We start from the raw sequence: 281,540 nt of genomic DNA on the forward strand, positions 1-281,540 counted from the left end.
ACTTCATGAGTAACTTCATTTTGTGCAATTTATAAAAACTTATTGCATTACAATATATTCAGGGGTAGTAATGTAAACTGCGCATTGTCATTGATAAAATAGCGCAACTTGCCAAAAGTAAAAGAAATAACTTAATACATAAATCAGCAGTCAAGTTATGTTTGTTTCTCTCATAATAGTTCTATTATTTCTACACGATGATTTAATCTCACATACATGAATTTGTACCTTGCAGTTCTTACTTTTTAATCACATATTTATTTTATCATGTGTTCATGATTTTTGTCTCATATTTATGAAATTAATCTTATTAACTGGTCTCATTTCTGATTTTTTGCCCTTTTTTAATCTATTTTTTACTTTTTAGCTCCAATTTATGAAATTTTTATCCTGTTTATCACTCAACAAATTTGGCAAGCCAACCTGAAACTTATTAAACCAAAGACAACTTTGGCCCACTAGCCCCACGTTATAACCACGTTAGGTATAATCACTGATGTCAGAGATATGCCTCACACACGGTAATAGTATCACTTACGACGTAATGTTAAATAAAATCACCTTTGTGGCAGTTACATAGGTGATTGGACACGTGACATCATTTATCACTGACACAACTGTGTCTTTGTAGTTTGTATGTTAAAACAGACATTTGAACTTATACGTTTAGCTAACCAGCAGTGCAGTCCTTAGTTTGTTTAGCTTACTTACCATAATGTGCTTTCTTAGATTTGACGTGCTATTTTTGAAGGTTTTTTTGTGGTGCTGAGGATTGTACCTCACACTGCTGTGAGAGCTCAGCTGAGTGTAAAAAAAATACTTACTGAAAATAAATTATAGACAAATAAAAATAGCACCCAGTGCATGCCAAGTGTAACTGAGTAAAAATGTAGTTTTTTCATCACGAATGTAACGGAGTAGGAGTAAAAAGTACTCTGCTCAATAACTACTCTCAGAAGTAGGATTTTTCAAAAAAACTACTCAAGTACATGTAACGGAGTAAATGTAACGCGCTACTACCCACCTATGCTGTCGGCTTGCCATCTGCAGGGATGGTCATGGGTTTAGGGCGCCGTCTGTTATAAGCCATTGAAACTGAAATACAAATAACGGCGTTGATCCATTCCAGCACATAGCCTGTGTGAAAACCCCAGAAAGACCGACAAAGATGCTCTGCAAAGCGAGCACAAGTAGTTGCAGTTATGATGGACATCAGACTTGGAGAAGAGGTAACACATAATTACCTTATTGCTGTGCTGCATGTTAATTGTATTTGACACCCACTCTGATGGGAGGAAGAGATGCTGTTTGTTTAGTGAGTGTGTCGGTCTGCATTTCTCTGCTCTCTAAGTGTCAGAGGAAAATGTTTAAAAGCCTGGGGCTCAATCTGAGCTGTTGCTTGTCTCAAATCACTGTACTACTTTTCTTCACTGTTCACCATGGATTCTTTTTTCATGCCAAAGCATTTAGAATTAGACATGCAATAAAAAAGACTCAGTCATTATTCATTCATTCATTTATTTATATGCTTCACATCCCTTTACAGCTTACAGCTTATATAAGTGATAAAAGTATGCTCTATTTACTTTGGATTTTATGGTTCATTAAGTAGGGACACTGAAACCATAAGACTGCAGCTGTCGGCTGTATTTTTTTTTAAGTTTTCCACCTCATGTAAAGTAACATAAAACAACATCTTTAACAAATAAAGCAATGCTACAATAGAGGAAAGCCTTGATTTCTGCTGCAAATAAAGGAAAAATGTAATTGTTAAGGTTATACATCGTGTAACACTCGTTTAGTGGTAGATAGTGTATGCACAATAAATCAGTGCTACTGAAACATGGGCATTTACAGTACAGACAATAAGACAGAATGTACCGTATTGCATTAAATAAGATTAATTTCTTAAGGAAGTAATAATTTCTCACTTATGCATACATTTTGGTTTTGGAGAGCCAGGTATGTGTGATGGCTAGATTTATGCATCAGATAAAGCTCAAACTTTGGGATTAATTGATGTCTATTTTGTAGAGAAAAAAAAAGATTTTTTGAATTCTTCTTCTCTAGGAAGGACTTGTTACTTTCCCCCAATCTTTTGTCCATTTTTGCCAATGGTAACCACATTGTACTAGTTGTTATGCCCAATTTTTCCCACTTTAAACTCGTTTTGGCACTTTTTAGTCTTTTTGCACCACTTTTTCTGCAACTTTGACCAATTTTTCTGACTTTAAACAGCTTTTTGCCACTTTAAACCGTGGCAGAGCTGTACATTATGCTTATATATGCTAAATATTGTCATTATGTATGGCTTACATATCAGCTATCAAGATCAGCAAAAATGTTCATGTCTGCCGATACCAGTGCTGTTGTTACTGTGCATCCCTACCCTATTCAGATAGACCCCATCTAAATGAACTTTTAAACCAACCTTAGTATTATTCCCAGTGTAATCAGCCTTTCGTCAAAATATCTCAAAATGCTGCTGAAGCTACAGGTTGGCTTTAGAAAGAACTGTTTGTTTGATGGGGTTTTTGGCACAGCTGCAGAAAGCCAAATATCCAAACACAGAATCTAGAGAAAACCCAAGCTTTTGTTCTATCTTATAAATAAAATCATGCCATGAATTATGAGGAGTACTTGTGCTGGGAAAAGTCAGACATATTATCACACAGTTGACCAATGGCACTCTTCAGACAGAAAAGCTCTCAGTGAATCCCACACAGCTGTGCTGAACCTGAGTGGTGGGGTTGGCATGTGGGGCTGGATTAGGTAAGACTTTTTGAAAATATTCACCAGCAATACTTTAAAGATGCTCACATAGTACGACTCATGTTTGGAAATGTTGAAGGGACCCTAACTGAGGGGTCCAGAACAATATGGGCAGCAAGTAGCTGCAGAGAAACGCTATGAAGAAGCTTTATTAAGTTTCAGTGTTATAAGACATCACTACTCAGAGTTTGTTTGACTCTCTTTGTCTCCCTTATGCGCCTACATGAGGACGAATGTATACGAAAAGATGAAGGTCGGTAATTATACTCAGGTGGCCATGAATATGCCTGTGTGTGGGAAATGCTAAGCGTGTACAGCTTAAGTGTTTGCTAATGACACTTAATGATTAAAACACTTATATATGATCTGGAGTGTGACTATGGAGGCTATAATGTGTTGCAGAAATCATCTATTATAATACTTATTTAGTCTTGGATTTCTTGCATTTAGATGGAGAACTGAACCTTGAATGTGGTTTCACCACAGTAATGTTGATAGGACTTTTAGCAACTGAATATGTGAAGTATTAGTTTGAGCAACAGTACAGTTAGATTATCGTTATTGTTCAGTATAAATGATCCACTCTCTTGCATTGATGGCTTTCAAACCAACTTTGTCTTTCTAAATATATAAATAATTGTGATCTAGATTTCAGGACATATCACTCACCAGCTCTGTTGTTTCCAGGAAGTGCTTCAACAAAAAGAGGAGCCTACAGTAATCCTTCTGAACATTGTTTTGGTCAGGCATCCGAGTTTCAAAGCGTTTCCCCTCGTGTGTTTTTCAGTGTCGAGCTGCTCAGCGTGGTTTCCCATTGTCATCTATCTTTAGAATAGCACACTTCACTCTGCCCTGCTTGCTCCTACACAGTCTGCAATAAAAGATAATGAAAACTGATGATTCCCCATCACACTGGCTTAGACGTCTCTTCAAACAGGCGTCCTGTCAGGTTCAGAATCAAAACCGAAGTCAGCCATCAACACATTACAGGTGCAGGGGTCCATAAATGGAAAAGGTCAGTTTTCCCAAAAAAGATTCAGAAAGGTCTGAATAAACGTCACTCTAACCTCAAGAAGAGGCAGTAAGTGTAAACGCACGTCTTCAAAGTGAATAATGTAAGGGTGTTATAAATGCAGCTTACCCTCTCTGTGACACCACTGATTCACTCAGCTGAAGTTACTTTTCACTTTTATGACAAGTTGAGAGCAGCGAAGAAGTTAAAACTTAACTTTGACACCTCGAAGAGAAATAATTTAAAATATACTGAAATGTTTTTGTGCTTTCACTGCCAACACCTACCTTAAAATGTTTTGGCTACATCTACTCAAGGGTTGAATGATGTTAAAGAAGAACAGATAATACAATATTACTTTATTTCTGTGATATGCAGTCCTGACATAATTTTAAGGTATGTAAGGTGCTAAGGATTTTCAGGCCCTTGGGACATCCACAGCATAGCCAGGGGCTTGTGGTGACCCTACTGCCTGCCTGGATGGCACCCTAGGGTGGTGATACTCAACATGTGGCTCTTTAGAGACAACTCGTGGCTCTTGTAAGTCTTACTTAAAAAAATAATTTATTCGGAAAACCACCAAAAAGGGAACTTCTGACCTCAGAAATGATCCTTAATGAGTCACAACAATCAGTTTGTTTCCCAGACGTGTACAGTAGGCTTTAAATGTCAAATTTAATGGTCAGCCTTTATTTTTTTATCCATATATTTCCAGCTGATTTGCTCTAAGCATGCTCTTGGCTAATTGCTCCCATGCTGCCATATTTAATCGGTTTTACCCTGGCTACGTTTTACTGATCCCTCTGCAAGCGGCTTTTTGCAACACTCCTCCACCCCAGCTTCTCCTTTATGCATTATCTGACTGAATCAATGTCATTCTGTAGTCATTGATGCCTGCTCTGCTCTGGGTTTATTGCTCCCTGCCTCAGGCTTTCCTTGTAGGCATAGAAAGAGCGGGAATGTGTGCTGGTCCTGCTTGATGCTTTTAATGTAGGCTCATGGTAGGGCAGGGAGATCCCAGAACAGCCACACTGCCAAATATAAATAACAAAAATAAGAGCAAATTAATAACTGCTAATGAGAAAAACAGTTATAACCACTCATCATATGTGTTTCTTCACAAAGTAGTCTTAACTGGGTTATCTAACTGAGTATGCATAACAAAATAAGGAAATTAAAGCTAAAACCAAGCTCTGCATGCTGTGATTAATATATATATAACTATATAAATATATATAGTTATATATATATAGTTATTACTGGTTTTCACCCCCAGGTTTGGACTGTGGCTCTTGCAAAGGTATTGTTTCAACAACTTGGCTCTTTGGTTGAGGAGGGTTGAGTATCACTGCCCTTGGCCATGTGTACCCACCACCAGGCCCGACCTGAGCTCATGCAGTGATTTCCAGTACAGAACCATTTGTAATGTAGTGCCACCTATGAAATTTAAATATTATCCCCTATCTAAACTTGACTATGACCATGGCTAACAGAATGCATGTTAAGGCCCAGGTCTGCATCCAGACTTTAACCACACAGCTGCGGCTGAATAAACATCAACACAGGCAGGGGCTGTTATTAATTTTTCATGTTCAGCTCAACAAGGGTCACATGACATCGGCGTAAGTCAGAGGAAGAAGGCATTAGCCTGATTCAGACTTCCACTTCAAGGTGTGTTATTTATTAGAGGCGCGTCCATGCAGCAGACTTACATCAGCATCAGCCAATATCGACTGACAAACATTGACCATCAGCAAATAATGTGGCATGGACCAGTGCCAGTAGCAGATTTTTTTCTGTTGTGTCTAATCAGTTTAATGCCGGGATCTAGCATACCTAACTGCTGAGTCAAAGAAGAGATTTTTCTCTCTGGACAGAAGAATTCACCTGCTGATAAACTGATTTTTCATGGTCAAACATGAGAGAAAAGGTTGGCGTAGTGGAAGTTTTTCACCAAAAGTATTGAAAAACAATCTGTGTCTGTGTTGTTTTAAGGCTTTGGTCTCCTCTAATTTAACAATTGACGGGTCTGTATTATTTCTGCTCCCATTACACCTTTACGAGTGTCACAGATGTGTCACTTGGGTGGAAAAATGAACCCACCTCTATGCCAGCACTAGAGATATTAGAGGCTTTACAGCAGCATAACAGGCTAGGAAAAGCCTGCTGTGTCTGTGGAGTTCCTGCTTTGTTTACATGCCCCGCTCTCACAACACAATAACACGACATGAATCCATAGACTCGGACACCAAAATAACACCACTGCACGATATGTAAAGGCATAGCAATGCCTGAGCCTTGACACAGCACTGTTGCTTAATAATCCTCTGAGAAAGGCTATTGTGACTGATAATACTTGGTTAATAAAGTGACTGTAGGTGTCTGTCCCATCGTTTTTAAAAGTCCCTCTTCCTCTGAACATGCAAATAAAGAATAAAATGCAAGGTGAACATGTATCAAAAGTTCAGTGTTTTACACATAAAAGAAAATTGCTGGCCAAGCCTAAGGCTTTATGAATAATGGTGACTTTTGCTCCTGAGTGTTTCCTTGAAAGCAGCCTCTCAGAGTGTTGTAACCCATTTTTAGGGGGGAGACAATTCAAATAATCCAATTTTATACTGGACAATGGATTAGTCAGAAATCACTTTTTCAAGGAATATTACTGAGGCTTATCTAAACTATATAATCCTTTTCAATCCAATTCAATTTATTCTTAATTTGAATGACAATAATTTAACAAACCAGTATTGAACAAGCTGGACTCTGTAGTCTAAAGGATGCTTTAAAGAACAGGGCTGGGATGAGAGGATTTCCTGGCTGCTTGCTGCTCAGTCAGGGAGCAGAGAACCCCTGTGGTGTCGGATTGGCAGCTGGACTCAAGGAGTCATGAGGGGAAATGGAAATCTATTGCCTTAAAGACAAAGTCTTAACAGCAGCCTACACTTTCAATATTTCAACCCATTGAGTGGAAAACATGTAAAGAGCAGTCTGTGTACTTCAGTGCTGGTGCTCATGCTGGGTGATGCTCTTGACTCTTCAGCTGCTGAGGCTCATCTGAACAACAGCTAGATGGTCACTGAAGTACGGTATGGTTGTCAGCTAGTAGTTTTATATTAGATAATGCAGGAATAAGAGCACAGGCTTTATGCTGGAGACCAAAAGGTCTGTGTAGTACAGTGAACTGACCTGACACGCCAGATAAACGGTCTCATATATCCATGAAACGGAACATGTTTACATCCATCTGAGCAAGAGCCTGCTGTTTGGGAGGGAGGGTGATTAGACTGTCACCATCATTTATAGGCTGATGAGAGTGTCAAAAAATATGATATAGAAGGTAGTAGAGTAAACGACACAGCACAAACCTGACAGGCAAAACAGTTATCATTGTTGACTAGTAGTGGAGCCAGCTGGTAAACTTGCTGAAGCCAGTCAGGGGAACAGCAAAAATGTGTTTCCACCAAGAAAAGCTTTAGAGTTCTTCTTTGCTTTTTTCCCCTACAGAAATATGGTCCAGTTCTGATAAAACTACTGCTACAGCCAGTGGCACCACCAGCCATAATCCTGTATGCACAGTGTGTAGTTTATTACGGATATATATTTTTTAAGGTAAATAGAACCGTGACAACAGCAGATCATGTGTTTAATGGTTTAAACCATTTTAATTTCTTTTCTTTTTCTGTTACTGAGTTGCAGACTCACAAACGTCATGGTGTCAGTACATTTGGAAAAGGGATTAAATGGTTAAATTTGTGTTTCAAATTAGCCGACACAAGTTGTATGAGCTATTAAAACAGTGTACCTGTCATTTTTTATTAACACAGGCTTGAAATCCTGGTATAATGCTTTTTTAATCTGTAATGAAGCCTACTGCTATTAGAAGCCGCTCTAGAGGCACTGCTTTCCTGTCACAGCTTTCCCGCGGCACATCGACAGACTTGAATATGACAAGCTTAAAAGGAACACTGTAGGAACAGTGCGGTATGATTTTTTTAAAAACTAGAACATGGAAATAATGTGGTATGAATGCTGGTGAGGGTTGTACTCACATATAACTACTTAATAGATGTAAAAATAGGCCACATGATATTAATCTGCTCTGAGGAAAGAAGGCGGGCAGAGCTAACTGCTAATTTTAGCCATTCTCTACTGAGTATATCTAACTATGCAAAACATGTATTTTCCTGACTCCATCTCTGTCATCAGGCAAATCCATCTTGAAAATCTTCAATCCACAATGTTTGTGCTGATGTTTACATGAGTATTTGCAGCTTTTACTTTGCATGAGCTTTATCACAGGCCCAATGCAATGCTTTCAATATTTACACTAGCAGCTATCGTTTGTTTTAAGGATCAGTTGTCTAGTTACGGGGTTTGTCTTAAGTTTTGGTGCAGTACATGCAGCGTTACCCTCTCTCTCAGTCTCTTTCTCTAGCTGCGTTTCCATTACAGTTTTTTTTTCGCAAAATAAAAGCAATATTTCTTAAATCTCGACTAAGTACAATTGCGCTTTAAATATGTTTACATTAAATGGTGTTTTGGGCATGAGCCTCTTAATTCTTGTAGAATCTCATCTAGTGAGACTCTGCTGCAAGGAAGATGGAGGCTCAAAGCCTGTTGCGTGTTGGTTATGATCACATCTACATCGGCTGCCTTGACAATTCTAAACAAAAGACGAAGGCAACGGATGATAGTTCATAGGCCAAGTCTGTATGCATGGCACGAACCGTGCCATGTTGTCAAGAGTGAACTGGTCACATGACACTGTACGTCACGTCCTGTAATGTGTAAATGAGGTAAAAGTGTTTCTATTTCACTTTTGTGATATATTTCTATATTGAAACTTCTGAAAAACCTCCTAATGAGAGTGTAAAATTTTTAGCAATATTTGAGCGACTTTTTAAAATGCAGGTGTTTCCGTTATGAGTTTTTTATTGCGCTATTTAGATTTTGCGGATTTCTAGGGGTAATGGAAATGCAGCCTCTGTCACATCTCGCTGTGTGACGTGAAAGTGTGCGGGGAAAAATAAAGATGTCGTTTACGCGCTGGATTGGTTATTGTGCATACGTGGGATTATCATCCTGGTGAGGCCACTGGCGTAGCTGCACCCATGCTAATCTCTTCGCTGGCAGCCATTGTTTACAAGTTCCTATACAATCCATTGCTACCACTTTATTTTCCAGAAATGATGCTGATTGGTCTGGTCATGATCTCACCAAGAACCACAGTTTATGCTAGAAACCTTGCAAGATGGACTCATCTGATGACAGACATAAAGCCTGGTCAAGCCATCCCTTTGCAAGGTTGATAGTGATACTGAATGATCACAAATACAACTAATGAAAAAAGGGTTAAGATGAGTGAGCCAGAGTTACAGAATCAACCAATGAGGGACTTCAAAATAAATACTGGTTTGTGCATAGGATAAAAGTTAAAAGAATTAGGTCGGACAGCTCTGTGTTACAAGTTTGCCAACCTGTGCTTGATTGGATAATAGTTTTCATTATCATGAGTTTAGTCTCCCAAACTAAGCCTAATCATACTGTTACCTGCTCATAAGGACTGCGGAGCAGGGTGGATGAGCTGCTGCTTGCAAGAGCCAAGAAAAGAAGGCAAACTTCATTGGCCCTGCTCTAATTAGAAGCATGGACTGTCGTTGATTTCAGATCTATACATGAAGCGTTTACGCGTCTGTGTGAAGCAGCTGGATGACATCATGTTGGAGTCCTCTTTTGTCCATGATGCATTTAAAGTGGAGTAACTGACTGTTGCATAGAGCAAAAGACAAATCCCCCCTCAGGACAATTAGGTTTACGATCTCTCTCTTCATTTCTCTCTCCCTCCAACTGGTTTGTAATTAAAGATCTGAAATTCATTAGCTGATTAACTGGGCTCAGTAGACATACCACTCCGCAGGAAATATCTCTAAATGCACATCAGGGCATGATTCTACAGATGATTTACTTTAGATTGTTTTTCTAATAGTTAAAACTGCCTTTATAATTGCAACATCAGGGGTCAGATGGACCAGCAGGTCATGCCCTGAGGCAGCCTGGTTATAATCCAACCTGTAGCTCCCATTCTGCATGGCTTCTTTACCATAGAGTTTAGCAAAATCCCTTAATTCATTTAAATGAAGAACATCTTTTGAGAAAAATATGGATATTAGTAAGGTATTTTATAATTTAAGACAAAGCTAAAGCAATCCTTTAATCAGGGTGGCTTACAGGGCTTAAGCCATGGATGTTTTCCCAAAAGCCCAGAGTCTTTAAGGTTATGAGTTTAATAAAACTCTGTGCCATCCACCGCCAGTCTCCCCTTTGGCTGAACATTTTATAAATGTGAAAGTATTGTCAACTGTTGTCCTGTCAACTACCAGAGTAATAAGAAAGATGTGTGGGGATTTATAGTGTGGGACTTTAATTCATTCATCTGGAAGAACCAAAGCATCTGTTCCACACTGTTTTTCTCTAAATGAAGACCTTAAAACTGAAGAGTGTTAATCTGACACACCAGATAGACTGTTTTATTTATCAGGTGCAATGGGATATACATATTTTACATTCATCTGAGAAACCTCCCATACAAAACGTTTGGGAAGGGCAGGACTTTTTTAAATAATTCTCATGAGGTCATTTGTTTTTTTCCACAGCAGATTTGATTATTCGCCATTTTGTCAGAAATCTCTAAGTTAGACAAACTACCATCTACCTGCTCATGAAACGATGGTATCTGCTCCTGTAAAAGACAAAAGTTCACAATATGTCAACCTCTTTCTAAGAAAAACAAAGTTTATTCATGATCTCTGCCAAAAATGCTACAGTGCTCACAACCTTAGAGTGTCAAAGTGACTTCTCTGATTGGTGGGTCTCTGATAACAATGGAAATGTCAATCACCATTGTGAATTAAGACTGTTGTCTGTTGATGAAAACAATACACATTGCTGTATAAAGCGAAAATTGCTCAATCTATGATGGTAGTACAACAGTATTGTTTAAAAATATAAACAGTGAAATGGAGTATAGAAAAAAAATATACATTTATCATTTGAAAGCTTTAAAAGCTATCCTTAACAACAAATAAAACAAGTCCCAATGGACTATGGGATATGTAGCTCTCTTATCCTAGTTTTACAGCTTTGCCTCTTTCTCCATATTTGAATGCTGTTTTTGTGGCAAAACAAATTTTTGTGTAATGTCTATGTGGGGATTTAAATGGAGATATAACTTCCAGAACCAGAGCTGCAGAAATCGTGGGTGGGAACTGTGGAGCTCTATTGCTGTGGGCTCCAGTACAACTAAACCCCACCCATACAGCCTCATTCTCCTCAAAAGATGCTGATTGGTCTTTTCCGTTCTCAGACCTGGTACGGTTGTTTCACACTGAAGCTTTGCAATATAACTTTGCCTGATGACAGACTCGGTATCCGGACAATCCATTTGCTTTGCAAGGTTACCAGAGAGTGAACCAGCAGCATCAGGAGCCTGTGAAACAGGGGCATCTGAGGGACTGTGTTTGTAACGGGGCTAGAGTAAGTTACTAACCTTAGTCAAGGTTATCCTGCTAGCATTAACCACGGTTAGCTCACGTGCTACATAAGTCCCAGTGTTTCTAGTGAAGAAAGACTGAGCTTGGCAGTGGTGTCTATGCTCCGTAGTGACAGTGAGTGATGAGAGCAGAGGATAGAGAGGGATGTCTCCTCCTCCCTAAGATGTTTCTTTACATCCCGGTCAACCTGTAGATGTTTCTTTTTGCCCTTTCACCTCAGTAAACAACCATGTGGCATCATTAACCGTGACACTAAATCACAGTTATTGCTTACAATTTCAATGGTAATTGAAACATGATAATTGTGGGGTAATTTTATCATGGTTATTAAAACTGGTTACCCTTTCATCTCTAGTAACCACAGATAAATTTGTACTTAACCAAACTGAACTGAACAGCCCGCTTGGTGGAAATGCAACAGTAGAGCACACAATAAAATTTTTTCATGTTGTTGTTTAAAGAGCCTGGCTGAGCACAGTGAATATTTATTTTATCAGCTTTTGTATTCAGTTGAAGAATCTTGGATGTGTTTGGCGTCATTTTTAAATATGTATCATAGATTGACACCAGCACCGCTGTGACTAAAAGGCATTGTTTGTTGGTTAGACTCGCTCAGGTTGTGGCTGTTTTAGTCTCAGTGCCAGCACTGTGACAAAGCTTTGCTCAGCTTTGTTTGTAATGCTCAGTGGGGGGGTATTTATCATCTGCTGAAACCCTCAAACCACATGAGAAAACACACACATTCTTTCAAGTAAAAATGTTTCTTTCTAAACGGTCAGCCTGTCTCAGCAGAACCAGGGACGTGGAGTCCTTCTGTTTCCATCCAGAGTGGAGGCGGTGTTCTGGTAATGTTTTATCAATAATACAAAACCCTGCGTTGTGTTCGCTTGTCAGCCAAAGGTCTTGCTACATGCACACTGGGGAGAACCTGATTAATGCCTCCCTGCTCACATGGAATTACAGTTCAACCTAGCCTGACTGAAGCTGACATGGAGTATCAGTTAGTGGTTAAACTGGGTCAGGGTGTACATTAAAGCTGCAGAGAGTCCCTTTTCTTTCAATGCACACTACAGGAGATGCAGTCACATTTTGCTGCATACAAAAATCTGTGGTTTTTGTTTGAGATGCAATCATTGCCAGGAGCATAGAAAGCATTGCACCTTTTCCATAAGTTTATTCAGACCTAATCTCATTCAATAGACCTGCAACTTAATTTCCTCCTCCCTTTGCACACTTACTAAAACACTGAGACACTGCTGCTTTCAGCTCCAACCGAGAGGATGAGCATTGAAAAATACTAAGTACTCGCCTCTCAACATATAAAATGCATTTCATATGTATGAATTCCTCTAAGGTCACATATGTGATGCAAGCTCATTTCACCCATAAATAGATGCATTTTTCCATGAGCACCTGGGTACATAAATGTGTTTACACTGTATAGGGGGTTTTGTGCATATGGTGTTACATTGCCTCATTTATTCATAAAGGTTTCTTTTACAGGGGGTGTAGGTATAGGCGGGGGTAGTGGCACACTGATGACAACATCACAGTAGGTCTGGCCAGTTTTTTAAAAGCACAGAAAGCTTCTTTGTTAATCCATTTGTGTACAGATTTTCTGTATGTATCAAGTCTAAAATGAACATGTTCAGGATTTATTTCCTCTGTTTGTGCTCTCTTGAGTGAATACAGATGCAGCTTTTGAATGATGATTTCATTTATTAAGACAAAAAAAAAAAATCCAAAACTACCTGGCCCTGTGTGGCCTTAACTTAGTCAAGTGAGGCCTGCAGGTCTGTAGATGTTTTGGTACTTCTGTGACCTCAAAGCCCTCTTGGAGTGATTTATGGTAGACCGGGCACTCCTGGCAAGGTTCATCGCTGTACCATGTTTTCCTTATTTGTGGATAATGGTTCTCACTGTGGTACACTGGAGTCCCAGAGCCTTAGAAATAGTTTTGCAATCCTTTGCGGTGCAGTATGATAAATATCAATGACTTTGTTTCTCATCTGTTCTTGAATTTCTTAATAAAGCAGCATGATGTTTTGTTTTATTTTTGGGATCTTTGAGCCTATTTCACTGTGTCAGACAGACTCTGTTTAAGAGATTTCATGACTCAACAGGTTGGCAGTAATCAGGCCTGGGTGCACAGGGCTAGGTAGGATTGGATGGCTTTTTTTCCCTTCACAAATGAAATGCTTTAAAAAATTACATTTGGCATTCACTCAGGTTATCTTTATCTAATATTACATTTTTTGCTGATCTGAACCATGTAAGTGTGACAAATATGCAAAAAATAAGAAATCAACAAGGGGGGTAATACTTATTCAAAGCACTTAGGAGTTTCGTCTATCTTTGGCAAAAAGATAAAAATTGTTAGTCTGAGCCGATCTCATGTTACTATTGATTAAAGTAACTTTTTGAGTGTCACCATATTTGTAGTTCACATCCCACACATCAGCTAGCTGTATATGGCAAGAGCTCTCTGGTGTGCTCTTCAGACTTGTCTTATGTTACAATATTACATTTTCATTGTCAGCAGAAAGAGATGAGAAGGTACAACACAAGCAAAGATGTTTAGAGAAAGAAACAACATCAGTAATTGGCCCAAAGAGCCTCAAGTCCAATGCAGTGCTAGAGGCAATGACCACGGTGATTAGAAGCAGCTTTTTTGTAATAATATAAACATCATCAACAACAAAGTAAGTCATCAGCATGATACCTTTGATCATCATAATCAATTACATCGTCTTCACCAACATACGTGTATTCTGTTCTGTTCTGTTCTCCATCATCATGTGTCATGCATAGGCAAGTAAACCAACATAAACACTCATGATGCAGCCAGCTGCATAAGCAAGTCACAAAGTGAAACAGCAGGTGTATCTCTGCTCTTACATTAAGCCAGTGCTAAGAGTTGAGTAATGGCTTTTAAATATATACTTTAAATCATGTATAAATTTTTTGTTGATTTGTAAAGACATCTTAATATCACATTTTTAAAGATATATTTTGGTGCTTTATTTCCTCCATTTCAGAGATGGACAGAATCAGAAACAGGGCTGAGAAAATGGGGGATGACATGTGGTGAACCCTGGCTGACTGTGTACATGGGGATGACCCAACCACAAGGCCATGTCTTGAACCTGAGAATGAATGAAGTTTTAGCTTGTCTATACTGCTATTAAGTCTCGTGGGTTTTGCCATGTAGCAATATTTTTATCTCATCACTGGTGCAAAAACATACCTCAGCTCTTACAAGTGGGAACATAAGCTCAAAGCACATCAGCATTGTGCATTCAATAAAAGCCTAATGCTGTTCCTCCCACTGTCAGCTTGAAAGAAAAAAAAAGATAATAATAACTCCGGCTGCGCAGGGAGTAGCATCCACTCATAACATAGGCTTTATACTGCTACTGAATAATCTTTCTTATCAACTCTGACCAGCGTTGAAAAGTTCACCCAAAGTTTTCAGCAGGTCCTGTTAGTGAGAAATATTAATCCAGTGTTAAAATCTGTGTTAAAGTCAGCAGAATATCATTAACAAGCACACAGGTATATTGTGATTTGTTCAAGGTAAGCCCAGTAAAATGAATTTTAGTTGAATGTAAATAAAATACCTCATGTTCAAATGTCACATTAAGAAAAAGGGACAAAAAATAAAAGTCATTTTTTGATTAAATTAATTAAACAAATACAGTTGTGAGGATATTTTTTCCATTTATATAAATATATGAAATCATGACTTTTTTAAAATGTTTAACTCAAGCTCTACTCAGCTTGTAACACTTTTGTTAAAAAATGTATTGTCGATTTGTCTTTCCTCCAGTCAACAGATAAGGATCAATGGTGGTATCAATACAGACTCAGATCGATAAAGGCACCAATATCAATAAAAAACAGTCCCCATCCCATGCCATAAGTACTTCATGAATGCTAAATGGCACTAAGGCCCAAGTCCTGCTGTCTACTTGAGACTAAAGCAGTCACTTAACAAAGGGCGTTGTGTGTTTTACTCACTAGAAACTTAATGCCGCTAGGACTCTCTATCATGTGTAAGTTGGAAATACTAAGGGTCAACTGTCACTCAGTCATCACTCTGGATATAAAAATATATTTCTGCTGTTTTCCTCTGGTGCGCCCTTCTTTGAGCCAACAGATGTCGCTGAGGAGCTTTACAACTATTGTGTTGAGGATGCAAACTGGGAGCTCCGACTGTAACTGTAGTTTTATAGACACCATATCATATGTTAAAATAAATCCTGGCTGTTTCAGCCTGGCAGGAAAGGTTAACTCAAGCATGGCTACATACGAGTCTCATAGTTTTACACGCACCACAAGGATCCTGTAAAAGCCCACATAACTGTTCCTCTGAGTTTCCATTTTCCATGTACTTCAAGGATTTCTCATCCACATATGGATGGAAACTCCATGTGTGAAACTGGAAATGGAATGAAAATGTGGTTAGAAAACGGTGTCAGTTCTAACTTTTCTCAAGCACTTTAGTCGGTGCTAAGAGGCGGGACCGACTTTTCATTCATTCATTCTGTTGAATATTATCAATAATGATAATAAGGGCACAGCTGAGGTTTGACGTGAGAGGAGTTAACTCCCCTAGAGTGCACCACTTGGCTCACCTGTTTGTGCCACAGACTGGTCAGAGGAGTAATTTCCGTGAGCTGATTGTTCCGGTGCATTTTTTAGCCATATGTCTGAGGTCAGACGAGACTGTGTTGTTAAATATTTCATTGGACTAAAGTCCCGTTAGTTTGGAAACAGCTCCAGCTGTGTGAGTAGCGCTTTTACGTTCACATGGACATGTGGGACTGTCTGCTGCCTGTCTCCCTCTCTGACCAGGCTATGTAAGGCAAAAACCACGGGCACTGACTACAGACAGAAGAAAAGATGACAAACATCGTGGTGTTGGTGAGGAGGATGTTTTTGCTCCTCTGTCTGCCTCAAAACTCCACCAGCAAGCGTTTTGATTGGCCAGATGTGTGCTTGTCGGGCAAAACTTTGAAAAAAATCAACCACGGTTTGAAAAAATATCCACTGCAACTTCGTTTGGCGAACTTACGTTGATGGTGTGGAAGCTTGCATTGACTTGCTACAGGTTCAAAAAATAAATATTTTGAGCAAATTATTGGCATGAAAAAATCTCCTCTGGTGTGCAAGGAACTTAGGAGAAATAAAACTAAGTTCAGCTCTAAAGACATGAACAGTGAGAGACTCAAAAACATTTTTCTGTGACATGACTTTAGCACGCATCACATGTTTGATTTAGGTTCATCCTGCACATGCATTTAAATGCATTAAATGCATACTACCATATAATACCGTTAAAAAAAAAAAAAAAAAAAAAAACCCTGTTATAAAACCTAGGTCATATTGCCCAGGTCTACTATCAACTTTGTCTTTAGGAAAACATAGTTTGTCTGCAATATTGTACAAAAGCACTATACTGCCTTCGATCCTAGAGTAACAATGCTGCATCTCTGATTGGTGGAGCCCACTGTGACATGCAAATTTAAGCCGTTAGCTGCTATGAGTGAAGTTAGCAGTTGTTGGAAGCAAACACTGATACCACTTTAGGAACACTCAAAACAATGTAATAGACAACTTGGTTAAAGTTGAAGAATGCCTAAATTTGCATTAATTGATGAAATCTATCATAGTCATGTCAGCTGTTTCAATTAGGCTTTCTCGGCCCAGGCCACATTCATTGCCCTATCCCAAATGTCAGCCATTAAGCCAGTGAATAAAAAGTCATCATAACCACCCTGAGTGATGCCTGAAACAAAAGGAATCAAGTTGTAAAAACTTGCCACCAGTGACCCATGTGGACCAAAGTTTAATTAGAAATGATTGTTAAAGGTTGAAATCTCCACTTCAGTTTCCTCCAGAGCTGTACTTAATATTCTGAACAGTTCATTGGGGTGTTATTTAAAGCATGCGCATAATCCTCTCCCATTGTCATTAGATGCTGTAAGAGCTCTAATGTACCATGAAGGATGAGCTATTAAGAAAGCCTACCACTCACAGAGTCTCCGCTCATTATTTTCAACAACACAGCTGATGCATTTTGAAGCTGTGTAGTCTCTCTCTGTAGGTCAGGATGCTGTACTTGGCAGCTTGTACCGTCTGAGCACAGAACCTGACATCTGTCCAGTGCAGACAGAGAAAGTCGCACCCCGCAGGAAGTACGGTGGGTCAGAGCCAGGCTGCTGCTATCTATATGTCCCCCTGTCTCTTATCTTCCGCTTCCAGCTTGTTGCTGACTGGATTCGTGCGACTGCCCGAATGATGGCGTTTTTGTTATCAGGAAAACTCATGCTTTCAAGCCCAGAAGGCAGAAAGAAGGTCCAAGATCTTTGAAAAACTTTCTTTTATAATGAAGATTATCATTCTGGGGGGTTTTGATGGAAGCTGCTACCCAACTTAACCTCAGCCAATAAAAACACGCCTTCTTCAGTATGAATCTTTTCTCCTCCTCCACCTCGAGCTACACAAAGAAGTGATTTTAGTTTACGTTTCTACTTAGATGTCTCACATTGGCTTTACTGCTTTACTCTTAAACCGATTACCATCCTATGTTGGATTACAATCCAATTTTCTGGGTCAGCTCGTTTTTATGGTAGTCAGATTTTCCTCTCTTCCCTCAACTGCTGCCCCATCCATCTCAGGGGTTTTTCATTGTCTCTGAAACCTTGAGCTGGGTTTATTTTGTGCCTGTGAATTCCTTTGAGTCATTTTCAATATTAGAACACACAAATAAACTTGACTTTACAAGGAATACTATATCAAGGCTTTTTTCCTCAGAGTTTGTTTTGGAGTTGACTCGCTTCGCAGCTCTCCAAACTTGCTGGAGAAGATTAATATGGCAGACCGCCTTCCTTCAAAACAAGTAACCCTCCTCTGGACTCTGCAGCTCATTGCCAGAGCTTCTTAATTATGATGTTAGGGTGATTGGAGTCGCTAATGAGGAGGAAGCTGATAAATAAACACCGGCAGAATGAGTGACATGAACCTCTGCCATTTTCTTTCAAATGATTTTCAAAGAGCAGCTATTACAATGAGAAGTTAGTAACACCAATCAGAAACTAAACTGTGAAATTAAACTGTGTATTTCCACAATATCTATACTTTTATTCTCTTTATTTGAAAAACTCAATAAACAGTTCTGAAAAAGTAAAACATTTCCAGAGCCTAACTGGCTTTAAAGAGGATTGCTTTACCAACACTTTGGAGTCACAGCCATGCATGAACTCAAGCATTTGACTCTAAATTAGGACAGTTTACACACCTCTCATGTCAAAGTTTTGCACCAGCTGCAATTGTAACTTAGGCATAAGGTACACATTAAATCTTAAACCTAGTGCAGAGTAGGGTTGTTCCGATATCGATATCAGTATCAGAAATATGTCCGATACTGCTTAAAATGCAGGTACTGGTATTGGCGAGTAGGCGAGTTTATGCATATCTGATACCATTTGGTTTAACTTTATAGTTTGCTTCGTTTAGCCATGCTAACTGTTAGCGCTATAAACTGGAAATAAATTCTTCTTCTCTGCCATTGTATTAACGGGCTTCTGTTCTTAGCACAGCGGCTATGAAGAACAAAGGGACCCGCTGCAGCTGCAAAGAATGGAGGCTGTTTGACAGTTTTTCTCAGAACGTGATCGTTAAAACGCCTTCCAGACTGGCGCTGTCACACAGGACAAGAAGTGACACAGTTTATCAAAAGTTAAATAACTTTTGAACCATAAATCGTTGCCTTTTACTTGTTTTTCCTCCTGAAGCTTGCCGTTGTGTTTTTCCATTGACGCTATTGATGCCTTTGAATCCCGTGCAGCAACATTTTCAGCGAGCCTGTGTTTGTCCACTTTGTGTTTGTTTTGGGGACTTTAGTGATTAAATCCATTCCAGCAAACCCGATATTGAACATCTTTTTATCCATTTTAACTGAATTACATTCATTTATTACCACTTGCTCAAATGCTAACCACCACATTGTTTCTCTCTGAGTGTCCGTCAGCCAGTAGCAGGCTGTTCTGTAATCACATGATGCTGCCCAAAATAGCAGAAAGGAGAGAGAGAGTTCAATGCACTTGATGATTTATACAACTGTATACATTAAGTACAAATCTCTATACAACAATTGTAAATATGTGAGTTGTAAGTTTTATATTGTATTTGGAAAAGTGTAATAAAGTTTGTATTTAAAAAAGAGAGATAGAGAGAGCCTGTGATGCAGGCTCCTGTATTATTGTTATTTTAATTTAGCAGCAAGAATCAATAATCGTCAGGAAAACAACTTTAGGGTCACAGAGATGCTGTACATTTACAATTGTATTAGCTGAGCCAAGTTCTGAGTTAAATAAACGTCTAAAATTATTTGCTATTCAGCAAGAAAGTTCAGTCTGGTATCGGATCGGTACTCGGTATCGGCCAATACCCAATACCTTGGTATCAGAATCGTATCGGGATGGAAATAATGGTATCAGAACATCCCTAGTACAAAGAAACGGTGAGACAAAATCAATAAACTTGAGTATCTCTGCATGGAAAACTCTGACTAAGGCTTGCAGCAATTGACTGCGTGACGGCTGCCTGGGGAAGTCTCCAGCTCATGCCATCACAAATCTCATGTGTGCTGCGTTGCATGTTGGCTGCATGTCCCTGCTGTCAGCCCTGTCTTTCTTTATAAGTTTAACCTCGATAAACCTCCTCACAAATAATTTAACCAGAAAACTAAGCCAAGAAAACTCCAGAATAAAAGGTAACATTAAAAGGTAATTTTCTTTTAAGATGGTTAGTATTTTAGGAAAGCTATACCCTACCAAATAAATAAAACATATTTGTTATTGCTTTGATAAGATTGTTTATTATTCAGGATAGATATATCTGTGGTAATAGCTTAACTTAATAGTGGACCGTGGTTTTGCTAACCTCCCCCAGTTGACTGGGACTCAGAAAGCTCTTCCCTTACCCCCCTTGTGGGCTTAGGGGCGGCCTTGACTGTAACATTTAAAGAGTCTACTTTGTATCGATATGAATATGGTGTACCTTCGGCTTAACCTCTGAAGTGCCTTGAGAAAAAAGGTTGAAAACTACTGATTTAGAGTTTAGTTGTCACCTAATCATGTTTATTTGCTGTCATTGATTAACTACCATTAACTGAACAACAAAATGTTTTTTATGGAAAATGCTTTTCACTGCTTGTTCACGTTGTGAGAGCATTATTCTGTCATAGATAGTTTAGCTCTACTAGTTAAGCTGAACCTTGCGTCCATGTGGTGAAACTAGTTGATGAAACAACTAAGTTATGGCCCAACTAGTTCCACCGTAGTGCAAAGTGTGGACTTCACACCCCAACTAAAGACAGAATTTAAACACACACTGGTGCATCAGGCAACAGCTGGTCATTCATTTGTTCTCCTAAATTATTCAGTGTAGCACAAACCAAGAAATGCCCAAAGGCTCACACTTGATCTCATCTATCACTGAGAAAAATCCTGAAAAAAAAAAAATCAACTCTGCTGGAAACAGATCTTCTTATGTCAGTTTTGTTTTTATCGAGATGGGAATCACGTTTCATGGATTTAAGGGATTTGAGGATTTTGAAGGGTAGATATTCCCAAGAAATACTAAAAAGATGGTTTAATATTTTGATTTCAGTGAAACTGGGTAACTCAGCACTGTCATTTGTACAAATTCCCACTTTTTTTCTGCTGTGTTGTTTGACCTCCACAAGATGCCTGCAATTACTCACTGCACAAGTGATTTGACTGTCTTTCTGTGGTTGTAGATGTCCGATTGTAGCTGATGTATTTGACTTAAAAACTGCAGAATAAAGCAGTATATATCATTTTAACTCTTCACTCTGCCAACTTTGTCTTTATTAGTAAAAGTTTTATCTCTGAATCCTTGAATGCTCTTTGAAAATTTCAAATCTATGCATGCAAAGAGGGTCTTCATCAGTTTCTATCAACAGAATCTTGCATACGTTCCTCACTCAGCCTCCAGAAATATAAGACCTTCTACATTTATGCACAGCCTGCCCTTTACATCGCTCTCTGAATGGCATTTCCCACAATTCCTCCTGGCACTTCCATGAGAACATGCAGTACTACAGTGAAACACATAATGGGAAACTCTCATCTATCTCTTTGAATCTTGAAAGGTCCTCGTCTGAAGTGCTCATTTCTCAGATATCGCTCCGATAAAGGCCAAAACACAGTGATTGTTGTGGAGAATCTCCATAAATCTGAAGTAGTCAGCTGCTTTCATATGGTTTTTGATTTTCCAAAGAAGCAGTTTATTGATTTTTAAGACTACAGTTTGTTGACTGGTTGATCAATTTGTTTGTTTTTTTTCTCTGCCAGCTATAAATAAACCCCAGCAGCTTCCAATCCATAGCTGACACAGTGATATAAAATCAATGACCTATAGGAATATAAATGCTTTTTGTTATTGCTCTTCAATTTAAGCTTATGGTTATTACATGAACACAGTTTGGATTTGATTGAATCCAGTTCTGATATGTCTTTGTGCAAGCCTTTGAATTTCCCCACTTTCATTACGTTTGTTCTCTGAGTCAGAAGCCAACCCATGTTCAATCTTCAAGGGTGCAGACGGCATTGACACTGGATGTGAATAGCCTCATAATTTCAGGCTTAAGTGTTCCCCACTTGTCAGGCTCAGGTTGGCAGGGTTCAATATAGAGCTGCAGGGTATAGAAAATAAATAGTATTACCTTTATTTTGACAGACATTACAATTATGATCTGATTCACATCCAGGGGGAATGATCATTTCTGTGTCACTAAATCTATTTTACTCAAAAAAAGAAAGACAAAGGCATGATACCCAGTAAAACATTTTATAAGAGGAAGTCCTTTTTTTTCTATTATTGGCATTAATATCCTGATAAAACCTGAAATACCTTTGTAAGGATTTGTTTTGTGCTGTTATGCTTTTTTAAGATAGTGGGGCTGCACAGTTTGGTGATAATGTCTGATTGCAATTAGGGCTGGGCAATTAATTGAAAATTAGATTAAATCACAATATGGCCTGCTGCAATTATCAAATCACAGAAGATGCAGTATTTCTTTAACCTGAAAATTGTGTCAAAAATACCAGTTTAAATTTTTTTTGCAGCAGAGATGTTATGCATTACAGATAATGCAATCATCCAAAGGCATTTTTTTAGAATAGCCTACAACAGTCCTACTTTTTTGTACATTTTTCTTATTAAATATGAGAATGACAATAATTATAACTCCCTGCAGTAGATTAATTCCTATCCAATTTGCAGTCCAAGTCAAAATCATCACAATTGGATATTTTTCAAAAATGTTCAACTCTAGTTTTATCTAATATTGTGATTGTTATAATACAGAATGATGTATTACTTGTATTTGTTGGTTAAAGCATAATATAAAGAACTTAAGAAATACTTGCATATCAAATTGCAAGTGAAATACTGGGGCAAAAAATAGCAATTAGATTATTTTCCCAAATCATTCAGCCCAACTCGCAATCATACTGGGCAATATTGTGATATGCGATTACAAAATATAACAGAAATGGTATCATGAGTCTACTTCGTTGGTTATCGAGGAAAATACAGAGAATAATGATAGTTTTGAATTTCTACAAATTTTAGGTTGCATAAAAGATACAAAAACCTCAGTTTTTATACTGCACTGCTTTCATAATAACTGCATTTAAAAAAAAGTTATCCTTTTTTAACAATAAAGGTAATTCTACAAAGTACTGCCTGTGAACATAAATGTTTTTCTGTAGGCATTTTTGCAAACCTTTCAAGTGCAACTTAGCTCAAAAATAATTGCAGCTTTTTTGCTATTGTGTAACTGCACTGCCTGACATTGTGATTGCGGTTGTGATTGCAATTGAACATTTTCAGAAAATGAAATAAAAATTTTGAGATTACAAAGTTGTTGATTTTAGGGCTGAACAATTTAGGAAATAATTTGCGTTTTTTTCCCCAATATTGCGATTTGATATGCAATTATTCCTTAGTTTCCTCAACTTATAAATTTACGACAAACACAATCAATAAATCATTCTGTTTAACAACAAACATAATATAAGATTAAACAAGGGCTGAACAGTTTTTAAAATATGTGGTACTGTGATGATTTTGGCTCATGTTGCAAGAGAAGAGAGTGATAACTTTTATGTCTTTTGCATATTTAATAAGACAAAAATCCAACAGACCCCTTTTTTTCTTTCTGAATGTTTGCCTGACTCCTGTTGTAATTATTAGCTTGATCACTGCAAGCTTGCACAAAAGCAGCCCTTGTCTGGACGGTCAGCTTAAATACTCTAAATTTAAGCATTACTGCCATATTTTCTAGGTGGATTACCTATCTTATAAGTGACACAGTGAAGTGAAATTCTATCACTACTGGTCTACAAATAGCACAGATGTTGCTTTGGTTGTCTTTCACTTTGCCTCTTTGCATGAAATAGGATGATTGATGTTCACGGTCACATGTCTCTAACCGTGTGTCTGCTGGATCAGGCTGTAATCATGCTTATAACATGTAGTCTGACCTTGTAATCATCGTTCTTTGTCTAACCTTGTCCTAATAATAAAGCCTTGACTTTATTCTTGCCATTCTGGCCCTATTTGACCTTTCAAAATAAACTCATGAAATGCTTATTCCTCTCTTACAACCAGCCCTATCAACCTTTGGCTGTAATATGACATTCTTTCGTATTCGACAGAAAAAAAGGTGTGTTTCCATCTGGTCTTCAGTTAAAGCCCAGAGCCTCACTGCACTTCTGCAGTACTTTATTATGATGTTTTTTTCCCTTGTATCTAACAACTGGAGCGTCACAGATTTATATTCTTGCACTTGGCTGTATGGCAACTCCAGTGTTTTCATTTTATAAACGAGGCAGCTGTGGTACCATACAACAGTCTCTGTATATCCATCTCTTCATTGTGTATCTATCACTGCTTTAACTACACCTGAAATCCAGTGTATTTCCTTTCATTCATGACTTTGAATGTAATAAACTGATGAATAACTGTATGTATTGTTTTGAAGTGTGTATGTTTTGTTTAATGTAATGACTGCAGCTAGGATCGTGTGTGCATCTCTAAAAGCCTGTCTCATTGTTTTCTTGTCTCCCGCAGAAGATGCAGAACTAATGAGCAGCCAGCAGCCTTTAGATGAGTGAGGCACAACAAAGAAACCTGAACATCAATAGTCCACAGTAACCGTAAGGCTCCATATCCATGATCTGACACTCTCCACAGCTGTCTCTGAAGTTATCATTATGGATCATTATATTATTCCTCCTACTCCAAACCCCCTCAGTCATCATCATCCCAGTGCACACACCTGCTTATTGTTCTGATCAGGGATTTTCACTCTGATTTATAGGAACAAAAGATGGCGAGTGGCATATGTTAGCGCCCACACATACAGCTCTGACAGCACATTCTGCTGTGTATTCCTGTCAGGGTCCCTGTGCTTTGTGATATAATGTAGACAGGGATGTTGGTGACATTGCGGTGCCATTCTGTTTTTCTTCTTCTCAGATCGTCTGTTCACGCTGGTACTCATGCTGGCTGTGACATTTCTACTTTGCACTTGTAAGAGCATCAGTCAAAGTAGTACAGCTCAGAAATTATTATACAGCGCTTCCAAAACATAGCCTTTATGCTGTTTTTCATCACGACACACCATGATGCACACACGTGGCTCAAATGCTGCGACAACCTGTTCTCATGTTTTGAAGTAGACACATGGTATACAGAACGGTGCACATGGACATGTTGTGAACCACAAACTAAAGCACCTTAAGTGTAAGTAAATACAAACTACAACAAAAAACATAACTCTGTAGATGTCAGATGGCACAGCTGCCATATTTCTTCCCTATCACTTTTGAAGAGTTTTGTAGCTGCAAACATTTTCAAAATACAGTTGTACTAAACTTCCAGTTGAAGTTTCGTACAACAAAATGTTGCTGTTGGATTTGTTAGGGCACACAAACCTTTTCAAAAAAATTAAGACATCAGGTAAAATATGAACAAGAGCAGAATGCAGTGATTTGCCAGTGCTTTTCAACATATTTTCAATTGTTTTCAGCACAAAAACAAGAAATGCATTGCTCACACTGATATTTTGTTGAGCTATAAATATATTCAGTTTTTTGCATTCTGTATTTCCTAACATGTTTCAAAAAAGTTGGGACAGGGGCAAGAGGAAACTGGAAAAGTTGAGAAATTCTCAAAAAAAAAACAAAACACCTAGAACATTTCTAGGTAAGTAGTTTAATTAGTAACAGGTGATAGTACCTTTATTGAGTTAAAAGAAGCTCTGTCAACAAAAGCATGAGGTTCTTCACTTTGAAAAAGATTGCATGGGTGAATAGTCCAACAGTTTATGAACAATGTTCCTCAACATGCACTTGCAATGAATTAAGAGCTTTCACAGTCTACAGTCCATTATATGATATAAAGTTTCAGAGAATCTGGTGAAATTTCTGCATGTAAGGGGCATTACTGCAAACCAACATTGATTTCCCATGAACTTTCACCCCTTAGACAGCTCTGCTTTAAAAACATACATAATTCTGTGATGGATATTACAGACTGGGGTTTGGTTAACCTTGCAAAGCCAATGGATAGGCCAGACTCCATCTCTGTCATCAGGCAAATCCATCTTGAGAAGCTCCAATCCATGTTTGTGCCGAACTGAATACAGTTCAGACCAGTCAGCATCATTTGAGGAAAACGAGGTTGAGCTACAGGTAGGGTTGAGTTGTACTGTGAGCCAATAGTAATGGCTTCTACTAAGTGTAGCAGATACCTGGATGTAAGTTTATTATAGCAGCAGTTTTATCAGAATTGGCCCACATTCCTTATTCAAACAAGAGCAAGGAGCAACATTGAAAAGCTTCTCATGAGGTAGGAGTTTTACCCCTACGTTTTAGCTGTGTATATGTACACCCATATTTGTCTTGTTGCTCTAATTATCCCGTCATGAATGTGACAGACAGAAGAGTCGTCTTAACTTTGTCAAAGTTAAGACTACCATGCAAAGTGAAAGCCATATAAGCATAGGTTATTTTTTATTTCTTCATGACATTCACATGTTTGCAAACACACATAAAAGGGGGATTCATGTTTTTCTATGTCATTTTGTATGTGTTTTTTGGCACTATTCACGGGTTGTGAAGCCAATGTATGACCTAATCATATTATTAATGACAAAGTTGGAACTTGAAAGCCAATGCTATAACAAAGATGACAGAGTTACAGCTGATTATTGGCTTAACCCAGACAACAATGAAATACCCTTATTGTTTCATTTCTGTTGATCTGTTCAAAGGATTTTAAGACAAAAGCTTTCATGCATAGAGATTTTATTGACTGGGTTTTCTCCTCCTCTGGTTGCCTCAGAGATTCCCTCTCTCTGCTGCCTAAAGAGGTGTTTTGTCTGAAGATGTCTCCTGAGCTTTAACTGCATCATTACTGCTCTGGAAAGCGTTCCCCTGCAGGTGAGCTGTCCTAGAGTTTGCTCCCTTACATACAATGAGTAATGAGTAGCTTTCACTCATGTTTCATGAACAGTCTTATTAGGCTGTGTTTAGGACTAAGATGTATCATTTCTTTGAACTCTGATTATGATGAAAAAGGTTTTCATCCATCGCTCCTTTAGGTAGTCCTTTTTTTCTGAGTGCTTTGCACCTGGTTGCCCTGTAGAGAATGTGTAGCATGACTCTGATGGCTAGGAACCAGTTTTTACTGTAGCGCAAAAAACTCTGTGTTGACATCGGTCTTCATTATTTGTCTGCAGATTGCTTTCACAATACCCATAATTAAATCAAACCTTTTTCAACGGTACAATTAAATTTGATTGGTAATCTTGAAATTGAAATATTTTGTCAAGCACTCAGCCTGTGAATAGATCTGTGTTTACTAGGGGTGTGACTAGACACTTATCTCACGAGACGAGACGAGACGAGATTTTACCCTTTTTTTTATTTTGGAAAAAAAAAGTACATGGGTGGAAAATATGTCCTTTATACAACTGAAAGTCATAACTGTAAAGTATTCAGGTCTATTCAGAAATGTTTAAACTAAATACTGAATAGGCTATCAGTGCTTCCAAACAGTATGTCTTGTCTAATTCTGATTCAAACTGTATATTTTAATGTTCTTTAAATCAAACCTTTCATTTTAACAGTCTACAAAATCATTAATTTACTACACTATGCTCTCGTTGCTACAATTACAATAACTATTTTTAATATCATATTTAATCATATATAATTAAAAAATTTAGATTATTTGAAAGTACTTTAAGCACAGTTTACAACAGACTGAAATATAAAGAGCTGCATCAGTAAAATTAAACTATTTCTAATCCTTTTAAGGACATCCATATTTCAAACACTCAAAAGAAATATTTCTGTCAATAACACGTTTGCTGTTGTTTACAGAAATAGATTATTTTATCGCTTAGTGGTCTTTTTTTCTCATATGAGCTTTGACAGTGTTGGACACGACACACTGATGAGCGTTATGTGTGTGCGTTGGTGAGCGAGTGTCCCTGCTTTGTCTGCTCTCAGACAGCAAGCAGGGCACGTTTAACTGGGGTTAAAACTTCGTTTTTTTGAGCTAACAGTGGACTCTATGGTGCACCAACAGAGTTGGTTTTGCTGTTTACCGCTGCAGTAAACGGCCCGTCACGCTACCCATGTTAACGCTGTATTTTCCTCATGGAGACTGCACAGGTTACCAGCAGCAGAATCTCATTATTTCGGACCGTTATGATGAACTTATTATGTATAGGCGGATCGTGTGCAGCCCCACGTGGCGCATGCGGAGGAGGGGGTGGGGGTTGAAGCGGTGATCTTAATGGGTCACGGATCAGCTTCCTTTCTTCATTCGTTCTCTCATGAACAGTTTTAAAGTCTCCAGGGCATCTTTGTGATCTTTTATAATTTCCAGTTTGGTATTTTTTTCTGTGAGGAGAGCTGCTGCTTCTACTGTCTGCGCAATATTAATCTCGCAAGATTGATTTTTCCACGACAAGAAATCTCATGGCGTTTTGATCTCACGAGATCTCACGGCACGAGATCTCTTCACATCCCTAGTGTTTACACATTTTTGACTCTTAATAAGAAAATGAAATTGTCTTCAGAACGATCCATTTAGTACCACAAATGTTTGTAAATGGAGACTGCATGGCTAGGCGCTTTATGTCATACACCTGTGGCAATAGGTCTGATTGAAACATCTGAATTTATTCATTCAATTAACAAGTTTTTAGCAAATATATTGTATATTTGATGTGGTTTGTACTTCAGCAGAGAGTCTTGACCATGTCTGCATGTCCCAAAGCATTGGTTCCTGTCAAGTGATTGGCTCATTAGATATTTGTGTTAAGAACTTTAATAGGTGTACTTAATAAAGTGACCAGTGTTGACTTATATATTCATAAAGCTTTGTTGTGCACTTTTTGCAAATCTAGCTTTCATTTTCTAGCCCCAACTTCTAGGTGATGATCTCATTAAAAATTACAGAAGAGTAACTTATATCAGAAAGCCAGACGTCCTTTTGTTTCTTTTGTGTCAGATTTATTGACCAGCTTTTCTGGTCCAGACTCCATTGTGTGTGGCGTGTGTCTTTTTAACTGAAAGCTTTATTTCAAAGGCAGCCTGGACAGGAGTGATGGAGGACAAGGCAGACAGAAGCAGAGCTGTGCGCTGTAAAGTTGAAGCTTTGATGTTTTCTTGCATTGAGAACGGCAGCATCGTAGAAAATGCGATCAAACATTTTTTTTAAAGCTAGACCTCCTGTGATTGATGTGCCTGTTGCCTCTGTAGCAGCAAGATGCACCTCGCTATCTGCTGAAAAGAGGGACGGTTTGTGTTGTTACAGATGGGTCTTCTATCTTTAATGCTCCATCTGAGCCTCTGTGCACCTTGTGGCGTTTATTGAGTTCCTTGTCTACTTCATTTACAAAGTCAATCAAAGCAAACATGACCTGAAAGCCTTGTTTTGCACAGCTTTTTAAAATAAAGCTGGCCAGGCTCTCTGGTGGAGTCATTTCATGTAAAACAGTTGCTGACAGTTATGCATGGCTGTGAAGGAACGACTTTGGCTGGGGTTTATGTTGAAGCTAGGGAACGTCTTATCATGCAGAAACAGCTGCGTAGGTTGGAAGTAAATTATTGGAGTAGATTTGAGCCATAAATGGGCAATTGAAATACTTCTTTAAGATTTATGAGAGTGTTCCCCAGTTTAAGGCCATTTTTATACTCCATGAAACAAGTCTGCAATCTTCAGGGAAATGCAAATGCAGTGGCTACCTGCTATCTACACTATATTACATTGCATTGGTTCCTCTCTTACTGATAATGTAGACCTTTTTTGCCCATCTTTTTTATGAATGAACATGCTTTACAGCTTGAAACCTGATTTTATGAAGTTGTTTAGCGCCTTCAAGAGGAGAGGTTAAAAAGGAAATCATCTAGAAATGCATGTTTGTTTTTGAGAAGGCAGCAGGGATGTTTACTGCTGTCTGGGATGCAGCGTAAGCGTTCATTCATCACAATCAAAATCCTCACTATCTTTATCCAAACACTTCATAAAAACTGCCCTGCCCTTACAGATATACTGCGCTTGGTCAGCTCTTTCCTCTCCCCAGGAATTCAGATAGCTCAGTCAAGACCCAGACTCATACGTCAGGGTGTAATCTGAAAATACTCCGACACCGAGTCTGTCTGATAAGTCTGTTACCACAGCCAGTGATGCACTTTGGTGTAAAATAACTCTCTCTTATGTTGACTGCTGGTAGGAAAGTTAAGAACACTGGGGGTTTGCTGCTGAAGTTGAGGGTCATACTGAACTTTATGGAGCTTCTTAAAAGTTATTCAGGTTTTCCCTGAATCTTTTTATGGATTCATACTTCATTTAATCTTAATTTTGTTTTGGAGTCTGTATATTGTAAACTGAGGCCTGACGACCTTCAATGAAATGATTGATCAGTTGCTTGATGAGCTCTCTTTGGACCAAAATATCATTTTGTTGGACAGTTTCAAAGGCTGGGTGGCTGGGTGGGTGGGTGGGTGTGTGTGTGTGTGTGTGTGTGTGTGGGGGGGGGGGGGGGGGTTTGCAGCAGTAGGTCATCAAGTTCAGAGAGCAACAGAAGTTGCAAACAAGACAGTGACAGAGAGAAATAAGATGCTTTCTGATTGGTTATGCTCTCAAGGACTTGGAAATACATTGACAACTGGAGATACAGTCATGTGCATATGTTTCAGGCATGTAGGCTAAGGATTCTTTATGGGGCCTGATGTGCCACAACTTGGGCTTGGCAGCCAAAGTCCAGCTTGTGGCATCTCTTGTGTCTGGGCCTTTTCACCAATGGTAATATGCCTGAAGACTGATGGCAGTTTTCAGGCCCTTGGGACATCTGCAGTACAACCAAGGGCTTGTGGCAACCCAACACACACCAACACATTTTAATTAATTTGTGTAGTAAGAAGCCCTCTTAAAGGGATACTTCACATTTTGGCAAATTCGCCCATTGCCATAATTCCTATAGTCTTAGTAATAGGTTCATTTCCTTTAGTTGTCGGTGCAAGCTCTTTCTAGATCTGGGGGGACCGATACACCAGCTGCATGCTAACGCTATGGAAGCAGACGGTATTTTTTGCTTTCTGTCATCAAACTCATCAAATACACAATCCAACAACTCCAAAACACTGGTGGACAAGTTGTGACCTGCACATTCACCACGCTATGAAATAATAATTATGTAACATTACGACACATGAAGCAAATACTCAGAACTATTTCTTAAGTAAACCACTGGGCGGAGTGACACAATGCAGCAGCCATGTCTGGAGTGTAGTTCCGGCTTTGCATTTAACTTTAAAACATCTCGTCTCGCAATGCTCCATGATTATTTCACAGCGTGGTGAATGTACAGGTCATGACTTGTCCACAAGAGCGTTTTGGAGTTGTTTCAAAGGGTTTCAAAAGTGGCTGAAGTGGCATTAAAGTGCCAAAAATAGGTGCAGATTTAGTAAGATGGGATGAAAATTGATATAAACTGTCAAAAAAGGTTAGCTGAGGCAGAAATAGTCAGAAACTGGCAAAAATGGGGATATCAAATAGTAAAATGTAGTAAAAGGGGTTAATAGTGGCAATAATGTGTCAAAGGAGCCAACAATAGGCAGATAGTGGCAAGATTTGGTTTAGAAGGGGCAGAAACAGGCAGAAAAAAAGTGGTGGAAAGGGTTTAGAATTGACAAAAAAAAAGGGTTTAAAGTTGCAAAAATGTGTTAAAATTGGTCAAATTGGTGGGAAAAAGTAATGATGAAAACGGGTTAAATTCTGGCAAAAATGGTGTAAGTGGCAACAGTGTAATTCAAAAATGTTCTTAGTTTTTTTAAGGCATCAGGAGACCCCTCTCAGTGTTTCGCGACCCCCAATGGACCCTTTTCTGGAAAGCTGAGATCCCCTGCCCTAGGCCATGCTTACTCACCACAGCCTCCACCTTTCCTTCCAAAGATGCCCTCAGACAGCTTACTTGCCTCACCTTCGCCTCAATTTTTGGCACAAGCATGCCTAAAAGTTCTGCACAGTACTACACATGTATAAAGAGGTGAATTTACTGTATGTCTACAGTAGGGGTGGGCAGATGCTTTGGTTCAGCAGCAGTATCATTTGATCAGTGGAAACACATTGTATGGGAGGTTTCTTAGATGTATGTGAAATACATCCCATACAATGGATGAATGAAGCAGTCTATATGGCATGTAAGGTTATTTCCAATATGCTGATATTTCCAAATTCATTTTAGTTGACACCGATAGCAATACTGATATAAACACGCCTTTTATTACTATTTTTTTACCAAATTATTAAAAAAGTAAACAAAGAGTTTTGGTTATGATCATGGATTGTGTCGTATTCTTTCCTTTACTCCCCAGCACTCAGTCTCTGGTCCCATTCTGGTTCTGCATGTCCTTACAATAGTGTAATGTCTCTCTCACAAAACCAGCCGTCGCACTCCTGGAGGCACAGTGAACAATCCTTAAATATGTTTTTCATTTGTGTTTCAGTACTGGCTGTGAGAGGAATTGGAGAAAACCTATAGTGCCATTTCCAAGCCATAATAGACAAAGAGCCTGCGGTGCAATACTCGCTCATAATAACCACCATAAACATGATGAAGCACTGAAACAATAAGTTTCCCCTCAGTTATTGCACAAAAATCCCAAAGGGGCAAACATGTCAGTGTCAGAACAAGTCAACACATGTTTCATATAAATAATTAAATCTGAGATAAAGTGTTCTGCTGTTTTTGAGAATGTTGAACGTACATAAGATCCCCCTAAAGAGATCTGCAGTTTACAGAGAAGCTGGAGACATGTACATTAGTCTCAAACATGAAAAAAGTTAAATGACCACAGATCTGTGTGTAAGGGACTTACCAGCTACTCTACTCACATGCAACAACCATTATCTGCTGTGATTTTTCATTTCTTTGCAGAGCTTTGTGTGCAGGTACATACAGGTACTATGTGTGTAACAGTTTACAGCTGAAAAGAAACAACAGTGTCCTTTGCAGTGTGCCCTTTGTCAACAGTGTGGAGTCTGCATATTCCCCCATGCTCTTAGGGTATTCTGACTGTCTCCCAAAGTCTAAAGACATGCTTGTTAGGTTAATTGGTGAATTGACCACAGTTGTGAGTGTGAGTGTGACTAGAGCTGCTTGTTATTCTCGCCCAATGACAGCAGAGATTTGCTCCAGCCCCCTACAGCCCTGAATACTGTAGATAAGCAGTGTAGATAACAGGTGGATGTATGAACCTCTCCCTCTCTCAAACTGTTAGCCTGCCGCCATATGGTTAAAGAGAGATGGGCCAGTCTAAGGAACACTGATTCAACGGTGCATCATAACAGTGTCATCACAAGAAGGAAAACCAACAGATATTTAAAACAGATGAAAATACATGTTTTTATCTAAAAAGTACAGAAGCACAGGACTCTACCAACCAATCAGAGTGTTGTTTGACACACCAATTTATGAACAAGCCATGCAGATCTGCTGGCACATCCAATCTATCAAGGTGAAGGTTCCTGTTGTGGATGAGCTCTTACAGCCCAACAGAAGAGCCGGCTTCCACCTGAACTCACTGTGGAATAGATGACCGACCTGCTGATGGAGGACAGCAAGAAGGCCCGGAGAGTTCAGCTGTGGGAGTTTGAAATGGAGGACTTTGACAAGGAGGAGGTAAAACCTCTTCTGAAGGCTGGTGTGGGAGATCAACACCAGCATGCAGAAGAGGTATGTGGAGTTTCAAGCCAAGAAACTCCTTGACTCTCCAGAAGACATCCCTGCCTCCTTCAAACACCAAAAGATCCTCAACCAGGCTCACAAATATGTCCAGATCCTGGTGGAGCAGCTGCATGAGGCTCCAATCTCAAAACAGATGTGCCCAGAGGCTCTCTGTGGTGGCAGTTAGTGTCACCAAGGCTGTCCTGGAGGAAGTGTCGTCTTTATTGCCAACCACACTCCACCAGACCACCCTCTCTTGGCCTGTCAGAGACCTTATGGCCCATTGAGGAAAAGATGAGGCAGAAATACCAGGCTGACTCTCTGAGGAGGGAGCTCCACAGCTTTGAGGCAGAGGTGCTGAAACCATCGCAGACATAACAGTGGAGCACATCTGTGGTTTGTCTGAGCCAAATGCTCACTCAAACACGCCCACTGTTTCACCTCCACACAACCAGACCCTGCTGCTCCGACGCTGTCGCCACAACCTCATGATACCCTGCCAGCTGAACTTCCTCTCACTGTGTTCAGTCCTGGGGGGGTGAGGTTGTGGAAGGGCAGTCAAACCAGAAACCAGAGCCAAACATGGCTCCATTTCCTCTAACTCTGTCAGCCTCTGCTGAAGAACGTCATTCCTCCAGTGAGGATGTTCATGAAGAATCTCTAACAGGCCAACAGAAAGACTCTGCTGCTGCAACGCTGTAGCCATAACCTCATCATACCTTCCCAGCCGAACTTCCTGCAATGGATTCAGTCCTGGGGGGTGAGATTGTGAACAAGCAGCCCATCCAAGAACTGGACCTGATTATGGTCCACTTTTCACCTCCTCCAGTAGATTTTATTGAAACACCCTCTGGTTCCAGTCTGGCTATAACATCATGAAGACCCTACACCAGGCCCAGGTTCAGACTCTCCTGCTGTGATGCACCTGGGAACCTCTGACACCATTAAGACAGCAGAAGAAGAGCGTCTAGCTGTCTCTGTGGAGGCACAAACTTTATCACTACCTTTAACCTCACCTGCTGAACCACCTCTCGTGGTTTCAGACCTTGGAGCTGAAGTGGTCAACAAGCAGCCCAGGAAAAAAAACAGATCTTCATTTTCCCCCTAATACACTGCAGGGTGGTGTGATAGATCAGCAGCCAAGCAGAAGACCAGCTCATCAGATCCCTGCTCCAATGCAGGATGAGGTCTCGGAAACAGGAATTCAGCTCTTCTGCAGATGGTTTGAAAAATCAGTCTCCTGGTGCATCCAGTCTAAAAGAGAAGACTGAGATTTCATCTGTTTATTAATACCAATTTATTTTACATAAATGTTGAAATCAAAATAATAAATTAATTTTTCCATTGCAATCTATTTGCTTCTGCCTGTTTAGTCTTTAATAAGTGTGATGTTGCTGTAATGGTTAGTAGTTGACTTTAATCACTGAGTGTTGATCTACGAATAAATCCGACTAACAGAGAAACCAAGGGTTCCTAATCACCATGAAAATCTTTGCAACACCTCAGACAAACTTGTCTCTTTTATTTTGTCATACTGCTGATGCCTCTATACAAATTTTAGGACATATCACCCAGCTCTGCTACAGGTACAGTATATTCAATCAGGGGTCTTTCTATTTGTAAAGAAGTATACTTCCTTGCATTGATGTATGGCTATACTGGTATAAGCCCCACATGGACCTGGGATATAAAGGGGCTATCCATCCTACCTCCATTTGTACCTGCTTGACTTTAGGGGAATGTAGACAGACGTCATCGTAATCAAACTCTGTGATTTGTCCCCAAGGTTCTTCTTCTTACACCACTTTGGAAAAGTTCTCCCACCATTACCTGTTTCTTTTTTACCCTTCATAACAAAAATGTTCAATTATAATAATCAGAATAATCTTAAATAGAGTGTCAGAAGTTTAACTAAATGTTTTGTCACTTAGGAACTTTGGAGGCCGTCTGTTCTGCAAACATTTCCAAAGTTTATTATTGCGGTAGAGAAAGGAGTGAAAGCGCAAAAAGATGGTTGGTGAAATTCATTAACCTCCCAACAGCTCAGAGGATTTAGATAACACGAAATATGGTCACATTGTATCATATCTCGCCCTGAAAAGCATAAATTATTGAGGGCCGTTTAATTTCCCATGACTCCTCCTGCTCCACACTGGGACTCTGAATTATCATTCCCTCAAACTGTAAGCAAACAGAGCAGAACCGTGAATGACACAATTAAGACAAAATTTGGACATCTGCTGCAGTTGGCATATCAGAACACCATATCTGAGCCGAATCAAAGTCCCCACTGGTCATATGTGGAGCTAAACCTGGAGGGATGAAGCATGGTTGAACTCTGGAGCAACCTTGAAAAGATAAGCTAATCGGCTTAAAAGAGCTGCCTTAAGAAAAAGTCAAAATATGTGACTGTGATTTTGTGGATTAAGGCGTGTCAAATTTCAGCGTAATTGGAAGGAAGAGTCTATTTAAGTCCTCTCTTGGCTTTGATAGTATTACACTGAATTTTCTTAAAGCTCCTAAGGACTTAACAACAGCTCGAAAATTGTCTATATCCATATATTTCTGTTGAATGCTGTACAATTCTGTGTGATTCTGACAAAGCAGTATACAAAGTGCTGACCAAACAAGCCTTTGTTTTACATTTACCTCAGAGAGTTGCATTTGAAGTAGTGTGCTCTGCTGGTTATTAGAAAGCAAAGAAGATACTCCACATATGAGCAGTGCAGGATCAGCAAAGAAATAAGACACTGCTTTTTTCTCCAAGGCCAGGAAAGACAATGCACAGGGAAAGATCCTCACAGCTTCTTTAAATACATCATACTATCGAGTACAAAGTGTGCATTATGTTTCTTCAAGGTTGTTCCACTTCCAAATGACTATTTACTCTTTGAACAATGAGGTGAACATTGTGTTATTGTTGGCACTCAAGGTTGGTGGAAGTAGCTGAGTGCTGCAGTGCTCTTAAAAGATATGTGACCTTTTTGAGTGGTGCACTCAATATACCCAGATAAAAATAAAAGGTTGGTGTTGGCAGTTAAGGTTAGCACCTTGATGATACAGAGATAAAGGCCTGAAAAGTTTAACTTTCAAACCATTGTGTTACCGGAAAAATGTACACAATGAAAAGAATTTTGATTAAATGAAAAATATTTTCCTACATTCTACATTCCCTTATGGCTCTAAGTAGAGATCAGTTAGTGCAAATACATGTTATGTGCAGGTTTTCTCTTTTCATTTTGTCTAATTCATCTGTAGGTGTGTAACGGTGTGTAGAAGTTGGGTTGTATCTTGGTTTCGGGTCATGGGTTCAGTTCCACAAGAACAAAGCAGCAAGAAGTCCCAGCTGCATTTGTCTAGGTTTATTTTGAAGGTGCAGTTACAGTTTGTTCTTTCTTGTGTCATCTAAAACGACCTAATAGAGTTGGTACAGTCTGTGGTGTACTAAGCATAACAAAACAACACACAAATGAATATCTCCAGATTGGAAGTTTCAAAAATTCATAGAATGGAAAAATAAAATGCATGCATCCTGGAGGGTTATGGTTTACTACCGGCATTGAAGCTTCATGGAACGGATTTCCATGGCAGAGCAGCTACATGCAAGCCTCACATCACCAAGTCCAATGCCAAGTGTTGGCTTTATACTGGACTGTGGAGCACTGTAAACATGTTCTGTAGAATGAAGAATTACACTTCCCTGTTTGGTATGTGGCTATCTGGGTTTGGCGAATGGCGGGGAAACATCACCTGCCTGACTGCATTTTGCCATCTGTGAAGTTTGGTGGAGGAGAGATAATGGCATGGGTTTTTCTCAGGGCTTGGGATTGCCCCCTTGACATTTTGGAATATGCTATGCTACCAGCTTTGTGGCAACAGTTTCGGGAAGGCTCTTTTCTTTTCCAACATGACTGTGCCCAGTTCACAAGAAAAGGATAGTGAAGACATGGTTTGATGAGTTTGGTGTGGAAGGACTTGACTGGCCCGAAGACCCCTTACCCCAACCCCACTGAGCAATGAACCAAAGATTTCGAGCCAGGTCTTCTCTTCCAACATCAGTGCTGGACCTCATAAATTGCTCTACAGAATGAATGGGCAAAAATTACCACTAAAACACTTCAAAAGGGGGCCAAATTCACAATGTCTTTACAACCCTTGTTGTTGTAATAGTCAGGTGGCTGAACATTGTTGTCCATATAGTGTTTTTGTTGTGTGATTATGTGCACCAAACCTTGATGTCTGAACTCTGAAGGTTGTCTGGAGTTACAGGCACACCATCTGTTGTTCATCATTGGTAACAAAGCTGGGGTTCAGGCCTCACTCAGGCCATAAACCAGTTCTGATCCTGTCACCTGTATTTGTCATAATATTGACAGTATTATTACTAGATTGAGCACCCGTTCGGTTGTACTGCACACTTGAGACAAAACAGATACTACCAACAGCCCAACCTGCAGGCCAGGGTGAAGTCAGGGTAAATATTTTCAGTGTAACAGAGAAAATTGTAATTGAAAATTACACAGACTGAATCATAATCTTCAGCATTTTTTACCCTGACACACTTGCTAAGCCAGGGATTTGCATGTATTTACTAAATCACATGGAAGTTCATGGAAAGATAAGTTTGTAAGAACAAATGTGGAGGCGCATTCTGCTCAGATTTGATCAACTAAAATAATTAAATCTGATATTAAATGTTGGCAGTATCATATAGTAGGCAGTTTTTGTTTTCTAGAGTTTTCCACCCTGAGAACACAATACCCTTAATAACAAAATAAATTCAGTATGGCAGTGTAGATTACTAATTATGTCAAAGGGGCTTTCAGAAACATATTTGCTAAATTTGCTAAATTGCTTGGTTGTTGTTACACCATTGTTAACGCCAGTTAGACTCTGTTTACATTCACAACGTAGTTGAAGGATGAATTTTCCTGACTGTAACATAGAGGGCAGAACGTTTCTTTTTGTGTTTGGTTTGGTTTAGGAAATATGATGATACATCATGGCAAGAAAAGGAAAAGAGGTCAACACATGGCATGTTAATAGTGAGATCAGCTGTTGGTTACTCCAGCTATGTATACAATCAAACGTAGCTTAGTGTGACACATCTTAAGTTATAGCTTTGCTAGTTTTAGTGTTCAGTGCAGATTTGACCTAAAAAGACAGAACTAGGCATAGCTGGTGCAACAGGCCACAAAAATGAAGATGTTGAGGGCTCCAAATGTCAAAGTTTCATACATTTATAAAATAGTACTTCACATCTCACCTGGACTATAAAACAGACTAAGGTAGAGTGTGTTATCTCTGAGACTCAGGAGGAAACCTCAGAAATATTGACATTTAAAAAGTAAGAAAAAAACTTCTCAGCTTCTTTTATTTCCAAAGCTGTTTCCCTTTAAACTTGTCTTTTGTTGCCGTCATATTTCTGCCTTATAGCTCCATTATGACTCAGAAAGCACAAACAAATGGCACAGTCCTTGAACCATCTGACATGCTGCCATGTTCCTTTTCTATGAATTTAATACAAAGGCAGGTTTGCTGTGGCTAAAGATATGTGTTTGTTTTCTTCCTAGTTGGATATATATTTTTAATGAGTGCCAGCAGTAACCTGAACGCTGCTCCATCGCTCCCAAGGTTCAGCCAAACTTTTCAGTCAGCACCAGAGTTCATTAAACCAGAGATAGTCCAATTATAGTTTGTGAAAAAATGTCTTTCTTGCTGATGCACTGGCTCACAGCAGCTTATCTGGTAGAAGGTTGGAGAAAAAACAGCCGAATACCTCCTTGTGTTTTTGCAGATTGTATGAACAGTTGAGAAATATTGTTGATTTTGAAAACTCAACAGTCCAGCGGGGCTTTTCCATTATATGGCGCCCATGCCTGATCAAGCTGACTTTACATCGTTTTAAAGCAAAAATCAAACTGTAGACTGACGGTGCTGCACGCCGCTCTTTTCTCTCTCTCTGTCTGCGATCAGTAAACAAACAATAATTCACATTCATCATCAAAAGGAGAAACTTTTCCTGCATATACGTTAAAGAACAGTCCTCTGATCATTGATTTGTGGGTCTCTAAAGAGCAGAAAAGGAAAACAATCATGTTTTTTTGATGAGAACGGTGTGCTTTACTAGCACCAGTTAATAAATTATATATTATATATATAGTTTTAAATGTCTGGAATTTATTTGTCTACCAGAAGGGGAAAGGGTCAAACTTTTGTTATTAGTAGGTGCAGCATGACCTGCCTTTGGCTAGGGGAGCGGCTCTCTGCATTGGCGGTGTGCTTGGCTAGCAGGTGAACGTGGATATTCCAAAGCTGTGAAAATGATGTTACAGTTATAATGTCAAGGCTATATTCTCAAATCTAAAAGAAAACTAATTTTTTTATGGGTTCTGTTAAATTTAAAAACTTGAACATGCCATAGAATTAAACACAAAAAATAATAAATGATTTAAAAAAATGAAAATGATATATTTTTTAATGTTTTTACCTTGTCACCCTCCTTACAAACATAAACACTTTAAGATCATATTAATGACAACAGCCTGGGGATGTGATTTTAATAAAAGATTCTTACAGTGGAATACTGCTTTTTTAAGTCCTCTTGCAATTATTTTAACCCAGAGGAGCCACAGGTAAGCCTCAATATATCATGGATTACTTGAACACATGACAGTCCGTCGCTATTATTTTTATCCAGTCTCCTATTATAACAGAAACGACACTAAAGTGGTGGTAAAGTTCACCACAACAAGCTATTTTTAGATTGCTAGTGTCTCATCTCCATCATGAGACACGGTTGATGATGAAAAATCCACCCAATTTTTACGCTAATCATCAGATTATAATCAGAGAAGTACTAAACTAAGCCAAAGTAAAGTTTATCAGCCGTCTGTGTGTGACGTAAACACGTCTGCAACGCCAAAAGACGCCATAATTGTGTGACACAACGTATCGCTACATAAATTCCTTGCCAAAACTTTTAATTTTTGATTTTTATTGTTTTTATCAATTTGTTGTTGCAGCCCTAGTGGACAGTAAGTGCAAATAACTGAAGTCTTACCATGCATCATCATAAAGCTGAACTTGCCCCTGTCCTCTATGCATTTCTGATTGCTTGCTACCAACATCACTACAGCACCGCTTCCTGATCTCACAAACTGTAGGATGGGTCAGCTCTTTGTGCATAACATCCACACTTTTATCTGTAGAGTCAACATTACAACAAATGCTAAACAGCAGTTTTACTCTGGCTCTCCTTAGAGGCATAACGATGAAATAGCAATAGAAGACAGAAACGCTTGCTTAAATGACATCATGATGCAGATTTGTAAAAACTTGAGCTTTGTTTGATCTAAAATTGATTTTTGGCTGCACTTTAATGCAGATGTTTATGGAGACATGCAAATTTTATTTATCATTTATTTTTAATTTTTGCTGTCCACGCAGACGATGCAGATGTCTACATCTAACCATGCTGGTCAGTCCATTCCTAACTACAAATATAGTACAAAAAATCAAAAATCAAAAATCCATGAACAGAAATTGACATGATTGAGCCATATGAGCTATACTGCAGCTGGCCAGTAGGGGGATCTCTATGGGCTTCAGTCTCACATTAGCTGTAGTGACATCCATCTTATATAAAGTTTATCTCCCCTAGAGAGGCCAGGAGTGAAAACAAACATAAAGAGTGTGTTTTTTTCCCTATCAATGATCTAACATAACAGCAGACACATCATGACCTTTGCAGCTGTCTGGAGCAGGGTTGTAACTCTACAGTGACAAGAGGAACATTAGCTGCCGACAGATTCCCACTCTCACCTTGTGCCTCATGAAATTGCACAGCTTGTCTCTTTAAATAAGCTCCCCAGTGTACACTCAGCAAAAAAGAGGCCGGTTCATGACCTATCGAGTTTTCCTGTTGTACAATTTTAAGGTAAATTGATTTAGCTGTGACGTGTTTCTTTTTCTAAACAGATTTTATGCCACTGTATGCGCCGCAGGATTATTAATTGAGGAGCTTTTTATGTTTATTTTGGAAAAGGTAATACTGAATTCTTTAAAACATGACTTAATTTGAATAAATCACACATAATTCTGACATGGAGGGGAGTCTATTTTAAGCAGTTTTCTCTCAGATGTGAGTTTGTGTGTCTTCAGTGCTCTGTCAGTTTTCTGTACTGTTTAGATTTAGAAAGTAAACCCTCCTCCTCTGAGCACACAGACGTGATAAACACTTGTACAGAGGAGGTCATGTGAGACATCCAAGATTGAGGAAGTGAAGTTTATTAGTGCAAGCCTCATCTTTGTTTTCCCTGCTGTATTACGTGGTCTTTACAAGATATATACATCTTATCAAACAGATGGATCTGTCTCTGCTGCTGCTGCTGCTGTAGTAGCTGGGGTTAGGGTAGATAACTATTAATAAAAAAAGGATTTTGGATATCAAAGTGGAATAACTGGAGAGCATGCAAAAAAAGTCTGTATAAATCGGTCATAGACTGGTTCTAGTTTCAGTGACTTTTAGGGGTGCAAAGCAAATAGACTAAATCAATAAAAATGAATCACTTAAAGCTTTAGGAACTGAATTAATCGTTGTTTTTTATCGATGCCATTGGCTGTGGGGTCAGCTGGGTCTATATATATGCTGCAGAAGGCTATAAAAACATACATACACTAATGGTAATTGTGATCAAACTTCCCCACAAGCACCTTTCAAATTTTAATAATCATTAAATGGTTAGCCATAACTGTGCTGTAATATCACAGAAAATAAAGTCTGGACAGCATGTGACAAGGGTTTGTTTAATGAGGTGAAGTGGGAAAAAGCACACAAGTTGACTTAGAGGGGAAAAAAAACAAGGACACGAGACATGGCTGTCGCTCTCCTCTGCTCTCTCGTCTGCAGCGCAGCAGGTAGCCCACCTATTAGGGATGTGATGAGACATAAGCTCACGAAAAGAGACAAGTTTTTACACACTTTTTAAACTCTCATAACAAATGGCTTAAAGTGTTATCCTTTATTCAAAAGAAAGTTGTAAATGTAGCGTGACTATGCAGGACCATATTGATGTCTTGTCTAGTCATGACTCGAGCATGCATTTAGCTGCACTTCACATCAAATATCAACACAGTGTGTCACATCCTCATGACTTCATGTCTTACTGCTACACAGCAAATTTAGCAGTGTTAAAGTCCCACTTTAAGAGTTAAATTTAACACTGCATCTGAGTGTATATGGTCCCACCCCACCCTCAAATCTACCCTTACCTAGAGTTAATCAAACTTTACAGATTTATCAACTCTGAAGAGTGTAAACATTACTCCCAGCTTGCTGATAGTGCACTTCTGTTATAACAAATCCACTCTATGTCAGCGTTAATTCAACCCCCATAGTGTTTTATCTAAGACTTTTGACAAGTCCATATTGTTCTTTGACTGTTTTATATTGTAACATCCTGAGTGTTACTTTCTGGCACATTAGAGTGTATATTTAGCACTGCATTAGCATCAATCTCTCTGGAAGTATTTGAGTGAAGCATTCATTTATCTGAATATATAATCCATGACTCAAGCATATCATTTCAGCGGTTCCATAAGTCATGTGCATGTTTAAGTCGAAGTATTTTATGCATCATGCTCATTCATTCTAATGATTGCCTTACTTAGTCAAAAAAATTCACTCATGGTGCAGAAGTTTAACAACTTAAAAAATGGCAACAATCCAGCAGACACATGAGAAAATAAATCCCAGCAATGATGACTGTACAACAGATATCTAAACACATCTAAACACAATTCAAAACATCTAAAACACATAGAAACACTCTGCCCAAGGGCATCATGGGAAAATAATGCAGATTTGAAATGGCAGTAGGAGGAGCGTAGATCATTTGACTTTACAGAGTTGGATCAACACTGTGTAATAACTCAAACACTGAAGATTATTTAAATATGACAGTATGAAGAAGCAGCTCAAACGAGCACTCAAGCTCAGAGAGTTGTCAGCAGTAAACATGTGACCGAGGCTCAGCTGCACTCCGTTTCTTTACAAGCTGCGGGAAAAACTCAAACCGACTACTTTATCTGAGCTACTGCTCTACCTTTTAATCATGCGAGACATTTTTCATTTAGACGTGAAACCTTCTGATGTTTTACTCTCACGAATCTTGTCACACCCCTAAAGCGACTAAAGTCTGTATGGTATTATAATATCAAATAGAGGATAAGACCTCCACTCATAAAGATGTTTCTATTGAGTGTTGGAATGCTCCTCTGTGCTGAAATGTGCGACAGGTGTTGTTGAAGTGTTATTTTCACACTGTGAAAGTGTCCTGCTAAAAGTAAAGGTCCTTCTGTCAAAGTATGTCAGTGTTATAAATACCATTCTCAAACATTTAGGAGCGTTTTTTGTCTCTTTTTGTGTGTTTGTCCATGGCCTGTTCCTAAAGCTGTGTTGTAGAAAATCCTGCCAACATTGATGTTTTTTTATGAAATTATAAAATTTCATTTTATTTTTGCAGCTCTGGGACATTCCAGTAACGATCATGGTGAAGTAGAAAGAACTGAAATTACCAAAATAAGGAAAGAATTACAAAAAGAGAAAAATGGCAAAATGGGTTAAAAGTGGCAAACAGTTGGGAAAAAGAGGCAACAATGGGACAATATCTGCAGAAATTAGTTTAGAAGGAAACAAATGGGAGAAAAAAATTGTGAAAGCAGTTATAAAGGGGCAAAAAAAGGGTTAAAAGTGGCAAAAATGGGTCAATAAATACAGAAATTAGCTAAGAAGGAAAGAAATGGGTGGGGAAAATGGTGAAAGCAGTTATAAAGTGGCAAAAATGGGTTGAAAGTGATAAAAGGGAACAGCAGCTTCAGAAATTAGTTAAGAAGGAAAGAAATGGGCAGAAAAATAATGACAAGCAGTTATAAAGTGGCAAAAAATGAGATTAAAGTGGTAAAAATAGGACAGGAACTGCAGAAATTAGTTAAGAAGGATAGAAACGGCAAAAGTTGGCGGGAAAATGGTGAAAAGCAGTTAAAAAGTGGATAAAATCATTAAAAAGTGGCAAAAACCGATTAAACATGTCAAGAATTGATTTAAAATGGGTAAAAACTATGGCACAAATGGGCAGAAGAAGTGATGAAAGGGTTTAAAAATGGCAAAAATAAGTGATTTGAACCCAACAATGGCTTCAAAAACTTTTGAGTTCTGAGTGAAGTAACTTTTAGTAGGGATGCCAGCAGCAATGTTGGTGGGGTTGGGGGGCCATTCTCTGGGTTTGTCAGGGGCCCAGCCACTTCTGCGGGCAGGCCTGGTCACAGGCAAAGAGCTTGAGCTGAAACGGGTCTTAAGCCACCGGGTTAAGAGCCAAAACTTATTTATCTGTCCGTTATCTAAGCTACTTCCACACTTATGATAACCTCAATGTAACCAAAGTGGATGCTGTCATCCTCATGTGGACATTCAAGGATCCCTTTTTTTTTTAACTTCTGCATTGGCTTCACTTTTTAACACTTTGTGAAAAAGGAGTTGTTTCTTTGATGTTTTAGTTCCTCCTTACTTGTGTCCCACATTGCCAACTGTGCAGCGTGTTCAATAAATAACTTAGGAGTGAAATGATGACTATCAAAATGATTTGATTATAAAGTATTTCATCATTTTTAAAACATTCAGATATTCCCTTGATCTCCTTTCACCCTTTGCTGTTTTTTTCTCTCTTATTCTGTTTCATTCATTTTCAGTTTTAGTCAAGGAAACCTGAACCATTTCCACCTTTTTTAACATTTTTTGCACTTGTCTTTTCTCTACTTACAGAGAAAATGTTCAGAAGATTCTTGATAAGAAGATTTTTGATTACATACTGGACTGAGAGATGCCTTTTCTAGGCCAGCTGCATGGCAGATATTTCCCTCTCTGTTGTTAATCTGTGAGAAGTACTGTCTGTAGAGTCAGTGGTCTGTCATTTGCCCCTACAGCTCTGAAACAGCAGGCAGCCAACACTGTGTAATATTGAATAATGAATGTAATTCTCTGCTGTATGTTGGGAGCACTTAAAGACTTCCTTAAGCATGAGAGTGATTGTTACAGCAGACTGCACTTACAGTATTTTCTCATTACAGCAACCACACAGTCATACAGTATGTTCTCTGTAAGGAGAAAATTACAGCGTTCGTGTACTTGGGGAAAAAGCCGCTAAAGAGCAGTGATAATCCTGTTACATATTTACACATTTCCCTGTGTTGACTTCTTGCTCACATTCTTTACAGGCTGCCTAAAGCATGCATGTGCAGAGTTTTTCAGTACAGCACCATCAGCAAAATAATTTGTGAGATTTTTGGAGAGATTGCTGATAAATTCTTTGATCAACATGAAATTTGGAGCAGACATTTTAAAACCTTTCATCTAGAGTGTTCAACAGGTGAAATCTTCAATTTAATCAAATTCCCATCATGCCTGTCTGTATTTCTTGTTTTCTACCAGCCTCCAATGCCATCACGTTAACCCAAAGTGAACATAAATATTATAAAAGATAAGTATTCTGACATTGCAGGGCTTTTTGCCCACTTGTTGCAGTGTTTTGGTCAGACTAAAACCTTTCTATTACCAGCCTGGTACTTTGTGTAGCAGCCTCATTTTTTTCTCAAGCAGCATCTTTGCACAGACTGTATATAAAGATGGACGGCATGCCTCGGCCTCCTCCTGTTGTGCAGCTGTGGTGTTGTTGTCATGCTGCTTCAGCTACAGTAAAAGTCACATTGAAGTTACCAATAAAACAGCAAAGATCCACAGTAGAACAAGTCACAGTGTCAAGTCATCTGGAGAAGGAGTGATTGCATGAGAAAAAAGAGTTAAAACTAAGCAAACTGCGTCTGTCCTGGCTGCCATGGCTGTGCTAGAGCTACATGTAGGTTTTTTGTTTTTTTTTAGAATATTGTGACATTTAAGATAAAGACTTTTAAATTCTACAAAGATCTTACAGCGTGCATTGAATTTTTTTCAAGGACAGTTGCAATTTGAGTTGCGACAGTCCCAAAATGCTTTGTGAGTAACTTACAGCATCAACTGGACCCACAAGAGCCACGCCGAAGGCTTGTCTGGGTAGAGAAAAAGATTTTCCATGTCCCCTAACTGGCCTTGGAATCACGTTTGTTCACAGAGAAGCTCCACCATGAACAGTCTACAGCAGCAGTAGCCCGTCAACTCAAGAGATGTGCATGTAGACAAGTCCTTTTGTCTTGTCACTCTGATTGGCCCATCATAAATGTCACAGACAGAACATTCCTCCAAACACCTTCAGAGAATTTTTTTTGAAAAGTCCTGGCCTTTCTTAAACGCTTTCTGTGGGAGCTTTCCCAGATCAATGTGTAATATATCCATGCAATGGATATATAAAACAGTCTATCTGATGTGTCAGGTTAGAAGAGGTGGACAGAGCTGGGCGTTTTCAGGTCTGCAGCCAACCTGGAAATCTTGGTCCATCAAAAGTGAGCAGCACAAAATACAAATGAGGTACAGCAACAGAACAGCAGCTTCCAGTAACAATGCACACACTTCATTCTTTCCACGGCAATAACAGACATTCTGTCATGCATAAGCATTTTTTCTTTTATTTTTTATTTTTTAAATTATATTTTTTTCTAAGGTTTAAAAAGAGCACTTCTGTCAGTATTTACATGGACATTGATATAACATTATAGTGTAGTTTGTTGTAGTTTTTACTGTATGGGGATTTGATCCCTGTTTGGATACAGACCTGCTTTTGTAGATGATCAAAGATTTGAAACACAACTTTAACCATGGAAAAAGGAAAAAGGAGCTTGTTATGGACTGGAAAGGGGAGGGAACAGTAAGTTTGATAACACAAGGATGCAGATGAATTTTGACTTGTCCACTGAGCTTTCTGTCTGACTTTTTTTTCTTTTTTTTCTTTTCTTTTGTTTTTTTTTTAGTGAATGAGACTTTTAGTAGCATTAGTTGACTTTTTTTTTACATCACTGTGGCAGTAGGGAGACACTGATGTGGCTTAATCAAAACTGCTGAATCATGATTAAAATAGTGCATCAATTAATGGCAATTACTGCAGCTAATCTTGACAGCACTACTGATCATTCAGTCCCCTCAGGAGAAAATGAATGAGATTTTTACTTCCAAATCCACACTGCAACCAGTCTGTAGTGGGAGCTTTAGATCTTTTGGCTTCACATTTGATGAGGTGTTGCATCATCCATTTATTAGAGTCCAATGAAGTACATGTTAGATTGCTCTTTTAAATAACTACATACTCACAGCTTCAAAATGATTCATCGAATTTGATGGTAAGTGATAGAAAAAAATCAAACGGGCATTGACTAAGTGGAGTCCTCTTCCTTATTGCACTAAAAGTTGGTGGTTGTCTTGTTGCAGCTGTGTGCTGCTGGAGATGGTGTCTAATGGGACAGCTTTGTCATATCTCGGTTATTAACTTTAACACTGTGCCTCCATTTATTAAGGGACTAACTGTTCAAACAGCGGGCTATGACACCTCCTATAATTAATAACACCAGCAGGAAGCACAGATAACCAGAAAGCACCAGCATTTTCATATACAAGAGCTGGAGTTCAAAGTTTGGTGTCAAATATCAGTGTCTTGTTAGTTAGGAGTTTGCACACAGCTTTTAAGCCTGCTGCCTTGTATGGATTTGTGGGGGCGTTCCCCTATGCAAATTGTAAAACTGGCTGACACGCGCATCCAATTTAAGATCAAACGCAATTATTAACATACCCAGGTGGGTGAGAACAGGCCAGGCTGTCAGCACATTTCTTTGTGTTCGGAAAATATAAGGAAATGTTTTTGCATGACTTCCTTTTCTATTTGAATTTGTAAATCCTGGCTTGACAGAATGATTTGATAACAAGCTTTGTCAGACCACTTATCCAGGGATTACAGCGCTTGTTTTTCCATGCTGTCTTATTACAGTAACACAGAGCCTTTTCTGCCTTTGGTATATATGTGTGTGAAGCTCTTTTGCACTACTCAAGCTTAAAATATATTTTGTTGTTTTGCAGAATGTAAGCACATTTCCTCTCTCCTATAAAAGTGTCTTATTAGGGCTGGTTGGATATGAATCATTTCAAGTCAACATATGATTTTATTATTGGAGTAAAGAGTAATGTTGAGTGGAAATAAGTGATTTTTCTCTATTCTGTGCTGTATTCATCATCATTTTTGCTACAGAGGATGGTGCAGCAGCCATGTCAGCTGAATATGCCTCACTGATAACACATTGCTGCTTTGCGATACAGTTCAGATGGAAAACAAATCATGTGGAGGCTGCAAATCTCAATAAAATCCACTGAGATGTTTCTCATTGAGATGCACATTCCTGCTCCTCCACCCACTCCTTGATCCCAAAACGCACACACAACACACAAACGTATACAGACACCCCAGCCACAGCGGGAAATAATCTGACTTTAAACAGACGACTCTTAACACTTGTAGAAATACCTGTTAGACTGATTAAACTCATGTTTTACATCTGATTTCTTAACATTAGATTAACAAAACTGAACAATTTATCTTTAAATGGAACATGCGGTTTGAAAAAGTATTTTTGAATAGAAAACAAAGTCTAAAACTGTGAGTCATCGCTATTGTTTTTAACTGTTGACCTAGATACCCAACCTTACCCTGCTCAGAAGCCACACTGAAAGAAAAGAAAAAAAAAAGTTTTTTGTAAGTGCCACAATTCAACAGTGTCCTTTTTTTCTGGAATCAATTTGGCTTTGAGAATGGGGATAATAGTTTTAATTTTAAAAAGATTGAAGAGCATTATGTCTAAGGCAGTTGAGGACTGGGATCATTGTTGTTATTGAACACAACTTTTTAATTCTGCGCTGTGCAAAAATTGCTTCCATGTGCTTCTCTTTATGACAAAAAATTACAATTGTGTAAAGTTAAAGGAAATAGAGAGTAAACAAGTGTAAATAAGCTGTATGGACAAAAGTATTCAGCTACCTGGCCATTTCACCAACAGGGACTGTAATGACATTGTATTCAAATAATGGACTTTAATGTGGAGTCGCTTCCCTTTTGCTATTATAACAGCCTCCATTCTTCTTGGAAGGCTTTACACAAGATTTTGGAATGTTTCTGTGGGAATTTGCGCCCATTCATTCTGCAGAGTATTTATGAGGTCAGGCGCTGATGCTGGATGAGAAGGCCTGCCTTGTAATCTCCATTCTAGTTCATGCCAAAGTTGCTAGATGGGGTTGAGGTCAGGACCTCAAGCTCTACCACACCAAACTCAGTAAATTGAAATAGAAAAGAGCCTTTCCCAAACTGTTGCCACAAAGTTGGAAGCCTAGCACTGTCCAAAATGTCTTGGTATTCTGCAGCATTAAGATTGACCTTCACTGGAGATAAGGGGCCTAGTCCGAAGCCTGATAAGTGGCGCCAAACTAATTTCCCTCCTTCACCAAACTTCACATTTGGCACAATGCAGTCAGGCAGGGAAGGTTCTAGCATATGCCGAACCTAGACTCCCCATCTGACTGCCAATCAGAGAAGCATGACTTGTCACTCCCAAGAACATGTTTCCGATTCTCCACAGTCCAGTGTTGGTTTGCTTTACACCACTCCATCTGACGCTTGCCATTGGACCTAGTGATGTGAGGCTTGCACCTAGCTGCTCATGGAAACCCATTCCATGAAGCTCCAACTGCACAGTTTTTGCGCTTGCATTTATGGCAGTGGAAGTCAAGAACTCTTCAGGTATGGATTCAGCAGAGCTTTTACGCTCTATGGGCCTTAGTAGTTGTTGATCTTCCGCTTTTGTGAGTTTTTGTTGTTCCTAAACGCTTCCACTTTATAATGATATCACTTACAGTTGACTGTGGAATATCTTGCAGGAATAAATATCATGGACCATCTTATTGCAATGGTGGCATCCTGTCACAGTACAGTCACTGAACTTTTCAGAAAGACCCATTTAGTATCACAAATGTTTGCAAATGGAGACTGCATGGCTAGGTGCTTGATTTTATACACCTGTGGCAACGGGTCTGATTGAAACACCTGGATTCAATAATCAACAGGTGTGACCAAATACTTTTGTCCGTGTATTATTTTTTAGAAACTTGAATGTTAAACTTGGAAGTGATTAGTAAGGGTAAATAAATGATGACCCTCTGTGTATGTGCACTTTATAAATCCCCTGCAAAACTCAGGGTGCTTCTTAGATACCCAAGTCAAAAAGTCTGGATTTGGCCCTGCTGGTGAAATTGTGCCCCCACAGACATGTCTTACCATTTTAACAGGATAGCTGGCTCTGTTAATGGGAGAGAAGGAGTGCAGGCAAAGACTCCACTCTACCCAGGTAAAAGTCATAAAAACTTTCTTAAGGACGTATGAGAGCCTTCCATCATCAGTGAGACGAGCTCATTGAGAGTGCCGCACTCCGCTCTCTCTCATTAGAAGTAGATCCCCTATCGGCGATTTATCTTCCCTCTGTGCTATAAATAGAAAACAGTAAGAATCAATCCAGATCATCAAAAAGCAGTTTTTTTTGTCAACAGAATCAAACTTACTTTTTTAAGATGGAATTATTGTCTACACCCTTGGTTTTCCCCGTGGATCTGGACCCAAAAGTGGGTCACAAATCCAATTTCAGTGGGCAAATATGTGGCAAAAAGTCAATGATGTGCTTCTATGTCTCCATCTCTTTGTTCTGACTGACATTTGATCCATTAAGTCCAAATTCTACTATTTTTATTTCAAACATATGGTTGCCATTGAAAGAATAAAGATATTTGGGTTGGGATTTGTCATTAACGAGGTGGTGGTGGGTCCTAAGGCTAAGCCAGATGAGAACCCCTGGTCCACACCATCCATATCAGTTTCTGTGCACCACAAGAGCAGCATGCTTTACTCACATGTGATACTTTAGAAGTTGATGGGTGAATTAAAGCTGTCTCTACACCATAAATGCTTCAGAAAAATATCTTTCAAAAATGCTCTACAGCAGTGGATCCCAGCCTTTTTTTTCCTTAGGGACCCCTACTCATATCTAAGAAAAACTAACCCCCCCCCCCCCCAAGACCCACTTAGAAACGTTACAAGTCAATTCTAACAGTTTTGTTTGACCAAATTCCAACATAACAGGCCTAAATGTACGTGTTCTTGACAAAAAAATCTATTTATAAACTATCCATCATGGCACTATTGTATAAGGTCCAAAACAAAAAAAAAAGAGGAGCAGTTTATTTTCAAGAAAAAAATTGAAATTGTCAAGTTTAAAATGCATTAATTAACGAGAAAAAAAGCAGAAAGTTTGTACTTTAAAAGTTGTGCATGTGTGTAAACTAAAACTTTGAATTTTTGAGACTGTAAAGCCAAAAAGTAGAAAAAATCCAAATACTGTTTTCAGTTTGGTTTCTTGTAAATGTTGACTTTACAGTATTGTAGATTTATTGTATAAAAAACTTTAAATTTTTGAGTCTCTAATGTTGAAATTGAAGACTTTTTAAACTACGAAATTTCAGTTTTTTTCTCATGAATTAGTGTCCTTTAAACTCTAAAATTCTTCTTTAAAGTTTTCTTGTAAGTACACAACTTTATAAGCTTAAAAAATCTTATTTTATCCAGTTTTTTTCCCTACAAATTAACAGCTCCGCTTTATTTTATTTTAATATTTTTAGTGGCCCTTATATGCCATCACACATTATGGTTCTAATCGCTGCCGACAGGCCAAACCTCATGTTTCAAGATTTGAATTATTTTTCATAAATCAGTGCTTTTGGTCTCCTTTTACATATGTCAGTGGGTTTAAACTGATTGTAAAGCAAATGCAAGCGGTAAAAGATGAGCAGACGGCACTTTGCGTGGAAGTCTTCCACACAGAGTGGAGACTGTTGTAGCTGCAAAAGGGAGGCAAACTATTAACGTACCTGTATTTGAGTACAATGTCATTACAGTCCCTTTTGGTGTAATGGTCAGGCAACCGAATACTTTTGTCCATGTACTGTATGCTTTTGCAACGGTGATTTGACTTACATGATGTGACTCAACCTGAGATATAGTAGTGCTGTAAGACCCAGGAGACCAGATAGCAATATTTATAAAGAGGATGAGATCTGGGATTGGTTGAAACGGCTGAGTGTGGGGGGCATTTGAGATTAATGTGACTTGCATTTTATAATTTTTGCTGATAAGTTTCCCCTGTTTTTCCATTGTTTTTTTTTCTAAGTAGAACCTAAAATCCACCTGCAGCTTGAGAGACGTGGAGTAAGCATCACAGACTTTGATGCTTTTAACCTGCCATGTATTTTGCTATTTTGAACTGTTTTGGCCTCCTGAATGGTCAAGTGTGACATGCAGAAAACTGGATTATTATAGCCTTGACTTCATCTTTAACTCTCTTTATTTACTGTAGAAAAGGCTCCCATATCCCACATTCCCAGACTAAAACGTAAGAAGAAGTGGGTTACTGATTTCAGCGACTATGGCTTCATTTTTGTCTACCTCAAAGGTATAATCAAGCATATTTTCCTGAACTTTTCCTCCCTGTTATATTTGTGTCTGTGTAGCATAAAGGGCCCCATACTTTCCCGGAAAGTGTCTGGCGTAGCCACTTCCCTCACACCATCACAGCTGTTCATACAAGACGCAAACATGAAATGATACAGGGCAGAGCTCAGAAAGACCATAAGAAAATAAAGTGTGAACAGAAAAACCTGAGACCCTCCCTTTTTTAAATGCTCTCTCAGGCAGAAACCAAAAGGTCTGCTGGCCAGAAAAAACACACCAACACCCAGTCCCTGACGGGCTGGACTTTAAACCAGGCACCATTGAAAGAAATAAAAGACTGAGAAATGCCTCCCACTGGTTTGAAGGACCTTTGAAAATTGGCAGGTATACAACTGTGTCACCTTTGGCTTTAGATAAGTCCCAAACATAGATTCTCTGAAGCTCAACTTTCCTCGATACATGTCACGTACATAAAATTGTACTCAGTACTCATGCATTCACATCAATGCTAATACATTCATCAGAGCTCAAAATGTGCTCATTAAATTTACATGAATGTCCCATTTGTTTTGAAACCTACCAGAGCCAACATCAAAAATTCAATTTTGTCTTTTGACGGCAAACAGCTGTGCATGACAATGAAATTTTGTAAAAACTAAAAAAAAAACAGAAAATTGATCTTGAAGAGTTCATACCAGTTAAGTTTTTTACTTTTAAATGTAGTTTCATGCCCACGCTACTCCTTCATCTTTAAAATTCTGTTTACATCTTTACTTATATCTGTCAGTGCCATCACTAAAGTTTAGTCTTGTGAATTCTAAGAATTGATTCATTTATCCATTATCCACACTGCTTATTGATTAGAGTAATCTATCCAGGTACTTAGCCAATCTGATGCCAGTCCTGCCCTTTACTGGGTGAAAAAATTCCTTTAATATGAATGGAAGTAAATTGAGAGTTTTTAGGCCTTTCAAAGCTCAGTTTACTCAGTTTACAAAAAAGCCATAAAGTTTAATGTTTTTAGGAACCCAAATACAATCACAAGTGAATTTTGTATAAAAATTGCAACTTTTCTGGACAGGGATTGGTATTGTAACAATACAAAATAAATGAAGTTATAGGCATACATTAGAGTCTGTTCAAAATCTCCATCAACCTGAGCATTTTTCCCCCTCTTGTGTCCTGAGGTGTCATAAACTGACATAACATGCCTTAAGTGTGTATTTTAGCAGCGTTGGATGAATTAGAGCTAAACTTTTTAGACACAGTTAATATGTTAGTGAATGTCTTTTGAATCTTAAATAACTTTTGAATCATAAATTGTAGCGACTTAATGTTTTTACCTCTCAAAGCTAGCGGTTGTGCCATGTTAATGATGCCATCAGTGCCTTCGTAGCTCTTATGGAGGCTTCTTTAGCGAGCCTGGAACTTGGGTGACTTCCCAGAGCATTTAAAGAATAAATCCACACCAGGAAATCCAATATTGAACATATTTTTCATCCATTTTTACATCAATTTTCATTTTTGCCATTGTCTTAAAATTAGCCATCATATTGTTTTACTACAAAGGATGTCACATGGGCATCAACAGCCAATGGCAGGCTGTTCTGTTATTGCATCATGCTTTGTCAAACTGGGCATGTCTTAAAACTTTGATCCTGGTGTAGACGGCCTGAAAAGCTCATAGTGGAGAGAGACAGAGAGCCTGTGATGTGGCTCTCAGCGTCACTGCAAACAGGAGCTGCTTTGAGTAATGGCACAAATAGAGCTAGTACAAAAAAGCGCAAGGACTTTTTTAAAAATGTGATTATTTTGAAGACTTGTTGTCACAGCATGATTACTTTTTTCACTCTGTGGTCCCCAAGAGATGGGAGAAGAAGTTTTTGCAAAAAAAGAAAAAAAAAATCATTATTGTTCACTCTGTGTAGCTCAAAAGAATCATTACATGTAGCTTTTACTTTTACTTTTATAATCCCATATGTTTTTCAGGGTCCAGTGAAATTACTGCAGCACACATATTCTTAAAGCCCAGGTTCTCCTGAAACCAAAAGGATGTTTAGAGCTTGACTGTGCCCCACAGGGTTGATGTTTCACAAGCTTTTAAAGACAACAAGTCCAGGTGAGACAAAAAGGTAAAAGAATTGCTTAGAGCTCAGAGGTTAATCAGGCAGGATCCTGCTACCACAGAGCAATGGCCGGCTTAAAGCACATAGGAACAAGGGCTCAAGTTTAATCACAGTTATCATGATAAACTAAACCTTGCAATTAGTGCACACATTTTTTTCAATACATAACCACATGATTTATTGTCCCTAGTCAGTGTCTCCCTGTAGCCACAGTGATGTCAAATAAGTCCACCACCGCTCCTTAAAGTCTCATTTTACTTTAAAACTCAGACAGCTCAGTGGACAGGTCAGAAGTCATCTGCACCTTGTGTTATCAAACATTTAGTTTTACCGTTCCTTTAAATTTTTTTCTATCCATAACAAACTCCTTTCTCCATGGTAAAATTCATGTTATAAAGTTTGATCTACCTTTAAAAGTAGGTCTGAATCCAAACAGGAAGAGTATTCCCCTTAGTTTAAGGAAGGGGAAAAATCCAAAATGACACAAAGACAGCTTTGAGTGCAAGTTAGTGAATTTTAAATTGCAATAAAATGGATGAGATAATCAGGATTAAGAACAGAAATTCTGAGATTAATTATGATTAAAATCTTTCATCTTTTGTCAACTCTAGTAGGAACACAACACGAGTCCTACATTTGACCACTTTATTTTTCTCTGGTTTCAGCCCAAAGCCAAGGAGCTCTTCCTTTATGCTACTTTTTGGCTTTTTGATGTAATTTTAATTACAGCTTCAGTTGTTTTCTAATCAGCACTTTTCACTCTCAGGGCTTGTTTTCACCCAAATGAAGGCGTGGTCACCTCAGAGAAGGGGACTGGCTTTATACTGCTTTTGTTGGTTCCATTTGGGCTGGCATGTAGAGACAAACACACTTCAACACACCTACAAGCGATTTAAATTCACTAATAAACCTAATTAGCATGGTTTTGGACTGTGAGAGGTAGCAGTGAGATCCTGTGCAAACTTCAAACAGAGACCTTGTCCAACAGCGATTCAAACCTGACTGTAATCATTCATATATAAGGCTGCTGTAATAATGAAAGTCCTTAAATTACAGTGTTGTTTATGCTCTCACCAGTGGTTGTTCTGCAAGAGGAAGAAGCGATTCCCAGTAAACTAGTTTCTGGTTTCCTTTGGGTTAACAAAACCAAGAGAAGATTGATGACTTTAAATAAGTTTCTGCTTTACTCTCTCTATTTTTTACAGGGAGTGTCAGTCCCATTTGTCCTCTTATTTTATGTGGCAGTTTGAGTGTGTGACTTTGATTTATTTAAGGTTTAATTTATGTGAGTGGCTTCAAGCCGAAAGTGTCCATTACCGCAGCTGTTGAAAATGAAGGAGATCCCAGCAAATGCATCTCTGTTTAATTTTTTATCAGTAGCATATGTCAGAATAAACTCATCAGATGTGTTTTAATGAAAAATTAAACTAGTACAAACGGTCACAGATGCAGTCAGCTGAAAGTCAAAAGTTTATTGGGTCAATCAATGAACTGGGAACACTGATTTTGTTTACATATTTGTACGTTGACCTCTAAAACAAAATGATCTGTTCCAGCTATGAATGGGAATGTTTGTGGCTGTGCAGCTACAATGATGCAGTGTAAAGATGGTCTATTCTGGATTTGGTCTATCAGCTTTTCATAGCTTTCTGGAGTCTGTCCCAGCTGGCATTGGGCAAGAGGCAGTGTGCACCCTGGACTGGTCGCCAGTCAATCGCAGGGCTGGGATAAACCAATCATAGCCCGATTTACTGTGCCATTTAAAGCTGCAACAGTATTACAAAATCAAAAGAGATAACACTTCACAATGCATGCTTAGGGTCTACTTGCCTCCTCAATCCTTAAACAAGCCTGTAATTGCAGACTTACCTCATGTCCGTGCATAAAATCACAAACAACAAAAAACAAAAACACAAAATTTTTACAAGTTTCCGTGTGTCCACTTCTTTGTAAACTTAAAAGATGTAGTTTTCAGTTTCATTTCTCTCCTGCTAAGTTGTCTCAGCCTGCTCCTGAAAACACTTCCTGATATGTGCATTCAATACAAGAACTACAACAAGTAACAACTAGGGACTTTTATTTTGAAGGCCTTGTCAGAAATAGTATGTTTATGATTGATTTAACTTAGCTTTAGCAGAGGTCCTTTACAAGTGCATGGAGCTATGGTGTTTATAACTGCTTCTCTGCACTTCTTTAAATCACTGTGGACTTAAAAGAAGCAAGTCATCAGTTAAAACACCTTTATACCTTTACAGATGTCTAAGCTGCTATGATACAAATCACTGTAGCGCTGAGCTCAAGTCAAACTGGAGTCAAGACATTGCATGAAAGAGTTTGTGTAAAAGCTCTAGACGGACAGAGATACTGTTCAAAGGGAGGACACTCGCTACATTCTGCTATTATTCCAGACATTGAAGAGATATTTGGGTTTGTTTTTTTTTTTTGTTTGTTAGTTTTTTTAAGATTTATTTTTGGGCATTTTTGTGCCTTTATTAGATAGAGGAGGACAGTGGATAGAGTCGTAAACAGGGTCAAGAGTGGGGGAGAGACATGCGGTAGAGGGCCTCAAGCCGGATTCGAACCCGGGCCACCCACGTACATGGGGAGCGCCTTTAACCACTAGGCCACCTGCTCCCCATATTTGGGTATTTTTGAAGCTGGGTTGTATAAGTTACTTGGCTATAATAGTGGCAACAGCCTTTAGTAATTTCAGTGTGTTGCCCCTTGAAGGAGGACCGTTGGGGCAAAGTAGCTAGGCTAACAACACACTGAGGCAGAAGAGCATGTAACCAAAATAATGTCAAACACAGAGGCTTTCTAGGTGGGCAAGAAAATGCCTTGTATTTTTTGATACAGCATACATTTGAGCCATCGTTGTTTTTTTGGCCCATTTTTACCTAAAACTTGCTAAATCATTCAGAGAAACCGTACCCATCTGCAGCACTCTAGCGTCCTCCCTGGTGTCCCAACTATGCTAGTCTTGAAAGGGCAACTTGCACTGGAATCTGTGGAGGCCAATGGCCTTGCTATTGCCTAGAACAGTGGTTCTCAACTGGTCAAGCATCAGGACCCACCACCATATCCTTAACACCAAATTGCGACCGGAAGTTCTTACATTTTGCAATCAAATATTCGTGTTTTTAATGAAAACTGGTACAGCTTAGATTAGAGATGGCACACGAGAAACAAGGGACCCTTCAAAATGAAAGCACATCATAGATATTTTTGCCTCCGAATTTTTCCAGGCATATCTGCGATGGCTTCTCGACCCACTTTTGGTTCCCGACCCACCAGTTAAAAACCAATGGCCTAGAACCATGCACAACCCAACTTTAAAATACTGGAATATCCCTTTTAATTTGAAGAGAACACACACGTTGATAAAGCATGGCATATACCACATGTAAGCACATTAACAGCAAGTATAAATTAGCCTCAGAGTAAAGTCCAGGATCAAACCTACAATTACTGATTAAAGGCGCCTAGAAAGAAAGCAAACTGAAATCTTTGCCATTGGTCCTTTGAGATAAATAAGAGATTTAAAACACTGTGGATTCTGTCTGAGACAGTTTCCTTATTTGATCCCTGACATACCATAACTGTAAAGGTTATGGAAGTGAAATCCTACTTGTCAGATGTTTACTTTGCTGCAGTAAGCAAAAATGTAGCCTTCTCCATGTATTTCAGCTTCATGATTGTGCTTTTTCTATGACCTTTCTCTGTGCTCTTTACTTTGACAGCTCCCTACACAGTTTATCTCTCTATGTGATGAAAAAGACAATGATGAAGAGTTTTAGCTGTTAAGATTCACACTTTTCTGCCTTAAATGTTTCCACAGTGCAGCAGGAAAAGAAAGGCTGTTATTAAGTTGACATAATCTCACAGGGAGGTTTTCTGGCTTCGTTTCGGAGAGTTACTGCAACTTTATTCCACAATGTTTTGGCCAAAATGCTGTTTTTCCGTGATGCCAAGGAGCTGACCTCAGGCTTTTGCCAGTGCAAATAGCTCCATGATGAATCACACACTGCAGCAAAGGGTCAGACTGCAGCCTCTCGCCTGTTGGCTTTTATAGGTCATCTGTGGTATGCCACAGTGCATCTCCATGAAACAGTTCCTGTCGAAAGGGGTCTTTTTTTTCACATGCAAACCTCCAGAAGAATCCTTCTGGACAAGCTGTGGGCGGAGGAAGTTGGGTTTGAATGTCAAGTATCATGTGTCTGGGCAAAAGCTTCTTGTTGAGTTTGCAAACCCCATCATCTCTGCTTACTGCGGTCCGTAGTGTACCACCATCTGGCCCACAGCTGAAAACTATTAAGATCCGCTGGAACTTCCTCCTCACTATTCCTCCCAAGTTTGAAGGCAAGTAAGTAGCTTTCATCTCAGCTCTGTTGTTGTTTGCTTGTTTCTCTCCGTAGATCTTAATTTTTTTTTTCTCTCTCCTTTCCCTGTAAAGGGTAGCGCTGTGTTTCTTTGATAAAGTCTGTCAGAGCGCTGCATTTGATCCACAAGAGCTAAAGTGGCAGACTGTGAGAGAGCAAGCCTGTCTTTTAGATTAGACACAAAGACACTAAGGCTGATTCAACAGAGGAATTCTGGGACTTAAATTCATAAACAGATTGTAGTTGCGATGTCTTATGTGTTGCGCTTAGCCTGTAAGATTCCAGAGCCGGGGTGAGAGCAAAGAGAGGAAAACAAAGGATCCTTGTTGATTTTCTTTACTGAGCATTATGTTGGGACCCCAGTGCATGCTCTATCCTATGTTAAAAGCCTGCTGCCTTTTCACTGCATATGGGTCAGATTAGTGACTAACTGGCTGAGAGGCATTTAAAACGGGACGCTGACTTTGCTCTCTTTCTTTTTTGCTTTAGAATAAGTGGTTTTTATCGTCAACTTTGGTCAAACTTCTGTATTTGGATTCATTTTTTGATGGTTGTTTTGACTTGAGTGACTACTCCATAGGGTCAAAGTAGGTCGCGCTGGTTTCCAGTAAGACTTTCATGAGCCAAATTCCAACTGTTTGAGTCACTGAAGGTGAATTGTTACATTGGACATGATTTCGCTGAGTTTCAGGGGATGATTCTTGAAGTAAGTGTTCTCTCTTTTACTGAATATTCACTGAAGATTGTATAGCAGTGCTGTCAGGATACCAGCGTTTGAACTTTGATACCGATACCAACTTTAGTACTGCAGTACTCTACTAACTAACCATACTGGTAAAGAGTCGAAATAACATTTAAATAAAGTTTTGGGTGTTCTTCTTTTCTATATTCAAGTATTTTGTAATCTGTATTTATTTGTTCAAACAGGGTGCTTATGCAAAACTGAGACTTACTTTGTTTACAGGACAATTTCAAAGATATTTTTAATACTAAGTTTCATGTGCATCAAGGAGAGTAGCTAATCTGCATTTAGACTTTATTTGAACCAGTTGTCATACTATGTAAACATTCAGTGACATTTAATGCGTAACGGTATGTTTTATAGGCCTGTCCTACACAATGCCCAAATTATTCCTTAAATTTAATAGAGTCTGCAAGAATTCCTCCAGTGATCAAATCACATATTTGATTTGTTGTTTTCATCTAGGGCATTATGTTCATTCTGGGCACTGATAGATTCAAGGAGGGAGTGAGTGCACAATTTATGTGCTCGAACTATACAGTCCGATGGTTGTGCACTGTGTGTGCATGCTCACACTTTATGAGTGAAGTAGAGTCCATCTGTATCAGCTGAGGGTCTACGGGTAGGAATATTTCCCGCTCGTTCATTTCCTTTTTTATAGCAGGGGGGCATTAGAAAGTCATCCCTGCTGTTTTCAGGATGATTTCTGATGCTCTCTGTCAGTTTACAAAGGAAAAAGTACCCCAAAGTTGAGGATTCTGCTCGTGGTTGTGTTTCACTGTAACATTGTGTCTGGAACTGTACCAAAATATCAAACATGTCAGAAATCCATCCAACTAGTCAGGAGCAGACAGTCAGGCCATAGTCAGGGTATGATAGGCCATTGTATCTCTCTGTGCACAGCACCACAAATGAACACATTTGATATCGTCTTAAGTCTTAAATCTGGTTGTATGCAAATTATGTTTCTCAGTGACGCAGCTGACCAATTGGAACCAATGTTGTGCATGAGCACATTAATTCACTTCAGTCTTCAAAACAGGAACATGAGTGCAGATCAATCTAGAGCGGCTGAATGTCTGCTTAGAACTCAAGAGATTGACAAACTTTTCTGCTCAGAGCTGCAGTCAGATCTCTGCACCTGTGTGTTTGTGCACCTTGTCTTGTCAATTCATTCCAGGCTGACATGACAGGTACAGTAAACCTCCACTGGGATTTTGAAATTAAAAGCCCGATCAGTTTGTTTCTGTGGTGAGATGACTTGTGTTTTCATATGGTACTTTTAGTCTGAAGTGTTCCCTGGATAGTTCCTTGGTTGTTGCTGTAACATGCAAAGTTGCTTCAGTGTTTAACTTTGTTTTAGTTTCTACTCGATGTAAATGATTTAAAAACATCGAATTATAAGAGATATCTCCATCTATATCTATATTTTTTGTCTGCTCAAAAATTGTTGTGAATTTCCACCAGATGCATGATGGGAAATAATCCCCAAAGTAATCGTATTCTAGTCTTGTAGTTGGTATCCCACAGTCTTTGCAAAATCTAAGTTTGAGACTAAAAACTCAAACGGCTTGCTGACAAATGATCTTTAGATGTGAGAGGGTCTCTTTTAAATGAGCTGGTAATACTTAAAGATAGACATGTTATTGTAAGATGTTTGGTGCATTTTATACTTGAAGTGCCATGAAGTGGTAGAGGAACCTCGCTTGGATCTTTCACTGCAGCTTCAAACATCCAGGAGAGACTGAGGAGGTTTGCAGCTCAGTGTTAAATCTGTGTGTAGGTGTGTGAGAGCAAGTGTGTCTTGGGGTTGAAAGTTCTCCCAAGGGGGTGCTGCTGAATCACCAGACAGGAAGCCATTAAAACAGGCCGACATCTCCGGCTGTCAGTCAAACAGAGTGACATCACAGTTAGGTGTCAGGCGAGGCGCTGGCTGACACCGTAGAGTGTCACAAACAACCAAGAGGCTGGGCAGGTTCTGTTTGGCAGACAATGGTCAGAGAAGACAGCAAAATAAGACCAGTTAAGATCAGAAGAGCAACCTTAAGTGTGAAGGTTCATGTGAAATGTTTGATTCTATTTCTGATCTTTTGTTTGGTTTTGGCCGTTTTTACTAGGCGTGCTTCTGGATGAGTAATATCAAATTTGCATTAAATCAGCTCGTCTTGTTAATCAAAATCACAATCTAACAGAGTCTGAAGGTAAACAATGCCAGTGTTTCCATCCAAGTATCTTTTCCCACCATCGTGTCTATTCTTTTTAAAAATCCATATGTAGTCATCTTCCATGCCTATTAGAGATGCTCATGTATCGATAAATGAGAAGCAATGTCTTATGTTAAAAATCAAGCCTTTTACACTGAGGACATTTTTTTCTCCAATACCCTCCTATACTCCTATACTCTAGAATGATGACTTTAATACTTTAACCTATCAACAATAGGCGTTTATACATGCAGCTCACCTGCTATGACTACTATTACTACTTAGAGTCTACTAGTGAAGGATGATACAGTTTTGACACTGTACTGGACAAAGATTGATTAATGCTAATCAGTTAAAGGTATAATGAGTAAAAGTTTTTGTAGTAAGAGGTCTAAATTGATTAAAAAAGAACTATTCCTATGTATGTTTTAGTTGTTGAATTTACTTGCATTACTTTTAATATTTCCAACAGTTTTCAAGGCCTGAGGGAGATTTTATTTGATAGTTGTAATAAAAAAGGTCTCATGCCAGAAGACCTACACTGAAGCTGTACCAGTGCTGTCTAAACTCATCAAAACCCCACAAAGTGATGACGTAAATTGAATGTGTTTGAACAGATTATATTAGGAGTTAGCAGCGGTGTTAATTACCCTGCTAAAGTATGACTAAAAATGACATCTACAGCCTGTTTCCATTGTAAGAAAGGACAATAACATGCAAAAAATATTTTTTTTTCTATAAAAACTTGTGAAAATAAAATGTGTTTTTTATCAACAAGACTAACCATAGCTAAAATGTTAGTTCTGGACTGTCAGACTTTCAAAATCTGTGATTTCTTTACTGTGCACATTATCTGTTAAAGTACATGCAGTTGTTGAGAGAGCATTAAAGCTATGCCAGTATTTTTCAAGAGGATCTGGCTGCAGACCTTTATGGTAGGGCGATCTCGTCCGTGGGGTGGGAAGTGATGTACATTACCTAAACCGGAACCAGAATGACGGATAATTACCTCCACCAAGGAGGTTATGTGATCGGGTGGGTTTGTTTGTTTGTTTGCTTGTTTGTTAGCAACATAACTCAAAAAGTTGTGGGCAGATTTTGATGAAATTTTCAGGAAATGTCAGAAATGGCATAAGGAAGAACTGATTAGATTTTGAGAGTGATCTGGATCACCGTCTGGATCCAGGAGTTTTTTTAAAAGGTTTCTGTACTATTGGGAGATAGGGCTAATGGCGGAGGTCTGCGCTGTTACCACTTTACACCAGGAGATGGCGGACATGAGTAACTTCAATCCCAGCAGCATTTTTGGGTGTGTGATTCTATTCAAAGTTTTGGGGTTTATAGAGTTTGAGAGACGCACGCCCGGTAGAGGAGACAAGTCGGAGTGTAACAGAGAGAAAGACAGCGAATTGTAGCAAGGATACTCACAATGCTGGGAGGAATAGAGGAATATTCACCCTCTGCCATGACTTCCAGTTGTCCAGTGAGACCATGGGTGAGATTGTCTGTTGGCACCTGCAGGCAGTGCTTCCGCCATGACAGTCCACCCGTAGTGAAGCCAGTGCTTTGCCTCACTGTGTTTCCACCCCACCGGGGAGGGAGTAATCGGCGAATGCTGTGGTTGGGGGCACATGGAGATGGATCCAGGAATTTTTTAAAGGATTCTTCACTATTGGGAGATAGGGCTAATGGCAGAGGTCTGCGCTCTCCGAGTGCTTTTCTAGTTTCCCCTTGCTGTCAACCCTCAAAATGCACTGTTCCACATTATTATGCAAAACAGAGTTTTCAAAGATTTTATAGGTTATAAAGAACTGAAAATAGTCATTCATTGAATTTGCAGCATTAGGAGGTCATATTTGCTGAAATCAAAAGCTATTACAATCAAAAACATCTTAACAGGCCAAGTTACATGTTAACATAGGAGCCCTGCTTTGATATCGCTATTCTTGCATTCATTGAACTTGCGAGTTTTTAGCGAGTTTTTGCTTGAATATCTTTGCAGGATGTCAGAATAGCCTCCCAGAGCTGCTGTTTAATGTGAACTGCCTCCAACCCTCATAGATCTTTAGCATGAGGATGCTCCAAAGGTTCTCAACAGGGCTGAGGTCAGGGGAGGGTGGGGGCCACACCATGAGTTTCTCTCCTTTTATGCCCATAGCAGCCAATGACACAGAGGGATTCTTTGCAGCATTGTCATGCATGAAGAAAAATTTGCTACAGAAAGCACTGCTCTTCTTTTTGTACCATGGAAGAAAGTGGTCATTTAAAAGCTCTCTATACTTTGCCGAGGTCATTTTCACACTTTCAGGGACCCTAAAGGGGCCTACCAGCTCTATCCTCATGAATCCAGCCCAGAACATGACTCCGCCACCTCCTTGCTGACGTCCCAGCCTTATTGGGACATGGTGGCCATCCACCAACCATCCACTACTCCTCCATCTGGACCATCCAGGATTGCATGGCACTCATCAGTAAAAAAGACAGTTTGAAAATGAGACTTCATGTATTTCTGGGCCCACTGCAATCATTTCTGCTTGTGAGCATTGGTTAGGGGCAGCTGAATAGTAGGTTTATCCACGACTGTAAGCCTCTGGAAGATCCCACACCTTGAGGTTCGTGGAACTCCAGAGGCACCAGCAGCTTCAAATACCTGTTTGCTGCTTTGTAATGACATTTTATCAACTGCTCTCTTAGTCCAATGTATTTGTCCGTTAGAAACCTTCCTCATTGGGCCTTTATCTGCATGAACCCATCTGTGCTCTGAATCAGCCACAAATGTCTTCTATGTTAACATGTAACTTTGCCTGTTAAGATGTTTTTGATTGAAATAGCTTTGATTTTAGTAAGTATGACCTCCTAATGCGGCAAATTCAATGAATGACCATTTTCAGTTCTTTACAACCTATAAAATCTTTGAAAACCACTGTTTTGCATAATAATGTGGAACAGTGCATTTTGAATTTTTTTTATTTCTAAAAAAATAATTGTTATCATAATGAAGTTTGTTCAAAAACATTTGAATTATGCTCTAACGGCTGATGACTTGAAAAATTTTCTGTCATTTGCATTCATATTTGGGCAAATAAGAGAAAAATGTCATTTGTTTAATAATGTGGAAAGCAGTGTAGATGCTGAAAAGGGAAATAGAAGAGGCTCTCCTTTCCAGCTTTGCATGTAAGCAGGGCTGGTGGTACTATATGAGAAAATCTATGAGAGATACAAAGTCGTAGGAGGTACATTTTCCTGTGGAAAATGAATAAAGACTGATCTGGCTAAGCATTTTTGTGTTTATATGTTAATATCACTAATTTATTCCTAGGAGTAGTGAGGAAACATACTGTAATTATACTGACATACTGTAATATAACATTGTTTCAATCTTTGGAAAAAAGGAACTGTAGTGTCCGTTTTGTTTTCATCAGGGATTGGAGGGTGAGGTAGCAGGGAATCTCTCCCATGATTCCCTGCAATACTTGACTCCACCTTTTGTTGCTGTTATATTGAGAACCCCTTGGCGCTGGAATTTACATTCTGTGCATTTAACAGACTAGTAATCCTGCTTCTGAGTCATGAGGATGCCAAATGTAATCGTTCAGCTGGTTAATCATGCACGTCTCTGTTTTCTGCTCAGAAAGTAAGCTGTCAAACATGACTTATTGTTCTTCTCTTTAACACTTGAATACAGCTCCTGGGAAGCTCTTTAAATTGTTTTAGGTGGGTCTGTGTCGCCTCCACTGTGAGGTTTGCAGCAACTCTTTGGAGATAAACTTGTTTATTATAATTTTTTACACTCATGATGAAAATATAAACTTTTCATACCCACTCTGTTCTTCAAGCTGCAAAACATTCTGCTGACATGACCTTTACCAAAGGTGTAAAAAAAAAACACTTAAAAAGTTATCCATAATGACACCAGGAACTATTAAAAGTCAACTGATGGTAATACAGTGCAATGTGCAGGAAAATGCTGATTATTATGATGATGGTAATGATGATGATGCCTTATTTTCAGACAAAGTTGTTTCATTACAGCAGCTTTATTTGCAATAAAAAACATCAGACAAGATCCAGAGAATTACAACAACAAATAAAGAAACAGTCAGAAAAATAAAATGACACAGCACCAGATTCAGTTTTATGATTAGCTGGTTTACTAAATTGTGTCAGTCTGACCATGCTGTTTCTCAGAAGTCCCTGCCTCCAGCAACAATTTATCTGTATAACTTTTTTGTCAGGGACAATATTGTGTACAAGCCAAAGCTCTTAGTTATTATGGGTTAATCCTTATGTTTTTTTAAGGGATTGGTCTACAGTCCTTTAGCAGATTTTGATTCACTGAAGCATCTTTGACTTAAAAAGTAACAACCAGACTTCAACACATCCCTTGTTTGTTTTGAAGATTACATTTATTTCCCAACCGAACACTCAAATCCAAAAAGCTGGTTCTCTAAAGGCTAAGTAGCAAGGCCAACACTGCCAAGGTCTTGATTTGGCACTTCAGATACTGCAAAGTAGTTTGCTGCTGAGATCTGCAGAATCCCTTCTCCCTATCTTTGGTGAAATGTAAACAGTAGGAGTGTCCCTGTTCATCTGCCCGTGTAGTGTTTCAACAGCACACTTGTAAATAAGAAATACAAGTTTTCTCTTTCAGCTGCAAAGATATTCTGTTTTGACAGACTGAGGAATGTCCCAGGCCCCACCCTTAAGCCTGTTCCATTTAACATTTCTGCAGCCCTTTCCAGGGCCTCTGTTGCAGTAAAATACCCCCTTACTGGAAGAACCCGCATATTGTATTTGTATCTTAAGACTGTATTTACCTCAATTATATGCCACCTATCATTATCATCCTTTAGAGGCTGCAGCTAAGAGCTCTATATTTTTTTACTTCAAGTAGTCAGATGCTTGTCTTTAGTGCCTTGGATGTTTTACCCTTTTATTGATTTGATAAATCAATCATTGTCAATGTTATTTGGCTTTTTTCACAAAAACAACAGCAGAAGTCTTTTTATTGCCAAATTGAAAACAGATTTCTACGAAGTTATATCAGTTAAATAAAATTATTTTATTTTGATTACATCTTTGGCTGCAATCACAGCCTGTGAGTCTGTGTGGATAGATCTCAATCAGGCTTGCACATCTGGACACTGCAGTTTTACTCTTTTCAGAACTGCTCAAGCTATGTGAGGTTGCACAGAGGTCAGGGCATGAACAGCCCTTTTCAAGTCCAGCAACAAATTCTCTAGATGTCTGGACTTTGACTCAGCCACTCCAGAACATCCACCTTGTTGTCTTTGAACTATTTAGTTGTTTAGTTTTAGTTTATATAGCTTTCGCTGTATACTTTGGACCACTGGAGGATTTTCCTATATTTTGGTGCATTCATTTTACCCTCTACCTTTACGAGCCTTCCAGGGTGGGCTGTTGAGAAGCATATCCGCCACATGATGCTGCCACCATCATGCTTCACAGTGGGGATGGTGTGTTTGTGGTGATGTGCAGAGTTTGGTATCCTCCAAATATCTTGTCTGATGGCCAAAAGGCACCATTATGGTGTCATCAGACCAAAGGAGTTTCTCCCACTTGACCATGGAGTCTCCCACATGCCTTTTGGCAAACAATATTCAAGATCCAACCCGAGTTTTCTTTGACAGTGGCTTTCTCTTTGCCACTCTCCCATAAAGCTTTGACTGGTGAAGAACCCAGGCAACAGTTGTTGTATTCAGAGTCTCTCCCATCTCAACTGCTGAAGGTTGTAACTCCTTCAGAGTTGTCATAGGTGTCTTGGTGGCCTCTCTCATTAGTCTGCTTCTTGCATGTTTACTTAGTTTGTGACGATGTCCTGATCTAGGCAGATTTACACACGTGCAATATTCCTTCCAACTGTTAATGATAAATTTTACTGAACTCTTGGGGATGTTCAGTGCCTTGGAAATTGTTTGGTATCCTTCCCCTGACTTTTAATTTTCAATAACCTCTTCTCTGAGTTGTTTGGGTGTTCCTTTTATGTTCATGGTGTAATGGTAGCCAGGAATAGTGATTAACCAGTGACTGCACCTTCCAGACACAAGTGTCTTTATACTACAATCAGGTGATCCCCATGTCAAATCAGTAAAAGCGTAACACATAAAAGGGGATAAACACTTTTTAAAGGCTTTGTAGATCCATTTATTAAAGATTTTTCTTATTTGAAGGATGGCTTGTTTGTCATCAGCTCTTGACTGGAACATTTCTGTTATTTTAGGCAATATCATGGTCTGATAGTTTTGCATTTGCACCATACTGCTATTAGGAGAAGTCTAATGACCAGTTAACTGCCACTAAATGAAATTCTTCCTTTTATCTCAGCCCCAGAGACAATTTTCAGATGATGCCATTGATTTTCAAGATTAAGTTCTTAATAGCTTTCTTAAAGTCTTACTCTTATTAGAGTGAGGGATCAAATAATGCATAATTCCAATGCCTTGAATGCAAGGCACTGGAATCAAGGCACTGGATAGCATAATCCTCCTCTTGTGTTCAAGCATCAGAGAATGAAATGAATCAAAATGTAGCATATGAAACCCCAACTGCATTAGACAGAAGGTCAGAATGCATATATTTAAACTTGCATGTCCCAGGAGAGGTAATGTGAACTCATAAATCATTTAACCATGAAAGAAGTGGCCACATCTGGGACAAGCTAGCAGTGACTTACCAAGAGAGCCACCCCCCATAGTGTGACTTGTGTTGAGAAACATCGCTTCAGTCTGCTGTCTCCACTCCGCCTTGTGTCTCCTTTTTCTTGACTTTTATAGCTGATGACAACAACATCACCCTGCATTCCAGTCTACAGCTGGAAGATATGTGATGACAACCCAACACACAGCCTAAATTTGAGTTTTAAAGGGCCAGTGTGACTACAGCTGTCAGTGGGAGCAGAACTCTGATACAACATCTAGGTCTCTTAGATGTTGTCATGTTTGTTCAATCAGATTTGACCCTTGTTGCTCTATACATTTAACAATGAAGCCATAATATGTGTTGGTATCACAAAGTACAGTCCAGTACAGGTGCTATTTTGCATAAAAGTAATTTATAGCAAAGAGGGAGAACGAGCTGTTCCTGGGTCTGTGGCTTTAAATGTTAATGAGCTGTCTGACTCCAGCCCTAACCCCGCCCCTCTCAGGAAATGGATGTGGCTTAATGGATGTGGTTCTCCTTATCCCCCTCTTAGCTGGCGGGGAGGGCCAACCGAACCTAGGGGCGGCGCTTACTCCCCACACAACATCATGAGGGGGAAATCTGAGAACAGCTTCTTTTAGCACACATTTTCTGAAAAGTGGAAAAAGAGAGGGAATGGATTTTTCTGATTCTTGGGGGATTGTGGACAGGCCATGGGCATATATTTTTGCTAGAAGAGCCTGAAAAGTGTATTTTACAAAATATGGGACCTTTAAGAGAGGAAGTAGACAGTCTGGTTGTTGTTTTATGTTTGGGGCTTGATTCAAAATGTTTAGGACTCACGTTGGACCCCATTGGTGTGTAGCACCCTACAACCATCTATCCCTGAAAGTGGTCTAGTGGTGTGTGCAGAGGTGGGTTTGCTCTTCATTTTAAAGTGGGTATACTCTATGTTGACCAAAAAATACAATACAATACAATACAATACAAGAACTTTATTTATCCCCGGAGAGAAATTCAATCGTCTGGGAGTCTCATCTGTTTATGGTAGAATTATAAAGTCTAATTGCTGATGGTATGAAAGATTTTCTAAATCTTTCTGTCCTGCAGCGCAGGGATAGGAGCCATCGACCACCATTGTTTCTTTGCTCACTGAGGGAGATATGAAGTGGATGATCCATGTTTCTCAGAACGGCCTCCACCTTGCTCAGTGCGTGTCTCTCCACCTCATCCTCCAATGAGTTCAATTTGATTCCAACCACAGAGCCAGCTTTTTTAACCGCTTTGTTCAGACGCCTTGCATCCTTGTGTTTTACACTGCTTTCCCAGCAGACTGCAGCATAAAACAGAACACTTGCCACCACAGACTGATAAAACATCTGCAGCATCTTACTGCAGATGTCTATTGATCGGAGTCTTCTGAGGCAAAAGAAGTGGCTCTGCCCCTTTTTGTAGATGAAGTCTATGTTTTTAGACCAGTCCAACTTATTATCCAGGTGTACACCTAAATATTTATACGATGTCACCACCTCGATGTCACGCCACAAGTGTTCACTGGCTGAGGAGGGGGTTTGGATCTGCGGAAATCTATGATCAGGAGGCAGTTTAGTAAGAGGCTATATTCTGTATACCCAGCACTACACCACTTATTTTACTGATATTGAAGGCTAATGCATAGTGTGATACATACTGCCCATATGTACAGTCAATATCTGCTGTATCGGCAGAAATGTTCATATTTTCTGGTACTGATAATTCACTTCATAAGATATCTGCTGATACCGATATGCTGATATCATGCATCCCCACTTTTTTTAATGACTAAATATGGATGACAGAGTGAGTTGTAAAACTATTGAGAATAAAACGAACAAAATCTCAATTGATAACACCCTGATTAATGAAGACAAAAGGATCAATAGCCGCACAGATCACTTTCATCCGCTGATTTCTTCAGTGAATTTCCTGAATGCTCCTGCTGCAGTCACACATCAGCTCAGCTTCCTACGGAAACTACACAAGAGGCTGGCAGGAAGAAGTCTGGGTAATTTTTCAGTGAAAATGTGGCTGTTTGCATCTACACATGCAGATTACCGAGAAGAATTGGGAACATTTTCGGACATTTTGTGTGCATGTGATTGGAATTATTGCCACACCTCGAAGAGTTTAAATCAACATGGAACAGAGATTGAGCACCTCTTTAGCTTTTCGGTCTCTAATGTGGAGGTAATTTCATAGGTTTAGACAGAAAAAAAAATCCCCATTTTCCTGTATTTCTACACTGCTGTTCCAGCCTGCTTGTTAAATGAAGTCACATTAATATGCTACAAGGGTTTGTGCTCTCATTCTATTAGAGGCCATTTGGCTCCAGCACATGTTGGATCAAGTCTTGTTAGGCTTACTTGTTTTTGAATTAGGTGTGATTGGCCTTTGGTCCCTTTGGATTACTGCTGTTTTTTGAAGTCTAATGTATGCAGCAGTAAAGTTTTGGTAGTTACAGCTGTAACACAGATCATGTCAAACAACTGTAACACGAGGGCCTCTGATCCTTGAGATTTCTTTTTCTATCAAACTCTACTTTCTTGAGATAAACACCAGAATTTATATGATTCTACCTCTGAACAACTTTGCATTTTAATGTAATGAATTACTAGAACAACCCTCAATTGTCACATTATTTTAAATTGGATTAAGCTCAGAATGTCAGCTCTTTCTTTGTCCTATTGCTGGGAGCATTTTTTCTCAGGAATAACTTTTGAGAAATTCTGTAGATTATTCAAGAACATCCACTTTTATTCAAGGGTAAACTGAAGATTTGTCTTCCTTCTTGTGAAAGGGATAGCTCAGGAAATCCTTGAGAGAAATGTATTATGTCTGCCACAGGTGTTCACTTTAATCAAGGAGTAAGTGATCAGAATGTGATCGGAAAGGTTCAATGTGACCTAACAAAGCTCATTTTTGGACATTAATTAAAAACTGTGGTGACATTTCATCCAAAACTTGAAATGATAAAATGCCAACATGACTTCATACCTTCAAGGTCAAAAGTCAGCTTTACTGTGACAGTAATTTTTCCTTTAAAAGCTTTTTTAATGTCATAATTAATGCTTGTGAGCAAATCTCAAGAGCCTCTGGAATGAGTACCTTAAAATTTGGCACAAAAACTCACTTTGACTCAAGGGTGTTCTCAGAGATGCAACAGTTGTTATAATAAGGGCTTATGGGAATATTTTTTTCATCACTTGTTTTGGTGTAACACTTCAAGTTCATTTTTGGTTTGACCATGAACATAGTTTAGAACAAGGTGACTTCTTCAGCTCTGAATAAATCTCTTCTTTGAATCAGCTGTTGGGCATTCTAGATAGCAGCCTCAAATTGATCTGACGGAACAGATAAGCATGCCACATTATTTGCCAATGGCTGATATTTGTCTGCAGGGATGATATCAGTGGAATCAATGCATCAGTGCATGCCAAAGCAGCATCTGGCCCAAAGCCAAATAGGAGCCCCCCTTTCGTATAGGAGATTGGTTTAAGAGGTGTTGCAACTTCAGAGACACATTTTGGTCCCACTTTTTAAAAAGCCAGGCGACATTCCACCACGTTTAAACTATGAAAAAAGGAAGATGCCTCTAGAAAGTTTTAATGTTGAGTTTAAACTATGGAATAAGATGATCTTAGATCATGTCACAATTTTTTGACTTTTTGTCCAATAAAAACATTGTAGTAGAAATTCGGATGTATTGACAGACACTGTATACAGTGGCTGCAAGTGGAGTGATAGCTCGGACTCAGACATAGCAGATGTTTAGTCAGAACTGGACAACATTTTTTAAGAAAACAAGAGCAAAGAGTCACACTAAAAGCTTTCCATGATTGGAAAGATGTTTCATTGAAATGCTTTGCTCCTGCACTCAAGGATGCAATCTCTAGGATTGGATTGCAATACTCTAACCTTGCAAAGACAATAAACTGGCCAGATTCTATGTCTGTCATCAGGCAGATCCATCTTGCAAAGCTTCAACCAGGAATGACTGTGCCAGGTCTGAGAATGTATTGGCCCAATCAGCATCATTGGAGGAGATGAGTTAGTAGCTACAGGTGGAGTTCTGTTCTACAGGAAGAGGGTAGCAGTGGCTGCCATATGGGAAGCATTTAGTTGGATTGTTACTGGGATTTAGCATCAGTTTTATCAACCCATTCGTACAAATCTATACATATTCACACATTATAAATGAAGCAGTGGCGGCAAATTAGGGTTGAGTGTCTTGCCCAAGGATACATCAAAATGTGACTGCAGGAGCTGGGGCCAAACCCCTGACCTTCCAGTTTAAAGAAAACTGGCTGAGCCACAGCACTCACAATGTGCTCCCTAAACCTGTCCATCATCAATTCTGGTCATTATTCAACAACAACAACTGTTCAAGATTGATGGATTTTGATCATCTTGGATGTTATCATGGAGAGCTTTAATTATTTATCAAACCACATCTTCATTTTTAAAAATTCCCGTGCTTTGCTGAAGGATATGTGTTTGCTCCTTGGTTCAAATGCCAGAAGAATTCTTTCTCATTCACAAAACCCTTAATAGCTCCGTCCTCCCATGATGAATGGAGAATGCCCTAGATGGAAAAATAAAATTCAATTTCCAAATTGCCCATGCACAAGTTAATTTGTTTGCAAAGGCAGAGCTTGAAATAGCTGTTATTCAGCAGGCCTTGCATATTTTCCCACAGTGCCAGAATGGAGGATATTGATTGTAGAGCGGGCTGACAGCTACCTCGTGCTGGGCCGTTTGTCCTTCAGTCCTTTAGATTGCTGAGCTCTCATGGGAAATTCATGCACAGGTCTGAAAGCAGTCAAGGTGAAGTGTACGATTTGGAGACGTTTTGCATTTGAAAAAGAGATTCCTCCTTTTTCTATAATGTAGTACCGTGGCAATGAATGGGTGAGCTTTTTGTGTTGTGGCATGACATGGCTACACTTCTGCTGCAAGTTCAATGAGTCTGAAAGAAAGACAAGACCGTAGAGAGGATTAGCGCTGGAGTCTATTCAGTCTTTATATGGAACTTTTTTTTTTTTTTTCATAGGCAGAATCCTTGAGACCATAAATAACAAAGCATGGACATAGATGTTGATTTAGCATCTTTGCCCTTTGAATGTGCAGTTTGCTAACATTGATAAACATTTATGACACGCTTTGACAGGAATATCTGCTGTGTGTGTTTTTTGGAAAAGGTAGCAAACAAACTACCTGACTGGCAGAGGGATTATAGAAACAGTGGTACCCTTGACGAAGGCTGACTGAACTCAGAAAAACATTTTTTTAAATCGGATTCATTCCATCCTAAACTGAAAATGAGGTTGTCAAATTTTTTGTGTTTGGAGACTTTTCAGTAGCACATGAATTATTTAGTTCCAAAATATGAAAGACAAATAAAATGTTATTTTCTGATTGTTTTACAGCAGTTAGGCTCTCAAGAACTAAGAAACGTGCTGACACCTCTGCACAAACATGCATGAAAGTGCAGGATTTCATGGAGTGTAGCTACTGAAGTCTCACTTCTTCTTACCTGTGCTGTTTCTCTGTCCTCTGCCACGTACACTGCATCTCTGTTTTACAGGGACACACACACGGCATCAACCAACATCAATAGCGACACACACTTATTATTTCAGTAGAAACTAACAAGGCAGCCTTGCAGAAAACCAAAACGTCCAAAATGAAATCTTAACAGAAGTGAGTTTATTAGTTAATCTTAAGAGAATTGTCGGAACAAAAATGACATTTTCAATGGTGTTCGATGGGATTTTTTTGTGGTTAGAGGAAATGTGTCAGTTTTTGTGTAGATTAGCCATTTTAGGCTATTTTAAGGAACTGAGACAACAATTCTAAATGAAAAACAGAATATCTTCTGGCAAATTTTTAGCTATATTAGTTCAACACAGCCAAAATAGCTTTAAAAAACTGGCTCAAAATTTACCTTAGATCTCTTAAGGGTTAACTCCATGATGTACTCACCAGCGGTGAAAGCAATAAAATCATGGAATCATGTTGAAATTAACAGCAAATCAAGAAAGGCAAACTAAACTGCCTTTGACATACTATGCCTGCGTGAGCTCACAGTTCCTGATCTCTGCCCTCTTTTCTCAAGCTATTTTAGGGCTGCTCTGTGTTGTGCAGCGCTATAGACACGCCTCCAGACTGCTCGCCTTTGACCAGAGTAAAACTGTGGCGCTGTGGAGCACGGCACAGCTATTGTAGAAACTACATTTTACTTTGACAGTCGTTGTTTTTCAAAAACAGACAAAAAGACATTTGATTCTACAATAAATTATAGATGTGTTATTTGTGGCTTTTAACTCGAGCTTTATCTGACTTTTTGAGATATGCAAACAGCTCCGTGTAATCCTGCTGACAGACAGTGAGCTCTGCAGAGCAATAAATAAAAATGCCTCTTTTAAATGGAGCTAAATTTAACAACAGATTTGCAGGGTGGTTCCCTGAGACAACCCTGAGAAAATGCTTCCAATAACAGAAACGCAATCTTCTTATATGCAAAATGTTACAGTAAGTGTGGCTCGGAGCTAAAACTTTAGTCCCTATAGCCCACTTTGAAGATTAAGTATGGAGAGGTAAAAATAAAGTAAAAGTTCAGCTGATGTAGGTCTGCTGGTTCTGCTTAAACTCCACTAATATTATACTACACCTTTTAAAGTGAAGCTTTATCACACATTTATACATTCTGCCAATTACTTACATCAGCACACGTATTATCTGCATATATCAGCAGAAATGTTCACATCTGATGATAAAAATAATAAATGAACTTCATACTACTGATACCAATATCATGCCAATCATATCATGCTTTTCTAGTTTTGTTAATTGCTTTTCGTTCCTCGTTAAGATAAACATGTACTCGGGTCTGTTAGAGGCAGATAGAGAGTGAGGAGAGACTGTGAGCTTCATATTAGTGTCGAAACACTGATGCTTGTAAAATATCCCTAATGACAATCAGACATAGAGAAAAATACCTGTAAACACCTACTCTGGATTATTCATGATAATTCAGGGGATTTCTTAGCTAATTTGGATCATTGCTTATGTATTTTGCATATCCCTACAATTAAAAGTGTGTCAAAGTTTGGTGTCTGTTCAGTGCGAATCCAAGGTAGAAATCAAAAAATGACTGACTAGGTTTTGCTGCACAGAGGGTTAACTCAAATGATTCTTGTGTTTTGCATGACATTTAAACAGTGTGAGCTACTTTGGTCATGTTTAAAGACATATTGCTATCATTTTCTGAAATGTGTAGTCTACAGATGAGACTGAAATCATATGGCCCCCTAAGGATAGTTCATTTTTGTAAAGTATTTCCCAAGTGCTGTTAGCAGAATAAGGAAGTTTTACACAGCTTTTTCAAACATCCCAGTTTTATCCTAGTTTTCACCAAGTCTCAGACACGTCTTGTGAGGAATCCCGGCCTAGTCTTATTTGGTAAACCTCTCAAACTCCTCCAGATTTAATGGCCCTCTGACATGGACCTTGGTCTTCAGTTCACGCCCAGATTTTCAATGGGATTCAAGTCAGGGCTTTGCACAGGCCACTCCATGAAGTTCACTTTAGTCTTCTGGAGGTAGTTCTTCACCAGTATGCTTTGTGTTGTTGTCAGGTTTGAAGAAAAAGCGACGACCCAGACCCCGCTTTGCTGCTGGCTGCTGGCTTTCAAAATCCCCACATCCTTTTTTCATGATTCCCTCTGCTTTTATAAGTTTACAGATGCACTGAAGTATCCTCACAACATAATACTCCCCCTGCAGTGTTTCACTGTGGGGATATTGATCTTTGGGTCAAATGTCTCCCCCATCTTTTTCCAAACATAAGCAATATCTCGATGCCCAAAGAGCTCTAGATTGGTCTCATCTGACTAAAGGACATGCTCCCAGTATGCAGAATCTTTCTCCAGGTTGTCCTTAGCATACTTCTGTTTGGCTTGAAGGTTTCTCTTTGGCAGAAGTGGAGTTTTTCCTGGTCCATTCCTGTGCAGGGCTCTACTAGTGATTGTCTTATTTAAGACTGCAGTGCCTGACTTGGCTAAGTCATTCACTAGTGTCTTGGCAGTTGTTCTGGGGTTTTTAGACACATCTCTCACTAGTTTTCTTTCCAGAGTTTTTGAAATCTTCCTTCCTCTGCCAGGTTTGTTCTGGACTTTGTGGTTCTCTTTGAATTTCTTGATGATATTTCTCACTCAGGTTCTTGACTTGGAATCGCTGTGATAAGTTTTTATATCTTACTTCTGATTTTTGAGCATCGACAATTCTTTTTCTCAAGTCTGGACTTATTTCTTTAGTTTTTGATGCTTTCTTTTGTTTTTGCCATGATGCTTTCTCAGTGGCAGCTCACACCCTTACTGAAGTTTTGTGAAAATGTGAAGCTAACCCTCAGTTTTAACTTGATTTAACAAACTTTGAGCATGACAAAGCTAAATCACATCATTGCACAACAGTGATTTGTACCATAGTTCAACAAAAAGGTCAGTTCTAAAGAGGGTTAATCATTTAGACCCTCTGGTGAAAAGCCGTCAATGTTGTCCTCATTCTTTTTGAGTCTCTATGAGAAGATCTAAAGCCTGTGATGCTGCTAAGCTGATGAAGAAAAGCACAACGATTTAAGAAAACAGTAGACCTTCAGTCTTTTCAGCTGATGATTCCGCTTTCTGACTTTTATGGGACAGCCCTTGATTTAAAACACAGAAAAGATGAAAAGAACTGCTTGATTTGGCAGGAAACACTTGTTGAACGCTGTTCTGTGATGTTAACAGTTATGAGTGTTTTATAATCATTACCTCAGTGTTGGAGTTAGAGCCTCTGCTCAGTATGATGTGGCTTTATTGTGAACAAATGTAATGTTGGCTGCACTGGGACTTTTCTCTGAGCACATTCTGACACATGAACACTACCTCAATCTCAACGGGTGGCTTTTTTTCCACACACACAAAAGAACTTCAGAGTGTTTGCTTTGAGATTTTCTGCTTACTACTGAAGACTGGAGGTCAGAGCTGTTTTTAACTCACTTCTGTCTGCTTCTTTCCCAGGTGGAACATAGACAGACACTCAGGAGGGACCTCAGAGACGCACATTTTCCACTATGAACCGCGCCTTCAACAGGAAAAAAGGTAAGCAAAAATAACCAGTGCATATTTAGCTTATGGAAAAGACTGATTTAGCAGAGTTTCTTTTGGCTACAACAGTGCCTCCGGTCTGTAAAGACTGTATTTAGACTTCTGAGGGGGAAACGCTGCTGTATGGGACAAAGTCAGCAGTCCTTGACAATGGTAAACATTCTCACAGTGGTAGTAAACCAGGCAAGGATGTGGACATGGAGTACCAAAGAGGGGAAATAATGAACTGGGTGGCATGGAGAATAAATTCCATCCATACTAACCTCTTAAGCAGTTGCTGTTGTTGTTGATTGTGTTTCAGATACATGGGCCAGGTGGATCTGGCACCATGTAGTTCCTAGAGCACCTCCTCTTTTTTGCATTCTTCATATGGGATGGAAATAAAGTAACGTTGGTTCAGCATGTCAATCAAACGTTTATAGGTCCATCCATCCGTTCTCTATAAAGTCGTGGGTTCGGAGGGCTGGAGCATGTCCCAGCTTTCATTGGGCGAGAGGCGGGGGTAGACCCTCGAGTGGTCGCCAGTCAAACTTCACTGGGTTCTCCAACCATGAATAGATCGTACTCATCATGACATCCATGTCCAGAGCAGTGATGACTTGAAGAAGTCATCCTGATGGACCACATAACAGTTGGACAGGCCTTGCGGGTAAAACTATACCATGCCTGTAACTAGTGTTTCTTTCACCTCAGTTGACACTGACTGGTCCGGTCATTCTCCGACCAGGAACAAACGTATCATTGGTAAAGATTGCAAGATGGACCCGCCTGATGACAGTAGGGAAATCTGGCTGACCCATTGGGTGTGCAAGTGTATGCATCTGATAGGGTGCAGCTTTAAAATAAATAGAGTTCCCGACACTTTACCTCTTGTTGATATTTTGACAGAGAGCCCCCCTTGTGATGAAATTTATATTCTGACAATTCTGAGATTTTCTTATATAAGAACTGTTTTAAAGTGTCTTCTGTGTCTCAGGATGAGCTTTACAAAGTCTGAAGAAACAAAACTAATAATGTCAAAACATTTCAAACATTGTCTTGAGTATTTCTGCTCACAAACTTCTTCAAATATGAAACAAAAAGTTTGGATATGCTTTGGCAGACAGATAAAAGGAGTCAAAGAAAGGCGTTCATGACACCATCTGTCAGTGCCGGTTGTCTCGCGTGTTTATCAAGACATGTTTTCTTTGTAAGGTTTACATCTGAGACATTAGTATTTAATGTAGGGAATCTTTTGAAAACCTTTTACATGATTTTTTTCCCATGTCTGAACTTTTGAACTGGAATGTTGGTCTTTATTTGAGCCTGAATCATTCATTGTTTTGACAGAAGCGTAAAGTCTTCATACTGGGAGCTGGAAATGAAATACAACCTGGAAAACAAATGAGTGATATTTATGTTTATATGATTTCGCCTCATGAAATAAGTTTATTGCTTGATGTAAATCAAGAACTGTGCAGCTTCAGAGGTTGTTTGTCTGGCCTGACATGGTGGTAATTCATTAGCATAAGGTTTAAAGAACAACAAATCTGTCAATATAGGATACACAACATACATTAGCGTCAACAGACACTCATTAAAAAATCCTTTCATGGCTTTTTCTGCACTGGTTAGGCTGGATGAGTAACAGTGCAGAGTCTTGAGGTGACCCTGCCCATGCAGAGGAGAGATGTTTGGTACTGCAGTTTGAAAAACAGCACGATGTGTTTACCACCATCTGTCCCCCTCCCTCCTGTGTGAATCAGCAGACCTGGAGGAGTCTTGGACAGTGCTGGGGAAAGAGTCTGGAGCCCAGGTGGTGCGCTGGATTTTAATGATATTCAAGTGTCATAATTCTCTTTCTGCCATTAGGTCGTCTATTTTCAGTGCCCGTGATGGTGATCAGGCAGGGATGGCCAATAATCCCTTCTCACTTCACACTAAATTTCCTCTTTGTATGCGTACTGGGGGACTGCAGCTTCATCACTACATCTTTAACCCTTAAAGCTCTAAAATAGATAAAAAAAGAAGTCTTGGTTGAATTTCAGCTGAAACTATGTGACTTAAACATTTACAACATAACACCAAAGCCTACAATTAATGTGCTCCAATTATCAGCCATGACTTGAGGGCTCATATGAGGAAAAAAACGAGTCTGGACTTCCACAGATGGCAGTTGAAGTCATGTCCATATCTCAGTTGTGTCTTAGGCAGCTCAAATGCAAAAATGTTAAACAATGCTTTTATTCTCTTACACTCACAAGCCTCTAGGAGCTAAATGGTCAAAAATCCTCTGCCACTATTTCCTGCTAACATTTCTCTTGGAATAACAGGCATTTAGGTTCTGTGGAGATTTCAGAATCTCTCTGTTAGTTTGCACAGGTGAAATCTGGAAAAAAAAATGCCCTGAATTTAGGAGACTGGCTTGTGTCTCTTCTTCTGCTGTGTAAGTATATTAAGCCTTATGACCAACATATCTCATATACATGTCAGACATTCATCTGACTGGTCAGGAGGAGCTGATCAGGCTGTGATTGGCAGTAGTGCTCCCCTGTAAATTGCTTGAATAAAGATGTACTACCCTCATCTCCTCAGATGAGGGTAGCTAACAGCAGATTTTAGACTGGACTAACATACTGCAGTCTTTTCCTTTGTTCACTCTGAAAGTTTGTTTTAAGGGCTGAATTTTTAGGCCTGAACTACATTTATACATCTGTATTGATGTGAGTATTAACTAAAATTATTTTAAAGATATCAATGTGTCGAAAATTAGCAAAAATTCTATTCCTAGTAAATAGAGTCAAGTTTATCAATGAGGCCAAACAAAAAACAAGATATGCTGGTCTAAGCTCCATACAATCAAGAGAGAAAAATACATTGAAATAAGTAAGCAATGGCTTCAACATATTTTTTTTCTATGGTAATAGCATAATTTAGAAACAATTAAGAGCAAGTAAAACAAAAAACTTAATGATAAAAAACAATCTGGTCTTTATGAAACATAATGGGGTTAAATGAGAAAGGACAAGGTGAGGTTAGAGTTTAGAGGTATCAAAAAGAGATAGGTCTTCAACAGTGAGTCTATTCAGATCATACATGGATGGAAAGATTGTTTCATAACTTGGGATCAGCCTCCACAAAGGCTGAATCCCCTTGATTTTTTTTATTTTTTGTTATCTAGAGCTCTTCAAGGGCAAAGACACTTATGCAATTGGACTCAAAATATAGACAGGTTATAAGTTTAGGCAGTCTGAAAACATGCCAGACAGCAGAAATAGATGCACAACCATTATCTACACCACTTACACCAGTAAGGGTTGATGGGGGCTGGAGCCGACCCCAACTGTCTCTAAGTGAAAAGCGGGGTACACCCTAGAGTGGTCACCAGTCAATCATGTAGAGACAAACAAGCAGCCATGCTCACACTCACATCTATGGGCAATTTAGAATCACTAACTATCATTGAATCATGTCTTTGGACTCTGGAGGAATCCAGAGTACCTGGAAAGAACCACCCGTATATATGGGGAGAACATGCAAACGCCACACTGGCTGACGGGGATTTCAACCAGGAATCCTCTTGCTTTGAAGCAACAGTTTTAACCACTATGCCACCATGAAGCTCCAGACATGCACAATGTTTGTTTATTTATTGCACCCATATAGTTATTGCAGTATTGACAGACCCCAAGCGACATTACCACACCTTTTCCATTACATGCATGCCAGCTTCTGCACTTCATTACTTGTTGTTACTTGTGAAATTTCATTTAAACCTCATGGAGATCAAGAATATAATTTACAAGAGCTCCCTGGCAAAGACAGGCAGCAACACACTTTAACATGTTCAACACAAATGCTTTACATACACTCAGTAAATAAAAACCCAAAATAGAGTTGTTCCGATTCATATACCACTATTGGAAATATGTCTTATTTTGCTAAATTTTGCCATGCTATATGTTAGGGATTTTTTTTTCTCTTAGAGCTAGCTATTGATTGTTTCATTTCCTTTGCAGCTCTTACAGAAGCTATACAAGCAAGCCTGGAAGATTAAATCCATACTGGTAGATCCAATATTGAGTGTGTTTTATCCAGTGTTGAAAATCCTTTTTTTATATTTTATTGCTGCCAGCTCAAATGCTAACTACCGTATTGTTTTCCCAGAAAGCTTGTGATGGGCTCAACCAATGGCAGGCTGTTCCATCATCATGTTTTCATAGCACAGTCAGCCCAGAAAGTTTACATCCTCCTGCAGCAGATTCCAAGCTGCAGGAGAAGTGTAACAATGGTCAATCTCCCTGCACATCTGTGGTTGTAGAATGTGCATTTACCCATGTACGCCAGTATTGTTGGGTCATGTCAGATGCAGTTATTTGAATCTGAAACTAGACACTTCTTAAAGTCAACTTTGTTTGCAGACAGTATATAAATACTTCTGACTAAAGGCAAAGAAGGCTAGACGGACAGTAAAATGTTCTCTAAACAGACGCCCCCAGACAGATGGGCATGCACTGTCCATTTATTTAGAAGTGTTTAAAGTTACAAAAGGTGCCTCCATTGACTGGTCTGCAATAAAAAAGTGCTAAAGCTTTTTCACCAAGAGGAGGACAACAGCCTCCTGACCTCTTTGATGCACTATAACACCAGCCCAACAACAACTGCCTGACCCTAAGGCTTCTCTCCAGATTTAATTTCTGCAGCACTCTCCTCAGTCAGACGCTGGAGAGCGTTGCCAAAAGGTCCAAACAGATAGCATAATAAAAGCTGCTCCTAGGGAAGGGGCCACAATGTACAAGAATATCTCCAACCATTCATGAGGCTGCAGAATACATATGACTACTCCTCGGTATTTTCAATGGGCCTTCATATTTGAAGTCCCCTGCAGCAAAATTAAGCCAATGCTGATGAAGAGATTAAATTCCCTTTCTCCAAAGTTAATCCTCCAAAGATTTGAATATGAAAATTTGAATGAAGGCCTTTATGTGAGTTTTGAATAGTCGTATTTATCACCCATAATCTGTAATTGTTCTGAATGAAAATCCAAGAGGACAAAGATAGAATATGGTTTCTTTTTGTCAGACTTTGAACTCTGTTTGAATACATCTGGACCGGAATGACTGTTTGATTCTTGTCACACTATGAAATAATTTGATTCCCTGGATGGCAGACTCCTTTTAGCTTTGCAGAAATTGTCCAATATCATCCAATCAGCAAAATACAATTTGCAGTAATGATCTCCAGTAAACAAAACCTTATTCCTTCTGGGCTTAAATCACTTTACATCTAACAGCAGATAACCGCCTTCTGTTGTCGATGCTTTTAATATTGCCCTCTCCTATTTTCATTTCTGTATTTATTTGATGTTTTCATTCTTTGGTTATTCATTTTTCTCATTATTTGCACCAGAACTGATTGGATGGAAGCTGCAGGAAGATTCGACCTTGTCTCTTCTTATTTTCTCTCACTTCTTTATTCGAAAAGCTGTATTCAAAGGCCATCTGGAGAGTTGCCCTCAAGTCCAGCACATATATAAAAGTCCAATGGTTTTTATTTAGTCATAATTTCTTCATGTCCTGACTGGCTCTGAGAGTAATGACTGGCTCTGGCTCGCTTTACTGATTTACCTCCCGCTGTATCTCTGTGGCTGTGTTTTGTGGACCCGATCACGTCTAGCAGGTAATGCCAATGGGGGTCTTGATCATTTTTATCACCCATGTTTATTGCTGCATGCTCCTGGACGTGACTGCAACAGTTGGACACCACAGAATTCATATGCACCACGGAGCTGAAGTGTAGAAATCATAAGTTGTTCAGTAACATATGAAGCATGGTGTCTGCCATGCTGCCTCATGTGACTCTTTAAATGGCTTTTTTGACTTTGCAGTTCATCACCTTGTATACTTCTGAGTCTCTCTGCTCAGTTGCCAGTATATTAGGTACAACCTCATTATCCAAAAAGTTAGTCTATAGTGTAAAATGTAAATAAAAACAGAATGCAAAGATTGTCAAATCTCATAACCATATTTTATTCACAATAGAGCATAAACAACATATCAGATGTTTAAACAGAGACAGTTTCTCATTCAATGCAAATATTTGCGCAGTTTGAATTTACTGGCAGCAACACATCTCAGAAAAGTACAGACAAGACCATGTTTACCATTCTAGCTGTTGCAGTTGTGTAGCTTTTAACAACAGTCTGTAAACATCGAAGTGAGGAGATCAGTTGCTGTAATTCTGGGAGAGGAATGTTGTCCCATTCTTGTCTGAGGTCAGATTTTAGCTGTTCTGTTTTTATGGAGGGGCTGCACAGCGCTACTGCCTCACAGCAAGAGGGTCACTGGTTCGCTTCCCGGTCAGGGCCTTTCTGTGTGGAGTTTGCATGTTCTCTCCGTGCATGCGTGGGTTCTCTCCGGGTACTCCGGCTTCCTCCCACCACCAAAGACATGCTTGTTAGGTTAATTGGTGGCTCTAAACGGTGTGAGTGTGAGCATGCCTGGTTGGCAGAATTGAAGTTAATGAGCGAATTTAGCAGCTGAAAGACGGAAAATATGATGCGTTCAGGTTACCTCAGTAAATTAGATGTTAAATTAGTAATTAGTAAATTAGTGTATTCTGTTACGATGTGTTCAATTGTCCCATAAAATGGGAAAATGTTGTTTTTGACGAGAAATCTTAATAAATACTGTTGTGAATATGAAGAATGTGTTTATATTTAAGGGATATAAAATAGATGTTACAGACTGAATTATAGCTTTTAACTCAAGCACTACTCAGCTAGGACCTTTCGAGTGTAAATATTTGTCTCCATTTTGTTTTTCCACCAAACTATAGAAAAGTATCAATAGTGGTATTGATAAGGACTTGGAACATTAAGGGGAATCGATAAGGGTATCAATATCAATAAAAATAAACGATCACAATCACCAGAGAAGATGGTGCTGTATGTACACATATTGCTTTTTCTTTGCATGATACAGCTTCAACTTGCATTTGTGAATGGCATGGACCGACTGTGTTGACAGACAATGATTTCTGAAAGTGTTTCTGAGTCCATGCATGGATTTCCAGTATATAATCATGCCTGTTTTCAATGCAGTGCTACCTGAGGGTCTGAAGATCACAAGTATCAAATATTGACCTTTGGCCTTGTCCATTGCACGCAGAGATTTCTCCAGATTCTCTGAATCTGAAATGCAGTTTAACTATCTTAAATGTTAATGAACAAGTGTAGGCTCAAGTGAGTCCACAGGGCCTCATTCTTTTCAGATTTATTTTGGGGATTTTATGCCTTAAGTTGGCAGGGAAGTGGAAATAGAAAAGGTGAAAGAGAGGACAAAAAGATGCAAGAAGGCAGCCACAGGTCAGACCTGAACTTACATTGGGACTCAAACTCATGCATGAGGTTCACCCTAATTGCTTGGGTAACCAGCACTCCCACATCACCCAGTTCTTTATATCTCCCTGACTGCTGCCTGTTTGGTTGAGAGAGGAAGGACAGTTTCCCAGTCAGACTGTTCTAAATTTATTTTAGCCTTGATAAGTTTCCCCCTGTGTGCATAAACTTTGCAGTTTTGTCATAGTAATGATAAAATATTTCTTACTGTAGGAAATTTGGTAAAACAGGAGCAGTTACAAAGGTTACTTGCTGCAGAAGTTGAACTAACACAGCTCATGGAATAGAAAATAATCAACTGCAGAGTCATCAATAAACTAAGCTACTCTATCAGCAGAGAGAGAAAATGAAGTGAAAGTGTGTATTTTGGAGGTTATCTAAATGCAGGTCACTGTAAAATGCTGCATTATATCTGAGCTGATTGGCTGCAGTCCTAAATTCAATCCAGTTCTGTCAAACCAACAGATGCTAGCTGAAGATAAGTAATGTTGGTGCAGAAATGTAATAGTTGTCTGTATTATAACCATGCAGTAAATGAGGACTGTGCAAGTTTGGCCCAGATATCCTGCAGTAGTGGAAACCTGAGTACTCAGGTGTTTAGTGGCACACTTTCTCAAGCCCAGGTCATTATTCACAGTCATGGTGAGTCCACTTCTGTGAATTTAAACTGTGTAGTCTCCATGTTTATTTATATCTATTTATATATTTATTTATGTTTATTTCTCTTTTATTGAAATATCTTGAATTATTGTTAGCTAGAGTGACTGAAAGGAGTTCCTGCTTTGGTCATAGTTATGTTTAATTTTGTAGAGATTGTGATATTTTTCGTCTGCTTTTATGCTATGGCTTGACCAGAGCCTTTATATTTTTGTAATTGTGCATCCCTTTGTTTCTATTTCATTCCATGTTTGTCCTCAGTTTTGTTAATGATGAATCAGTCATACTAATGTGTCACAAAGGCCCAAACTTTCACAAGAGTCAAGGATGGATGCATTAGATTTTGTTAGCTAAGGTCCAGTTTGGTCTTTAAATAATTGTTTTAAACAGCAGAATTCATTGACTAAGTAATCATTAACATCCACAGAGAATGAGATCCATTCGTTCTGATTGACTGATTTTGTGTTTTTGATGAAAATCCACTGATATAATCATTTTCTGATCAAAGCAGCTCTAGTTTAGTCAGAATTTTTACTTTGACAACCACCATCATTGGACTTTACACCAATAGATCAAACAACCAACCAATCAATTATCGTCTGTATAGTGCCAATTCATGACCAAAATTATCATAAGGAACTTTACAAGACACTTTTCAAAGGGGGCAAGTCTAGACCATAGTCTTTGACTATAGATAATACCCTATTATAGGAAGACCAGCGTTAATTTATTATAGCAGTGAAGTAGTATTGAGATATTTAGATGACATCACTGAGAGTGCGTCCTTGTTTTATACAGTCTATGTATCACACAGAAAGAATATTTTCATACTCAGTTGGACCCTAACCTTGCAGAGCAGATCGGATGGCCAGATTCCATGTCTGTCATCAGGCTGATTCATCTTGCACAGCTCCAACCAGGAATGATTGTGCCAGGTCTGAAAACAGACCTGACCAATGACGTCATCTGGGAGAACGAGGCATAACTACATTAGGGTTTAGTGGAACTGAATAGCTATGGCTGTCATAATGTAGTGTTTATCAGAACTGGTACATATTTTTTTAATTAGAACAAGAGCAAAAATCTTCTCTTGACAGAGATGATCGTTTTGGACTTCTCTTGACTGGCCTCAGCATGGGTTTTATGCACAAACAAGTAGAGATGTCCGATACTATTTCTTCCTTACTGATATGATTCTGTTACAAGAGCGTTGGGCCTTTGTCTTTACTGTAAACTTTCTGGACCGACTGTGCTGTGGAAAAACTGGCACATTATTTTAAGCCCACAATGAACTCAGAACGTGGCCCAACAAATAGAATGGTAAAGTACAGCCTCTCTCTGACACTTTAGGATGTTTTTCTTGCTAAATATTAAAAGAATTTTGGCACGTAAAGCCACTTCACATGCTGTCTTTCTCTCAGTCATGCTCTATTCAGGCCGTCTCTATAACAATCTGCGTGTTTAAGCCTGTGCAGTTTGGCACAGCATGATGTGATGACAGAACAGTCTGTCATTGGTTGAGAGCCACTCTCAAAGAACTCTGCGATAGTAACTTGCCAAAAAAAATCAAAACACAAAGAAGAGAAGAGCAAAGTATTCTGGGGAAAACAATATGACCATTAGCATTCAAGCTAATGGCATTAAATGATCCAAAATTGCTTAAAAATTGATTAAAAAATGTTCCATATTGGATCTACCAATGTGGATTTAATCTTTCCAACTTTAAAAAGTCCCCAAAAAACTCACTTGAGTCCCAGACTTACTAGAAATGTTTTTGTAAGGGCTATGAAGGCATGGATAGCATCATTAGAATGGTGAAACGGCTAGCTTCAAGTGGAAAAACGTAAGAGACTGCGATTTATGGTTCAAAATGTGTCTAACTTTTAACAACCTGTGTCAATTCTTGTCATATATGATCATCTGAGCGAATTGCTACAGCGTTAGCAGCTGTTGTATACTCTGGCTTTCAGTACAATTTAGCCCCAACTGAAATGATTGCAAACCTATGCCAAAGCAGGCTGGAAGAAGAGTGGCAAAATTTTTTCTGTTGTGATAAGCTTTCAGTGTAGCTCTTTACTCTTTATTTCATAAAGGGGATGTTGTGCAGTTCTGTAGCTACTGCCTTTGCTCTGATTGGCCCGTCATAAATGTGACTGACAGAACATTCATTGCTTGAAAACTTCTTGAATAGTCCTGTCTCCCAAATGCTTTCTGTGGGTGGTTTCACAGTTGGATGTAAAATATTTCCATGCAATGAATTTCTGCCACAGTATTTGGCATGTCAGGTTAGTTGAACCCACAAAAAACATCAAAATAGGAGTCTTTTGTGCTTCAGACGCTCCTAGGGTGGAGGTCGGTGCTTTTAGATTGAATCTTCAACTTTTAAAAGATATTTCAATGAACCTCTTCGCAAAAGAGTAATAATTCAGATGTGATGCAGTGCACATCAAAACGTCAGTCTGTTACATCTTAATAAAGTGCAAAAAATGACTCATGCTCCAATTTCATCTTTGGATTTGCTCATTAATAACATCATTAGGTCGTCAAGTTCTTGTCAAGATCTTTGGGAAAAAACTGCCTAGAGACCCTTTTTTCAAGTCGTATAGATGTTTATTGATCAATTTGTGAGACTATAAAGGTACAAGAAAATCTCCCCTCATATACCTGTTTGTTCTGCTAGAGAGATGCACTGGCATTAAATGCCCTGCAGAGAAACAGGAATAAAGAGAGATAGAGATGACCTTTGTTTTATGCTCTGCCATTAAATGATGCTGTGATGACCCGTGCTGTAAAATGCATGCCTACTGACAAATTATCAGTCTCTACATGCAAAAATATCCCCAATATGTGGTTGCGTCTCACCAGGTTAGTGAGGCATGAACCATGAAGCAGTAATTCTAGTTTTAATTGATAAGGTCAGATGTCCTCTCTCCATCATTATTGTCCATTCAACTAAAAGCAGTGACACAGAAAATTAGCTACTGAGGAAACACAACCTTTGTCTAATTTCCTCCTGGCTTAGTCGGCCGTATTGTTGGATGATATAAATAGCACACTAAGAGATGCTCGGTTCAGACATGCTCCCTGCAACGATTACACGCTGCCGTCATTGATGGGATGTAATTTGATCTGAGAGCAAATAAAATGACAGTGCTTTTCTTCCCCTTTACGTGATTAATGCACGTCTGATGCCCTTGCTCTGGAAGGACACTATGATGTAAAAGGAGCGTTCAGAGCTTTACAGGACGTGTCATTGGCTGAATGTCTGCCGTGACCGTGTGGTTTTATAAAGCCATATGACCATGTGATGTCATCATCTTTAATCATTTCTTTTTTTAGCTCTATATAATCTGCATTAGCTCTGAATGCTGCCCTGCTTTTCTCTCCAGCGGCTGTGTTTTCTGGGTTCTGTCATCACATTAAATTTAGAGATCTCTTCAAGAGCTTTTCAGAATAAGAGAGGAGTAACATCATGATACAACATAGAATATTATGCACAATAGAAAAAAATCCCTCACCATGTAATTTTCATCTTTTCTGACAAAAGGGGTTATTTTTTCTGGCTGCACGTGCAGATTGCACTGTTGCAAAAATTGCATTGTATAGTAGGGAACTTGCAATATTTATGTCTATTTTTTTCGAAATGCTCTGACATTGTGGAAGCAACATCTCCTGGGAGGTTCTCTCTGAGGACGCGCTGTCACTATTTCTATGTCTATGTCTATGTCACTGCAATATTTTGCATTGTCCTCTTCTTGCATTTTTCTCTGGCATCACTTTCTGTCAAACAGAGGGGGACATATAGAACCAGATGGATTTTTTGTTCCCAGACAGAGGAACATTTTAAAATGCTTTATCTTACTTTAACACTGCCCTACAGGACTTAAGTGGAGGTTTTGTTTAGGCCCCCCTCTGCTCTGAGCTCATTTGGAGTTGTCTTCTGCATGATGGAGAACTGTGCGTGCCCAGCAGATCCATTTTGTGTCATTGATTGAACGCTGCAGTGTGTTAGGCTATTGCCTGTCCATTGCTCATGGCCTTATAGAAAATTATGCATTTACTGTGCAGCTCTTGAGCTCTCAGAGTTTGGAGATAAGCTGTAGGTTAAAGTTTAAAAAGTAATTTAACCCCAGTACCGCCTTTTTTCATTTAAAAACCTGTGTATGTGGCTGTTTAGTAGAATTGTTTCATTACAGGGCTTCCTAAACTTTCCAGCCCACAACCTCCAAAAAGTAGTGCCACAGACTGACATTTACTGCTGTTATTTATATCTGGCTGTGTGGTTGTCCTGGGATCCCCCTGCCTTTCCACACGCCTATTTGGAAAGCATCAAGCAGGAACAGCACACATTACGGCCTTTCCTGTACCTACAATGACAACCTAAGCAAGGAAGAAAAGCAGCAAAACCTTATAGTAGAGCAGGCATTGGTGACAACAGAATGATTAAGTCAGACACAGCATAAAGGAGGAGCTGGGGTGGAGAAGTGTTGCAAAAAGCAGCAAGCAGAGGGAGTAGCAAAGCATAGCCAGGCTGGAGCAGTTTAAATATGGCAGCATGAGTGAGAATCAGCTGATCAACACCTGATGAGAGCTCATGTGAGATCAGCTGATGTCAATTATGTGGCAGTGCTTGACTTCATGGTCTGCCTGAACTATACACTCAGTATTTACAACAAAATGAAATTTCTACCATTTCAAATCTTTTAAAATATTTTGTTAGAGGCATTTGGTGACCCTTCTCTTGGTGTCTTGTAGGGTGCAGGAATGCTTAACGAACATAAGCAGAGGTCTAAAATATGCAAGGATGTGGGTAGAATTACATTAGGTAGATAAATAATTAAAGATTGTATAATTTAATGAGCTTTCTTACACTATTTTAGTTACAGTTAAGCAGTAGAGAGAGACAGTGCAGGATATTTTACATTGAGGTGCTTTTGAAAGTTCTATTTTCTGAATTTCTGTGACTGTTGAATTAAAATCAGTTAGTTTACTTTATCAGAGTAACTCTGTAACTGTTGAATGGTCATCAGAGTGACTCTGTGACTGTTGAATGTTCATCAGAGTGACTCTGTGACTGTTGAATGGTCATCAGAGTGACTCTGTGACTGTTGAATGGTCATCAGAGTGACTCTGTGACTGTTGAATGTTTATCAGAGTGACTCCTTGACTGTTGAATGGTCATCAGAGTGACTCTGTGACTGTTGAATGTTCATCAGAGTGACTCCTTGACTGTTGAATGGTCATCAGAGTGACTCTGTGACTGTTGAGTGTTAATCAGAGTGACTCTGTGACTTTTGCATGGTCATCAGAATAACTCTGTGACTGTTGAATATTTATCAGAGTGACTCTGTGACTGTTGAGTGGTCGTCAGAGTGACTCTGTGACTGTTGAGTGTTCGTCAGAGTGACTCTGTGACTGTTGAGTTGTTGTCAGAGTGACTCTGTGACTGTTGAATTGCAATCTGTTACTTTGTGACTGTTAAATGTTCATCAGAGAATCTTTCAATCTTTTCAAGTAGTCATCAAGGTGACTCTGTGACTGTTGAATTGTCGTCAGTAGCTGTGTTTCCATAACCCTTAGAAATCTGCAAAATCAAAACAGTGCAATAAAACACTGATAATGAAAATACTAGAATTTTGAGAACCTCTCAGATATGGCTAAAAAGTTTTTATGCTCTCATGAGGGGGTTTTTCAGATGTTTAAATATAGAAATATATCGCAAAAGTGCAATGAAACAATTTTTCTGCATTTACAAGTACAGGGTGTAATGTATGGTGTCACATGACCAGTTCACTCCGAGACAACATGGTGTGGTAGATGTGGACAGAAGAGGAGACGAGACTTGTCTTAACGTCATACTTATACCCTTTAACGTGGCTTTTGCCATAGACTTTGCCTCCGAACTATCATCTGTTTCCTTCTTCTTTTGTTCAAAAGTATCAAGGCAACCGCTGTAGGTGTAATCATAACTGTGCAAATACACCGTAAAGGATGCGCCTGGACTGGGACAGCAGGCAAACAGCTAATAACTAAAAGCTGAGACATTGTGAGCCAGAGCAGAGACACGCCTCAGGTATCATGCAGCCAACACACACCTAGTCTGTAGTTCTTCTCCCATAGATGATGTTTTCCTTTAAATTTTGTTGATAACACAAAAACTTATTTTTTCTAAAGAACCATAAACTGTTGTCTTTTAATACTGTTTCCCCTTTCAAATATTCTGTGGTTGAACAAAACTCTGTTAAATCCAGTAGTAGCAGCCAAAGGGGAAAATTTATATAATGATGGGCTCCAATGTTTAGACAAAGTGGCATCGATGCCATAATGTTGTGAGGACAGAAAGGGCATGTCTTATCCCTCCGCTCATCCCTGCCATGATGAACCTCAGCTGAAACTCTGGGGTATAGTCACTCTTCTAGAGGAATAACCACATTACTAGTCAACAGTAGGGAAGAAATATTGTGGTTCATGTTGGGCTGTTATTGCTGTTTTTACCTGCAGTAGTGAAAGAAGGGATTTATAGCTTCTAATAATAGAAGCTTTATTTAAACCTGTCAGTCACAATAAATGGACTTTGTAGAGAAAAACTGCAAGTTTTGCAAAGAGAGCTACGACATTTAATAGAACAGCTAGATGACAATATAAAAGTGATGATCTTAGTGATGTATTTTTGGTTGGTTATTAGATATATCATTGGGGGGTGCCTGGGGAAATCATGCAAAAGAAAGATAGAGCTCAGGAGAAACTTGATATAACATAAAAAGAACCACAGAAAACAGGAACCAGACAGACCCTTTGAAGTGTTCTCTATGGACACAGACAACACAATATACAAAGTACAAATGACTGAGATTACTAAATATGCAAAGTTATGTAAAACAAAAGTATGTTTTAAAACACTTAAAGGCTAAAACAAAACTAAAAGGTTGTAAAATTGGCATTGGTACTGTATCTTCTTGGCCTTTCTGCACTCCAGTGAGTATAGATTTAAATAAGTGGAGGTCTCTAGAAAAGTGGAGTGTAAGTTTTCCTTGAAAGCATATCTCACTGCCGACTTGTATCTCATTGACTGTGAAAACCATTTATCACTTCTGCCTGGACTCACAGTAAAAAGTGAGATAAGAAAGGTGAGATAAAGAGCAAACACAGCCAGTGGCTTGTAGATAAGAGATGTAGTTTATGATAAAGCTCTAATAGATCAGGCCATCAATGAGTCCACAAATCAGCACACGGAGAGATAGAGTTTTTACTGGTTCCTTGGTTTTTCATGGTTTCTTTCCTTCCATATATCAGCCTTGTTGGACGATAAGATTTGTGCTGAGTTCATGTGACGTTTTTAACACAAGAACACGTCAATCATTACTTCCTCTGTATATATTCCTGAGGAGTGAACCCTATGTTGTTGACTTTAGTTACACAGTGTTTGATTCTCTTTTTCTTAAGGGTAACCTATTTATATCTGTCTCCCTGCTTAATTAGAGCTGTTATCTAGTGACAGTATTTCAGACTCTGTATCACCAACTTGCCAATAGATCAGGTGGAAATTCAAACCACACAGAGGTAGAGGTTGTTTAGAAAGCATCAGCATCAATCAATGAATGACTGTTCACACTGAGCTTTTTGTTGTTTTCTTTAAAGTTCAAACTTGCAGGCCTGTTTTTTATAAAGACTGAGGCTCAAGGATAATGCCACTGAGGGGACATAAAACAGTAATCAGACAGAGTTGTTTTCATACAACAAAAATGAAGCACAAATTGCTTTGCATTCACAGAAAATCAAACCAACAATCAGAAACACTCAGCCCTCTTGGTGACAGTAAAAGAGATCAGCTTCCTCATCAAATGAAATCTCTATTGTCCTCATTTGGCAAGAAACTCTGTTAATATCAAACTTCAGCTGACAGCCAAACACAGTTCCCAGATGTTTAGTAATAATCTACGAACCCTATGTTTTCACAGTGAATGATACTAATATTCATCTTACAAGATAAAACATTTTAAAAGCTGCATTTTATTGTGATATGAATGTGAAGTATTTCCCTTGCAGTGGATCTATGAAACATTCTATCTGGTGTGTCAGGTAACATGCGACACATAGATATGGAATCCATCCATCCATCCATCCATCCATCATCCATCCATTTTCGTCTGCCTATCTGGGGTCAGGTCGCGCTTTCAGCAGGTCAAGCAAGTCAACCCAGACATCTCTTTCCCCAGCAAAATTTTTGTCATATATGACAATAAGATTCACAGGTTATTCAAATTTAAATACCTTTTGAACCATTAATCGTAGCCGCTTACTTTTTCCCCCTCTTTAAGCTGCTATGCCATTCCAATGCTGCTGTCCACACCTAAGTTGCCCATATGGAAGCTTTTCTAGTGAGCCTGGAACTTGAGTAACTTTCCAGGGTCTTAAAATATTAGTTTCACACCATTACTACAACATTGAACATCTTTTTACCCATTTTTAATCCATTCTTAATCAATTCTGCAGCTAGCTTTGTCTTTACACTTAGATCATGCAGAGAAAAAGGGGAGAAAAGAGACAGTGAGCCTGTGATGTGGCTCTCTGGGAGTAATGGCTGCTGTTTTGAGAGACACAGCAATCCAGGACCAAAGGTCAGGTCGGTTTAGGTATGGAAGCATATAGCGCTTATGCACTCTACAGTGTCAACCTTGGCCCTGTACTGCTCTGGCCCTCTGATAGTCATTGTCCAGGCCTGCTTCAGGACCGTGCCCCCAGCTGAAGTAGGCTCAGGAAGCGCACCAGGTGCTGGTACAAGTACAGCGCCACTCCCATTTCCAGCATCTGACTGTTACCATCCCTGCTCCACAGGACTAAAGACAAGCAAGAGATTAGTTAAAACATATTTTCAGCAGGTAAATATGTTGGTTCCTGCTGCACTGGATCCAAGTGACCCCGAAACAATCACTGCAGCAAATGGCCTGTACCCATGGTATTAGAGCTGTGCTACTTGTCTCTCTATCAAAGTCAGAATCTTTGATTCAGTTTATTTGTTTTCTGTTACAAATCACCACCATTGTTGCTAGAAAAATCAGGCTATTCACCCCACACTGTACAAAAGCACAGCATTTTGCTTTTCATTGATTTCTAATGAAGTCATGTGCAAACAATAGACTGTATTTAGATGAAGAGTTCAGTTCTTTTGCATCATTTTACCTCTCACATGTATCACTAAGCCCAAAAAATAAACCTAGACCAAAAGTGGTGAAAAAACTTTGAAAGCGAATGAATCTAAAATTCAGTCACCCACAATTCTCAGCCTTTTCACATGTTTACGGCAAATCTGTTCTGACATATATACTGATTTTTGGAACACATTTCTGGTTTTGCTTTAGAGGGACTTTCACATAATCTATATTATTGTCCAACACTGCTGGAGAGTAACATGCATGAAGCTCCTGCGACCTTCGTGTTATTACATGTGCTAACTGGTTCTCCAGGAGACCCAAACCACAACGCTGCGATGCAGCCCCCTGTCTCCAGAGACCTGCAGGCTCTACAGAGTGACAGTGAAGCATCGACGCCTCTCCGGCTGTCACCTCTGGAGATTTCCCTCATCTTCATCCAACACCTGACAAGTCAACCACACACAGTGACCTCCGGATGTCACCACTCATCCTCACACCCCAACAGTTAGTCTTCTGTTTCACTGACCGGGACAGCATCTGCAACATTTGCCCTGTTCTGCTGCTAAGAGAGTGAAAGAAGTATGCCCCCCTTTACCACCACACCCTTCCCTCTTTTAATCAGAGCAGTGTGTGCTGACGCCTTGGAAAAATGTCAGCCTACCTGCCATGCCGCTGTGTCAGCCCCCAACACTTTCCTCCTCCTCCTTCTTTTCTTTCTTACTCAGGATTTACAGTTTCTTTGCCTCCTTAGCTCCAAAAACAGAACATGCATCACCGTTTATTTACTCTCACTCAGGAGTCCCTAAAGGAAATTGATTGCATTTTCTAGGAGACTGTTAAGATGCAGGCAGGGATAGTGTCAAGGCACAGCTCTTAAGTAAACTTTGAAAGGAGGAAAAGGCTCTAAGTTCAGCATGCTAGGGAAAAAGTGAAACAAAGCTAGAGTCTTTGTGTGTCAGTGGTTATTTCTATATATTCTTTGTTCATATTTATATCTTGATTTCAGGGCTGTCAAGACTGGCACTTTAATCCCAGAGTATCTCAGATCTAAAATGAATGCATGCATTTTTAAACACTACATTAATCACATTTGTCCCTTTAGGGACACCGTATTCTCTGTTTTGGTTAACCATAGTTGAGCAAACTTGTTTGATTCTGCCACAGTGATGAAAAATAAGGACATGACTGCTCTTTTAGTCTCACTTGACTTTAAAAGATTACCAGACAGATAAATTGACTAGTCAGAATTATATATCAGCATACTTTGTGACTTTAAAAAACACTGTTTTTCTTTTACCAGCCCCTTAAAATTTCTTCATTTTATTTTCTACCATTAGCAAGTTCTTTTCCCCATGGTTAAATCAATGTGGAAAATTTTAATCTGCCAGGAAATCCTTATTTTCTTTCAAAATAAAAGCTTGATTTTATTCAAACAGGAAGTAGCTCACCCTGAGCTTTAAGCCCAGTTCAAACCAGCAAATTGAGATGTGGCAGGACCATTTTAGAACATCGCTGGTGACAGGTGGCAGCAGTCTGAAACGCTCAAATTAAGCCGCCTGATGATGTTGCCTGCAATTTTGCTTGTCAAATCTCAGACAATTGGTTGCAGGATGTTGCAAGCAGATTATTATAACATTAGAAATAGAAATCTCAATTTGATAGGCTATAAAATCAGACAAATATTTGTTAAGGTAGAATATTCATATTCATGCTGTGAATTTTCCAAAATGATTGCATCTTTTCTTCTTTTTCTTCACACCCAAACTTCAGCACAGAAATTCTCAGGTCCCCTCCATCAGCTGTGCACTAGCACACCATGTGGTGCTATAGGAGCTAATACATGAGGCTGTAGGAGCTAAATTGGTCAGTGAAAATTGATTATAGTGGATGAATATCTTTGCAATCACAAGACGGAGCGAGCAAAGCTTTTTCATGTTTATGTGTGCCATGAAAAAATACCGCCATGCCATGCTATGATGGTGATGACAAGAGGCATTTATGAATTGCTCACATGCACCCATATATAAACAGTTATATGGATATGTTTTAAGCCTGTAGGGTGCTAAGGATTCATCACAGGCCCAATGTGCCACATCCCAGTGCTGGGGTCATCCAAAAACCACTTGTGCAGCTCAGCAGGTCAAGTGGCAACCCTACAACCCACCTTAATGGTACCCTCGGCCGTGTTTACTCACCACATCCACCCCTAACTCTACTCTAAAGGTGTGGGCTTTGTTTTTTAACAGATCATTTCCCCATGCTCCTGGTAATATGCAAGGAAATCCAGAGCTTTACTGGGGTTGTGCCAATCCTCCTTCCCATTCAATGGTGCCCTTAGGTGGACTTACTTACCATTACACGCCTTACTTCAGCCTCATTTTTTGTCCCAGACAGCCTCAGAGTGTCCAAAATACAAATTTGAAGGTCTAACAAAGCACAGTTTGTTTCAGGAAATCTGCCAGCCTAATTTCAATCTTAACTGGATTACCTACACAGAGAAAGCAGCTTGCGTTCCTGAAACATGCTTAATCATCTGACATCAGTGAGTCATTTTGTACATGCAATCCCTGCATATTTCTTACATCTAGCCCCAACATCGGCATGTGTTTTTGAAAACGTTTATCCTGATGTATTTTCAAAATGTATCATGCCCACAAAAGCAATATTGTCAAAACATTGTAATCCAGATAAAAATACAATGTTGCATAGCTTAAAGGCTCTGGTACATAACTGCCAACCTTGACTGTGAGGTCTGTGCCTTTGGAGTGTTGTATGAAGTACCAGTAACCTCTGTAGTTCAATAGGATATCTCTGGTTTTCGGTGTATCGGGAGAGCAACTATATGTCTATGTGTAAGCATGTCAACGTTAACACTAGCACAAGTTTAGCCTCTGCTGCCATGTAAATGAGAGTGATATTATCACAAACCACTGCTCACATGGAAGAGAAACCGGCGTACAGTATGGCGTTACAAGCCCAAAACTCACTGTCTGCAAATAAATGTTAAAAAATGAACTATCCAGAACTCTTCAACTGAAGGAGTTTTCCAAAAGGTACATTTTCAGTGACCTAAAATGTTGTTGGCATGTATACAGAAGGCCAAAACCCACAAAAAATCCCTCTATTTTCAAAAATACTAAGCTACATGTGGACTAGGCCTTTATCTACAACAGTGTTAAACACTATTTACAGAATAAGCAATTTTAAGCTACCTCTTAGTCATGGTTTCAAATCTGATTTTAACAAATCTTAAAGTTAAGATCATCAAATACACTTCTTTTTATTTATTTCGGTCCCAAATTGTGTCAAACTGGCAAAATGGACTTAAAAATGTGTTTTGAATTGCAAAAATAATTTAATGCGAAGCATGTGAATATAACTGTGGTGGATGATGATTAGTTATTGACATTTAGTGACCTTTAATAGAAAGATTAATCATTTGACAGCCCTACTTAAGTCTTATATATGATAATTGCAGTGCAGTCTAATTGATTTCTATCTAGATAAAACACGCCTTCCTTTACAAGTCAAGATTAAGCCCATTGGTTTCCTTGTAAATGATACGCTACACGAGCAAACATAAGCAGTCACAATTAAGCAAATGTGGTGCACCAAATTAACACTAATTAGAGCAGACTTTGAATTCATCAAGGCACTTAGGCAACAACATCAATGTAAACACAGCCATTAGCATACTTGTGCAGAGGACATGGCAAAGTTGATGCACATTGTTTGCACCTTACAAAGTCTTGATTAATGCAATCAACCTACAGGAGTTTGGCACCCTGAGGACACACTCGTACATCTTTTGTCTCCAGATTCATTAACAGGGTGATAAACGGTTTATGAATGCAGAATGAAGAAAGAACAAGGTGGTTAATCAGCGGATGATTAAGAAATGCAGGAAACAATCAGTGACCTGGAATGGTATCTGATCCTCTTCTCATTTTGCTTTGGTGTAATCATTGAATACCATCTCCTTTCTCATTTGTATGTAATTAACTATATTAATGTGTTAACTGGGGTCAGACGGCGTACCAAAAATGTGTGATGTTCATTTTGGATTATGTTCCCTGTGAAACATGTTTGAAATTAAACATTTCCTCTGATAATTGCTGATGTTTTATCATCTAAAAGTAAGAATCAAAACCAAAAGTTCCCCTAAAATTGTCCTCCAAGTCTGCTAACTTTCAATCTGATAGGCTTATGGATTTTAAATTAATTTAAACATGTTTGACAGATAAAAAGATGCGAATAAGATGAGAATGGCTGATCAGTTTAATTAAGGGGCGGACTCAGAAACATACAGTTTTGATATGACAGCAGCACTTCAAAGCCTCAGAAAAGATCTGCAAACTATCAGTTAACACAGAAAAAGCAGCCTCCCAAACTCTCCAAACTGTCACAGACTTAGAAGCTTACTGCCACTGGGCAGAATTATACATCTGACAGATTTGTGTTTCACCAAAGAAACAGATCAATCGACTGCAGAGACCATGTGAAGAAAATATATAGAGTAAACAAACTTTAAATGTACAGGAAGAACAAACTTTTGGGTAAAAATGCTCCAATCATTTGGTTTATTTTAGTATATGTGGACGTACAGTACAATATCAATAAGTTTATTTATACAGTGTTTTTAATCCAAGTGCAATACATGGTTAAGAAAATGTGTTGATTACAAAATGTAAAGGTAATGTATTCAAATACATGCACATCTGTTAACATGGAGCTGGCCGTCCTGCAGCTCTAACAGCCTCCACTCTTCTTTGAAGGCTTTCCACAAGATTTTGGAGTGTTTCTGTGGGAGTTTGTGCTCATTCATTCTGTAGATCATTTATGAGGTTAGGCATTGATTTTGGATGAGAAGGTCTGGCTCGCAAGCTCTGTTCCAGTTCATCGCGAAGCTGCTTGATTGGGTTGAGGTCAGTGGCATGTGAGGGCCAGTCAAACTCTTCCACATTACACCATGTCTTTATAGTCCTTGCTTTGGTCACTGGGGCAGTCACATTGGAAAAGAAAAGGGCCTTCCCCAAAGTGTTGCCACAAAGTTGGAAGCTTAGCATTGTCCAAAATGTCTTGGTATGCTGAAGCATTAAGATTGTCCTTCACTGGAGATAAGTGGCCTAGCCCAAAACCTGAAAAACAGCCCCATACCATTATCCCTCCTCCACCAAACTTCAGAGTTGGCACAGTGCAGTCAGACAGATAACGTTCTCCCAGTATCTACCAAACCCAGACTCGCCCATCTGACTGCCAAACAGTCCACTTCTCCGCAGTCCAGTGCTGATGTGCTTTACGCCCCTCCATACGTAGCTTGGCTTTAGACTTGGTGATGTGAGGCTTGCATGCAGCTGCTCGGCCATGGAAACCATTCCATTAAGTTCCCACGGCACAGTTTTTTTGTTTGCATAAATGCCAACGGAAGTTCAGAACTCTTCAGCTATGGCATCGGCAGAGCGCTGGGGACTATTACGTACCATCCCAGTTTTTGACCTTGCTCAATGATTTTACATGATCTCCCGCTTTGTGGCTGAATTTCTGTTGTTCCTAAATGCTCCTACTTTCTAACAGTTGACTGTGAAATATCCAGCAGAGATGGAACTTCACAAACTGTCTTATTGCGATGGTGGCATCCATCACAGTACCAAGCTTGGTGTCACTGAGCTCTTCAGAACGACCCATTCAGTATCACAAATGTTTGCAAATAGAGACTGCATGGCTAGGTGCTTGATTTTATGCACCTGTGGCAACGGGTCTAATTGAAAAACATTGAAAATAAATAAATAAATAAACAAGTGTGGCAAAACACATTTATCCATATGGTGTTCACACTCAAGTCTAAGACTCTGCATTCAATAAGAGAGTAAGCTTTGCTACAAATACCTCAAATGAATAATGTCTCTAGTAGCGGTTATTAACCATACTCCACTTAAGAGCCAAACTGGCAAAGGACAATTTTGCAAGAGAACCAGTTCTTCTGTGTAAAGTGTCTTGAGATAACTTTGGTTATGAATTTGTGCTGTAAAAATAAAAATGTATTTATTAAGGAATGGAAAGTATGATGTAAACTTCAGTTAAGGATGAGTGTTGATTTTTGTTGCACCCCTATCAATGCTTCTTTAGTCTTTATCAGTACTACAATAAACACTTTTCTTGTACTTCAACAACAGACCAGACAGTTAAATGTTAACAGACCTGGTATAAAATGAGTAGCTGCTAATAAGGTCAGGATTCCATTTATTATTTCTGTTTTATATTGTTGAGGAAACAAACCGAATCCTTATCCTAACTGAGCTATGAAATTGTCTTGCCAAAACCTATATATTCTTTTTTTCTCATTGTTGTATTTTAGTACGTCATGATTGCATTTTATTCGCATCCAACAGCAGCAGCAAAGTCCAGCAGAACCATGGGGGCTCCCCCGGTAATGCATTGCCCATGCTGGCACATACTGTATGGATTGACCAGATCAGTCAAGTCGACGGTGCTCTTCCATTTACAATTTCATATGTTAAAAAGCACCAAATGGTCTGCTCTAACCTGACAAAGGAGCCAATGAAAAGAGACCATCATCAGAGTAATATGCTCATATTTGTCCTCCAGAACTCATGCTGCTGCTCTCTGTACCATCTAGACCCAGATAACTCTTCTTAAAGCACAGTAAAGAACCATCCAGTAATCAGTCTTGATTCTGCAACAGCATGAACATGGACCTCAGCATCCATAGACAACAGGATTGATTTACTCATGGCAATGTTTCTCTTTGCTTCTCTGTAGTTATATAAAAGGAAACTGTTTGATCAAAGAGCATGCCAAAATATATGACAGGATTAAAACCACTTAATGGAGCATTGGCCTGGCAGAGTGGAAGGGCTGTCGAACTTTGACTGACCTACAGAGAGGATGGGTTGTTCACTTTACCTTTCTATGCTCATGTGTGGGACATCAAAGACCAGCTGATTTCATAACTTGTTAGTAACCCCAGTCCAACCATTTAATATTCTCTCCTGGATCTCTCTTTTTTCTGTTAATCAGGATGATAAATGGTACAAGGGTTTTCATAAGGTTAACACATTTTCAGCTTTCTCGGATTCATCTCCAGCTCTTAGTTGGGGTTCAAAGTTTTGGAGAAAATTTATGCATAGAGTCAGCTAAATGCTAATGTATTTTTAATAACAATTAATTGATTTATAGTGTTATGTATCCCTAAATTTTGTTAGTTTTTTATAGATAAATGCATTTAAATCACATGTTTGAAATTAAATTATATTGCATTTCAAAACTTACATTTTTTACTCTATATTGAGAATGTGAAGAAATTCTTACCAGTGTCTTGATTAGGGGATCAAATAGTGATTTTCCAAGGAAAATTATTTCATACCTGATAAAACGCAAATCATAATTGCATCAAGTTTGCCAGTCAAAAGTCAGTCAATCAATATTTATTACTATAGTGCCAATTCACAACCCAAGTTAGCTCTTAAGGCTTTACAAATAGACAAATAGACAATTAATCATGATTTTGATTTTTGCCATAATCGTCCAGCCCTAGTCTATGACTTAAAATTTTGGTCAACAACATTCTTTTCATGAGAAAGACTAGTCCAAGACTAGCTACAAATAGATCTTTGAAGACTAAAATACGACAAAAAGTAAATTAAGTTTTTTTCAAGTTGACTAAAATAAGCCATTCAAAATCCACGATATTTCTCCACTCTGGCTAAATCCATCAAAACACATCATATTTGTATCTTCGCTGCCTCTCAGCTGAGCGGGGATCCAGTGTTCGGCAGTGTGTATAGAACACACTCACACCATTTCAGTTAGTCAACTCGCTTCATTGTTCAAGCATTAATTATGGCAACATAACGTGTGTTTGGCGTCAGGCTCTATCTTCATCACTCCATACAGATTTATTTTACATGCAGAATTTGACGAAGGACAGGATAAAGTCTTAACACCCCCCCTTCCCCAGAGTCTACAGGTGGTTGCTTGGGTGGAGGAGGGTTGAAAGTGAGGTTGAGTGGGTTAAAAAAATTAACCCTGCTTCAAAGAGCATATTCTGTAAAATGTAGTGTTTGACACCATTATACACAAAGAACTACTGTATGCAGGAGTGTATGTTCAAAATGACTCACTCAACTCCAGTGATCCCTGGTTTTACACCAGCTTTCAAACTTTTTATTACTATCAGCTGAGCTGCTTCTCTGTGCTTTCTTTCATCTCTCATCTATTCATAAACTCAGAATTCTGAACTGTATTCACTCATGAGTTTGTCCAGTCCTGGGAGTGAGAGTGGATTTGTGACTGGAAGGTCACAGCTTCAATTACCAGGCCTGCAGGATGGCGGTGGATGTGGAAGTGAAAACAGCGTTTGCCCTTGCTTAATTGCCATTTGAAGTGTCCTTGAGTAGGGCCCCAGCTGTTCCTGTGGAGCTGCTCAGTCCCCAACATATCAGACTGCAGGAAACACACCTGTAAATGAGTGTGAGTGAGAATGAAGCAGGTCCCTATAGAAAGGGTTCAACATAATCTTTCTCTTTTGGGCTGTCTGATTTTTATTTCTTGTTTAGGATGCACACTCTAATGCATTTGAGTATTTAGATTTCAAAGAAAGACTTCTTTATTGATTGAACTGTTTGTGTGTTGCAGATAAGTCGTGGATGCACACTCCAGAGGCTCTGGCCAAGCATTACATACCCTACAATGCCAAGGTATGTTCTACTTTCCTTATGTTTCACTGTACTGAGCATTGTAAGAGCTCTGTGTAAAATAACAAAATAATACTAAAAGGTAGATTGTGCAACTTGCAGTGCATATGTCTGGTAGATGTTGCATTTGAACACCTCTCCAAAGCTTTTTTTTGGCCAATACTCCACTCCAATTTGCACCTTGCTCAAGGCTCTAAGTGCAGCCATTAGACTTTCTCTGTTCAGATATGCAATCCAAATGTAATTTGGTTTTATTTCTTTTGACTATTTAAGCCTAAAGAAAGAGTTTTCTCCAGTTTGGAAAGTCTATCAGTCCTCTTTGAAATGTGCTATTGCAATGAAACACTATTGCTGTGCCTCTACATGTACAGTCATGGGCGAAGTATTGGCACCCCTGGAATTTTTCCAGAAAACACACCATTTCTCCCAGAAATTGTTGCATTTACAGATGTTTTTGGTTTATACACGTTTATTTCATTTATGTGCATTGGAACAACACAAAAAATCTGAAGAAAAAAGACAAAATTGACATAACACTCAAAAATGGGCCGGACAAAATTATTGTCACCCTCTTAAAACTGTGGGTAAATCATTTTATTTCCAGCATGTGATGCTCATTTAAACTCACCTGTGGCAGTAACAGATGCTGGCAATCTAGAAATCACGCCTGAAGCCAGTTAGAATGTATAAAAGTTGACTCAACCTTTGTGTTGTGTGCCTGTGTGTGTCACACCAAGCATGGAGAAGAGAAAGGAGCCCAGAATTGTCTGAGGACTTAAGAAGCAAAATTGTGGAAAAAATATGAACAGTCTCAAGGTTTCAAGACCATCTCCAGAGATCTTGAGATTCCTTTGTCCACTGTGCGTAATATAATCAAGAAGTTTATAACCCATGGAACTGTGGCTAATCACCCTGGACGTGGACGGAAGAGACAAATTGACAAAAGAATGCAACGCAGGATAGTTGGAATGGTGAATAAACATCCTCAGTCAGCTTCCACACAAATTCAGGCTGTCCTGCAGACTCAGGGTGCAAAAGTGTCAGCTCGGACCATACATCGTCATCTGAATGAGATGAAGCGCTATGGCAGGAGACCGAGGAGAACCCCACTGCTGGCAAAGAGACATAAAAAAGCCAGACTGGAGTTTGCAAAAATGTACCCAAGTAAGCCTCAATCCTTCTGGGAGAACATTTTGTGGACAGATGAGACTAAGGTAGAGCTTTTTGGAAAAGCATGTCATTCTACTGTTTACAGAAAACAGAATGAGGCCTACAAAGAAAAGAACACAGTACCTACAGTCAAACATGGTGGAGGTTCAAAGATGTTTTTTGGTTGTTTTGCTGCCTCTGGCACTGGGTGCCTTGACTGTGTGCAAGGAATCATGAAATCTGGAGACTATCAAAAAATTTTGGGCCACAATGTAAGGCCTTGTGTCAGAAAGCTGGGTCTGCATCAGAGGTCATGGGTGTTTCAGCAGGACAATGACCCCAAACATACCTCAGAAAGCACCAAGAAATGGCTGGAGACAAAGCGCTGGAAAGTTCTGAAGTGGCCAGCAATGAGTCCAGATCTAAATCTCATTGAACTCCTATGGGGAGATCTCAAAATTGCTGTTGAAAGAAGCACCCTTCAAATCTGAGAGTCCTGGAGCAGTTTGCAAAAGAAGAGTGGTCCAAAATTCCAGTTGAGAGGTGTAAGAAGCTTGTTGATGGTTATAGGAAGCAATTGGTTTCAGTTACTTTTTCCCAAGGGGAAAAAAATATTAAGTTGAGGGTGCCAATAATTTTGTCCGAGTTTTGTGTAAAATTTGTCAATTTTGTCTTTTTTTCTTCTGCTTTTTTGTGTTGTTCCAATGTACATAAAGGAAATAAACAAGTGTACACCAAAAACATTTGTAATTGCAACAGTTTCTGGGGGAAATGGTGTATTTTCTGGAAAAATTCCAGGGGTGCCAACACTTCTGCCATGACTGTAGCATCCCTGATCGAGCAGGGCTGCCCCCCTTCTTTCATGTTGTGACAGGGCTATTGTTTAGAAAGGGAAGAGTTCACATGGAGGAAAAAATAAAACATAAAAATCAAACATATTTAAGCCGAATAAAGTGCTGCCCTATCAGTGTGAACACAGAGCTGAGAACAACAAACCCAGAAGGAGTTTAAAATCATTCTCTCTTTAGAAAGTCTTCTAACATTTAGTGATGATAGCATATGATATATGTAAGATCATCTTAATTTGTCTTTAAAATGTTGAATAATTTGAGTAAGGCATGGTTTCAAGCACATAAAACAAGATATTCTGTCTATAAACAGTGTCAGCTGCATCTTTTTACCTGTTCATGGCTCCCTCTGCCAGGTCCAGCTGCTCTCAGTGCAGGTTTTCCACGATGCACTTCTCTCGAGACAACCAGACCTTTCACTGGGCAACATCTTGCAAATTAGCGTAGCAGTGTTTGTTTTGAAATGACTTTTTATATCCCTTTGGCACCTGTTTACCCCGTTACATCATCCATTTATACTCCAAGGTCCTTTCCAGATCTCTCTGTACACCCTCTCCCTTCATACATCTTCTCTGTTTGCATGCTTCTATGGAGGATTCAGAGTACTTCAGAGTTTAGTGTGTCAGAGGACTGTTTAACACTTCAATAGTGAGGCTGCAGCAATACTGACTTTGTGAAAGATGGAATGCTCTGCATTGTTTCATCATGGTCACCCACGTAAACATAAATTCCTCTCAATAAGATAATGGCAGCATTATTAAAAGGCTGACATCATACGCTCAAGCCAAAGATCAAGTCTTCATGGTTTTGAAGTGATAATTGTCTAGTATATCAGAAAGGGAAGCCTTTGATGTTGACAGGGACTTGCAAAAATGAATTATCTTTTAAACATTAGATTGAAATAACAAATATTTACAACAAATATAATAAGGTAGCAAAGAATCATTTTCTCATTTTCAGACAGAGTCTGCCTATGATATTTATACATTTAACTGATGACTTGAAAGATATGGAGACATGAAGTTTCTGTTTGAAATGAGGGGAGTTCTTCCTTAAGCTTACAGCTGTACTTATTCTCTCTACACTGTAGAGTCACATTAACAAAGTGTTCTTGACTGTGCTGTGGGCTTGACTTGACATGGAGGTTTCTTCGTGTGGTGCAGGAATTTGTTTGAGAAAGGCAGCAAGTAACTTTAGTTATAGCATCTATATTCAAGTGTCATTATGTGTGAATGTTTGCACCCCGCTGTGGGCAACAGTGGTATCTATGTATGCAAGAGATCTTATTCTGGCCATTATTTCAACCTGTAAGGAAAGTTAGCCTGGTTAAATTGTGAATCTGAGTTTTTTTCCAGCATCCCAGACAAGAGAAATGGTGTGCCGTTATACAGGAGTTTGGCTTTTAGAAAATGCTTTACATTAAAATGGGCTTAAAAAAGCTTTAGAAAAGTAATAGAGAGGAAGGCAAAGAATGAGAAGGGGATTTCAAATGAATAGATACACTATATGGACAAAAGTATTTGTCCACCTGACCATTACACCTCCTATAATGATGCCGTATCCCAACACATGTAGTTTGATATGGAGTTGGCCCAACTTTTACAGCTATAACAGCCTCCATTCTTCTTGGACTCCTTTCCACAAGATTTTGTAGAGTTTATATGAAAATATTTGCCCATTCATTCTGTAGAGCATTTATGAGGTCAGGTTAGGGCTGGGCGATTGTGGCAAAAATCAAAATCACGATTAATTGAACCTTTTACCTCAATTATGATTAATGAACTATTATTCCACCCCCAACTTCCGACTCTGTTTGTTCTGTAAATTTTTAAATAATTTTAAAACAACAATAGAAAGGAACAGGCACAGATTAGCAATTTATGGTTATTTATTGAAATATTTGAACTGAAAACACATCAGCTGAAATGAAAATGTTTTTCGTAAAAAGTCACAGTTTTCCGAGAAAAGGGGGAAAAATTGAAATAATTGACATGGCAGGTTTACGTCGGTTAGAGGCGCTAAATGTCGGTTTTGATTATTTTTCGATTAATTGCCCAGCTGTAGGTCAGGTTGCTGATGTTGGACAGGAAGGCCTGGCTCGCAACCTCTGTTTCAGGGATTGAACTGGCAGATAAAGATAGTGATTCAGTTAAAATGTTGTAAAAATGGGGTACAGATGCAAGAATATGCATAAAGTGGCAAAAATGGGTTAAAATGGCAAATACGGGATTACAGCTGCAAAGATGGGCTAAGAAAGACAAAAAATAGTAAAAAGTGGCAAAAACTGGATAATTAATGCAACCATGGGCTAAGAAACGCAAGAAATGGCAGACAACAATAGTGAAAAGCAGTTAAAAAGTGGTAACAATGGGTTATGGAGGCGATAATATGCAAAAAGTGGCAAAAATGGGTAAAAAGTGACAGAAAAGGGATTGTGAAAAGGAGTTAAAAGGTAGCAAACAGGATGAAAGTGGCAACAGTTGGTTGAAAGAGGCAAAAATGGGTTAAAAGTTAAAAGATGTCTTAAAAATGAACAGAAACATTGATGAAAGGGGTCAGAAGAACCCAGTAGCAGTTTGACTCCCTTTTCAGCTCCAAATTGAGGGAACTGTTAGCAAATAAAAGAGAAACAGGTAGCTCATAATTTGGACAATATAAAGATGAAGGTTTTCCTTTGAAAAGACAATTGGACATGTTAGTGGTTCTGTATTTCAGGCCTGGATAGTTTGACAGATGTAGCAGGAAGCTTACAGAGTGCTGACTATCTGACTTGGGCACACAGTACCGGTTTTTGGATGCACAAACTGTAGTGACCTGTATGGACTGAATAGGTCTTGTAGTGTATTTCATAAATCAGATAGACTTCATACAAACCTGTCTGTGAGGATGAGGAACGGTCCAGGGAAGATGTCTGACACAGGCTGACTCATGTTTCTGCCTGAGCTTTGTCATCGTCCATTTTAGACAATTTCTTCCTCAGTCAATATTCAGGGTTTTTTTTTTTTTTTTATCGCTCTGCTGATTTCATGTGGTAGACTACATGTGTGTGAAATATTCTGTTAGGCAAAAAACTCACTCTGCTGTCTTTAAACTGGCCAAGGTTGCTGCAATAATAGTTAAAACGGCTCTTCAAGGCTGTATAAATCACAGTCTGACCCGGTGACGCCAAAGAAAGATGAAAAACAGTTTTATAGAAATAGTCATCTTTTTCAGATGGTCTGTTTTGCTTTTGTAGGTCACCGAGATGCATCAGGATAAAATTAAGCATTTTTCCTCACAACACGTACAAGAATTATTTAACCAGGACAGTTTCATTGTGCATGCTTTTATTTGGGTTACATTAACACAACAATTTTTCCAGTGCAGTTGTGTCTCTGTGCTTCAACTGGGTAAAGTCATCCTAGTTAAACTTTAATTATAGATTTTCTGTTTACCCGTCTTGACTTGTTTATTCATTAATGTTTGAACATGAGGGGTTTATGCGAAGTGACTCAAGCTTCTGTCAAAACCTCCCAAACTTCTGATCCGTGAATAACTTAAAGTGAAAAAGCACACTCCATGATGACTGAACATGGCTTTAGATAAAACACTTTCCAAAAAGTCATTTCCAAATCCAAACCAGCACGTCTTGAAGGAGGGCTGTGTGACCTGGAGAGCATTTTCCTGTCAGTCTGCCTCTTCTGCTTCACTTTGACAAAGAGTTTCCCCTCCTGTGAAGCAGTGAATCACTCAGCTGACACCCCGAGCTTCACAAGAGTTATGACGGATCAGATGTAGAGCTCTGAAACTACCAAATCCACCAAACTACTGAGGCTCTCCGACTGTTTGCAGCAAAGAGGCATGAGGGAACTGGCAGCAGTCGTGTCTTCATAATCAAAGCATATTGTGGGCTTTGACTGCTGACTTTTCTGTCTGCTTAAATTTGCTGAGATCTTCAAAAGGCTCTCATCAGTGAAGGATTCGGAGGAATGAGAGAGTCAAAGTGCTGAGACTGTGTTTGGCTAATTCTCTCCGGTTTGAAGCATTCATTAATTTGAAAAATAACCCCAGTGAGGAGTTCAGTTTAGAGTTAAAAACTGGGATGAATCTGTTTTTGCCTCAAGATTTTTTTATATTGGAAATCCAAAGTTTAGATAGAGTATTATTTATGAAAAGTTGCATGGTCCTGTAGAAGAAGCAGCCTGGCTAGAGAGGCTAATGAGTACACCGAGGTCGTCTCTGGGGTTTTCCTGGCAATTTTGGTGAATTACAGTCAACAGAGAAAAACGTCTAAACTTTTATCTAACTTTTTTTCACTTTCAAGCCAAAACATTAAACTGGTTTGAACAGCATGATAACATGAAGTTTTGAAGAGTGACACATTAAGTTTAACAAGATACACTACTCACAAAAAGTTAGGGATATTCGACTTTGTGATGAAAAGTTATGGGAATTGTAAAAAGTTAACGCTACCGTGATGAAGTCAGATACTTAAGTAGAAGCATCCGGTGGTCATTTCTCCACCTCAGACAATTTATTGAAACAAAAGCCCTCAACAGTGGTGGGTCTACCACAACAATAAATGTCAATTTCTGGGGCGTGTTCACACCGGAGCTGTTTGGTCCACTTTAAACAAACTCTGGATGGTTTCCTGGCTGGTCCAAGTTGTTTGGAGTGGTGTGAAAGCTCATACAAACTCTGCTGCAGACCAAACAAACGGACTCTGGTCCGCATAAAAACGGGGGTCTCAGTTCGCTTCTTGGTGAACCCTGGTACGGACCAACTTGTGAACCGAAGGGATAAGGTGGCACAAAGCATAATAATGAACAGATTTATATATGTCAGTACCCCGCTTGGTGTCTGTGTAGCCATAGCAACAGGTTGTAGCATCCCGCTCACATGTTGACTCGCTTTTTTTCTTCAGTACCGATTCATTCGTCTCATGTCAAGAACGACGTGCTAGACAGCTTGCTGCTTCGCTGTCTGCTCATAACACCCAAAAACAAAAGCAGAAATCAGAAGAAGCATACATTTTGTGTTGTTTCATAGTTTATGTGGAAAAAAAGATCAGCAGGAGCAGATGGATTTCCAGTGTCGTCTTCTTCTGTCTTCTTTCCTCTTCACCGACCTTAATAACTTGTCATGTTTACCATCCATTACAGCTTGACAACGATGTCTCTTGGTTTTCACAAGTTAACTTATTGTTTGCTGAGGCATGGCATTCCACTCTTTTCGAAGGGATGTCCAGGTTATTGAGGTTTCTCGGGTGCAGTGTTACGAACCTCTACGTGACGACTCAGCTGATCCCATAGGTTTTCTGTGGGGTTCAGGTGTGTAGAAAGAGCAGGCAACTCCATTTGAGGTACCCCAGCCTCCAGCAGCTGTTCCTTGATGATGCAACCTCAATGAGCTGGGCATTGTTGTCCATGAAGATGAGATCAGGCCTGTGGTGCTTGTGCAGAGGCACAATGACTGGATTAATAAAGTCACAGTACCATTCACAAGATGTAGGGCAGTTCTGTATTCACTTACATACCTGCACAGACTGTAACACCACCTCCAAAGGCTTGTCTGGTGACAACAGTGGCTGATGCATAGCGTTCTACTTGACATCTCAAACAGCGATGGCGGCCATCATTTATGCTCAGAGTGAACCGACTTTCATCAGAGAACATTACTGAAGCCCACTGGTTCCTTGTCCAGCGCAAATCCTCCCTGGCCCATGCAAGACTTTGACGCCTGTGTCTCATGGTGTGTTCAGGTACCCTTGCAGGTTGTCTTGCACATAGATCATGCAGGTGTAAAAATGGTCTGATATGACACTCGGGTGCCTCTCACCTCCCTTAAACATGCCTGGAGTTGAGTGGCATTCATCATCCAGCTCCATAGGGCACTGTTCACAATGAAGTGATCATCAGCATGGGATGTGGCCAAAGGACGTCCACCTCTATTCCTTTCTTCTTCCAGTCTCTCTGTGTCTCTGTTGCAACCTGCTGATGACTCTGTGACACTCTAAGCTTAGTGGCAACTTTCCTCTGAGAATGTCCAGTATGAAGCTTTGCGTTGGCCAGGTACTGTTGATCAGTTGTTAGGTGTTGTCTTGGTCTTGTGATGTCAAAATATGAACAACATGATAGAAAGGCTGTTTAAATACAAATTGAACTATTTAGTGGTTGATTCATGGATCAGACACTTGTAATTTTTGTGGTTCCCTGTAAGAGAACAGCATGTTATGCAGTAAGTACTGAAACACTGAACAGCTGGACATGTGCATTAAAAAGTTTACAGAAGATCGAATTAAGTTCACCTGTAAAGGTTATAGTGTAACAAAACCCTGGTACAACCAACATGAGACTTAAATATTTACCTTCAATTTATTATATTTTTGTCTCATGACAGGGAATTTCAATGCAAATGCCTACCTTTCAGAGGGATTTAAATTACTCGCGAAGTGTTGGTGGAGTCACAGAGTACAGTCAGTGAGCCACTGTCATTTATTTTGTTTTAATCAGGCATCTGTAAAGTCAATAGTCAGTAGAGGGTTGCTTGCAGTCTATGTTGACTCCCAGGAGGTGTTCAACTTGGTGAGTAGAGATGTCCTCTGGAGGATTCTGAAGCTTTCCCAGGCCTGATCCAGCTTAGCCCAAACTTTGTGCCCTGGACTTTGTGGGCTGGTTCAACTGCGGGGGGCCAACCATGTGCATCAAGGTGGCGGCAGCTGGGAGGATACATGGAGAGATGGGGCATGGTGTAGGCCTGGACAATGGCCATCAATAAGCCAGAGCAGTACAGGACCAAGGTTGATGCGGTGAAGTGATGAACCGGCGTAAGCTCCCATACCTGGCCTGACCTGACCTGCAAAGTCACTTAAATTTAGTTTCTAATATATGTCTCTGTAAATACACTTTGTGGCCCAGGAAACTCTTCCCAAGTAGCAGTAATGTCTTCGAAGACATTCTTAAAATCAGGAAGAGAGATAGTACAAGTGTCACCTGTTAATCTAACACCAGTTAAACTGTGACATCAGTTGTATATATCAGATGACACAGATAATAAAAAGGTGGCATGAGTTAGAACTGCTTGCTGTTTTTGTGACTTCTGAGTCTTAGCTTGTCCCCTAGCTCAACCTTCATAATCCACAAGTGCTACAAACCTTTATATTGTTATGAAAGAGAATATGCTGAGTAAAGAATTTATGAGCTACAAGGATCACTAAGTCAAACGTCAACAATCATACCACATTCAGAAGTCCCCTTATGTTGCACATGACAGATCCTGCCCTTTAAAAATGTGGAGAAAAATTCAGAGCAGTATTTTCCTGCAGTTTTTACACCGTGTTTTATCACCTTTGTTTTACCATCTCATAAGATGCGTGGCAGAGATGAAATATATTGGTGCTCTCTGCATTTTGTCATTTCTGCGTCTGAGGGAACACACTGCCTCCAAGCTTAAGTATGAATCTGCACAATGGGGAATGAGGGGGATGAGGGGGGGTTTGTTTTCTGCTGTGTGCACCGGCTGATGGATGAGCCTCCGAGCTTGGTCTGCCGTGTGAAACCTCCTCAGTCCTCGCCCAGAATGCGCTGGTCAGGAACGAGTACTTCTCCAGTCTATTCTGGGGTTCTGTCAGCTGTGCTCTGAGACATGTCCTTAAGAGGGTAGAGTACATTTGTCACACCGATGCAGACTGCTGACACATTGGTATAAAGCCTCAATCTGTCTTCTGTCCTCATAGAGAAGTGTTTTTTTTTTTTGCATTTGCATTTGCATTGAAATTGTCCTGCAAAAGTCAGAAAAACAAATGCAAAATCCATTAAAAGCCCGAACAAGGAGTTGGAAAATAAATAAAATCATGCTTGTGTCATTCAGGCTGTAAAAGTAAGAGAATTCTTGCAGATACAAGTCATGCAAAGCTCCTCACAGAACCTGTTGTGTCTCAGAGACAATCCCTGTCTGTCTGAGCTGTTTGCCATGCTCCAGTGGGAGACACTGTTATTTTGTTTTCCCTAACCTTTAAGGGGCTGACACCAGTGTTTATGAGGTCTGATATTGGAACAGGCTACACACATTAAGCCCAGGAGGCAGTGAAGCAGTGTGTGTGACTGGAACAATTACTGCTGCTGTCGCTGCCAGGTGGAAACATCTACACTGAGGCACAAAGGTTAATGGCTCCATCTGTCGGAGAACAGCAGAAGTACTGCTCTAGTGTGGGTACATCTGTGTGCATCTGTGCATTCATTACATGTAGATGACATATGCTTTGTTACCTCACTGAGTTAGATGGCAAGATTCTGTCTCTGGAGGAAATGAGCATGAATAATTTGGTGCAGATGCTTTTTACCCTCAGTTGAACTTTGAAATAAGATGTTCCAGATGTTTTTGATTCAAATGTCATCTGTGATTGCTATGCTAATTTCAGAGTTCATTCTTTATGCAGATAGAAATCTTCTCTTCTACGGCTCTGTAGTTTATGATCAAAGGACGACTCACAGCTCAATCCTACTGGTCTGATTTATGAAACAACTGTTTATCCTGTCAAGTTAGAGCCTTCTTTCTTTTGTCATATACCCTAGATAAGCCATACCGTTATGTAAGCTGGAAAACATGCATTCTCTTTGAAATGGTAACTGTCAGAGGGTGGGATATGTTAGGACAGCAAACATTTTATTCTTGAAGTTGATGTGTCGGGGGCATCAAAAATGGATGGTGGTAATAGCATGTGAACAACAGATATCAACTTGCATCACACAGAATCAGAATGCTGCTGTCCTCACAGCATCTGTTCAGTATTTAGTCATCTGTCCAGTTAATGCCAGTTTTCCCTTTAAAGGTGCAGTGTGTAATATTTAAACTAGTAGCATCTAGCAGAACAAGCTTGGTAAAAGCGAAACACAATATATATGTATGTATTAAAAGGCCTGTATAAATTAGTGTTTAATCACTGACATATACAATTGTTTTATTTCTATTAACTTAGAATATACCTTGTATTCATACCTAGAAAGTTTCCCCTCTTGAAGTCCACCATCTTGGATTTTTCTATCTTGCATGTTTATACATCACCATAAAAGAGACTAAATAACAGAAACCACTTTTTAAAATTCCCCTGGTTGCCACAGTTACCACCAGAAGTGATCATAGCAATCTTGAATCTGTTATATGTTGCTAATATTCCTAATTTTACATCTTTGAACAGTGTGACACGTAGTGCTTTTATTTTGATAAAAAAAAAAAAGGTGTTGTACTTTGTATTGCTGGGGTTCCAGTGAGCAAGGAGAATGTGTCCTTTTCACACTTGTTGTGAAATGCTGCAAGGGCTACTAGGAAGATAAGTCCTTTGAGTCCCAGATTTTATAGCTTTCTGTCTGAAAATTTCCCTCCAAACTTCTTAAATTTCTGTCTTTGTTTGTTGCATTGGTCCCCAGCATTGACCAGTCTTTGACAGTGACTTGAATAGATCTCCTTGGCGATATGAGTTGAAATAAACATTTCAAACTAAGATGTTACTGAAGCGTTCACATGACACCACATACACAAGGGCATAGCTAGGGATTTTGCACCCCCAGAATGAATATTACACAGGCCCCCCTTAATCAGCTAGCCAAGCAACAAATGTTGCGTCATTTTTACAAATATCTTTGCATTTTAATGTGTTTTTGAAACACAATTTCCCCATTTAGGAGCAATATTTTTTGTTATGGTTGAATTATGTTCACTTGCATTATTTTGCAGTGCTGTACTACACTATTTTGACATTTTTTAAGCGAGGAGCAGGGGCCCCCAGTATTGTATTTTACTCTATTTAATACAAATTTCAGTCTGATGATCAATTCATTTCATTGCTTTTGATTCAATAGTGACACCAAATACTAAGAAATAAATCAAAACACACTTTTAACTGCAGGATTCTCAAGGGCCCCTCCCTACTGTGGGTCTGGGTAATATATTATTTAATCACATGCTTTATTGTCCCTTTCAGCACACTTTGGTTACGCCACATCTGTGTCTCCCTAGAGCTTGATGATGTGAAAGAAGTCAGCACTGCTCCTTAATGTCTCATTTCACTCAGACTGCCTCAGTGGACAAGTCAAAAGTCATCAGATTTACCTTTTAACATTTCCTCATTTCCTTTTCAGTCCATAACAAGTTCTTTTTCGTGGCTGAGTTTATGTCATCATCTTCAATCTTCACAAAGTTCAAAATGAGAGCAGGTCTGTATTCAAACAGGAAGTCAGTTACCTTTAGTCTTAAATAGTAGAAAAATCCAAAGTAGAACAAAAACCATGTTGGAATTCCATTGTGATTAAAAATGTGATTGTTTGACCGCCCTTCTAATTAACATTAAACTCTGCTTTGATGACAAAGAATTATCTTCTTTCGCTTGTCACCCAAACAGCAGCATTATTGATCCAAGCGCTCTGTATGTCCATAAATGTCTATTCTTTTCTAGACTTCCATCCTGACAGCTGTTTCAGGAGTAGGATTCTCCTCTACTGTAAATGTACAAGTGTTCAAACATCACCAAAGTTCACTTTTGGCAGGAGCCTTTCTGTTTTTAGTGGTTTAAACAATGTCGCAGCTGCTGTATAAAGGGAAACTACTAGCTTAGTTTTTCAGTCATTGTCAGGTGATGTTCAGATGTATTGTTTTGAGATGGAGAATTACAATGCCAGATGTCAAACTCCACATAGCAGTTTATGGTAGCTGCTACTGTCATAAGGTCTTTTTGCCCTCCAGGCCCCTGCTCTGGTCACATGATAAGCTTTAAATGATTAATTCACCACCATGTACAACAAGCTAACAAGTCCCATGAGAGAATTATCCTGTAGGATCCTCCAAGCACCTTGTCAATCTCTCTTGTTCCTTGTCCTACGTTCATGTCAGCATGATTGGCAGAAAGGAAAATAGAAAGCGGGTGCTGGGGCAAAAATGGCTTGTTAAATCACACTGCAGTGTCCATATACTGATAGGGGACTCCAGTTGGAAACTATTGAATTAAGCTGTTTTATCATCAGTCCTACTGCCTCTTACTTGCTGTTACAACACATTTTGATTGTACAGTCCCAATGAATCTGTCCAAGCTGCATAGACATGGACCACCTAGCTCTGCCGATCTTTAAACCATAATTTTATTGATGATTTTTACACATTAAGGGAGAAAAGCTGTTTCGAAAGTGATATCCCCATCAAGCTTTACACTTTATGTGAATACAAACCATATGCAAAGAATTTTGGGAGTGTGCAGCAGCTTGAAGCAGGAAGTCATCACTTTCAACATCTTTAATAGCACAATATGTGATCCATGAAACAGCAATATTAGTTTACTGTTAGGTAAATATGCTGTATGGAGGTCAGTTTTTATTGAAAAGAATCCTCAATTCTAAGAGGTTGTAAGGAACAAACGATGGCTGAGCACGATGCTTCACTGCTGCACAGCTTGGATGCATTCAGTGGGCTCGTACTGTGAGATCGGGGTGACTTTAATAAGGGCCAAAGGGTGACAGATAGATGAATGGCTCAGAGCTTCTCCAAAAGTGAAGTTCTATGGTGGTCAGTACCTGCAAAAGGTGGTCCAAGGAAGAAAAACTGGCATGGCAGTGACAGGGTCAAGGGCAGCCAAGGTTTAATTATACACATTGGGACCAAAGGCTGGCTGAGTGGTTCTAACCAATTTATGAGTTACTGGAGCTCATACTGCTGAAAAAATGTATTCTGTCAAAATATATAGTTCATCCCAGTTTAAGGTAAGGGGGCTCCTAGCTGCAGAGACGCCAGGGTGTCTATACTGACCCCTGCCCACACTGAAAAAGCTTCCAAAAGTGCACACGCAGCACTGTTGACTTGGCATCCAAAGTCCCTAGATCCCAATCCAGTCCTATCCATTATCTTTGGAATGTCCTGCACCAGGAAGAATAATCCACAGAGGCCTCACTTCATATCTTTCAGGACTTGGGCATTTTCACTTCCAGCCTCTTTTGTTTGGTAAAAACAAAAGTTTGTACCAAAGTTTTTACCATTTCTCTCAGACTCTTGTCTGAGAGAAATTTTATGAGCCAGTGTCATCAGCTAAAATGTCAATCTGTGTTTAGTTCAGGGTTTTTTTCTGCAAGAAATTTTGACCGATCAAACAGCATTGTCCTTATGCATCACACATTTGTTTGCTTATGTACCTTTTGTACCACAAACTAAAACTGAGGTAATTGTTTAACAGTATGACAAAGTGGTCCATGATTTAGACCAAACAGAGCCAGCTGTTGGTGTGAAAATACCCATAAAGGATCTGCTGCTTATGTGTTATTGCCAGATTCAGCAGCACACCTTCAAAGGTCTAGTGGAGTCCATGTCTTGTCAGGTCACAGCTGTTCATGTCTCGATCTGAAGAAGGGGTCATCTGTGCAATTTTGGGCATGTTGTTGTTTAATGTTATGACTGATTGGTTTTTATGTGCTGTTCAAAGAGCCGTACTAATACTCATAGTGATGGATTTATTTGTCTTTGTTAAGCTGTGAAATCATAAGAATGTCTCTGTTTCTCTTTCAGTTCCTTGGAAACACAGAGGTCGAAGCCCCAAAAGGCACAGAAGTTGTGAAGGATGCCGTCAGAAAGCTCAAGGTAAAGCCTGCCCTCAGATTAAGCTGTGTAGCCTAAAGCATAGAAAAGTGTTCCTGAGTGACTGGATTGGATAGTTGGCTCGAAGCACGGTGGGATGGGGGATGGGGGGTGAGTGACAAATACTCCCCTCCTTCATCAGTTACCAGCAAGGTGCCCTTGGAGTTTTTCAGCTCCTGGGTGTGGATGTCTATAACTGCTGGATAAGCACAGCAGCGTGCTCGCTCAACCCGCCGGAGGTGATGAAAAATTCAATAAAGCGATCTCTATCTGCCATGACACCGTTTTTCCCTGTACCCTAAACTGCACTCCAACAAACTCATTTTTTTTGATATAAGTATATAAAAAGCAAAAATGTTATATTGAACACTGATAGAGCTCAGTGACGGAGCATTAAAACTCTTGACTCTTAGTATTCCTCACCACTTCCCTTGTTGAATTAGATGATCTAATTACATGCTGCAGTCTAAATTTGCATACTAAGAGAGGGGGAAAACAATTTCTCAAAACAATATAATCCCTTAATACTAAGCCACAGCGTTAGCCCTAATACCATCCATGTAAACACAAGTGTGCAATAGGACTATTTGTTATTCATACCAATTAAAGCTGCTGTAATTCTTAATGTGTAATTGTTTTAAACAATATTTGTAATGTTAAAGAGGTTGCTTGTAGTCACTAAGCCTCAGGGTTAGCATCAGCTCTGCAGTTCCTCTTAATTCTGTAGGGTCTCTTTTTTTTCTGTTTATTGTTTTCTTTTCTAATGCATCCATAACCTGGGACATCACTTCATAGGGATTCCAGAGTATGGGATGTCTCTTTTCCATAACAAAAATGACTAAATTATCCACCTTCAACCTGATATTCAACCTGCAACTTGGATTTACCTTGCGTCTAATAACATCTGTCCATAGGGAAGGAGCTAAAAGTCTTTGAGAGGTGAAGTGTTGTCCTACCAATCAGCTGAGAAGACAGTCCTGTTTAAGTGATTTTTATCTTTGAATTAAATATCAATATCCCTGTTCACTTTATATGAAGAATATTATCCCAGTGCTTAAGATTCTTTTATTTAACTTGAACCACCTCACATGAATCCTATCACGTAATTACTCCATCATCTTGAAATACAAGCAGAGGGGAATGTTACATGTTTATCACTGTCCTACTGTCCTCCAGTGACATGTCAGTGAAGCTAGTTGGTCTGAAGTTTTGGTATCAAGTAAACAGACTGTAGGTGCAAGTTTTATTTTTCTATCATAAAGTGTAAGACTGGCTTTTTAAATAGTTCTAGTGATGTGCATTAATAAATCATCATTATCCTTCGTCATGCATTTTGCAAACATTGTATGAAATGTAAATAAATGAGAGTAGCTTAATGTAGCTACATTATCTACGTAGCTTATGCAGCTAATGGAGCTACATAGCTACACTGGATAAGTTTGAACAGGGGTGTCAGACTCAATCACAGCAGGAGCCGGATTCTGGATTCAGGTCTAACCCGGGGGCCTAACAGGGTCAACATTTAACCATAAACTGTCAACCTCATTTCACCAATAATAAAAAAAATGTTAGTACTGATGATAAATTGTTTTGACATTTAAAAAGTATAAAAGATACGTTTAAATGCTCACAATCTGAGAAAAGTGAATTTATTAGTTCAAAAAGGTCAAAACATGAAATTGAAATAGAAAAATTATGGTTTTTAAAAGGCAAATATATAAGCAAGAAAGACAAAATCATGAGTTTGAAAGGTCAAAATATGAAATTAAATTGTAATCATGAAATTAAAAGTCAAAATATGATTAAAAATTGAGTCTTTAAAGGTCAAACTATGGGAATATGAAGTCAAAGTTTGGATTAGAAAATATTTCATGAAATACAAAATAACTGGTTAAAAAGATAAAAATCTGACTCTAAATTTAGAATTATGAATCTTAAAGCTCAAAATATTACATAAGAAGTCAAGTGAGTATGAGTTGAAATGCTGAAAGTATGAAATGAAAAATCAAAATCCTAATTTTGATGCCTAATTGTGAGATGCAAAATTGAAAATTGGAAATTTAAACAAAAATTAATTTCTTTTCCCAAAGTCCTGATGTCTTATCTAAATATTTTTACTCCTTATTTTTTCAGATTTTATAACTTAACGAGGATATTTCAAATCATCAAGTATAAGTTTACATTTTTATACCAGAGGAAATCTGCAGACTTCATACTGATGGGCCAGTTATAACAGAAATATGAGATTATCCTGTGGGCCGGATTTAACTGTTCTGTGGGCTGGATTTGGCCCTCAGGCCTCGAGTTTGACACCCCTGCGTTAGGGTGTTTTCATGGAGGGCAGGCTTTTTACTTGTAACCCTAAACAGAAGTTTAATCTGATTGGTGTCTCAGGTAAAAGGTCTGTTAGAGTGGCTGTCAGGGATGAATGGTCTGCAGCCAGAGTGTCTTGCTTATTCCAGTGAGAAAATGCCAAGCAAGATTCTGCATGAGCTACAACAGCATGGCTTCACAGTAAAAGAGTAAGGGTTCTCCACCAGCCTGTCTACAAGTGAAAATGAACAGTGCATCAGACTACAATAGGCGCCCTGCACTGCTGTGCAATTTAAGATTAACATTAAGTAAGAATGGGGAGGAATTCAACTGTCAGTACTTCCAACTGTTAGTGTCTTCAGTCCATAGACACTTATACGTAGTTGTTAGAAGATGTAACATGGTGATAAACATGGTCCTGTCCCAACTATTTTGGAACTCTTTTCAGGCATCAAATTCAGACTGCATGTATGATTCCCGAAGAACCTGAATATTGTTTATCTTCTCTTTGTAGAATACAGGTTGAAAAGGGTTTTTACTATATGTCCCAACATTTTTGGAATTTGTGACCGTTTCTCCTAATTTTTCATTCATACATATTCTTTCTTGTATTGAAATTGTACTATTTTTTACATAGATGACCTCATCACATCATGTTGGGGTCTTATCAACTCAAAAACTTAGTATTGTTGCATTCGTGTCACTTTGACCACGTCTTATCACTGTAGCGGTGCTGGCCTTTCTGCCTGAGAACAGTCAGTACCCACACAGCCTCTCCTTTCTCTCAGCTTCTGGGTGATGTGGCTGAGCTCGCTGCCTGCTGGCTGCCGCTCTGTCTTCTCTTGCCAAGAGTTCAATCTGTGAGGCCACTTGTAGGGGAGGACTGTTTTCCCAAACCCATAGCTCTATTGTTACTTTACACTTGATCTTGACAGCCTGTTTGGAGACCAAGGCTCCATGGTTACTCTCCCAGATACACCGATGGTCAGGCCCAGCTTAGTTATCACTCCTAAAGGTCATGTGAGGGGAAAAAAATGTTGTTATTGCAAAAAAAGGCAGGAGCTGTAGACATGTTTCCATGGCCAGGTCAAATAAGCCTTGTATAAGAAAATAAATGTGTTTTCACTGAAGCGAGATAAATCTCCCTGTTACACACTCTCACTGTTCTCTCTCCTGGTAGGTTCTTGTTTGTGTCTGCAGGCCCTGAAAAGTAAATCTTCTAAATTATAGAAGCTTAACTCAAGGCCTTACAAGAGCTGGATTACAGCTGAATAACTCATTTGACTGTAGGCATTGAAGCTGTGTAATATTAGCAGCTGTGAAAATACTTACGATTAAAAAATGTCAGATTTCACACAAAATTTCCCTGAAGTCACGAGTTTCAGAATTTAAAATGAGAGGTTAAATCCATAAATATTGTTAAATTGCAAATTCGATCTTTATCTTAAAATTGCAGTAATTGTAGTCTAGCTTCCAGTTAGGTTTCCTCACATCTAATGATACAATTTCTCTCCTTTACTGGCAGTATTCACTCCTCTTCAAATATTTCCATCACTTTTCAGCACAAACTCACTGCCAAGTCCTCTTAGCATTTCTGGTTGTTGGCAACATGACCGTAAAATACTCCCAATAGTTTTTGGCGCTGCATAAGAAAGTGACCCATTGGATCAGTCCCAGGTTTGTAAGAAGGCTCTTGGAGCCTTTCAAAACACTTAACCTCAATTATATTTCTCTTTTTTTTAACACTTGTGGAAAGCTACTTGACTACTGCCTATTTCAGAGAAGTTGCCCATGATCCATCAGCCAACAGAGTTTCCTTTGGACTATTTAAACCTCTCTAGCTAACGTTTCTGTCTTCTTAAAGCCTGTCTTTTATTATTTTGCCCAACACCCTGCAAAAAAAAAAGTTCTAAGTCATTCTAAGACTGCTACTGCACAGCTAGTGGTATTAAGCTGCAATGGAGTTGGCCATTTTCTTCACAACAGTTCATAGAGGAGACAACATTGCAGTTAAAACGAGTAACAGCCTCCAGTCATGAAAAAGGAAGCCTGTGCAGAGGTCAAAGAACCTGCAGTTCCTCAAATGCCCATTAGAGGCTGGTTCCCGTTGAAAAGTCTTTGTTATGATTGAAAATTGCTGAAATTTGTGTCGCAGTTTGTTGCTTGGATGGCTGTGAGTCCTGATGCCGGACCAGTTGAGAACCACTATTTACAGGACTGTTACGGCTGTGGCCGTATTTTGTTGAGTTTTTGTATCGCTGTGTTTTGTAGTTTGTTCTGTTTTTTGGTGTAGGAGTGAGTGCTCTGTTGCTGTGTGGATCTTTGTCTTGTTTCGTGTGAGAGTGAGTCTTCTGTTCGCCCCATGTGTTCGTGAGTGTGTGGTCTGTCGTGTGAGTGGATCTTTGTTGTCTACAGGTGGTGATGCGTAATTGGTCGCTAGGGTGGCGGTAAAGAGACGCGGCGCCGATTGGCTCTCCACTCTTTAAAATACGGCGGCCTGCAGCTGACGAGGAGCCTGACTGACAGCAGCATCCCCTTGTTTGCTCCCAGCCTCCAAAACCTTAGAGTTAACCGTGTTTTTTTTGCATTTCAGAATAGTTTAGCAGTAGCTTTGATTGTGTTTTGTATTCTTAGTTAGTTCCTTCTGGTACTGTGTTATTTTTTTTGGATACATTTTACTTCTGAGTGCTAGATCGCCTCCTTAGTTTGAATCCAGTCTTCTGTTTGAATTTATAGCCTATTGAGTGGCCTGTTTAATTTAAAATATTGTAAATAAACATTGTAAAACTTCTTTAGATTCTGACTGTTAGTTTGGGGACTGGGAAGAAACATTTACTTTTTCTACTTATATTATGTTAGGTACCTTCCCCCTAGACGGGTGCGTAACAAGGACACACTGTATAAACACTTATGTTGTTGCCCTAAGTTAACAACTTGGTCCTCTATTTCTGATATCTATCTAACTTTATGCTTTTTGTTTACACTTGCTGCCATGGCTGTGTTTGTTGTGCTTCCTCCTCGCTCAGCATGGTTCCTGATTGGCTGTTGTTCCATTACACATAACAATCTTGCTCATGCCTGCTTAGCTGTCCTCAGCGTTCCTTCCACTAAACAGAATTTCGAAATGTTAATATTGAACACATTTATTAACGACCTAATGTTGGACTTGCTCTGAGCGTCTTCCGAGCAGATTGGAGAGGGAAAGTTCATTCTTATCACATGTCAGGAGATCTGGTGAAATAATCTTTAGAACCATCCAATAATCACTTGGAAAGTCTATTGAATTAAAAAATATTTGATTGATAAAACGAGTTGTTTAAAAATGCTAAGAAGATACTGAATTCATGAGAATGCAGCAGCAAATAAAAATGTATTAAGGAACACTTTTCCATTGTTGTAAGCCTCAGTCTTTGTTAGTTTGTTCCACAGGCAAGGAGCATAGAAATTAAAAGCTGCCTCCACATTCTTGGTTCTGCTTCTAGGAATGGATTGTAAGCTTAAGGACCTGAGGGGTCTAGGTATTTCAGACTAAGTCCATTTAGAGCTTTATAAACCAGGAGTAGGTTCTGAAATCTATTACGTCTTTAGTTCAGTGCCTTTTTGGTCCCCCCTGGTGGTTATATCTCTAAAAACATGCATGTTGCATAAATTGGAAATAATTTGTTACGAGCTTAATAGTTTGATTATTGTATTTCCCCAGTATTCACTTTAAATACAGATGCTTTGATAGGATGGACTGATTTATGTGTTTGTTCTTTTTATGATTTATTTCTCTGACAGTTTCAGAGGCATATCAAGAAGTCAGAGGGACAGAAGATTCCCAAAGTGGAACTGCAGATCTCCATTTATGGTGTGAAGATACTCGACCCCAAGACAAAAGTGAGTCCACCATTAAGTCCTCTTTCTCACAGATGCATCAATAATTAACCCAACACTTGAAGTGACACAGTTGAACACGACAGGCAGAGGAAGACGTGAATCATTCATGTTGACACTCTAAAAAATAAATATGCTTGTGTTTGTTTTTTCAGGATGTGCAGCATAACTGTCAGTTACACAGGATATCCTTCTGTGCAGATGATAAAACAGATAAAAGGATATTCACTTTTATCTGCAAAGACTCAGAATCAAACAAACACCTCTGCTATGTGTTTGACAGTGAAAAATGTGTAAGTGTCTTCTGCTTGCTTTCTATTTTACAGAAATGCCCAACACTGTAACCTACTTTTTATCATTCAGTACCAACTTCTGATTGCCCACATGGCCTTTATTTTGATTGATATTGACATCTTTTAGCTCACCATCAGTTATAACTTCCACTTTTATGAAGCCATCGTGACATTTAAGTAGATATCATGAATAAGTCTTTGCTGCTCTCTTGCTGCAGGCTGAAGAAATAACTCTAACTATCGGCCAGGCCTTCGACTTGGCCTACAAGAAGTTTCTGGAGTCTGGAGGCAAAGACGTGGAGACCAGGAAACAGATTGGAAGTCTACAGAAAAGAGTAAGTGTCACATCCATACAGTAAATTCAGCTTGTTTGCACCACATTGACTTTAACTGACTTTGAAAACTTATAGCACCATGCTGACACCGTCATAAATGTATTAATTAATGCAGAGCTTGTTTCCTATGGATTGGTTTAAATCATTCAGTCTGCACAATTAAGCTGTGTTGATGAAAAATGTCAGTAATGAATATTAATGGTTTTTAGTTGTGTTGTTGCAGACCTAATCTGAAATTGAATTACTGTGCTGCCTGCTAAAAATTCAGAGCTTTCTCAGTGGGTTTGTTTAAATTATGATTGATTACAACATTTGCAGGAACTTAATTAGATTATTGACAGAATTTGGTATGCAAACATTAGTGTGACATGTAGAGTTTGAACAACTTTCTCAAACAGTTGTTGAGAACATCTCTGGTTTGTGTGTAGGGAAAGACTAAAGCAGAAATGCAACGTGGAAATATGTTGGTTAAAAGGAAATGATTAAACTAGGCATTTAAGTAAAATTAGAGGAGCTGTGATGATACAGCCCTCATTGACAGAGGCTGTAGTTCTCTCATCTGTGCAGCTTAAGTCTGGCCCACAGTTCCCACTCTCTAACCCTGATTTCCTACTCTTTCCACTGTCATATCATTATTAAGACATAATAGCCCCAAGATGAAATACAAATCAAAGGATAACATTACTGGTTATTGGTGCTGATCTTAGGAAAAAAAAAAAAAAAAAAAAAAAGCATTTTCATCATAATCTCAAGTACTGGCACACTGGTGTGCCTTGAGCAAAGTCTTGGTGTGCCTTGGCAATTTGTACAATCATACATAATTACTGCAACTATACAATAACTTAAGTTGAGTCAGGACCACTTTGTCATTAACAATATGATTTGCGGTCATAAATTGTTTTTCTTTATAAGCAGTTGTAAAGTTGCAGTTACTGCTGTTATTCATATGTGGATGTTCTGGGAAGGAGGAGCTGGGGTGGAGGAGGTTCATAAAAAGTGGCTTGGAGAGGGAGCAGCAAATCATAGGCAGATTAGAGCAGTTTAAACGTGGCAGTATGAGCGCAATTAGCCAATAACGTGCTTAAAAGCAAATAAGCTGGCCGTCAACAAACAGACAATTTTGTATGGATATGGATTTGGTGTGCCTTTAAATTTTGGCTTGGTCTTAGGTGTGCCTTGGGAAAGAACAGGTTTAAAACCACTGGTCTAAACCATCAATCTGCCATGTAGACCCTATCCCAAAAAGGTTGAAAACCACTGGTCTAAACCATCATTCTGTCATGTAGACCCTATCCCAGCCAAGCAGGTTAAAGTCAGTTTTTCCCCTGGTTAGCACATCTATTCTGGACATGATAAATGCATCATTATTGACAGAATATGTACTACAGTCTTTCAAAGTAGCTGTAATTACACCTCTACTTAAAAAGCCAACACTTGGTTCAGGCATGTTAGCTAATTATAGATCCATATTTAGTCTTCCTTTTATTGCTAAGATCATTGAAAAAGAAGTGGCCAAACAGCTAAGTGACTTTCTAAAAAAAAAAAAAAAAAAAAAAAAAGTCTATTTGAAGACTTTCAATCAAGATTTAAAGCCCACCATAGCACTGAACCTGCATTAAGTTGGACTGATTAATGATCTACTGTCAGCTTCTGACAGAGGTCTTCTCTCTGTACTTGCTTTATTAGATCTTAGTGCTGTTTTTGATCAAATTGATCGATTGATCGATTCTTTTCACCCTTTCTATGCTTACTCTAGTTAATATTAAGAGAAACCATGCCATAGATGTCCATTGCTATGCTGATGATATCCATCTGTATATATCCATGAAGCCTGAAGATAAAACCCAGTTCTTTAAACTAGAAACATGTCTGAAAGACATTTCATACATCTCATACATACTGAGTACCCAGTCATCCCCATTTGGCTCTTTTATACATAAAAGTATTTGTATTAAATGAACTGATTTTGGGCTTTCACAGCTGATGTTCTGTTATCCAACACCTTACTGATGCTCCTTTAGGACAAATTTTACTGTGGCTTTTCAAGTGATTGAGTCTCTCTTGTTTTTATGCAGATTCAAGAACTGGAAACAGAAAACTCTGAGCTGAAGAAACAACTTCAAGATCTGGAAGAACAGCTGATGATCGCTCATGTGCCACCAGTAAGAACTAAGTCCAAACACATGGATAAGACACCTCTAGTTAGGAACTGGACCAAACATAGCTTTCACACCTTCAATAAGTCTTTGATTATTTTTTTTTTATCAGCCACAGTGACCATAACAAACACAACAGTCAATGCAGACACTGCCCACCATAAGTATCTGCAGTCACATACTTCACTTTAACTGCAGTGTCTGCACACAAAATAATGTTTTAAGACTCTTAAATTACTTGGGGTTCGAAAGTTTTACGTCAGCCAAAAGTCCACAACCATGACAATGTTGTAATTATGAAAGTTGTCCAAATGTAGACTTGCAAGTTTCCCAATTATTTCTAAGGAGTGCTGTGTATGCTAACATTGCTTCTGTGATTAAATGCATGGCCTCAAACTGAAATTTAGACTGACCAAACGTCTCTGTAGGGAGTCTGTGGGGGGGTCTAAGCTGTGTCTGATGCAAAGTAATTACACACCTGATTGGTCTGATGAGGATTGTGATACAATCCCTGTCGAACTGGGCCAAATGCCAGTGTTTGTAGCAGACTCCTGTGAATGCAATTAGCCTCACCTCTACCTCTCTACATTACTGAATAATACTGTGTCTTTCTGGTCGTTTTCTGTGTGCGATCTTTTCTCAGCCGCTGCACATAAACTCATCTAATGAAGCGTACATGCTGCAGAGGCCGTCTTCTCTCTTCTGGTGTCACAGCATCAAGTCGCTCTCCTGTCTGGAGATCTCCTCTGTCACGCTCACACCTATGAGCTCGCCGGAGTCCAACCTATCCGCTGGGTTACTAACTCCTCCGCCTGCCAAACCTCCTCTCCTTCCTCCTAAGCCTATCGAGGGATACAGCATCCCACGGCCTCGCGTAAACACTCTGTTTCCTTCTCTCTTCTCTGCTTTTCTGCTTGTCCCTGAGGTCTTTTGTATCTTCTGCTTTTTCTTTTTTTAGCTTCTTCCTTTGCTGTTAAATAAAAATAGCTGTACAGTTTTTCCTGTTTAACACAAATCCAACTTTGCTTAATCATGTCTGTGTCTTTTCATCACAGGCGGGAAGCATCTCCATGAAACCACAGTCTACAGACATTTTCGACATGGTTCCCTTCTCCCCTGTGACACCGCTGGTCCCCACACCAGCCAGCAATGGCTGCCCCCCACCTCCACCAACCACATTACCACCAGATATACGTAAGTATTCACAACCCCCAATCCAAAAAAGTTGGGGTGCTGTAATTTAAAATTGAATGCAATGATTTTTAAGTCTCATAAAGCTGCATTTTATTCACAATAAATTAACATATCAGATGTTGAAACTGAGAAATTTTACTATGACAATTATGAAAAATTTATGCTCATTTTGAATAACCGCTCAAAAAGTAGGGACAGGGGAAGGAAAGCCTGGAAAAGTAAGTGGTGATAATGAAAAACAGTTGGAGGAGCATTTCCAACTAATTAAATCAGTTGGAAACAGGTCAGTAACATGACTGGCTATCTAGGGAGCATTTTATGGTAGCAGAGTCGCTCAGAAGTAAAGATGGGCTGAGGTTCACCAATCTGTGAAAAACTGCATCTAAACACAGCAGAACAAACTTGGAAAAATCTTCCTCTCTGTAAAATTTCAAAGACTTTGAATATCCAGTGATACACAGAACATAATATTTTCAAAAGTTATAGAATCTGGAGAAATATCTGTGCACAGGAGACAAGGCCAAGGAAAGTACAAGAGATCTCGGGGCCTTCAGGCAACACTGCATTAAAACAGACATGAATCTGTGAATCAAATTTATTTGTCAGGGACAGTACGTAGGCATTGTTGCATTTATTTACAGTGGATCAAGCAATATATACAAGCCTTCTAGCCATGGCAAATTTGCACTCCCTGTCCCTGGTTAGGCTTTTTAGGAATAATGCATAAGATAGGACAAAATAAAAAGGAAATAAAAGACTGATAATTACAGCAGACAAGGATGAGCAGCTACACAGATTTATAAAACAGCAACAGCAAGGCAGACATAAATCAGCAGCCACATACATGCATAAAAGATGGCCCAGCCATCCACAAATGCAAGTTAAAGCTGCATCATGCAAAGAAGAAGCCATAAGTGAAAAGAATGCAGAAACACTACTGTCCTCTTTGGGCTAAAGCTCAATTAGAATGAACTGTGGCAGAATGAAAAACTTTTCTGTGGTCAGAAGAATCAATTTTGAATTTCTATTTGGAAATCACAAACACAGTATCGTGTGGACTAAAAAGGAGAGGGACCATCAGTTGAACAGCCTGCATCTCTGATGGTATGAGGTTGAATTAGCGCCTATGGTGTGGGCATCTTACACATCAGAGAAGGTACTATCAATGCTGAAAAGTAGATTGAGTTTTTAGAGCAACACATGCCCTCATCTAGATAATGTCTCTTTCAGGGAAGGGCTTGTGTTACAGGCTAAGCCTGGGTAAATAAACAGAGAATCTACTCGCCCTAACATCCAGGGTGTTATAGAAAAGAGTCAGCCGGAAGAAAGACAGGACTGGTTTTCAAGACAGGCGACACAAGCTGTGTAAGCTCCAGTCTGGTTCACTTTAGAAGGTGTTGGGGTGATCAGCAAGCCCAACCTTCTTTTAAGTTTAGTTTTTGTTAGGTTGGTTTGTAACTCCAAAATAGTTCATTAAAGTTCAAGAGGGTGAGTTGGCTGAAAAGTTCATTAACATGCTGGCTGGCATCCTCTCTTCCTCTCAGTGGTAGGCATCGACCTGAATCTTGTGACATAATTTAAATGTGAAAAATCCTCTCATGCACAGCTGGCACGATGCATTCAAGGCTACTGGATAATCCAGTGATGTTTCAACCCAGCGTAACCCAGTCAAAAATCATTTACAAAACACAGAAGAAAGAAAAAAAGAAGAAAAAATTCTATGTTGCTTTTCATTCCTAACACTTTACAATTTAAGCAAAACAATACTAAACCACATACAGCATCCATCACAGCATTATGAATTGGGGGGAGTCCAGGTGCTGAATTGGCCTGACCTGTCTAGACCTTTCACCAATAGAAAACACTTGGAGCATCACAAATGAAAAATCCAGCAAAAGAGACCCAGGACTGTTGAAAGCTACATCAGACAAGAATGGGACAACTTTCCTCTCCCAAAACTCCAGCAACTGGTCTCCTCACTTCCCAAATATTTACAGACTGTTGTTAAAAAAGGGAGGATGCTACACAATGGTAAACAGAATGTTTCAACATCTGATATGCTGTTTATGTTCTATTGGGAATAATATATGGGTTTATGAGGTTTGTTAATCATTGCATTCTGTTACACAGTGCCCCAAAATTTATGAAATTGGCGTTGTACTTCATCACTTTCTAATTTTACACCTTTTAATCAGTTGTGCTTATACTACTGTACTGAAGGCATGCAGCGTTTCAAACAAACCCACTTTCTATCAAAGCTCTTTCTCCCTTCGAGCCAGTATGGTTTTAACCTGCTGTGTGTTTTTGTAGGGAAAGACCTGTTTGGTGCTGAGCCATTTGATCCGTTCACCTGCGGGGCAGCTGACTTCCCTCCAGACATTCAGTCAAAGCTGGATGAGATGCAGGTGAGCATCTGTCTGTGTCTGACTCCTCCGCTTTGTTTTGTTGCTTTAAAAAAAACACCGGGAGGACTGATTAAACTGTGAAACACGGATCTCCTGTCAACACTTTGAAGATTTATAGCTTTCTCTTGTTTGAGCAGAATTGTTAAGCTTCATGGCTTCAGAGACTGGCACAAGAAAGTTTAGTCCTAGTTTGTTTTAATGGACTGTAAGCCAGCTCAAGTCTGCTGTTAATAGATTATTAATTTTTACTGAATAACACATTTTTTCATTGTCATTTTTATTCAAAATTTATTCAACCAGGAAAAACTTCAGAGGTTCAGAATCTCATTTACAAGAGTTACCTGGCCAAGACTGGGAGTAGATTTATTAAAGTTACTGACATAAACAGAGCAACTACAAACACACATTAACCAACCCTGAGCCAACAACCTGAAAGTCATCAGTCAAAGCGTCTACAGCTTGCTACATCCTCCTCCAACACCTTTAGTCTAACTTTAAGAAGATTTAAAGAGGCCAGCTCCAACAGATCTAAATTCTCCTGCAGCAGATGCCAAGCTGCTAGGCAGTGTACCAGTAGCTCCTTTTACCCATTTCAAGATGCACTTAGGCCATGGATAGCAACATAAGTCTTCCAAATGGGTCACAGAGGAAAGACTGTAGCCTCTGACACTTTTTAGAAGAACAAAATTACACAACTTTGAGGGAACCAGGTTAGATATAGCCTTTTAAATAAAGAACAGTGACAGAGTTTGTCAGTGAGTGATTGGTTGAGGTCAGTGAACAGAGTGCAGTGAGGAATTAGGGCCTTGAGATGTATTATGAACCTCAATTCTCCACTGTAAACAGGTAACGGTATTTGCAGCCTTAATCAGGTTCATCAAGAAACACAATGCAAACACATTCAACTGATGTGGGGCATATAGACTTACAAAAGTAAGGACAATTGTGTTTGGTAGATTATTTCTTTGTTGTTACAATGCTTCTTGCCAATAAATCTTATATACTGTAAGACTCTTTATTTTCCTTTGAAATGGTGCCTAATTTGTAAGGAACATGCATTTGTGGGATGAGCAGCAGGGCTGAGTATGTGGGATGCACCCATGAAAAATTTGCCAAATCTTGTCTTTCAATGCCAACAGCTTATTTTGCAGTTGCTACTGACTCTTGATTTGACACCTGAAGAACACCGTTTTCTCACCCTGTAAACACTCAGGAACCGTAGGCTGTCTTCTACAGATTTTGCAGTCAAGGTTTGCAGGATGATATGGCCAATGGCTCTGCCCAGACAATCTGGAACAGACTGCAATCAGCCAGCCTTTACCGTCAGGCCTGTTTGCACTGGTCCATCAACACGTCTACTGAAACCTGAACATTTGGAGGAACGTTATGTTCAGCGAAGAGTCTAGAGTCTGCAGTAGTTGAACTGTACTGTGAAAATGTAGAAGACGCAGAGAACGCTATGCTGATTGCTGCACCGATAGAGTAACATCTTTTGGTGGAGGCAGTGTGATGGTGTGGGGCGGCAACTCCTTCACTGGAAAAATGGCTTGTCATCATTGGAGGCAATCTCAATTTAGAGAGATATCAAGAGGAAATTTTGCAACCAGTGGCAAGCCTATATCTCTGCAGTCTGAACTCTGTCCTCCAAGATGATAATGCTCGCCCCCACATTGTGGGGTTTATCAGAGACTACCTCCAGAATTTGGAAGTGGAGCGGATGGAATGCCCTGCCAGCAGTCCTGACCTCAACCCCAATGAGCACTTGTGGGGTCAGCTTGGTTGTGCTGATCATGCCAGAGTGACAAACACAACCACAATGGCTGCCTTGCGACAGATGCTGGTTGAAGAATGGGATGCCATCCCACAACATATGTGACCAGGCTGGTGACCAGCAAGAGGAGGAGGTGCCAGGCTGTTGTGGTTGTGTATGGTTTTCCCCAAGCTACTGAGGCTCCTGTTTGTTAAATGGATGAATTTTTAACTTGCCAATATGTCTTGTTTCTTCAGACTTCATTCATCAAATCCACCAAACAAGAGTCAATGGCAGAATAAGCTGTTTGGCGTTAGCAGAGAAGATTTGGAAAAATTTTCATGGGTGCAACCCACATAATCAGCTCTGCTACTCATCCCACAAATGCATGTTCCTTACAAAAAAGTCTTCCTACAATATGTAAGATTTTTTTGGCAAGAATCATTGAACAACAAAGAAATAATCTACCAAAAACAAATGTCCTTACTTTTTGTTTGTGATAAGATACTATGCCCATGTCTGTTTTTGCCAAATTGTTATTATGGCTTTCTTAAAACACAGGGGAGCTTTCTATTAACAAGATTCTCTGCATGTAAGACCTGCTTATCAGATGCAGGACTTGTGCACACAGTCTGAGAGACCTGACTCGATAACATGCAATCTGAAATGAAAATCAAAGCCATGACAAAGCCAATCCTCGGATATCAAACAACCAAAAACAAATAAAAACCCAGCCAGAACTTTAACTTCCTATTTAGTTGCTGAATATGACGCTTAAAAGACAGCAAATCATCAATTAAGTATCTAAGGTATTTACAGTATAAGAAGATAAAGACTTAATCACATAATCCTGAGCCGGATAACAGAAGGCAGGATCAGTGGCTTTTTTTCTGGAAGTGTGACTTTTGTTTTGTTTTCACAGTTCTCACAAGAACTGTCCTGTTCAGTATTAAAGGCCTCTTGTAAGAGACAGTAAGCCTGACACTGTGCTGGAGCAGAGTAATAAACAGCAGTATCATCTGCATATCAATTTAGATTTTAGTAAAGAGCATCATGTCAGATACTCATGAAAAAAAGTGTAAATAATAGTGGTCTAGAAATTCAGTTTTTTCCTCAAGTTAATGTTGAGGATAGAGCAGAAAAACAGCAGATGTGAGGAATTACCCAATTTGATCTTCCTGTTGTGTTTTTTTCCACATTGATAAGATTTTGATGAATTCCTCCGCTAACTCTGTACTGATTTAATCTCCCTTCTTTATTAAGATTTATTACTGACATGAAGCCAGCTGTGCATTCATTTAGAAATGCCACAATTCAAGTTTTCTGTTTTCACAAAATTCATTTCAGTGGAGGGAAAACAAGCAAAGATGCTCTCCGTGTTTGGCAGAATGGCTCAATTTCACAGCAGAATATTTGTAAGCAGCTGTATTTGTGGTCTGTTGGAGCAATAAATGAAGAGATTAGTTTTTTATATTGACTTTTTAGAAGAATTTAATGATTGTTGCTTATCAGTCCATGCTGCCTAGTTTATCAGAAATAACACATAATTGGCTGTCTGTGAGTCTAAATAAGATGTTGGTCTTTTTTTTTATCTCGGAGTCAGCTCTTCTATAATGTTTTTCTTACCAGGAGACAGGATGCTGCTGATAGTGTGGTTTAGTGGATCTCACACTTTTGGTACCTCTCATACATCAATCTTCATGTCCTTGCGTCCCCTCTACTTGAACGACCCAGAAATCATTCTGTCCTCAACATGATGGAGGAACTTCCTACTCTTTAGATGCACCTGGAGGAGAGAGGAGGTGTCAAAGGGAGCTCAGAGGAGGCCAGTGCAGAGTTTCAGCTAGACTTCTTTTGTCTCTGGCAAAAATGGCCGGCGGTCCACATTTGCTGTAGATAGCCATGTGACCAATGTGTGTGGCAGCAGTTTAATTGTTTCATAATTAAATAAATGAATTACTCATGACCTTGAACATGAATGCATAAAGACAGTCCTTTATTTTTCTGGAAGTTGTCTAAACAAACACAAAGAAAATTTTGAGTGTGTCCTTACACACATGCAGCCAGTTGCACAACAGTAGCACTGTAAGCTTTAAGCTAGCAAAATAGCTGCTACTATAACCTAGGAGTTCATATCAGCTAACTGTCATCCTCCATTGTAAACAACACAAATTAATTAAAAAAATAACTAAAGCTGAGGATACACTTCACAACTTTCACCATCTTTACAGATTTTGGAAAGACTAGGAGTACACACTAACAGACAGATTTCTGTATGAAGACTGGTGATCGCACACTTTCCAACTGAACCTGATGAGGGATCACAGACTACATGATTGCCAACTGTCCCCAACCAGTGAAGACTGGTGTAGACTTTAGCCAAGTGGGAATCATGGGTAAAATCTGGCAAAACATCTTGTAGTGTGTCCTAACCAGTGCTTTGTTAACTACACACCATGTTAAACTCCACATAACAAATGAAAACCGAGTCTTAACATCAATTGTCCAATATAAGTACTAATGAACTGATGATCTCAACTGTAACCTCAGCTAAAACAGTGAATCCAACCGTTGTGGTTTCTTTGGAGTAGTCCTGAAGAAAGACAAAAGTATCCACTGTAGATATGACAGGACAGACCTCTCGTCGATCGCCTTTCCCCGATGCTGCTGCTGATTAGCCAGGATTAGCCAGACAAACAAGCCCAGCCCCAAACCAGACGCAGGTCATAGTACAGTTAGTTAGAGATTATATTTAAGGATTCTTGAAATATATCTACCAGGTAAAGATATATGTAATACATAACTATTTACTATTTACCTATTTGGTAGTTGGCATATTTTTCAGCCAGATATTTTGGCCGTTAGTATTTTTATCTGTCAGACATTCGCCTGTGAAACCAGCCAAAGACCGCCAGATGTTGGCTAACAGAACCTGTGCACCAGTGTCTCCTCCACAGAAGTCTTTAGGCCAAAGATGCAACATAATTGGTTTGAAGGTGCAGCACCTGCCAAAATGCCAAACCACCACTAATTCGTTTAATCATCCTCCTCTATCCTTGAGTCTTGTTCTTGCATCTCTCTTTCAGTTTCTTGCTGGGAGTAGCTGACGCGAGATAGAAGTGGTAGAGATGGACATAAGACAACACAAACAAAAGCTCTGAGAAAGAGTCCATATTGCAGGTCAGCAAACAAGTGTTTACTTGTAAGACATTTGAGACAAAGGAAAGACATAAATGCGACTGGATCGTGAACACATATTCAAATCTAGAGGGAAGAAAACTGCAGTGGGTGATCTTCCTGACTTTTCAGCATTTAGGCCAGATTTCTGGATCTCTTTGTGAAGTAAAGAGAGTTACAGTGAGCACCTCAAAGTCAGCTCTTAAGTTTTCTTAATGTAAAACTAAATGATGCAGGCTGAACTTGAAAAAGAAGTTGTTTAATCAGCCGCTGTTAAATGAAAATGCTTGCTATTTACATTTGCCTTTAAAGCTGGTTTTAGTTAGCCACAGAGACTTTATAATTAAGGTTGCCTCAGTTGCACCCACTCTATATCAGAGTCAGAGCAAAGGGAACGTGCTTCATCTTGCCTTGTCATCTCCAATTAAGCTGTCATTTCAATCTAACAATACTCCCTGAGGTTTTATTAGCTAAATAGTTTCTTTTCTTTTAAAGCATTTCTTTGAAAAAAATGAGGTAGAAAAGCTGCTCAGCTTGGTAAAAAACATGGCATTTTTGGTGTTTGTCCCTTATTACTGTAGTCTTTTGAGCAGTAAATTGACTGAAGTCAATCATATACAAATAAGCCACAATCAGTCAATAAAGATTGACTGACTGTTTATTGATTGATTGATTTTGGTTTGATTGATGGTATTTAATGGTCATTCCAAACAAAGTTTATGTCTAATGTAATCTCTGTTTTTTCCAGCATGTCTTTGTGCACATTGAACTGCAGGGCAGACTACATAGTAATGGCTTCTAGATCTTCTTTTTGCACTGTAATTGCAGAGTGTTTCCACAAGGAGGAGATGTTTCACAAACCGTTTTTGCTAGAACTTTTCCTTCTGTGTCTGTTTTTTCCTGACTAACATCTGAAATCCTCTTTTCTCCCTCCTGTCTGTAGCGTCAGAGATGGTTCGTACTCTTTGCTCTTGCTTACTCTCTGTGTTTTTGTTTTGCACGTTTTGGTGGATGATGCATGAACTGACTAATCCAATGTGACGTACACTGGAAGTGCTTTCTCTGTGATCTCTTTAATGTTCATTTTACTCTAAACATACAACAGAGTGTGCTGTGCTGAAGCCTTCATACAACAGACTATGTTATACAGGGATTCAAGGCAAACCATTTATTACTTGCAGTTTCTTACTCTGCATTTTTTCATTTGTCAGTTTTCATCTGCATACTGTTAGTAATGTGTCTGTCATTCTTAACTGCCATGGAACTACCTATTACCGCTGGGTAACACTGAAAAAAAAACAGTTACATTACCTTATTTTTCTTTCTGCAATATATATTGCATTTTTTTAAATTACCAAAGGTAATTTTACCAGTGAATATTGTGTCTTTTTATGTACAGTACACTGCAGAATTTGAAGCATGTTTGGGCCCAAACTAGACCCCTGTATAGCTGTAGAGTGGCGAGTAAGCCTGCCTGAGGGCACAGTCGGCAGGAAGAAGGATTGACACAACCCAGGTGGATGTCCTTGCATATATTCAGGGTCTAAGAAAAAAAATCTACTTAAAAAATAAGAAAGTCCACACCTTTAGGGTGACGAAAAGGGTGGGTGTGGCGGGTAAGCATGGTCAATGGCATTGGTTCCCAATCTGAGGTCCAGGACGCCCCCAGGGGTGGCGCCAAAGATCTTTTGGGGTTGTCTGTTCTGAGGCTGCCAAAATTAGATTTTTAAATATTGACTAAAACCATGATAAAGCAGCTATTAAGTACCATATTTTCCAGTCACTCCGGAGTATGAGTCATATCAGTCAAAAAATGCGTCATGACTCACCGTTGTCCATGCTCTGATAGAGAGGCAGTTGCGTTGCGTGAAGTGGTAACACCAAGAAGGCCCACCTGCAAAGTCATTTATATTAATCTCCTTGGCAACTACCAGGGCGTGGAGACGTAACTGCACCGTTGACAAGCCTCTCCCGGCAGCACGTTGTTCAAGCACCCATCTGTGGACTCGTTCCTCCAGCTCTGGCCATCTTGCTTTCAGCCCGCGATTAGCTTTCTTTGTTTTCTTCATTGCAGTAAGAGTAACCTCTGCTTTTTGCCAGTCCCTCACAAGTTTCTCACTCACTCTAAACTTTCTTTCTGCTGCTCGATTGCCGTTTTCGTTCATTTTTTCAGTGGTACAGGAGCATCTAGCATATAGTTGTCACAAGCCTAGAGCGCCCTCTCGTGGCTGTAGATGGTAATGTTTACTCCTTGTGCATGTCAGTCAGTATGGATTAATGTTAAAAACCATGTTAAATTATATATAATTTGATATATAAGTCGTACCTGACTATAAGTCGCAGGACCAGCCAAACTATGAAAAAAAGTGCGACTTATAGTCCGGAAAATACGATAGTTTATACAAAGATCTGTTGAGAAAAAAAACATGCATAGGCCTTTTTTGAGGGTTTTATCAGTGAAACAGTTAAAATCTATGTTGATTTTTGATGGCAGTGTGACACTTTTTCTTTCTCTCTTGGGTCCTGGGGGGGGGCTCCGCTTTTCTTAGGCACATGTTGGGGGGTGGGGTCCAAGGAAAAATGGTCTACAGTACCATCAGAGCTGGTCGTAGGGTTGCTGTGAGCCCATAGATTTTTAATGCAGTGTAGCCTAAGGGCTCAAGAATCACAAGCATCCAGTATTGACCTTTGGCCTTTGTCCCTTGCATACAGAGATTTCATCAGATTCTATGAATCTTTTTATATGATGAACTATAGATGGTGGGATATTCAAAGTCTTCACAATTTTACATTGAGCAACATTTCCTGAAATTTTTCCACAATTTTGGGAAGCGGTTTTTGACAGATTGGTGAACCTCTGCCCCTCCAAAATGCTCCCTTTATACCCAGTCATCTTACTGACCTGTTGCCATTTAACTTTGTTAGTTTTAAAATGTTCCTCAAGCTGTTTTTCAGTGGACCCACTTAATTTTTTTAGCCTTTTTGTCACCGTCCCTACTTTTTTTAATTTGTATTGCTGCCATCAAATTCAATATGAAGTAATATTTTTCATGAACTTGTAAAATGTCTCAGTTTAAACATCTATTATGTTTTTTATGCTCTATTGTGTGTAAAATAAGTGGTGTTGTATACTAATATCTATTATTTTACTCTGTCACTCTAATATACATATCAAAGAGGAAAAACCTGAGCTAACACACATCTTCATTAAAAGGGATGAGTTTTCAAACTGGTTAGGAGAGAACTTTTAGAAACCAAGTCACATTATCTGTAGATTTTTGTAGCTTCTTAAAAGTGAAACAAGAGCAACCAAGCTTTATTTCTAGTGTATATTCACAGTCTGGGAAATGGAGCTGTGTGTGATTTTATCTTTAGTTTTATGTGTGCTTTCTTCATCAAAATGCATGCCTTGTTGTGTCTGTTGAGTGTATGATCTTCCACATACCGCATGACCAAGCATGACAGAACAGCCGTACTGTGATGTCTCCTTTGTTAAGCATTTCAAAAGCTCTCATCTTAACGCTTTACAGACTGATTTAATCTCACAGAGTCCATGTCAGTGTGGCTGAACATCAACGCTCCTCTCTGTTTTCTCCTTTAGGAGGGGTTCAAAATGGGACTAACTTTGGAGGGCACCGTCTTCTCTCTGGACCCGCTCGACGGCCGCTGCTGATGCCAAGAAGATGCTCTTTGTCGTGAACTTGTTTGTATGAAGAAGTGCCAAAATCCACTCCACAGTCGAGTCAAGATGTCACACTTTTCATCTTGAGGTTTATATGCATTTGCATTTAGATTGATTTTCTGATATTTGAAGGTAATCTCAGATCCATTATAGAAAAGAACTATTTTTGTAAAAGAAAAAAAATCTTATGGAAGGAGTAGTTTTGAGTACCTTTGCTTGCACAGGCAATGAGGGATGTAAATAGTCGAATATGTCCAATGGTACACAGAATTTTCATATGAGATCGTTTGTGAGTGTGCACCATTTGAATCTGTCTTGTTCGAACATTCCTGTTTGTATGGTGAACACAAGCTGATGAAGACAATAAAAGGAATCTGTATCATTAACACAGCTTGACCATAACAGCACATGTCTTATGTTACTCGGCATTAATTCACTCATTATGTAGTTCATAATCAAGTCTCATCTTTTATAGCTGACTCATAACCTTTGTTATTGACAATGAGTTGTTTCTTTTTGTATCACACAGCATTACATTGCCATGTCAGTATTTAGATCTCATATTTTTTACTTTGACATCATTTTAGTCTCCTTTTTCTTGCACCAGAAGGCACTTTTAATGGACAGCCTGTGTCCAGACACAGTACTATTCTCATTATTTTACTTTTGGTTGCATTGACTTTGTTGTTACAGTTATTAAACAAAAATGAAAAAAGTCCTCAGTGATTCTGTTATTTATGATTACTTGCATGACTCTGGTTATCAGTCTTGTCCCTGCAGTGGTTCTATGCTGCTGAAGTTTCTCCTACCTGGGATTTCCACTGGGTCGTCTCTGATTCATGATGACTGTGGTGTAGACTTTTGAGAAGCTGGACCAGGAAACCAATGAGGTGCTTAAGAGGAGGAGAATTAGGTATGCAGGATGAGATAAGCAGAAGACCTGTGAGGATCTGGACTAGATGCTGATGAACTGAATGGAGGTGGCTGGGGTGGAGGGGGGTTGCAGTGTCCACACAGAAATGACAGCCTGACTACAAGAGAAAGGATGACAGATTTAAAATATGATGTGTGTACAATGATTGGTCAAACAAGGCTGTAGCAGAATCTGATTAGTTGAGTACTTAAGAGAGTGAATGCCCATAATCAGTTGATCACCAGAGTGGGAAGAGAGAAAGAATGGGTGAAAGATTTGCTTCGATTTGTCTCTTTTTTTGTGTCCTTCCATTTGGATGTTTTGCTTCTACCATGGGTAAGTAACCATCAGTTCACCATAATTTGTTTAAAAAGCATGGCTAAGATTTTTGTCCAACTAACCTGTTGCCTTGAGGCTTGGTTACACCCCATTATGACATATTGTTGGTGTAAGGAAGTGATCTATAATCTGGCATTTGTCAGGCGTCAATGAGGAGTATTGAATTCTGTTATTTTCTGATAACTTTTCAGCAAAGTTTCCTGCCTTGCTCAGTCTTCTCCTTGCTCAGTCTTCTCCATGGTAAAGTGATGTGCAGTGGTCTGTTATCCAGCAAAAATAGAAGCCTGTGTATCATCTGTGGAGGGCTCCAGAGTGACGGAGCCGGTGGAAGCACTCTCATTGACTAAAACTGAAAATTATTGGCTCCACTGCCATGCAGGAGCAGAGGACAGAACATATTTGGTGGAATTTAGGGGTTAACAATTCTGACTGTAATGGTACCACTGTTGGTCTATCATTTCCTGACTTTGGCCAAGACACAGACGAGGTATGGCTATTGAATAATAAGACTGCAGTTAAGGATAAACCCACGTGGTTCACAGTCACACTGGGTGTCATATATTAAAGGTCGGACTTTCAAGCACAACTGCTGTTAAGTTTCTAATAAGTGAAGTCTTTAGCTCACTGCTAGCTACTAATTGAAGTCCACTTTTTTTTGATAAGGCGTCGGAAAATGATTTGCTTAGAAGTTGAGCACCTTTCTAAAAACTTTGGTTTTCTTTCTGTTTGTTCCAAAATGTCTCCAGAAATGAGCTCGCATTTTTTCTTTTGATTTGGAGTTTTGGGACAACTGTGTGCAAACACTTTCACTTTTTTATCTTGCTTTTGAGTTGTTGATCATTTCTAACGATTAGCTCAATTTGTTGAATGCTTTCAGAATTTTTCTGATTTGCATGGGCACCCAGAACGTCCATCATCTTGGACATCCTCTCTGCCTTTACAACTCTTTTCTGCCATTCAAACATGTGACCGCAGTGTTCCCCATACGCTTCAGTTATGCACTGCACGTTATTTTAAGAATTGATAGTGCATTTAAAGAAGTATTTCACATTTTTATTTGTTTTATAGTATGACATATGAAATTAGCTCAGAGAGACTTAATGCAGTTCAAAAAAATTGAAATAAAATAAAACTAACATTTTTAGGGTGAAAATGACTACAACAAAAAGGAATTTTAATCTAAAGACTAAATTCCAAATAGCTGCCAAAATTATCACTGCCATGAAAACTTTCCAAGAGATAAGTCCTGATGTTTCTGATCACATGACTGCCCATACAGTATGTTGACAACTTCTTTTTGTCTCTTGCATACTTGATACTGCCCCTAGAGGTCACCACTTTACTACATTTATTAGTATACATGTCTTAATAAGCTGTTTCACAGACGACCTGAATGGCTGTATTTTTTTATGGACTGTTTCCTCCTAGAAAACTTTGATCTCTCTTTCTTGGTCCTCAAACAAGAAATACCTCGAACTTTCTCTCTCTCAGCTCCATGAGGATACCTTTTTTGGGGATTAAAACATCTCAATGACAGTTGGGTGTGATGCTCTTCAATATAGTACACAAGCTGTAATTCTTTCAACAGAAGAAGTGTTCATTTTCAGTCACCCTCTGGGGCTGCTTTGCTGCTTCAGGACCTGGATGACTCGCTCTGATTGAATCATGAATTCTCCTCTGTACCAGAAAATCCTGAAGGAGAATGTCCGACCACCAGTTCATCACGTCAAGCTCAAGCACACTTGGGTTATGCAGCAGGACAATGATCTGAAACACACCAGCAAGTCCACCTCTGAATGGCTTAAAAAATAAAGGTTTTAAAACCCCCCAGTGTGGCTGAATTAAGAAATATCTATAGAGAATAGTGGGCCAAATTTCCTGTACAGCAATTGGAAAGACTTCAGAACGAGATGTCAGCACTCAAAAAAATGTCCTTTTAAGCTGTTTTATTGAGGCAAGACACAACAGATGCATTTCTCCTCATGGTCTATGCTGAAGAAGACCAAGAGTCGAAACTGATCTGTTGTGTCTTGCTTCAATAAAACTGCTTAAGGCGACATTTTTTTGAGTGCTGACGTCTCATTTTCCAGTAAGTTCTTTTTTGTCGTACACTGTAAGAAGTTTTTTGCTTGGAAGGTGCTCCTTATTTCACTTCCAGCGATGGGAAAGACTCAATGCAGTTGTTGCCAAGGTTGAAACAACCAATTTTAAGGTTTAAGGGGCAAAAAATATTGGATGTTTTACCTCTTAATTGGTTTTAAAAATCAATCATGGCCAGTTTAATTTTGCTTTATTTTTTTATTTTTATTTTTTTTTGGAAAAAGAAAACCTTTTTTCCTACAAGGTAGTGTGAATTGAATAGAAATATATCAGGTAAAGTGACTGCATAAATATTTACCCCCTCAAAGTCAGTATTTAGTAGGGTCACCTTTGGCTGCAATCACAGCGCTGAGTCTATGTGGTTAGGTCTCAGTCAGGTTTACACATCTGGACACTGCAGTTTTACTCCATACTCAAACTACCCAAGCTCTGTGAGGCTGCACAGGGATCAGGCGTCAACAACCCTTTTCAAGTTCATGCAGTGTTTACTGCTTTACAGTGGGAATGGTGTGTTTGTCTTGATATGCCATGTTGGATCTTGTCTGATGGCCAAAAAGCACCATTTTGGTCTCATCAGGCAAAGAATTTTCTTCCACTTGACTATGGAGTCTCCCACATACCTTTTGGCAAACTAATTAGGATTTAATCTGAGTTTTCTTGAACAGTGTCTTTCTCTTTGCAACTCTCCTATAAAGCTTTGACTGCTGAAGAACCCAGGCAAATGTCTTGGTAGCCTCTCTCACTAGTCTTCCTCTTGCTTGGTCACTCAGTTTGTGAAGACGGCCTGATCTAGGCAGACTTACACATGTGCCATATTCCATTTCTTCATGATGAACTCTGTAGGATGTTTGGTACCTTTGGAATGTTTTTGTATCAATACCCCGACTTGTACCTTTCAGTAACCTTTTCTCTGAGTTGCTTTGAGTGTTCTTTTGTCTTCATGGTGTAATGGTAGCCACTTGAGACACGTTCACTGCACTCAGGTGATCCCCATTTCACTAATTGTGGCACTACTAGCACCAAATGGCTGGCCCTCTGTTGATTTAGACCAGTCACTTAAAAGGGGGTGAATATTTATGCACTTGTTTTACCTTAAATATTTTTACTTTATTGACATTACTTCATAGAAATCTATTTTCACTTTGACATTGAGGAGTTATTTTTGTTTTGTCAAAAAGTCAAATTATATTGACCATAATTGATTTATAAAACCAATAAAAGGGTAAAGCATAATACTCTTTCTAGGCACTGGAGGGCCAGAGAGGTTTGGATGGATTTTTTTTTAATTTAAAAATCACATAACCATTTAAAAATTGCAATTTCATTTAAAAGTCATCATGGTTTTCTTTTGTAATATACAAACACTACAGGCCCCTGCTCTAATAAGATGCTGTAATGCGGATGGGGGATTCTAGTGTCTGTCATGTACACATTAATATGTGTAACTGGTTTCTCTATGTGCATGTAAACGCTGTATCTAAAATATGATCCAAACAAGGATCAGGCTCATAAACGGGATGCTCATTCCCATTTAAAGCCACTCAGTATTGTTTGTAAGTTTTGTGCAGCCATGTGAACTCTTCAAACAAGAACAGGCAGAGAAGTAGTTTCAATATTTATTTCTTAAAGGATGAAATGCTTCTGCTTCCAGTGTGGAAAGCCCCTTCTTCCTCCTCTTCCTCCTCCTCCTCTCTGCCTCGGGGGAGCCAGCAGGCAGCCAAGCCTCTTAAAACTTAAACATCTCTAATAAATATACTCAAATATGAACCAAATGTTCACAATAGAATTACTGAACGGCACATTCATGAACATTTAACACAAACAGCTTACATTACAAACAACTGTGAGACTAGATTAAATACATAAATGTTTTTTAAAACTACAAATATGTCAAGAAAAGGTTTGTGTGCAAAATGACAGACATTAAAAACCTGACTATACCTGAATTAATATGACAGGAGCTTGGGGGGATTAACAAGCATTCTGTTTAATTTGTTGCATAGCAGGAAATACAAAGCAAACAGCCACCTTATTCTGATTATAAAAAAGGATTTCAAGAGCATATAAGTCCAGGATACTGAAAAGGGGGAACTGACATGCATAAAAATAGAATATTCTGTGCTACCTTTTACTGTAAGAAAGGAAAATACAGTTACAAATCACCACACACCACTCACACGACACCTCATTCATCTCTCCATCGTTGACAGAAAGATCTTTATTGGTATCCCCAAACCCTGCCCTGTACCGCGCAGCCGGGAGAAGTGCACAAGGATCACACTACTTACAAAAACAGCACCTGTGAAAACAAGATTTACACGTAGTGTCATCGGTTCTCCGTTTTCAGTGACGAGGTAGCTAACACTGAGGAATACGACAGTCTCAATGCGTCTTTAATGTTCCACGTATGTCGGTACAGAATCTGGATACAGACAAGGATCATCAAAACTGTCTTTGGAAAATACCTGCGCCAGAGAAGGCATCATCGGCCGTATGTTTCCTCTATAGCACCACAATGTTTTATTTTTAAACATTTAGAACAAAAAAGGAAGACAAATTTGTAAAAAAAAAAAAAAAAAAAAAAAAAAAAAAAAAAAAAAAAAAAAGGGTGTGGCAGAACATTTAACATAGCGTCGGTGGGAATTTCAGCCTATAAACAGCAGTTACAAATTTAAAGCTTTCGCATCCTTACATCTTTGGCAAATTTATGCTATGAAATAAAGTTAAGGGGTCAAATATTTGGACTAAATTACACTATCAAAGAGTTAGCACTGAATGCATCATGCTTAAAGTCAAACACACATACAACAGGAATGATTCTGATGTTTTCTAATTTCTTTAACATTCATCCTAACGTACAAATCTTCGATGTCTTGATCTGGGTTGAAGGCACAATAAATATCTTGCCACAGGGCCACAATAGTCCTCAGTACTCGTATGTACAATGTGGCTGATCGCATCAGCTGTCAGTTCAAAAGTCTCAGGATTCTCCTCGACGCGTCCCAGCTGGCGATTTTACAGGAAGCACACTGGCCCGATGTCGACGCCGAACTCTTGATCTGAGCCGCCAATGTCCACAGGGGCAATGTCCACAATAGGAAGTCTTGCTGTTTTCTGTGTCCTGTACTCAAACACTGTCTTGCCCCACTGGCCATTTGCTCGCTGTGAAAGATAAACAAAAGGAGTTTAGAGATCATTTTGATGGTTTTTCTCTCAGTGAAATGGTTAACAAGATTTCCATGATCTTGTTAGTGCTTAAAGTAGGGATGAACAAAATGAATGTTATCAGCACAGAATTGACCATCAGTCCTCATGTCATTACTTGGTAGCTTTTGCTACTGCAGACAGTACAGATCCTCAGCTGATTAATTATGTTTGTAGAAATGTTTGGAGCCGTGACTGTGTGTTAATAAAGCCACAAAATGAAGCTGGGCTGTTACAGTAGCTACAACAATCATTCAGTTAGTGATGAATATAATCTAAACCCCACTCTATTCTTTTTCTTCCAACCTTAAAGGAAAATTATGACCTGAAATTTCAGCACATCAACCGTATGGTAAAATTATATCTAAAATAACAAGGTAATGAAAGCGAGTCATGTTTCATAGCTGTAAAACCAGTCCCACATTGGCTGATTAACACAGCTTTATAGGAAAAAGACCAAAAAAATGGTCAAGTCCCCTGATATTATAGATTAAATAAAAAAGCCTTTGTAAATTAACGTGTATGTATTTGGCTAAATACTTGAGCTATTTCTATGAATGCATCATGAAGTTAGCATATCTATGATGTTGTAACAGTGTGTAAAACAAAATATAAACGTTTAGAGCTTTATTGTATAAATTTGTCATATTTAAAATCAAATGAAGGTTTAATTAGGGTTAAAATTGATCTAGATTAAAAATATAACCAGAGTATGTTAAGAACGATTATTTCACATTACCTAAGGTAAAAATATGCAAATGAATTAGGGATTCACACTAATAATCAGTCCCAATAGATTATCTGGCGATATTGCATATATGTCACATATTTATATTATCCTGGTGATAAAATATTCACTAATAAAATCCATGATGTTAAAGGCGTTTTTCTTCTTGACTACACATTCTGAAACAGTAGGTGGCACAGCAGTATGTGACCCATCATTTAGCCCAGAGAAGAAGAAGAAGAAGAAGAAGAAGAAGAAGAAGAAGAAGAAGAAGAAGACGCCTCAGAGGATAAAATGACAGTGTTTGTAAAATACGCTCCACAAAGATCCTTCAGAGGGAAAAAAGTCCTCAAGTTTTAACACAAAGGATCTTATTAGTCACTTAAGAGTTTTCATCCTAACGACAGATTGTTAGTTCAGGAGCCGCTAGCATTAGCTGCTAGCATTAAGACCAAGCTGAAGGCTAACCTCAGGCTGAGTCCTGATTCAGCAGATATTTAAAAACAGCAGAACTTTTGCCAGAGAGAAATCTATTAATAACAAAATCAGTCTGACAGACTCCTGATCCTGTCGGACATCTCCCCACCTGCTCTGTGGTTTCATTCACAGTCTAATCAACAACATTAGGAACAGAAGTGTAACCACAAACAACACCATTATTATGGTTTAAAGGTGCACTTAACAGTTTTTTACCATTTTTGATTTGACTCATGTCAGAGCATATTTTGAATATTTTGTGAAGACACATCAGCTCTCTTTAATTTTTTTGACTTTTGCATCAAAAGTTCCCCAAACCTCTCCATTTATTAAGTATGACAGCCTGTTATAATTGCAGATAGAATGGCTTGTGGTTCATTCTTTCTTAATTAAGGAATAAACTCTATTTACAGAATTTGAAAACTACCTGTTTTCACTAGGGAAACATGTCTGATTTGACATGTCAGCTGAATTATTGTTTAGTTGATTGAAATGTCAGATTTCACTGTTTGCCAAGAGATATGAATTTGTTACATGGAAAAAAAAGGGAAAAAACAAACCCTGTTAAACCAAAGTATGTCATTGTTCATGTTTTTTTTTTTTTTTTTTTAAGTTAGAAAAGAATGAAACACAGTTGTAAAGTCAGAATAGTTCTGTTTTTTTACGTAAACATGAGTGATGTTAGTTAGAATTAGTTATGAATATCTTTGCTCACTACATATTAACCCCTCTTACCTCCAGGGGTGCATAAATACATAAAATAAACTTCCTTTTAAAATCAACAACTTCAAAACAACTGTTGGCTATCGGCCATCAGTAGGAGGAAATTATCATTATCCGTTAAAAAACTCTTATTGTGTATAACTAAAATGAACCACTGAAGTACAGAGAAACAGCTGAACCAAAACTTTGTGCTGAAAAATCTTCTAGATTAGTCCAGTAACATCCATCACTGATAAACCAGACTGTTGTGTGCCTTCAGGCTCTGCTATGTGCTCTTAAAATGACAGATTTAAAACCACACATTAACGTCAAAGCTCCACGTGTCCATAGAACACAGTATGGATTTCTGTTGAGTCCAAATAGCCACAATGTAGGCACATATAAGTCTGTTTTTCTCTTGTTTCTACCCAATCCTCATAGAGAGAAGTATTTCATACTGTTTTGCCTCTCAGCTGAAAGTGTGCTGAAAGTGACGTCAGTGCAAACCCTCTATTGTTCCCATCATTTCTGACATTTTAGCCATATCCAAAAAATAAGTTTATGATGATTAATGATTTATGATTAATGATTATGATTTAACAGCCACAAATCCATCTTAGTCATTGTTGCTTTGCTTGTTTTCTGTCTCTCTGCATCTTGGTCTCTGTTTCTGAACCCCTATGCATACTCCTGCATTTTAGTTATTGTCATTAGTTGTAATTTGTAATCTCACCACCAGATGCCACTAAATTGCATAGATTACACATTTAACATGAAATACCTGCAGAACAAATGAAACCTTATATGATGTAGGGATTTTTGGCACGAATTTGTTTCTAAGAGGTATTAATGGGTTCAAACACTTTTGAGAACTTCATAGGACTTCAGAAGAAAAAGAAAAAGAAAGGTCAAGGGTCCATGTTGACTATAACTTTTCCTTGAGCTGGCAGCACCTATTTACAGTTGGCATTTTTAACATCCTGAATCTTCAGTGTCAGCTGTTTTCTATTGTTGCACTCCTGATGGAAAAACAGTCCAACTTTGGAACACAGCTTACCCCTACTAACCAACCAAAATCAAGACGGGGGCAGATGTGCAATGGATATAAACTTTTTCAAGGGTACAGTTCCCAAACTCTGAGTGCTTTCTCATCACTTTACATTTTCTGTTATTTCGTGCAATTTCCAGCCTTACAATGAATACACATGTAAGCAGAGTAAAGTGACTTACTGTGCAGGAATCTTCCAACACTGTGTATCTGAAGCGGTTGTTTCCCTCTGCTTTGAGCTCCAGGTCGTTGGAGCCTTTAAGGATCACAGCTTTCTTGTTGTTGCCCATCTTCTCGTCCTTGTAGCCCACCGTGTTCTTGCAGTGGTAGGTGATGGTCTGGGAGGCTTCTTTGGAGAGCAGGCGGATAAAAGTCATCTGAACTGTGACCGAGTTAGCCGGCTGATCTTTGTTTCCGTAGGTGAACTACAAAAAGAAAAAGGCAATCAGTACAAAATACAAAAATCACCAAAACTGTCTCTCATTTTTTTTCTGCACCATTTTTCTGCAGGTTTCTCACAGTGATTGTATTTTTTTATTCTTCAGTAACAATACATTTTTCTTTTTACAAGATTCTTCTTCAGTGAAGTCTTTAACAACTTCACAGCTTCTTCACAGCCCCTCTTCTTCCTCCTTATTCTCCCCCATCAGCCTAATCTAAGTGCTCACATGTGTTCCGCTGTTCATGTCAGCTCCAAACCACACAGGTTTGTTCCTGGAAGACGTCCACCACACTTTACGAGGTATGCTGGCGGGGCTGGCGGAGATGCAGGTCTCTCCGGTGTCCATGTTGCAGTGCACTTTGATGGCGTCCTCCACACTGCCTTGGTTTGGATCCACCCAGTACTCGCCTACACAACAACATAATCAGTATGCTGTACACAAAAATTTGGATAAACAGCTCATGTTTGATTTAATCTGCTGCTGCTGAGGCTGCAGCAGTGAAATAAATCAGTTATATTAGATGTAATTAAGTTTAGCTAACAGTTCAAAACATCACCCTGACTATATTTCAACATTTTAAAGCCCAGGAAGGAGAAACAGGAAAAACAGCAGTTCATTTAGGTGTGTTATAAGCAAGAGAGCAAAAATGAAGAAGAAAAATGAGATCAAAATCCATCCTCACCGCTCTTCTTCAAGGGGTAGCATCTCTTGAGGTCATCACAGGTCCTGGCGGGGTGCTTCTTGCTGCCGTCGGGGCTCTTCATGCTGTTGATCTGGCTGCTGAGGGCCTTCAGGGTGGCCTGCACGCCAGGGTCCACGGCCAAGATGGTGGAGGAGTTGCTGTTGGGGAGAGCTTCATCCTCGCTGAACTCAGGAGGAGGAGGAGGGGCGTCTTCGTAATCGTGAGGGCCGCCGAACAGATCATCCATGGCTGCCATGGGGGGTCCTGGAGGACCTGGGGGGCCAGGAGGTCCAGGCTCTCCTGGAGGGCCCTGAAGTTGAGGGAGTAAGAGGGTAATTTACATATGATTCATTTTTCTGTATTTTAATTATGCAGTTCTCTGTTAAATGAACATCTGTTTAATAAATGTTGGACAGTTTAATGACAGTCTGACCTTTTTTAATTTCTGCTTGTAACCACTGGTTGTTTTTTTAAACTTAATCTGATGTTATCTTTCTATTAGTTCATCTCAAACCCTTTCTATTAAAGGACATCCTCTCTGTAAAATAACACAGTACCTCTGGTCCAATTTCTCCACTGATTCCACGAGTTCCAGGAGGTCCCATGGGTCCTGGTTGGCCAAGGTATCCTTCTTTTCCAGGAGGTCCAATAGGTCCAGGAGGCCCCTGTATCATAGTCCAGTTAAATATTAAAACAGGAAAGTCCAGTATGCTTCTTCAAAATTATTATTAGATTAGGAAAGGTGAATTTTAGACACAATCTTCTACTCCACAAACAGATAAAAATGTAGTATTTACCCTTTGACCACCTGGTCCAACGATTCCTGGAGCTCCCTGCTCACCTGTGGTACCCTAAAAACAGAAGTTATACATCTGTTAGTCTCTTGATGCATGTAATTTACTCAGTAGATTTGGCCAGACTTCACACAAAGGATGATACTCAAGCAGCAGACCTATCCCTATGCAACAATCTTCTGCTTTTGTTTTAAAACTCAATTCAATTAGTGCACACAACAGTTTATCTGCATTAAAACACATCTAAACTTGACATGTCATTCCCATTTTCCACCTTTTAACACAGCCCCCTTTGGTCTAAACATCTGTGTTATACTTTATGTCTCTTTTTAAAAGTGAGGTCCCTTTCTATACCAGGTGAGAGGCAGGTATGAATGGTATGACTCCTACAATGTCACAGTGAGAGCGGATTTTGAACAAACCATCAAATATCATGTTTTCAGACATAGGCCGACTATAAACAAATTAATGGATTGCTTTATTTCACATTTTGTAGATTGGTAGATGCTGGGGATGATCACATGTGATTGCAAAAATACTAAAGAGGCTTTTTTTTATCAGCTTTAACCCTCATATGGGCAGATTTATGCATATTTTGGAAGATTACTAAATTTCTAATCTCTACGTATCTCTTTAACACAACTTTATGTTTGATTTTTGGAAAAAACAAACAAAAAAAATTGACAATCATTCAAAATTAACAGCCTGTATTTCCCATAATTCATTGCCTGTTTATGGTATATATTTTTACTTTTCTCTTAGTAGTTCATGTATCAACTTTGAAACAATTGTCTAATATACAGTTATTGGCTTCTTTCCTTCATGCTTCATGTGTGCAAGGTTAATAAAAGTCCAAAAATGCTTTAAAAACCAGAATCAACTCTAATCTTTGAATATTAAACAGCTTATAAACCATCACAAACCAAACATATCTCTGTTATATCCCTGAAATATGTCAATGCAAAGCTTCGTTTTGCAGACTGTTGAATAAATCACTAAACATCAGTTATTCACACCTTGATTTAATCAGTTATTGATAGAGTATAAGGCCATGAAACACAAGCCTTTATGAAAGAGATTATCCCTGTTTCATACCATTTCAAGGCGAAGTTTCATCCAGAATATAGCATTCATATCTGATTGTAAAAGTTGTAAAAATCCAATTCAACATTTTTAATAAAGGCTTTTTTTTTCGCAAAACTTTATCTGAACTTTGGCATAAGGTCATGTGACCTGAGTACCTGACAAAAGCAGTACTTTGTTGTTTGTAATTATGAGAAGTGCATTCCCCTCCTCACCAATAGCCTGTCAAATTACATTTTCCCCCAGGATTTAAAAAAGAAAAAGCACTAAAGAGCAAAATTTGCAGTTCTTTAGTCCAACTTGAACACAAAATATTTCCAAATCTTCAGCTATTTACCTAAAAAAAAAAAAAAACAAAAAAAAAAATTGCTCTTGTTTGAAGCTTGAAGATTTGAACATTTGATGTCACGTTTTCTTGTGTAGTGGTTCCCAAAGTCAGGGTCGCAAGTCACTAAGTGGGAGGTTCATGGGATGCTTTCCAAAAAAATAAATTTATACAGAGAAATTTAAAATGAAGGAAGGTGGTATATTTTATCCATTATTGTATTAAAAAACTAAATTAGCTTAATTTAGAATGAAATCACAGAATTAAGTGAGATTTGTGCCTAAATTTAGTTTATATGTGCAAAGGTTCCTTAAAATGCATATTTTACACAATGCTCTGGCAACATTGTTAGCTTTAGCCAACTCCAAGGATTGTGGGGATCCCTGGTCTCTGCTGCTGTTATTTTGGGGGGGCATGGGTTGAAAGTTTGCGGATCCCTACTTTAATCTACCAAAAAAGTCTTGCAATGATTCAGTCAACACCCAATTATATTCATACCAACATCTTTACCTATACTGTCCTTTGACTACACTAATAAAAAAATAAGCCACAGATTTTTTTTTTTAATTTTCTGCTTATTTAGTCAGCAATCCTAAATACTCAAGAAAAATGTCAAGGTTTTTACAGGTTTCATGATGTTTTTAGATGTTTCTTTTTTTAACATCAGATCAGACCATTACTTCATAACTTCCATCTCTCACATCAGGGAGATCCATCATGTGAGGCATCAAGACGATTTGCTTGTTCCTGGTTGGAGAATGATCGGACCAATCAGTGTCATTTTAGGAGAAGAGCTGATCGCTACAGACAGGGTTTAGGAGAGCTGACTGCAAGCCTGTTAACAATGGAGGTCAGTGAAGAGATTAATGTGGATGCCAATATAGCTGCAGTTTCATCAGGACCATACATTTCTTTTCTAAAAGGAGTGCTAAAAGCCTCACTGGAAGCTTTTTGCTTTATTTCCAGAGAAGAGTTTAATTTACTGACTGGCTCCACAGAGAGGGATGAATCATCATAATGGTTCCTGTTGAGCTTATGTTAGATAGTTTACTCCTTAGTGAGTCAAATGTTTTATTGCTCTAATTGGCATTAATTAGATCCTGTGCTTTGGATTTGTGAAACAGTCTATCACACTGAAACAGTGTGTCAGGCTCTTTAGCTTCCATCCAAGCAGCATCCACCTGAACAATCATTGTCAGACATTGTGGACCAAAAAGCTTTGAAAAAATTAAATCTTGGCGTAACTGCAGTGATGCCTCGTTTTTGTAAAGGATCCTGGACATAAGATTTTTCGCCTTAAATTAATATGAAGATGTTAAGCTAAATCTAAAGAGTGAACAATGAAGCACAAAGTTGTTGCTCTGTATAAAGTAGGTATCCTCTCTAGCCTGTCACACCTTACTTATCACACAGTTTGTTTTTCTACCTCTTTAAATTAGCTGATGACACCAAACAGGAGTCTCTTAAGTGAGTACTAGAAGACTCTTTGGGTAAATGACTTGTATTGGATGCTCTCATTATCGTTAAGTACAGAAAAGTGCAGAAAACTTTGCTAAAAGAACTCAGTACCATTAAAAGTTCCGTGAATTAATCTGAACTGACACCATTGCTCTGCATCAGCATTTTAATGCAGAGTTGGAAGAAACAAGTCTGACAGGATACACAACAGGGTGTATTAGGGTGTATTAGGAGCACTGGGAGGAAGGTAATATAAAATTAGCATCACAGGGACTTACTGGAGGTCCAGGAAGACCCTGCAGACCAGTGAAGCCTCGATGGCCCTTCTGTCCCCTCTCGCCATGATCTCCAAGATCACCCTTATCACCTCTTGGTCCTTGAGGTCCCTGAATTGGAGAGATTTACATATTCATTAAGATTTGTAAGGGAATTTAGAAGTCAACACTTGGTTCTAAATTTAAATCAGTCATTTCTGATGTAATCTATCGCATGAAGACTCACCACTAGTCCTCTCTTCCCAGCTGAGCCAGGTGGGCCAACAGGTCCTCTTGAGCCCTGAAAGAAGTTAAATAGTTAGTATATGCCCAGGATGGAAATAAGACCTCCTCCAGTTCTGGAAAACTCTCCAACTCTTTGTTAAGTCTAACCCATAATATTAGCACCTCATATAAATTAATTTACATCCCAGCATGCCCTCATGCTCAAAGTGTGTTTTTAGCACACGTTAGTCTCATTTCAGTCTTGTGCTGTACTGGTAGACTAAGAGGAACACAGAGAGCAGAACACTGCAAAAATGCATGTGGAGAAAAGGGAGACTTATCAAACAAGGATCGATATAAGCAGAACCTACAGCAGGTGTCAAGAGAGCATGGAGGTGCTGTCTTATCCTGGACTTAAAGAGACTGCAAGCTTGAAAGCTTGCCACAGTATCTCCATCCAGAAAATGTCCCTTTGTGAGATGCATTTTAGGGAACAGCGATAAATCAATTTTGTCTAGTAAAAAAAAAAAAAAAAAAAAAAAAAAAAGTGTGGTTTGGGGTGATGCTTACAAAAGAACAACCAGGTTTTCTTTTGGGCTTCCACTACCACTCCCCCTGGGCTCCTTCAGCCCCTTGTCTTCCACAGAGGCACACAAAAACAGCATGACCATCAAAGTTAAGGAAAAGTTTGTTTTTAAAAACAAGGTAGCCTTAACAATGAAAACCACTCTCCCATCTCTGAAACCTTATGGTGCACTTTGACCCCAAAAGGGAACTCAGTTTGCATGATTAATTTCTGAAGGAAATTTACTTTGCTTTTGTTAAATTTCATCAGCAAAAACATGATTATTATACTAGGAAGTGTTTTGTGTGTCCTTTTAATTTGCAGTTTTTTAAGATGGGAAAATAATCATTTGAATTGCCTGATTGGGTCTGATGTGAAATGATATCAGATTTCATTAGGTGCTAATGGCCAAGTGCAGTGGCTCCAAATTTTTTAGTTTTTGGACCTCCACAACTGTATCTGAGGAAATCTGAGGCCCCCAGGGCCTAGATAAAACAAAACCGTGCTGATGGCAGCGTTGTCAAAAATTCAATCAATTTAAGAGAAACAGGGTAAAAAAAAATCCACTCACAGCCTCTCCTCTCTTTCCAGCATCACCTGGTACTCCAACAGGACCTGGAGGGCCTGGAAGTCCCTGAGGACCAATCAAGCCTTCCGGACCTGAATCTCCACGGTCTCCCTACAAAAGAAACATCTGTTAAATTCTGGAATAATGCTAAACACTCATACAGACATTTTTATTCCTTGTCTCTGTCTTACCCGTTGACCAAGAACTCCATCTTTGCCTGGAGGTCCATCAGATCCTGCAGGGCCCTGAAGATATAACAGAAAACATTTATATAATTCAGAGAATAATCAGTGAAGAACAAGAAAGATCATCGTTCATATTTACATCAGGGCCAGGATCACCACGAGGTCCATTCAGTCCAGGAGAACCAACTGGGCCAGGGGGACCCTTATCTCCAGCTGCTCCGGTAGATCCCTGTTTTCCTGGTGGACCCTGTAGAAGAAGAAACGTGCAGTTGGAAACACTGTTACACCTAACACACAACTAAAAATATTCACATTATGCATGAGATAAAGAAACTCATACTGAGTATGATACCTACCGCTGGGCCTGGAAGTCCAGGCATCCCACGCTCTCCTCTCTGACCAGGAAGACCCACAATGCCTCTCTGTCCTGTAGTTCCAGCTGGGCCTGGAGGACCATCAGGACCCTAAAACCCACACATATGTAGATTTATAACATATGGGAGTTTCTACTAAAATCCAGATTTGTGTAAGATGTTTGGTTTCAACAACTCCACATGTAACAAGGATTATATAACTTAAATTTATCAATACAGAAAAGTCAGTAGCCAAGATCTATGACAGGCAACGAAACTTTAAATAGCGAGCAAGGAACCATAAAAAGAAAAACACAGGAAATAAGTTCACCCAATTCATTCACTCATCAATGTAAATAAAAGCACAAGATCATCAGTTTTACAGGAAAGACACTATAATTAAACATGATAAAGCATTATAGAATTTTCATTAGGGATGTGATGTCAGAACAGTTAAGTTAGTTTACCGTGGGTCCGTCCTCTCCAGAGTCCCCTTTGTCTCCTTGTGTGCCTGGTGGTCCTGCTGGTCCTCTCTCTCCTTGTCTTCCAGGGGGTCCATGGTCTCCACGAAGACCTCTAGGACCCTCTTTTCCAGGTGGACCAATGGCTCCAGGCTCTCCAACTGGACCCTGGAATGGCCAGAATGGATGTGGTCAAAGTCAAGGTTACAGTTATATTAAGGTCAGTTCAATGAAATCATAGGTAAGCGGTAAATAGACTTGAGCTTTTTTTTTATGTTTCAAAGTGTATTTTACACCTCAGGTTGCATTCACTGATCTAAATACTGATGTAAGATGATGCCATGAAAAGTGTCCATTAACTAATCATGTCAATATGCAACTGACAGCATGAGCAACTTGGTGAGATTTGTCTTGCCCAAGGACACTGGTTGAGGTTGAGGGACTACTGTCTTATGTTTCCCCGCCAAATAAAGAAGTGCATGTAGATAGAGTTAGTCAAGCAGCATGCTTTGACTTTCCGGGAAATTTCCATATGGATAGAGTCATTAATGACAATGTGTACTGAATACAATAAAGTTAGTTCAAAAGCAATTAATCCATAGTAACATGAATCTGAATATAAGGGTGCAACAAGCTTTATGCTATAAAGGAGGAAGCTGGGGTGGAGGAGGTTATACTTTGACAGCGGCAGCAGCATAGTGTATCAGCATTAATGCAAGCAGGGATTAGTGGGAAGTACGTCATATTTAAATAGAGAGAAGAGCTGTGATTAGCTGTGGGAGCTGGAAGGTGATGATTAGGATCAGCTGGCTGTTAGCTGATCACAGCTGGGTGTATGACTACCGCGTCCAGCATGAACTAATGCTAGCCTTTATTAGTTGGTTAAATAACTATTACTAATACTTTTTTATTAATTCAGGCCTGCAATCTCAGTCACATGCTCTGTCAAAGCTGCTCTTAATGGATACTGCCATGCTGCCATTATGCACTACAGCCTGAATGTAAACAAAAGTCAACAGATAGCATTGATAGCATCTTGTAGCAGTAACATGATTTGTCAGTATCTCAATGTAGAAAATAGAGTTAAGGTTGTTTGTGTGTTATGTCATCTTGAACTTGTGTATTCCCACTCAACTGGAGTAATGAGTTAGTACATTCAGCATATAGATGCATTGGGACTCAGCAAAGATGATTGAGGACTGGCGGGGAAAGCACTGCTTACATTAGCCACACTTAGCCAACCTATTTCACACCAATTTCCAGCAGATGCTATAGTTCCATGTTGAATTGACTAATTTCTGACTTCTTTTGCTAGTTTAGACAAGTCAATTACACACAGGGAACTAACCTTATCCTAGGGTAATACTTACAGTAGGGCCAGGAGGACCAACTCTTCCTGCAGATCCTGGGAAACCAGTGGGGCCCTGCAAACAGAGAGTGATTTAAGATTCTCACACTCAGTTTCACTTTTATAACAAATTGCAATTATTCATGTTTAAAAAGTGACTTATAAAACCTTCCATTTAAATTACAGAACTATATTTGATTTCAAATCCTGTATTCAGGATTTCAACTTATCACAAAATATGCAATAATGAATAGATGAACTGCTCTTACTGGTGCTCCCTGAGTTCCTCTTCCACCTTTCAATCCAGCAACACCAGGTGGGCCCTAGAAAAAACAATAATTTATTAGAAAAAGATGTACTTGGGGAGCAGGTGGCCTAGTGTTTTCCCATGTTTTCCCAACAGGACCACTGAAAGTGAGAGTGTCTGGTTGTTTGTCTCTCTGTGTCAGCCCTGTGATTGGCTGGCAACCAGTCTAGGGTGTACCCTGCCTCTCGTCCAGTAACAGCTGGGATAGGTTCCAGCCCCACATGACCCCAAACGGGATAAGTGGTGTAGAAATTGTATGGATGGATGCTGTGAATGCATGTTTGGTCTGGGTTGACTGCAAAAACTGAATTGCCTTTTGGGAAGAATACAGTTGTCTGAATCTGCATTCTTATTCTCTGTTAACTCACAGGAGGTCCATGAGCACCAGCCAGGCCTTGAGGTCCTGGTGATCCAGCATCTCCTTTCTGACCGGGCTCTCCAGGCTCTCCCTTGACTCCAGGTTGGCCATCAGGGCCCTGAGAAAACGGTGGTGATACATTAAAAAAAAAAAAACACACATAAAAACTAGACAAATCCTTTAAAACTCAATCCTTGATCATTATTAAGATCTATAAATCTTTTTTGACAATATACAAAAGCTAGAGACGGTACTTACAGGAGGTCCAGCAAATCCAACAGCACCTATGGGACCAGGGTCACCTCTTGCACCCTGTAACATACGCATAGACATCAGAGATCAGAAACAAAGGCGACAGGGAGCTCAACTAAATAAACCAATACTGCGTCATCTGTTAAATTCTAGTCCATAAAACTTAAAATAAAAGGCCAAACTGACATTTAACGAGCCATAGTGATGCTTTGAAAAGTTAAGGTAGGTCTCAATTATAACCCTATAATATATCCTTTTTTTAAGACTGTCAAATATTCTTCCTGGTGTAAATGTACCTCTCTACATTCCTTTCCATCCTTGCTGTTTTTAATCAAAGGTATTGATGTCTGTCTTATATATCTGAAAAGTCATTTAATAGAAGCTTTTAGTCAATTAAACAAAGGAAAACTTTACGAAGGTCTACTCACCGGCACTCCTCTAGATCCTGGTGGTCCAGCTGGTCCCTTGGGTCCAGGTTCTCCCTGTAAAGATATCACAAATTACTCTTAAAGTATTTTCTAAAATCATTCATTGAGCCTGTGCCTGGGCATTTTTGTCTGCTAAAGCAACATGAGCCAGAGTCTGTCCTTCACAAGCTGCAACATGCTACTAAAGTCAGCCAAGAACATAAGAAGCTGAAGGATTAACAGCATAGTGGGCATCCTGGGAACTGACGCTTTCCTAGAACTTGAATCATTTTGATGTAGAAATCAGTCTCTTAACGTGTGTCAAAAAGAAAACACTCTACCTTCTCTCCACTGGGCCCAGCAGGTCCAAGTGGGCCAACAGGACCTGGGGCTCCCTGTTGACAGAAAGCATAATGTGGTTGAAGATCAAAGAGACAATTCGACATGACAGGACAAGCTCTGAAACGTCAGAAATGAGCTTTATTGTACCCTCTTTAAAAGTTTGACATTATGTATGCATAGAAACATTATAAACTGCTTACTCTTGCTCCGTCATTTCCAGCTGTGCCCTCTGATCCTTTCTCACCAACTGCTCCCTGTAAAAAACATTAACTGTTATTGGCAGACATCAGCTGGCAACACGCTCTGACATTTAAGGCAAACTCAGACTTGTTTCCTGTTACAAAAAAAACACTTAAAATCTTCCAGAGATCACTGGAGAGTTCTTTAGAAATGAGTTGATGATGTGGTTTTGCAACTACCCAAGTTGTTGTCAAGATACATTGTTGTCATTTATGAGTACAAAAAGTTAAAATATTAGCATATAAAAAAGATAATGATGAACTTACTCTGTCACCTTTGGGCCCAGGGGGGCCAGAGATGCCCCTCTCTCCTGGCATTCCCTGAAGACCTGGAGGGCCAACATCACCAAGCGCACCAGGAGGACCAGGACTACCCTTCAGTGACAGCCAAAGGTTTCATTTTGTTAAGGATGATGCCAAATAAAAAAATGTGTACCATCAGGATAAGCACTCACTGAGAGTATCCCGCCCCAGTTTTCCCCTTGCGCCTGACTAACTGGCACCATAGCCAACCACATGGACCTGGAGGCTACGACCCAAAGAGCACTGTTACCTTTGAAGAACCCAGATCTCGTTAATGCAGTTAATGGACCCTACAGCCTAAGTGTGAAGACAGATTGGCATCTAGATCCAGGGTAAGCAAAAAGGCACTTCTCTCTGCTGATACAAAAATTTAGGTAAAGCCGAATGAGCTTTTTTTTTTTCCCCTCCTTGGGCTGCACAGTCCGATTAATGTGATACTACATTAACTTTTTCTTATTTCAGGTCATGTCCTTAGCTATCTTTATTTTATGTCTCTGTGTTTGCTGCTTAAATGTTTTGTTTTTTTATTTCTTTAACTATTTAAAAGTCTTAATTAGGACTGAAAATAACCAGTTTTTTTAATTCTCATTAATTGCTGAATTTCAATAGTTAATTTACAGTCTGCTGTTGTGGTCAGGACTCCCCTGTAAAAGACACTTTTATATCTTAATGGGAATACTCCTGGTTAGATCAAGGATAAATAAAGAAATAATGAAAATAATCTCTTTTGAATCACATGCCTTAAATCAATGTTGCTCAATCCTTCTCAACCAAAGAGACAAATTGTTGAAAAAATAGCTTTGCAAGAGCAACAATCCTTTTCATTATCCATAGATAAGATAGTTTTGAGATCATTTGGGTGGAAAGCCTATTTAGGCATCACTTTTATTCCCATTGTCAACCCCCAGCTAATCTATATGAATAAAACACATTTATCTAAAAAATGATTAGTTTAATATGGTTGATATTTAAGATAAAGGTTAAAAAATCATGTAGTTCAGAGATTAAGATCCATCAGTTGATAAAAAAGAATTAAAGGAAATAATGCATTTTATTTCAAAATATTAATACTTAAAACCAACGTTTGATAACTGGAAACTTGAAACAATAAAATAAAAGTTAAGTTTAGTGTGTCTGAAAAAGTAGATAAAAATCAAGATAAGATTGGCCCAAAAAAAAAACAACATATTTTGGGAGAAAAATGTTGAATAAAAATCTGTTCCTACACACATCTACTAGTTTAGACCTCAACCTACACAAACATCCGCTTCAAATGTATATTGTAAGACAAAAGAGCAAACCAAGTTCAGAAAATGTTTTGTCCTTTTTCTCAACATTCAGTGATATCTATCTTGCATTTTCTTTCTTGCTCATATTCAATGGAAATATACAGACAAAAAAAAAGGTTTGCAATTAAATCTGACATTTAAAGTCTACTGTATCGGTGTGGGAAACACACTGATTGATTTGACATTCAATGGATCATTTCTCAGGTCAAAATTTCCATTCTTTAAGTTTCTCTGCTTTACATTCACTAAAAGTCAAACTGACAATGTGAGGCAATTCTAAGCAGTTTCTTGATTTAGGAATTCAATGATTGCATAGAGGTTAATTTTATAATCTGGATTTTTCGATTATAATCTTTATGAGAGCATAACTGCTTATACATTTCTTCAAAATTTAACAAATAAATCCCCTACATTCCCCCAAAATACAAATAAAAAACCCAAAGTTGTCATAGAAATACCTAACAATTTAAAATAAAATCCAACTCAAAAATTGAAATCAAATCCTCCAAAATCTGATAAATGGATCTTGCAAGAAAAATTCCACATAAATTCCCCAAATTTCATTGCAATTCTCAATTCATTTCAAGCATATCGGGTAATAGACATTCCTGACAATCATTTAAATTTTTTTGAATATTAAATAGCAGAAATTATTACTATATTTCAGGAGAGTGAAAATATAATGTCCTCATATGTACCTGCAGGGTCTTAGGAGGTTATAAAATTTGCTGGAGTGCATGCAGAGCTGATAATTTTGTTTGGTACCTTTGGACCGTCAGGACCAGGTGCACCAGGTATCCCCTTAGGTCCCTGCAAGCCAGTTGGACCCAGCTCTCCTCTCTCCCCTGGAGTTCCTCGCTCTCCCTGTGAAATCAAATCCATCCATTTTAATCTCACATAGGTATTAAGCAATGTTAAATAAGGTAGCTGATAAAAATGTACCTACCCTTGGTCCGATCTGTCCCACAGGACCGAGCTCTCCAGGAATACCCTTAAGTAGATTTAAAACAAAATATTGATTATGTGTTGTTATACTGTTTCCTGAAAACTACAAAGACAGAGCTAAGGACAGTTAAAAATTCTACTTTTAAGATGGAGAGTTCTCTTTTCAAAGTAGAGAATTTCTAGCTTTAGTCACACTTACTAAGTCGCCGGGTTTTCCAGATTCTCCAGGAGGGCCTTGATTCCCAGGAAGGCCCTAGAACACAAGACAAACAAAACCATAAGAGCCCTTCTTCATGTCACATTGACATCTTGATGTAAGTTTTTCAAGCACTCATGGTTAACCCCCTCTTTACCCGCCTTCTGCCCTGTCTTCTAACATTTCAAGCCATACAAGCAGATTTCACTTTAGCCGCACCTATTATGTGCAATAAATTCCAAGTAATGGCTAAGTTGCCCTCTCTGGTATTTGCATCTGAACCAGTGCAATGAAAAAGTATCTCTCCCCTTCTTGATGTCTTATTTTTATTTTACAAATGTTTCACACCTGAATATTTCAGATCATCAAAGTGATTTTAACATTAGACAAACATAACCAGGGTAAAAACAAAATGTAGTTTTAAATGATGATCCATCCAAACCTACATGGCCCTATTTGAAAAAGTAACTGCCCTCCTTGTTAAATAATGAATAAACTGTGAGTAACCACATTTCTTGGAAAGCTGAGATCTGATTCTTGGGGGGCTTGCAGGCAAGCCTGGGGCACATATTTTTGGTGAAAAACCAGAAAAAGTGTATTTTGCATAATGTGTGACCTTGAGACAAAGTGACGGAGGCTAAAAGATCTCAAAAAGCAACTCATCATGGTGCCATCCAAAGAAATTTGAGAACAGATGAGAAACAAAGTCATTGACACCTTTCAGTCTGTAAAGGGTTCCAAAGCCATTTCCAGGGCTTTGGAACTCCAGCAAACCACAGTGAGAGCCATTAGCCACAAATGGAGAAAACTTGTAATAGTGGTGAATCTTCCCAGGAGTGGCCTGCCAACGAAACTTACTCCAGTAACGCATCAATAACTCATCCAGGAGGTCACAACAGAACCCAGAACTACACTTGAAGACCTGCAGGCCTCACTCGACTCAAAGTCAGTGTTCATGATTCAACAGTAAGACAGAGACTTGGGAAAAACGGCATCCATAGGAGAGTTCCAAGGCCAAAACCACTGCTGACCAAAACAAACACAAAGGCTTGCCTAACATTTAACAAATGACATCTTGATGATCCCCAATATTCTGTGAACTGATCAGAAAAAAGTTTTGGAAAGTGTTTCTCGTTATATCAGGCATAGCATTTCATAAAAAGCACATCATATCAACAGTCAAACATGGCGGTGGTCATGTGATGATCTGGGGCTGCTTTGCCACTTTAGCACTTGGATGATCTGTTATAATTAATTGAACCATGAATTCTGCTGTCAACCAAAAACTTCTGAAGAGCTAAAGCACACTTAAGCAGCAGGACAATGATCCCAAACACACCAGCAAGTCCACCTCAGAATGGCTTAAAAAAAAAGGTTTGTTGTGGCCTAGTCAAAGTACAGATTTAAATCCAATTGAGATGCTGTTGCATGGCCTTAAACAGGCTGTTAATGCTTTAAAAAAAACTCCACTGTGGATGAATTGAAACAATTCTGAGTGAGCCAAAATTCCTCAACAAAGATGCGAAAGATTAATTGCCAGTTATTGCTACGGTTGTTTCCGTCAAGGGTAGCACAACCAGTTATTAGGTTAAGGGGGTAATTACTTTTTCCCAGGTACATTTGGATGGTCTTTTCCCCTAATAAATGAAATCATCATTCAAAAAATGGACTTTGTATTTACTTGAATATTCTTTGTTTAGCATTAGCATTTGTTTCATGATCTGAAACATTGAAGTGTGACATATATGCAAGAAATTGTAAATCAGAAAAGATACTTTTTTACAGAATTATATTTAAAAGTGGCTGCAGCTGCTTTCAAATTAACTTATCAACCAAAGCATAAGCTTGCAACCACAGATATGTGTTTATGAATGTACCTGTTGCTTTCCACCTGTATTAAAAATGTATTATATATGGTTTATTCGTGTGCAGGTCTTTTTATTGTGTTGCAGTGGGTCCTTTCCTGCTACAATAAAGGATAAATTAAAGATGTTTCACTACCGATTGCTGACATTCACATACCTGGAATCCATTAACACCTGGAGGTCCCTGTTCTCCTCTGTCTCCTGCAACACCCTGTAAGACATACATTTAAAAATCTTAGTCATTTGTGTTTGCATTGCAAATTAAATATATGTACCAACTGGGTGATTAGACGCTTACAGCTGGGCCAGGGGGTCCAGCAGGTCCAACTTCTCCATCTTTCCCTGGAGGACCCTGGAGACAAAGTTGTGATCATGCAAATGCATTCTTTATTCTTGGTATGCCCATTTCTGATGAATCATGCAGCACTTGCACATGTTTTCCCCCTCAGGGGGGTACAAAGTCTTTTAAGAAAAACAGTACTCACTCTTTGACCAGCTACACCTGGAGATCCTTGTTCACCTGTCTTTCCTGGGTCACCCTTGAGTGCAGAAAATTTATTTAGAATAAGTGACAGGACATGAATTTAAAAAACTGATCAGGCCAATTATCCAGGAGCCTTACTGCGAAGCCTTTAGGGCCTGGAACCCCCATGGTTCCTGCTGGTCCTCTGTTTCCAATGGATCCTGCAGGGCCTGGACGCCCATCTTCACCTGGGGCTCCCTACAAAGGAAATCAAATTTTGTCTCAAGCTTTTGTTCCACTTTATCATAAATTCAAACCCAACTCTGATATGGTTTTACACTGTGTTCCAAATGATTACGCATATACTGTTTTAGTTATTTTTCCCCTAGTCTATATAATTGGCTGTCACTAGGATGTTTCTTCCTCAACATTGATACTGTAATAGGATTTTATTTGACAAAATTAGCAATGATGACAATGGCAATTTCTTAGCAAAATTACTTAAAATGCAGTGTTCCAAATTATTATGCAAAACAGAGTTTCAAAACACTCAGTAGTTTCTGAAAGATTGAAAACAGAAATCTGTTGTAATGTTTTCCATTTGGAGGGATTCTTTTTTCAAATCACAGCTATTTCAATCAAAAACATTGGCACAGCTCAAGCTCTATTTTAACACAGGAGCCCTTCTTCAATATCACCTAATAACTCTCTCATCTTTTACCCTTGTAAGTCCATATATAGGTTCTGACTGTCTTTTATTTGAGGATGCCAGAATTACCACCCAGAGCTGTTGTTCTGAGGTAAACTGCCATCCACCCTCATAGAGCTTCTTTTTCAGGATGCTCCACAGGTTTTCAGTAAAGATGAGGTCAGGGGATGATGGTGGCCCCAGCATGATTTATTTCTCCCTTTATGCCCATAGCAGCCATAGCCTCAGTGGTATTTCACTGTCTTGTATGAAAATGATTTTACTCGAGAAGGCACAGTTCTTCTTTTTATACCATGGCAGGATATGTGCCGTTAAGAACTCCACATATTTTGCTGAAGTCATTTTGACACCTTCAGGCACCTACAAACTCACTTCCTATGATTCCAGCCTAAAACTTTACTCCACCACCTCCTTGCTTATGCTGCAGCCTTGTTGGGACATGGTGGCCATCCACCAACCATCCAGAACTCTATCCATCTGGACCATCCAGTGTATCACGGCATTCACCGGTGAATAAAATGGTTTGAAAATTAGTCCAGAGGGACTCCAGATCCACCAGCAGCTTAAAATACCTGTTTGCTACGCATCAGTGGATTTTTCACAGCTGCTCTCCTAATGCAATGAATTTGCCTTACAGAAACTTTCCTTAATAAGCCTCTATCTGAACGAACCTGTCTGCACTCTGAACCACACACAGATCTTTTCTGGATTTCTCTTAATTTTTCATGAAATATCCAGTTTTCATACCTTTTTGCAAGATACTGCACTATTTGAGACTTTTCATCTGCAGAAATATCTTTCTTTTTCCTAATAATGCATGAAACCTGTGACTTACTGAGCCTCCTTGGGATTTCCTTTAATAAGGCTCACCTGGCAAACTAATGACCAAGCCTGTCTGAGATTCATGCCAACGATGTACACTAACAGGAGAAGCAGCATGATTGGAAACTTCAAATGAAAAACTAAAGATCAAACGTTTGTTTGATTAGAATCATATTTGCATAATCTGGAACACAGTGTATTAATGTGATCAAGAACAGTAACCTACCAATGGTCCTGGCTTTCCTTCTGCTCCCTGCACTCCTGGAGTACCAGTGAGACCCTATGACAAAGACAGCAATGGAAATGTTGGATATCGACTTAAACAAAGTAACCCTGATTATGTATTTGTTAGACTACAGGGGTGTACCTTGAATCAAGATTATTTGTCGAGCCTGCTTACCCAAAGAAAACCTGGAAATACTGAGCTTTCTTTGTGGTACACCCCCAGGGTAAGACCAAATAGAAAGATGGAAAGGAACTAGAATGATTTTCAGTGTTACCCTTGCACCTGGTAGACCAGGCTCTCCTGTGCGACCAGGGTCTCCCAGTGAACCCTTGGGCCCTGGAGGTCCAGAAATTCCACGATCTCCTTGAGCACCCTTGAAAAAAGATAAAGAGAGGGACACAGCTCTTAGTTTGCCTCAAATATACATTGCTTATTTGTTTAAAAAAAAACACACACATTACATAACTATAAAGCTTAATCATTATTATTATTAAATAAAGCATACCTTGGGTCCTGGCAAACCATCAGCACCAGGGAATCCTCTGTTACCAGGAGCTCCCTGAAAAACATCAATAAAAGCAGGTTCAAACATTTTCTTTTTACACTGGAAATAAATGTATAAAAGGAGTGGAGGAAGAAATCCATCAACAAATTCAGTTCTGAAGTTCTAAGGAAGTCCTTACAACAGAAACTTTTACATCTGGATATTTCCATCAGTCAGAATATGGAAGCCTGCCATCTATCATCTTAATAATATGTTCTTTAGGGTCACTGAAGTCTATGCACAATTTAGATTCTACAGTTCATCAAATGTTCGGACCTTGGCAGGACTCCAAAGACTACACAGAAGACTACGGAAACACCACCGCAGTCTGAGATGCAAACCCCTGACCTTTTGGTGTTAACCATCATCATGCCATTTTCCTGAGTCACTAAATTCCCATCATAAATGGAAAAAACTGCTAATTTTAACACACCGATTTACTATGACTGGACAATATGGACCAAAAATCATTCCTTGATATTTTTCAGCTGAATAATGATTTAAGACATCTGTGCGTTTTCTTCTTATACTTCTTAGACTTACAGTGCATTCAGAAATTATCCAGCCCCCCTTCACTTTTTCAGTTGCAGCCTGGCGTCTTCAATTTGAGAATCATGGAGGCCACTGTACTCTTGGGAACCCTCAGTACAGCAGAAATTATTGTAGCTTTCCCTAGATCTGTGGCTTGCAGCAATCCTGTCTCTGAGCTCTGCAGGCAGTTCTTTGACCTCATGGCTTGGTTTTAGCTGTGTGTCAATTGAATTCACCACAGGTGGACTCCAATCAAGGTGTAGAAACATTTCAGTAAACATCAGGGGAAAACAGGTGAACTTGAACTAAATTTCAAGTGTTTGTGCAAAGGATCTGAATACGTATGTCAGTGTGATATTTCAGTTTTGTTTTTTGTTTTTTTGGAATTTTAAAAATTCTGTTTTCAGTTTGTCAGTATAAGTTACTGAGAGTAGATCAATTAAAAAAGTATTGAAATGACTGTAGCATCAGGAAGCAATATAACAAAACTTAAAAAAAAAAAAGTAAAGGGGGTCTGAATACTTCATGAATGCACTGTATAAAGTTGTGTGACCAATTGGGTCAAACCGAAACCAGCTTGAAACCACAGCATCTGGAATCAAGGTCCTAGATACAGAATAATGGGCCTTATTTTTGTCTTAAATATTAAAAATTGCAGATAAACTCCAGCACAGTGTCTAAATTGCACAAACACATTGACTATCCATCGATTTATCAAGGTTGTTTAAATGTTTGTACTCTTAAATAGCATGTGTTAAAATGATAAAATCTCAATTTTTTTTTTAAATTATCAGTGGTATCAAAAATTCCAGAAACTTCCGTCGTGTTTTCATATTTATTTTTGGGCATTTCATGCCTTTGTTAAGAGAGGGGGCTGCAGATAAAGTCAGAAACCAGGATGGGAGAGTCAGAAATGACATGAGCAAAGTAGACAAAGGCCTGCCTGCACACATGGGGCATGACTGAACCTCTAAGCCCTCTGCACCCTTCAGCCATCTTCTTAACCAGAATAGAGAGGGGAACCATTGTTCCTCACCAGTTTCACTCACTGTTACAAATATTTTCAAAAAATTTTGTGCAATTTGGACTGTGAAGGAGTTTGCACACGTTTCTTTGAACAATTAAAAACTATAAATCGCTCAAAATTGGGTGTCTGGGGCTTCTATTTTTGTTGCTGTGGTGTCAGAAAGGTTTCAAAAGAACTCAATTTTTACTTACAATACAAATGCTTCATTAATTAAATAAATAAGGTGAGGTTTTTTTTTTTTTTTTTACAATAAACAATGTTTTAACTGAGCATTAAGTCTTTTATCTATCTATATAATCAATATTAACCTTACCTATATCTATATTAAGCAAACTGTGTTGTAATTTATCTTGTTTCATGAATATTGATGCACTATGCCTTAAAATTCAATATATTTCCCATCTCTATAATTGACCAAAAATGCTTTAATCATTCCTAATTTTTCTCCATACTAGATTAATTTCTCTGTCATGACTCTTGGTTTTAAAGTGCAGCTCTACAGCAGGTGATTGGTAAGCTAGAGAGCGGGCACAGAGAGCTGACTCACTCTTTCTCCCACAGGACCTGGAGGGCCAACAGAGCCGGAGTCACCACGTGGTCCACGCTTTCCTTCTTCACCCTGAGGTCCAAGCACTCCCTGAGATCCTGGAGGACCCTAAAAATGGACAAAACCATGCAGAGGATTAGATACAAAAAGGAATTATGTTTTTCTTTTACAGCAGAATTAAGAAGCTTTCGTTCAGATGTATCTAAGACTTACAGGTTCTCCTTTGGGTCCAGCTTCTCCTTTAAATCCTGGCACACCAACATCTCCCTGTCAAAGAAAGGAGTAAAACCATGAGTTGATTTACATTGAGTGAATTTCATATTTTAACCAATGATTTAAAAAAATGATGGGGGTGGGGATAGCTAGCCCTGCAAAGCCAAAACCATTAAACATGATGGTCACTACAGGACAACAGATGAAAGTTACAAATGTCACACCAAAGTGGAGGAGATAGACACTGGTGAAAAAGGTGAATTTGGATAGATAAAGCTGCATGTGAACTGAAAATGTAGTGACGAATTATTACATAATTTGACTGATTTAAGGTTAGTTTGATAAAATATTGTGATTTGATTAAAATAGCACCTTAAACAGTGTTTCATTCATCATTTATCATGCACAGTGCAGACTGTTTCATTATTATTAAGGGAAAGCTCCCTGAGGGCCAAACATAAGAAAAAGAGATGATAAAAACTAACATGATGAAAATGAACATGATTTGAATGATTAATTCCCATAAAAATAGACATATGAATTGTAAAGTGGTGCTTGAATTGAAAATAAAAGTGACAATCCAGTGATTATGTCATCACAATTTATTTCAGCTACACGACATTCATTGTTTAGGACATGCAATTTTGTTTCTTTAAGATCTATCATTTATGGCATGTGATTCTTATTGCTGTGAAGGTTTAGGGCCAATCCCATTTCTACCCCTTTACCCTTCCCCCTAGCCCTTCCCCATCGTCTACCCCTTTCCTTTGGCCCTTGAAACAGAGTGGTTAGGCGTAGGGGTAAAAACCTTCTGTTGAGATACGGGACGCTACTTGATTGCTGTTCATAATCACACATTGTCAATAAATAGCTGCCCTGGTAGCTAAAGATTGAATATTTGAGAAAGCAGAACTGGTGTGTTTTCTATAATCATTATGTCAAAAATATTTTTACATTTATGTGCCTCCATCGCTGTCCATTGTGCCATTTCGCAACTGAATGCAGTGCATGGAGGGAAATTCATCATACCCCTTGGTTTCAAGTGTGGTCCTGGAAAATCTTTGTTTCAAGTGCCACATAGCCCTTGGCCCTTAACCCTAGCCCTCGTTTCAAAAGAGAATCGGGACACCCTTTCACCTGACATGAACATGAAAAACCAAGAGGTAGGGCTGATAAGGGCTAAGGGGTAGAAATAGGATTCACCCTTAGTCTGGTATCATACATTGTGATTACTGCTAATTCTACACATTTTGTTACCATTAAAGCTGACACTGTAGACATCAGTTGATCTCATTTATTGTTGTTGCCTTATTTGTTTACCTGTACTTATCTCTCTCTTTCTGAATGTCCCTCTATTCCCTCACACACTGAAGACAGCTCCAGCAGATGGCTGTTCAACATGAGTGTCATTCTTCTCAAGGTTTCTACCTGGTAACAAAGGTGTTTCCTGGCCACTGTAACTTTGCTGAATGTTGGTTAGAGCCGAGCATATGGGGGATTAATGTCAGGTCTTTGTAATTAATATAAAAGAGAGTACAGACTACACTTGCCCTCTTGAGATGACATGGGTAACGAATTGGCACTTTACAAATAAAGACGATTGATTAAGAGGCCATTACCATTTACAGCTCAAATTTCTGATACTTTCCCCTTGGTGAAAAATGGGCCCTTTCATTGAACCCCTCCCCTCTCAACCTTCAGATCAATGACACATAAGGCCTCATTCATTACAGTTGCATCTCCTGCCATGCTGCCTGTGCCACCTGACATTTGCAACTAAACAAACATTTTTGTATATTACATTTATTTTATATAATTTTATAGTGAAACCTTGGTTTTACCACCTGACATGGAAAGTGTACCCACTCACCTTAGCAAAATTGGACTTAATCATTTACTCCTTTACCTTATTAGAAGGAAAGTAAATATGCTTGGAGCTTTAAATATTATAATTTATTTCATATAGTACATTTTTTGCAGTTTCACTACTTGAAACACTGTTTCATTGACCCCTTTACAGTCCAGCTGAGGAGGAAGCAAGCTTTGGTGTGTTTTTCAAGATTTTTGGTCTCTATTTCATCCCTAAATTCACTTCTGGATGTCATGAAATTAAAGTTTGTTAACATGAATATAAATAATATCAATACTGATGTATAAATTTTAATGTTTTATGAAAATCAATGCAGAATCAGAAATCTTCTCCACTTTTTAAGTTGATGAGCTCCACAAATATACATAATAACAAACACATTTGTGAGGAAAAAGCGGATCTCACTGAGGATGCAGAGGTTTTAAAATTGTTTAAATGTGACTCATTCTGCAGAAAAGTATATTTAAAACATTAAGCCGCATTACCAGTTGTCCTTTGATACCAGGCTGCCCAGTGCTTCCCTGTGGTCCTGGTGGGCCAGAGGGTCCTGCATGGCCGCCTGGACCTTGTGGGCCAACATTACCCTGTGAAGAGACAGCCATGTCATATGTAATTTTAGCATATCCTTACATGAAACAATCAGTCTCTTAATAATAAACTGAACACATACCAGTGGTCCTTTGGCACCTGTACCACCATCTGTGCCCATGGGTCCCTATGAACAAAAAAATGTCCACAATAAGACAATCATAGCAGACCACTGAGGAGCATGGGGACACTGTTAACCTTCTAGACTAGTCTTCATCAAAGCTGATCAAAATGTTGCTTGGTGAAGAGCTTCCTTGTGCTGTTTCCTTTTGTAATGAGTAAATAAAGTAAGATCCTAACCCTGAGGCCGACTGGTCCAGGTCTGCCAAGGTGACCGGTCTCTCCTCTCTGTCCCTGGGGGCCCTCTGGACCACGGACTCCTGTGGGGCCAGGTTGTCCCTGTGGAGATTCAAAAGTCAGGTTAATATACAGAAATGTGATCCAGGCAATCTGATAAGTAAGTATAACGATTTGATTCAGTAGAAAATAATCATTTCAACAGACAGCTTAGGCCATTAACCTGTTGGCATTCTTAGGTACAAGGAGTTCTTCTGTCCTTACCTTCATTCCTGGGACTCCAGGATATCCCGGTGGTCCATTGAGACCCAAGGGACCCTGTTAAATCATAAACAACAATAATCAGACTTCAATACATCAACCAAGTCCACCTAGCCTTATTGTGTAACTGCTGCATTTCCAAATCAAGAGGAGTTAAATTCATCCCCCAAAATTCAGGTAATAGGACAAACATTTCTAGTTGGTTGAGGGCTTTCAGCATTCATAAGATTCCTTCACATGTCAGTAGCTAATCTTCTAAAGTCTATAAAGCTCAACAGTGCAGTTCTGAAAGTAAAAATCCTTTCAGTTTTTCTCCATAGTGGAATTGATTATCAGCCATAATATCACCCACAAGCTACCTAAGTGTGAAAAAACTGCGTTTGCAGTCATGCGACCCATGAATGTCAAATGGGGAACAGGAAGTGAAGAACACCAGGAGTCAATGGGAATGGACAAAAGTAAGTATGTCAAGGCTCTATGTGGACCTGCACACTAAAATTATCACCATGAAAATTCACCATACATTGGGAATATTCCCTGTATTTTACAAAAAAGTATTTTTGTTAATTGTTTTGCCTGGTGAAGAGGAGATCAATAAGATAATCTAGTTTTGCTAACCCCTCGATACCTCTAGCCAGATGAAGGGAGACAAGAGTCTTGTATCAAGTTAAGAGGCTAGCTACAACTCTTTAACAGCTTTTCTCCCTTGTTTTGTCATTAAGATGGAAATGTTGAATTAAACTTGTGGGATAAATAACAAAGCAACCATGAGTAATGACGTAAAACAAAACAGCTCTTTTGTGTGAATCACAGAAGCGGGCATCTGCTGAAAAGCCAGTTTCCTTTCCTCCATTTTTGTTATCTAACACACATTTGAAAATCCAAAAGGTACCAAATGGAGAGACATTTGAGCGCCAAAGAACTGGAACGCATTACTGAGCTGAGCAAAATGATCCAGATTTTTCAGATTGCAATGAGCAAATACAAACATCAGCTGTGAAGACACAAGAAAGATCAAAGTTTACCCTGTCAAACCATGACAAACTGGACTGAACCAAACTGGACCAATTAGTATAAACAGACCCAGCTTTAGTAAGAAGCTTTACATCCATGTCTGTTTCTCCATGAGCTTATTTTGCTAAGTCTGTAGCTTTATTATCACTTAGAATTGTCAGCACAGCCAAAAACTTTGACATATTGAAAGTGTTTCTCTATCCCTCCCTGCACCCCATCTGGAGTTCTTCACAATGGTGTGACATCATCTGCCAACAACCAAATGCTCATGTAGAAGAGACAAGTTTGCATGATGTCAGCCTTGTTTTAAGAAAAACATGGTTTATTCACAACCGTAGGGAAAAGAACTACACTGCCCAGAATTCTACAATGAAACAGTGAGCTCTCTGATTGGTGGAAATAAAGTCTGCGTACGGTTTGAAAGAAGTAGGCTTAGATAGTTTGTAGGGTTTATCTAGAAAAGCTATCATCCACAAGGAATTAAGGGAATTGCAAATGATTGTTGGATGCATAGTTCCTTCACTATGAAAAGAGATAATGTACACAGTCCTATATCTTTGCCTTGCTCTCCATATCTGTCCCATTCTTGCACCACATCAAATGTTTTATAGCCAAGAGTATTTGGGTGACTGGTTAGCTTGGTTGCAGCAATAAAGTTATTGATAAAAAGTTTATCTGTAATGTCAGTGGATGATTTCAAAGAGGATTTATCTAGAACTGCTCAAAAAGTTAGCAACCACTAGACCTCAATGAAAAGGCAGGCAGCAATGGGCTAAAGGAACCCTTGAACCCCTCAAAGTAGCTCCTGGTACTAAAAGTCCTGGTTACTTTTGGTAGAAACATATTTTTAGGTTCAAATCCCAGTCGGACAGGACCTTTCACATTCTCCCCATGCATGCATGGGTTCTCTCTCCCTCATACCAAAACATGCTTGTTAGGTTAACTGGAGGTTCTATATTGCCCGTGGAAGTGAGTGTGGGTGCGCCATATTCTTTGTCTCTATATGTCAGCCCTGCAATTGACTGGCAAACAGTCCAGAGTGTACCCCATCTTTTTCCCAGTGACAGCTGGGATTAGTTTCAGACCTCAGTGACCCCAACGGGATAAGCAGTGGATAATGAATGTATGATAGATGTTTTTAGGTTCTAACTGTACAGTAAATCCAAAAGGGTTAAACACTTACCATTGGACCAGGTTTCCCAACGTTACCAATTGGGCCACGCTTACCCTGTAGCATAGGAAAAAAAAAACAGTTTTTCTTAAATTGTGTCCTTTGTTACTCATATCAACAACCTATTAGTAGGTGGTTGAGTGAGACAAAGAGAAAATACTGGTAGCAGATATTTCTGATGCATAATTGTGTCATCCTTACAGCAATACCACCGGGTCCAGGACGTCCTCTCTCTCCTGTCATTCCAGCAGGACCCTGTTGACAAAAAGGTTAAGAGTAGGATGGTTATATTTGCGGTTTGTTCTGGTTTAGCTTCAATAATACATAAGAACACAGAGGTAAATCAGAAAAGGCACAACAAACTGAATAATTATATATGATCCATTTCAGGCAACACGAGAGTATCAGTTCCCACTAAGCATTAAGTACTTATTGAAACCCTAGAACAGAAAATTAACTTGTCAGATTGCATCTTACCATGGGTCCAGGTGCTCCCATTGGACCAGATGGTCCTGTAGCACCCTAAAAAACAAAGACGTATGAGTTTAGTTTAACAACATAGCAATAGGGCAAGTTTCTAGATAGATGAGGCAGTAATTGGCCCTTTTTTGGCTTTCTGTTTGGTCCACCGCCCTCATTTATCAATCTGGTATAGAAACTAGTGTTTATATGTATGTTTCTGGCCAATCACAGCAACGGCTGAGCAAGTGTTGATAAATGCAGCAGCTGAAAACAATCACTTAGATGAACATGCCCCTATATATTAATGGCTACACGGGCATTGGCCCCAGTGTTTCAGACATGAAGGTACATAATATGGCCAAAAGACAGCCCCTTTTTTCATGGTGTCAATTGTCTAGGTTAGAGAAGTAAAAGAAATTAAATATGTGTTGTTTATCAGCCTGCAAAGTGGCATGCAGAGAATCAATAAAGAATCAGTAACGCCACATACGGAAGGAAATCCCTGCTGCAGTTCACAGTGTTGTTGTGGACAACTCAACCTCGGCTGATGTTTGAATATTTCGTTTATGTATTCAGGATATATAACTTATTATAATAAAATGACAATTCTTATTCTTATTACTCCAATTCTAAGTAGCATAGGGCAGACAGTGATATGCAGGTTTGTGGCAGAGATAAACTGCACCCTTCTCACAATTCATGAGACTCAAAAAGAGGCAAAGGGTCAGCTAAATGCATAAACGTGTCAGTAGAATATCTGCCTGTAAACCAACCAATCAAACAAAACTTTCAGACATTCTGAGCATGTTTTGTGTCTGTTTGTTTAATACCTTGGATCCAACAGCTCCAGTTTCACCTTTTTGGCCAATAGGTCCACCATGGCCCTTGGAACAAAAACAGCAGAAAAAAAACCATGAAAACAAGGCCACTTCCCTTTCATGCAGATGTTTTCCAAACTGTGTTGATGTAGCAGCCAAGTCAAGATAAAATATTCCTTCAAAATCCCTTCTTGTAATAGTGACTTAGATACTAAAAGATCAATGAAATTTCCAGAGAATTTAAACTCACCCGATGACCCTTCAGTCCAGGAGGTCCTGGGGTTCCTGGAAATCCTCGGGATCCCTGAAATATGTGAGAACAGATACAAGTCTTAGTTACTTCATCATACAATTAAATGCACAAAGAAGACACATCATAAGTATAAACTTTGTTATAAGACGTGATGGATGTATAAGAGGTCTGTAAACTTACAGGTGATCCTGGGAATCCAACTTCTCCTGTATTTCCTGGTCTTCCTGACTCCCCCTGTGTGAGAACACAAAATTAATACATTATTGATAATGTTACTGATCACTTGCTAAGAGTTTTAGGAACTAAATCCATGCAGAGCCAGGGCCTGTTATGTGGAAGTCCTTGCAAATTAATCAAGTTTTAATTTCAGTCATGGTTTTGTTTCTGACACTCATTAAAACAAGATAATGGAGGTGATTATTTTATTCATATAAATCATTTGGGCTGTCAGCATTAATGTATTAATCATAATTTATTAAAGTGTTTTCATTTTTCTTTATTTACAACTAATTACTTGTTTTACTGTCAGGGCACTTCAGCGTCTCCCTGCAGCCACAGTGATGTAAAATAAGTCCACCACTGCTTCTTAATGTCTCATTTTACTTTTCAAAACTCAGTGGACGGGTCAAAAGTCATTTGGACCTTGTGTTATCAAAAATGCAGCTTTTTACTGTTCCCTTATTTCCATTAGAAGTTCCCTTTTCCAGGTTAAGCTTAAGTCCAGTGCCAAGCATTTGGATGGAATGTAAAGCTCACCAACACTGGACTGTGGAGCAGCGGAAACGTGTTCTGTGGAGTGATGAATCACACTTCACTCTTTGCCAGTCAGATCGGTGAGTTTGGGGACTGCATTGTGCCAACAGAGAGGTTTAGTAGAGGGTGTTTTTCAGGGTCTGGGCTAGGCCCCCTTATATCCAGTGAAGGCCAATGTTAATGCTTCAGCATACCAAGGCATTTTGGACTATGCTATGCTTCTAACTTTGTGGCAACAGTTTAGGGAAGGCCCTTTTCTATTCCAACATGACTGTGCCCAAATCCACAAAACAAGGACTATAAAGACATGGTTTGATGAGTTTGGTGTGGAAGAACTTGACTGGCCCACACAGGGACCTGACCACAACCCTATCAAGCACATATTGACTGTTTAATAAAGTTTCTAGAAGGTTAAAGTGTTAAGTCTGACAAATGCACATGATGCAGATGTTGTAAAATAAATGAACAACCTTGGTTTCTGATCATCTGTGATTATGATTTTTGCCATAGTCAAGAAGCCTATGATGAGAATTTGTAGTTTATGCTCGTGACTGGATATCCATTTTTTTTTTAAACAAAATAGCCATTAAATGGTTAAATTAAAGTTACATGGGCTCACATTTTGCCACTTAATGGATTGACTTGGCACTGACCATAAAAAAAAGGAATTTAGAGATTATTTATGGTACCCAAAATGATCTTCATAAAACTTCATTTTCACAACTAAGTTAATAACAACCGTATGTGGCAAGCATTTCAGGATGCTTTTATTTACATACCAGTCTGTCTACTTTTTAACAGTTAACCTTTTTTTAGCTTTTTTATGATTACAGAGTAAATGCTGTTTTGTTTGCCTTCAAATGTAACTCATATCTCTAAGCTCTGACGTGCTCAGTCCTAATATTATACTTACATCTTCTCCTGGTTTCCCTGGAGGGCCCTCGGGTCCCCTCTGTCCAGGTGGTCCCTTAAAAACAAGCAGTCAGATATTAAATATCCAACAAAGGCAAATACAGAACACTGATTTTAACCTCCCAATTCACAGCATGACTCACATATTACCACCTCATTACCACACATGCCTTCAGACCATACAGACAATATCTAAAGAAGGATGTTGTACCATATGTCCTGGATCACCAACATCTCCAGGAGGTCCTGCTGGTCCAGATTGACCCTAAGAGAATAAAAGTCAACATTTAAAAGTCTAAAAGTGAACATTACACCTGAATATTACACCATGCAAGTATTTTAACTAGTTCAGAGCATGCAGTAGACTTACAGGTGAGCCATTTGGCCCAGGAGGTCCTCTCGCCCCAACATCTCCCTAAAACAAATACACAAACAATCAACAGGATTCTTTATAGAAGTCGAAAGATAATTTAATCTGCCCTTTAGGACTACACAAAGAAATATCGGATTCATACAGGGAAAAAATGGTCTTTTCAGACATTTCCATGTTCCATGCATAAAGATGCAATAAAAGACAGTCTCCATGAATTGAATACATCGGGTTTTTATATAAGTTTATTATTTTGTCTGTGAAAGGGGGAAGAAGTTGTTCGATCTTATCAAAAACTGTGAAGGATGCAATGTCTAAAAGTTAACATTTGCAATGTTTTGTAGTGTTTCTATAGGAGAGTAACCCTTTTAGTGTCCTTGTAATATTCAATCAATAAATAAAAACCTACAACACTGAATCAACTTTGGTTGCAAATCCAAAAAATGATTTTCTTTTTTTTTTTTTTTTTAATAGCCCACCATTTATGCTTGGAGCTTTCATAAAGGATGTGCGATGGCACCAAGGTTAAAATCTGATTATAGGGTATAGATATTGGTTTAAAAATGTGCATGAGAGCAGTCAACGTCCAATTTTGATAGCCCAGGCTTTGAAGTACAATGCATGATGGTAGATATTGCCTGGACAGTTACCATTGGTTTTCCAACACTCTTGCAATGCAATATACAACAAGTACACCATGTGGGGTTTAATCTCACTCATTCTGAATTCAGACATCACTACAAAATGATGTTTCAACTTTAAAGTGTGCTATATCCAAAAATAATATTGAGACATTGAAATAGAAACAGCCTCTAAAAAAAGAAACAAACATTTTCATGTGAATGCTTTACTCTTAAGTACTGCTGCAGTCAGAGGCAAGAAAAATGTTTACAGCTTAATTAAAAAGTCAAAAATGCACGAGTCTCCTTTTTGGATTAAAAACAGAAACAGTTATGAATCAAGTTATCTCATATCTGCAAACATCATCTCACCCTTGAGCCTGTTAACATGCCCTGAGGTCCCATTTTTCCCTCTGACAGTCCGGCCATCTCAGCTCCCAGACCCTGCAGGTGAACAAAACTCCCTTTAGTTGTATGTGAAAATTGGTTACAAATCATACATGGTTGAAAAAAGTGTTCTTTTCCATATGTGAGCGATTAACAGTCTGTTAGCTGATGCTGTACATGTAAGAACATTTTTGTCTGTGTACAAATGTGTGCTCATAAGATGCATGCTTGACTCACTCCAGGGTGTGTAGAATGTCCTGGAGGTCCTGGTTCTCCAGGCTGACCTGGTACTCCAGGCTCTCCATCGTAACCTGCAGTGCCCCGCAGTCCCTGAGGAGCAGAGAGAAAGAAGTTGATTGACTTTTCTTTAAAGTAATTAAAGAGAGTGTGCATTGGGTTTTTGGTCACCTCCCTTAGTAAGACCCTTCTTCTCTGTTCACTCAGTTTGGCTGGGTGACCTGCTCCTTGAAAAGTCCTAATTGTGCCAAACTGCTTTGATTTGAGAATCATAGAGGCTGCTGTGCTCTAAAAAGCCTTTAGCGCAAGATAATTATTTTTGTAATCTTCCCCAGATCTGTGTCCTGCAACAACCCTGTCTCTGAGCTCTGCAGGCAGTTCCTTTGACCTCATGGCTTGGTTTTTGCTGTGATATGCATTGTCAGCTGCAAGTCTTTCTACAGAGAGGTGTGTGACTTTCAAAATCATGTCCAATTAATTTAATTTACCACAGGTGGACTCCAGCCATGGTGTAGAAACATCTCAGTAGGAACGGGAGGAACTGGAGCTAAATTTAAAGTGTTTTTGCAAAGGGTGTGAATACTTATACCAATGTGATATTTCAGTATTTCTTTTTTTTTTTTTAAATCTGCCAATTTTTTTTAAAAATCTGTATACACGTTCTCATGATAGAGTACTGAGTGTAGATTAATGAAAATAAAAATGTTTTTTGTCTTTTTGCCTGCAGCATTAGACTGCAAAATAAAATTGTGAAGGGGAATACCTTCTGATTGCTCTATATGCTGTTCAACTTCAAGGAAAGCCTGGTGAAGATACTGTGGGGCGTGCTTCTTCTGTTTAGTCCAGTTAGGGTTTGGTTCAGGTGTAAACATGCAGGCAAAAACAAGATCTCTGACAACATTTTCTGTTGGTTAGTCTGGCTTTGAAAAATTCAACTGAGTAAGATTCTGGTCAAACTGACATGTTTGCAGGCATTTTAAAAGTCCAGTTTTTTAATTTCAATTTTAACTGCAAGTACATGTTCTGATTGGTTAATTACTTTGTAGCTGCAAGAACACTTCACTTTTATTTTCGTCGTAATGAACATTGATTGCAGAAAACATTTGTGAAGCAGAGAAATTTAGACAACAACCATTCTTGGCATTCATTATTTTGTTTTAATTGCACAGCTCAGTTCACCAATGTCACGGTTGTTACTGTCAGTATCTAAGACCTTTATTTAAAATCATCTGTTCATGGTGTTCATGTTTGAAGACTATACTATACCTCATATATGATTAAACTTCTCTTTTCTCTCTATGCTCATAATTGTGATTTTTTTTTGTTAGACTTCTGCTTTTAGCTTTTTGTAATGCAGCTGCTCAAAGTGCCTTGATTTGTCCTTCTGGCGACAAATAAAGTTTTTTTTTTGATTGAGCTGAGCTGAATTTCCTTTGGTTGACATGTTCCCTGGAAATTTTCCTTTTTTTGAATCAATATTTGACATCTGATTCTATCTTGAAATAAACATTGCAGAAATTATGTTGATTTATGTCATCTGATAATACATTACAGCAGAAAATGCGCTATTTATTCTCTGTCAATCTCCCTCAAAATGCTCTTGTCCAGTATTGTAAGCAGGTCCATTCATTCACAATCCTGCAACAGTTCCGCTTGCAAAGGAAATTACAGTCAAAAATACATACTATTTTATGTGAACAGTTAAGTCTCCTGCTCTTGAAACAAGAAGATAATGCCTGCAGCACTGTGTTTTCTTTTTTTTCTTGACCTGTTTGGCTGCTTTATGACTTATTAAGAGTCATTCTCATGACCGCAGTAAACAAAGGTCAAGTCAAGACGTCATGAGAATTCTCTCAGGCCCAGCAGATCATCAAAAAAATCATTTAATCATGATTAGATTAAAAATACTGTCTGTATTGAAAAATAATTTGATAAAACAGCAGTAACATGATTATAGAGGGGGGCACTGATGGCCTGGTTATTAGGTCGTGCCCCATGAGCAGAGGTTATAATCCTCTTGGTTCATGTCATGCTCCTCTCCTGTATGTCAACATTTACGCTCTCTATCTCCCTCATACTATATCCGCTGTCCAATCAAACAAAGGAAAAAAGATACCCAAAAACATAATCTAGGAGCCACAAGAATCATTCACTCCACCCTACAATATTGCTGCACAATCAAAACAGACAAAAATAGAAGCAGGAAATACCTTAGAAAATACAACTTTGAGATAGAAAAAGTCCCTGGCTCCATCTGTTTCGGTGTCAATAGACCCTGAAGGAAATGTTTCTGACTGTTTTTGATGGTCCTCAAACAAAGTTATTGTTAATTTCATTCATATTGTCTTATTTTTTGTTCTTAATCCACAAAGAACCTTTGTTATTGGACATTAACATCATATTTTTATTGAAATGAACACTGCTTTGATATTTGGGAAAATGAATGTGATTACTCTGCTTTTGCCACATAACCTCCCTGAATATTCCCTGTCACAATCTGATACTAATGCCCTGTGGAGAATTGTAGATGTGACTTACAGGCCGTCCTTTGTGTCCACGAGGTCCTCTGTGTCCTGCAGGGCCTGGGGGTCCCTGTTGTGATGAACAACCACAGTCAATAAAAATCAAAGTGATATAATTGAAACTCAACACTGGGAATCCTGTAAAGATCAGTCAGCAGGGCCTTAAAATGTCACAGTGACTCTGAGGTAGAGTGCATTCTCCTTTTAAGGTGAAGTTAGGGGAGTTATCTGTCCTCTTATGCCATCTAGTGTCAGTTTGAGTGGCTCTTCAAGTAAGAGGGGAAACTGGGAAATCTGGCATTTCATGAAATAATCACAATACCAGACAGCCAATGTGCTTACCATAGGTCCAGGACGGCCTCTAATTCCAGTTACCTGTAGAAATAGTATCAAATGCATTAGTAATATAGATAAATCTGAAAGTCAGGCTTTCATTTATGACTAATAATATGTTAATTTAGTTAATGAAGAGTAAAAACTCACCAGTGGGACATCTCCAGGCTCGCCCTTCTGACCCTAGATGGGGGAAAATAATCAAACTTATAAACTTTTACTCTATGATGATGATCAAGTCATGGAATTCAGAATAATTGACCAAAATGTCTGTCCTACCTTATAGATCCTGCCCCCATCTCCTATAATAAGAAAAAAAGCAAAAAGAAATACATCATTTGTTAATCAAATGACGACCTATGGAAGCCAAGAGAGGCCAATCAGAAACAAATATTTTGTAATTATATTTGAGTATTACATACACCTGAGACACAAACACTGCTTTGTTTTTCCTAATTAAAGAGATAATTACAAAGAAATTAATAACAACAATAAAAATAATGAAAAATTATAAATCTATGTTGTTTTTTTCTTCCTGAATGAAATCTGAAGCGGTCAAAAATGGCCGGGCTGCTGAATTCAGTTCAGTAGAATTTGTAACTTAGTACAGCTTAAGACTTCCAAGCTGTGTGAGGCATGAAGCCCAACAATCTATAAATTACAGCCATTTTTTACGTTAATTCAGACAAAAAAAGGCCAAATTCTGTTTTTGTAACTGAATGCAATACATCTGTTTAGGTTTCATTAAATAAAAAGACAAGAACAGACGGATAAATGATGAACAAACAAATGTTAAAAAAAATAGACAGACATTAATACATAAACAAAAGGTGAATAAATAATTAACATCCAGATAAGTAAGTAAATATATACACAAAGAGAAAAAGAAAGAAAAAAAAAAAACAAATGAAGGGACAGAATGTTCAATTTATAAACATAAACTAACAAATAAATAAATAATAAATAAATAAACAAACAAAAACAGACACTGACATACAATAAAACACTGATATACAATAAATAAGCAGACAGCTAAACGATTAAAGAAATAATAAATGGATAAACAAATAAATAAATAATTAAGCAATTTTAAGTAATCAATCATTTATTAAAGCAGAACAGACAATCTGGGGTTTTAAATTTACACCAGGGCCTCCTATTATTTTTTCTATACTAATTTTAACCATGAAAGACTTCAAGGAAAACAAAATATTAGAAAGACAATCATCTAAATCATTAAAAAAAAAACACTGATCAAAATATAAAAGGAAAAAATAAATAAATAAAAATTCTTGTTGTTCTTTGTTTCAACCCTGAAATATGTTTGTATATTTTTTTTTTTATAAAGAAGATTAAAATCTTCAGCTCGCCTTTTCTGGTGAAAATATAACAGAGATACTTTTGTTAAGATGAAACCTCACCAAAAAAAAAAAAAAAAAAAAAAGATGAAAGAAATATGATGACACGGTTTTCTTTTCTTATTGTCTAATTGCTGCTTAGGGCTTTCATAATAGACTGACTAGATTATTTGATGAGTGTGGAACAACAAATCCATTTGTCAACATTATCATGATAAACAAAGAAAAAACAGTCGATTAGCTCATTCACTGTGATGATTCACTTTTAGAGTCTACTGATAGAAAATAGATTTATTGATTCAAGACGTGAACATTTTTCTTCTCTGTTTCTTTCTGTGTTGCTTAACAGCCTCTGTAACAAAGAGCTATTTAAAGCTTTCCCTTCTCTGAAGAAATAAAAATACCGAGGCTGAAAAACCATTAACCAACTTTACTCACATGCTTGAATTTCAGATATTCTAATACAATTTGATTCCACATATTGACAATATGAAGCATTATTGCCTGTGTCGTGATTTGGGCATCAAATCAATTCAAAGAGATGTGTTATTATTATACTGACTTTCAGACATACTAATTATATGAGCGCTGCACTGCTGTGCTGGTGTGGTCCGACATTATGACGGAAAGCAAAACGCTTTTAAGACATATTCTACCAAATGTACTGTTAAACACTGTAATACATTAAAGATATATTTTGGTATTTTCAAAGTTGGGTTGTATAAGGTACTTGGCAGTAGTAGTGGTATTATCCTCCAGTGATTTTAGTGTGCGTTGTCCCTTTAAGAGGACTCCGAAAGGGAAGCTAGGCTACAGCGTAGCAAATGGATACACTTTCTCCACAAACTTAGCAAGTTTTAGGTCAAAATGGGCCAAAAACAATGGTGGCTTATTTGGACACTATATCAGATTTTTTTTTAGTGCTTAATTTTTCTCCTCTGTGTTTGGCACCATTTTTTACAATGTGAGCTTAAAACTCACTAAATCGTACAGAGAAAGTGTAACCAACTGCTACACTGTATAGACTAGCTTCCCCCAGGAACCACCAAAAAGTCCTTATCAAAGCGGCAACACTTACTAAAATTACTGGGGGCTAATGCCACTAGTATTTGTCTTTTGTTAAATTTATTTTGCCCAGAAATAGGGCCACCATCCACCAGGCCATCTGCACCCCTAATGCCAATACCATTTCTAAGTACCTCATACAACCCAACTTCAAAAATACAAAAATATCCCTTTAAGAAACATATTGGAGTGCATGTACAAAATGACTTATTGAACCCCAATAATGTTGGGTTAATGCAACAGCAATTGCACTCTTCAGGAGTTCACATTTAGTTATAAATTACAAACAAGCAAAGAAATGTTCTTTGTTATGCTTTTACCTGCTAATATTACTGCTTTAAGCCAAGAACACTATATTTCCTGTTTCAATGGAAACCTGGGGTCTGTTGAAAAGTCCAAAAAAATAATTCTTAAGTCCTTTCCTTTCCACTTTTCCTTAACTCTGATGAAAAATGTCACAGGGTTAAGGAAAGTTACAGATATGTTACAGATATGATGTGGGTTTACCATGTAAAATCTACAATTTAACATTGATGGACTACAAAATGTGCATCGATCACCTGGCACATTCTCTGTGATGTTTAGTGCAGAGAATGAAACCTGAAAACTTCAGTGATAAATATGAGCTCATTAAGGTTTTTATAGCCTAATATCTCTGCATGATGAGGCACTGTGACTGTAAACATCAAGAACAGCTGACAGGTCTAATATTATACAGTTAGGAACCTTCCTAAGCAAAGAGGACTATTTGAACAGACCCCTGCTTTCATGCTGAAAGGAAAAAAAGAGAGAAGGAAGCTTCTGGTAGATCTGAGGAAACAACATTTCCTAAACCATAGGAAAAAATGGGAAATGAATATCTAAAGTGAATGATAATAGTAAAATGTTTGATGTCAAAATGTCCTTTTTACTTCTGACTTATTAAAGGAACTGTCAGCAAGTTTTTAAAACTGAAGTGGGAGGAAGTAAAGGAGCTGGAGGGTCCCTGTTTTACATCACTGTTACAGTTCTTGCCTCAGTAGTTTCACTACGATAACCTAAAATAACAAAATAGCTCACAATATATGCACTTCTAAAACAAATGCACTGCTTGCACCTTAATCAAATCACATTTAAAGCATTAATGCTGACATCCCTAAAAAAGGCCCATAAAACTTTAGATGTCTGATCCTTTCCACTCTAAACAGGACAGATCAGCTGCTCACTCACCAAAGGCCGGCTGTCCGCCGCTGCTGGGTGAGTCACCCTGACATATAGGGCAGCACTCGCCATCGGGGATGACCACTTTCTCACAGTTAGTCAGCTCATCACACTGGATCTCATCACACAAGACCTGGCCGTTGTCGCACACACAGATCCGACATGGCTCTGGCTTCCAGATGTCCTTGTTGACGTACGTCTGGCCGTCTGCTACGCAGCCCAAGTCATCTCCTGGAACACAGAGGCAGAGAGGACACACTTAGTTCATCAACTCTTAGTTCATCTAATAAAAGATAAATGAAGAAATAACCTTAGGACTTTCTGTTTATTAACTTAAGGTTTATCAAACTAAGGATCTTTTAAATGATCACTCTTTTGTTCAGTTTACTAAGACTGTAAACAAAGTAATGATAAATTGAACCTCTGATTGATGTGCACTCTGAGCTGCTGTAAAATAGAATTGAATATAAAGAGTTGAACAGTTAGAAATATGAGGCTAAAAAATGAAAGTACATTTCCTAAACCACTCAATCAGGTCAACAAAAAATAGTTCAAGTAACACTTTACAATAAGGAACAGAAAAACTGGTCTGTTACTACCAGGTAATGAATATCAATGAATATATGCCACTTCATCGGGTCAAAAATGAGGAAAATCTTTTCAATTTGACTCTCCATTTTACAGAATAGGAAATACTATAGAGGACTCACTAGCTACCCATTAACTAATGGTTAACTAGCAGTTTGGTCCCCATTCATTTAGGGTACAAAACTTTGAGTACCATATCTAACGGTCATTATCTACTGAGTAATCAGACACCCGATAGATTGAAAGAGGAGTTACTCAGCATCTACATGCTAGCTATTGGTAACAAGCGGTTAATTCCTCATTCTTTCCCTCCCCATTGGCTCAGTCAGTTAAGCAGCTCAGCAGTAAAGTAAGTCCCACACCCGGGGAAGAAACTGGACCAATGTTCGAATCTCACTACTAACTGGACTACCACAATAAGTGGTCATTTGTTGTCTAGTATTTATGCCATTTTGAATGTTGGTCACCTAACACTTATACCTAAGGATACACAATATTATCAGTGTGATATCTGTATTTGTAGATATTGGATTAAAAAGTGAATTATCAGTATCTGCAGAGTTGAAATCTGCCGTTATAGATAACCGTAACTGTGGCTTTAAAATCTGCCTATATCAGCAGTAAATATTTGCTGTATGAACATATAAATTAGTGGAATTTCAGGCTGGACCAACAGACCTTTGTCAGTTGAAACATTTCTTTATTTAGCATTATTTCTTTCACTTAAAGTTTGATTTAAGGGCAGAAATGTGTTCAATTTTTCTATCCTTGAACTTAAAATGTGTTTTATGGACTGAAATAGTGGTGGTAGGTCTGAACTACATTTAAATGATGGTATTGATATTGGTATCAGCTAATTTTTTTTTTTTGGTTATTATTGGCATATCAAACATCAGCAAAAATCAAATATAGTGCATCCCTAGTTAAACTGTGTCCTTATTACATTTGAGCATCACATATGGCTTCATACTGTGTAGCAGCAAAAGTCTGCACTGCTTGAAATTTGAATTCTCTGACCCGTGGATTTCAGGTTCCCCTCTAAATAGTATGTATTTTGCGCTTTTACTATAAATGAGGATAAAAGGAAGAGTGGTGCTCTAAACTGTCAAGTCTCTGGCAGGGAGTCAAATAGATATGCTTCTATGTTGACATAAGTCGGCTGTGGAAATGCTCTGATATACTAGGTAAGGTTTCACTCAGCAGCCCTTTATCATGGCATGAAAGCTGCATCTGCATCTTTTTATTGATGTGATAGTGTATTGCAACCATCATCTTAGAGTGTAGGAGTATAGGACAATATCTGCAGCAAGCAGCTGCAGCAAAAAAAGTTTAATGATGGTATAAAAGAGCATAATTTTCAATGACAGATGTTTTCCTCAGACAGCTCATTTACAAGATGGACATAGAAATGTTAGAGATGATTAAGTTTTAACATGATCATCGATTCAACTTTGCATAAGGGTCCACTAACACTGAGTAGCAGTGATGCAAAAGTTAGATGGCGGCGTGGTGAAACAAGCACCACGGCGCCTTTGGCCTACTCTAGGAGTCAGTACCTTCACACCTCTCATGACTTTCATGGTCAAATGCTCTCTTAATTCAGACAATTCAGTCACCAATTCACCAATGAAAATGTTTTGGTTTGTGTGAGGAACCTGGAGAGAACCCATGCATGTATGGGGAGAGCAATCTTGGAAGGGTCTTGACTGGGATTTGACCCAGTAACCTTCTTGCTGTATGGCAACAGCACTGACCCCTGTGCCACCATGATGCTCTGATAATGACATGTGGATAAAAAATAAGACATAAAAAATGGCTGTCAAATATACCTGGATGCACCATCCAAATACTGTCTATGTGAAGGATATTATTGATATTATTACTGATATTATTGATGCACAACTATCTAAACTTTGTAAAACACACTTACAAGCTCTGGTAAGTCAGGGAAGTGAAAGAAAATCAAGAAAATATTGCCACCCAACACTCCTGATCCCTTCTCATCACCCTCTTTCCTTCTTCCTCGCCCTCCTTAACACAAACACCAGGGAGGGAAATAGGGACAGGGTGGCAGGGCAAAAATGTTCCACTGTTTGGCACTTTGTCATACAATAGAAATTAATGTAATCAAGCTGATTTTGTTACTGATGCTCGCTTGCATTACGTGTAGTTAGGACACGCTTAGATCCTTGCTAGTTGCTATTAAGTAGCAACCACGCAAATTTTAATGTAGATCAACTAGCAGTTACTAAATCATTATCCAGTAATTATGTTATTTTAGGTACTTTATCGTAAAGTGTTACTGTCTTCAAGCGTCCACTTTTTCTGTAGAAGCACAAAATGTCTTCAAGCATGATACAAACACTACCTTCTGCAGGGTTAACACATCAAACATGTTTCTTGCCCATCTTCAAACACATCAAGCTCCTTATTTCTGCAAGGCAACAAGACTAAACTCTCAACCGCGCTGCCTTAAAATTATTTATTGCTCCTCCATGCAGCTGCCTGCGGGATTTAAGATGCTGATTTACAATCCTGTTTGGTTACACAGCGAGGTTTCTAAGTTACATTTAACATGTTAATAAATCCATAACTTCAGCCTTGCTTCCCTACAGGGAACAATCTATCCAAACAAATAATCCACAAAAAATCCAGCAAGAGTGTATGCTCTCACAAAAACAATGTAATTTTTGTAGGTTTTTGTTAAACCGATTTGAAACAAAGTTTTCCACCATTTTCTGCACTCACAGCCAGGGAGAAAAAAGGTCTGGAAAACATACCGCTACGCTGTAGTGAGGTCTCCAGCTGTTAGACATGAGATCATTTCCTCCAGAGGAGAGGAGCAGCGTCTCAGAAACTTGACTAATGTTCAAAAGCTGTACTTCACAAACAACTGAGTCCAGGGAACTGAAGCATGTAAATTAATAACAGCTATATAGATTAAAAAAAAAGGTTCAGTGAAATCATCTGCAGAATAAAATGTCACAAAGCATGAGGGGTAAATGTAGGGTGTGGACCCTGGCGTGTTGTGATTTGAGCATGATTTTTCCAAGAACAGAGGGTGTAAGGATTTGGTAAGCAGAGCCCCCCTCCCCTTCTCTCAGGTCTTCATAGCTCTGAATCTTTCACCTGTTCCTGATTTTAACAGCAGGTGGCAGCTCTGAGCTTCAGACTGCAGGTAAGTCAGATGCATCATTAGGTGTTTCAGTGCAGGTCTGAGAATACTTCCCCAAACCTGCAGGGAACACTGAAAGTCAAAGAGATTCAACAATCATGTAAAGTACAGCTGCAAAAAGGGCAGATCTGCTTATACTGGGGCTTTATCTACAAAGAGGGCATGTTTGAATGTGGCTCAAGCTTACTTTTACTTATTTTTGGAAAACCCCATGACAGGAAGAAGCAATAATGGGACTCTGTTTACAGAACATTTTTCAGTTCAGATATTTTAGTTTAAGAGTCAGCTGTCAGACGAAACTGAAAATAAGCAAAGGAATGTTGAAATCATGACCACAATCATCTATACTGGCCAGGATTAAGGACAAAAAAAAGTGATAGATTGAGACTAGCACAGCTGTAAATGGGTGCAGCTACAGCTACATATAGACAGAAATCTTTTACAGGGATTTAAATATATTATTTGTAGATTAAGGCTGCACATTGACTTGACCTTAAATGTTCTGAGTCTATAATCCCTACGTGACACACCTGTGCATGGTGTCAGTTAAGGTTTCACAGGCCTCCATTTAATATTTACAACTAAAACAGGAACTTGGCTGATAATTTATCAGCTTATTGCAACATAATTGTTGTATAAGCCAGTTCAAGGGAAGGAAAATTCCTTTGAAAAATGTCTCTCAAGCACCTCTTGTGAACCCTTTATGTGAGATGGCACCTCATTTTGTAGAGACTCTGCTGTCTACATTCAATCCTGCTTTAAAAATATGGGGTAGTCGTTACTGAAGAGGCCATAGTCCCATGGTTGCCACAGGGTGGGAAGCTCAAACCTCTTGTATTTTATTGCTTTCTTACTGAAAAGGAAATGAAAAGACAATGGCTACTGAAAATCCAGAGAGATCACACCAAATTAAAACACCCATTAGCTACCATCAAACAGACAGACAGACAGACAGACAGGTAGGTGGTATTTTGACACTTCTTGGGCAGCTACGGACAAAATTCAAGGTGTTCTGAAGCTACTACAGTTTTCAAGTGTTGAATTTTATCATGGAATTTTTTACCCTTTGACCCTGAAAAGGAAAAGTAGTAAAGATAATGGACTGATGGATGGGTGAAAATATCCAATTGAGCCTAAGGAAAGACCAACTTGGATGTATTTGCCCTGAAAACATGCGATTTATAATGTGGCTCCATCTTCGAGCTCCACTCTTATTTTCAGATTTCAAATATTAGCACAGTTGTTCAAACAGCTGTTCACAACTTGCTGCAGCACATCACCACTGGTGTGGGTTTGTATAGAAAAAAATGGGTGCAATACTTTGGATACATGTCAGACGGTGCTGGTATTTTGGGCTTAAGACTAAAATACACAACAAAATGTAACTAGTTAAATCATCAAGATGTGGATATTTCTTAACCTGGCATGCCAGATGGAAACCACTCATAGACAGTGTTTGGGAAAGGGCAGAGCCTTTAAAAAAAAAAAAAAAAATCGGAGGGTGATTGGATGAACGTTCTGTCACATCTTTACAGATGTAAGAGCAACAAAACACGTGACGTAGCCGCTATCGACCTACACCCCAACTGAGGAGTAAACTCCATAGAGAACTACAAAACACAAACCATGGCCACTGTAGACATGTCAGTACATGACTTTTATCGTTTTTGAAAAGAAAACAACTCAATGCTGTTCTCTGTTCTTCTTTTAACAAAGAAATGTCGTCAAGTTCTGATAAAACTGGCGCTTTTGCAGCATCCATGCTAATCTCTTCTGCCATAATTGCACCGGCCTCTTGTCACTGCTTGCAAAGTACTGCCCCTCAACGCTGATTGGTCCTGTCACCTTCTAACCGGGCCCAAACGGTTTACAGGAGCTTTGCAAGATATATTTGCCAGTGAGAAAAACAGAACAGGCATATCCATCTGCTTTCCAAGGTTAGAGACTTCAGGGATTGCAATGTTTTGAAGTCTGCCTTAAAGAAAAGCATGACCGCTCACACTGAGCACAACTTTAATATCACTCTGCCAACCCTGATCATGGATAACCTTATGTGCAAAGCACACCAAATAAAACAGGAATCTTTTAGAGCCGAGTATGCAAATATAAAATGTGCATAGTTACCGTTAAAAGAAATAATGGAAATTATATCAACCTGTGAAAATAAAATCTGCCTAAAAAAACTTTTCCACCATGCAACCCCTAATAATACATCTACAATAACCTTGTAGACACCTTGGTTAAGGATAAATGATAGGAGGATAGGAATACATTTTAGCTGTGCAACCTATATATGATTTGTAAAAATGAGCAGAAATTCACACCAATATCATGGCCATACTTTCATGCATCCCTAATGTTGGTATACCAAAAAAGACAGCTGATGTACTGCTAAATGTTGGTGGTGAGTTACATTTAAACTTTAAACAAGGCATGACTGTGACCTCTGAAATACCTGGAACTAAAGAAAATACCCCAAGGAAGCTGTAAAGGCGCACCATGTAATCAGACTCTCTTTAGGTTATTACCGCTAGTCTCAGAAGTATAGACAATGGCAGGAAAGACACAAATTCTGTATATTTTCAACCATGTTTTCCCATCCAAGAGTAAACATCAAGATAATAAAATGTCAAAGACTGGGCAAATTATCCACATGAGTAAACTCAAAGGCATGCATTAAAACACAAACAAACTGAGTAGTCAGCCCATGGGAAAAAAGTTACCAACTAGGAGTGTAGCAAAGCCTCCCCTTCATAAAACAATAAGTAAGACAAGGTTTGGTAGTCCTACCCCAGGAAATTCTGATCATCAAATACTTGATTCCCTGTATTTTTGACATTGTCTTTTCCCAGTTTACTTTAAAAAATGATCACACAAGAGAATTAAGGCTTTAGCTTTCACACCTGAATTAAATAAAGGCTTTCAGAGTTTAAAACCTGCCACAAACCTTGCATAACAGCCAAACACAAAATACGAGTGATTTCACCCCCCAAAAAGAGATTAGTTTAAGTAGAAAATAAGGATGCACAATTTCCATAATAGCAGATATGAAAATTTCTGTACAAACAAATATATTTAGTGGCATTTTAGACTGGACCAATAGACCAATGTCAGTTGAAGTATTTTTCTTTAATTATTATCATTTCTTACATTTTCAGGTGTGTTTTAAGGACTGAAATATCTTAATTTGTTCATCCCCCAAATTTATGTTGTGTTTTATGGACTTGTGTTTATATCTGAACTATATTTAAATATCGGTATTAATATCGATATAAGCTAAAATTATTTTGTAAATTTTGGCATATTAGATTTTGTCAAAGATCCAATATCGTGCATCCCTAGTAGAAAGTAAACCTTTTATCACGTAAAATTCCTTTGTTTCTACTTGATTCATTGTTAAGAGAAGGACATTTTCCAGGCAAGGTCAGTCGCAGCTTTTTAGTTAAACTATTTTATCAGTTCTCCTATAGAGAATAATGTGCTGCTGTATTCAAGTGACTAGTCGGCTGTTTTGCCTGCAGCTGCCACATGTGGAAAGCCCTGAAGAACTATGACACCCTGAAAAATGTAACAGCATTTGAACTTCATGGGACTTAAAAACTTTTTTTTGCCAGTTGACAGTCTTGGAAAACATATGCATGTGTTGAACTGCATGCCCCCTATGGTCTTATTGCTTGCCCCAAGTCTGATTTAGACTACTTTTGTCCTTTTTTTGCATTTATTTAGAATGAATAGCTGAAGAGACACAGGACACATGGGGACAAAGAGGGGGAAAGACAGGCAACAAACAGTGCAGAGACCAGGAATCGATCCAGCGACCAGTGCATTAGGGCGCCTGCTCTACCAACTCTGCTTAACCTGCACCCTTCCCACAGTCTGATTTAAACAAACTACATTCATATGAACACAGACACAATCACTCCTACTAAAGAACACAATAATAAAAATGACCCCTTGGACTCTGAATAGCAGTTGACTTAACACTATCAGTCCATTCTTTATTGGGCGAATAGTGTCAGCCTTTATCCGCTGATAAAACTTCTTGGAGCTTGTAAAATTAAGGTTAAACAATAGTTTCTCAGTCGTTCTTGTTCTGTCTGACAAAGCATTTGGCAGCAGTAAAAACACAACATACTTGAGCATCGACACTTCCTGTCCTTTAACAGCCAGAAACATCCCACTGTCTCAGCTGTGGTCCTTTCAAAATGAGAAACAGTCTCTCATGGAACACCATCGTTCTTCATTTGTGGTGAGACCCTTGGATCAAGTCATGCCATGAATCTTTTTTTCATCTGTTTTTCTGATTCAGAAGAACAAACTGTTCTATGCTTTCTAACTTCAGGATTTCAGTGTCTGGATGTTGTTCCTTCTACCCCAAACATACTGCAATAACTGCAGAATCCATCCCAATTTTTAGGTTTAATCTGTACAGGAGTTAAACTGTTTAACAGAAGCCAATTTCTTTGCAGAGATTCAATAAATCACAGTATGGATTTCTGGCCCTGGACGCTGATTTTTCTGTTTGGTTTAGAGAGATTTCTTGTTGGGAGTTTGAAATTTACTGGAAGAGAAGTGTGGGTTTTAGAGCGGTCTTAAAAATCCCACCACAAGCCTTGAGGAGGAGGAGAAGAGGGAGGTTCACTTTTTCCCCTCCTCTCAGCTAATTCATTGCAGGAGCCACACTTTTCCACAGACGCCGTAAAAGCACGGTTTAATCGTGACAACGGTGAAAAGGCATGCTCCCTTCTGTCGGTGAATGCTTGATCTGGTTTTTCCACTAGTCAGCTCAGAGGGCAGACGGTTTCCTCTCCTGGTTAAAAAACATGGCGTCTGGAGCTTTTCAACATGACTCATGTGTCTGCTCTCTACCTATCATTCGGTGCAGCCCACCGCAAATCAGACAGATAACAAAGAAAGCTGGCTTCATCTCCTCTGAGTCATGGCACACATCACAACCACAAGTGAAATTAATAACCTGTTAATAATAACCTGCTTTTGACTGCAAAAAAATGAAAGCATGCAGTGCTTTAAATTGTTATTTTCTTTCTGGCAATAAAAAAGGAGACTGTGCTGGTTGCAATAAAAAGTCCTATTGTAATCAAACCACAGCAAAAATGAAGCCATTATAGAAGTTTAAAAAAAAAAAAACCTGCAGTTCCTAGAGTGTCCACTTGAGGCTGACAGCAAAAGCCCTCGAAGTCCCATTAACACCCATATTAAAATGGCCACCCACTTGTACAGCAGAAATACACATTTTTACAGCCTTTTTGGTCTCTGCAGCTCATGCATGTCTTGGATCACATCCTGCATGAAAATATTTTTATAACTCAGTTTGATTTTATTAAGGCTAAGATTTGTGCTTAATAAGGGGTGTAGCTAATCTGACTGACAGGAGAGCAAACTTTAGCTGTTTTCCTGTTACGAGGCTGAATTTTAGTCTGAGACAGTGCGATGAAAATAGCAACCACCATTTTTGGGCTTCAAAAGCAGGCTTTCAAAGTGGTGGCATGACTGAGACTATTTAATCGACTAAAAAGGAACGTATTTTCTCAGCTCGTTTATGACCTTAGGAAACACTTTTCCGATAGGTTTATGGTCTCAATCACTAACCTTAAGCCGTATCCATAAGTATTTATATAGCATAAATGGCAATAATGTGGGTTTTATATTTAAAACACAGTCAAAAAGTACATCTCATAGAGTAACATGAAACCACAGTATGTTTTAGAATGGATCTTTTTCTACATGGAAAATGTCAACACCTCTGTGACAGTAAAAATTACTTGTTAAGAGTGAAAAATATATGTTTTGGAGCCAGATGGACTTTATTAATGACATAATTAATTGGGCACTAGGGATGTACTTTGTCTACAAAGGTGAAGTAAAGTTGGCCAGGACCATCGACTGATGATAATATTGCTTTGGCATAAGTTGGCAACAAGCTCCACTGTTCATTAACTGCAGCAGCACCTGCCTGTCGAGCCACATGTCAACTACTCAACTGCTTTGTCATTCTGACTGGCCTGTTTTGCAGACAGTCCTGCCCTTCCAAACACTTTGCATGGGAGGTTTCCCAGATGAATGCTAAATATGTTCTATGCAATGCATAAATGAAACAGTCTATCTGGAATGTCAGGTTAGTCATATTAACCATGCCTTAAAACAAACAGTATATCATACAGTGTGCTCTCCTAAGACTTGAATTATTGTGGCCATAGTCACCTATTGAACCAGCTGCAACCTCTGTGATTGAAAAATAAGACCGATATGGAAGTCCAAGAAAAACTGTAGTTCCTCTAGTGTCCACTAAAGGCTGTCTGCTGAAGCCCCATAAGTCAAATGCACTGTGTTAAAATACTGATTTTAAATTTGAAATAAACATGCCTAGATCAAAAATGATTTTGGTCAGAATAGTTCATGCCTTTATTGGCAAATATAGCTTGTTCATTTTGATTTACACAAGGATATTGAGATTTTTTGTACAACTGGGGGCATGACTAACAACTGCAAGTAAGTATAATGTAGCTTTTTGTCAGTAAGCTTAAGAACTGCCTCCGCATGACCTTGTTGACCAAAGATAGTTTGAGACGGCAATTTCAATATGGCAGCCACCGCAGACTGAGCTCCAAAGCCCCCTTCAGTAAGCACATGGTTGTCACCTTGGTGTCATCAAATGTTTTGTACCATCTATGCTGTAAACATGTTTATTTCTGCTGTAAAAATCAGCATTTTGTCATGGAGTGTGTTTCTGACTTCAGCAGCTTCAGCAGGCAGCCTCTAGTTGGCACTTAAGGACCTGCAGCTTTTTGCACTTATTTTTCAACCAGAGGTTGCTACTAGGTCAGTGCAGGAACCCCAGAATTAAACTATGATTGGCTATTTGTCTTTTCAGAGGCAGGACTTGTGTTAAAAAATTCTCTTTTTTGGCAGTGTTACACTTGTCTCCTGCAAGATTGCTTTGCATTTTAGTGTGACATAATTTCTGTTATTAATTTATTTTTTTCTTTTAGACACACTTTTTTAAGTACTTCAAGAAAAAATACTTTTCATGATATGTGTATACATTGATTTGCTTTAAACGTTTGAAAAAAAATATGTGGGTGTTCAGTGCAGAATAGGTGAATGAATGCTGCTCAGCCACCCCTACTAAGTCCAGACTAGATCTGCCCCTGCCAGCATCACCTTTGCATCTAAATAGGGTCACATATGAGTTTAAGGTATTAACATAGGAGCTACTAGGATTGCCAGATTTATGGCTGAAAAACAGAAGAGCACAAAACAAAAGGTCATACAGTGGTAGCTCACTGTGTATTGGGAGAAGCTGGAAAACCTACTTTTGCATTGCCAAAAACGTGATGCAGCTGGAAAAAAGACTGGAAAAGTAGATAGTTTATGGATTTTCCCCAGTTAATACTTATGACAGGCTGTGTTCAGAGAGAATCTATCGCAGCCACAAGTCGAGGGGTTAGAAAATGACCTTATGGAAACAATGAGTCACTCAGAACTGGAACTCTCATTTCCTTCAGAAACAGTCCAACTGCAGGACTCAAACTGATGGCCTCAGTGTTCAAAAAGATAGAACTGAACGGATGTTGGATTTTATAAATCCATTTCTGACGTTTGTTTCCACTCTTGTTCCGAACACGTTCGACATAGCAGTGAGACCAACTCGCCCTGCTTCGTTAATACTGAGAGGACTGATTCCTTGTCCAGATGCAGATGAGTTACAGCTGCTAAGGGGTGGCTCTGAAGCAGCTGCGCTTCCCTGCTCAGAACCCCTTGGTGTCATGGTTGAACATAAATCTTCCCTCTGTAAAGGACCTTTAGCCCAAACTGGGACTGCTCCACTGATGAAGCTGTCCATAAAAGCAGGCGTTCTTTTCCCACATTAGGGTCAAAAACATGTCAAGTCTGTGTATTTCTTCAAGGTGAATCAACACCCTGTGATTAGCCCTTAACCTTCATGCTTTTAAAAACCTGAAAAAAGATTTTAATGTTTAAAAGAGAAGTCTCCTATCTGTTCAGTATCCTAAAGCATGAAGGATTTGCTGTTATGTGCTCATGGGGGCTTGAAATCTAAAATAACGCTCCAGTTTGAACATGCTCTTCACCTTAGCTTCAACAAACAAAGCTCAGTATCTCGAGGGAGGGGAGGGAAGCTCCGGCCAGGAAAGTTGAAATGAATAAGTAGCTTGCTGATTACATGTCTGGGCTTTTCCATCAACAAGCCCCCGTCTCCAGTGGGTCTTCCTTTTAAAGAGGCAACCGCAGATATGAGCTGTTCCTATCCCGTGCTCAACCCAGGGTGGATTTTAGTTCTGCTAAATTACACAGCCCCCCCCCCCCTCGGCTCTTTTCCTGCTCGGCTGACTAACCTCTTGCTTTCCTTTGCAATGATTCAGTTTCATCTGAGAGCATAATGTAGAACTGATTACAGATGTTGAATTATTGATCTACAGTTTTCAGTAAAAATAATAGTTTCTAGTTAGCTAAACAATAGTTTTGGCCATGAGACAGGACTCAAGCTTTGCTGCATGTAAAAATGTCTCATACACGTGCATTGTCAACATAATATTTGTATGTAAAAAATGTAAGAAACCCCAATGGTTTCTTAGGTGGGCACACTCCCACTTGGCAAATCATACCGTGCACAACCTCATGGTAACCGTTGAGTCCAAAAGTCCAGTTGTTTGACTAGTGTAAATGCTCCATACTAGGCTGAATTATGGTACATTGGCCCCGGCATGGATGGAAAGGTGGACTTTGGTTGTTCAATCATGTGTGTCAATCAGATGAATGGTTAAGCATGAACGTGACCGAATTTACTCAAATTAAGCCACAACTGCTGTCATCTTGAGTTTGAGGTAGGAACAGGGCAACTGGGCCTAATGTGACTGAGCAACATCTGGGTGCATGTTTGCTGCATGACAGCTGCTGCACGTATGCTCCAGCCTGCACCATCACAGATTCATACCAGGCGTGTGTGCGGCATGTTGGCTGCATCTCCCTGCTGTCACAGCCATGTCTTTCTTTATCAGCTTTACTTCAATAACCTAACCTTTAATTTTCACATACAACAGCTTCGCCGTGATCCACCAGTGAATCGTACTACAGAGATAATTAATCCCGACTGAAACGCCACTCTGCTCCACTTTGAGATGCGCTGCAGGTCTATTTTCCTGGCTGGCCACTGCAAAACCGTGTCAATCCACGTAGAGCAGATCGATCAAAGTGGCTGGAAAAATGTGCAAATCATCTGGTTAACTTCAAAATACAACACAATGCCTGGACTCCTAATCATATATCATCACCACATCAACAATACGTCTGCAGCACAAGCAAAAGGTCATCAGGAGGTCAGTGGGTCACAGAGCTACAGCCGTGTAACTGATGAGTAAAATTCAACTTTAGAGGTAAAAAGCAACAGAACTTTACATCCAACCATAGATTCCTTATGGAAAAACATTTGTATTTTAACTTCATAATGTACTCACCCATGGTGGAAGTAATACAGTCATGGAATCATGTCAAAATTAATAGCAAATCAACCCCAAAGATGTAAAATAATCTGCTGTTATCATACCATTCCTGCTTGATCTTACAGTTCTCCCATAATCTTTGCCCTCTTGTCTCAAGCTGATCAGGCCTGCACTTGGTTGCCCAGCGCTAGACACATTTCCAGTGTGCGAGGTCGCTCACCTTTGGTCGGTGCAAAACTGAGAAGCACGGCACAACCTTTGTATGTGGAAATTTGGCTAACAAAAAAAAAAAAAAGACTAAAAAGAATTCTGTACAAACCAGGTGGTTTTCCCTGCAAAACCAGTCTTTTACTTTGTACACCACAAACTGGAATTGTAACTGTCTTAACTGTCATTATCTTCCCTGACACATATTCTACAGATGCAGAAACAGAAAGCTCCAGCAACAGTTGAAGTTGAGAGAACAATTTCATTAACATTAGATATGCATTTCTGCACATCTGCTACGACAAGGTAAAAAAGTCTCTGTCATTTTCCTGTTTTACGCCAAGAGGCGTGCATGGCTCACGGAAAAGTAGTATTTTCTGTGCATGTAGATCAGGCTTGCAGCTTGTCAACCAGGCAGTTTTAAAAGCCTTAACTTTGATAAAAATCCAATCCTAGAGGTAAATCAAGCCCTGATGCACCCACACTGAAGTAGCTGTTGGTTATGTGAATATTACCCTTAGCCTGGACCATCAAGTTTTTAATTCAACATACACAATGCAACTCACGTACGTGATCTAGCATACTAGTTACAAACTGTGATTCTATCTCTATCCTTTAACCAGGAAGTTTTGGTACCAAAACCCAAATTAAACCCAAAGCAAAATGAAAGCCAAATGATTTAGAGCTTCCCTTGCTGAATGGATGCAGCATAGGATATAAACCCTTCTCCTACATTTGAATAAATGGGACATATGTAAAAGTATGAAATTGTAATAAACATTGTTTATTTTTCATTTTAACAGTATGGAGACTTTATATGCTCAAATTATCTTATTTCTGAGAAGGTCCTTTTTGTGTAGTTATTTGATCATATAAACAGGTGTAAAATGACATCAGTGCCGTGTGCACCAGAGTATTTAAAGTCATAATGGAGTAAACATGCAGCATTTAGCCCATGCTTAAAAACGAATAATTTAACTGAAAGACACAAGCTGTTAAGGTGGAAATATCCAAAGAAACACAAGGAATTTCAGAAAGCAAATTTACAGCGATAGCCCTTCACTCCAAATACTAGAAAATGCACTCTCAAACCTCACAAATGTCCAAGTTCAAAAACAGGGCACTCACTCTTTTTTTTCTATAGGTGAATAAAATGTGTTCAGAATATAAAATCCAGAGCTCTGCAGAGAAGAAAATTTTCACACTGATTCAACACATATGGATTTTTCCTCTGGTCTGTCTTTGTTTCGTTTCTGTGGTTTTATGTTAGATAACAAAAGTTTCTCTGTGGCCACGAAAACTCCATTTCAACCTATTCCTCACAGTATGTTGAAGACGTAGCTAGAAAGCTGTTTAGTAAATATGATATACAGTCAAGCACTTTAACTTAGCAGACGAGGAACGTAAACATTAATGTTTATACCTTCAGACTGTACGCTCACTCTTTACTTTCTGGTTCTCTTACACTGAAGTACACAAGACATGCAGCTCAGCAGTTGGACTGCACTGAGGTGCACTGATAACACATTTTTCCAAACCAAGTACAAGTTGTTACATTTGGGTACCAATATCGAGTACAAATATGAGGACTAAACATCGTAACAGTTCTTAAAATAATTTTGGAAATTCATTTTATTTTCATCAGAATTTCTTCATCCCTCTCTCAACAATTTATAAATGCACAGCTTTCACCCTCCCCTACTTTTGTATGTTAAAATCAGTGCTGTCAGTCAGTTAAAACAATGTATCTAATAAATCATAGCCTTTGTAATTAATTAATCGCAGTTAATTGCATATGCTAATTTTAGAAAGATTGCATTACTGGTAGATTTAAAGGTAAAAGTAAAACCACCGGAACAAACATGCTTCTAAATGGAATCAAAACTTCCTACTAGCTTTTCAAATAGAAGAAGATGAGACTAAGGTATCTGGTATCTGTGCATCCCTACAATAGTACTATAATTTTCCTGCCATATTTTGCTTTTTTCATTTTTATATGTTGGATGTAAGCATTAGGCAAAAGATTTCTATTATTCCAGGGACATTGTTTAGAAACAGGGTTACTTGAATGCATTGCTCTGCAAAATTTTCAGTTTTTCTTATACTTCATTGTCCAACTAAGATTCTAAAATGTGAAGCCAGGACACTGCGGTGTAGTTTTGTCCTTGTTAGCTAAAACAGCCCCAGAGGTAAAGCACAAATCACCTAAAAGTCTGTTTAACTTCAGCAGGTGGATCTGTTTGATTTGAAATCAGATCTTACACAAAGTGCTGGTTAAATGTCAAACATGTGGTTTTCATATCCTCTTCAGGTAGGCCCAGTGAACTCTAAGTTAAATAACACACACTGACTCCTATTACTAAGTGAGCACTGGGCCTTTCTAACCTTTACTTTATGACATTTACCTGATGGAAATCAGTGTATGTTATTACAGATGTGCACATTACAGGACAGGTTCAGTTGTGTCATTCAAACCATATTCATAAAACAAATGATTCCTGCTTGCAGCACACAGGAGAAGTTACAGGAATGGAATGGAAAAGCACAGGCCTTACTGTATCTCCATAAACATGCATTAAAATGAGGTTGTGTGTTATTATCATTTGTTGGCCCATTTAAGAGCAGAAATGCTGCAAAGGAAAATGGATGATGTCAAACATTCCGGTTTACCAGATCAGAGCGTTCGCATATACAGGGGGTCAGAGCGCCCCGGTGTTTTACATCAACTGAAGCACGCTGCCAGATGTGGAAGAATAAACTGTGGATTCTGCACAAGGAAGTCAGAGAAAGGTGTTTTTAACATAATAAGATCTAGCCGTGTAGCTAAACTACAATGAAGTTGTGTTTCAATCATTCATATCATGTAAAGTCAGAGACTATACTGGATATCTGGATATGTGATTCTACACAGTCAGCTAAGTCTACTCACAGTTATACTGTACAAAGGAATGGTTTCAGCTGCTGCAAATCGTCTGTGGAGAATTTGTTCAAAACAAACCCAAAAAGTTAAAGAATTCAATTACTTGTAATTTTATTTTAATTTATAAGATACACTGTACACTGTGACATGCTATGCCAGGGGTTCTCAAACTTTTAAGCCCCCAACCCCCAAAATAATGGTGCCAGAGACCAGGAATCCCCATTGTACATGAAGGTGGTTAAAGCATATGAACACAGTCGTGCACATTCAAGAACAGGCATGTGCAGACCTACATTTTAAAGGTCACATATCTGACACCTTCAAGACAAGTTTATATTGGTCTCAGAAGACCTCAAAACATTCCTGTGAAGTATGTTGCTGAAAAAACACTCCGGTATTTGATTTTTGCATGTCTAAAAAACCCCCTCTGTTTCAGCCCTGCTCAGAATGAGCTGTTTCTGTGTCTGTGGCTTTAAATGTTAATGAGCTGTCTGACTCCGCCCCTGGTCACGCCCCTCTCAGGAAATGGATGTGGCTTGTAAAAAAGAGCTTATGAGTAGTCAAATGCTGGAAGCTGAGAGGAGGATTCAAAGGGTGGAACTTTCCTGCAAGCAGGGAGGGCCAACCGAATCTGGGCCAGTGCTAACTCCCCACATGCCATCATGAGGGGAAAACCTGAGAACGGCATGTTTCTGCACACATTTTCTGAAGGGGGGGGGGGGGGGGGGTCAAGTGGCCAGGGTCCCATATTTTTGTTAGAAATTTTGCATTATATATGACCTTTAAGGACATGTATTTTATAAATGCATATATATTTTCATAAAAATTGGTAAAAATACCATTTGAAACCATTTAAAAATATTCTTTATTTTTTGACAGACATCTGCTCACCCAAGGGACTCCTGACTACCAGCTTGAGAAGCACTGTGTTATGCAACAACATAAGACATTTGATTTCAAAGAAGCTGAAGATTCTGGGATAAAATTAATGAATGTTTAATGTGTTAGATATCCAGGGTTACTCTAATCCTGTATCTGACTATGTAGCTAATTATGAACTAACTAAAAACCATGCTTAACAGCATTTAAAATTCATGATGAAAATGTCCACGAGAGTAAGAAAAATGTGTCTAAACTACTCTTGATCATCTACTGACCTCATAGTTGGGAACTTGTTGGAAATTCAGGCTCCTTGAGTGACACCTACTCAGCTCAGAAATGAGAACCGGCCCTTTAGCCCCATAACGGCTCCACACTAATATAATTTCTGCTTTAAATCAAGCAGCCTTATTTTACAATTTTTGGGCCTATAATTAACATGTGTGCATGAATTTCACTCAAAATCCCTTTACTTTTCAATTTATAAAAATCTTTTTTCCAAAATGTCACATCTACCTTAAATGTCTTGCAGGTTGGTTGAAGCCGGCTCACTGGCTAGGCCAGAGGTTCTCAAGTCTCAGGACCCACCACCACCTCATAAGAAGAAATCTCAACCATCATGAAGGGGCTCCAAAAACAACTTCAATGACTAATTGGGGACATCTTTTGACTTTGTCCAGTAACTGTACTGTCTTCAGAAGTGCTTCTCAACTGGTCTCGCCTCAGAACCCACCACCACCTCTTTGATAAGACAAAATAGCAGCCTCAATTTCCTCAAATTTTCAACCAGATATAATGAAATGTTGCAGTTTGGACCTTAGAACTAGGTGATGCATAAAAAAATACATGCATACATGTCATTTTACTCAGTTTTCTCGTGATAGCACTGAAATTTAGGTAATTATTATCATTGTTTTATTTATTTATTTGTGGTTTTTTTTCATAACATTTCTCATAGTTCTGGTCTTTTTGAGAGATTACTTTGTTGCTTTGGGAAAACCAGATTTGTTATCCCAGATAAAAGGACATGAATAAGTCAAAATTTTGAGAAATGACCAAATTAATATTATTATTATTATTATTATTATATTATTACAGGAATAGTACAGTAGAATATGATATGTCCACTTAGGTTACATTCACATTGCAATTAAAAGTTACTCAGATCTGATTTTTTGTTCATATGTAACTCAAATCTGTTTTTTTCTGACATTATAAACAGCAGAGGTTGCATTGAATCTGATCTTTAGTTTTAAATTCAGGCCACTTTGGCTACATTCACAGTGCATGCCTTAATGTTCAATTCTGACCTTTTCTCTGTTTTTTTTTTTGTTTTTTTTTTGGCTGTTCACACTACATTTGAATTTCAAAAGATCTGATTTGTATCTCATTTAGAATCACATATGAAAGTATCCTGAATCTAATATGAAAAGATCAAGTTCAATTTGACTTGTGCAGTTCACACTGTCAGAAAAAAATCTAATACAAGTCACATTCATTAAAAAAACAGATTCAGGACACTTAAACTGCAGTTGAACATAGCCTCAGGATTTCCATGCATCACTGACTCCATGCCACGCATAAATTTGTGTTCCCCAAAAACAGCCCTGCAACCCACTTTTGGGTCCTAACCCACCAGTTGAGAACCACTGGGTTAGGCCATAAACCCCCCCGGTATAAAACAATCTTATACTTTCAAGGGCTGCCATCTGGTACAGTGGGTAGCACTGTCACCTCACAATAAGAAGGTTCCTGTGTGGGATCTTTCCAGGAACTTCAGTCCCCGAACATACTTGTCAGGGTAATAGGTGATTCTAAATTGCCCGTAGGTGTGAGTGTGAGGGCTTGTTTGTTTCTACATTTCAGCCCTGTGATTGCCTGGTAACCAGCTGGGATCCCCCACGAAGCAATCCTGAATTGGATAAGCAGTGTAGATATTGCATGGATGGATTTTATACATTCAACCAGAAGTCCTCAGTGTGGTAATGGTGAACCTGTAGCTGAGTGGCTATCAGTTAAATACCAATAAAACAGAGGGAAAAGGGAAACTCATAGAATTCAAATGAAAGCGTACGTTCTTAGCACCAGCATGTTAAAATAAGGTTAAAATAAATGACACATCACTGCTCTGAGCTGTTGTCCACAAGATTAGTAGTGCCTTTTAGGCTGCAGCTGATCTGCAGATCACCCTGAGCCAAGCTGACGCTGCTTTTGGAAAGAAATATTCATATGACATTAGTTTAAGGCTTTTAGCACACAACAAAATCCATCTGCCCTGATTCTATCAGGTTCATGGCAGAGACATCAGTTTGGTTTCTAGTAAACTCAGCAGAAATGTTGGAGTCATGTGTATGGTTTCGCATTCTCGGGTATTGAAAAAATGTGTTCTCCATCATTTTGATTATTTCTGTTGGTTAACCAATGTGCATGACTTTTACAGGTCTGTTTGTCTTTACAAGCCCAGGTCCATCATATCTGCCTCTTTTTCTCTGCATTTCACTGTAACCTCTCTCCTCTATGCTGTCATTCTGCAGTTTAATCCCCTGATTCAACACAGCAGCAGCATCACGCTCATCAGACATCACTATCCTGCACAAAGCTCCACACAGAAACTCCCAAATGCAGCACAGTTTACGCATCAAAAGGCCCAGAAAATACAACACATGGACTTCTCAGTTCCAACTTAATAAAGCCAAACAATTGGATTCACATGCCCAAATGTTATCGTTCATCAGGGTGGAAAGTATTTTCATTTGTTTTTTAAGAAGGCCTGGTTAAGTGGTGTGGAGCAACCCTAAGGCATGGGAGACTTATTGCCTCCACATTTCATCTGACCTCAGTTTTGAAGCAGCTGAATGATGCTGCATACTCTCCTCAAACCAAATGGCTGCCTGAGGCTCCTTTTTTTTAAATCCCACTGACTCTTCCGCATTAGCCTGTGTTTTCTCATATCCCTGAAAAGCTCTCCAATCTCCTTTTCCCTCCCCTGATCCCTCTGCAGAGAAAACTTTCTCTTTCTGGACTTTTCCGCCACACTCCTGTGTTTGTCCTTTTTGCTCAGCTCTGTTCTTTTCCTGTAGAACTGATTTTATAGCTCCTTTTGTGTCTCCATTTGGTTTTTACTAAAGCTAAAAAAATTGTGCAACAGAGAGGCCACTGCAGCGGCATACAGTGTATCATGTGTGCAGGCCTCAGGCAAAGGATGTCCCCCATAAATATTTACATTTTCAGCTGGACTGCATTTTGCAAGGTCAAACGATAATTTATGTTTATAATGGACGTGAGCCTGACTGATGCTCTGATCCAGAATGTTTTCAAACATCTGCAACAACACTGTTATTTGAAATTAAATTACAATGCTATGGAGAATTTGAAACACTTGGACCCCTAAGAAGCTTTAAAAGGCATTAATCATATCTTAGAGTATGAACAAACCCCTTTATGTAGTCTAAGAGCCTATTTAATTACACCCAATAAGTTGTTTTATTACGAGATGGCATGCTTTAATGAGGTTGAAATAAAGATTCCTTGGATCATTCCTCAGCTCGGCAAACTTACGCACTCACTACTATAAAGAAAGTGGGATTAAATATTTTTGACTAGAAAATAGTCAAATTTGCATGCTATGGATTTGAGTTTTGCAGTGTATACAGCACCAAAATATGCTGCAGCAGCACTGACCAAAGTCTCCAGTGCAGGTCATCAAAAGGCATTTCTGGGCCACTCATAGGCTGTTCTTTTCAGATAACATAATGCAAATGATTCCTTCAGTCAGATCTTTGTTTTTGAGAGAATGATGCTAGTTTTGGTACTGAATACACCCCAGACAACACAATAACATTGCTTTCTTCCTGTACCACCAGATCGTGATTAAAAAGGATTATGAATTTAGAACAGAACTTCACAAATCATGCCAGCTGCTCGACTACTTTTTCACCAATACAAATCATTGCAAATAAAGAAATGACTGTTCCTGATCAGTCTGTCCACAAAGGCTTTATCTTGTGTCAAGCCTTAGTCTTAGTTCATGCAGGACACAAAAGTCACACTCTGAGCTGCAATCAGTTACCAGCCAGCTGATTTTAATAAAGTGCTTACAGCCAATCACAACACAGTCTCTTAACAAGGTGGTCCTTTTAAATATGGTCTCCTTCTCACTGATCTTTTCTTAATTAATGCTGATAACACCATACTGCCACTAGCAAAATTTCACCTTCACCCCTGCAGAATCCTCCCCTCTTGCTTCACCTTTTAATTCACTTTCATGCTGCAGGAGTGGATTGCCGCTGACCAAATTTTATGGTATCTGACATGCATTGTCAAAAATGTATCTCGATATGACAGTGCACTCCCTGGAAAGTGAAATCATGCTGCAGTGGTGGACTCAGGATTTTGAGGGGCAGGGGCAAAAGTAATAAAAGGGCACCAACTGTATGTGATGGGGCACTAGCATGTTAAAGTTTTCATACAATTATGATCAAATATGTAGAAATCCTGGAAAAGATGAAATGTTTTCATAAGACTTTCCCTGCCTAACCAGGTAAAGACCCACTAGGATCAAGGTCTCTTTTAAAAGAGTATACCACATGATCTTATTTAGTCCACTAAAAGGCACCATAGAGAACACTTTATCACATTTTGTCCACAGAAAGGCCCTCTTGGTGAACATTTCATCATATTTTATGTACCACAAGGGCATCCAAGACGGCACATTAAAGGCATTTTTTTGAGCATCCCAGTCCCAGGGTGGGTGACACTGCAAGTGATGGCTTTAAGGGAGCAATGTTGCAACTTTTAAGGTTGAAAATACAACATATCTTCTTTCTATGACAATGAAAATGGAAGCAATGTGATTTGTGGACAAAATTTGATCAGACCTATTAGTCCTACATATTGAAGTTATTGCAGCCGGTTTAATAGCATTTGGCATAAGCAATGAATTTGAGGAAAATATCATACCTTTATGTTAGTTGGACACCACTTAAAGAAACAGAATTCCCCTTCAATGCCACTAAAATGCGGTAATTCTGTAAAATACAGCCTGATGTGTCTGAGATTTTTGAAAAGATGCAACAGTCCTGAAAATTCATCACAAAGCCAATGTTATGGAGAAGCTTCCTCAAAGCTGAGGCCAAACCTGAGAAGAAAACAGTGTCTGAGCAGATGTTTAGGCCAAAATTTCCTCCAAACATTGTGTGATATGCTTAAGTTGGCTGTAGTCCACTATCATCTCAGAAATGGAAACCATGACTTAATTCCAGGTGAACTAAATCAACCGTTCCTCAAAGCCTCCCAGGCTTACAGGACACATCTATTATTACTCTGCTTGGATAGGCAAGGTGTCCACTATTATTCTAAGAGCAACAGTTAAAGTCTGCTGAGCTCCACTAAAAACATAGAGGGATAACAGCTTGGGCAGTCTCCAGTGATTGCCTCTCTGCAGGTATAAACCACCTGGGACTCCCATTAGCTGCAGAGCACTTATTCTTATTTAAGGAGTATAAACACTGGCTTTAAACGCTGCAGAGGTTCATACTGACTGGATGACTGAGGCTGAGAGGGGGTCAGCACCGTGAGGCCCCTCACTGAGGTGACATCACTCAGGCTGCAGCCTTGGGGGACACAGAGAATTTATCACTTTCTCTTTATTGCTATGGAGCCCTTGATGTTTACGACAGCCTGCATTTTTGTAAATGCTGGAGACAGACACAGACAGAGAGAGGGGATGAGGTCAGAGAGTCACGGTTATGATGCTTTTTAAGTGTGAGAGGTTGCTAAAGTCTAGCAGTGTACAGGCAACATGAACACTGTTGGGAAATGCTACTTCTGTGAAAGTCACTAATGATCCATTAGCCATAATCTGCCTGATCGGTTACAAGACTACTAGTCCCCTAGTGATATGGCCGAGAGGAACATAACAACCTGAAAATATCCTCATCAAGCTTTACAAGTCACTATTCAGTATGTTACACAACAGTGTAACAAGTTGCTTTATTCAGTGTTTAATGCAGTAACGCAACAAGTTCTTTTCTCAATGGTAATGGTAATGTTACAATTGTATTCAGTATGTAACACAAGAACGTAGCATGTTGCTTTATTCAATGTGTAATGTGGTAATGTAACAAGTTACTTTCCTTAGTATGTAACATAAATTTGACAAGTTACTATTCATTATGTAGCACAAGATTGAAACTAGTTGCTTTATTCAATGTGTAACACAGTAATTTAACAAGTTACTTTTCTCAGATTGTAACACAATAATGTTACAACTTACAATTCAGTACGTAGCACAAGAATATAGCGTGTTGCCTTATTCAATGTGAAACGAAGTGATGGAACAAGTTACTTTCCTCAGTATGTAACAGAGTAACAACACTTTCTGTTACACTGGAACATGGAAATTTGTTTTTTGTAGAACGGAACACAGTAGAGTAACAGATCACTTCTTTCTGTATGTAATGCAGTTCTATAAAAAAGCTTTTTGTTATGTACTTTTATTAGTATGTTACACTGTAAAAAAACAAGTACATTTTTTCCGTGTTTAACACAGAATTTTATTTCATTTTTTTATCTAATGCAGCAGCATAACAAGTTCTCTTCTCAGTAGGTAATGCAATACTTTTGAGAGTAACCCAACCCAACACTGTGTATATGGGGCAGTAAAACCTATGATTTTTATGTCAAAGGTTTGCTGCCTCTTATATACTGTTTTAACCAAATTACAAGTCCAAGTACTGGGACACAGAGCATCATTAACACCACTGTAGCTGCCACCATCACACATGGTACTCATCTGACACATACCAGGCTAGCTGTCACTTTTCAACAGCTTTTCTCCCTGAGTCACAACCCTGCGTCTGAAAAAAAGAATGGTTTACTGTTGAGTAGTAAACCTTATGGAGTACTGGTTTGATTGAAAAGACTCCTCAGTTAAAGACAAGTGACGAGTGGGTGGTGCGACCCATGGGCTGCGAGTCCGTTCTTCAGACTGGGAGCTTAATGACACACTGGTGGCTAGCTGGAGTACAAACTCCGTATAGCAGGAACAGACTGTCCTAAACAGCTGCACGGAAACACGTTGTGGACTTGGCTGAACGCAACAAAATCGTCCTGCAGGAACAAAGTTGAAATCTTTTTCTCATCGGGACAGCCACAAACATATTGTTCATATACCAGTGCTAGCTGTACTGTTGATTTTACCTTGTGTAGTCGAGTAAATGTTGACGGATGAATAATCTGGAAGTCCATAAAAGGCAAAGACATGTTTCAAGTAGTTCAGAAGCAGAATTTCTGTTTCATCTTTGTCAGTTTTGGATCCATTCCCCTATCATCTGATAACAATTTGGACTCTTTTGGCAAAGGTCAGTGTTACTGGACTTTGGGTGGACCATGCCAGAATTAAAATAACTGCTAACAGATATCTAGGCCAACACTTCAATATCCACCCTCTGAATACTATTTATTTACAGCCCCACTGGCAACTGTAGAAACTTTAACGGAATATGTATCAAGAGATGGCAAAATTATTTCCACATTTGTGTGACAGATTCCACAATTTCAGTTTGGTTTTTGTGTTCTGCTTCTTTCACTTTTCTCACAGACTTTTCCCACATGCAACCACAGCCCACATACACAATGGTTCAGTGCCATTTGGTGTAAAAAATGGACAACAAATGAAAACCAGAATGCAAAGGGGAGCAATATCTTTCCCCTTGGCTACAGATTCTGGATTCAAGGACCACATTGTTGTCCACATCATCAGTAATTTTTGCTGTGTTATCTTGCTCAGTTCTTCTTACTCACAACTGAATAAAAAACTTAAGGAAGAGTCTGAGAAACCAACCGAGTATAGATAAAAACAGTACAAGGTCTTGTTCTGTTTGCTCTGTAGCTTACCAGGAAACTTTGCACAGAAGATTAAGAAGAGACAGAAAGAAAAGGTATTAGAAAGGCAGTTTCCATTTTCTAAATTGACTCTTATGTTGTCCTTACATGGTCGTCTTTGCAATTAGGCTAATAGAGAAGTGCTGTAATCACACTATATCATAGCAATGGTAGCTGCAGTTAAATGAATACTGTATTACCAAAGGCAATTATTGACTAAACAAACAGAAAATGATGTACTTTATCCCCCTAATTGCTGCCACAGCTTCATTTAGTCGAGGATCAACAGTAAGTGCTGCAGCAGCTGCATATAATTTAGCAGCACATGGTAATCAATGTTTTCTGAAATCATTAGACTTTTTTACTTGTTTTTATTAACTGCCTTTGGAGAGAGTCATGAATTAATTTCTCGTGACTTGAAGACTGATGCATTAAATGATAAAAAGCCACCTGACTTTTGAAATTTCATATTTATTGAAAGGAGATGATGTCCAAATTTAATTACAAGAAATCTACTTTTTAACAAGTTGCTCTCTCTTGCAGAGAGCACTGTGTCTAATGAGAGAAGTATGAGGGTTTCTGTAAATTTAAGGGGGAGAAAGGGAAAAACTCAAGCCAATGCAGCGCTGCTTAACAAGCATCTTTAGAGCAATCTGCTGAGGACTAGGTCTTGGCAGATGTGCTGCAGTTTGTTTGCAGAGACTCCTCCCTTCTATTAGTAACAGTTGCATTCTTCATCCAGCATGTCATCAACAGCTGTGTGCATGTAGAAATCTTTCCCAAAAGGCAATCCAACACAAAGGAGGACTCAAATCCTAGTCTTCCTTCATTTAAAAAGCTAACATTATGCCAACTGACCTAGTTTTTCTAAATGTAAGAAAACTTAGAAAATTTTAGCAAAGACAACAGGACCTGACACACTCACAAAAAGCAAACAGAGCATCTCCTGTGTGCTTTTTTGCACATTACATCCTTGACTGTGTCATCCATTATACAGCTGGATGTGTAGACCAAGCAGCAACATCTATGGATGCACATTTATGCCAGTGCCTCAAAAAAAGCTGCACTTGAGATTAGCAAGAGAAGTCTAAATCCCATCATATGCTGAAATGCCCAGATTTACAGTGGAAATCAATAATTTTTTCAGCCTGGTTTAAAGATGCAAGAAAAGTCTGCACACTAGGAGGCTCCTGGTCAAGGATTTATTCAGCTGCAAGTGATGTTTCGAGCTAGCATGTTCTTCCTCTGACATGCAAATGATATGAGTTGCCATCTATAGCATTACAAAAAAAAAAACTTTTGGGCTGTATCGATCCTGTCTTATGGGCACAAACTCTGAAAGGTACAAGTAATGCATTGTAAGGGCTGGATGATATGACTGCAAGCAAACTCACTGCTGTTTATCAGGGGGCTTAATATCTGCCTCAGCTCCACCTCTGTGTCTGCTACTGTAGTTTGCCTGAAAGTCTGAAAGTTCCAGTTCCACATGCTACATACCTTTCCTTCTACATACTCAAATAGTATAAAATGCATACCAAATTAATGCTTGGTGTGCTGTTCTTCCATACTTAAAAGCCCATCATCTCTGTGTTTCCAGTCATGGCCTCATTGTTTGAGCCAGCAAAAAGCTTGCAGGACTGTCCCTCTGTAAATAATAATCAACAATTATCGAACTTTCGTTATTCTCTGTAGTTGTTTAAGTGTCAATTAGCATTTAAAACAGCTCCAAAAAATACACAGTGCATGGTGTTGAAGTGTTTTTTCTGGACCAGCCTTAGTTAATAGCATTTTTTAATATGGCGACCACCATGGATCGGCTTCACAAGATGATACATTGATACACTATTTGTATAGCAATACAATACAAATACCAAAGTGCTCATATAAGAAAGTAATCAAACAATAGAAAGAGAGAGATGGAATATTCAGAAATATAGGAATGGGCTGCCCATTTTAGACTTAAAGTTAGTAAAATAATTTAAAAATCAATCCTAAAATCAACTGGCAGCTAGTGGAGAGAAGCTAAAATTGGGGCGATATGATCATGCATCTTGCACTTTCTGCAGGCGGTGGATTAATTTGGCTGAGACAGGTGTATAATGAGTTGCAGTAATTGAGAGGAAAGGAAATAAAAGCATGAATGAGTTTCTCCAAGATTTGCTTCAATAACGACTGGGTGGTATCTCTCCTTCGTCAAATGCTTTCTCCAGTCTATGGCAGTGGATCTCAGCCGATCTAGCCCTAACTCTAACCCACAATCCCCTCTTTATTTTATACTTTTTACAGTTTTTTGGGAAACTTTTTGCCTTTATTTTTTAGGACAGCTGAAGGCAGACAAGAAATATACTGAGCCAAACTAGTGCCGCCCACTGTCATCCACATTTCTCAATCGAAAGAATAACAAAAGATGATGAGTAAAGACACACTTTTCAACAAAAACTGCACTCCATTAAACAGTAAAACAAAAATTTGGTTTTATTGGTGATTCTACATAATTAGGGAGAAAAGCTGATAAAAGTGGCCTTTCTGGTACATGCTACAAGCTATTGCAGAGCATTCTGGGATCACTGGCAGCACAAACCAGAAAGGCCACTTTTAACAGCTTTTCTCTTGTCAATATATGAAATTTATCCGCAAAACCAAGACACCAGATTACTGGTTAGTAAATACACCTTATGGGGTGTTTTTAAAATTGTATCTATAAATGCCAAGAGGGGCTGCAATGTTACAGGGTTGGGGGTGAAATTCCTTGTTATGAGGGTAAGTTAGGGCAACTGAACTCGCAACTGATGGCAGGAATTATTCTAGGAGAAGGAAAAAGGTCTGCACACCACAGAGCTCCCAGTTCGAGCATTCATTAGCAACCAGGTGACATTTCGAGCCAGCTCTTCTTGATCATGCTGGCTCAAAACGTCACTCAGTTGCTAATAAATGCTTGACATGGAAGCTTCTTGGTGTGCAGACTTTTTCCTTCTCCTTAAGCTCTTTCGGTTCACTGATGTGTGTGTCCTACTTTGACTTTTCTTTAGGGAATAACTGTAGTTGTTCACAAGTAAGCATAATTAATAGGGGAAGAAGAAACTTTAAACATATTTGAAAAGCACATTATTATATAAGATATGGGAAGACATCCATTTTTACACTCAGTTTCCCATGAAAACATGCATCTTTGTTTTTGTTTTTTTTCTCATGGTCTTGGTAAACTGACAGGTTATCATGGAAAAATACATTTAGATCATTAAATGACACAGAATTAACTTCTTATCACAGCAAAACAGAGTAAAAAATACATGTATGTCTATATGTCCACTTTGTGCCTCTGTACATCAGGTCCACCAGGTGAGAACCTGTGGTCTTTAGTGAGGCAAAGGCAGGAATTTACCAAACCACTACATTACCTATAAATTCCACAAGAAACAATGTATAAATCTCATCCTTTTGTCTTTTATTGACTATGAATCTCAATGCCAGCTAACAGCAACTAAATCTGCTTTTCCAGAGGAAATTCCATTTTGACATGACTTCCTGTGCTGTATTTAGACGAGTCCGCCGCTGCCTACAGGGCCCAGAGATAAAAACACAGACATTAATCTGCCACTAATAACCAAACTATTGTGTTCCCCGCTCTCTCACTTTTGTTTTCTCTCTTATTTCAGACTTTTTCCTTCTCCCTTGCTCTCACTCCTCTCTGTCCCCCTCTTTTCTCTTTCAGCCCTCTTGATCTCTCCACTTCCATCTCTTCATCCCCTTCTCCTCGTTCTTATGAAATCATGATGAAATGAAATTTCCTCCTCAGCGGTCATTCATGTTTAAAGCTAATCCCTTTTATTGAGTCCACATCAGTGAAAGGTTCAGAAACAAGAGGGTTTAAACATGAATCAGGGCTGAAAGCATATAATGAGAGCTTTAATTTAACTCAGGTAAATAAACACTGGCAGCATGCTCATGCAGCTGTGTGAACCTTGTGTTTGTTGGTGTTGATCAGATGTGGCTGATTGTCAAAATGTCCTCAGACCACAGCAATTACATGCTTATTCTACAGGATAGTGTTTCTTTAGGAAACCCATGAGGCTTTCATTTTGCAATTTATTTACAAAAACCCACAACGCTCATGTTTGAAGTCAAATGGATACCATTTTAAAGCTTAAATTATCCAGTGTTGTTGGATCTGGTTTTAAAGTCTCCAACTTTCCAAATTTGAATGCAATCAGTGAAAAGCAAAAGGAGCTTTATTCTTTAAAGCAAACTTTCAGGCACTTTTAATTCTCAAACTCCACCTTTTCTACTCAAGAGGATTTTTTCCCATTCGGTGAAATCATTGAGGTTAAATTGTTGCCATGAGTCACCGACTACAAGCAGACATTTCCACATCTCACTGGTCTGACTGTGTGAGAAGTGTTTGTTCAGGAACACTGACTGGACGTTGTGGCTATGGGCAGCACAGACTCACATTGTGTTAAAAGAATGCACCCTTCTGTCACATAGAAATCTATTTTAATGCAGCAGACCATGATCCAATGGGAAAAAAAGCATCTAAACACCCAGAATCCCCTACTTCTTACTTGTATTGTTGACCTGGAAAACTTTTGCAGCAACGTTTTAGCTTGTTATCCGAGCTGATGCTGTTCCCAGCTACCACATGTGTCTGCTTTGTGCAAGAGTTGAGTTTAATAGTAGATGACATTTCAAGAAACATCATACCTTCTGTTGAAATCTGGCAGTGCTGGATAGTGAAGAATCCAGCACGATGTGTGCTGGATCGCTACTGAGGTTTTTCTTCTAACATGAGTCTCTTGGAGAATATCAGCTAGAGACTGTTGTACATTTATTTTATAGTAGATAATTTTATTTTAAAGTCTGTATAATATTGATCCACTGCAGTAATAAGTACTAAAAAAGACATGCTGAACGAGTAATGCAGAAAATTCCTCTTTAACTTTTTCAAACACAAGCAATGCTAATTAAAGGAAATCCAAAGTTTTGGTGAATTCTGATAAAAATCTTGAAGTGGTGGCCTGAAAGTCTATGTAACTGTCATGAAACTTTACCTTGAGTTGTGTACTTCCATGTCATTTTGAAATGGATTTCCTTTTGTCTTGTTGAAGTCAGCGTGAATGTCAAAAAAGCCACACTATATGAAATTCAGTGCAAGCAATTTACCAGTAGAAAATGCTGAGACCAGCACTGCTGTGGCCACAAGGACAGCCGCCCGCTACCATTGTGTATTTGAAGTGGCCACGTAGCTGCACAGAGTGCAGAGACACCATTTTTGAATCACTTTTCTCCCTCACTATCCTGCATCTAAAGAGAACTTTGGCATACTGTCTGGTTTGTAGCCCAGCCAATCTCAGTTGGTATAGGCTCCAGCCCCCTGCAACCACGAAGGGATAAGCAGCGTAGATAATGAATTAATGGATGGTTGGATGGATGGATGGTTGGATGAAGGTGGTTTGTTGATCAACAGGTTCACAGTAGAGGTGCATGGTGCAACTCTGAGAAAGATGATCCAATGTTACTATCAGTTTTGTAGGCTAAGTGCTCAACCACTATACAAGCAGGAAATTGAAACTGAGGCAGAAGTGCAAACAAAGCCCCAAGTTCCTCGAGTGTCCATTCTAGGGTGGCTGCAAAAGCATCCAAAGTCACAGACCCCCAAAGTTGGAATGTCAGTTTTTTCATTTCATCTGTAGTATTTACAGCCTGATTAAAAAGACAGCTTAGGCCGAAATATCAAAAGTTAGTTTTAACTAACAATGGCTAGACTGATATGGAATTTTCAATATGGCAACCTATTTTTTGTTTCTTTATTTTGATATATTTTGGGCTTTTTATGCCTTTATTTAGAGAGGAGGAAGTGGATCGAGTCAGAAACAGGGATGAAAGAGTTGGGAAAGGAGCCACAGGCCGGACTTGAACCCAGGCCACATACATTCATGAGGCACAAATTAACCACAGTGCCATCTGCACCTAACCTGGCATGCCAGATGTATGTGTTTCACACATCCATGTGGTAAACCCCTCATTGACAGCGTTTGGGAAAGGGAAAAGCCTTTAAAAAAAGCTTGGAGGGTGACTGGATGAACATTCCGTCTGTCACAACTTTACGGGCCAATCAGAGCAACAAAACACGTGACGTGGCCGCTACTGAGCTGTGCCCCTACCGAGGAAGGGGTAACACAAAACATGGCGCCTATAGACATGTCAGTACACAACTTTTGTCGTTTTTGAAAAGAAAGCAACTCAGTGCTGTTCTTTGTTCTTCTTTTAATGAAGAAATGTCGTCAAGTTCTGATAAACTGTCGCTTTAGCAGCATCCACGCCAATCTCTTCTGCCATAATTGCACCAGCCCTTCATTGCTGCTTGCTTACATCACAACTCCGCCGCGCCCAAAATTACTGCCCCTCGACACTGATTGGTCCTGTCACTTTCTAACCAGGCCCAAACGGTTTAGACGGGAGCTTTGCAAGATGGATTTGCCAGTGAGAAACACAGAAACAGGCGTATCCATCTGCTTTGCAAGGTTAATGTGCACCCCATAGGGATCTAATTTCAACTGTAATGGCTTACATCACTCAGACTTTATCCAGCACTTTTTAAACTCTATGCCAGGGGCTCTCAAACGGTGTCGCAAACTGTCCAGCACTGGTTTGCCTTGAGGTGTTGGAACAACCATACATTATCACTAAAACTATTCAACAATTAGAGAATGTCATACATGCCAAAGAAGCCCTTTTGAATGGATATAAACATAGCATGCCCAGAGAATTTGGCTGGTCTTGGGCAACAGAAGTTTGAAAACCACTGTTCCATGCTACTGCAGTGGTAGCACGGTTGCCAAAAAGAAAAAGATGGTATCAGAATTGCTACAAGACAGCGTTTTAAATCTTTTTCCCTCTGTAAGACCACAGAAAACTAGTTCCAACACACTACAGCAATTCATATTTTGAATTTGCAGTCAGTATGTGTATGCAAACAAAATCTTAAAGAATGCAGTGTCGCAAATAGAGCTGGAAAGATTGCCAGGGTTTGTACAACTGATTTAATCTGAATAGCATTTACTATGCAACGTAGCAACTTTTGTGCAGTTTCCCTGGGACACAGACCTGATCTTTTTCCCTAGGCTTGTGTATTTACACACACAAAAAGACTTTTATGTCTCATGCAAATGTCCTTCCAAAAAAAAAACAAAAAAACAAGTCAATGTAAAAAGTGAGGATTTTGACCTTGTATGTAATTTATATTTGACATTTTCATCTCTACATTATATCACATACTACTGTAAGATCCACTGTCATCTTTATCTGCATATCTTACTGAGCAGCATCAGTTTTATGTGTATTTCTTACAAAAGAAGGCTGCAACATGGCGTTACCTATTTCAGCTCTTCTGCAGGTAGACCACCTGGGTTCAAAAATGACCCGAGGGCTTTTCTCAGCACTTAAATGAAGCATTTCACCATCAAGTCAATCAGCTGTCCAACAAGCTGTTTAAACCTAAACATAACTCAGGCCACATTGCTAACCCTTGTCACCCACAAACACCCTCGTAGCTTCACTCTTTCACCCTCAGCAGTGGTAATATACACAACTTCTCTGCAACATAGAATTTAGGTCTAACCACAACCTGCAATTATGGCTGACAGTCACCATTTTGTGGCATTTAAACAAGTAAGTGCAGAGCTTTAGAGTCTAAATTAACAGATTTTTAAGAAGAAGCTTACAGCTTTAAATTTGTGTGACTTGCTTATAAACTGCAGTCTTATTTTAATCAAGTCATGCTTCTGCTTAAGACCTGTGTTAAGGTCTCTTTCTCATATACTTTGACAAAAGTGACACATTTTGACTCCTCTCTGTTTCATTTTTAGAAAAATCATAATAAATGCACTTTAATCTGGCTTTGCTGAATTATTGCCTCGCCCCGAGCACTTCACCCTAAAGAGAGGGGCAACTAAAAGGGGACATAACCTCATTTGAAATTGGAAGATTTGACTCAATTACAGCAGCCTTTGAACAAATCACCAAGGGAGAGATGGTAACATGCTCTGAGGGAGTGTTAGATTACACTGAGAGCTGCCAACCTGCAGAGGATGAGCTCCACGGGGCAAAACTCCTACAAGATCTTCTGGAAAAACTACAACCAGCTGTATCAACACTTCGCACAGGAAAACTGGCAGCTGGCCTCCTCCAAACCAAGGCATTAACATGACACTTGTGTTTGTTTTATGTAGCATATGAGGATGGATGTTATTGGTTTTTAATTGTTGGGAAAGATAATGTTTGCCTCAATTTTCAACTTTTTTTTTTGTTGATGTTGTAGTAAAAACTAAACTTAAAGATGCTGAGCAGCAACTTTGTGATAATTTTGGTGACCCCAGTGAGGAATTTGGTATCCATGGGTAGTAGGGGCTTTTTTTCCACCAAGAATTCTCACCATGCCTTCTTTTACACTGAAGTGTATTCCTCTAAACTTTCTGTCAACTTGTGTTTTAAAGTCGATCTAACAGCACAATAATGTTCAGCTGGGAGAATAGTGTCTCTCATTTCCACAGAGCATCACTTGCTTTTGGCACAGTGTAACTCTGGTTACCACAGTTTACCTGTAAAAGTGCACAAGGCTTTATAGCTAGTTCATGGATCGGTTTAGCTAAAAAGAAGCCAGTTAGATAAAATGGCAAAGGCTAAGAGATGGAAGAGGACAATGACAAACAAAGGTAAGACAAGAAAAAGACAGTGAACAAAAAAGAAGCTGGACAAAAGCAACAATCCAACAGCAGAACGTACATCTTTGTAGATAGTATTTATAACAAATTGTTACAGTGTTAAGTTTTGGATTTGATTTTATAGGGATAAGCGTGATTCCCCTTCTGTAATTTTAGTGACATCCCTGACACTATGTCCATGTTTTGGTACAGTCTATGGCTGATAGTCATCTACCCTGACACCTATCCATCACCAGTGATTTCAGGCATTAAAAACACCTATAAAGTCATAAAGACCCATCATGTCTGGGTCAAAAGAATGAATCATTATTCATGGTAACAGCTCAAAGCTCCTGATACCACATTTAAAGTAAATTGTTAAGGTATGGTATTGATAACTGTACTCATAAGATTCAAAAAAGCCAGATGACAAAAAGATCAATCTGAAATTTAACTTTCAGATTATTTGAGTCCCCTCTCATCATATGACAGCTTGGATTGACTCAGGTCCCCAACCCTGAGTGGGATAAGAAGTATAGCTTAGAAAAACAATTACAACCCACATCTCCATGGAGACAGTCCCTGACACCTTTTATTCCCTGTTTTATCAAACCTCAGACCTCTTGGCTGTTAGAAAGATTTTTTTTATTGAAAACAACATACAGAATAGACTGGCGACCAGTCCAGGGTGTACCCCGTCTCTTGCCCAATGACAGCTGAGATAGGCTCCAGCCCCCCTGCAACCCCCAACGGGATGAGCAGTATAGAAAATGGATGGATGGATAATATACAGAATAATAAAAGTGTCAAGCCAAAGCTGACCTAACCCTGATGGCATCACAATGGATTCCATTTTTAACTTGAAAACCACTTCTCTCAAACTCATGCCTTTAATTCGGTCTAAGATTGCATCTTCAATTTGAACTTTGCACCACTTGGATGAAGTTAGCAAATATCACAAACATTAACCAGAAGTTTGATTTTTTTTCGTCTTCAAGTTTTGCACAAATGTCCACTCTGACTCAAGGACTTACTGGCAACATAATGATGTAAGTGGTAAATGGACTTGGGCTTGTATAGTCCTTTTCTAGTCATCAGACTGCTCAAAGTGCTTTCACACCTACCCATTCACACCTTTTCACTTCATTCACTCCACATTCATTCACTGATGGTGAACTCTGCCATCAGTTTTAGCTAATCCCATTCAAACGTATCCATGCATTTACATGCCACAAACGAAGCACTGGGAGCAAATTGAAGAGTTTTGCCCAAGGACACATTGAATACGTGACTGCAGGAGCTGGGGATAGAACCAACAACCTTCTGATTGGGAGACGACCTACTGAGCCAGAGTTGCCTCATGTCATAGGTAAAGATCATTATAATGGGGCCTTATGCCCACCCTTTGCTTTCAAATGCGATATATCAAGAACTATTTGATAGATTCCTTCAAACTTTGATTAATTCCTAATTTAACTCAAGTTTTACAGGATTTTATTTAGGGTTTACAAGGTTGAGGTCACTGATAATTCAAATCTTGCAATAAAAATATTTCCAGAGTGCAAGGACAAATTTTTTTCAGAGTTGATATAAACATACCCTTGGATTAAAGGTGAACTGATTGGACTTTAGGGGCCAAGGACCCCACATATGTTAAGGTTTTGAAGTGTTTAGACAGTTGTCTTTTATTCACTGATTTCACCTTCACACAACTACCAAGCTCTGCAATCCAAAAAAGCACCTACACCATTAAAAAAACAGATTTAGAGCAATTTCGCCACCATAAAACTCACCCAAACCCCTCTATTGACCTACCACTGCTCTGTCACTGTCTTGCAATTGAATACTGTCACCACCAGGTAGTAGTTCTGGTTCTATATGAGCCTTTCATAGCTAATTTAGCAGCCAAACTGTTCCTGTATGACTGACAGGAGCTGCAGCCTTGGCCTAATCTTAATTAGAATGAGTTACAGCACACGGGAACCCAGCCCGCTGACTGTTTACGTCCTGCCATGTCATCCTCCCACATGGACAGGCTGAGAGGATCACAGGGCAGATTGGAGGCTAAGTGCCAATCAAGGAGCAGGAAACCTGTCAGTGTGGGCTGTAATTCCCAGGCCTTTGAACAAATAGTTACTTTAACTTGAACCTGCAGAGGTGTTCAATGTGAAGATACTGTAGACTGTTTACAAAAAAAAGTTCCTCATCCATCCAACCTGGCAGCACCCTAAACCAATATTGACACGTTATGTCTTACATCAGCCATTTAACATCCTCTCCTTCCAAGTATCTCTACGGCTCAGACTTTTTTCAATAATATCCAAATACTGCCAAAGCCACTATTTTAACATCTGGAAATCATCCCCTCCTCTAAGCCTCCATTTGCTGACTGCAATAATTTGGTTTATAAGTAGTTCCCATGGAGCAGTCCTTAAAGGCACAAGCTGCTTTAAAACCTATCAGCTCCATCATCTAAAGATCTCAGGTTCACTTCAGACATTACGCTGATAAAACTTTCAGAAAACGTGTAACCAAAGACGACGTACGATGTGGTGCGCTGCCCCCCTTTAACTCTGGAAGAAAGGAGGCGTGTAATCAAGTCATAGCTGAAAAATGCAGCATGTGGTTCTAATCAAAGCCGTCTGTGGACCTGGTTGAATTCACATGTTTGGACGTTTCTGCTTTGGTAGAAAACAGCCCATTTGTTGCAATGTCAGTGATGTGGCAACAACAACTGGAAGCAATTTGGAGGACAGGGTGACCTCATGTTGATTTTGAATGCCTGATTCTGAGCTTTCTGCTCCTTCGCAGAGGGAAAAACTTTCCAGGTAGATTTGTATTTGGCTGGTGAGACGATGAGACAACTGTGACTCTGCTAACAAACCAAAATCACTGGTAGTCTGAGTGGTTGGTCTCTTTGATGTAGGAGGCTAAGTGGGAACTTTGAAGATGTTTTACAGCTAAGTCAGCGTCTGGGAGGAGTTTTCACGCTCACATCCAAGTGCAGAGACATGAAGCTATTCAAGGCTAAAGCAATGGCACAAGTCTTGCTGCTTATTTTGGAATCAGGAATCTCTCAGGATCTGTTTTCCATATTCATAGCCTGAAACTGCCCGTGATTGACTGGCGACCAGTCCAGGGTGAATCAACCTCTCACCCACTGTCAGCTGGGATTGAGTCCAGCCCCCCCAAATGGGACTCCAAATGGATGAATTGATGGCTGGACATCCCTACATCTCCCTCCAAATATCATTTAACCATCTCCACTTCTCCTATAGGTTTTGAAATGTGTTTTTCACTTTGTTTCAATGCTTATACTTTATATGGACGTCACCATTTTTTTTCCAATTTTGTGCGTTAAGTCTGCTCCTTGATCTCATTTGCCAACTCATGTTCTGTTGCAGGCTAACTTTCCGCACATGTGCCGCCATATGACTTTCATCTCAAGCTGCATAACGAAAAATTTCAACATTTGTTTTAAACATGTTTTCAGCCTTCAAAGCCTTGATTTAGAAAAGTCTAAGAAAGTCTGCCTCCTCAGGAATCTTTGCAATAACCTCCATGTTTTTAACTTTCGCTTGCATCTTTTCATTGAAAATAACAGGCTTAAACATGAAATAGTAGATAGTTTACTGAGAACGAGTCTGCTTTCAATTACATTGTTTCGTCAACGTTCAACCACACTCGACTTAAAGCTGCAATTTTCCAAATAAAAAGCCCAATTAAAAGCAGAAACACAGCACATTGTATTTGTGAAGCCATCTGCAGGGGATAATTTGCATGTGTAGACTTGTTAAGCGATCTTACAGCATACCACTGTTGCTAAAAATCACCAATCTTCATATTAAAAAGCATCCAACGCTGTCACTGTTTATCACGTGGAATAAGCCTTGAAAGTTTCCTCTCCCTCTTACAAACGCACACGAGAACATTGTCTCAAAGCTCTGGTGAACCACATTTTCCCTGAGTCTACAGAAACGACCAACTTTCCACTGTTTTAGCTTGGTTGAAATGCAACCCCATCACCCACTACTCCATGGAAAGAAGCCTGCAAGATCACTCTGCTGTTTCACGTGCACAAACATGGACAGACAGTCCCAAAGAGAAGTCAGTAGAGCTTTAAAACCTCAACCCTTTTTTTGTTATATTTAGAAATATAACATACTACAACAGAAGAAAGCTTCAGAGCTTTCTTAAGTTGTGTACACCAGTGGTTCCCAAAGTGTGGGTTGGGTAATGGTTTTAAACTATGCATAAAATTAATTAAATTTAAATTTAGAACATGGACATTTTGGTGAGATTTATGCTGAATTTCTTCACAACATTTTAAAAATCCTTAAAATGTACATCTGCAGATGACTGTTCTTGAATGTGCAAGGCTGTCCCCTTATGGCTCCTTCACCTTCCTTTGGGGTGTTGCGGGCTGAAAGTTTGGGAACCCTTGGTGTATTCCCTTATAGTGTCTGTCTTAAAGCTTGATAAATGTCCATAGGATTCAGTAAAAAATAAGTTTTGCCTATTTTTTTTTAGCACCAGTTATATTATCAGTGTTAAGATTCATTTATGCATTTTTTACATATCAAAATAGATCCGTGTATTTTAAGCAATACAACTATCACTCTCACATGATGATCTTGACTTCTTCCTCATTGCTTAGCTGTTGTGGTTGTCTGTCTTAATGACCAGGTGAGCAAACTTTTTATACACATTTGTAGTTTTAAACTAGTGATGTGATGTTGAAAACAAGTTGGTTCAAAGAGTTAATGCTTTTATGTGCATGATGGGAGCCAGATCTAAGAGACATTTTCCTTTGTTGTTATTTGGTTGACAGAATGAAGGAATCTGCTTTACCACAGGTACACCATGTACTGAAAACTACTGTTTAATGGTGTAAGATCAGTGTTTTATAAGAGGAGTGTCATATGGCCCAGCCAGTATTGATGGAAATTCCAGGGTTTTTTTGTAATCTGGGTCATTTGGCTCAGTTCCCAAACGACTCTTCATTTAGGGACCAGTTTTTCTTCGTTTGGCATCTGGTGTTCTAATTATGCCTAATGATTAAAGAAATGGAAATGTGATATGACTGTCCGTCAAAATATTCTGTCATCAGAAAACAACTTGTAGGTCACTGGTTAAGCTGTTTGTCTCACCTGTTTTTAAACATTAATGTTACACCATCAAGCATGTGTCCTTAATGCATGGTGTCCTTGTGGTACAGCAGTTTGGAAAAAAAATCCTTACTAATCAATCACATAACACACAGACATGCAAAATATTTACTACTAATAATAACAAGAATTAAGAATATAAGATGGCTCTCAAACGGGATCCAGATCTTATCGTTCATGTAAAAGAGCCGGCTCTTTGTATCAGCTCGTTCACAAATGACACATCACTCTCAGCCAGCAAGCAGGTTTCATCTAGGCATCAAGATGTTTTGGGAAGACAGAATATTTCAGAATATAATTAAAAGCATTTGATTAATTAAAACAATAAAGCACAATGTAAGTATGCACACATATCAATGTCAGTTTTTTAGCAAATATAACTGATTTAATGAAGCCAAAATGGTACTGAATGAAGAGCTGTTTGGATGGCAAAAAAGCTGGATCTTTGTGCAGAGCTGAGCCAAATGATCCAGATCACTTAAAAGAGCCCAAATTCCCATCATTTTTTTCCTTTAAAAAATTGCAATATTTCTTCCAAAAGTTAATGCAAATTCTGCCATTTTTCAGCGTATAATTCTTCGTTAAGTTTTGCTGCTCTGGCTAAGTTGCTTAACACTGCCCCCACGATTACAGGCGATATGGCAGTGTCTGGTTCATATTGTAAGCTTTCAATGAATGCGCTGAAATTCATGCAAAATACACTCAAAGAACGGACATGAAGCTCTCTGCATTTTTATCAAATGTAGAGCAGAAATGAGCCTTTAAACTGTTTGTTACCTTACTCTATCTAGGGCTGGGAAACATGGACCAAAAATAATCTCAGTGTATGATAACTGTCTTGATATTTTTTCATGTAAATAAGAAAAGACAGACCCTAAGTCAAGTCCATATGGGCCAAAGAAGTTCATGAAAATTTTCAGGAAAATAAATTTAGAATAGATGTTTTCTTTATCCTTTAGATATGGAAAATAATTGCCCTAGATTTAGAACATTTCATATAGAGTACCGGGGTCAATAAGCATATTGCTGGTAGTTGTTTTTACAGTAAACGATTTCCTCACTGAGCATTAGTGAGGAGATCTTTATGCTCTTTATTGCCCTTGAATCATCGTCAGCATAAACTATACTGATTGATATTATTCCAAAGACTGGATATGTTGCCCGGCCCTAGTTTATCTAAGAAAAACTGTTCACCACAGGGTGGAGCTTAAACTTGCACCACACTGTCATCAACTGTCTCTGCTTTATGTGAACCTTCAGAGTAACTCATTTTAGTAAATGATATAAAGAAAGAAAAACTTAAATAGTCTACGCAGCTTTACCAAAACAAACAAAACTGTCTGTCTGCACGGTGTGACTCCACTCTCCATCAGGGGCCCATCAATTGAACTTTCCAGAGCTAAGTGTGACATCATTGACAGAAACAACAGAGTCCAAGTGACGACACCACACATCAAACACTCCCGCTGGATAAAACGGGGGAAGCACAGTTCAAGTAAAACACGAACACTCAGGTGTTCCAGGTGTGGATGTTGCCAGCTGAAGACATGAGCGGCCCCACAGTCGCACCGAGTGACTCACAGACTCCAACAGCATCTCTGCTTCTCATGTCTCTCCACATCTGCTCCACATTAACATGCAGTCTGTGTTCCCTCACAGACGCGCAAGCTCTGCTGCGAAAATTCTTTTAGCAGATGTACAACGCTGTCCGAAGGAGAGGGGGGAGCGTTTGTGGTAATGAATGTTCCAAAGTGGCTGCAGGAAAGTACAAAACCGCAAAGGTGCTGCTTTACCTCCTCTCAACACATTTCCAGTTAGTACGATTACATGCACAGTTAAGTGGAACTATGAGCTCAGTGAGGAAACTTAACTGGATGGCTGTCCTTACTCCTCTACAGTAGGTGGCGATATGCACCTTTTCAGATAGTTACCATTAAAGCTAGTTCAGGTTGATCTTGCTAAAAAGTTAGCTACCCAGTTATGTCAAAAAAAGAGCAACCTTTACAGTTGTGTACATTTCAAATGCACTCGAACGGGTTTAAAACTGGTGGGTTAGGACCCAAAAGTGGGTCGCGGAGCTGTTTTCAATGGGTCACGGATATTTGTCCAGGGACAAAAAAGTGACTAAATGTTCTTTATGTATAAAGGCTAACTCTGTTTTGCTATGATATTGAGGAAATTTTGGTTGTTTCTCAAGATTTGATGTGTTTTTTCCCATCATCATGTGTTAATTTCTCTGGATCTCAAGGAAATAACTTAAACTTGCATGTTATCATGAAAATTGTAAAAAAAAAATGATTGAATTCTTAAAAAAATGGGGTAGGCCAGTATAGAACCACTTGAGACTTTAATTTTGGCACAATGAAAATGTATACTGTCCCTTTGATGATATCCAAAGGCAGTAGGCAATGAGACTTATATAATTAGAATTCATCCTATTTGACTTCAGGGTCAAACCCCAGCACTGAAACTGTGCAGATTCCCTCATACAACTGACTGCTATACATGAGAATTAAAACAATCTCAGTCTACATTATCTGGGCATCAGATTCTAAAATATTAACTAGTTTTAAAAGTCCAGTTTTAGTTGGACTCTACCCTTGTTTCCACCTGCACAGGGTTACAGAGGCAACTCCAATGGATGTCCATTTATTCCCAGGGGGATCTCTGTGATATATGACCTGCGTCTGAAACTCCTTTCCTCTGTTGTATTTTCACTAGCATGCATCTCAAGTATGTTTTTAACTTTTACGGTGGATTTCAGTCAGACCATATGAATGACAGTGTGCTAGCAAGCAAGCTGCCTATGAGCTAACTCGCCACAATAAGTCAAAGATTCATGAGTTTTGTTTTTCCAAACTTTCCAGTTATCCATCCAATAAACGACATATACAGCCAGTTAATAATTAAATTTAAATATGTATATATTTAGAAGGGAAACCTCTAGAAAGTCTGTGAAAGGGCTCCAGGTCAGAGGAAATCTCATCGTGCCTTTTTGTTTTGTTTTGTTTTTTGCCCATTTTATGTCTTAGCTCTATTAAAGGTATGAAGGGAAACAATTAACAAAAACAAGTGATAGAGCTGTGTTTGACTTCCAATTAAAAAGAAATATAATCACGAGTTTGATGTGTAACACAGTCAGATTAAATTGTGATATGAAATATAGTGTGATTTATTGGTTAATATGAAATGCAGTCTGATTTTTCACATGGTTTGAAGTGTGTTTATGCAATCATGAGAAAAGTTAGATGGCATAATTAGATTAAAACTAAACGAGGCTTAGCTCAGTTGGATTGGCTTGTTCGAGTGTTCATATGGCTTTAATGATATATTTCACCAAACATGTTATACCGTGTTAAAAAAAAATGAGCTTTTGCAGTTGATTTCAGAGACAGTTTGAAAGTGTGCTAGCTTAGCTAATAAGCTGCTAACTAGCTCACTGGCTACTATAAGTCATATTTATCATTTCGATATGCAGTTCAGCATTATTAGTCAATTTTAAGAGCTATCAGGTTGTCTTGACAGTTTTAAATATATTTCTACATTTTAGAGCAAAGTTAGATGGCACAGTAAGCTAAAAACAGGCTAGTTGTCACACAAACAAAAAAATCAAGAGGCTAACTGAGTTAGCTTAACTCATTTGGATGTTTATATGTCTTGAAATATTTCCCAGATATGCTACATTTCCAGCAGGCTAACTTATACACTTATTTCCTATGTCCTGTTTTTGTCTCAGTAATTCACCAAATTTATCTTCCTTTTGGCTACAAACAGTTTCTATCAGGCTTAAGTCTATCTGTAATTAAGTGCAATTCCTTGCACTGGACACTAGAAGGCATTCTGTATATTGATATAAAAATCGGTCATAAATGAGTGGAAACGATTAGGGTAACACAATAACATTGCTGTAAAGGCCACAGCTGCACCAAACAAAGGTAGGAGCGCTGGGTCTACTCTGTCTCAAACTGCATTTAAACGTTCTGACACAATCCTAGTGTATTATCCAGCAGCATCTCTGCTTTTCCTCACAACTCCCCATTAACATGCAGTCCATGTTCCCTCACTGACGCACAAATTCTTTTAGCAGATGTACGCTGTACGAGAGGGGGAGAAAAAGTTTGTGGTAATGAATTCTGAATTCTTCCAAAGTGGCTGAGCAGAGCAGGAGAAATCCAAAACCGCAAAGGTGCTGCTTTCCCTCCTGTGAGCACATTTTCAGTGCCTGAGGGTGACATCACAGGCAATCACTGACAGATGTCCACAGGACTGTTTCCTGACGTGCACGGCTTGTTCGCCAATTGCAGATAATCCACATTGAAGCTGTTCTCATCTCCTTTAAATCGTATCTAAGCTGCACAGAGACTCCAATAATGACGTTGTGTTTGCTCAGTCCTCCCTGCAAGAGACCCAACTTTATGTTTGATAGATAAACGCTCCCCTCCAAAAGTATTAAAACAGTGAGGACAAGTCATTTATTTTTACTGCAGGCTGAAAACATTTGGGTTTGGCATGAAAAGGTGAATGAGACAAGAGATCAACATTTCAGCTTTTATTTCTCGGTATTTACATCTGGATCTGACACACAACTTAGAAGATTGAATTTATGCAACAGAACACCCAATTTTTAGGTCAGCAAAAGTATTGGAACAGATAGACTTAAAACAGATCGAAGTGAATAAGGCTCAATATTTCATTGCAATCAAATAGTAATAGGCAGGTTACTCCTTTCAGTTTCCTCTTTAGCAGGTAAAATGCATGCTCTATAGGGTTTGAGTCTGGAGATTGACTTGGCCAGTCTAAAACCTTCCACTTCTTGCCCCTGATGAACTCCTTTGTTGTTTTGGGTCATTATCTTCCTTTGTGATGAAGGATCTGCCCATCAGTTTGATTGCATCTTTCTTTAGATTGGCAGACAAAATGTTTGCTGCTGCCATCATGTGTCCATCCCAGAAGAGGCCGTGCGAGCCCAAGCCATGACATTACCTCCACTGTGTTTCACAGATAGGCTTGTATGTTCGGGATCATGGGCTTCAGTGGAAAAGACTTCAAATTCTTGAGGCTCGTCTTTGTACTTTTTGGCAAATTCCAGCCTGGCCTTGCTATTTTTCTCACTAATGACTGGTTTCCATCTTCTGGTGTAGCCTCTGTACTTTTGTTCATGAAGTCTTCTACGAACAGTAGATGGTGATACCTTCACTCCTGCCCTCTGGAGGTTGTTGCTGATGTCACTCACAGTTGTTTTAGGGTCTTCCTTTACAGCTCTCACAATGTTTCTGTCATCAACTGCTGCTGTTTTTCTTGGTCTACCCGTTCGACGTCCGTTACTTAGTACCCCAGTGGCTTCTTTCTTCTTCAGGACATTCCAAATGGTTGTACTGGCTATGGCCAGAGTTTGTGCAATGGCTCGGATTGATTTCCCATCTTCTTTGAGCTTCACAATCGCTTGTTTTTCACCCATAGACAGCTCTCTGGTTTTCATGTTGGTAAGTCTGCACAGGCAAAACCCAAATCTGAAACTGAGTGTAGATATTCAGCACTATTTATGGTTTGAATAACCGATGTAATAGGACACACCTGGTCACATGTTCCAATACTTTTGTTCACATAAAAATGGGTGGGTTCAAACAAAGAGGCTATCTTCTAAGTTGTGCATCAGATCCAGATGTAAATACCTGGAAATAAAAGCTGAAATGCCGATCTCGTCTTGTATTCATCTTTTGATGTCAAATGTTTTCATTTGAGAGCAAAAATAAAGGACTTGGCCTCACTGTTCCAGTGCTTTTGGAGGGGAGTGTAGTTCATGTTTGGGCAGATTTCAAGCTAAAAACAGCAGCTGTGAGCAAAATCGAACAAATCAAGCTGTCAAGTAAACCAAGAATTCACTCTGACATGTACAACTTGTTTGCCAAATGCAGGAACTCTACAGTCAAGCTGACATTATCTCCTTTAAATCAGATCTCCAGTGTTCACTGGTTTGCCTCATCCCTGTATAAGATCTAACTTGCATGTTTGATGCACACTCTACATGCTAAGGAAACTATCCAAAGAAGTATCCCACCTAAAACTTGGAGATAGGTGATATCTCTCAAACTGTCTTATCTCAGTGAGTTTTTCTTGATCAGTACCAGACTTTCAGTGTCAGTCGCAAAAACCACATGAAAAAGTGTAAAACTACACCCTGTCAATTCAAAGGGCAACCATCAGCCCTGTTCACACATTCTACTCAACAGCAATTAGGTGTTAAAATAAACAGCAGAAGAGTTCACTTACCACTGTCCTCGTCTTGACATGAAACAATGAAAACCTGAGCCCCGCAGACGATTAGAAAAAGGAAAGTCCTTAAATGCACGAAGCTCATCATGTCTAGAAGAAAGACATGAGCCTTCCTTGTGCCCAAAGAAAAGGGGAAAAGGACAAAAAAAAAGGGAAAAAAGCACTCAGGTTATCACTGCACCACCATGAATACAAGAGTCCCCCTCCTTGTAAGCAGCAAGCAGACCCAGCCCAGACTGCGTGAGTGCTTTTTTTTGTGTAGTTACAGCTTTAAATGAGAAGAATGCTGGCCAGCCTAATTTTCCTCCCCCTTTTGTCAGCCCTCTCCCATAACCATCCTCTCACAGGCTTTAGAGGCTGTGGGAGAACTACACCCATGTTCACCACTTCTCAAACTTTCCAGTTTTTCTTCTGCTTATTGTGATAGTCTCTCACAGATTTACAGGAAAAGACATTTAGGACAGATAAGGAATAATGCGTGTTTGGTCGTGTCACTCTTCAGAAGTGGTTGCTAAGTAAGATCATAAAAAGTGCTGTTTTATTGCCGTCTCTGGGGCACCAAAAAGGACACACAGTGAGCCGGGAGAATCCTTTTTAACAGGGTAATTAAAAGTGAGAATAGACTTTATAACTGTATTGTTTACTGTTGAGAACTGGCAGCATACAGGAATGCTTGTTTGTATGTTTGCTTATGAAATTAGAGGTTTCTCTCAGGTTGATCTATCCTTAGTTAAAATTGCAGCAGATGAGGTAAAACACTGTGAAACAGTGTGACGGGTCTGTGGGTGGTCAGGATGTAGGTGGTCATGATCGGGAATTCAGAGTTTAAATTTAGAGAGAAGCCTGAGGTCAACACCTTTGACTTGTGTCGAGAACATGGAATCTGCCTGTAATGATAATAGCGGAGTTATATTTGATCAAAGGGCAATTTTTGACATTGCTGACAGCTGATTTGTCTAAAAGTGTTCATCTGGATCCTGGCATGCAGCACAAAACTAAAAGAATAAAAAACACGTTTACACGTTTGGGTAATTGTTGACAGAAACCGTTTTCATTTTGGCAGCGGGGTCACATTTAATCTTAGTCTTTTAACAAAACATCCCATTGGTTTTTAGTCACAGTGAAGTCATTTTCACCCTTCATAGTTTAAGTCAACATTTGGTGGACTAAAGTTCTTTGATTTGAAGATACAGGAAAATGGTAAAACATCTATATTCATGCATTTACACTTAAATTTTCTTGTATTGGTATTTTTGGGTGCCGTTTTTGCTCAGAAGAGCAGGCACCCAAATTTAGGGGCGGTCTTTTGAATCCCAATCCTGCAGTTGTTTGGTCCATGTCTTTCTCCACTCTCTCTCTCTCCATATTTATGTCCCTCTTCATTCGTCATGTTAAAAAAGGACAGAAAAGCCCCCCAAAACTTTTAGAAAATAATGATAAAATGGTTATCAGAAAATATTTATTTGTAATTATATTACTAATCCTAAGTAGTTGTGTTTTTGGATACCCCGATCAATACGTTTCTATTATTTGGTGGAATAAAGAACAGTTGTGCAGGACTATCCCTCTGCTCTGTTTGGTGGCCCTGAAAGAGAACTGCAAAAACATTTTAAGAAACAAAAAATATCATCAAACACAAAACATTTCATGAAATAATAAAAAAAATGTGAAACACAAAAAGCAATCAGTGAAACATACCCAAAAAGCAAGTTCAGACAAGAACACTCCCATCTTACAATTTAATATTTTATTGCAAAATGGATATAAAGTTTTACTTGCTGGAAAGGCTCTACTCTAAAGATGCTCCCTGGGTTAGTCAAGCAGCATGCTTTGACTTTCTAGGGAGTGCATAGCTAGAAACCCTCATATGGATCCATTCCTGACAATGTACTGAATACAATAAATTAGTTCAAAAGCAATTAATTCATAGTAGCATGAATCTCAATATGAGGGTGCAACAAGCTTTATGATATGAAGGAGGAGGCTGGGGTGGAGGAGGTGAAGCTTTGCCAGCAGCAGCAGCAGCATGGTGCATCAGCATTAATACAAGCAGGGATTAGTGAGTAGCAGGTCATATTTAAATACACCCCTGTGTTTATAGATTAATGAATTAATAACAAAAAGTGGACTTTGACCACATCAAAATATAACATGTGGCCCTGTTTACTTTGCTAACAACCCTTAGTACTGCAGGTTTTTATTTTTCAACTTGACAAAAGTTGAGCTGATCTCACCAAGGCTGCTTTTAATGGAGAAAGAGGATGTTTGATTTTAATGAAAATAACACCTTTTACAACAAATAGCTAACCAGCAGCCAGTTCTCATCAGACATCACAATAAAACTCAGCATTTCAATAAAACTGGGTCTTACCGTCTTTTACTTCATAGGCTGAAGAACTCAACTGCAGCCGCTGTTCACCTAAAACTATAAAATCCAACCATGGTGGTTTATGTGGAGACGGGAAAGTTAAATGCCCATCGTGAATACTTTGGAGCCGTCTGTGGATCGGCTGAAGCAGAAGTTGCTCATGGCTGCTGCTTTGTGCTTATGTTGCTAATCTGCCTGGAGTCTTCCAGGTTTAAGCTTCATTCTATCCACCATAAATGATTCAATTAAAATCTATCCATTATGTCATCTTCCTGCATCGTTGTCAGTAGTTTTAACGTCACAAAATATATTCTGCATGTTGTCCTAAGTCTCTGAATATTCTCTGCCCTAATTAGCCATGTGTTAGCTTACGTAGTTATTAGCCTAATGCTAAACTATCTGCTCACACCCTGTCAACAAATGATAGCGTGAATGTAGCTTTCACAAGTACGTTGTGGATGTTTCTCTCTACTTGGAAAATTAGGGCGGGGCTTAGCGAAGGGTCAACTGGACAATACAAGGTTGGAGAAACACTGCCTGGTTTGATAAGTCTCAATTTTAGCTGACATTCAGGTGGTTGGATCAGAATATGCTGTACTAGACTTCCAGAGGGATAATGTACCATGTCACAAAGCTCAAATCATCTCAAACTGATTTCTTGGATATGGCGATGAAATCACTGTACTCCAATGGCCTCCACAGTCACCAGATCTCAATCCAATAGAGCACCTTTGGTGTGTTGTGGAATGGGACACTTGCATCATGGATGTGCAGCTGACAAATCTGCAGCAACTGCGTGACGCTATCTTGTCAATATGGACCAGAATCTCTGAGGAATGATTCCAACACCTTATCGAAACTATGCCACGAAGAATGAAGGCAGTTCTGAGGGTAAGTTTTTAACCTAATTATTCCCTTTCTCAGAGTTTTAAGTATCAAAGATCTATTTTTAACGTGTTACTGTCACATCTTTGTCATGGAAAAATTAATACATTATTATGTAATGCAGGCCAACTCCCACACTACATCTGACAGATACATTGGCAGCATTTTGGTCCAAAACGTTGCAACGTATTCTGCCATTTTGATAGTGTTCAGGATTTATTTGGCAAGTTTGGATAAATGCTCTCAAAAAGATTCAGTTTTAACAACCTAACCATTTACTCAGAAAAAGTACAGCTAAAGTTAATGGATCTACCAATGACTCTGCCTTAGTCAGATGGAAACACTTTGTATGAATAGGCAGTCATTTTCCACAACAAGATATGAAGTGCAGTCAGTCAGTTTAGTTTGTCTCAAGAAGAAGAAGTCAATTTAACTTTGAAGATAAATCAATGGCACATGAGAGGAATGCAAAACAAGAAGACAGATTCTCAAAAGAGGACGTTTTATAACATTTCATTTAGGTTTGGGGAATTTTTGCCAGTGAAATCTCACAAAAGAGACCACACAAGTGATTTTATGACACAGCATCTGTTTACACCTTGTTATTCCTGTAAAAAGTGTTCAAACAGACACTCAAAAATTGCTTCAGCACTTTTAAAAATCATCAATATTCTTTCAGAATATGTCTATTGAACTTATTAAAATAACACAGTCTTTCCCCAAAGCTTTGCCACACACCTAACCCTGAACCAAAAGACAGGAAACAGCTGTGTGTCCTCAAGGTGCTAAAAGCATCAGGTGATTGGCTTCCCATCACACAGGGTGTGTTTCTGTGTGAGTGTGTGTCTGTGTTTAAAGGGGGGGGGGTCAAGAGAACTAAAGCAGTGCTAATGAGAAAGACAGCTGTTTTCTTGTTGGTGCCGCCCACAAACAGGGTCAGCCCATGTAGACTCCCTGTGCAACAAGACTCACAAGAAGCTACAGTTGAGTTTAGTGTGGAAACAGTCCAGGAAAAGGAGACTGCAAACTCTGCAAGTACGGACATTTGTCCTTTGTTTGCCAAGGATTTTGTCACTAAAACAACGTTTCCAAAAGGAAAGGTAGAGACGGTGCTGTTAGAATTAGTTCGTATAAATCATGCTGTTTTATGAACATGCTTGCTTTGGATGGACCGGCTGGAAATAAAACAATCTTAGTCTGAATTCAGAGCCAACGTGTCTTCTCCATTATAGAGTGTAGGATGCTGTCGTTTTTTATACTGATCCAGACAGACATGATAATTCAGGCCTATGTTTTTGCCACATAACTGATGATAGGTCAGACTAGAGGCACTATAATTTCTCTGTCTGTACTGGTCGTTCTTCTGAGCGCAATGTCTCACGAACATTTTTGATTTTAATGGTCAAGGGTAAGGATTATCGGCCCTCATATTATTCCCTTGCTTTCCAGGCTATTCTTGTGAGGGCCTTTTTCAAACTTTGGACACATATTTGTCCTGACTCATGGAAGAACTGATGACATTTGTAAGGTCAGAAGTCAAGTTAGAGGTCAAGGTCATGTGATTTAGGTGTATCACTTACATTTGAACATGTTTTGTCAAGAATAGTTTTAGGGATTTTTCTTAAACTTTGCAAATAGATCATTTGGCTCAACTCAGTACAGTTGGCTCCCAAACAGCTCTTCATTTGATAACAGTTCGGCTTTTTTCATGTGAATTAAATAATAACAAAGGGGAGCTAGTTACCGTGGTTAAAATCAAAGAACAGCACAAGTTTTATTCCGTGGATAGTACATCACTGTTTCAAATAAAAGCACTTCCTTCTCTTCCTTCATCTTGATAGACTATGCTAGTTGCTAGAAGGTTTGTAGGACTGAGTAACTGGTGATATTGATTGCGTCCACACCAGGTAAATCGGTCAAACTGAAGTAAATATCACTTCTTGTAAAGTGTAGGGATCGCACTCAATGTATGCAGAATGTTTTTGATAACTGCGGTGTAGAGGTCCATTTAGAGCTTTAAAGTGAATAGAATAGAATAGAATAGAATAGAATAGATGTTTATTTCCATTTGCACAGGTACAGGACAGTACTAGTACATTGGAAATTTGGTGCTTTGCTTCTTGAGTCAGCTCTACAAAGGAAGTAAAAAACATAAAAATATAAAATATAACAATATAAACAAGAAGACTTGTGATATGAATAAAATTGTATTACCAGAATACACAAAGGAGTGTACACAGTACACAAGAGCACCCTTATAAATATGAAAAAATAAAAGAGTAAATAAATAAGATAAAATAAAATAAAAAGACAGAAAGAAAGAAAGAAAGAAAGAAAGGTAAGATAGATTTAAAAAAACATGGCTGTAGAAAATTCCAAGATTTCTACATCTGCCATTGTACCTGAGATTTCTTGCATTGGTTATTGCACATGGAGAAATAAAGTGAGTAAAGTGCTACTTTACTCTGCTGCCATTCATTCCTAATGGCTGCCCCCAGGATGGACATTCAGGGTCACATGACTGCAAACAAGCTACAGCTGGTCATTGCAAGTGGATTGATGTAAAATAGAAGATGGAAATCTCATTTTGATAGGCTAGAAATGTCTAATGTTAAAGTAGAATATTTTGTTAGATAAAATTATGATGATATTTGGACAATCCCCTTAAATACTCCTGTTTCCTTAGCCAGCTATGCAAATAAGCATGGCACTACTCACTTATATATGACAATATTAAGGCTTTAGCGGTTAAATTTGTCAGTGGAAAAAGTATTGTTTGTTGCAGATATCTTTGTTATAACTAGAAAAGCACTCTGCGAGCGCAGACCTCCGCCATTAGCCCTATTTCCCAATAGTGAAGAATCCTTTAAAAAATTCCTGGATCCAGATGGTGATCCATATCACTCCCAAAATCTAATCAGTTCTTACTTATGTCATTTTTGACATTTCCTGAAAATTTCATCAAAATCTCTCCATAACTTTTTGAGTTATGTTGCTAACAAACAAACAAACAAACCCTGCCGATCACACAACCTCCTTGGTGGAGGTAATAAGACTGAGATGATAATGCAATATTATGTGTTTTTTGCAGAACGGTCCATCATGTAGTTGGGAATTTTGACTCATCTGTTGTGAATCTTTGGTCTGAATTGGGCTTAAGACTCAAGAATTACATGATTATATTCTGAGGATCAAAGGTCAAGGTCATGGTCAGTCCTTTATAATAAAATTTGCACCACATTCAACACCCCAGCTTTTCTCCATGACCAACCACTGAACTTTTACTGTCGGCAACTGAAAACTTCACAGAAGCATACAGATGGTAGTTGCATTTGGTTACCATGTGGGAATTTTTCAAATCAAATATAAGAATAGATACCCATTTGCATTTTTGCCATGGGCCAGTGTCAGGATAAGTCTGTAAAACCACCAAAATAACCCTCGAAATGCAAATAAGGTCAGTAACAGCTCTTTTTTCTTTAAAGATTTGATCCATGGAGTTTAATGTGTAAGACTGCCTCAGCTGCTAAAATCAGAGTTTAAGTGGAACAGGGAAGTCACTTCTGGTGCTGGCGAGTGCACAAAATGGCTATTGGCATTAATGCCATTCTTGGAAAATTCAACAGCTCACTTATAGCCATTACAGCACAATCTGTAGGGACCATGGAGGCTGATATTTTCTATTCCAAACTGACAAAGGCTTATATTAGTGAAAACTGTCTATTTATGGTGCAAAAAAAGCATTTAGAAACAGGTCAACAAGTGGCATTATTAGAAACAGATGCAGTCTATTATTTAAAGGAGCTGTATGCAGCCTGTCTTCAGAGCTTGGGTGATCGCCATCTGAAGGCAGCAGATCAATCTACAAGTCCAGGTTTCCTTTTCCTTAAGGGCACAGTTTCAAAAATTATGCTGTCATCACACACAGTAATTCAAAAGACAGAGGGACTATTCCGATTCAGATTTCAGGAGGTTTGGAGATGATTATCTAGCTCTGCTTCCTGCCGTAATACATAAAAACGTCTCTTACCTTCCTTTACCCTACTGTAAAATAAAACTCCTGACTGAATGAATTAATACAGTTGGCTATATGACGAGTTATCAGGGCCAGAAAAATGACTCAGTATTAGTCAAACAGAAATATGCATCTATGAAGCCGTAGCCCACAGTGATGTTAATGGATTTTTGTGTTTTTAATTTAACGGTTGACAGATATGTTTACTTTATTAAAAGCCAGATACAATAAGGACAAAAAAACTAATACAATATCCAGGGTTGGAACTGTTTTTTTGCTCCATTGGAACTTGACTTTCGTGTAAAAGAATCACTGAACTTTCCAAGAATCTGTTCTCTGATGGGCTGCACTACCTGATCGGAGAATACTGTGATTATAGATGGTTTTACCATTAGGGAAGGCCAATTGCCTGGAGCCTTGTGCTCCAAGAGGCCTCAATTATATAGTCATTAGGTTTGCATCAAATATGAGGTTTATGTCTAAAATTACTTAAAATGACTTTTAAAGATGTGTATTTGCAGTGCAAATAAGGGGCCAAGAGTGAATATGCTGGCTTTGAAACAGATGGTGATTATTTTAAAACTCCCTGGGGAGGACACCTGGCCCCAACGACAAGATCTAAGCCCCTCAAAAAACCTGAACATCTCTTCATGTCAAGCAAGTTATATTCAGGAAGATCCTTATACATTCAAGATAATGAATTGAAGGATAGCTGTGTGGTGCAATGGCAAGCAATAAATATATATGTATAAATGGTTTGTTGCAGATCAATTGGTAATGTACTAATAGTAAAAAGTTCCTCCTGGCCTGGAGACATGTTAAAATATTACAATGTCCTGAGTTATGATGCTCACCCAAGAGATGATGAAATACTGTTGGGTATATATAGTTCACATCTGGGTATGTCCCGTACTTCTCTGGCTTTGTTAACTGAAAAAAGATGCTTCAAAATATTTTTTATCACTGCTATGATCCTTTTAGCTAAATGGGGTAGAGTCTTGGCCCATGGCATCCAAATTACTAAAACTATCTTTGACTGTAACATCAGTACCACGGCCTTCCAACTAATCCCTACTGTGATGACAGACTATGGGCCTTATTTCAGCTGTGTTAAGCACTCTTTTTTTAAAGTAAGGATGCATCATGTTATCTGCATGACATTGGCAGATATGATAATGTCTGCTGATATTTAAAACTGATACATCAGCTGTTAATATTGGCCTTCATCAGCTGTAAATATCAGCCATATATAGGAGTAAGTTTGGGGAGTTTTTATCAAAAAACAAGATGTATGGGACCATATCTGCAGTCCCTCCAGCCTCTAATTAAGTATTATACATTACAATGATCTGTTGGCCACATAGTTACCCACGCTGATGAAATCGAAGTAATCAATGGGAGCATGAGTCCCTTGGTAGGCGTGGGTCTGCCGCCTCAGACGGCCATTCTAGTTATAATTTTAATAATATATCATAGTGGATTTAAATCAAAACAGTGATTTGTTACATAGTGGCCAGCTTGAACACTGTGGTGGCCTATTTGTAACTGTTTCATAACATCTATTAACAATTACACCCTTGCTTCCAATACGGTCATCAGATTGTTCAGGTGTAAGTGCAACACTGGGTGCTTTGATGGGTGGGTTAAGAGGAGACGGGCTGGATGTGGACTCCAAACTGGGACTCAATACAGCCTCAACATCTGCTGTTTCAATACCGGTGGTACTTGTGTCTGTGGCTGGTGAGATTGCCATCCACCCTGCCATGTCCACTTTTTTTTAGGCCAGAATCTTCAATCTGCCTATATTTACAGCGAATTGCCTTCAGCGTTGTGGTAATTATACTTCTTGTAATTCCCTCCTTACTATGGGGAAACACTGCTGATGTTTCATTGGGATACTGATAGAGGAAGAGGGTGAGTATGACCCCATACCTGGACTGGCAGGACTCCAAGTTCGCTTGAATCTTTGTAACTTTATAATCCAAAAAGATTGACTTCAGTAGCTGCCTTTCCATTATTGTTTTTTGCAAAATAAAAGCGATATTTCTTAAATTTCGACTTTGAACGCGTTTCCACTGAAGGGAATTTTGGGCATGAGTCTCACAATTCTCATAAAATCTCATCTCACAAGACTCTGCTGTGTGCTGAAACTACCATGGGCCAATTATAAATGGACCATGGGCCGTACATTATCAGTGGAACTAGATGATGAATCAGACTATAAGGCTTTGAGGAAATATCCAGTTCAGATAAAACTACCACCATAGCTGCATCCTCACTAATCTCTTCCCCAGCTGCCATTCTTTACCAGCTTGCACTCTAAGTAAGCAACCACCCTGTTCTTCTCAAATGATGCTGATTGGTCTGGTCATTCTCCTCCCAGAAACATGCATATCAGCTTGAAGCATTGCAAGGTGGATCTGCCTGATGACAGACACAAAATCAGACCAATCCATCGGCTTAGCAAGGTTAAAACATCTCTTACATAAAGAAAAGCTTACAGTGCGGTACCTTGCTCTTTTCATAATTGAAAAACTCCTCAAAGTTAAAGGGTAAGCCAGATTTAAAGAATATGGAATATACTTTAAGACTACAGTATAAGGAGGTGTTAACAAAAGCTTCGCACAGCAGACATCATCCTCCATTTCCCTCCACCATCTCCTCCCAGAATATTAAACTCCTCCTGTTGAGATTTTTCCAGTCAGGCCTTCAAACTTTGCCTGAATACACACACATTACACTTCTCCTCTAATATAGTGTTAAATGTCTCTGTTGCTAAAGTTGATGACTGCAGCAGTTACAGAAAATGTCTGCTGAAGTGATTTTGGATTCTCAAGGTTCACAGTTTCAACTACATAATAGCTCTCTTAACAATTCAACTAAGTCAGCATGTTTTGCATTTCTTTTAGTGTTAAAGGATAATATTCAGTCTTTAAGGTGATAGTCTTTCCCCCCACTAAGAATAAAAGCATGCATCCGCTGTACATTGTGTTCCCCTGTCCAGACACTGTTGGATCTGAAGGTATTGACAGACATGATGGTGTAGCTTCTTTGATTCGCTCCCAAATAACCTTAGCTTTGGACTGAGACAGAGAATGGAAATAATTAGCTGTGTCAAAGTCTCCAAGGATACGCCTGCCAAAATATTGCAATAAACAGACTGTGCAGCCAGAGCTCACACACCATCAGTGAGCTCACCAATCCACAGACAAAGAAGCCGTCCTTTACCAAAAACGATCTCTTTTTCCACCTTAGGTTTTTAAATCGTGCATTTAAATCCACAGACAAAATTCCTTTTCATTTGTTGCTCTCATGTTAACTAAACGATTGCACTGGACAGGAAGAATGTGGGAGCAGATGGAGAGCACATGGAGCCGCTGTAAAGTACAGACCTCCATGTTGTATATCAGAGAGGATGCTGTCAAACCATCACACAGAGATAAAAAGACCCCTCTAGATGGCCTACATTCTTGTAAATATTTGACACAGCTGCACTACAATCGTCATATTCATATCTTTATTTATGAAGAAATTTTCCAAAACTGCTTTTGTGACTATCATATAAAACAAGAGTATTATAAAAAACAACCAGCGGAGACAAACACTCAGATTTTTGAAAAATAAATTGCATTTATGAGTGGTCTTTCAGTGGAAGTTCAAACTAAAGGCTGGCTGTGTATCGTCAACTATGGTGGCCCTGAATGTCAAATAGAAGAACTCTGAAAACTCTGGCTATCTGAAACTGCATAGTACTAATGCGCTGCATACTCACACAGTACACAAACTACTCTATTTTTGAGTCTTTCTGCAGCCAAGCCTTGTACTACAGCCGGGGCCATGGTTCACGCAAACAAATAAGGGCCAGTCCTCCTTTATTGGCCAGGGTGTAATGAAGGATAAACATCTTAGTTCCCCTGTGATTTTATTTGAAACAGCACAGATTTTAATGCTTTTAAACAGGAGTCTATTTGAAGCAGTGCAACTCTTCTGGATTTAACGGTCAAGATTGGCACATGTGATGTAACTTGGCCAATCAAATCTTTTGCTTAGTCCAAGCTCGTGACTGAACAGGTCAGACACAGAGGCACAGGGAGGTGCAGTGCATATAGGGGAAGTTAAGTTAAGGCCTTTGCACACTGAGTCCATTTTATTTGTCTGTTTTTCACATTAAAAAATAAAATGGATCTCATGTTGTTCTGATCATGTTTTAAAACTGACGCCACTGGTGCTGTATGACGATCTCTGTGACAGAGTGACATATGCTCATCTTCATTGCTTATTTTCATGGCTGCACAAAACAATTCACTAACCTTGCAAAGTAGATGGATTCGCTTTGCGAATGTGTTTCTCACTGGCGATCCATCTGACAAAGCTCCCATCTGACAGATTGGGCCCTGTAAGAAAGTGACAACATTAATCAGGAGTAAGAGGCAGTACTTCCGGGAGCGGCGGAGTCGTGACTTAAGCAAGAAGCGACAAGAGGCCAGTATAATTATGGTGGAAGAGATTACCATGGATGCAGCTATAGCATCGTTTTATGAGAACTTGCCGACATTTCTTAGTTAAAAGAACAAAAAGCAGATGTTTTTGCCATTCTTCCGACTGGATTTGGCAAGTCTAATCGTCACGTGTTTTGTTGCTCTGGTTGGCCCATAAAGATATGACTTAATGTTCATCCATTCACCCTCCAGCTTTTTTTTCAAAGACTCTGTCCCTTCCCAAACACCTTCTATGGGAGGCTTTCCAGATGGATGTGTGAAACAACTCCCATCTGGCGTGTCAGGTTACGAATTCACCACATTTTACAAATTTTCGCTGTGAAAACAAAACATAACGGACTCAGAATGCAAGGTTCAAGAGAAGTGTGTGATCTTTTTTTTTTCAGATTACAGATCCAAAAAAACCCCACACCATTCAGAAAACAACAGACCCAGTGTGCAAAGACCTTAAGTTGACGGACAGTTTGTTCCCTAAAAGAAGACAGAGGAAAGCAGAGCTTCTCCTCAAAAATAGACAGACTCTTTATTTCAAACCATCTTTTAGCCTACAGAAAACTAAAAGGGAACTGTCATATTTTATTATAATTATCTTGATATTAGTTATATATAGCCTCTCACTTCAATGAGTATTTTATTTAGGCTATCAATATAAAGGTTACATTATATTTTCTTTGTACTGATAAATGAGCAATTATTCTTCAAGGGGAAAAAAATAAAGTTATTCTTCTCAGTAAGAATCAGAAATAAAGCCCTGACTCCAAATAATGAACTCTCTTCTTATTAAGGCTGGTACCTTCTACAATTTTGTAAATAAAGGCCTGGTCTTTATTTTGAAGATTTACAGTATTCACCCTACTATGCTGTATATTTTATCTATACATTGTGATTAGTAATACACTAGCTGGATGCTAATGCTAATAGCAGTTACTCACCAGTTGCTGTTTCTCACCAGCATTTTTCTATTTCAGTCTGTCATGGTTATCTCTCTATGGCAGGGCTTCTTAAACTTTTCAGCCCTGACCTCCAAAATAAAGGTGCCAGAGACCGGGACCTGAGGGTGGTTAAAGAGTAGTTGAACAGAGCCATGCACATTAGATAATAGTAGGGTGCTGACTTAACATTTCAAGGTTTTTCACTTCACATTTGAAGTTTTTCAGACATTACTTTGATTAGAGTGTAAATCTCACCAAATGACTATGTGTTTATCTTACATTCAAATGAATCTTTCTGTCAGGTTATGCGGGAAATGGTAGTCATACGCTTAACGTATTATCGCTAATTATCGCCTCCCATCTCCCACAGCCAATCACACCTATTTCTTTCAACACAACAGTGTATTTAAATATGACGTACTTCTCACTAATCTCTGCTTGCATTAATGCTGATGCACCACGCTGCTGCTCTGGCAAAGCTTAACCTCCTCCACCCCAGCCTCCTACTTCATAGCATAAAGCTTGTTGCACCCTCATATTCAGATTTATGCTGCTATGGATTAATTACTTACAACTAATTTAATTGTATTCCATACGCACTGTCATTAATGTAACCATTCATATGAGGGTTTCTAGACAAGACCTCTCTGGAAAGACAAAACATGCTACTTGACTAAGGGAGGGAGCATCTTTTAAGCAGAATCAGGTAAAACTGTATATCCATTTTGAAATATTTGACATACATTTTGAAAATGTATATGACAAGAATTTTCATGACTGAACTAAGTTTATGTGTATATTTTTTTTAATAAAAACTGGTAAAATATACAGTTGAAATCACTTCAAAATATTCTTGATTGTTTAGAAGGCATCTGGCAACCCCCAAGGTTGAGAACCACTGCTCTGTGGTACATCATAAATACAGAGATGTTGTAGTCAGAGCTTGACAAACATTTCCTGTCTCATAGTTCCATCATAATCACTCCTCTCTCTGCTTTAACCTTGCAAAGCAGATGGCTTGGTCAGATTCCATGTCCGTCATCAGACAGATCCATCTTGCAAAGCTCCTGTGGCTTATACAGTTATTATTAAAAAGTATCTCATACAAGCTCACTTAAAAAAACTAAAACAAAAAAAAAAATCAATCCCGCTAAAGTAGTGATCATCAACTGCCGGCCCAGGGGCCACATCAGGCCCGCCATCAGAGGAAAATATGAAGGCGTATTCAGGGTATGTTATTTTGAAAGTCCCAACAGGCTTTATAACATTGGCCTAAAGTTTGATCCATTTAACAGTGATCCATCCGCCAGTCATTTGTGAATGTGATGCATGATACACACATACTCATCACATCCAACGTAAACTTTCCACTTCAGGCTCTTTTAGATCAACTTTTCCTCCCAGAGAACCACATCAATAGACCAGTTTTTTGCCCATTTTTTACCACCAATCACAGCACAGCATTTAAGCTTCAAACTCAGTAATGGAGCACATGCCAGCCCCAAAAATATATAGCCAAAATAACGCATCCTCCCCCTAGCGGCAGTCGCAATTTAGCTGATTTGGGAAGCTACGTTCACACTTTTGTTCTTCTGTTTATGTTGAAAACAAGTAATAAGCATTTTTTTTTTTTGACAATTTAGAGAGTACAAAGTACAGATATTTGTACTCAAATGTATGGTGTAAAAGTAAAAAGTCGTCAAAAAAAAAAAATACTGAAGTAAAGTACAAATACCTGAAAAATCTATTTTAGTACAGTAGCAACGCATTTGTACTTCATTACATCCCACCTCTATTAGTTGTCAGTAAATCATATACAAAAAAAAAAAAAAAATTAGTTACACTTACAGGCAACTTGAAGTTGCCAGTTAAGCTAATGAGCATGTCTTTGGACTGTTGGAGGAAGCTGGAGTATCCAGATAAAGATAAGAAGATGCACACTCCATATAGAAAAGGCTCTGACTGATGGGGATTTGAACAAGGACCCTTATGATTGTGAGTCGAAAGTGATACTGCATCAGTCCAATGGACTGCAGATAACTCCGGTACGAAAGGCAACATCTATGTTTAACATTGTACACGCCCCCTTTAAAAATTAAATTAAATTCACTTCAGCACCTTGCTTGCAACACAAATGCTGAGCATAAGCAGGGGACATCTGAGTTGGAACACTGTCCTCTATTGACTTCTGCTTTAGCAGCATGACTTTCTTCCTCTTATTTCATGTGATTTATCCACTAATTGCTGTCTAATTTAGGTGAAGTTTACCCAAATGAAAAGGTTGGAATTTGTTTTATAAAAAGTAAAAGTAGATTGCTCATGCTCTGAGCGTACAGTAACTGCATGATTATCTTTTGAATGTTTGGGATTCAAGGAGAACTCATTGGCAGACATCCGGGTGCATTCCAGAGTTGAAGGAGTCCAAATGTAGACTGGAGTGGAGCCATTAAGCATTTTATTTTGTTAAGAAAAATCTTGTTAAAAGTACATTAAATTCAGCCGAGAACACTGTGTTAACCTTTGGCAAGTCTTTAGGTTTTCGATATGTTTGAATCATTGCTCTCAAGCCAACCCTAGTGCAGACAGAGCATTTGTTTAAGATAGAGAATGGCTCTTATTAGATAAACTTTTGTGGATAGTTCTATATTTTGACCTGAGGATGATTGAACTTGAACCTAACCATTTCCTCTGTAATATAGCCTCAATTCTTTGTTGTGTTACACTGAGAGTAAAACTTCTAAGTATCTGATAGGACGGGCGGAAAGACGCCCAGGCGCTGTGGTCTAACTTCCTACAGCGGAAAAATCTCCCTTTCACTATCTCCAACTTGTACTTCAACAATCCTCCCTCCAAACTGAGCCGGAGCCTCTGACTGCCAAGGCTCCGAAGACTTTTCTGCTCTTTCCTAACATGCAGTTTCATGGTCTTGGCTCATCTGTTTAAGTCATCTCGCCCCAACCCCCTTTCCTCCCGCCTACCAAAGCTAGAAGACATTTGAGGCCAATAAAATAGAGACAATAACAAGAAGATGACTCGAAACAAGAAAATCTGATTAAGTTAACAGAACAGAACGTCCAAGGAGAAAATATCCAATGCAAATAAACATTCAAAATACTGAGCCAAGTTTTTTTTGTTTAAAATGTTTTTTAAATATGTTCTGGTGCACTTTACAACAGCCATGTCATCAGAAATTATGCAACATTTTTCAGCCAGATAAGGACCGATGACCTGGCCTTATTTAATGTAGGCATTCATGTTTTACAAATAGGATAAGTGAGCTCCTAAGGCTCAATAAACATTAAATTACCAATGCTGTAGTCTTTTCAGGTTTTACTGTTAAAGAATCACATTGTTTAGCCTTAAACTCATATTTTTTATCACTATAATGTGTGGTTAACCTGTGTTCTCACCTAATTGGCTTCTTTGATCACATAATCCTAAACTCGTCTGGGCTGCAGGAGTCTGTTGTTTTTAGCATGGAGCCCATTTCCGTCTTCATGAGTGAAGGAAACCGACACCAGGGGCCTCTTCAGTGCCCACATATGAGCACCGCCTGCTGCAGTGACCCTGAGGTTAACTTTCTTTACCCCAAAGAGAAATGAATAGTTTCCTCAGTCTTCCTGCTGAACTCTTGACACAAGTGCACGGCATCCTGACGAAAACAGGCCAAAACAATGCTTAATAATGGGTGAATCATCACAACGGCTGGGCCTTGCAGTTGGGTCAGTTGGTCAGTTGATACAGAGTAGGAATTATTGCTTTGGAAAACCAAGAGGAATTTGTTTATTAAATTAAATCCTACCAAGGCACTGACGTCCTAGAGCAATGCTCTTCAACCCACACATAGTTTCCCATGTAGTCCCCAAAATGTTGTAGTGTTGAGCATATCTTTTCTGGTCATAAAGCTATTAAACAAACCCCAAAACTATTCAGATTGAAAGAACACATCCACAGCTTTCACAAAGATGCAGGAATTTGTATGAAATGAAGTGAAACTGGAATCACACCAAATATGTTTTATTAAGTCCCTTAATCTTTAAAGTGCATATGTTAAAATCGTCCGTTACAGACAGGAAGAAAGCAGAGGAGAGAGACCTACAGACTTCTTCTCAAGTTTTTCAGTTTAAAACTGAATTCTCAGTTTAGGAAAATATACGTACGTAGAGGTATTACGCCATGGAAATATCCCCGTTAATTTTTCACTTTTTTGCAAAAGGGAAAAATACATCAGAGTAAAATGTAAGTTAAACGTAACAAATGATTATCAGGCTAGTAGAGGAAAACATTTTGTGTGATTAGAAGTAGAAAAAAAAAAAATTTCAGGATGAGATAATATTTTATGTTACATCCCTTTTTTTAGGCACAGTTATGTGTATTTTTTGTATACTGTACATTCCATGTGTATTTTATTAACTGTATTTATATTACAGCTCTTTCTTGTTTATATTATATCATTTTCTTTCTCAATTTTTATTAATTTATATTTTAAGACTTTTTAAAGAACTGACTCTAGAAGCAAAACACAGAAATTACAATGTACCTGCACTTTCCTGTGTCTGTTCAAATGACAATAAACACCTCTCGTATTCTGTTTGGCGTGCCAAAACTCTGGTTTTATTGTTGGCTTTGATGAGGTATGCTGCATAACGCATAGCCTGTGCATGATGCACACCACACGACCTTTGTGTAATATTGTGTAGCTCTGCCTAGTGTGTTGTCAGACTGTAACCTGCTATTTCCACATGTAACGGCTGTAGCATGCTCTGCAGCATCGAGGTTTTCCTCCGACCAAAGGCAAGCAACCTCGCAACACTGGGAGTGTGTCTAGAGTGCTGCACAATGAAGTGCAGCCCTGATCGGCTTGAGACGAGAGGACAAAGGAGTTCTGTGAAATCATGCAGAAATAGTGTGTCAACAGTGGATTATTTTGCTGTTTGGGAGTTGGTTTGTCATTCATTCCGACAGGATTCCATGATTTTATTGCTTCCACCATGGGTCTGTAAATTATTGTTAGAAGGTAATGTGTGCTTAAAAGGATGCATGGTTTCACGTAAAATTCTGAGGCTTTTTACCTCAAAAGTCAACTTTTTTTAGTCAGTGGTGCCCTTGTGACCCGCTGACCTCCCCAAATTTTTTTGCTCGCGATGCAGGATGAGACCATATGTTGATATACTGATGATTTACGAAAAACAATACATGGAGCCCATGTATTGTGTTTTATTTTTAGATTGACCAGATACTTCGCACGGTTTCCCTGCTGTTTGAATTGATCTGCTCAGGGATCGACACTGTTTGGCAGCAGCCAGCACCTAATCATAGACCTGCAGCGCATCTCCAATGAAGTGGTGCCAAACTGGAGCGCAGGCAGTGGAACTGTTCTGATTGACTAGAGAGGGAGCGATTTATTCTGCAGTATCATTCACAGGCAGATCGCAGTGCAGCAGTTGAATGTGGAAAGTGGAGGTAAGCATACTAAAGAGCTAAAAGGTTATGACGTCTATTATTCTGCAGTAGGCTGCACTGGTACACAGTGTGAGCTCTTACACCCCGTCTCCAAATAAGTATGCGACTGATGTCTGTACAATAATAATAAATGGACGTATGAACTGCCGAATTAGCTAAGCTAAGCTAACTTGTTTAGCCATTCAAATGTTCATTTTTATGATAACTATTTTTGATCTAATCACCCCTTCCAACTGTTACCTAAATGTTTAAATTTATAGTGAGATATATATATAAATATATATGACGCTACCAAAATGATCTTACAGCACTTCATATAGACTGATGAATTCTCACATATTTTACATCCAAGATGTTAATCTGAATGCATATAATATCAAGCTAATAAATATGTTTTATCATAGCCTGTTAGTTGGCAGCTTGGTCAGTTACCACACCACCGTACAGTCTCTCCGAAATCTACTGCAAAAGTTCAGTTTTTTCAAAGAATCTGTGGTACATTCTAGACGAAAATATTAAGACGGGGAGGAATTTCGCAGGTAGGTCGGACAACAGGGAAATTTGGAGAAACCTGTAAAAGGAATGAATGCTTGACTTAAATCCGTAACCACACTTATTGGGAAATGAGGGGTTGGCCTGGCTGTAGTCCACACATTTAAAGGCAAACACTATCTGCAATGATACGCTTCTACAATTGACTTGTGGAACAAGTAGTTATAGGGTTGTGGGTTTTGGTAACTTCAAAGTACTCCAATGTCCTTCCCTCCTCAGCATGTAATGCAGAAAAGATAATGCAGCACTTTATTCAGTATTAAATGTAACGTGGTAATGTAATTAGTTAATTTTAAAAGTAACACTGTTAATTCTGCTATTAGGTTCGGTATTTTGGAATAGAGCCTTAATGGGATGGACTCACTTTTTTAGTGCGAGTAGACAATCAAGGAACTCCTTTTTTAATTTCAAGATGATTGGAGGCTGTAGCTTGATCTCATGGTGAAAATAACACTGAGATTAACTTTGTAAAGCCAATGGAAAAGCCAGATTCCATGTCTGTCATCAGGCGGATCCATTTTGCAAAGATTCAATCTGAACCTTTGGGCCCAGTTTGAAATTGAATGGGGCAACCAGTGAGATTGACATGGTAGTATAGGTCAGGGGTTCCCAAACTTTTGGGGCCAAGGGACCCCTTACACAGTAGAAAATTTTCCAAGGACCCCCACATAATCCAACCTTTACAAAGCAGATGGATGCAATCAGCATCAAGGGGCAGTGCGGGGAAGTCGTGATGTAAGCAAGCAGCGACAAGAGGCCAGTGCAACTATGACGGAAGACATTAGCGCGGGTGCTGCTAAAGCGCCAGTTTTATCAGAACTTGATGACATTTCCTCTTTAAAGGAAGAATGAAGAACAGCAGTGTATTGTTTTCTTTTCAAAAACGACAAAAGTCGTGTACTGACATGTCGACAGTCACCATGATTTGCGTTATGCAGCTCTAATGGAGTTTACTCCTTCGGTAGGAGCGTAGCTTGCTAGCGGCTACTACGTGTTTTGTTGCTCTGATTGGCCCGTAAAGATGTGACACACAGAACGTTCATCCAATCACCCTCCGAGTTTTTTTTTCAAAGGCTCTGCCCTTTACCAACGGCTGTCTATGAGTGGTAAGCCAAGTTACACATAATCCTCACGCTGATTAAACATGTTAACTGCCATTTGTACTCCTAGATGCTTTTTTATAAAAACACTTCAACCTAAATACAAGCTACAAGCTCTTGTCCAATTGAGTGTGGCTTCTTCCTTTTTGGGAACATGTGAGCAGCCAAATAAGAAGCACTCTGTGCTTTTTCTGAGGTTGTGGTCAGGTTCACCATTCGTGTTTTCTGGCGGATGTAATCCTCACCCTTTTATCCCCGAAAATCTTTTGTTTTTTCCTTAAACTCTGCATGCTTTGTTATCAGATGACGCTTTGGCTTGGTGGGCTTCACATGAAGACACACAACACATTTTGGTCTTCTGTCACTGTTCTTAATTAAACCAAACTGGAGATAGTTGTCATATTTTCCCAGTTTAGCTGGTTTGGGCTTAACATTACTTGACAAAGTGGACACACTTAAATATTTATCCATTGTTGCTAGCTGGACCTGAACTCCAAATGTGTCCTGAGCAAAGTGACTGATGTGTGCCAACTGATAGATTTATGTAATATGTCACAATCATATCTGAGTTTTAATTGGTCCAAAGCTGACTTATGTGGGAGTCACTGGTTTAGTATGGTTGTTTTGTTGGCATTGTGGTCCCTTTATGTATTTACTTGCTTTTTAATAACATGGCATAACTTTAATAATTTATTTTAAACTATTTTGCAGACCCCAAGCTGTAGCTCGCGGGCCCCAAGGGTCCTTGGACCCCAGTTTGAGAATTACTGGTCTAGGTGTTTTTTTTAATTTACTGCAAACTGGTATATGGTGGCAGTGGCTTTTTTTTTTTATCAGAACTGGACCACATTTCTTTTTTAAAAGAAGAGCAAAGAATCACACCTCAACCTTTTCTCTGCCAAAAGATTTTTTTGCTCTTCTCTTGATCAACGTTGGCATGATTTTAATCACCAAGTGGTTGCACTGACAGTGAACACCGATAATGGCTGCCTGTAATGTAGTTGTGATGTTCTGTAGTTTACTGGGGCTGTGCATACCTGTATTTAATGTTTTGTCACTCTGTGGCCTGTAATGAATATGACTGACAGAATGTTCATCTAGTCATCCTCTGATTTTTTTTTTTTTTTTTCCCAAAGTTTCTTTTCTAGTCATACTGACATAAAACAGTCCATCTGGTGTGTCAGGTTAAATTGAGGTAAGAAGTAATGTAAAAACTGAAGTGGCATAATGCCTAAAAATCATCATTTTGCATGATCTATGTGTAAGAAAATGTATTCCACATGTTCACAAGACAAGAAAACAGCAGGCATTCCCTGTGTGACACTGATTGTAAAATATGAAAACGCCATTGTGTGCATTTAATAGCTGTATAGGTCTGAGTCAATTTTACCCTGATTCTCACCTCCCTCTTCTTATTACCCTTGGCACCAGAGGTGTTGACTTAGCATCATGATGTATGCTCTGATATAGATTGTCAAAGAGCTATCAGAACAAGTCCTGACAACTGTCTCAAACAGAGCAACCAATCGGTATGTCAGATGACAAATGAAGCGGTGAGGCCATAACAAAACAGTCATCAGTCACAGTCCAAGGCAAGCTCCTCCTTCAGACTCAGAGAGAGCAATCTGGGGAAGGGATTTCCTCAGCAATGTGGGAGGACGAAGAAGGGAAGTGGATCTCATTTATGGTACAAAATAAATTAACTTTAGGAGAGTCCTGTTGAATAAGACATCGATTCCCTGGTGTTTATCAGTTAGTGGGTGTAAATCATGTTCTGCATCGTGAAACATCATTTGAACTACATTTCTCTGATGGATAATGAAGGAAGCTGATTTCTCCCTGCAAAATGGATGAGGATCACCAGCTTTGAAGAAGACATAAACCACATAATCAAATGTTAAGGGAGGCCAGTTTAAGCAGTAATGCACTAGAAAAAGGGAACTCTTTAGGGCTGTAAGATTCTTTAAAGCATTAGAAACATTTCTGCCTCTTAATATAAAGGCATATTTTCCCTATTTGCTAACAGTAGCCTCAGAGTGGATGGAAGCTTCTTTAAGCTAGCCATAAAGACCAGAGGACTGGAACAACCAGAACAAATCAGCGGTCTGAAGGTTTTGCGAGTGGCCTAACGCCTCACCACATGTACATTCAGTTTTACATGCTTGTGGGGAAATGATTTGCACCTTGTGGAAAATGTGAGGAGGACTGAGGCCGCTGAGCATGAGTCATTGGCCAGCTATCTTTGAGGGGGATGGAAGTCCTGCCTTTGAGAGTCGGACTCAGACGTTTGTTTACTTTGCAGACAGAGGAGTGGAGAGGCTCACGGAGGGGAAAATGGTGGACAGAAACAGTGTTACCAGAAGTGGTCTTGATCAAATATGTATACACTTTAAGATGTTGATGTGGGACCATTGCATGGTGTCTTTTATCTTTATGTTTCTTTGAAATTTGCACAAGAAGCAATGATCATTTGCAGAGATCATTTGCCTTGCAGGGAAAGAGGAAGGACCAGCAATGCTGGTTTCTGCACTGCTGGGTTTTGGACAACTTGCTGCACTTATAATTGAGGGTCAATAGTGTTTTAAATCAGCTTAAATAAAAAGTTACATATAATGAAACAGCAGTCAAGATGTTTTAACTTAAACAGAGTCATGCCATTTAAAATACATAGTATAGACAGATGCAAAAACAAATGCACAATATAAGTGCAAGCTATACAATCTCATAACCCCACCTTTTCGCCTGAGTTTAGGGGTTGACCGTATTTTTTTTATATCTGGTGAGGTATCTCCTCTGAGATTTGAAGACACTTGTGCTCTTCAGAAAGTGTAAGCCGTGCTGACAGATGGGCAGCACAAAGCCAACACTTCACCAGGGTTGTCAAGTGGGAACCCCCTTCGTCTGTGTTTCGTCCAGTTGGTCCCACAACACCTTCAGAGGGCTGAACAGTGATCTCCAGCGTCCCAGGGCCACCTCCCTCCATGCTTGCTCTTACCACCAACCATGCCAACACAGACGTTCTCTTTCTTATCTACCCTGCAGCATGGCCAAACAGCCTTGCCACCCTCAACAGACCCACGCTTAGCAAGAGAGGTAGGGGAGGCAGAGCTAGGGTGAGGTGGTAGATAACAATACGATACGATGTTAAATCTATATCTTGACCTTTAGAAACATTGCTCCTGACAAAAGAGAATCCCCTTGTGATGTTTTACTCATAACAGAAAAAAACCTTCAGAAAGTGGAGCAGAAGTTACAGCCTCAGACTTAAAATAGAAACAATATTTGATCAAAGAAGGAGGAAGGCTTTTTTGGAGCTGAAGAGGGCCAGGCAGGCAGTACCCTCATAAGTCAAGACTCATGCAAGGCAAAGAAAGACCAGCTGCTCATTCTCTTTGGGACTGACAAATAGAAGATTACTAATATAATCATGATAAATAGTACAATGTGTTGAATGAAATTGTGCATGCTTTCTACTGAGTAAGATGGCTTTTTTCATTTTTATTATACTGTTGTTCACAGTGAGCAGTCCTCATAGATCTCTACTTGTCAGGGGTAGTCGTACTTTCCCAGTCAGTTATATCTTTGGTCTCTTCTATAAGGGTTAATCCCCAACAAGGTCATCAGGGTTTAATGAATGACATTGAGGCCTGCGAAGTTTCCTTTGGCTCCACAGAGAAATAACGGCTTATTTTCTTTTGTTTGTGTTATTTAAATCTTCTGATAATAGTTTATAGAAGTTAGAACAGGAGGAAAGTGAGTTTTTTGCGACACTCACCTCTCAGTGTGAAGGTGAGACTGGGTATAAGTCATACATCAGGAGATAAGACCGCCTTACGTTACTTGTTGTAAACATGGAGTCTGTCATTATATTTATGTCAGTTAATTGATGGTTGATGTTGGTCCACAGGCACCTAGACTGGCAAAGCTGTACTCCCTGCTCAGAAAATATAACCGCCTCAGCTTGTGTTAGTTACCCCTATCATCCAACAGCTGCTGCGCATTAATTCGGAGGAGTTTAAAGATTTTTTTTGACCGGAACTACTTGTGAAGTACCATAGGTGTCCATATATCAGAAGTAAATGGACACCAGTGGAATTTCCAGAGCCAATCAGAATTGAGTATTCACCAAGACCATGGTATAAACAGTAATATTTGCCATGATCTATTGAGAACTCCATGCATTGAGAATAAGGCGCTGTTTGGGAAAAAATATAATCCATGGACTACTAGTTGTGTTGGCTTTCATGTGTTGTGTGATGGACCAGGTACACATGTTCACTTTCAGCACCATCATGCCATTAATTCTAGTAACAGAAGAGTACTAGGTCTCTCACAGCAACAATAAGCTCTGAACATGCACACAGGGTCAGCATCGTGCACACTTGCTAAAATTTATAACATGCAAAATAAAATGGTAAATGTACCTGATAAGAGTAGAAGCCTATGAGGTTTATCTCTTGCTGTAATGCATTCCAAAAATCCTGAAACACAAGTACTTTAGCAAAGCTTGCTACGAATCCACTTTCCACGAGGACAGCACTGTGCAGACTGGCAATAATGCACTGGTTGAACCAGTCAAGAGGGCAAGTAAGTCATAGTACCAGTCCCAGTGGAAACTCATGAAAACACGTTATATCAATACATTTCCACAATCAAAGTAGTAACTAAGTTCAAATGATGGCAAGTGATGGAATTGTAACCACTGCAACACCTGCACTATGATTTACTCAGACACAACATTCTTGAGAAGCCATTTTTATTGGTTATGAGGATATCTTTATCTTCATAATGCAAACATTTCATGTAATATTACAGAAAAAGATGTGTATACTTTTAGCAAAGACTCAGAATATTTGGAGTCAAAGAGAAAACAAAGACATTTCTTCATATTAATGGAGTGTGTATGAAGGTATGGAATAGCAGCTTGGTTTGAAAATGTGTATGTTAAACTGTAATCAGAAATAGACAGATTAGCCCATACAGCATTGAAACTGACTCTCACCAGAATCCCTCAGCAGCACCTGAAGGAGAACTACTCAAGGACAAATACTTTTTATGCTGACACACTCGTGCTGCAGGGATATGGAAAAACAATTTGATGATTAATTTGTCAGACATTACAACTGCAAAGTGATTCATGATCAGGAGGAATAATCATTTCTGCATCACATATTTTATTTCAGTGGAAAAGTCATTAAAGTCATGATGATGTGATATTTGCTGCAGTCTGTCCCAAACAAACATGTTTTATTAAACCTGGAGAACAACATCTGTAAGTCGAGCCTTGCAGCTCAATGGTAGTACATTACAGCCTTGCAATGCTGTTTTTATTCACATTTTACCTTCATATAAAGTTAAATTATATCTGGATGTTGCACAGGACCATAACGCAACTTGTCCCTCTGGCGTAAAGATAAGAACAAAATTAGACACGTTTACCTATGTCCCAACCCTCACCTATGGTCATGAACTCTGGGTAATGACTGAGAGATTGTGGTTGCAGGATCAAGTGGTCAATATAAAATTTCTCAGGAGGGTGTCTGGGCTCAGCCTTGGAGACAGGGTTTGGAGCTCAGACATCCAGAAGGATCTGAAAGTAAAGCCGTTACTCTTTCATGCAGAAAGGAGCCAGTTGAGGTGGTTCGGGCATCTGGTCAGGATGCCTCCAGAGCACCTTCCTGTGGAGGTCTTCAGGGCATGTGGGAAGAGACAGACCTAGAACTTGCTGGAGTGATCCCATCTGGCCTGAGAACATTTCGGAATCCCTCAGGAGTAACTGGAAAACGTTGTCGAGGAGAGGCACACCTGGGTTGACTTGCTGCAACAGTGACCCGACCCCAGATACGCAAAAGAACATGGATGTTTCAGACTGAGTGCTGAGGGCTGCATGACTGCTGTAGTACGTTTCAGCTCTGGCTTGTGCCATCACAGCTTTCAAACCAGTTACATCTGTGCTGCATGTTTGAGGCCTCAACCCTGTTTTTTTACAAGTCCCACCTCAATAAATTTCCTTTCCAGTGACTTGATTATTGTATAATTGAGTTGGGAAAAATACAGAGCAAAAGCATTCTGTATAAATGAGGCAGGTTTCTCCATGTAAATGCCAAACTGGGCTTTTACTTTGAAAATCAAAAATCAGGAGTGTAGCTGTACTGTTTTTATCTTGCTTTTGAAATATTCCATAAACGTAGGAATACCTCTCTGCTAAGACAAGAAAAATATGATTCTCTGTTTGACACTGTCATGTGCAGCTTTTGGTAAAGGCAAACCTTCACGTCTGGAATCCTGCATGAGGCATGATGTTAAAGCAGGCAGTTTGAAAGTTCTGACTAGTTGACATGCATGCTGAAATGAAGATCAAGCCATGGTGCAGCCATTATTGAGCCATCATGCACCCAGTCATCAACAGCCATAACACGTTGCCCCAGTATTGCAGTTGTTAACCTTCTGAGACCGATGTTTCTGTATACAACAAGAAGAGTCACAGAGTTACTAAAAGTTACATAACTTTTGAACCAGAAAGTGTAGCCTCTCATTTCTTTTCTCTTGTAGCTAGCCATTGGGCCATTCCAATGACGCTATCCCTGCTTTTTGATCCCTTACCGAACTTTATATTGCAAGCCTGGAACTTGGTTGACTTTCCAGGTTATCTTAAGATTAAGTCTACATCTGTAACTCCAATACTGAATGTCTTTTTATCCATTTTTCAATCCATTTTCAATAATTTCTGCAGCTAGCTTTAAATGATTACCACCAAATTGTATCCCACAATGCTTTGTGTTAGGCTGACAACCAATGGCAGGCTGTTCTGTCATCATGTCATGCTTAACTGCACAGATCATGGTATGACGGCCTGAATAGCTCCTAACGGAGAGAAAGAGAGACAGAAAACCTGTGACGTGTCCCTCTGTGTCACTGCAGATGGGAGCTGCTTTGAACAATGGCTCAACAACAGCCAACACAAAAGAGCACTAGGAAATGTTTTGTAAAAATTTGAATATTCTGAAGATTTTTTGTCACAGAATGATTTTTTTTTTTTTACTTTTTGGTTCCCACAAGATGGTAGAACAAGTTCTTGCAAAAAAGTCTTAATCATTATTGTTAACTGTACATTAAATATAAAAATATATCAGTTTTAATATCCATTTAGTTTGGTTTTATTTGTCTTTAGAGTCCCATAACTTTTCTAAAATTAAAGTGACATTACCGCAGCACTCATGTTCTTAAAGCCCAGGCTGTCCTGAAAGAAGGGGTGTTTAGAGCTTGACTGTGCACCACAGAGTTAATATTGTACATGCTTTTTAAGACAACAAGTCCAGGAGAGATAAAATAGCATAAAAAATAGCACAGGAATCAGAGTTAATATTCTGCCTTACTAAATTAACCCTTTAAAGCCTGAAAACACAAATTGTAGCCAGAAAATTCAAATTTTTTGGAACTGAAATGTTTATTTCACTTTCTAATGAAATCCAAAAACATTTAAATTTCCATAACATTTAACATTTATATGTATATAATTTGATACCTTAGGTGTTTTTGGTAACTGATAATCCAATTAAGGACATTTTTATCGTTTATCAAATTGTATTCAGAAGTTTTTTTTAAATTTTATTTATGATCATATTGATTAGATAGAGGTATCATAAAAGTATGTATCAAATATGGTACAACAGGCTTTCAGGGGTTAAGAAGCTAAAGTGTGTCAGATTATCTATAACTCAATGTCAGCATGATCGTTGTGGGCATACTGTGTAGCACAGCATGCTAGTTTCAGACACACAGCCTCATAAAGCAGACTTACACCGTACTTATATCTGTTGACACAGTTTGGTTGTAATAATAAGGATGAAAACCCTTAAGGCATAAAAACCATAAAAAATTAAACAGCGTATAAAACCATCCTATCATGGTTGAATGACACATTTCCATTGGCCAGCAGGCCCAACACTTGGCTTAGAGCGTTGAATCTTGACAGCTGCTCAGGATTTGTAATTGTTGGTTTGAGTACCAGATCTTTCCAAGATCATGTGATCACTCATGATGAAGTCTTTTGGAAACTAACGGCTGCGGTTCCATGAAATTAGATCCGGATTTGATGATCTTGGAATATTAATCATAGTGTTTATTTTATGACCTCCAAGTCCATCCTCTCAATGATATATCTATAGTTAAATCAGAAAGTGCCAAGCCTTACTTTCCCATCCAAACCAGCATAATAAAAGCCTTTCACATGGAGCAGGACTCAACTTGCATGTTTGTGTGTGCAGCTCAGGCTTTATATAGGCTTAGAGCACTTTGCGTGTCCTCAGGGCTTTCAGCACGCCTGTCAAACTGATTGGAAACTGGCAGGGCGCTCGGTTGTTTGCTGTATGTGTGCTGATGGGTGATGGGGGCTCAGAGTTGACGAGAAAAAAATGAAGAAATGCTTGAGTTCATAGTTTTCAGCCATATCTGACACATACTGTGTCCCCCCAGGTGTTAATATATTAGCCGCGTGGGAGTTAAAACAATAGTGTAAGTGAAAGGACTGACAGGGTAGTCGGTATGTTCATGTTGCAACAGAGCACATCTTCAGATTTCCTTTTTACACTAAAAGAGAGGCTCCTTTCTTCTTACAGTCTCTTCATCCACAGTGAAATATTAAGATTGAAAAAAGAGAAGCATAAGAGGAAGCATTAGGAGAATTTTGTCAGGTATGTGCCATGTTGGCTGAACCAGGCAATAAATGTGGAAGCAAAGAGGTTGGCCCTTTTTTTTGTGTGTTGGCAGTGATGACGAGCGTGAGGTGAGCTAAGTGTCAGACCACTTGGATGGCATTAAGACGAGAGAGGGTCCAAAGTTAGCACCTCCCAGGCATCAACGTGAATAAAAGCTTAACTAGCAGGTTTCTGAATTACTTATTTCAGTACAGTATTACCATGCTTTGTTGAGCAGTGAAATCACAAACGATAAACCGTTTCTGGCCACTATAGCTCAAGTTATAGACAAATCCTGAAGCTGATTTGTGGCCGCCATTGTTGTGGTGGCAGCTCAGTGTTTGTGTACTTTGCAAAGCCAATGGATTGTTTCTACATCTGTCATCAGGCAGATCTATCTTGCAAAGCTCTGTTCTGAAACTTTTGTGCCAGGTCTAAAGGTATTTTTGAAAGGTCCTACCCTTTCCTAACACTTTGCACAGTCAGTTGCCCAGAGGAATGAGAAATACATCCCAAGCAGTGGATTAATGAAAGTCTATCTGGTGTGTCAAGTTGAGCATCTGCTACTGTCTGCTGACTCTGACAGCAGCAGAGATAGAAATGAAAACGTTACACAGTTTAAGGCCCCTTAATCAGATGTTTCTAGACTTTACTCACAATAACAAACTAATCTGGAAAAATAGAGAAGAAAAAAACTTGACTGTCAGCCCCATATTTGCGATAAAGTGTTGTGCAATATTACACTACTCTACTTGCTGGTCAACATTATTTATTTCAGCTTTATGTAATCAACTCAGACTACCAGCACTTGAAATGTACATAAATGTATATTATGTAGACATGTTGGCACTATAAGTTCAGCACTGGGTCCCACGTGCCACAAACTGGGGCTGGAGGAGAGGGTGGCGGTAGGTGGCAAGTAGAATTAAGCTTGACATATGTTGGCACATCCCTTGGCAGTCAAAAGTCATGCTCGATGAAATTTCTTTTGGCCAATTTTTTTAAATTTTTGTTTCTTATTAAACCTTTAGTTGACTAGGAAAAACCTCATCAAGTATCAAAATCTCCTTTTGAAGAGTGTCTTGGCCAAGACAGCAGCAGCAAACAGTTTTTCAAAGCACACGATAACAATTTAAGCAGCAAATATTTACCAGAAGCATCTACAGCCAGATGTGTCTGCCTCCAAGTCTTTCAACTTTCTCTTTAAAGTGCCTGATGAGATCAGTTCATTGAGTTTGATTTTGAATTTATTTAAATCATTCCGGGAAAGAGAGCAGCAGATTTAAATGCCTTTTTTCATAGTTCAGTTCTAACCTTTGGGACAGAAAAGATCTGAGATCAGAGATTATAAGTCCATATGCTCCTTTGACTGATGAAGGACAGAAGGTAGGAAGGAAGAAGACTGTGAATAGCCGTGTAGATGAGAAGACGCCAGTGTTTTAGTATACGTGTATACACAGAAGACCATCCCACACTGTCATACAACAAACAGTGATGAGTGAGGGATTTAAAGTTAGTGATGAACCTCAGAGCTCCATGATAACCAGATCCAGAACCTGTAAACTCTTAGACAAAGCATGCATGTACAAAATGTAACCATAGTCCAGCATTGACATAAAAGTGGCAGTCTCTTTTTGGATTCAAAAGACATGCAGGATTAATTCAGAAATAAAAAAATCCCAACTTCAGTTTCAGCCTTTTAACCAGATGCTGAATTTGGGGAGTAAAAGAGAGAAAGATTCATCAATCAAAATACCAACATATCCCTTGCTTAAAACAAACTCTGAATACCCTGAGGAGTTAAAATTGAAGGCAGGTTTGGAGGCTTAGATTTAGCATTTTAGAGCAGGATGATCTTAGTTTTAGCAACATTCAACACAAGTTTAAATCATAATAATTCTGCTGAACAGTGTCAAAAGCAAGTTGTAGCTGGGTGAGAGCATGCCCACTTCCTCTGGGAATGGTTTCATGCGCACCTCAGCTCGAAGCCCTATCTAGAATCATGGTCTGCTTTACCTTCTTTGCTGTGGAGCTTGGTCATAGGGGATAGACAGAAGAAATCTAGGGATATTAGGAATAACTCCTGTCATATATAACACTATCAGAGTGTGGTGGAGAATCCATGGGCAAATAGGTCAGGGTGCTTGTGTTTCATTCCTGACCCCTCTCACTCAAAATCTAGATTTTTGTCCAGGTCTCCATCCTAGCATATTTGTTAGTGCCATGATAATGGGGTACGTGTGGTTGGGGACTTTTACCAAAATAGTGTACATATAACATTTCAACCACTACAATCAAGTTTAAAAATCCCTAAAGAGCACTTCTGTTATTTTCTCCTGGTTCGAAAATGTATCATATCAAAAAGCATTTATCCTCCAGACACAGTCTTATACAAAGTTATAGAGACATTTCTTTGCTGGCATTCACACCAGAGCTGTTTGGTCCACTTTGAACGAACTCTGGTCCGTTTTCCTGGATAGTCTGCTTCTTTTGAGGTGGTGTGAAGGCTCAGTGAGTAGGTGATGCAGGCAGCTGTAAGAGGTACACTATATTGCCAAAAGTATTCGCTCACCTGCCTTGACTGCATGTAAATTGACATCCTATTCTTAATCCATAGGGTTTAATATGACATCAGTCCACTCTTTACAGTTATAACAGCTTCAACTCTTCTGGGAAGGCTTTCCACAAAGTTTGGGAGTGTGTTTATGGGAATTTTTGACCATTATTCCGGAATCGCATTTGTGAGGTAACACACTGATGTTGGACGAGAAGGCCTGGCTCTCAGTCTCCGCCCTTATCCATCCCAAAGGTGTTCTATTGGGTTGAGGTTAGGACTCTGTGCAGTCCAGTCAAGTTCATCCACACCAAACTGTCTCATCCATGTCTTTATGGACCTTGCTTTGTGCACTGGTGCACAGTCATGTTGGAACAGGAAGGGGCCATCCCCAAACTGTTCCCACAAAGTTAGGAGCATGGAATTGTCCAAAATCTCTTGGTATTCTGTAGCATTCAGAGTTCCTTTCACTGGAACTAAGGTCCAGTGGCGGCGTGCTTTACACCACTGCATCCAACGTTTTGCATTGCACTTGGCGATGTCTGGCTTGGATGCAGCTGCTCGACCATGGAAGCCCGTGCCATGAGGCTCTCTACAGTGTTCTTGAGCTAATCTGAAGGCCACAGGAAGTTTGGAGGTCTGTAGCGATTGACTCTGCAGAAAGGTGGCAAGCTCTGCGCACTATGCGCCTCAGCATCCGCTGACCCCACTCCGTCATTAATACCATTGACAGTTGACTGTGGAATATTTAGGAGCGAGGAAATTTCATCACTTGACTTGTTGCACTGGTGGCATCCTAGCACAGTACCACGCTGGAATTCACTGAGCTCCTGAGAGAGACTCAGATTCTTTCACAAATGTTTGCAGAAACAGTCTGCATGCCTAGGTGCTTGATTTCATACACCTGTGGACATGGAAGTGATTGGAACACCTGATTTCAATTATTTGGATGGTGAGTGAATATGTTTGGCAATATAGTGTATATGTTTATTCATTGTATGGATGGCAGCAGTAAATTTCTCTCTATATTTTTTTTTTTAATTTTCTATCTTTTTTTAATCTATCATTGAACATTGCAGTCACTTCTCAGTTTTTCAACTCTCCAGGATGTAACACAGAAAAATGGCAACTATGTCCTCTCTGTTTATCCTCAGAAAATTCAATACAAATTATGTTTTAAAAAAAGCCAGTCAGTAGAGCAATAACATCATTTTTGAGAAAGAGAGTCTCCTGCTCTGAGCTGTAAGATGATTTTCAGAGGCAGTCTGCCTGAAATGTTCCAGAGAGTGAAATGTGAAAACCAGACCAATTAATTAACTGTAAATCCAGTATTTTCAAAGGGTCATGGCTCTTCTAAGGTAGTGAGAAGTCAATGCGAAATTGCTACTTGTTTTTGGTATTCCAAAGTTACTCTTACAACTTTTTTCTTCTCTTCCACTCTTCTGTTTTGACTTTTTGATATCTTCCATCCACTTGGTCTTCTAAATTCATGAGATCATCCACTCTAGTGTAACTTGCATGAGAAAAACTCTAGCTAGCCCACTGTACTTTGATGAAGACATGATTATAATTTCTTAATTGTGTATATAAAATGAAAAAAGCTCTTTCCCCACCTACATGTACAGACTGCCAACCACCTTTAAACAGAGAAACCTGCCTTCTTTTACACAATAACCCATTCCATCACAGTAATGTGAGCAGCTTGGACCTTTTTCCTCCATTTTTTACCCAACCATGCACAGAAGATCAGTCCAATTAGAAGTATTTGGTGTAATAGCAGGAGGAGCTTTCATCCAAGCCTCTGTAACCACAAGCTGGGGAACAATTCTGCATACGGAGGCGGAAAACATCCAGACCTCACTGAGCTTTGGTAATAAAGCCATCTCTCCTTTCAGTGCACCAAAGTTGAGGTCAAAAGAACTTCATCATCTTTAAAAGTGTAAATATTTGAAGAAAACTCTCATAGACTGGATAAAAGATACCAACGTAAGCTTGATTGTTGCTTCTGATTGTAAGTTTGTCTATTATGTAAAACCAAGAAAGAGAACTTGAAGTTAAATGAAAGAAACCTGAGTCTTTTTATGAGAAATTTACAGCCTGCAACTCTGGGATAATCATAGGGTTTTAGCAAATACGTGTACTCTGGTGATGTCACACTTTTATTAGCATGTGAGGCTTTTCTTTCCACAGTCGGGGTGGGGGGGTGGGGGGAGTAATGGCCCTCATATTCCAGTCGCTTCTACAGATGGGTAAACCACCCCTATGTGTCTGGTGAGTGGGGGTCTCCTCCGGCTCAAACTGGAATGTAGCAGAGTAATTTATCACTCGGAGGTCTATGAGTCAAGGGGAACGATGAAGAATTCCTTCAGGAAGAAAAGCAGCCGTGGTTTTTAGGAAATCTTTATGGAGCGTTTCACAATGAACAGTTACAGAGACACCCTTGTGAAACTAAAATACTGCCAGTGCAAAAAAGGGAGGCTAGTTTACATCTTGTCATCTTGTTATTTTTTATTTTTTATTTTAAATGAAAAAACAAAACAAAACTTGAAAATCAGTTTGAATTTTAATACTTTAAATCAAAATCAGGATACGGATGACCAAAGGTTTATTTAAGTCTGGGTTCAAGTCCACCCTGCAGCTCCTTTCCTGCATGTTTCTTCCCAACGCTTTTGGTCGTAAAAACAGTTGAAGCTCCTCCCATCCAAGTTGAAGCTCTTGTAGGCTTTACAGGGCAGTGCATGCAAAAAAAAACATTACACAGAAACAGTTTCTTCCTGCAGGCTGTCACTCTGATGAAGGTTTAACAGACACAAAGTCACTCTGATGACCACTCAACAGTCACAGAGTCATTCTGATGACCACTCAACAGTCACAGAGACATTCTGATCACTCAACAGTCACAGAGTCATTCTGATGACCACTCAACAGTCACAGAGACATTCTGATCACTCAACAGTCACAGAGTCATTCTGATGACCACTCAACAGTCACAGAGTCATTCTGATCACTCAACAGTCACAGAGTCATTCTGATCACTCAACAGTCACAGAGTCATTCTGATGACCACTCAACAGTCACAGAGTCATTCTGATCACTCAACAGTCACAGAGTCATTCTGATGACCACTCAACAGTCACAAAGTCATTCTGATGACCACTTAACAGTCACAGTAACTCTGATGACCACTCAACAGTCACAGAGTCCCTCTGATGACCACTCAACAGTCACAGAGTCACTCTGATGACCACTCAACAGTCACAGAGTCACTCTGATCACTCAACAGTCACAGAGTCATTCTGATGACCGCTCAACAGTCACAAAGTCATTCTGATGACCACTTAACAGTCACAGTAACTCTGATGACCACTCAACAGTCACAGAGTCCCTCTGATGACCACTCAACATTCACAGAGTCACTCTGATGACCACTTAACATTCACAGAGTCACTCTGATGACCACTCAACAGTCACAGAGTGTCAGAAAATATAACTTCATTCAGCAAGCATCTTAGCCCTACTTAATGTTTTTGTCTCTCTTTGCACAAATTAATCTTCTCACTGTTCTTATAACTACTTTTATCTACCTACTATAATAAAAAAGTGAAGTAACTTATTCATTCATTGTAACTCAAACTGCAAGAAGGCTCTCTGGTAAAATAACTCAATTCCTCTGCATATTGCACTAATACATCTACCTTTCATACTAATAACAACTTTAACTGAATTTAACATACTCAAATGCTGCAAATAATTAATCTATTCACTGTAGCTCAAATGCTGTGGTAAAAAGCCTCATCTCATATGTACATTGCACTAATCAACTATCCTAAATTATCTTATCTCCCTCATGTAAATCTGCCTACATCCTTGCATGTTTTATACTTTGATCATATCTAATCAGCATCCTTGTGCCCTTTTCCAATTTTACCAGTGCTCATGGACTTGTATATTCTAGAAATAATACCTAGAAAAGATTGTACATATTTTAATCGCAATTTATACTTCGTCAGTTATTTATTTATTTATTTTTTTTGTAATTAATGTTTAAATCTTGTTCAATGTTAGCAAAGCTAAGCGGAGTCAAATTCCTTGTGTAGGCATACTTGGCCAAAAAAGCTGATTCTCATTCTGAATACAGCAGTGGTGTAAAGTGCCTTGGGTTTGTTCATAGAAAATAATGGGGCTAGAGTCCCCTGCCAATTATCATCTTAACAATCACCACAGGCTGAGAGCTTCTTGACTACTGTATTTTAGGTGGCATTCTGGCTTATACACAAGTGCCACCTATGATCCAGATTTTACAGTATGTCTCCCATGAGACATTTTAATAGCATTCACATTGTTGTCATAATTGCACAAGCTTGTCTTTCTTTCTTCCTCTTGGCTCAGGGCACTGTTATATTTATGTCTGCTGCCATGTTTGCGGGCTGTAAAAGTATGCAACATCAAGTTGGTGATGATTTCCAGTCTGCTGGCTCTCACTGGGCATTGTGGGTAATCTATTGAATTATACTGTCACCACACAACTGAGGATTATCAGGACAAAATAATAAATGGATGCAAATTTAAGCCCAAGCTGGTTTATTGTGTAGCCATTACTACTTATCTGATTTGGTAAAATTCAAAAGGGAAACCATCTTTTTAGAAAAAAAGGAGGCCATTCCAAGCAGCAGTTGTGCAAAAGTGAACACCTCAACCTCCCTTGACTCCTGAAACAACAGTTTCTTTGCAACATGCCTGCTGCATGCCTCTGCAGACTCCACTTTAATGTATACAGAAGCCTGAGAGCTGAGTGATGGAGAAGCTCAGCAGGTAATGTTACAAATAGCTGATAGGTGAGTAATGACAGCTCTTCAAAGACATATTTATTCAGCCATGTCGGGCTGAAGTTGGTACAAGTAGGGAGTGTTGGCCTGCCTGGACTCTGCCTGCAGTGATCTATAACTCTGTGTGTGTGTGTGTGTCTTGTCATCTTTTGTGTTTTGTTCACCTCTGGGGCATTGATGATGTGTTGAGTTTCCTTGCCAATAATTCATGGAGTACACCTTCCTTGTCTTGTACCGACTTGTTAAGTTACAAAATAGAGAGAGCCTCAGCCAGTTTTCTCTTATCATAGATGATTCAGGTAAATCAGATTCAGAGCATCTTTAAATGTCAATCTTTACTCGCTCAACGGATGATTGTCAGTTAAACTAAACTGTTTTATGCTTTTAGAACAGAAAAAAAATCCTTCATTGTTCTTTTTTAGGGAATACAACCTTTGAACTGCTGTTTCCAAGATAATTTTTGCAGGAATGAGTTTGGAGTGAAGCCACGCTCTTCATTATGCAGACCTTACATGTTTGGATTGGCTGCTATGCCTCCTTCATCTTTCATCAGTATGATGCATTAGCATTTTTACAGTTGGTTGCAAAATAGATCATTTTTATAAAACACTATTATCACACATTTAAGTTATATCTGTGTCGTATAACCCTTTCATACCCTTTTTACATTTATACACTAAGTTCACTTTGGGAACCGTTGGTTCTAAATAACAAACTATGAAGTGACTTGCAGTCAGGCCTTAGATTAAGGCAATCCATCTCCTGTGGCACAACATATTTTACCTCCAAGCCTACCTGTGTCTCACTGGCCTATCTTCTTCAAAGCGTCCACATGCAGAAAGCCCTGGATTCATGCCCTGAAAGAGAATGTCAAAGAGACAGATAATATATCTAACCTTCATCAGTCGGGGTTCCTCTTAACAAAGTCTGCTGACACCGTTTGACACTTCTGCTGTTTGAAGATTTTCTGCAGCTCAGCACTCTTCATTTTGCACATAAAGGGCAAGGTTAGGTCTGCTTTGTTGCTGCTCCTTAGGGATGTACTGCACATTCACTTTGAATGGATAAAAGGAACGGCTTAAATATTTGGCACTACAATCCAGTGGCAGACTTGTGGTGTTTGTCGGGCACCTGCTGTATGTGATGGGGCACCAGTGCTCAAAAAGTTGTCATACATTTAGAGTAAAATAGCTTGAAGCCCAAGGTGACACCAGGAGTGTAACAATCCATCAGTCCACCAGAATCTCTGTTCAAGTCCACGTGTGTCAATATCTAGGTCTAAAGGTCTAGGTCTAAAATGGGATAACAGGCCAAAATTTTTGATTATGAGTATAAAGGGTTGCAGAAAAAGTCCACATGGGTACTTAAGAGTGATCTGAGGACATGAATAAATTAAAATGTTTGGTACTTAAAACATAAAAATGTCCACATATGTTCCTAATTTTAAGGTAATCAGGTCTCCTTATTTTTTTCATTAAAAAATGTTTTGAAATGCAGGACTTTGGTTATTTGAGAGTTTTAGGAGTTTTTATTAAATACAGTGACCTGTCAGTAAATACATTTCAGAAACTGCTTTTTTCTTTAACTATGTGAAATTTGTGCACAAAATCACCTGATATTGATCATTGGCCCCTATTTCAAATCGAATCAAAATGTTATTGCCGCAATGATATCAGTAAATATCATATTGTCCAAAATACAGATATCATAGTGTATCATGATAAAACAGGTGATTTACACCCATAGTTGACATTAAGCAATTTTGTTTTATAAAACTAAACTTATACCAAGAACTTAACAGCATTTAAATGCATTTTCTCCACAATTGTGCAGGAGTCCTCCAGGGGTACTTTATCAGGTTCCATCCACTGAGAGGACAAAATACAGGGATCTTATCATGTTTTTTCAGCAGGTAAGTGCGCCCTAGAGGGCATTTTATCATTTGTCTGCTTCAAGGTAGAGTTTTGCACCAGATTGGGCATGGGTAGCCCGCATCCCTTGATGCTTTAAGGATATTTTGGGCACATTATTCCTCTGTTACCTCTTTATTTGCTCATATGTGGACTTGTTGTTTGGCCAGTGTGTTGTAGGAGCTTGAGGATATTACTCTCAAAGTGCTTGTGTGCTTGTGCACTGTTACAAGTTTTGAGTTTTACTCTTTAGTTTTGTCTGTTTTAACAGATGCACATGATTCATGTGCATGCATTTGTAGGGGTGTATTTACATGTGTGAGAGAATAGAGGTGCCACAGTAGGCTTATTTACCTCTACTTATGAGAGTGTGTAATGTGCACAAGCATGTGAATATCAAGAACTGGCAGAACTGCACTTGTTGTTCGGACATTGCGCAGCAGCCAAAAATGAGGCACTTTAATTGAAGGTAACTGACTGTACGTATAGGTACATTGTGTTTAATCACAGATTAGACCAACATTGTTGTATATGACAAGGAGAGAAACAAGTTATTAAAAGTTGACTTACTTTTTAACAATAAATCATAGACTCTTTCTTTTTTACCCTCTTGAAGCTAGCGTTTGTGCCATTCTAATGATGCTATCCATTGTAGGCCATATTGAAGCTTTATAGAGAGCCTGGAACTTGCGTGACTTTCCTGAGTATTTATAGGTTAAATCCACACCAGTAAATGCCAGATTTAATGTCTTTTTATCCATTTTTTAATCTATTTTGGATTGTTTCTGCTGCTACCTTTGAATGCAAACTGCCATATTGTCCTAGCCAGCATGTCCATGTGGGCCCCATATGGGTTATAGGTGGGCTGCAAATATGGGTCCCATATAGGTCTTTCTGTGGGTTCCATGGGGGCCCCACCTGTGATTGCATATGTGGACTTCAAGTGTGATCAACCTGGGGTTTGGAGGGGACCTATCAGGACAATTTATAAGGGATCCATATACAGTAGACCCGATTCTAGAGATCCCAGGTACATCCAACTTGGAGTCCACATGGTGGGGCCACCATTAAACTGGCAGACAAAGCCACATGGGACCCATATTTGCAGCCCACCTATAACCAGTATGGGGCTTACATGGACATGCTGGCTGGGGTATCCCATAATGCTTTGTAACAGGCTGACAACCAATGGCAGGCTGTTCCGTCTTCACATCATACATTGTCAAGCTGCACATGCCTTTACACATAGATCTTGGAGGAGCGATCTGATTGGCTCATAATGGAGAGAAAGAGAGACAGAGAGCATGTGATGTGACCCTCTGTGTCATTGCGTACAGGAACTACTTTGTATAATGGCTCAAAAACAGCCACTACAAAACAGCCAGTGTTGGGCAAGTTACTGAAAAATAGTAACTAGTTATAGTTACTAGTTACTGCTGGCAAAAAGTAACTGAGTTACTGCTTTGCAAAAGTAACTAGTTACTTTGAAAAGTAACTCAAACATTACTTTTTTGCTTCAATCCTCTTTATTGTTAACATCACATTCATTTGTGTTTTTGAGAGGACATAACTCTCATATAACATGCATTTAACATTCTAGCCGTTGTAGCCATTATTATTATATTTGAAGGTGGTGAAATAATAGAACTCGGTAGAAATGTTTCTCAACTTTTGACACTGTTAAAGCATTTGCACACTGTTTAAGAAGTCTAAAATAGATGTACTCTATTGACAGTGTACAGATTCAGTCCCAGCTGCTCTCTAAATTTTTTTCTGCATCACGGTCCTCTCTTGTCTCATTTTTTTTTTTATTCTTTCTCTGAAGGCAGCGGACTCTACAGCTTATATCAACAGTCTATAACAACATACCTTGCTATTAGTCCATTAGTGCTGCCTTGGTGACACTGTGCAACTGGCGGTGATGTAAAATCCTGCCATAGTTGCTTACATGGAGTGGCTCCTCTTGGTCTGTCAGGCTAACGCGAGCTGTACCTGGGTTAGCGGTGTTCATAGCGTCCGGCTCTATAGAAACTAGCTTAGCTGTAGCGTGTGTTGAACTCAGTACTTCGTAAGGTTGAAATAACTGTTCTTGGTGGTGGAAAAGTTTACTTCCCTGTTCTTTTTTGTCCTTTATCCCAAGGAGGGAAAAGTAATGCTGGTGTTTCCAAGACATCGTGCTCAGCCATGATGTGTGTGCATGCTTCATTGTGTGTGTTTGTTTGTGTGCGTCCATAGAGGCTCTATTCTCTCACAGGATGCTGATGTACTCACGGTCATGTCACATCATCCGCCGAACTGGATGTTTTCTAACCTTCATCTACGAGTTGTCGGCTGTAAAAGTAACGAGTAACATGTGATTTAAATTCTCAGTAATTGTTACGGGGTTAATGATTTTGGAAAGAAACTACTAGTTACCATAAAAAGTAATAGAGTAACGCATAACTCCCAATACTGAAAACAGCACAGAGACTTTTTATGTACTATCTTGAAGACATTTTGCCACAGAATGATTTTTTTTTATTTTTAGGTCCCCAAGAGATGGGAGAACAAGTTTGTGCAAAAAGTCTTAATCTTTAATCTTTGAGTTTTTTATTTTGTGTTTATAGTCCCATAACTCAAGTGACGTTACTGCAGCACACATATTGTTAAAGCCCAGGCTGTCCTGTAAAAAAGAAGGGCATTTAGAGCTTGACTGTATAACACAGGGTTAATGTTTTACAAGTTTTTTAAGGCAATATGTCCAGGCGAGACAAAAAAGGGTATAGAAATAGGGCTCAAGGGTTACATGGGTATAATTGTAGGTAACAGGTCGGGTTTTGGCTTTACAGGTGCAGATGCATGTGGGTTTGCAAAAACTGGACCCGTGCTGGACTTAGGGCTTTCACCACTTGATCAGTACTCCAGAGGGCACTTTGTCACGTTTTGTCCACCGAGAGGACGACCTAGATGGAACTTTATCACATTTTTTTCCTTTAAAGGCACTCCAGAATGTCAGTTTAGCTCAGTGGGTAGAGCAGGCACCCTTTTACAAGGCCTATAGTCCTCATTGCAAAGGTCACAGGAGAGATTCCCGGTCTCTGCCCCCCCAGAGCAGTGATTCTCAACTGGTTTAGTGCCAAGCGCCACCACCACCTCCTAAATGACAAACTGTGGCATACATTTCTTAAAATTTTCAATCATAACCCAACATTTTCAGAGAAAAATGGACCAGTTTGGGGACCACCAATGCTACTGTGTACTTTGGATTATGATGCCTTTGTCCCCACACTATAGCTCATGTCCTCTATGGAACTAATGCTTGACTTGCGGTTTAAAAGACAAACACTAGTGGGCCTTCACAAAGGAAAAAATCCTTCTTCCCACTCCTAATATTGAAAGAGTTTTTCCTCTGAGATGCCTTTTGTTAGGATATGTGCCTCTCTGGGATAACTGGACATGTTTTTATTCATTCAAACATCTTAACTCTTTCTGTGCTTCTTGAATTACAGGAGCTTTGTTGTGTCATCAAACTAAAGCCTGCCAGAAATAATACAGCATCTCTAAACTCAAGAGCTCCATTGTGTTTGTTTCTTTCTCAGTTACTCACTAATCTTCCTCCGCCTTCACAAAATGTTTTGTTTGTTTAAGAAAAACATTGAGTCAAGATCATATTTCAGCTCATTTGGGTATGCTTTTTAATGCTCTTTGGGTTTGGATGGTGAAAACCGAAAAGGATTCACACGTGCATGGGGGGAGGGATCAGGAGAGAGTGGGGAAAGAAGAAGCCCCCCTCTCTGAGACGATGACCTCAGCGCTCTGATCTGCTCACCACATTAGACTGGAAAAGTTTAGCTAATTATCTTTGTTTCCTGGAGATTCAGGGACTAACGTTGGACTCCCCCTGTCTGGTGGAGGCTGAATCAGTTTTACCCCGTGTGAAGTGGCATTTGACTGCTGAGTCACACCCCTGGAGTGGATGAAAGTATGGAGACGTGGGCAGAAACGTAGCGCTTGAGCAACATGTGCTGCACGTGTGGGATGTATCTAGTACAGTTTCAGAGTATGTGGATTTTAGGTCTGAACGTGACCTATGACCAACATCTGTCCTTCTCTCCCACATATTTCCAGCCTGCCCCCATTCTGTTCTACTAAAAATGTGTTTTGCAGAGAAAATGTTCCTTAAACAGCACGTTTAGTGAAATAATTCTGCTGACACGTCTTTGTTAGATTAAAAACATACCTTTTTGTAGTCTGCTCATTTTCCATAGCTTGGCAGCTGTTAAACAGGCAGGTAATTCAACCCTTTGTTTAGTGTTGTTTAGCCAGAGCAGATATATGCAGCAGTGCCACAAAGCACAGACGTTCATTTGGATATGGGGGTGGTTTGACACTGTTTACACAGTTCCTCTGGCAGCAGGCCGTGTTTTGAGATGTGTCTGGCTTTGTGTTTACGCAGGAGTCAGGCCTTTATACTGCCATTCCCATAAAAAGTGTCAAAATCCAGCAGACGCCTTGATGTATGGCTCGCATGTGGAGGAAAAGTTGCTCTTTAAAGTAGCATTCAGTGTTTGTCATCAATGTCCCCTTTAATTTGGGTTCACTCATAAAATACACAGAGGTCAGCAAGTGGTTCTTGTTACAGCTGGTTGGACTGAAGGAGATACTCTTGAGGATACAATGAGCAATTTAAGGGACCACTGAAATTTTGGGTTAATTCACAGTTTAAAAAGGCAACGCTTGAACTACTACAGGCTCATTTATGACCTTTGAAAAATACATACGGAAGTAGATCCATGTGCCCTCTTCAAATTTAGTACCCTTTGGACACCTTTGAGGCAAATATGTACACGCACAAAAAACTGATATTAATTCATCATACGCCAATATTTTTTTCTACCTTTTTTTCCATAAATAATTTAAAAAAAAATAAACTTGGTCAGAAATACAAAAAATTACATTGTTTTCAGGATTTTAACCCTTTAAAGGCCAATTTAATTTTTTGAAATATTTCATATTTTACAACACAAAAGGGATAAAAAAAATCATAATAAATAGTTGAGGGATCAGGCTTCAGTGGTGATTATAATCTTTGATACTGTATGTCAAAGATTAGCAACAAAATCAATTTGATTCTATCAGTATTTTTAATGTTATGTCAGATTTAAAATTAGGCACCCTCTGAACACCTTCAAGGCAAAAATGTACACTCAAAAAATCATAAAATCATCAAACATCAATATTTTTTTCCACTTTTTTTCATAAATCACAAAAACAGCTTCAAACTTTCTCAAAACTATGAAACATTAAATCATTTTTAGGATTTTAACCTTTCAAATGCCAGTTTAATTATTTGAAATATTTCATTTTTTTTCCAAAAAAAAAAAAAAAAAGACAAAAGACAAAAAATGATTTTCCATATTATAAACAATAGGGGGATTGGGCTTTGGTGGTGATGAAAGTCTTGGATATGTCAAAATAAGCAACAAAATTGATCAGATTCCATCAGTACTTTTTATGTAATGTACGATTTAAAATAAGACACCCTCTGGACACCTTTGAGGCAAAAATGTACATGCACAAAAAAAAGACATCAAATTATCATTCGTCAATATTTTTAACCACTTTTTTATGGTAAATCACTTAAACATCTTTAAATTTGCTCAAAACAACCAAATATTTAGAAATAAAGTGTTTTCAAACTGGTGATGCCGTGGATCACATTACAACCATCAGTCGACGTTCATCAGTTTGACTTCAGAGAGGACCAGAGCCAGATTAGCCTGGCATCACTAACAGGAGTTCTGTCATCTTTTTCAAAGCATCTTCACACAGTCAGTGGTGCTGCTAATGGAAAAGGACACATTCTAGACCAGTGGTTCTCAAATGGTGTGGCAAAGCACACTGGTGTATCTTGAGCCAAGTCTTGGTGTGCTGTAGGAATATGTACAACCATAAACAATTACTACAACTATAACAATAACTTAAGCTCAGTCAGGACCACTTTGTCTAGAAACACACTTGAAGCATGGTTATATATTGATATCTTTATTAGCAGTTATACATTTGAACTCATTGCTTTCATACATGTGACTGGTTTGATGTGCCCCTGTCCCTTCCACGATCTGACATGTAAAGCATCAAGCAGGAACACCACATGCTCCTGCCTTTCCTGTGCCTACAGGAAAAGCCTGGGGCAGGAAGAGAAGCAGCAAAAAACCCAACAACAACAAAGCAGAGCAGACATCATGACACCAGAGTGACACTCATAAAGTCAGAGGCAGAATAAAGGAGGAGCTGGGGTGGAGGAGGGTTGTAAAAAGGCAGAAGGAGCAGCAAAGCATAGAGCAAGAGCAGTTTAAATATGGCAGCATGGGTGTGATTTGGTAATAGTGTGCTAAATGAATGAATGAGCTTGCTGTCAGCTGATGAGGGCTTGCCAGATCAGTTGACCTCAGTTATATGGCAGCGCTTGATACTGTGGCCTGCCTGGATTTACTGTAACATTTAAGAGGCTATTTTGTTTAGATATGGTTTTGGTGTGTCTTGAAATTTTGGCTTGATATTAGGTGTGCCTTGGGCAAAAAAAGACTGAAAACCTCTGTTCTGCAGGAATTTATTATAAACATCCATTCATCACACAGCACCATCTTCATGACCTTGATTAAAGCAATACCGTGGCTATTTTTTAATATCCCAGTATTTCATGTTACCATATTATCACCTATTCCTATTTAACATCTTACTGAAATATTAGAAATTGCATTGGTGTAAGACAAAAGAAGGAAAAAAAACTTCAGGCACAGAGGAATTAAGACAGCATATTTGATGACTTCTGGGAACCTCTCCAGCTAGAAGTTTCACATGGTCTAGTTTTGTTTATGACTTACATGTATGATTCAACAGAGCTCTCAGTTGTTGTGCTGTTTGTTTTTTCAAACCCTTTGGGTCTTTGTGGGAGCTGAGGCAACACAGATGTTATTTGCTAAGTCAGAAGCTGTATTACTTTTCCTCTACTGTTCTGCTCCCAGCACTGTGTGGCTCACCACAAAACTCTGCTTTACTTCTCTAGAGATGTTTGTCCTTTAGCTGTTGTGGCTTTTGTCCTTATTTTCACAGAGCTTCTTCTTCTTTTTAGGTGGCTGGGTTTGATTTGATGATGTCATTTTTAACCACATGATCCCTGTCTGTTTTGATTTTACTAACTTAAGATCAGAGTAAATAGACCAGCTACTTCTCCATCATGGCTCTTTGGACTCATCTGCTACATCACAATTCATCCCAACTGCTAGACTGTCCCTTTAAGATGTTCAGCTCTGTTCAAACATCCTCCCCAGGGTCAGAATTTTCATCATCTGCACATTTGCAGTCCCGTCCTTCCAACTTGCTTTCAAAATGTCTGCCTGAGCGTCACCATTTTCCAGCCCATGCATGTCCTTAAATTAGAACCAAAAGTCATAAATTATAATTCCCTGAAAATGAGTGCCATTGTTTCTCTTATGCAATACTTTGTTTTGACATTATTTTCATATAAAAAGCCTAAATTAATAGAATGGGAACACTTTGCTGGGGAAAAATAACATAAAATTTCAGTATTTACAGCAGGGAGGTTATATGTTCCAACTTGTGTTCCTAATTATACGAACGCCCTGAAACCAGCACCTGCAAGAGCTTCAAAATCAAGCCAAACATGAATAATTAGTGCACTGAGTGTAATTTTACAGTTTATAAAACCCTTGTTTCTATTTTCATGGTGTCTAATTTGAAAAAAAGCTGCATGCTAACAATGCTAATGAGCTATCCACCGGCTAAATTGGCAGTTTGCATGGTGTGCCTTTTCAGATTACATAAGAGATACCAACAGACAGAGATGCTGAGAAGCAGAGGAGCAAGCTGTGACTTGCTTATTTGGCAGGAAATTTGTACACAATTTAAATTAATGGATCCCATCAAATTCCAGAGGAAGCAGGGAAGCACGAGAGAGAGGAACTGAATGTTTTATTAGCATGGGAGGTTTTTCTTTATTACTTTGCTGTTGAGGAGTGTCCATCATCCTTTGAGAAGTGAAGTCATATAGTGCTTTTCTGTAATGAGGTAACAGCTCGCCTTGTATAGACTCTACTTGGTTTGGGGGAATTCGTCAGATAGGGCTCACACCTTGTACCTTCTGTCAAAGTTCATAGAAAGGTGTGCTGATACTAAAATGACACATAAAGACTGCTGACCAAGCCTGCCACAAAAATGGCTTGGCCTCGAGATGGCCAGTAAATGGGCTCTCTTAAGGCTGGACATAGACTAGGTCTGCCCAGATTAGCTCTCTTGTTAACATACTTGGCTACAGATGTAGCATGTTACTGGAGGACACCACTAGAGGGCACACCAGACTCAGGTCAAGTACAAATACCTGATCTGTGGGATGTAAACTACAAACACGGAGACACTCGAGAAGGTTACTATAATGTTAATTTGGGATCAGAACCCAGTAACATCCGATCAGTTCAGACTGATGGCCATTGGTCAGACAACAACACCTGCACTTTGTTTCTTCAACATTTTCTTCTGCAAACAGATGTGTTGCTCCCAGTGTATTGGTTTAAGTAGTGACTGTATTCACTGGTGACCTTCTACTCTACTGCATATGTATGTGCCATTGTTACAGCAGCTATTGAACAGAGAAAGTATTCACTAGTGTCATTAATCAAATATGCATTTAACAACAAAATATATATAAACAGCCATGGACTCAGCTGAAAGTCACCAGTTTACATGGCCACTTCTCCATCTGTGACACCACTCTGTTTATTATTTTTGCAGTTAATTCATCAACGTCTTACAGGAAACTTATCTGCCAGCTTGTTGGACAAGTATGTTTGTCTCTGTCCGTAAAACCATTTTGCTAACCATCGTTCCACTTCTGGGGCTGAGCTCCTGAAGCCTTGCACCTAAATCTGGGCGACCTCGCTGCCAATCTTTGAGCAGTCAGAGTATTCTCATTAGTGGAAGAATGGGATGTCCAACACAGGAATCAAACTCCTCTTGTTATTGCCTAGAATTATCCATCCATCCATTCATCAAGTCAACCCAGACATCCCTCTCCTCATCATCACTTTCAAATTCCTCCTGGGGGATCCCGAGGTGTTCCCAGACCAGACAGGAAATTTAATCTCTCAGAATCAGAATCATTTTTATTGTCATTGTACAACTCAAGCACATTCTGGATCTTTCAAGAGGTCTCCTCCTAGCTGGACATGCCCAGAATACCTCCAAAGGGAGGCCTGCCCGAACCACCTCAACTGGCCTCTGTCACTGTAAAGGAGCGGCGGCTGTACTTCGAGATCTTTTTCAGATGTCTGAACTTCTCACCTTGTCTCCAAGGCTGAGCCCAGACATCCTCCGGAGAGAACTCATTTCAGCTTCTTGTATCTGCGATCTCATTCTTTTGGTCATTACTCAGAGTTCATGACCTTAGATGAGGGTTGGGAGGAAGATTGAGTGATAAATAGAGAGTTTTACCTGTCGGTTCAGCTCCCTCTTCACCTCAATGGTCTGGCACAACACCCACAGTTCTGCTGACGCTGCGCCAATCGGCCGGTCAATCTCACGCTCCCTTTCACCCTCACTCCTGAACAAGACCCTGAGATACTTAAACTCCTTCACGTAAAGCATTCTTTGCTGAATGTCCTATGAAAAATGCACGTACCACTACACCAATGCTTCCTCCGTATACAGTATAACAGCATATAACCCACTATTTCTTTTTTGTCAGTCACCACCCCCCCCCCCCCCCCCCCAAAAAAAAAAGATCTCAAAGGCTGAGTTGTCACTGAATTTGTCAGAAAAAGAAGAGTGTTTGAACAGAGTGAAATAAATGACTGCAGGTCTTAAAGTGTTGTTTCCTTCTGAGAGACTTGTAATCACTTGACAAACAGCTCTGCCTCTTAGCCAAATGAAACTTCCTGTTAGACCACCTGAGGAGGCCTGACTGAGGTCACATTAGGAAACAAGCTCAAGGGGACTGATCACGCTTTGTGTAGGGTTTTTAGAGGAGCTGTGGGAAGAACTACTGTTTCTATATGTAGGGATCCTTAAGAAATAGCTGATCCTTACCTTTAACTGTGTCTAAAGCCCACTTTAACACTTTTAACGTTATTGACATTGTTGTCAGAGAAATTCTGCTGGAATTTAAAGAGTGACATTCTCCTTGTCCTGGACAGAGTTTTTCTCCTGTCTCTGGTGCAAATAATGTGAGTGGAAAATGTTCCGTGTGGACAATCCTCCAGCTGTGAAACGTCTGCCTGGCAGATTTCAACATTGTTCAGCTTTAAACATTAACACGGCCCTCTGACACTCTTGTAATGTCTGTCTGCCTCTCCGGACAGGATGTTGGGTGGAAATCTCAGAGTATTTTCTAATTTAGATAATGAAATACACGTTTTATCCTCGGTTTTGATTAAGAAAACACCAATGAATCTTCTCAAAAGCCTCACTTCTTCAAACATTAAAGTACTGGAGATTTTATTTATTTATTTATTTATTTTCTGTTGCATCATAAACATTGAAGCAAATTTTAGTAATAATGCCGACATGATATGAATAATCTGAAAGCTTAGTGCTGACTGTCTTTTGATATTTTGAGTTACAGCGCCCTCTAGTGGAGTGACTTTATAATGCACATTGACACAGTTGTGTTTGCATACAAATGTGTGACAGTCTGTCTGATGGTGTTTTTCGTGTTTAACTTCAACCCTGAACATTTGTTGACATCAGGGATTGGCAACTTTGGTTACTGAGAGGAAAACATTCATTTTATTCTCACTGCCAGATGGAGAGATTTTAACAAACTGGGGGGATACTCTCAATTTAACAGTTATAATAACTAGTAAATTGACCCTAACCCTAGGGAACAGCTATATTGCTTTCACATGTATTGACTCAGCATTTTTTCATTTGATCTTTATTTATACTTGAGATCACAGAGGTGTCTCTCTTATAAAATAAGGGATTCAAAAGCACAACACAAAATTGAACAGAACAGATTTGTATTAAACAGTTACAGATGGTCTAACTAATCATTTAAGCCAGTTGAAAGTTTTTTTCAATAAACTAAATAACTTCTTAAAACAAATATATATTTTCCTCACAGATATAGCTTTTTTATAAAATGTATTTTTTGGATGTAAAAAAAAAGATTTTTACAGCAACAATTACAGTCACATCTCCAATTTCTTGTTAACATAAAATCAAAAATATATATTTTTTAAGATTTTAAAAATAAGTTTTTATGTTCTCATGGTGGATCTGATCATTTTTTCTTCTTGTTTACAGTTTCGGGATATTTTAAATTGACCTGTGGGCTGCATTGAGTGCAGAGGAGGGCAACATGCGAACCCTCTCTGCCGCCAGTTGGCCACCCAACTTGCAGAGGGGGGCTGGAGCCTATCCCAGCCGTCATTGCATGAGAGGCGGGGTACACCCTGGACTGGTCGCCAGTCAATCACAGGGCTGACGTGTAGAGACCGACAACAAGCACGCTCACACTCACGGCCAATTTAGAGTGATCAATTAACCTACTGAGCATGTTTTTGGAGGTGGGAAGAAGCTAGAGAAACTGGAGAGAACCCACACACGCGTGGGGAGAACATGCAAACTCTGCACAAAAGGGCCCCGATCGGGATGTGAACCAGGGACCTTCTTGCTGTAAGGCAACAGCGCTAACCCCTGTGCCACCATGCAGCCCTTTCAAGGGAAACAGAGGAACCAAAATGTCCTCCTCTCCAACACTACATGTTTGTCCTCTTTGACCTGTCTGGAGCCAGTGCTAAAGTTATTTTTGGCTCACGTAGCCTGGTAAGAGAGGGAGACAGGCAGCCCGATGTCCATGTGAATGTGCTATTCACACAGCTGAAGCTGTTTCCAAACTAACAGGACTTTAGTTCAATTAAATATTTAACAACACAGTCTCATCTGACCTCAGAAATACGGCTTATAAATGCTCCGGATCAAT

The 281,540-nt window shown here is 39.1% G+C and overlaps 2 protein-coding genes across 8 annotated transcripts; one reads left to right on the forward strand and one right to left on the reverse strand.

Annotated features, from left to right (window-relative positions):
* Positions 1-24,500: 24,500 nt before the first annotated feature.
* On the forward strand, positions 24,501-140,874 carry gulp1a (GULP PTB domain containing engulfment adaptor 1a). Of its 7 annotated transcripts, XM_041807601.1 has the most exons (13): positions 24,501-24,590; positions 78,405-78,485; positions 104,334-104,395; positions 118,909-118,980; positions 125,071-125,169; positions 125,322-125,459; positions 125,678-125,794; positions 127,870-127,956; positions 128,594-128,824; positions 129,006-129,144; positions 131,455-131,549; positions 137,420-137,430; positions 140,078-140,874. In XM_041807601.1, the coding sequence occupies exons 2-13, from the start codon at positions 78,458-78,460 to the stop codon at positions 140,097-140,099; spliced, it is 1,101 nt and encodes a 366-aa protein (XP_041663535.1). In that variant the 5' UTR covers positions 24,501-24,590; positions 78,405-78,457; the 3' UTR covers positions 140,100-140,874. The 7 variants fall into 7 exon arrangements, with proteins under 7 accessions (XP_041663535.1, XP_041663534.1, XP_041663527.1 ...); XM_041807600.1 differs by lacking the exon at positions 128,594-128,824 and having other exon boundaries at positions 140,078-140,869; XM_041807593.1 differs by lacking the exons at positions 128,594-128,824; positions 137,420-137,430 and having other exon boundaries at positions 140,078-140,867.
* Positions 140,875-145,113: 4,239 nt separating this feature from the next.
* On the reverse strand, positions 145,114-232,012 carry col5a2a (collagen, type V, alpha 2a). The gene is made up of 54 exons (XM_041806766.1): positions 231,758-232,012; positions 186,498-186,719; positions 183,145-183,167; positions 183,016-183,048; positions 182,875-182,907; positions 182,549-182,602; positions 180,011-180,103; positions 179,759-179,830; positions 178,767-178,811; positions 178,608-178,661; positions 178,398-178,451; positions 176,912-176,965; positions 176,729-176,782; positions 176,491-176,544; positions 175,676-175,720; positions 175,400-175,453; positions 175,211-175,255; positions 173,017-173,070; positions 172,756-172,854; positions 172,538-172,582; positions 172,353-172,451; positions 169,998-170,051; positions 169,785-169,892; positions 167,641-167,694; positions 167,410-167,508; positions 167,136-167,189; positions 165,538-165,636; positions 165,401-165,454; positions 165,214-165,267; positions 165,073-165,126; positions 163,054-163,107; positions 162,856-162,900; positions 162,675-162,773; positions 160,585-160,692; positions 160,279-160,332; positions 160,078-160,131; positions 159,758-159,811; positions 159,336-159,389; positions 159,088-159,195; positions 158,682-158,735; positions 158,435-158,488; positions 157,071-157,232; positions 156,607-156,714; positions 156,390-156,497; positions 156,257-156,310; positions 156,069-156,176; positions 154,955-155,008; positions 154,732-154,839; positions 151,591-151,644; positions 151,351-151,458; positions 150,794-151,103; positions 150,337-150,518; positions 149,851-150,093; positions 145,114-146,672 (listed from the first exon to the last, which is right to left on the reverse strand). Exons 1-54 carry the CDS (start codon positions 231,846-231,848, stop codon positions 146,526-146,528), a joined length of 4,491 nt encoding a protein of 1,496 aa, XP_041662700.1. The 5' UTR covers positions 231,849-232,012; the 3' UTR covers positions 145,114-146,525.
* Between the last annotated feature and the right edge of the window lie 49,528 nt (positions 232,013-281,540).

The sequence above is a fragment of the Cheilinus undulatus genome, linkage group 15 (genome assembly GCF_018320785.1).
Source record: "Cheilinus undulatus linkage group 15, ASM1832078v1, whole genome shotgun sequence".
NCBI lineage: Eukaryota > Metazoa > Chordata > Actinopteri > Labriformes > Labridae > Cheilinus > Cheilinus undulatus.

What these genes read in the sequence shown, in the direction of transcription:
- gulp1a (XM_041807601.1), top strand. Translation starts at nt 78,458, where the DNA reads ATGAACCGCGCCTTCAACAGGAAAAAAG. An exon ending in ATGCCGTCAGAAAGCTCAAG is followed by an intron (nt 118,981 to 125,070) that starts GTAAAGCCTGCC and finishes TTTCTCTGACAG; the next exon opens with TTTCAGAGGCATATCAAGAA. An exon ending in ACAGCATCCCACGGCCTCGC is followed by an intron (nt 128,825 to 129,005) that starts GTAAACACTCTG and finishes TTTTCATCACAG; the next exon opens with GCGGGAAGCATCTCCATGAA.
- col5a2a (XM_041806766.1), bottom strand. Translation starts at nt 231,848, where the DNA reads ATGATGAGCTTCGTGCATTTAAGGACTTTCCTTTTTCTAATCGTCTGC. An exon ending in GACATTCTACACACCCTGGA is followed by an intron (nt 179,831 to 180,010) that starts GTGAGTCAAGCA and finishes GTTCACCTGCAG; the next exon opens with GGTCTGGGAGCTGAGATGGC. An exon ending in CAGGGAAACCAGGAGAAGAT is followed by an intron (nt 176,966 to 178,397) that starts GTAAGTATAATA and finishes GTTCTCACACAG; the next exon opens with GGGGAGTCAGGAAGACCAGG.